The 219907-nt window shown below is 60.0% G+C and overlaps 10 protein-coding genes and 2 long non-coding RNA genes across 23 annotated transcripts in view; 5 read left to right on the top strand and 7 right to left on the bottom strand.

Moving 5' to 3' along the window:
* Positions 1-5003: 5003 nt before the first annotated feature.
* CALR3 (calreticulin 3) lies at positions 5004-20394 on the bottom strand. Its single transcript, XM_002722093.6, has 9 exons — positions 20221-20394; positions 20035-20136; positions 15913-16116; positions 12792-12886; positions 11806-11994; positions 9719-9826; positions 9172-9303; positions 7192-7284; positions 5004-5245 (listed from the first exon to the last, which is right to left on the bottom strand). The coding sequence occupies exons 1-9, from the start codon at positions 20309-20311 to the stop codon at positions 5099-5101; spliced, it is 1161 nt and encodes a 386-aa protein (XP_002722139.4). The 5' UTR covers positions 20312-20394; the 3' UTR covers positions 5004-5098.
* Positions 20395-20536: 142 nt separating this feature from the next.
* On the top strand, positions 20537-50099 carry C16H19orf44 (chromosome 16 C19orf44 homolog). Of its 4 annotated transcripts, none has more exons than XM_089316474.1 (9): positions 20537-20664; positions 36959-37670; positions 43234-43528; positions 45287-45357; positions 46021-46519; positions 47447-47554; positions 48312-48397; positions 49660-49769; positions 49859-50099. In XM_089316474.1, the coding sequence occupies exons 2-8, from the start codon at positions 36960-36962 to the stop codon at positions 49729-49731; spliced, it is 1842 nt and encodes a 613-aa protein (XP_089172600.1). In that variant the 5' UTR covers positions 20537-20664; position 36959; the 3' UTR covers positions 49732-49769; positions 49859-50099. The 4 variants fall into 4 exon arrangements, 3 of the variants coding, with proteins under 3 accessions (XP_089172600.1, XP_008247552.4, XP_089172601.1); XM_008249330.5 differs by having other exon boundaries at positions 48231-48397; XR_016223375.1 differs by lacking the exons at positions 43234-43528; positions 49859-50099 and having other exon boundaries at positions 49660-49709.
* On the bottom strand, positions 50041-60066 carry CHERP (calcium homeostasis endoplasmic reticulum protein). 5 transcript variants are annotated; one of them, XM_070058925.2, is made up of 18 exons: positions 59903-60066; positions 59409-59582; positions 57217-57362; positions 56410-56547; positions 56176-56327; positions 55007-55118; positions 54835-54924; positions 54274-54529; positions 53401-53576; positions 52558-52993; positions 52161-52399; positions 51894-52027; positions 51662-51748; positions 51428-51571; positions 51235-51351; positions 51004-51098; positions 50700-50885; positions 50041-50606 (listed from the first exon to the last, which is right to left on the bottom strand). In XM_070058925.2, the coding sequence occupies exons 1-18, from the start codon at positions 59925-59927 to the stop codon at positions 50554-50556; spliced, it is 2760 nt and encodes a 919-aa protein (XP_069915026.2). In that variant the 5' UTR covers positions 59928-60066; the 3' UTR covers positions 50041-50553. The 5 variants fall into 5 exon arrangements, with proteins under 5 accessions (XP_069915026.2, XP_069915023.2, XP_069915022.2 ...); XM_070058922.2 differs by having other exon boundaries at positions 51428-51559; positions 54205-54529; positions 55007-55151; positions 59903-60063; XM_070058921.2 differs by having other exon boundaries at positions 54205-54529; positions 55007-55151; positions 59903-60062.
* Positions 60067-63327: 3261 nt separating this feature from the next.
* On the bottom strand, positions 63328-72100 carry SLC35E1 (solute carrier family 35 member E1). Its single transcript, XM_051835721.3, has 6 exons — positions 71659-72100; positions 71458-71528; positions 69975-70112; positions 69226-69351; positions 65318-65563; positions 63328-65205 (listed from the first exon to the last, which is right to left on the bottom strand). Exons 1-6 carry the CDS (start codon positions 72068-72070, stop codon positions 65017-65019), a joined length of 1182 nt encoding a protein of 393 aa, XP_051691681.3. The 5' UTR covers positions 72071-72100; the 3' UTR covers positions 63328-65016.
* A 1545-nt stretch (positions 72101-73645) lies between these two features.
* Positions 73646-121049, bottom strand: MED26 (mediator complex subunit 26). 2 transcript variants are annotated; one of them, XM_002722094.6, is made up of 3 exons: positions 120674-121049; positions 76366-76440; positions 73646-76123 (listed from the first exon to the last, which is right to left on the bottom strand). In XM_002722094.6, exons 1-3 carry the CDS (start codon positions 120743-120745, stop codon positions 74477-74479), a joined length of 1794 nt encoding a protein of 597 aa, XP_002722140.2. In that variant the 5' UTR covers positions 120746-121049; the 3' UTR covers positions 73646-74476. The 2 variants fall into 2 exon arrangements, with proteins under 2 accessions (XP_002722140.2, XP_089172599.1); XM_089316473.1 differs by lacking the exon at positions 120674-121049 and adding an exon at positions 81565-81709.
* Positions 121050-138513: 17464 nt separating this feature from the next.
* Positions 138514-151461, bottom strand: SMIM7 (small integral membrane protein 7). The gene is made up of 5 exons (XM_008249332.5): positions 151414-151461; positions 151278-151319; positions 150812-150864; positions 144622-144712; positions 138514-139398 (listed from the first exon to the last, which is right to left on the bottom strand). Exons 1-5 carry the CDS (start codon positions 151437-151439, stop codon positions 139383-139385), a joined length of 228 nt encoding a protein of 75 aa, XP_008247554.1. The 5' UTR covers positions 151440-151461; the 3' UTR covers positions 138514-139382.
* Positions 151462-152486: 1025 nt separating this feature from the next.
* On the top strand, positions 152487-169616 carry TMEM38A (transmembrane protein 38A). 3 transcript variants are annotated; one of them, XM_051835688.3, is made up of 7 exons: positions 152487-152695; positions 160401-160557; positions 160760-160944; positions 163840-163927; positions 165688-165805; positions 168168-168386; positions 168875-169616. In XM_051835688.3, the coding sequence occupies exons 1-6, from the start codon at positions 152572-152574 to the stop codon at positions 168381-168383; spliced, it is 888 nt and encodes a 295-aa protein (XP_051691648.1). In that variant the 5' UTR covers positions 152487-152571; the 3' UTR covers positions 168384-168386; positions 168875-169616. The 3 variants fall into 3 exon arrangements, with proteins under 3 accessions (XP_051691648.1, XP_069914512.1, NP_001093439.1); XM_070058411.2 differs by having other exon boundaries at positions 168824-169616; NM_001099969.1 differs by lacking the exon at positions 168875-169616 and having other exon boundaries at positions 152572-152695; positions 168168-168383.
* A 698-nt stretch (positions 169617-170314) lies between these two features.
* LOC138845659 (uncharacterized) lies at positions 170315-171822 on the bottom strand. Its single transcript, XR_011382884.2, has 2 exons — positions 171457-171822; positions 170315-170794 (listed from the first exon to the last, which is right to left on the bottom strand). It is a non-coding gene; the product is annotated as an uncharacterized LOC138845659 (long non-coding RNA).
* Positions 171823-175323: 3501 nt separating this feature from the next.
* LOC138845660 (uncharacterized) lies at positions 175324-181671 on the bottom strand. 2 transcript variants are annotated; one of them, XR_011382885.2, is made up of 3 exons: positions 181527-181671; positions 180592-180871; positions 175324-177869 (listed from the first exon to the last, which is right to left on the bottom strand). It is a non-coding gene; the product is annotated as an uncharacterized LOC138845660 (long non-coding RNA). The 2 variants fall into 2 exon arrangements; XR_016223374.1 differs by having other exon boundaries at positions 181468-181538.
* Positions 181672-181723: 52 nt separating this feature from the next.
* On the top strand, positions 181724-189409 carry LOC103345367 (HAUS augmin-like complex subunit 8; the record flags this gene model as incomplete). The annotated part of the gene is made up of 10 exons (XM_070058930.2): positions 181724-181913; positions 182564-182619; positions 185342-185423; positions 185990-186082; positions 186580-186674; positions 187095-187160; positions 187244-187402; positions 188375-188516; positions 188663-188801; positions 189112-189409. Coding segments are annotated over 10 exons (1197 nt in total), but the record flags the coding sequence as incomplete, so codon positions are not given.
* A 3058-nt stretch (positions 189410-192467) lies between these two features.
* Positions 192468-201613, top strand: LOC149121575 (HAUS augmin-like complex subunit 8). The gene is made up of 3 exons (XM_089315595.1): positions 192468-192561; positions 200290-200434; positions 201322-201613. Exons 1-3 carry the CDS (start codon positions 192468-192470, stop codon positions 201494-201496), a joined length of 414 nt encoding a protein of 137 aa, XP_089171721.1. The 3' UTR covers positions 201497-201613.
* A 3214-nt stretch (positions 201614-204827) lies between these two features.
* Positions 204828-219907, top strand: part of NWD1 (NACHT and WD repeat domain containing 1) — a 33526-nt gene continuing 18446 nt past the window's right edge. Inside the window, exons 1-7 of the mRNA XM_070058933.2 lie at positions 204828-204919; positions 209974-210059; positions 210646-210762; positions 212638-212935; positions 215479-216763; positions 218181-218384; positions 218838-218997. Coding sequence (XP_069915034.2) covers positions 209976-210059; positions 210646-210762; positions 212638-212935; positions 215479-216763; positions 218181-218384; positions 218838-218997 — 2148 coding nt within the window. The 5' untranslated portion in view covers positions 204828-204919; positions 209974-209975. The remainder of the gene's footprint in view (positions 204920-209973; positions 210060-210645; positions 210763-212637; positions 212936-215478; positions 216764-218180; positions 218385-218837; positions 218998-219907) is intronic.

The following is a 219907-nucleotide window of genomic DNA, read 5'->3' as shown; positions in this document are numbered from 1 at the left end:
TTGTCGCCCACCCGGCGAAGGGACCCTCACCCCTTTGTGGAGTAGCAGTGGCTGTGTGTGCGCGCGCGGTCTCGGCCCGGTCCCTGAGCCAGCCTCCCTTCTCTGAGACCTCTCACTGCCCAGCCCTGGGCAGCAGGAAAGCCCCCACCACCCCAGGGCAACCTCTACAGGCAGGGTGGGGAGGGAAGCTAGGCCCTGGGCACTGGCCACAGTGGCCACAGTGGCCACAGAGGCGCGGGCTTCCTCCAGAAGCTGGGCCTCCTCTTCCCTTCCCAAGCCTCTGCGGGGAAAGCCAGAAAGCCTGCAGATGGAAGAGGTGCGGCCCCTGCTCCCATTAGCTTCTGCAACTCAGCCTGCCTGCCGCCCGGCCTTTGCACGGATGCTCCAGAGGTGGACCAGGGGCAGATAAGCTCCACCCCTACTGTAGAGCAGTGTCAGAGCCACCCACAGGGCTTGTCAAACACAGACTGGGGTTAAGATTTTTTTTATTTGGAAGTCAGAATTACAGAGTGGGGAGAGAGAGAGAGAGCGAGCCCACCCTCCATCTGCAGGGTCACATCCCCCAAATGGCCACACCAGCTGGGGCTGGGTCAGGCGGAAGCCAGGGGCCTGGAACTCCATCCGGGTCTCCCACACGTGTGGCAGGGGCCCAGGTACCTGGTCCATCATCTGCTGCCTCTCAGGAAGCTGGATTAGAGCATGGAGCAGCCAGGACTCAAACCAGATCCGATCCGATATGGGACAGGTACCCAAGCAGTGGTTCAATCTTGTGCCGTAAGGCCCACCCCCATTCTGGCTTTGCTTACAACCCCCCCCCCCATGCTGAAGCTGCTAGTGCTGTTTTGAAGAGCACTTGGCCTACAGGAGGGAAACAGACGTTCACCAAGCAGGATAGCCCCACGAGGAAACAGAGGTACAGTGATAGGTGCTACGGAGGAGACCTGCAAATACACGACACAAAATTTCAGTGTGTGTGCAGGGATGGTGGGGGGCAAGGGGGGCTCAGGAGCAGGGAGCTGGCAGAGGGGCTCAGGCTGGACCCCCCTGTGTGAGGAGCCATGGGAAGCTTCCAGAGACCTGGGAAGCATGGTCAGACGCTGGACATGGTGGGCCAAAAGGAGGGGGAACGGAAGTAAGTGGGGGACCCAGCCGCAAAGACGCAGAGGTGGGTCAGATAGGGATGATGGAGGCGTTCTTTTATTTAAATTTATTTATTATTTATTCAAAAGGTAGAGGCAGAGAGAGAGAGAGAGAGAGGTCTTCCATCCGCTGGTTCACTCCCCAAATGGCCACAAAAAGCTTGAGCTGGGCCAGTCCAAAACCAGGAACCAGGAGCTTCTTCCAGGTCTTCCACGTGGGTACAGGGGCCCAAGCACTTGGGCCATCTTCCACTGCTTGCCCAGGCCATAGCAGAGAGCTGGATCGGAAGTGGAGCTGCCAGGACTCGAACCGACGTCCATATGGGATGCTGGCACTGCGGGCGGCAGCTTTACTTGCTACGCCACAGCACCGGCCCCTGATGGAGGCTTTTAACCTCCTTGTGGCCTTTCTCAGTCTTCCATGAAGCAAGAGGAAGTCATTCCAGATTTTTTTTTTAAGATTATTTATTTGAAAGCAGAGTTACAGAGAGACAGAGGCAGATAAAGAAAGATCTTCCATCTGCTGGTTCACTCCCCAAATGCCCGCAACAGCCAGGGCTGGGCCAGGTTGAAGCCAGGTGCCTGGAGCTCCATCCGGGTCTCCCACGTGGGTGGCAGGGGCCCAAGCACTTAGTCCACCTTCCACTGCTTTTCCAGGCTCACCAGCGTGGAGCTGCGTTGGAGGTGAAGCCGCCAGGGCTTGAACCAGCACTCACGTGGGATGCTGGCACCACAGGCAGCGTTTAACCTGCTGCGCCACCTCGCTGGTCCCATTCTATGTATTTCAAACAGAGGAAACTGAATAGGGGGGATTATTAAGGCAGACAAACTGGACGAACAAATGGGGAAGGGAAGGTTACTTGAAGATTAGTGAGTATAGGAGGTGCTTAGCTCCTCTAAGGCTGAAAGATCAAAAGGACAAAAGGTGTCAGCCACCACCCACAGCCACTGGTGCAGTGAGGACGGGAACCGGACACCAAGTCAGCCACGCAGCTTCCACCACTGCCGCTGAACTCGCTGCCGCCGCCGTGGCTGCCACCTAAGGCAGAGGCCTGAGAAAAAGTCTCCTCCCCACCTCCAACTCCCTCTCACAGAGCATGGTAGGAAACCAGTGGGCAAGGGTGTCTGGAAGTGGAGTGTGCAGGCTTCCAGCGCCTGCAGCAGGAACTGAAAGAGGGGAGGCCAGAGCCGGCGCTGTGGCGGAGCGGGTAAAGCCACCGCCTGCAGTGCCGGCATCCCATAGGGGCACTGGTTCGAGTCCCGGCTGCTCCACTTCCGATCCCGCTCTCTGCTCATGCGCCTGGGAAAGCAGTGGAAGATGGCACAAGTGCTTGGGCCCCTGCACCCATGTGGGAGTCCTGGAAGAAGCTCCTGGCTCCTGGCTTTGGATTGGCACAGCTCTGGCTGTTGTGGCCATCTGGAGAGTGAACCAGCAGATGGATGACCTCTCTTTCTGTCTCTCTCTCTAACTCTGCCTTTTAAATAAATAAATAAATCTTAAAAAAAAAAAATACAGATTTCATTATGTAAAAAGAGAGAGAAAGGTGGCCATTGTCTGGACTGCAAATAGGCTCTGAGAAGTGTGTGAGTCCCACAGGGCCAGGGGCATGGTCCCAGTGGCCGAGGCTACCACCACACTGGCTAGGGACCCACTGTCCTGGGGCCTCTCCTGTGTGGCTCCAGAGCTGCTCTGCCCAACATGGTGGCTAGTCAGGACATGTGACCACTTTAATAAAGAAAATGTCCTACATTGTCGTGTAGCTGGTAAAGCTGTTGCCTATGACACCGGCATCCCACATGGGTACCGGATCCAGCCCCAGCTGCTCCACTTGATCCAGCTCTCTGCTGTGGCCTGGGAAGGCAGCAGAAGATGGCCCAAGTCCTTGGGCCCCTGCACCTGCGTGGGAGACCCAGATGGAGCTCCTGGCTCCTGGTTTCAGCCTGGCCCAGCCCTGGCCATTGCAGGCATTTGGGGAGTGAACCAGCAGATGGAAGATCTCTCTTTCTCTGTTTTTTCCTTATCTCTGTAACTCTGCCTTTCAAATAGATAAAATAAATCTGTTAAAAAAAAAAAAAGAGTCAGACCTCATCTGGGGCACAGCTGTCCGTGAGGATTTTCTGGGACAATGGAGGCTGTCCCATTCGCACTGACAAGCAAAGCAGCCACTTCCCGTGGGTGGTTACTGACTGCTTCCCTCGTGGCTTGTGGCCCTGCGCAATGAGTGACATAAAGAGACAGACAGAGTTTCGATCTGCTGGTTCACTCCCCGAACGCCTGCAACGGCCAGGACTGGGCCAGGCTGAAGCCGGGGGCCTGGAGCTCCATCCGGGTCTCCCACGTGGGCCATCCCCTGTTGTCTCCCGGGCGCATTAGCAGGGAAGCCGGGTTGGAGGTGGAGTAGCCGGGAGCTGGAGCAGAGGCGGAGCAGCCAGGTCTGAAACCAGCACTCCGACGCGGACGCTCGCCAGGTGTGCCAGCAGCAGTCTAAGCCGCTGTGCCGCGTGCCAGCCTCAGGGCCGTCTCCAGTTCTCACGGCAGTCAGGCCGTGACGAATGCTCGGCCAGCTTCCACCAACGCGAGGACAGAACTGGCTGGAACTTTACTTCCTGGGTGGCCACTTCGAGTCCCTCATCTCTCTTAGTCTGTAGTGTAATTTAGATAAATTATAAATTCTGATTTAAGGCCGGTGCCGCGGCTCACTAGGCTAATCCTCCGCCTAGCGGCGCTGGCACACCAGGTTCTAGTCCCGGTCGGGGCGCCGGATTCTGTCCCGGTTGCCCCTCTTCCAGGCCAGCTCTCTGCTGTGGCCCGGGAGTGCAGTGGAGGATGGCCCAGGTGCTTGGGCCCTGCACCCCATGGGAGACCAGGATAAGTACCTGGTTCCTCCTTTCAGATCAGCGTGTGCGCCGGCCGCAGTGCACCAGCCGTGGCGGCCATTGGAGGGTAAACCAACGGCAAAAGGAAGACCTTTCTCTCTGTCTCTCACTATGCACTCTGCCTGTCAAAAAAAAAAAAAAAAAATCTGATTTATTCATCTGACGTCTAAGAGCGCTGGACCCCAAATTTCTGTTGTTGTTAAATCTGATGGTTTTCAACACAGATTTGGATGTGAAAGTGGTTTCTTTAAAAAGACCAAGGAGGATGGCCGCCTAGTCCAGGGGTGTGGGACACCCACATCCCGCGTGGGGACGCCTGGGTTCGATCCAGCTCTGGCTCCTGGCTCCAGCTTCTTGCTAAGCTAGGCCCTGGGAGGCAGCGAGGGCGGCTCAGTAACTGGGCTCCTGTCGCCCACGTGGCAGACTCAGAATGAGCTCCGGGCTCCTGACTTCAGCCGGCTTGGTCCCAGGCGTCGGGTCATCACCAGGAGCAGGAGCAGGGAGCTGGGTCAGCTGGGACTCGGTCCAGCAAGGCTGCTGACAGTGTCACCTTGTCACACATCAGATGCCTGCGCACAGCCCTGCGTTCCCTGAGCAACCAACGCTCCGCTCAGGGCCCTGGAAATGGCGTGGCCCAGAGGCTTCACAGCTGGAAGAGTTTCCCTTCTGTTATTACTGGGTTACAACCCAAAGAAGTTAAGGAACAGTTTCCCATCTGAGTTACAACCCAGAGAAATTGTTTTTTGGGGTTTTTCTTGTTTTGCAAAATATGTTTGACCAGCCTTAATGTTATCAAAACGCTAGGGCAGCGCTGTGCTCACGGCCGGACCCCTGCTGGTCCCCCACTTCCGGCACTCAGATTCCTTGCTGGGAGCGTAGGGAGTGGGGAGTGGGTGGGGGTGGCCTGCAGAGCGGGTGTCACTGGGGAAAACCTGGCCAACCTCACCGAGAAGCAGGGGACGAATTTTTAAAGAAAATTAAGACAGATTACCATGCAGACATTTGAACCTTTAAATGTGTCCAAGCAGGAACAAGGGGTTTTTTGTTTACCAGGCACCTTTCCCTACGAGGCGGGCGACTGGTCAGAGCTCATTATGCTGCTGGTGGAATCGACTGAAGTGACTCTCCCGCCCTTGAAACCTTCCTGCCAGGAGTTCCTCCTCGTCTTCCTCCCGAGCCTTCTTCACTTCCTCCTTGGCCTGAATGGCATCCATCTCCCTCTCTGGTCCCTGGAGGAAAGGAAACAAAACACAAACAGGCAGCAGCAGCAGGGGATTCTGGGTACTGGAGGCTGAATGCTTGCCTTCTAGAAGCTTCTGCATCACCATGGGCAGGCCGCTGAGCCCCTGAGGCCTGGAACTTATAACCTGTTACTGCATACAGGGGCCTGCGCTGTGGCACAGCGGGTTAAAGCCCTGGTCTGAAGCACTGGCATCCCATATGGACATATCGAGTCCCAGCTGCTCCACTTCTGATCCAGCTCTCTGCTATGGCCTGGGAAAGCAGCAGAAGATGGCCGTGGTCCTTGGGCCCCTGCACCAAGTGGGAGATCAGAAGAAGCCCCTGGCTCCTGGCTTTGGCCTGGCCCAGCCCTGGCCATTACAGCCACAACAGCTTCCTACTAACGTGCACCCTGGGAGGCAGCAGGTGTTGGCTCACACGCTTGGTCCCTGCCACCCACGTGGGTGACCTGCAAGAATTCTAGGCTCCTGGCTTTGGACTGGCTCAGCCCTGGCTGTGTGTACATTTGGGGAGTAAACCGGTGGATAGAAGGTAGGGGATCTCTCTCTTTCTGCTTTTCAAATAAGATGAAAATAAATAAATAAAAGCATGTGGCACAAGGAAACTCTGGTTGGATGCAGAGGGGAACACAGAATAGGACAATCCCACTGAGAACTGTGTGTCTACATCAGATCCTGGGAAACCAGGATCTTCACTCCTGGGCTCGCCTTCCCTGAAAGACACAGAAGTCTTGCCCTTCCCACAGTTTTAGCTACCTTGGTCAACTAAAGAATTGTCAATGGAAAATCCAGAAATAAACAATTCTTCCTTTTAAAATGACCTTTACAACAGTATATAGTTTCCAATTGTTCTATTTTATCATTAGTTCTTGTTCCTCTCTTACTGTGCTTACTTTATAAATTAGACTTTCTCATGGGTATGTATGTCTAGGGAAAACCACCTGTTCGGATTTCCCAGTGTGTGTTTGTGGTTTCAGGCATCCTTGGGCCTTCTTGGGTAACAGGGGGACTACAGGACAACACTGCTCATTAGCAGCCATATTTGTAGGGTTCCACACTGGGAGCCCCCCAGAGAGAATGGACACACACATTCTGGAATGTTCTCGGAGTAAGAACAAACGTGGATGATTCTCACCGCTCCCGCTAAAACAGCAAATGTCAGCTGTTCTGTTCATGGGAGTTATCACAAGAGGTGATTTGAGGGTGGACTCAGCAGTTAGGATATCCGCACCCCACGCTGGTGTGCCTGCATGTGACGCCTGGTTCTGGAGCCTGCCCCCGGCTCCCTGCTGATGCAGACCCCGGGAGGCAGCAGGTGACGCAGGGAACTGGGGCCCTGCCTCCCACATGGGGGCCACACACTGAGCTCCTTCTCCCGGCTCTGGCCCTGGCCCTTCCCCAGCCACTGAGGGGATCTGCGAGGGACCAAGCGGAGAGGAGCTCTCTGCCTCGCGGACAAATGAAAACAGGTGAGACTGATCTGTAGGGTCGAACAGTGTTTGCTGTTGTGGCTGATCAGGGTGAATACTGACTTGGAGGGCTACAGGGGAGCTTCTAGGGTGCTGCTACGTGTGTGTATGTGTATGTGTGTATGCATGTGTACATATGTGTACATGTGTGTGCATGTATGTACGTGTGTTATATGTGTCATATGCCTGTGTATGCGTTGTGTGGGTGTGTGTGTTGTCTGTGTGTGTTGGGTGTGCATGTGTATGTATGTGTGTATGTTGTGTGTATGTGCATGTGTGTTGTGTGTATATGTATGTGTGTACGCAGGCATGTGTGTATGTGTTGCATGTATGTGTATGTGTGTGTGTGTATGTGTGTGAATGTGTGTGTGTGTGTGTGTGTGAAGCAGTTTGGATCAATGCACGAAGGACGAGATTCACAGGAGGTAAATGCGTAACAAGAAAAGTGACTCCTGGACGGCGTACCTTGGTTTCGCCCCAGGTGGCCTTGCCAAAATTCTCAGCGTACTCTTCATCATCTGTGATCAGGAAGTTGTCAAAGATGGTGCCGGACCTCACCTGCACGGGGAGAGGCCTGTGTTGTCGACGTGAGGTGTGTGACAGCGTTCCACTTCAGCCGTCTGTTTACTCAGCACTCTAACACGGACTGGCTCACAACAGCAGACAGTACTGACCCCATTTCTAGAATATTCTGGGACACCGACTGTCAAACGTGGCCACACACTTTGAGCACCAAGAGCATTTAAAAACTCCTGATGGGTAGGTATTGGGCCTCGTGGCTCACATACCTGTGTCCACCTGAGAGGGCCTGGGTGCAGAGTCCAGCTCCAGCTCCTGACTCCTGCTTCCTGCTACTGCACACCCTGGGAGGCGGCAGTCCTGGCTCAAGTGACTGGCTCCTGCCACTCATCAGTACTTGGAAGATCTCTGTCTCCCCCTCTCTCATCTGGACTCTGCCTTCAGATAAATCAATGAACCAATCTGTTTTAAAAAACAAACCGCGGTTCTACCTCCAGGGTTCAGGTAAGGGTACCTGGCACCCAGCAAGTGCTCAGGGAACAGCATTAATGTACAAGTTCAGGCTGAAGTTCAGAGTCTAGCAAAGTTATAGTCAACACTATGTTTTCAATGTGTTTTCTTCCCCCAAAGGTCTTGATCTTGGCACCTTGGTCCCCGTGGCAGTACTGCTGAAGTGGTGGGACCTTGAAGAGGTAGGGCCCAGTGGGAGGTGGTTACATCATGGGACTTGACTCTCAGGAGTGGATTAATGCTGTCTGGGACTCTACTCTCAGGAGTGGATTAATGCTGTCTGGAGGGAATGCATCAAGAATCCTGGAAATCAGTTTGTTACCCCAGGAACAGGTGGTTCTGAAAGAGAGGTCCCTGGTGTCTCGTCTCACCACGCGCCCTCCGCTCCTGGTCCCTTAGTCCTGTCTCTCTGCTCCTGGTCCCTTAGCCCCGTCTCACCACGCGCCCTCCACTCCCTGTCCCTTAGTCCCGTCTCACCACGCGCCCTCCGCTCCTGGTCCCTTAGTCCCATCTCACCACGCGCCCTCCACTCCTGGTCTCTTTAGTCCTGTCTCTCTGCTCCTGGTCCCTTAGTCCCGTCTCACCACGTGCTCTCTGCTCCTGGTACCTGGCTCTCCATCTCACCACGCGCTCTCTGCTCCCGGTCCCTTAGTCCCGTCTCACCACGCGCTCTCTGCTCCCGGTCCCTTAGTCCTGTCTCACCACGTGCCCTCCGCTCCTGGTCTCTTAGTCCTGTCCCTCTGCTCCCGGTCCCTTAGTCCTGTCTCACCACGTGCCCTCCGCTCCTGGTCTCTTAGTCCTGTCCCTCTGCTCCCGGTCCCTTAGTCCTGTCTCACCACGTGCCCTCCGCTCCTGGTCTCTTAGTCCTGTCCCTCTGCTCCTGGTCCCTTAGTCCCGTCTCACCACGCGCTCTCTGCTCCTGGTCCCTTAGTCCCGTCTCACCACGTGCCCTCCGCTCCTGGTCCCTGGCTCCCCGTCTCACCACACGCCCTCCGCTCCTGGTCCCTTATTCCCGTCTCACCACACGCCCTCCACTCCCGGTCCCTTAGTCTCGTCTCACCACGCGCTCTCTGCTCCTGGTCCCTGGCTCCCCGTCTCACCACGCGCCCTCCGCTCCTGGTCCCTTAGTCCTGTCTCACCACGCGCCCTCTGCTCCTGGTCCCTTAGCCCCGTCTCACCACGCGCCCTCTGCTCCTGGTCTCTTAGTCCCGTCTCACCATGCGCCCTCTGCTTGTGCTCTTGCTATGGGACGCCATTCACCAAGCTGTGATGCAGCCAGAAGGCTCTAACCAGGGACCACACCCGCGAGGCCAGCTGATCCCGGACTTCAGCGTCAACACACGTCTTTCCACCGCATAGCCTGCCGTGTGGGTGCACTGTCCTAGCCAGAGAAAGTGGACTGAGACACCGAGTGACCTGCCAGAGCTCCAGTCCGATGGCGCCGATGTTCTCAAACTCCGAGAGGTCGTACTCCATCAGGGAGCTGGTGCCCCTCATCTTCTGGTACAGCCAGACGTGCTTGTCGATGCCCTCTGGCTTCAGGCCGTCCTGCAACGACCATGACCATGACCATGACGCTGACGCTGCATGTGGTGGTCCCGGAAGGAGGGCCGGGGAGAGGGAGAGGACGGCCCAAGGTCATCCCAGGGCATCGTGGGAAGGACGACACGGCCCACGTGGGGGGGCGGCCCAAGATCATCCCAGGGCATCGTGGGAAGGATGACATGGCCCACGTGGGGGGGCGGCCCAAGGTCATCCCAGGGCATCATGGGAAGGATGGTGTAGCCCACCTTGGGGGGGCAGCCCAAGGTCACCCCAGGGCATCATGGGAAGGATGGTGCAGCCCACCTAGGGGGGCAGCCCAAGGTCACCCCAGGGCATCATGGGAAGGATGGTGCAGCCCACCTTGGGGGGGCAGCCCAAGGTCACCCCAGGGCATCATGGGAAGGAAGATGGGGCCCACCTGGTAGGGAGGCTTCTGGAGCATTGGCGCCTGCCAGTCCCCATCCAGCTCACTGTTCCAGTCGCTTGGTTCACTGGCGCCAGCGTCCAAAAAATGCTTCTCCCAGTCCTTCAAAGATGCGGAAAAGGCAAGACCAGTCAGGGTGCGGTGGGGGTGGTGGCACGGCCGGTCCCCGCGACTCCACTTCTAGTCCAGAGTCCTGCTAATGCTCCTGGGAAGGCAGTGGGTCAGATGGCTCATGCAAGTACCTGCGTACCCTGCCACCTATGTGGGAGACCTGGGGGGGCTCCTGCTGTTGTGGGCATTTAGTGAATGAACTAGCAGATAGAAGATCTCTCTATGCCTCATGCTCTGTCACTCAGCTTTTCAAATAAATAAATAAGTCTTTTTAAAAAGTCAGAGGTTCACATCTGAGACAGGAAATTCTCAGATGCTAACAGGCAGGGATGGGGGCCAGGCCAAAGCCAGGGGCAGAAGCCACATTTGGGTCTCCCACGTGGGTGCAGGGGCCCAAGCACTGGGGCCATCTTTTGCTGCTTTCCTAGGTGTATCAGCAGGGAGCTGGAGCAGAAGTGGAGCAGCCGGGACTCGAACCTGCACCCAAAAGGGATGCCGGCACTGCAGGCAGTGGCTTCACCAGCTATGCCACAGCCCAGGCCCCAGGGCCAAAAACACTTGAGGTTCCCAAACCCACCAAAGGGGGCAGGGCAGGCGTTTGGCCTAGTGGTTAAGATACCCACGGCCCGTATCGGCTTGAGTCCTGGGTCTGGCTTCCTGCCAAGGCAGACTCGGCAACGCAGCAGACGGCTCAGCTGTCTGGGTTCCTGCCGCCCCGTGCGAGACCCGGATTGCGTCTCAGCTCTTGGCTTCAGCCCTGGGCCCAGCCTCAGCCATTCTGGGCATCTGGGGAGTGAACTAAGGGACGGGAGCTCCCTCTCTCCCTCTAAAGTCCATCAGTCAATCTACCAAGGACTCGGGGCAGCAACGGATTGGCAGATTTTTCTCCCCGACCCTCTGTGTGGTGATTTCAGCATTTCCCCCAGTTCTGAGTGGAACAGCAGGATGAAAAGCCAGAGCGAATGGCTAAGCTGAAAATGCCAGGGCAGGGCTGGTGTTGTGGCGCAGTGGGTTAGGCTGCTGCCTGCAGCATCACCATCCATACCTGAGCTTTGCTTCCAAGCCAGCTCCCTGCCAATGCATGGGAAAGGCAGCGACAGCTTGGGCCCCTGCACCCATGTGGGAGACCTGGATGGAGCTCCTGGCTCCTGGCTTTGGGCCGGCCTGACTCCAGCCATTGTGGCCATTTGGGGAATGAACCACTGGACAGAAGATCTCTCTCTCTCTCTCTGTCTCTCTCTGTCTCTCTCTCTCTCTCTGTCACTCTGCCTTTCAAACAAACAAACCTTAAAAACTTTTTAGAAATAAAATGACAGAGCCAAAAGTACTGGCAGGAGGAGCGGCTATACACAGACTTCCACTCAGGTTACGGGAAGTCTGTCTTTAAGGTCACGGTCACACGGGAACTGTTCCAGAGAGAGAGGCTGGGCAATGACGAGACCTTCCAAGATTGATGTAGGGCCTGCTGGGTAGCTTCCACGACTGGATGCTTTTACACATACACACACGCACACACCACACACAACTGCACAACAGACCGCAGTGATCTGAATGTGGCCCCCTCGAAGCCCCCGCCTCGGTGTGACGGTGTGAGGTGAGGGAGCTGAGTATATCTGGGGGGGGGGGGGGATCGCGCCTTCACAGAAGGGACCCCAGAGAGCTCTCCTGGTCTCGGGGACAGCGAGGGGGCGGCCATCTGCAGCCCGGAGGAGGGCCCTCACCAGAACCCAGCCATGCTGGCCCCCCAACCTTGAACTTTAGGAAAGAAATTCCCCCAAGTGCTTCAGTCAGTGACACAGGGACGGCCTTGCTCAGGTCCATTTGTCTGGGAAGTCTGGGAAACACGCTCATCCAGGGCTAGCCGGTGCCCTGGGGTGGACCTCTGCTACGATATCGCCGGGTCACAGCTACGGGGCTCTTGTTCCCTTAACCTGAGCCACCGGCCAGGGCCGTCCAGGAAGATTCCGTACCTGGGCCTTTTCTTCTTTGACCTGACTCCAGTCTTCGGGCTCTGCCGAGGACTTCGCCATCTTCTTCAGTGACGTCAAATTCCAGTCGTACTCGATGCTTCCCGACTCAATTACTTGGCCGTCGATTTTCACTTCGTACGAGAGATCTGGTCTTAAAACCAGAGCGTAGAGGTGTGTGAAGCCGTCTACCTGCCCGGGGTTAGGGGAGGAAGAGGGCAGAACAATGATGTTTCAACACAGGGGGCCGGCGCTGTGGGGTAGCGGGTAAAACCGCCCCCTGCAGTGCCGGCATCCCACAGGGGCACCGGTTCGCGTCCCGGCTGCTCCTCTTCCCTCCATCTCCTTGCAGACGCCCCTGGAAAAGCAGCAGCAGATGGCCCAAGTGCCTGGGACCCTGCCACACAAGTGAGAGACCCGGATGGAGCTCCTGGCTTCCGGCTTCATCCTGACTCAGCCCTGGCTGTTGCAGCCATTTAGGAAATGAACCAATGGATAGAAGCTCTCTCTCTCTCTTTCTGTCTCTCCCTCTCTCTTTGTAACTCTGCCTTCCAAATAAATAATTACATCTTTTTTTTTTTTTTAAAAAGGAACTATTCCCATTCTAGAATGTTCTGATGTTTTAAGGATTATCTCATTTCTACAGAATGTTTTCCTCGTCCCAAAAATATTTCATTCTCTGCTGCCGATGGCTGTGGCTGAAATGCGACTATCCTACTGGAACTCTTTGGGGGCAGATTTTAGTAGGATGGCATAGCTCGCAGGAAAAAAAATGACTATGGCCTCCTTGCAGGATTTAAAACCTGGCAGGGTGGACAACTGTGGAATAGACCCGGGCAGTGGGACACAAGGAACAAGAGTTTTGTTTGCTAAGACCCAGCCTAGGCTCAGTTAAATATTTAGAGCTCAAAACGATTTTCTCTAAACTTAGTTACCAACAGGCAAGAGTTAACGCAATCCATTACTCACTGGAATCGGAGAACAGTTACCTTGCATCTGATTGATTTCTTGTTTGCGTGATACTGATTCTTGAAATATAAAATAACATGAACTTTCTTAATATCAAATCCACAAATATCGGGTCCTACAAAACAAATATGAGCTGCTCTCAATTTCTTTCCGTGATACGTCGCTGCAGAATGTCATCCCACACCCCCGCACGAACCTGTGTTTTCTACACAGGGATCTTTTAAAAAGTCTGTGGAAGGGTTGAGCCCGTCAGCCTGGCCGGTGAGATACTCGCATCCCACACTGGAGGGCCTGGGTTCCACACCCAGGTCTGCTCCTGGCTAACACAGACCTAGCAAGCAGGGGTGATGGCTCAAAGAGCTGGGCCCCTCCCACACACATGGGGGACCTGGATTGAGTTCCTGGCTCCTGGCTTTGGCCCTGGCCCAGCCCTAGATATTGTAGGCATTTGGGGAATGAATGAACTAGCACATGGTAGGGGGAAGAGACACCTGCCATTGGCCGATTCATTCCCCAAATGGGTTAAATGGCCCAGGCTGTGCCAGGCTGAAGCCAGGAGCCAGGAACTCCATCCAGGTCCGAGGCACATCAGCAGGAAACCAGTTTGGAAGCAGAACAGCCAGGACTCAAACCGGCATGCTGGTATGCGATGCCAGTGTATGTAGCAAGCGGAGATTTAACCTCCTGTGCCCACAACACCAGCCCTTGTCTGTTCTTAATAACCTCAAATGATAAGCTAAAGAGAAGCCATGTTCAGTACATACATTCTGATCAACCACACCATACAACGCTCTCAAAAGTCATTCTGTCTGACCCGGAACTTGGAATTCAATACATCTAGAGCAGGCTAACTTTTTTTTTTCTTTTTTCTTTTTGCAGGCTAACTTTTAAGTTGATCATTTTGTAAGGCCCACGAATGATGTTCTAAATATCCAAACAGCCATTGGCAGAGAAAAAGGTTCCCCACCCCTGGATTCTAGAGAGTTCCATTCAAATGATAAGGATGTTTAAAGTGGCACTTGCCAGGTGTCAAGTCTCAGTCACTCTGGAAACAGACAGTTCCAGGACACTCTGGGTCGGAGAAAAGACGTCAGGGCTCTGAGTGGGCCAGGCAAGGCTTCTAGGAGGCGTCTGGAACATTCACGAAGCCTCCTGAGAGTCTGGAACTGTCCCGCTTTAGCTGTTCTGACCTAACGTCTTAAGAATGTGCTAACGCATCCGGGTGTTTCTGCTGTGGACGATCTGCACTGCCCGTGGGGACTCTGTGGGGGCAAACCCATCACGATTTCTGGTTTCTCCAGAGTGAATGCTACATGAACTTGGAAATGGCCCTTTGTGGGACGGGCGAGGCTCCCCGGGTCTGTCTCCCAGCTGGGCTCTCCAAGAGCCTCTTTGCTTATCCAGTTCATTTTTTTTTTTTTTTTAAACCACAGCTAGGGCACACAAACTACTTGTATAAAAATGCTACTTTCTCAGGATTGAGACGGTCGATATATTTTTTCCCGCAAACATGGTCAGAATTTCCTGACATGCTTTGAATGTTTACTTCAGTGGAAGAACACACCCAGAAGTAACCAGAAAGTCATGGCATCCTCCTCTAGCAGTAACGACAAGATATTCATGCCTGTAACGGACTTCTGGAAGGAGAACCGGTGGACAGAGACGGGATCCGGGCTGACTCAACTTTGGGCTGGGGGTTTAATGTCTCTGAGCCTCAGCTTCCTTATTTACCAAATGGGGGTTGTGTTACCCACTTCCTGGGGTTTTAGGCACCACTTGAGACTACAAATGGAAGCCCCCCCCCCCTTAGCAGGGACCTCTAAAACTTATCTCTCCAGGTGAGCAGGTGAGGGCATTTAGGGCAGTTTTGGTTAAGTCACCACTTGGGTAAGTGACTTTGGTTAAGTCATCACCGCACCTTTGAGTGCCTGGTTCGAGTCCCAGGTACTCCACTGTTGATCCAGCTTCCTGCTAATGTGCACCTAGGAAGGCAACAACTGATGGCTCAAGTACTTGGGTCCCTGTCACTCACAAGGGAGACCTGCATTGGGTTCCAGGCTCCTGGTGTCAGGCTGGTCTAGCCCAGGCTTGCGCGGGCACTGGTGGAGGCAAAGAGCAGGTGGAAGACCTCTGTCTCCCCGCCACCCACGTGGGAGACCCAGATCAAGTCCCAGGCTCCTGGCTTCAGCCTGGCCCAGCCATGGCTGCTGCAGGCATTTGGGGAGTGAATCGGTGGTTGGGACATTGATCTCCGTCTTCCAAATACATATTTTTAAAAAGGCTGGTGCTGACATATCAGAGGGAATTGTTCTAACAGTGAGAGGGTCAGTTTGAGTAAAACAGCACTGACTCTGAGTTACAAACAGAAATAATACAGAAAATTTAATCTTCTTATTAAAAAGTATGTTGCTTTGCCTTTCAGATGACGCAGATAATATGCGATTTCTGTGGGTACTTTAAAAAGTTTATGGGAGGGGAATTAAAAGAATTTTATTTTGGTGCAGAACATTTTAGAAATTGATGCTTCCTGTAGTATACATTTCTAGGAACTTTCAGATCTTTCTTATGGTTTTAAGACTTTTTAAAAAATTATTTTGGGGACCGGCACTGTGGCACAGCAGGTAAAGCCACTGCCTACAGTGCTGGCATCCCATATGGGCACCGGTTCAAGTCCCGGCTGCTCCACTTCCGATCCAGTTCTCTGCTATGGCCTGAGAAAGCAGTAGAAGATGGCCCAAGTGCTTGGACCCCTGCACCCGCATGGGAGACCCGGAAGAAGCCACTGGCTCCTGGCTTCAGATCGGCGCAGCTCCAGCCATTGTGGCCATCTGGGGAGTGAACCAGCAAATGGAAGACCTCTGTCTCTCTCTCTCTCTCTCTCTCTCTCTCTGCCTCTCTTCTCTCTCTGTGTAACTCTGACTTTCAAACAAATAAATACATCTTTAAAAAAAAAAATGCACGAATTGATCCCAGTTCACAGGGGCATGCAAACATGGGTTGTGGGCCGACTTGGATGGAGCTCCAGGCTCCTGGCTTCAGCCCTGCCCAAGCCTGGCGACTGATGCCATGTGGGGACTGAGCCAGCAATGGAGGAGGGGTTTCCGGTCGCCAGGTAGGCGGCGCCACGCTCTCCGAACTCACCAAACATAATATAGTACTGGGACTTTCCGCTCAGGTTCTTCTGGTCCACGTCTGCTGGGAAGATCTTCACGTAGCCCCCACCGCAGTCCATCTTCTGCTCGTGTTTCACCGTGTACTGAATGACCAGGGTCCGCCCCTTGTTGCTGAAGGGCTTGAAGCGGGCCGAGATGGCGTAGTAGCGGCCATTCTGAGTGGTCTGCAGACCTTGCAACGGAAAGCACCCATGAGGGAGGAGGAAGGATGCTCTGGGCTCAGCCTCTTCCTCCCCTCGTCCTCCCCACCGCCCAGCATGCCATCCGCCCAACCGTGGGTGGTGCCGCGGCCACAGAGCCCACAACCGTGGCTTGCAGACACTGGAAGAGAACCTGCCCTCCGCGTGGACAGTGCTTCTCTTTCTGGTCACTACTTCCTGCACACCACAGCGTGACAACTACTTACACAGGATTTGCACGGGATGCTAAGTCGTCTAGAAATGGAGTATACAGGATGTGTGCAGGTTCTACACAAACACTATGCCTTTTTATATATATATATATAGGAGGGGATTTAAAAAAGGTTGTAGAAGGGGCCGGCGCCGCGGCTCACTAGGCTAATCCTCCGCCTAGCGGCGCCGGCACACCGGGTTCTAGTCCCGGTCGGGGCGCCGGATTCTGTCCCGGTTGCCCCTCTTCCAGGCCAGCCCTCTGCTGTGGCCAGGGAGTGCAGTGGAGGATGGCCCAGGTGCTTGGGCCCTGCACCCCATGGGAGACCAGGAAAAGCACCTGGATCCTGGCTCCTGCCATCGGATCAGCGCGGTGCGCCGGCCGCAGCGCGCCGGCCGCGGCGCGCCGGCCGCGGCGGCCATTGGAGGGTGAACCAACGGCAAAAGGAAGACCTTTCTCTCTGTCTCTCTCTCTCACTGTCCACTCTGCCTGTCAAAAAAAAAAAAAAAAAAAAAAAAAAAAAAAAAAAGGTTGTAGAAGCTGGAATTAAGTCTATTTTAGGGCAAAAAAAAAAAAAAAAAGACACTTGAAATCCATGCACATGATAGGTCTTCAAAAAGTTCATGGGAAGGGGCCAGAGTTGTGGTAAAGGTTAAACCATTGCCTGCCACACTGGCATACCATATGAGCGCAGATTCGAGTCCCAGCTGCTCCACTTCTGATCCAGCTCCCTGCTAATGCACCTGGGAGAGCAGCGGAAGAAAGCTCAGGTACTCAGATCCCTACCATCCACCTGAGAGACCTGGATGGAGGTCCACACTCCAGGCTCCCTGGCCACTATGGCCAATTGGGGAGTGAACCAGCAGATGGAAGACCTCTCTCTCTCTCTCTGTGCCTCTCCTTCTCTCTCTATAACTCTGAAGCCAAGATCTCCATCTGGGTCTCCCATGCGAGTACAGGGGCCCAAGCACATGGACCATCTTCTACTGCTTTCCCAGGCCACAGCAGAGAGTTGGACGGGAAGTGGAGCAGCCGGGACTCGAACCAGCACCCATATGGGATGCCGGCACTGCAGGCGGCAGCTTTCCCTGCTATGCCACAGTGCCGGCTCCATAAGCTTGTTTTAAATTTCACTTTTCCGTGAACTTTTTGAAGCACCCTCGTATAGGGGACTTGGGCTTGGAGATTTTGGTATGCCCAGGGGTTCCCAGAATCTACCGCTCCTAACAGGCTGACTGTTCCTGTCTCGATGTGGTGCCTACAACGTACTGACACAAGACACAACAGGCACGCCACAGCTGCCCGATTCCACGGGGTTCCTATTTCTTGTGTTTTTCTGTATTTAACAGACAAAAGCACTTCAACTCTAAATGGCAAAGACACAGTCTAAGGGGGTGGGAATACACAATTGAGCTGAACACAAACAACGGTACATTCTGTCTGGTTCCATCTCATACCAGAGGCACACAGGGGATGAGCACGTCACCAGCAGGGCACACACCCGCTGCATGGCACGGATGGCCAGCAGGCGTCCCCACGGGTGACCTCTGTATGGAGACACCGTCCTCTTGGGCACGCGATCCATCTCACACTGGAAGTCCCGTTCTTGGTTCCGATCCTTCCATTGGCGCTGGCCAATGTGAAGACACAGCCATCCTGGCCATCTCCCCCGCTCTGACATCATAAATGAACTTGGCATTGGCACCCAGTGTGTCTGAGGCTGAACTCACGGCTGGTCCCCCACTCTCACATCTTTTGCTCAGAGAATGTCAGTGCCCCTACCCTACCTTACCCCCACCTCCCAGTAACCCCTAAGGCCATCTGATTCTCTGCCTCTTTGCCTCTTCACCCTTCACCGCCACCCCTCTTCCGCAACCTCCCACCTCTTGTCTCTTCCTTCACCGCTTCCAACCTGTGGTCCCAGGACACAGGTGAAGGGGGTAGCAGCCCGTCTCCCCATTGCCCTGCCTGGGTCTGCTCACAGCAGACAATGTGCTGACAGGACGAGGGACAGGCAGATTCCCCGGATTCCGGGCTGGGAACCGGTGCGGACGTGTCAGAGGGGGTTGGGCGACACTCCAATGAACTCTATCAAACAACACATTTCCTGTGTCTCCTTTCTCTCATACAGCACTCGTGGGGGGAACATGGGTCTCAGGAAACAATGCACACACAGGCAGAGGCAGCAGGACCTTGTCAGGAGGTTAAGTGGCAGGCGGGAAAGCTGACTTTTATTATCGACTGTCCATTTATGGGGTACAGTGCAACACTCCGTCTCTGTACACAGAGCTCAGTGGGCAAATCAGGTTGACATCCCCAGCTCCTTCAACAGCAAAAAAATAATCGGGGGGGGGGGGTGAACCAAGTTTGAGTGTTTATAGAGCACAGTATGATAATTCTATTAAACGTATACACCATGTTTGTTTGTTTTTGACAGGCAGAGTGGACAGTGAGAGAGAAAGAGAGAAAGGTCTTCCTTTGCCGTTGGTTCACCCTCCAATGGCCACTGCGGCTGGCGCACCACGCTGATCCGAAGGCAGGAGCCAGGTGCTTCTCCTGGTCTCCCATGGGGTGCAGGGCCCAAGCACTTGGGCCATCCTCCACTGCACTCCCGGGCCACAGCAGAGAGCTGGCCTGGAAGAGGGGCAACCGGGACAGAATCCAGCGCCCCGACCAGGACTAGAACTTGGTGTGCTGGCGCCACAAGGTGGAGGATTAGCCTACTGAGCCGCGGCACCAGCCATGTATAGATCAAACCAGAATTATTAGTGTTTCTATCTCTTTGTGGTTACTTTAGGTTTGGCGTCTTTGAGAGCCTCCTTTTATTTACCCATAAACCTTGTAAGAGGCTACGGTGAAGTGTGGACCACCCCGCGGTGCGGTGGGGGCGCTAGAACCTTCCATCTTGGTGCTCCTTAGCCAACATGCACCTGCTGCCTCCTTCCCTCTCCAACCCTACATCCAAGGGCCCACAAACGTTTTCTCCAAGGCCAGAGAGCGAACATATCTGCGACCTCCTGGGCCATTCGGTTCCTGTCTCAACCTCGCCCGTATTTCGTCGACTTTTCCATCATTTTTATGGGTTATAAACCACCACCCACCTTTCCTCTTCTCCCCCGCCTATACCAAAATGTCCCAAACCATTCCCAGCTCGTTGGCTGTGCACCAAGACGACAGATCAGCCCCAAGAAGCCAGGGTGGAGGCCGGTCCTTGGGATCACGCGTGTCAGGAATGGGGCGGGGGTGGGCCAGCGGTGCAGAGACCCTGATGGGGGGATGGGCCCCCTCAAAACCCTACAAGAGAACAAGGCCGTGTGCTGCGCCTGGGTGCCCTGGTCCTTGGATGACCGGTTCCTTCACTGGGTCTCCTCGATGCCTCCAACTCAAAAACAAACTTATTGAGGGGCGGCGTGGGGTGGGCATGGGGTCTAGGCGGTTGGGACCCAACTCTGGACCCCACTTCCTGCTAATGCAGACCCGGAGATGACCCAAGCAGTTGGGTCCCTTGCCACCGCACCACCCCCGTGGGAAGACTTTTTATTATTATTTTTTAAGCTCCTGCTTTCGGACCGCAGCTACTTGCAACAGGCAGCACACGGTGCTGGCCTCCCCGAGCCAAAGCCCCCCGGATGTGACCCCCCCAACCTACCTGGACACCGTCGCTACGAGGTGGCCCCCCACTCCCTGACGCTACACTAACCTTTGTCTTTTTCTTTATGACCATAAAACTTCCCCGACGAGAGTCTAAAATGCCCAAATTGGGAATTATTGGTGGACTGCACCCATCGGTTGCGCCAGCGTTCTGCAGAGGGGAAACAACACGGGTTACAGCAGGAACTCGTTCATCCGGGTCCCGGGGAAGAGTGCGGGACCGTCGGCCCTTCACCTCCGTCTAGAAATTCCTCCTGGAAGTAGACGGTGGCCAGCGCCACCCGCAGCACGCAAATAGCCCAGAAGTGGACTCGAGCCCCGGCCATGGAAACGTGCGCGCCCACTCCCTGTAACCGCCCCCTCGCTCCCGGCGGTCTCTGCGGCTGGCCAGGCTAGGTTCCCGAAACTACAACTCCCGTCACAATTCGCGATTGTGACACCGAGGCCACCATTGGTCCCGGGCGCGCAAAGCACGCGGGGCCTGCCCGCAGAACTACTACTCCCATGATGCATCGCGATGGTCACCTGGAGCGTCATTGGTCAGCGGCGCGCGGCGTCCTTCGGGAAATGTAGTCCCTTCCACTCTGGCGCGGTTACCCGGGGCAACGGACCCTTGGGCCTCAGTCTGACCCGGGTGCTGCAGCCCCGGGGCCTCGGCGGATGGACAGCGAGGGAGGAGGTGAGCGGGAATGGTGGGGCGGCTGCAGGGCTGGCTCCCTAAGAGGGGCTGCGGGGGAATGCGGCGCCCCTCAGGGCTGGGCTGGTGTGGCGGCGCCTCACCTCAGGCTCCCGGTCAGGGGCTGGATGCGGTGCCGATGGCGCCAAGGCGGGAGAGACCGGCGTCTGTGGTTTACCAGGCTGGTGTCTGTTTTTTGGCAACTTTATGAGGGTGTGTTTTATCTGCCGGAGTGGTGCCCCCGTCCCCACACGCCAACTTTACAACTTTTTTTTTTTTTTTTTTTTTTTTATTCCTCCTGAAATCGCCTGCGGTCCCGGTGCGCCCCGGCCCCCGGCCCGCTTTCGGAATCTCTAGGTTCGTTATTTAGGCACATTTGTTATTCAGGGACATTTCTTACGAACGGAATCTGACGGTTACGGGGTAGGGGGCTTTGCGTCTGGCGCCTGCAGGTGCGTCAGGATTCTCCGTCTTTTTTTTTTTTTTTTTTTTTTTAATATTTATTCGTTTGAAAGGCAGAGTTATACAGAGAGAGGACTTCCATCCGCTGGTTCGCTCCCCAGATGGCCTCAATGGCCGGGCTGCAGCCAGGAGCCAGGAGCTTCCTCCGGGTCTCCCACGCAGGTGCAGGACTTGGGCCATGTTCCACTGCCTTCCCAGGCCGTAGCAGAGAGCTGGATCGGAAGTGGAGCATCCGGGTCTCAGGCCACAATGCCCACCCCCCGTTATGATTCTGAAAAAGTCTGCGGGCCATCAGTCCACCTGAAACCACCAACCAAGGATGGACACAGACGCACAGGTGTTGATGGACACCCACCAGCAGGTGGAAGCCGGCCCCGCCCCGGCGGGCGCGCAGCTCCCTCCCCCAGCTCCTGATTGGCTGAGAAAGCTGGGGGGCGGTGCTCGGTGGGGGAGGGAGGGGGAATGGGTGGGTGCGGCTGGGCGGATCTAGGATCAGGGGGAGGGGAGTTTCGCTGTGATGTCATCAGGGCACCAGCTCTGTGTACGGATTACAAAGTTTGTGAAAGTTACCGAAATAACAAGTGGGGCGGGGTTTGCAAGGCAAGCTCAGCGGCTGGTCCACTTCAGGTCTCGAACCCTCAATTCTACTTGCTGCTAAGGCTAAGTCTTTTCCGAAAATACACCATGGAGCGTAGTAGGCTTGCGCCAGCATGCCCTGTGGATGCTGGGTCGAGTCTCGGCTGCTCCGCTTCCCATCCAGCTCCCTGCTGATGCGCCTGGGAGAGCAGCTAAGGGATGGCCCAAGTCCTTGGGCTCCTGCCACTCATGTGGGAGACCCGGATGGAGCTCCTGGCCCAGCTCCGGCCGTTGCCAGAGCTGTTGTTTGGGGAGCGAACCAGCAGATGGAAAACTCTCTGTCACTCCCTCTCTGTAGCTCTGCCTCTCAAATAAATAAATCAAATCTTAAATTAAAAAAAAAAGAAGAAAGGAATATCCACCATGATCATTTCTCACAAATCCCTCCTCTTTTTCTTTATACTACTTGGTGTTATTTCCATTTTATACTCTGGGATTAACGTGGTCTAATAGTTCTTGACTTTTTTTTTTTTTTTTTTTAATAAATTGTGTCCATTTGCTACAGCATTGTGTGAGGGACTCCTCTGGGAGCTCTTGGGAGAGCCTCCGTGATGGGTGGAGGAGCCCTGGTATAGGACGCCGGGCTGCAAGGGGTCACCAGTTGGACCAGGCACAAGTCCCTGTGCAACCCAATGGCAGCCGGTCCCGGAGCTTTCGTCCCTCCCAAATACCCCGAGACGGCAGCCCGTGGTAGGCTTAAAGCTGAATCCTTGCCGTTCAACTCCCCAGAGACACTCGGGATCCAGGCACGGGCTGGGAGTACTCTCGTCGCCCCGCACAGCACAAAACCCTTTCCACCTGGGTCAGAGTCCCCTGCGAGAGGGAAGGGGACCACTCGTGCCCGTGGCCATCTGGCCCCACGTGTGTAACAGCTGCTTTTAGTAACAGCATGTATAGAAAATTGTACCCATTCAACCCAGGTGTTCAATCGCCTCGTGTCCCTGTCTGTATTTCTAGGGTTTGTCCTGATTCCGTAATTTTTACTTGTTTTGGATCCACTGTAGAGATCGTCTGGTTTTATAACGTCACTGGTGGAGACTGAGGATAACTGAAGGGCTCAGGGCAGGAAACCTGTTCATCTGGCCTTGAATAGATGATGAGGAGCACAAGTAGTCTGCTACTTATTTATTTACTTGAAAGGCAGAGTTCCAGTAAGAGAGAAAGACTCAGAGAGAGGTCTTCCATCTGCTGGTTCACTCCCCAGATGGCCACAGTGGCCAGGGTTGGGCCAGGCAGGAGCCAGGAGCTCCATCCGGGTCTCCCACACAGGTGCAGGGGCCCAAGCACTTGGGCCATCTTCTACTGCTTTCCCAGACCACAGCAGAGAGCTGGATTGGAAGTGGAGCAGCTGGGACTCGAACCAGCGCCCATATGGGATGCTGGCACTGCAGGCGGCGGCTTTACCTGCTACAGCGCAGCACCGGCCTGGCTTCTAGGATCTTCACAGGGGTCCCCACCGGAGTCGTCTCTCTCTCTGCCTCTCCAACTCTGCCTTTCAAATAAATAAATAAATCTTTAAAAAAAAAAAAAGATCCTGGAAGCAATGACAGTCCTTTTAAAGTTAGTCATAGTGGAGTGGCAGGCAGCTGGTGGAGCCCTCGCCGTCTCCGTCCTTCTCTGCAGTTCAGTTTTGGGTCCAGTGCACACTCGGGTGTAACGAGGCCACTCCTTTAATCAGTTCTCATGCAGTCGGCAGTCTTGGTGGCCAGGAGCACTTGGCGGGGACCCTCCCGGCGCCATTGGTTTTGTCTTCTTCCCAAGGTTTAACCAGCACCAGGTCACCGGCTTGGAAGTGATGAATTGCAAACAGAAAGTAAAGCAGAGGAATGGCTAGACTATGTTCTTAAAAAAAAATTAGTCTTTGGTCTGCACGGTGGGGAGCTCTGTGGCCCTGCCACAGAGGCAGGGGGTCCCCGTAACAGTTGCTAAAGGGTAGCCCCACTCACAGCCAGGCGCTTCGGGACCCCTATAGCACTGTGCATGCGAAAGGACTCCTTGGTCTCTGTTTTTTTTTTTTTTTTTGTCAGACTAAATGTAGATATAATTTGTTTTGTTTTTAGGTTTGATCATTTATTGTGGTTATGCAGGAAAAATATATATATATATATATATATATATATATATATATATATATATTGACAGCCAGAGTTAGACAGAGAGAGACAGAGAGAAAGGTCTTCCTTCCATTGGTTCACCCCCCAAATGGCCACTACAGCCGGTGCACCATGCTGATCCAAAGCCAGGAGCCAGGTGTTTCTCCTGGTCTCCCATGCGGGTGCAGGGCCCAAGCACTTGGGCCATCCTCCACTGCACTCCCGGGCCACAGCTGAGAGCTGCACTGGAAGAGGAGCAACCGGGACATAATCTGGCGCCCCAACCGGGACTAGAACCTGGGATGCCGGTGCTGCAGGCGGAGGATTAGCCTAGTGAGCTGTGGTGCTGGCCACAGGAAAATATTTTTAAAGATTTATTTATTTATTTGAAAGTCAGAGTTACAGACAGGCAGAGAGAGAGAGAGAGGTCTTCCACCTGCTGGTTCACTCCCCAGATGGCCTCAACGGCTGGAGCTGTGCCGATCTGAAGCCAGGAGCCAGGAGCTTCTTCCAGGTCTCCCACGTGGGTGCAGGGGCCCAAGTACTTGGGCCATCCTCCATTGCTTTCCTAGGCCACAGCAGAGAGCTGGATGGGAAGTGCAGCAGCCAGGACTCAAACCAGCACCCATATGGGATGCTGGCCCCAGTGTAATCTGTTTTAAGGTTATTTTGGTAACATTCCCAGCAGCGGCCACTGTAAGAGACGAAGGCTGTGCCCAGCCGAGAGATGCCTTATGATGACAAACAGTTTCATCTCCCTGCTTTGGGGGTTTCGGTGACGTCTACCTGGAGGCTTTGACATGGTCTCAACCCTGGGGGCCTCCCACGTAACTGTTTGTTTGATGACCTTTTAATTCATCTTTGACAGATTACATATCCCGTACATACCTGTCTGGTGAGCGTGTCCATTCCTGTGTAACCATGGCTTCTGGGTATAGTATCCCACACGGCCTGAGGACATCAATGGCACCTTCTAGGCAATATGGCCATCTTTTTATTTTATTTTAAAGATCTATTTATTTGGGGCCGGTGCTGTGGCACAACAGGTTAAAGCCCTGGCCTGAAGCGCCAGCATCCCATATGGGCGCCAGTTCGAGTCCCGGCTGCTCCACTTCTGATCCAACTCTCTGCTATGGCCTGGGAAAGCAGTAGAAAATAGCCCAAGTCCTTGGGCCCATGCACTCATGGCTCCTGGCTTCGGATTGGCTCAGCTCCAGCCATTGCGGCCAACTGGGGAGTGAACCAGCGGATGGAAGACTTCTGTCTCTACCTCTCTCTGTAACTCTCTTTAAATAAATAAAATAAATCTTTTTTTTTTTTTTTAATTATTTACTTGAGTTACAGAGAGGCAGAAGCTGAAAGACAGAGATCTGCCATCTGCTGGTTTACTCCCCACATAGCCACAACAGCTGGATCTGTGAAGCCAGGAGCCAGGAGCTTCTTCCAGGTCTCCCACGTGGCTGCAGAGGCCCAAGGGGGCCCAAGCACTTAGGCTGTCTTCTGCTGCTTACCCATTGGCAGGGAGCTGGATGGGAAGTGGAGCAGCCAGGACTCGAACCTGCGCCCACATGGGATGTCAGCACTGCAGGTGGCGGTTTTACCTGCTACGTCACAGCACCGGCCCCGTAATGTGGCCACCAATTCCCTCATCATTGGTTTGCTGATCATTCCCGTCTCCTTCCCATCAGGGAGTAGCCATTTTTCGTCATTGGTTTGGGTGGGCCCTGTTTTAAGCCGTCTCTCTTCTTTTTCTTCTTCTGTTGTTTGCCAGCCTGTTCACAGTAGCTTCAAGGGAGTTTCCATTGTGCTGAGCATCCGCCTGAGCCACAGCCACTCAGCAGGAAGCGCAAGGCTAAGACCTGTGTAATGAATTCTCCATGAGCCAGCCTTTTCCGTTACTGTTTGTAAGACCCCTTTCTGTCCAGATCTCTCTGCACCACACCACAAGCTTAGTTGGAGTCCATGCAGATGGCCCCCTCCTGGCCTCCAAGGAGTTTTAGCACCTGAGGGCACGCAGCTCCTAAGTGTGGGCAGGCCAGTGGTTGGCTAATCTGTCCCTTTCACACCCTGAGGGGCTATCACGTTCAATAACTGCATAGCCATTATGTGTTTTCTCTGTTAGTCGGGATGAACCATCCACAGCCTCATCCCCTCACGTAGGAGGGTCTCTCTCACGTCTGGTCAGACTTACGTCTGAACAGTCATGGATAGACAGGCACTGTTTGACCAGCTTCCTCCTTCCTTAAAAATTCAGCCAGGTGGGGCTGCTCCTGTAGCCTAGCGGGTGAAGCCGCCACCTGCAGCGCTGGTATCCTGCATGGATTCTGGTTCAAGTCCCAGTTGCTCCACTTCTGACCCAGCTCCCTGCTAATGCACCTTGGAAAGCATTGGAAGGTGGCCTGGTGCTTGGGCTCCTGCACACATATGGGAGACCCAGAAGAAGCTCCTGGTTCCTGGCTCCAGATTGGCCTGGCACCACGGTTCACTAGGCTAATCCTCTGCCTGCGGTGCGGGAACCCCAGGTTCTAGTCCCGGTTGGGGCACTGGATTCTGTCCCGGTTGCTCCTCTTCCAGTCCAGCTCTCTGCTGTGGCCCGGGAGTGCAGTGAAGGATGGCCCAAGTGCTTAGGCCCTGCACCCGCATGGGAGACCAGGAGGAAGCACCTGGCTCCTGGTTTCGGATCAGCACAGCTTGCCGGCTGTGGCGACCATTTGGAGGGTGAACCAACGGAAAAGGAAGGCCTTTCTCTCTGTCTCTCTCTCACTCACTGTCTAACTCTGCCTGTGGAAAAAAAAAAAAAAAAAAAAGAATTAAATCATCCTGGCCGGCACCGCAGCTCACTAGGTTAATCCTCCACCTGCGGCGCTGGCACTCTGGGTTCTAGTCCCGGTTGGGGCGCTCGTTCTGTTCTGGTTGCTCCTCTTCCAGTCCAGCTCTCTGCTGTGGCCCAGGAAGGCAGTGGAGGATGGCCCAGGTGCTTGGACCCTGCACCTGCATGGGAGACCAGGAGGAAGCACCTGGCTCCTGGCTTCGGATTGGCGCAGTGCTGGCTGTAGTGGCCATTTGGGGGATGAACCAACAGAAGGAAGACCTTTCTCTCTGTCTCTTTCTCTAACTCTGCCTGTCAAAAAAATAAATGAATAAATAAATAAAAGAATGAAATCATCCTTTTCCAAGAGAATGGCCTCATATTTTAGAATTCTAGAATCTGTCAACCATTTTTCAGCTTTTCAGTTTAAGAAATTTCTTTCTTTCTTTTTTTAAGATTTTGATTTTTTATTTAATTGAAAGGCAGAGTTACAGAGAGAGGAGAGAGAGAGGGAGAGAGAGAGAGAGAGAAGGGAGGGAGAGGGAGAGGGAGAGAGAGAGAGAGAGAGACAAAGAAAGAAAGAAAGAAAGAGAGAGGTTCCATCCGCTGGTTCACTCCCCAAATAGCCACAATGGCTAGAGCTGGGCCTGTCTGAAGCCAGGAGCCAGGATCTTCTTCCAAGTCTCCCATGTGGGTACAGGGGCCCAAGGACTTGGGCCATCTTCCACTGCTGTCCCAGGCACATTAACGGAGAGCTGGGTCAGAAGTGGAGCAGCCGGGACTCGAACTGGCACCACAGGCAGAGGTTTAACCTGCTGCGCCACAACCCCAGCCCCTAAGAGGTCTCTGACCTGATGTGGGGTGCTCCCTGTAAGTGTTTTCCCAAAAGTTAAGATACAAAGGCTCCCTGGTCCTAGTGGGCAGGCCCAGAAAGCTTGCCTTTTTTTTTTTTTTTTTTAAGTCCAGTCCATTAATCCATGGTCACGAGGAATAGTGCTGAGCTGGGTATGAAGATATGGCACCACAGGGTGGTGAGCCCGTACAATTTGATTGCTAGCTCTCAAGTCGCATACTAACCTGTGAGACCCGTTAGAACTCTTTGCTGGAAGAATTGGGGTGTTATATGGGGACATACGGGGTTCTGATAGTCTGTCTGTAATGTCCCAGGTTGTAATCACTTTCTCCCTCTGTTAGGAGTGGGGTACTGTATCTTACCAACTGCTTCCTCTGGCAGTTTACAGAGAGAGGGAGAGACAAAGAGAAAAATCTACAGACAGAGAGAGGGAGAGACAGAGAGAAAAGTCTTCCATCCGCTGATTCATTCCCCCAATGGATACAATGACTGGAGCTGAGCCGATCCAAAATCAGGAGGCAGGAGGTCCATCTGGGGTCTCCCAGGTGGGCGCAGGGGCCCAAGGACTTGGGCCATCTTCCACTGCTTTCCCAGGCCATAGCAGAGAGCTGGATCGGAAGTGGAGCAGCCGGGACTCAAACCGGCGCCCATATGGGATGCTGGCACTGCAGGCAGAGGCTTAGCCCACTATATCATAGCGCCAACCTGTAGGTTTAATTTTAGAGGGCTAATTTTTAGTCTTCCTCTCTTTCCTTCTTTTGCCCATAATGAGAGATCAATGTGTTTTTCTACTTTTTTTTTTTTTAAGTTTTTGTTTATTTGTTTGAGAGAGGGAGGGAGGGAGGGAGGGAGGGAGGGAGAGTTACAGAGAGGAGACAGACAGAAAGGTCTTCCATCCTCTGGTTCAATGGCCCGAGCTGAACTGATTTGAAGCCAGGAGCCAGAGGCTTCTTCCTCGTCTCCCACGTGGGTGCAAGGGGCCCAAGGACTTGGCCGTCTTCTGTTGCTTTCCCAGGCCACAGCAGGGAGCTGGATCAGAAGAGGAGCAGCTAGGATTTGAACCAGTGTCCATATTGGATGCCAGTACTGCAGACCAGGGCTTTCACCCACTGAGCCACAGTGCCGGTCCCTGTTTTACTTTTTTTAAGGAAATTCATTAGACTCCCAGTTGTCTATTATCTAGTCAGAGTCCCAGTCCTCCCTGACTTAATAATAATTAGTTCCCTGCCTAGGAAGTTGGTTCCTGCCTCTGGAACATACAGGAATGATCCTTCCTTTCTTTAAAGATTTTGTTTATTTGAAAGGCAGAGAGAGAGAGAGAGAGATTGATTTTCCATCCGCTGGTCCACTCCCCAAATGGCTGCAAATGGCAGGAAATGAGCCAATCCGAAGCCAGGAGCCTCGAGCTTCCTCCAGATCTCCCATGTAGGGACCCAAGCACTTGGGCCATCTCCCACTGCTTTCCCAGGTGCATTAGCAGGGAGCTGGATCGGAAGTGGAGCAGCCAGGGTTCAAGCCAGTGCCCACATGGGATGCCCGCGCCGCAGGCAGTGGCTGTACCCGCTATGCCCTTTGGAAACCTGTCCTCAGCTGAGGAGACTCCCAGCCGAGGGGCAGCTTCTCTCTCCCAAGGGGCCACGGCTGCCGTCCCAGTCATCTCCTCGTCTCCTGTGGCTAACACATTCATATGGCCACCATTTCTGCCCAGATACATAGCTGGGCCCCCATAGTTGGTCTAATTGATCAGCTGGGCCAAGTGGGTCTTCCAGAAATGGCCCCATCTTTTTTTTTTTTTTTTTTTTTTAGAAGTACTGGTAAGAGGGGCACTGGCTGAGCAGTTTCCTCCCTGCCTTCCTGGGACTTCCCCAGGTGGGTCCACGCTAGAAGTCCTCTGTTTAAACAGAAGAGGGGAGTTAGATCCTTGTCGCACTGTCATTTGCTGTGCTGTCTGGGACATGGGCCTGGAGGTGCCGTGGGTTCCGCCTGTCCCCGTTCTGCAGGCCCCAGCTCCCCCGGGCCCCACTTCCTCCATGTGTTGCTCGTCCTGGGCAAGGAGGCAGACACCATAAGGGGGTCCTAGGCCTTTCCCCCTCCTCTTTGAGAGGAGACGCAGCGAACAGGACAATCACTTTGCTCCTGGGAAGACAGGGCTCTGTCATATACAGACGGAACCAGGGCCTGAGGTAGCCAGTGCGCCTCTGAACCAGCACAGAGGCTCTGAGGTGAGACGCACGCTCCGCTCACAGACCCACACGGGCATGCGTGCAGCCCTGACCCAGGCACACCAACAGGTGCACATGGCGAGACCCAGCCCCAGGCCGTCCTCCCCACCCCCACCCAGGACCCCAACTTCAGTGAAAGGAAGCCGCAGTGTCTGTCTCTGGGTGTCCCAACGGCATCCCCAGTGGACTGTCCAGGGGAGGAACGTGGCAGCCGGCTCCCTGGGCAAACTCCCCACTAGGCCCAGAGCTTTAGTTTCCGGACCCTGCCCTGAGGGTGTCTGTGTGCAGGTCCCCATGGCCGACCTTGTCGCCAAGCCACATCTCAACCACACACCCCAAAAATGCTCACCCCCCAAGATAAGGCAGCACTTAGAAAGTCCAGTGTCTTCCGCCTTGGTCCCTACCTGTAGTACTTACAAAGTCCAGTGTTTGGTACCTTGGTCCCTACCTGGAGCACTTACAAAGACCAGTGTTAGCACCTTGGTCCCTACCTGGAGTACTTACAAAGCCCAGCGTTTGGTACCTAGTCCCTACCTGGAGTACTTACAAAGCCCAGTGTTTGGTACCTTGTCCCTACCTGGAGTACTTACAAAGTCCAGTGTTTCCTGCCTTGGTCCCTACCTGGAGTACTTACCAAGCCCAGCGTTTGGTACCTTGGTCCATACCTGGAGTACTTACCAAGCCCAGCGTTTGGTACCTTGGTCCCTACCTGGAGTACTTACAAAGCCCAGTGTTTCCCGTCTTGGTCCCTACCTGGAGTATTTACAAAGACCAGTATTTGGTACCTAGTCCTTACCTGTAGTACTAACAAAGCCCAGTGTTTCCCGTCTTGGTCCCTACCTGGAGTACTTACAAAGTCCAGTGTTAGCACCTTGGTCCCTACCTGGAGTACTTACCAAGCCCAATGTTTGGTACCTTGGTCCCTACCTGGAGTACTTACAAAGACCTCTGTCTTCCATCTTGGTCCCTACCTGGAGTACTTACAAAGTCCAGTGTTTCCCGCCTTGGTCCCTACCTGGAGTACTTACAGAGCCCGGTGTTTCCTGCCTTGGTCCCTACCCGGAGTACTTACCAAGCCCAGCGTTTGGTACCTTGGTCCATACCTGGAGTTCCCTGATGGCCACGTAGCACCTGTTTTCATTGTCCCTGGTGTCATTTTTCTCTGCCTCCAGTAGATGGTATGGGGCTTGTCTGGCTTCTGCAGGGACAGCAGAGAACCCGGGCAGAATGGACCGCCCCAAAACTGGGTGAGCTACATCTCCCCCTTCTCCAGAGCTCCCACGCTATGCGTGCACTGAGACCCCATACGAGCCCCCAAGCTGTGGGCAATAAGCTCACCTGAGACCACCCCGCAACCAAAGGATGTTCTCAGAAACATACAAGAAGCAGGAAGCAAGGCGTTTGGCACACCCAGCAGTGGAAGCTGGCAGCACCCTCAGGCCCTCAGCCCCTCTTATTCTTCCACGGGAGGTCCCTTCCCCCAGCTTCTGATGGGCTGAGAAACTGGGCAGGGAGGTACAATGGGAACCCCACACCACGGGGGAGGGTAACGGGGTGGCGTTGCTGGGCAGACCCAGGAACAGAGAGAAGGGAGTTAGGCTGTGGTGTCTCATCAGGGCTCCAGCTCTGTGCACAGATTACGAAGTTGCTGAAAGAGTTACCAAGATAACAAATGGGGGCTTTGGGGCTTCTGCCCTCTATCCTGTGCGCCCCAGAGGCCCAGGACCATGGCTGCACTAAAGCTAGGCTAAGTCTTTTCTGAAAATCCACCTCAGGTCTCACAAATCGCATGCCATGAAACTTTGTCTTATGCACAAAATCATCAAAAAATATTGTTTCTTCAGAGGCTGGCATTGTGGTGTAGTGGATGAAGGCGCTGCCTGCAATGCCGGCATCCCACCTGGGCGCCAGTTCATGTCCCCGCTGCTGCACTTCCGATCCAGCTCCCTGTTAATGCACCTGGGAAAAGCAGTAGAAGATAGCCCAAGTGTTTGGGCCCCTGCACCCACGTCAGAGACCCAGGAGAAGCTCCTGGCTCCTGGCTTCAGCCTGGCTCAGCCCCGGCTGTTGTGGCTGTCTGGAGAGTGAACTCTGTCTTGGAACTCTGACTTTCTAATAAAATTAAGAAATAAATCTTTAAACAATTACTTTCAGGCTATGTGTATAAGGTATATATAAAATGTAAATGAAGTTCATGTCTGCACTTGAGTCTTGGGTCCCATGACCAAGATACCTTATTATGCATATGCATAAATTAAAAAATCTGAAATTTGAAACACTTCTAGGCCCAAGCATTTCAGATGCAGGATATTCAACTTGTAATTTTGTGAGTACAGAATATCTGTTCACATTGTTTACCCCTTGATGTCATTCTTAAAAGATTTATTGAAGGGCTGGAACTGTGGCGTGGCGGGTAAAGCTCCGCCTGCAGTGTGGGCATCCTCATATGGGCACGGGTTTGAGTCTTGGCTGCTCCACTTCCAGTCCAGCTCTCTTCTATGGCCTGGGAAAGCAGTGGAGATGGCCCAAGTCCTTGGGCCCCTGTACCCGCGTGGGAGACCTAGAAGAAGCTCCTGGCTCCTGGCTTCGGATCAGTGCAGCTCCGGCCGTTGCAGCCAGTTGGGGAGTGAACCAGTGGATGGAAGACCTCTCCTCTCTCCTCGCCCCTCCCCTCCCCTCCCCTCCCCTCCCCTCTCCTCTCCTCTCCTCCCCCCTCCCCCTTCCCCCTTTCCCCCTACCCCCTCTCCTCTCCTTAGATGGCTGCTAATCAGAGAAGCTGAGACTTGAGCTAGGTACTTCAATGTGGGACATGAGTGTCCCACCCAGAGTCCCAGCTCCCGTGCCAAGTGCCCGCCCCCACCCTGAGGTGTTAGGAGGGTGAAGGTAAAATCTGGTTGTAGTGGTCGGAGGGTGGGGCTGGGGCAGGTGACTGGGGGTAGATGATAAATGACTGAATCCTGGTGGCTTAAAAAGGGTGAGGGAGGGAGAGGACACACACACACACACGCACGCCTGTACACACACGGACACACCCATGTGGTCCCTGTCCTTGCCATGTGATACCCTGTGCAGCTTTGGGACTCTGCAGCCAGAAGACCATCACCCTTTGCTGGCCCTTGACCGTCTAGAACTGTGCCTACATATGCCTCTTTGCCTTACAACAATATGCAGCCTCGGGTGTTTCATTACAGTAATTAAAAATGGATGTGGGCTGGCGCCGCGGCTCACTAGGCTAATCCTCCGGCACACCGGGTTTAGTACCGGTCGGGGCGCCAGATTATGTCCCGGTTGACCCTCTTCCAGTCCAGCTCTCTGCTGTGGCCCGGGAGTGCAGTGGAGGATGGCCCAAGTGCTTGGGCCCTGCACCCCATGGGAGACCAGGAGAAGCACCTGGCTCCTGCCATCGGATCAGCGCGGTGCGCTGGCCCATTGGAGGGTGAACCAACGGCAGAGGAAGACGTTTCTCTCTGTCTCTCTCTCTCACTGTCCACTCTGCCTGTCAAAAAAATTTTAAAAAAAATGGATGTGCACACACACACACACACATACATGCACGCATGCATGTGTGGTTTTGGTCATCTTCTGAAGCCATCACGAGATTTAAAAGCTTGGGAAGCCTTGCACTGGCTCCGCCGTCTCAGGGCACGTGGGAACTGCCTGAGATTATGATGCAAGCACTTGCCCCTCTCCCCAGAAAAGCATGCCCCAGCACACACACGGGACATGTGGCCAACATGTCAGCATGAGAGACGAAAGCCACGTCTGGCCATACGTCCTCCTTGTCCCTTCGCCAGTGGACCACACACCTTAAGTGAAGTAAGATTTTTCCGGGGAGCTCATCAAATATAGATTTTTTTTTAAATTGACACTGTGAGAGGCAATGACTTTTTATTTAAGATTTATTTATTTGAAAGTCAGAATTACACAGAGAGAGTAGGAGAGGCAGAGAGAGAGAGAGAGAGGTGTCTTCCATCCGCTGATTCACTTCCCAATTGGCCACAATGGCCGGAGCTGCGCTGATCTGAAGCCAGGAGCCAGGAGCTCCATCCGGGTCTCCCATGCGGGTGCAGGGGCCCAAGGACTTGGGCCATCCTCCACTGCTTTCCCAGGACATAGCAGAGTTTAATCAGAAGTGGAGCAGCTGGGACTCAAATCGGCACCCATATGGGATGCTAGTAGTGCAGACGGTGGCTTTACCCACTACACCAAGGCACCAGCCCCAAATATACAGATTTTTAAAATATTTATTTGGGGCCGGCACTGTGGCAAAGCAGGTTAAGTGCCAACATCCTGTATGGGCACCAGTTCAAGTCCTGATTGCTCCACTTCTGATCCAGCTCCCTGCTAACAGCCTGGGAAAGCAGTGGAAGATGGCCCAAATGCTTGGGCCCCTGCACTCACATGAGAGACCTGGAGGAAGCTCCTGGCTCCTGGCTTCAGGTCGGCGCAGCTCCAGCGGATGTGGCCATTTGGGGAGTGAACCAGCGTATGGAAGACCTCTCTCTGCGTCTGCCTTTCAAATAAATAGATAAATCTTTTTAAAAATTTTTCATTCAAAGGCAGAGTGACAGAGGAGAGAGGGAGAGAGGGAGAGGGAGAGAGAGAACGAGAATGAGAATGAGAAAGAATGAATCTTCCATCCGCTGGTTCTCTCCCCAAATGCCTGCAACTGCCAGGGCTGGCCAGGCTGAAGCCAGGAGCCAGAAGCTCCATCCGGGTCTCCCACGTGGGTGGCGGGGACCCAAGCGCTTGAGCATTACCTGCTGCCTTCGAGGCTCATCAGCAGGGAGCTGGATCGGCGGTAGAGCAGTGGAGATGCTGGTGTTACAGGTGGTGCCCGCCCCCAGGGCTCAGGGATCAAGGAGCACAGGCTTTGGAGTTTGACCCGCGCTTTGCGTCTGGCTCTGCTCCTCTCCAGCCACTGGTGGTGGCACCTCTGAGGGCTTTGCTCTCCTCTGAAAGGGCGTGGCAGTCCCCAGCCCAGCTCCCAGGGTGCTGAGAGGAGCTGCACGCAAAGCCAGGAGCTGGGAGCTCCGTCCAGGTCGCCCATGTGGCTGTGCAGGAACCTAACTACTCAAGCCATCGCCCCTGCCTGCCCCCCGAGTCTGCACTGGCGGGAAGCTGGAGGCAGGAGCCAGAGCTGGGGATGGAAGCCAGGTACCGTGATCCGGGACACGGGCGTCCTAACCACCGCAGCGGCTGGGCCATGCGCCCGCCGCTGGCTCCTGGCACTGACCGGGAGCCGAACAAGGGGTCCCAAGTGCCTCGCGCTTTCAGAGTCGTTAGCCGGGTTTGAACCGCGGCCAGACCGCAGAGGGCACTGTCCGGTCCGTCTCCCGTCACCAGAGCAGAGTATCTGAGATTAATCTCTCAAGGAACAAGTGTCTTCAGCTCCTGATTCTGCAGGTTGCAAATCTAAGGCTGGAGGCTGCATCCGTGCCAGAACGTGGCAGAGACGCGGTGGGCAAGCAGGTGCGCGTGGGGAAGGTGGAGTGCAAGGCCCGCGGCCACCCGCTCCTGCAGGACACGCTCACCCCTGTGAGAGACCCTGTCAGGTCCTCTGAGGGACCTCTGAGGATCACCTGTTTTTTTGGATTTTAAAGATGTGGGGCCGGCGCTGTGGTGTAGCGGGTAAAGCCGCCGCCTGCATTGCTGGCATCCCACATGGGCGCCAGTTCAAGTCCCGGCTGCTCCACTTCTGATCCAGCTCTCTGCTGTGGCCTGGGAAAGCAGTGGAAGATGGCCCAAGTGCCTGGGCCCCTGCACCTGCGTGGAAGACCTGGAGGAGGCTCCTGGCTCCTGGGTTCGGATCCGCGCAGCTCCGGCTGTTGAAGCCAATTGAGGAGTGAACCAGCAAATGGAAGACCTCTCTCTCTCTCTCTCTCTCTCTCTCTCTGCCTCTCCTTCTCTCTCTGTGTAACTCTTTCAAATAAATAAATAAATCTTTTTTTTTTATTTTTTTTTATTTTTTTATTTTTTTATTTTTTTTTTATTTTTTGATAGGCAGAGTGGACAGTGAGAGAGAGAGACAGGTCTTCCCTTGCCGTTGGTTCACCCTCCAATGGCCGCCGCTGCAGCCGGCGCACCGCGCTGATCCGATGGCAGGAGCCAGGATCCAGGTGCTTTTCCTGGTCTCCCATGGGGTGCAGCGCCCAAGCACCTGGGCCATCCTCCACTGCACCCCCTGGCCACAGCAGAGGGCTGGCCTGGAAGAGGGGCAACCGGGACAGAATCCGGTGCCCCTACCAGGACTAGAACCTGGTGTGCCGGCGCCGCTAGGCGGAGGATTAGCCTAGTGAGCCGCGGCGCCGGCCCAATAAATAAATCTTTTAAAAACAAGATTTATTGGCTGGCGCCGCGGCTCACTAGGCCAATCCTCCGCCTAGCGGCGCCGGCACACCGGGTTCTAGTCCCGGTCGGGGCGCCGGATTCTGTCCCGGTTGCCCCTCTTCCAGGTCAGCTCTCTGCTGTGGCCAGGGGGTGCAGTGGAGGATGGCCCAGGTGCTTGGGCCCTGCACCCCATGGGAGACCAGGAAAAGCACCTGGCTCCTGGCTCCTGCCATCGGATCAGCGCGGTGTGCCGGCCGCGGCGCGCCGGCCGCGGTGACCATTGGAGGGTGAACCAACGGCAAAGGAAGACCTTTCTCTCTGTTTCTCTCTCTCACTGTCCACTCTGCCTATCAAAAAAAAAAAAAAAAAAAAAAACCCAAGATTTATTTTATTCATTTGAAAGGCAAAGTGACAGAGAGAGGGAGAGAGAGAGAGATCTTCCATCCTCTGGTTCACTTCCAAAATGGCTGCAATGGGCATGGCCAGACCTGGCGGAAGCCAGGAGCCTGGAAACTCTCGCTGGGTCTCCCATGTGGATGGCGGGGGCCCAGGTACTTGGGTCATCCTCCACTGCCCTCCTGGGCACATTAGTAGGGAGCTCGGTGGCAGGTGGCACAGCCAGGACCCCAGTGGGCGCTCCTATGGGGATGCTAGGGCCATAGGCGGTGCTTGGTCGTCTGTGCCACAGAGCTGGCCCCACTTAATCACCTCCTACAGGTCTCGCCTCCCAGTCCTTGTACGATGGCAGCCACATTTCGCCTGGAGTTTTGTTGTGGACACATCACGTGCAGACTGTAGCGAGCCCTGTGATCCTTAGGCAGTGGGAGCGGCCCAATGCACCATGCAAACATCCGGGGTTCTGATTTTACAACGTGTTGTCTTTCCCCTCCAGAATGGCTTCCATCAGGAAAATCAGCCGTGCCACCCTCGGGAGCTTTGGGGACTTCAGTGATGGTTCCTTCGATGTCTCAAAGCTGGGAGAGATGGAAAACTTGAAAATGAGCAGAAGTCTCACCCAAGTAGCGCCCGGCCCCGGCCGATTTCTACAAAGAAACGCAACGGTGGGTGAGAGGCTCTTTCTCTCCAAGGAGGACGCCGACCCCGGGAGCAAGCCGCGGCTCTCCTCCCGCGTGCCGCCCCCCACCGCCTCGAGGCTCAGAGCCAACGCCGTGCTCATGAAGCTGGCCCAGATAGAAACCAAGATCAAAAGCCGGAAGGCGCCCGCCAGCCCGGCTGACACGGACTCCGACTCGAGGCCCACCCGGGACAGGCTCCCCAAGCCAGCAGAGCTTTCTCCGCAGGACACAGATAGAACCTTCCAGAAGCAAGGCCGCGAGAGTCCCGGCAGCGGGAGGAGCACGCAGGCTGGGAGCGGCAGTCGGTTTCTGAAGAAGAAGGGCCCACCTGTTGCAAACCCAGTCCCCGAAGCTTGTCCTGGGAGAGAGAGGAATGTCCAAGTGCCCCCGCCAAAAGAACCTGCTGGAAAGTTTGGTTCCCCTGACAGCGACCAAGAGGAGATGGAGGACCTGTCGGGGAGCCTGGCGGAATGTTCTAGAGAGGAAGCAGCCTACAAGGGCCAGGGTCTCACCGGCGGTAAAGTCAGGGTAAGACTCAGCCTTAGAGGGCCAGCGCCGTGGCACAGTGGGTTAAGCCACCAGCATCCCACACAGGCGCCGGTTCAAGTCCCGGCTGCTCCATTTCTGATCTGGCTCCCTGCTGAGTGCCTGGGAAAGCAGCAGAGGATGAGCCAAGTCCCTGGGCCCCTGCACCCACGTTCTGGCTCCTGGATTCGGCCTGGCCTGTCCCCGACTGCTGTGGCCATGTGGGGAGTGAACAGCAGATGGGAGACCTCTCTCTCTCTCTCTCTCTCTCTGTGTCTCTCTCTCTCTCTCTCTCTGTGTTTCTCCTTCTCTCTCTCCACAGGGACCCAAGCACTTGGTCCATCCTCCACTGCTTTCTTATGTACATTAGCAGGGAGCTGGACCAGAACTGAAGCAGCTGGGACTTGAACCGGCACTGATATGCGATGCTGGCATTGCAGGAGGTACAATGCCAGCCCCATTTCTTTTCTCTTCTTTCCTTCTCCTTCTTTTTTTTTTTTTCTTTAAAATTGATTTATTTGAAAGGCAGAGTTATTGAAAGACAGAGAGCAAAAAAGTTCTTCCATCCCCTGGTTCACTCCCCAAATGGCTGCAACAGCAGAGCTGGGCTGATCCGAAGCCAGGAGCCAGGAGCGTCTTCCAGGTCTCCCACGCGGGTGCAGGGGCCCAAGCACCTGGGCCATCTTCCACTGCTTTCCCAGGCCACAGCAGAGAGCTGGATGGGAAGTGGAGCAGCCAGGATTTGAACCGGCACTGATATGGGATGCCAGTTACCGGCTCTGCCACAGCGCGTGCCCCATATTTATTTTCTTGATATGTTTTTGTTTATTTCTTATTTTTAATTGACATGTTATAACTGTACACATTTAGACAGTACAGTGTGACATTTCAATCTGTGTATACAATTGGTCAGTCAGATCAGTGTCGTTGGCAAATGAAATGACTACAGAAAGTTCATGGAAGGGAACTAAATGGTAAGTCTAGGAGCGGGTGTTTGGCCCAGCAGTTACGACACTGGTGAAGATATCAGAGGGCCTGGGGTTGCGTCCAGCTCTGCTCCTGACTCCGGCTCCCTGCCACTAAGCACCCTGGGAGGCAGCAGGTGAAGGCGCCAGTGCTTGGGCCCCTGCCGCCCACGTGGGAGACGAGGATGGAGTTCCGAGCTCCTGGCTCTGGCCTGGCCCGGCCCTGGCTGTTGCGGGCTTTTGAGAAGTGGACTAGCAGGTCTATCTGTCTCTGTCTCTCTGCCTCTCAAATGAATAAATAATTTAAAAAAAAAAATACAGGTCTACTGTGGTGCAAAAATGTTTTGAAGTCCATGCATCCTATGTTGATAGCATGCGTTTCTCTCTGTAGGAATCATTCATGGGCCAGCACTATGGCATAGAAGGTTAAGCCTCCACCTGCAGTGCCAGCATCCCAATTGGGCACCAGTTCAGGTCCCAGCTGCTCCACTTCCCATCCAGCTCCCTGCTAATACACCTGGGAAAGCAGTAGAAGATGGCCCAAGTGCTTGGGCCCCTGCACCCATATGGAAGGCCAGGAAGAAGCTTGTGGCTCCTGGCTTCTGCCCGGCCTAGCCATTGTGACCATTTGGGTATGAACCAGTAGACAGAAGACCTCTCTCTCTCTCTCTGTAACTCTTTCACATAAATAAATAAATCTTTAAAAAAAAATACTTAAAGAGAGTGAGAGATCGAGGTCTTCCATCCACTGGTTCACTCCCCAAATGGCCACAGCAGCCAGGGCTGGACCAGGCCAAAGCCAGGAGCCCAGAACTCCATCCGGGTCTCCCAGGGTCTCCCATGTGGGCGGCAGGGACTCGGGCACTTGAGCCGTCATCTCGCCTCCAGGGTGCACGTGTGCAGGGAGCTGGCATTGGAAGCAGCACCAGCCCCAGAAGTAGATATGGATTTGGGGTGTCCAAACTGCCGTCCTAACCACCGTGCCAAACAGCTGCCCAGAACGCACGGCTGAGTGGGCGGCAACCATCTCTCCCTAGGAGAAGCCCCATCCCCCATCGCGCCCCCTCCCCCTCCCCCAGGCCCCAGTACACCTGCGGGCTTCCTGTTCTGGTCAGCGGGAGCCTGCCCGGAGCTTGTGCCCAAGGTTCGTCACCTCGCGGCAGGTGCTCGCGCCCTTCCTTTCCTGTTCCAGCCCTCTGTGGATGGACACGTGGGTGGCTCGTCCCTTCCGGCCGCTGTGGTCCTGGGCGTCCGGTCTCTGTGTCTCCATTCTCACTTCTCCCAGCTCGGCACCGAGGAGCCAGACTGCGCATCCCCTCTCCGAGGCACTGCCGGGTCGTGTCCCATAGTGGCTGCTCCGTGGGGCACCCCCTCCCCCACCCCTGGCAGCAGCAGTTGGGGGTTCCAGTCTCTGCACGTCCCCACCATAGCGAGGCGGAAGGCAGGCTGCATGTGGGGGGAAGAACCCACGTCTTTATGTTCCTGGGGCAGCAGGGCTTTAACGTAGGAAATGCATGGTTAGCAAGGTAACTTGAAACACTCCTGCATAAGTGGAGTTGGAAGTGTGAGGTTACGGGGGTACACACCGGGCCAGGTAGTAAAGATGCCGATTGGGACCCTTGTGTTCTACGTAAGAGTGCCTGGGCACGAGCCCTGGCTCCTGGCTCCAGCGTCCGGCCTGTGTGCACTCTGGGAGACAGGGGGTGACCGCTCGACTGCCTGGGCTCCCGCCACCCACCTGGGAGACCCGGACAGAGCGCCTGGCTGCTGGCTCCAGCCGGGCACATTCCCAGCCTGTTGTGGCCACCTGGGGAGTGACCCAGCGGAGGGACGCTCTCTCCCTCTTCCTCTCCCTCTTCCTCTCTCTTCGTTGCTTTGATATTCAAATAATTATTGCTTTTCAAGTAGGATTATTTTATTACAAAAACAATTTTGAAATTCATGCATAGAGTAAGAATTTTGCACCTATTATAAAAACAAGTTCTTGGGGGTGGGCACTGTGGTGCAGCGGATTAACACCCTGGCCTGAAGCGCCAGTATCCCACATGGGCGCCGGTTCGAGTCCTGGCTGCTCCTCTTCCAATCCAGCTCTCTGCTGTGGCCTGGGAAAGCAGTAGAAGATGGCCCAAGTGCTTGGGCCCCTGCACCCGCATGGGAGACCCGGATGGAGCTCCTGGCTCCTGGCTTCGGATCGGCGCAGCTCCGGCCATTGTGGCCAATTGGGAAGTGAATCAGCAGATGGAAGACCTCTCTCTCTCTCTCTCTCTCTCTCCCTGTAACTCTGACCTTCAAATAAATAAATAAATCTTTTTTAAAAAATTCGTTGCACCAAAATAAACTAATGCTTTAAATTCCTTTTCCTTTTTCCTTTTTTTTTTTTTTTTTTTCCAGTAGAGTTAGAGAGGAGAGGCAGAGAATGAAAGAGGTCTTCCATCTGCTGATCTGCTCCCCAAATGGTCAGCAGGTCCAGGGCTGGGCCAGGCCAAAGCCAGGAGCCAGGAGCTTCCTCCGGGTCTCCCACACGGGTGCAGGGACCAAGGACTCGGGCCATCCTCCACTGCCTTCCCGGGCCACAGCAGAGAGCTGGATAGAAGTGGAGCAGCTGGGAGTTGAACCATTATGCATAAGGGATGCTGGCATCCCAGGCCGTGACTTAACCCTCTGTGTCATACCACAGGCCCCTAAATTTCATTTTCCCATGAGCTTTTTTTTCCCCAAAGGTTTATTTATTTCTTGGAAAGGCAGAGTTAAAGAGAGAGACAGAGACAGAGACAAAGATCTTCCTTCCACTGGTCCACTCACAAAATGGCCACAGTTGCCAGAGCTGAGCTGGGCCAATCAGGAACCAGGGTCATCTTTCTAGGTCTCTCCATCTTCCACTGCTTTCCAGGCACTTTTTTTTTTTTTTTTTTTTTTACAGGCAGAGTGGATAGTGAGAGAGAGAGAGAGAGAGAGAGGAAGGTCCCCCTTCTGCCGTTGGTTCACCCTCCAATGGCCACCACAGCTGGCGTACTGCGGCCGGTGTACCACGCTGATCCGAAGGCAGGAGCCAGATGCATCTCCTGGTCTCCCATGGGGTGCAGGGCCCAAGCACCTGGGCCATCCTCCACTGCACTCCCGGGCCACAGCAGAGAGCTGGCCTGGAAGAGGGGCAACCGGGACAGAATCCGGCGCCCCGACCGGGACTAGAACCCGGTGTGCTGGCGCCGCAGGAGGAGGATTAGCCTACTGAGCCGCGGCACCGGCCTTCCCAGGCACTTTAGCAAGGAGCTGGGTGGGAAGTGGAGCAGCCGGGACTCAAACCAGCGCCCGTATGGGATGACGGCACTGCAGGCGGCGGCTTTACCCACTACACCACAGCACTGGCCTCTCCATGAGCTTCTTGAAGCACCCTTTTATGTGAAAGCAAGGTGGCATTTCTTTTTTTCCAAGATTTTATTTCTTATTTATTTGAGAGGTAGACTTATAGACAATGAGAGAGAGAGAGAGAGAGAGAGAGAGAGGGGTCTTCCATCTGCTGGTTCACTCCCCAGATGGCTGCAATAACCTGAGCTGCACTGATCTGAAGCCAGGAGCTCCATCCAGGTCTCCCACATGGGTGCAGGGCCCAAGGACTGGGGCCATCCTCCACTGCTTTCCCAGGCCACAGCAGAGAGCTGGATGGGAAGTGGAGCAGCCGGTACTCGAACCAGCACCCACATGGAATGCTGGTGCTGCAGGTGGAGGATTAACCTACAGTGCCAGCCCTAACGTGGCATTTCTGATTATTTGTGGAATATTCTCTCATCCCAACATCATTCTAGCTACACATTGTACCTTGACCTCTAGAAATGGGGGAAAAGGCAAAGAAAAGGGACTCAGGGGCCTGCGCGCTAGTGCAGTGGGCTAATCCTCCACCTGCCACGCTGGCATCCCACAGGGGTGCTGGTTCTAGTCCCGGCTGCTCCACTTCCCATCCAGCTCTTTGCTGTGGCCTGGGAAAGCAGTAGAGGATGACCCAAGTCCTTGGGCCCCCGCACCCACGTGGGAGACCTGGATGGAGCTCCTGGCTCCTGGCTTTGCATCAGCGCAGCTCCGGCTGTTGTGGCCAATCAGGGAGTGAACCAGCAGATGGAAGACCTCGCTTTCTGTCTCTTTCTCTCACTCTACCTCTCAAATAAATAAATCTTTTTTTTTTTTTTAAAGAAAAAGGGACACGAAGTTTTTCTTTGATTAATTAATTTATTTTCATGTTATTTAAAATACAGAGAAAGAGATATTTCATCTGCTGGTTCATTCCCCAAATGCCCACAACAGCCAGGTCTGGGCCAGGCCTAAGCCAGGAGCTCTGAACTCCACCTGGGTCTCCCGCGTGGGTGGCAGGGCGCCCAGCACCTGAGCTGTCACTGGTGCCTCTCGGGGTGCTCCGGAGCCGGCAGCTGGAGTCGGGAGCGGAGCTGGGACTTGAACCCTGGCGCTCCCATGGGAGATGTGGGATGTGGGTGCTCCAGGCCATATCTTGACCACTGTGCCTGACGCCAGCCCTGAGAAGTGGCACTGGGATGGGGGACCTGCTTAGCCCACATCTGCTAATTCTGTGTCTTTTATGTCTGCCGAAGTAGGGTCAGGCCCCGGCCCCGCCCAGTGCAGAAGTTCCCAGCTCGAAGCCCTCCAGGCCGTGGCGCCAGCGCACCTCGCAGCCAGCTCGGGGCAGCGGCGGCCGGTCCATGACCCCCTCCCCAGAGATGCCCACTGCGGCTGACACAGCCTCGCACACTTCATCCCCTTCCGCCCTGGGTGCCTTCGCCAAGTCCGTGCCTTCTGAGATGGGCCGCACCGAGCTCGCGTCCTCGGCCAGCAGTGAGGCCGGGCCTGGGTGGGAGTCGCCGTCGGAAGCCTCCGAGGACAGCCACAGTGGTAATCCCCCCACCCCGTCTCTGCACCCGCTCACGGCCCAAGCAGGGAACTTCGTGTCGGTTTCTGGAGGTCAGGGCACCACGTTTAGATAGGATGGCGTTGGGGTGAGAGGACGCACCCCGAATAATCAGAGATGCCGCCGGCTTTTACCATCGAACGGCGGCGCCTCAGAAGCCCGTGGACATGGATTTTAAGGCATGAGTTTATTTTGGTACAAAAAATCTTTGTTTTAAAGATTTATTATTTATTTGAAAGTCAGAGTTACACAGAGAGAGGAGAGGCAGAGAGAGAGAGAGAGAGGTCTTCCATCTGCTGGTTCACTCCCTAACTGACCGCAGTGGTCAGAGCTGGGCCAATTTGAAGCCAGGAGCCAGGAGATTCATCCGGGTCTCCTGTGTGGACACAGGAGCCCAAACACTTGTTTTTCTTCCACTGGTTTCCCAGGTGTGTTAGCAGAGAGCTGGATCAGAAGTGAAGCAGCCGGGACTTGAACCAGCGCCCATAGGGGATGCTGGCACTGCAGGTGGCGGCTTTACTGGCTACACCACAGCACTGGCCCCAATCTTACACTTAAAAAAATCTATATATTTGAAAGACAAAATTGAGTGAGGGAGAGAGATCTTTCATCCCTGGTTCACTCCGCTGCTACCTTGAGGGTCCCCAGTGTGGTGGTCACAGGGCAGTGAGTGTTGGAGGGGCCACGGCAGATCTTGGTTCTTTCTTTAAAATCCTCACGGGGCTGGTGCTGTGGCATAGCAGATAAAGCCACCACCTGCGGTGCCAGCATCCCACATGGGCGCCAGTTCGAGTCCCGGCTGCTCCACTTCCGGTCCAGCTCTCTGCTATGGCCTGGGAAAGCAGTGGAAGATGGCCCAAGTCCTGCACCTGCGCGGGAGACCTGGAAGAAGCTCCTGGCTCCTGGCTTCAGATCAATGCAGCTCAGGTCATTGTAGCCATTTGGGAAATGAACCAGCGGATAGAAGACCTCTCTCTCTCTGTCTCTGTCTATCTCTGTCTCTCTCTTCTCTCTGTGTAACTCTGCCTTTTGAATAAATAAATAAATCTTTGAAAAATAAATAAATAATCTAAGCCTCCATCTAGGACCTAGTTCAGACTAGGAGCCGAATGCGAGCCTGGTGGCTTACGCAGCACACGTGGCTTTCCTCTCGGTTCCAGAGGCTGGGAGTCCAGAATCCGGCTGCCCCCATGGTTGGGTTCATTTTTTCTTTTTCAGTTTTACTTAGTCATTTGAAAGGCAGAGTGACAGAGAAAGAGAGAGAGAAAAACAGAGGTCTTCCACCCACTTTCCAAATGGCCACAACCACCCGGGCTGGGCTGATCCAAGGCCAGCAGTCAGGAGCTCCATCCGGGTCTCCCACGTGGGTGGCAGGGGCCCCAGCATTTGAGCCCTCCCCTGCCACCTCCCGGGGTGCGCATCAGCGGGAAGCTGGATCAGAAGTGGAGGCGGGACTCCCCGGTGCTCTGATAAGGGGGTTGTGGGCATCCTTAGCAGCGGCCCTTCCCACCACACCACAACGCCCCGCCCAGACACGATTTCCCAGGTGTAGGACCCCCAGGTAGGGGAGGCCTGACTGTCACCACAGCCTGGTGCTCGACACAACCCCCAGTCCTTCCCACGTGGCCCTCAAAGAAAAGGGGTGCCTGCCCCTGGGCTGGCTCACTGGGGGCGGGTCCACACATCTCTCCGTCTCCCTGCACCTTTGCAGCATCAGCTGGGCTGACACTGTCTCCCTGCAGATTTCAGAATCAACGTCTTGTCCCTGGATGACTTGGACGGAGCCGTCAGTGAGACGTCCGCCGTGCAGGAGGTGAGTCGGGGCCTGTTCCCTGCAGGCGCTCCCGGGAATGGAAAGCCCTGCCCTGGGCCTGGGCCTCTCAGACCCGGGGTTCCCCGTTCTGACCCCCAGAGGGCACTGGCCATGCCTGGGCCGCTCTGGCTGTCACCGTTAGGGGGCAGTGGGTGCCAGAGGCATTTCTCGTGGACAGAGGCGGTGTGGCAGTGGCCTTACAGCGCCGAGCATCCCAGGCCCTGATGCCACCTGCCACGGCGGAGGGCGGGGAGCAGGAGGGGGCTCCGGCTGAGGCGGTAGCAGGGGGAAGCTGGCACAGTCGGCGGAAGGCAAAGGTGCGCCTCCCTCAGCCCCGGGGGGGGGGGGGGGGGAGTAGTTAGGGTCAGCAGCCGCACTCCGTCAGCCACGTGCGCTGCTGTGAGGTCCGCCCTGTTGCTAACACCTGCATCTTAAAAAAAAAAAAAAAAAAAGCTTATTTAAGGGAAGAGAGAGAGCGAGCGAGAGAGAGAGCGAGCATGCAGGGCAGAAGCGGTGCAGAAATCCTGCAGAGGGTGCAGCGGGCCCTCCTGCGCTCCGGGCGCCCGGCTCCTCCGCCTGCACGTCTGTAGTGCGCCCGCACGTCTGTAGTGCGTGGCTCTCTGGAGAACACCTCCCCCAGCCCCGTGCTCCCCTTGGTCTCAGGACGAAGGCGCTCAGAGGGAAAAGCCACCGGGCGACCACGCCCACGCCACGCCGCCTGCAGGGAAGCGGACAGGGTCACGGCCAAGGTCGTCCGCCCGCCACAGGGCCTCCGCCTCTCCCGGGAACGCCCCCTCCGCGGAGAGGGGCCGGGACGCGGCCTCCACCACCGACAGCGAGATCTCGGAGCACCTGGGCGCCCGCTCGGCCACCGCCAGCCCCGAGGACAGCGCGTCCTGCCCGCCCTCGTCTCTCGGAGAGGCTGCGGGGGGCTCGGCTTACTCCGAGGACTTCGAGAGCTCCCCGGGCCCGTCAGCCTCCCAGCCGACTGCCCCTTCCCCGCAGACTGCGGACAGAACCCTGGACAGTCTGTCCGAGCTCTCCTCCGGCCTGGGGACACCCCCGTCCAGGAGGAGGCGGGGCAGGCACGGGCCGAGGGCCATGGTCAAGGAAACAGCCGTGCAGACCCTGGATCCCGCGCTGGCCTGCCCGTGGGCGGCGGGTGAGTGTGGCCATCCCGCGCGGGGCAGGGCGGCCGGGAGAGCCGGGGCAGGCGCCGGCTGGGCGCGGGCTTCCTGGCCAGAGCCCGGGCTCCCGAGATCCGGGCCGATGTCCGTGGCCGGCTAACAGCACAGGTGATGGCAGCTGCCCGAGGGGTCCCCCAGCTCAGAACAGACAGAACCCCAGCCTAGGGCCACTCACTGCGGCCACCCGTGCAGGTGACCGTTCCCAGCATGCCCCGGGCGGTGGAGAGCCAACCCCCTTTGCTTTCATTTCTTCTTGTTTTCCTCTTTATGTGAAAAGTAGAGAGACAGAAACAACGGAGCTAGGAGAGAGAGCGGGGGTGGGGGTCTTGCATCTGCTGGCTCACTCCCCAAATACCCACAGTAATGGGCTGGGCCAGGCTGAAGCCAGGAGCCTGGAGCTCCATCCGGGTCTCCCACGGGGGTGGCGGGGGCCCGAGCGCTTGAGTCGTCACTGCTGCCTCCCAGGGCGCGCATGCGCAGGGAGCGGAGCTGGCACTTAGAGAGAGAGAGAGAGAGAGAGAGGTCTTCCATCTCCTGGTTCACTCCCCAAATGGCCACAATGGCTGGAGCCAGGAGCTCCATCCGGGTCTCCCGTGCAGGTGCAGGAACCCAGGCACCTGGCCCATCCTCCACTGCTTTCCTAGGCCATAGCAGAGAGCTGGATGGGAAGTGGAGCAGCTGGGACTCGAACTGGCCCCTCTATGGGATGCCGGCGCTGCAGGCAGCGGCTTTACCTGCTATGCCACAGCGCCGGCCCCTCTATTTCAAATAAGATGAAAATAAATAAGTAAACAAGCAAGCAAGCAAAAAGCAAGTAGGGCAGGAGGGGGAGGACAGGCCACGCGGCTCCCAGCGTCACGGCCTCGCCTTGCCGGTTCACCTTTCCCGTGTCCTTGGCACAGCGGCCGGCATGGCGACCGGCATGGCGACCGTCGGGCCTGCCCTGGGAGGCGCCTACGCGGACCCAGCACCCATCGCCAGCCACATCGTCAGCGCGGACGTGCTAGAAGGTACAGCCAGCTTGGTGGGGCCCTCCTGGGAGGTAGGCACAGAGTCACGCCTGTTCTCGCTTTAAAGCTGGGTTCAGCACATTGGTGGGGGCAAGGTTCCGGAACCTTCTGTCCTGTCCCTTGCCAAGGGGTTCTAACATCAAAGAGAAGAGAAAGGCTAAGAGGAGCGTGCTGAAAACTGTCCGCTTCCACGTCCCCCCATGTTGTGTGCATTCATTCTCAGCCTTGTCCCCTGAGGCCACTCGGCCCACATAGGTGGGCACCCACGGTGCCTTGGGGGCCGAGTCCGGGACTGGGTGTGGCACTGGGAGGGAGCCCCAGCAGCCACCTCGGAGAGTTCGGATTTGTTTTAAAAGGCTTATTTATTTATTTATTTATTTGAAGGGTGGAGTTAGAGAGAGAGAAAGAGAGAGAGGTCTTCCATCCGCTGGGTCACTCCCCAAATGGCCACAATGGTGAGGGCTGGGCCAGGCTGAAGCTGGGAGCCCGGGGGGCTTCTTCCAGGTCTCCCTGGGGGCCTGACCTTGGGAGCTGGGCGGGAAACAAAGCTGCTGGGGCCGGAGCCCCAAGGAACTGTGTTCAGGCGACTGACTGTGTCGCTGACGATGGATTGATTGTGGAATGGGGGTGGCCGTCCCTCGGGGCGTGGGGCCTGGCGCCTGACGGGAGTGGGCAGCCCTGACAGCGCAGCGCCCGGCCGCCCTGGCCCTGGACGAGCTGCTAAGGCAGCAGCTGAGCCTGACACGGAACTTCGTAGAGGCCAGTCGGCACCTGCATGCGACCCTCCTGCAGTCCCTGGACGGCCACTCCTTCCACTACCACACCCTGGAGGAAGTCAAAGAGGTGACCGCGGCCCCCGGGGCCCTGGGGAGGGAGCTGGCGTGAGCGGGTGGGGGGCCTGACCTTGGATCTGAGAGGTTCCACTCCCGGGGGCCACCCTGGGGCCTGCCATTGTCCTGCTGTCCTCCCCACCGAGATTTCCCTGTGGCCAGCTTACCAAAGGCAAGTGTTCACTTTGTAAAAGCCTCGTGACAGAGAAATGTGTCACTTCCAGTCCTCTGACTTGATCTAGATTCTTCTAGACTTTTCTAGTGCAAAGTCGGAACTATATTATATAAATATTTATTCATTTATAGAAATAGCATCTTATGGGGCCGGCACTATGGTGTACCAGGTAGAGCCACCGCCTATGGCACCAGCATCCCATATGGGCGCCAGTTCGAGTCCCGGCTGCTCTACTTCGACCCAGCTCCCTGCTAGTGCACCTGGGGAAGGGTGGAAGATGGCCCAGGTGCCTGGGCCCCTGCACCCACGTGGGAGACCCGGAGGAAGCTCCTGGCTTCAGCCTGGCCCAGCCCTGGCCTTTGTGGCCATTTAGGGAGTGAACCAGCGGATGGAAGACTGTCTCTCTCTCTGCCTCTCCTTCTGGGCTCTTTCAAGTAAATAAATGTTTGAAAACAAATAGCACCGTACTGCATGTACTGTGCTATATTTTTCTCATTTTATATACAATTACTTTTAAAGAAGTTTTCATTTTGATTTGAAAGGCAGAGATAAAGACAAACATAAAGAGCTCTTCCATCCCCCGGTTCCCTCCCTAAATGCCCACAGCAGCTGGGGCCGGGCCAGGCGGAAGCCAGGAGCCCACGCGCTTGGGCCACCATGGCTGCGGGCTGCCAGGGTGCGCGTGCGCAGGGAGCTGGGCTCGGGAGCAGAACTGGCACTGGGGCCCAGGCCCTCGGATAGGGATGCAGACCTTCCGAGGCGTGGCTTAACCGCCATGCCCAGCCCCCAGCCCTCGGGCCTTGCAGCTGCCAGGAGCTGGGCCCACGCGGGGCTGTCACCAGGCAGGCCTGGGAGTGGTGCCGCTGCTGGCTGGGGAGCCACTTGGAGAGCCGTTCCCGGGCAGTGTAGCTGCAGGCTGGTGGTCTGAGCTCCCCGCGTTCCAGAGTTCTCTGCTTGCACCCCTTCGGGTCCTTAACCTGCTCCTCGGTTGGACGTGCGTTCATGGGACGTCACCGCCCTGCCCCTGCCCGTGACAGGGTCCCCGTCTGTCCACCCCTCGCCTGCCCGTGACAGGGTCCCTGTCTGCCCTCCGCCCACAGTACATCAGGCGGCACCGGCCGGCCCGGCTGACCATGGAGGACGCCCTGCAGGAGGTGAGGGAGGAGCTGTGAGCCCGGAGCAGAGCCCGAGTGGACACGCCCACGCCCAGGTGACCTTCGGAGGGGGAGGGGCAGGCGGCACTGGGGGTCAGGGCCCGAGTCCGACCTCGACTCAATCCCGGCCCCGCGTCTTCGGCAGGCTGTGGCGAGCAGGCAGAGTCCCGGTGGAGCCCTCTCTGCCCTGAGCAGGCCCGGAGCCAGCCTGGAGGAGGCAGGCTGAAGGGCGGAGCCCCTGCCGCATGGCCCCACCTGCACCTGCACCCAGAACCCGCCGCCTCCTGACTGCAGCCGAGCCCACCTGGGATTCCCACACAGAGGAAAGGGCTTTAAAAAAAGTCTTTATTTGAAGGCAAAACAGTAAAATCCACAAGAAGTCGTGAACAGCACGTGTGCGCGTCCCCTGGTCGGACGCGTCGGAACGAGTCACAGCTACGGGACGTGGGGACAAACCAGAGGCCGGGCCCGCGCCCAGGGCCAGAGGGACACGGCATCTCCTTGAAGAGACTTGGCAGGAACGTGTCTGTGCCGTCGACGGCGCGGAACGCGTGGCCGCCCCCAGGGCCTCTCCGCTCCGTTCCGCTCCGGGAACAGGCGGCCACCCACACGGCAGGGAAAACACAAAGGACAAAGTATCCAACTAAAGGAAAACCAGGCCCGGGGCGCAGGCCCGGGGCCATCCGCCGGAGCTCGCTCTAACGCTAAAGCCACGGGAGCCACGGTGGAGACCCCGCAGGCTCAGCCCGGCCACCCCGCGCCGCCCGGGGCCTCCTGCAGGTGAGGATTCCCGCGTAGGGGTGGGGGTGGGGGTCCCACGCCCTCGGAGCGTGCTCCTGCCTAGGCGTGCGTCAGGTCCTCCTTCTCCTCCTTCCGGGCCCCGAACGTGGAGACTGCGGGGGAGGCGGGAGGTCACGGGGGCCTCGCGGCCCCGCCCCCGCCGGCCCCGCCCCTGCCCCCGCCGGCCCCGCCCCGCGCCCACTCACACTCGTCCCGGGCCTTCATGCGGGCGATGAAGGAGTAGCTCTTGTTGCGCCGGTAGTTCTCGTAGGGGTCGTCCAGCGCCACGCCCACGCCCTTGTACTGGTCCCACTTGTCGCGCACGTCGCCCCCTTTGATGGGGTCCTGGATGCCCTGCTCCTTCGCGCCCAGGCCGCCGGAGCCGCTCCAGCCTGGGGGGGGGGGGGCAGGCGCCGTCAGAGCCGGGGAGGGCTGGCAGGGCTGGCGGGGCGGGCCCCACCCCGGTGCCGCGCGTGGCCGTGGCGCGGGCGGCCTCTCCCCGGGCCTCACCCATCTTCACGAGCATCTGATGTCCCTTGTTCTCCTCCCCAAGCCTCGAGTCAGGGATGGAGGGCGCCGAGTTAGCGCCCAGGCCGGCCGAGGAGCTACAATGAAGACGGTTACTGTCAGGAGAGCGGAGGCGTTTATTGCGGACAGCGGGCGGGCGGGCGGCCGGCGCGGGGAGGGGCGCGGGCTCCGGCCCTCTTCCTCCGCCTGTCCCAGGGCCGGGCCGAGTCTTACGGTGGCGTGGGGCTCCGGGAGCGCGAGCGGCGCCTCCTTCCCGGGGAGTAGGACTTGGAGCGGGAGCGCGAGCGGGACCGGGAGCGGCTTCTGGACGAGCGGGACCGGCTCCGGCTCCTGCGGGCACAGCGGCGGTCAGGGGGCGGAGGGGGGCTGGGGCCGCCGCCCCGCCCCGCCCGGGCCGCCCGCTCACCTGGACCTGGAGCGCGAGTAGGAGCGGGAGCAGGAGCGCGAGCGCGAGCGGGAGTAGGAGCCCGACGACTTGGAGGAGCGCGAGCGGGAGCGGGAGGACGAGCGGCCCCGGCTCTTGGACCTGCTGCGGGACCTGGAGGGGCCGCTGCCCCGGGGGGAGGCTGTGAGTGCGTGCTCCGCCCCAGCCCCGCCCCCAGCACTAGCCCCGCCCCGCCCCGCCCGCCGCTGGCCTCACCTGTTCCTCTTCTCCTGGCCCTTCCGCCGCCGGGCCCGCATCTTGGCCCGGAAGAACTCGTACAGGCCGTTCTGCTCCCAGCCTTCGCTGCGACAGGGATGCACGGCGCGTGAGCTGCGGCCCTGCACTACAGCGAGCGCTCCCACGGCCTCCCCACACCGCCGCGTCGCCCTCGGGAGGGTCCTGGGGTCCCGCCGTGACGGGGGTGCAGGCGCACGGCCCCCAGCGGTACCTGTTCCTGGGCCTGTCGTGCGAGGGCGGGCTGTAGAAAGCCTCCACGGCCGCCAGCAGCCTCTCGCTGGGCGGCATGGGGGGCGGCAGGCGGATATCCTTGGGGTCCAGGGGCTTGTACTCGTGGTCCTCCAGCTGCGGGGGAGCACAGCCCTCGCTGGCGCCCAGACCCCTCCGCCCGGCCGCAGCCCCACCTCCCCGGCCCGGCCCCGGCCCCCTCCCCCTCCCGGCCCGGCCCCAGGGGCTCCCCGAGGCCCAGCGCCCTCACCTTCACGAGCGGCGCCATGAGGCCAGCGGGGAGGTCGAAGTAGGGCACGTTGGGGACCAGGCTGGGGTCGTCGTGGTTGATGTGCGGGGGGCCCTGCCGCCGCATGTGGGGGGGCTGCCCGTTGAAGCCATGGGGGGGCGGGCCGAAGTCGGGGTGCTGGGGCCCCGCCCAGGGCGGGTGCTCGTTGATGGCGGGGTGCGGCATGCGGTGGCCGGGGTGGTGGTGCGGGGGGCCCATGTCTGCAAGACCCAGACTCGTGTCAGGGCTGCGGGCCTGACCCCGCAGGGTGGGCCCAGGGGAGGCTGGGAGGGAAGCCGCTGCCCCGTGACCCACCCCGCGCTGTGGGGTGCTGCTCCCGGGGGGGGGGGGCATGGCCAGGGGGGGATGCAGCCCTCACCGGCGGGGAAGTCCCCCTGCGGGTAGTCGAAGCGGTGCGGGTAGGGCGGCCGCTCGAAGGGGTGGCGCGGCGGGAAGTCGTCCTGCATGAAGCGCGGCGGGAAGCGGTTGAAGTTGTGTGGGTGCGGCGGCTGGTTGAACTGCGGGTGCTGCTGGTGCGGCGGGAAGGGCCCGCGGAAGGGCGGCGGCCGCTGCACGCGGAAGGGCGGCTCGCGCTGCCCGCCGGCCCAGGGCGGCTGCTCGTGCTGGCTGTTCCAGGGGCCCTCGAACTGGCTGTTCCAGTTGGGGTCGGGCTGGTTGCTCCAGGGCGCGTCGCGCTGGCCGTTCCAGCCGGGGTCCCCGCGCTGCTCGCCCCACATGCCCTCGTGGCTGTTGCCCCAGGGTGGGCAGTGGGGCGGCCCGCCCTGGTGGTGCGGGTAGGGGGGCTGCTCCGGAGGCTGCAAGGCAAGGCGGCGCCGTGAGCGAGCTGGCTGCCGGGCCCTCCGTGCCCCCACGCGGGCCCCCTCATCGCCCTGGCAGAGGGCACAAGGGCAGGTGCGCCTGGACCCCGCACCCCTGTGCCCACGGCTGCGGAATGGCCAGCACACACCTGTCTCTACTGCTCGCAGTCGCACCCCGGGGGCCATGCCCAGTGCCAGTCTCTGACCGGACCCAGCGAGCCACACGGCCTGGCGCACTGTGCCGGGGTGGGGACCTCAGGACCCGGGACAGCGCCCTTGCTGGGGAAGCACAGCCCTCACCCAGGGGCTCAGGGGGAGCGCCGGGAACGGGCCGCGGCTCGGGTGGCTGCCAGCCCCGCAGGCCAAGGCTGTCCCCTGCCCCCAGCCCGAGTTCCAAGCAATACCTGCTGTTGGCCCCAGGGAGCGACAGGGTGGGGCTGGTCAAACCACGGCGGCTTGTTGGGTGGGATCTGGTCGTGGGGCCCAGGGCCCCGGGGGCCGGCGGCTGCAGGGTCCTGGACGCCGCCCGCGGAGTCGTAGTCTGAGGAGCCGGGCATCTGGATGGCCGGCTTGCTGTCGTCTGCATCCGGGCGAGAGGCAGTTAGAGCGCCGCCAGCAGGAGGCGCTGCAGGGCAGGGGGCCCTCAACGCCCACCCAGAGCCAGAGCCAACAGGGCCAGGGCCTCTGCTTCCGAGTGACTTCCAGGAAGGGGGAGAGCACGCGCGGCTCCTTGGAGCGGCTGCTATGGGCGCTGGTTAAATAAACACCTGGGCCTATCTGGCAGGGGGCCGTCTCCCTGTGGAATCTGTTCCCGGGCTTCCTGGCGGGGCACTGCCCTGGCGCTCCCGGGACGGCCGCGTATTACCCTGGGGCTGGGGTCCCGCGGATGCTGGGAGATTTTACTGGCCAAGCAGCCTTAACCCGAAATCCAACTCTTCTGAGGCTGCGTGATGCTCAGAGTTCCAGGTGTCGGGTTAGGGGCGTCCAGGCCGCACCCCCTGCCCCCCCGATTCTCCGGTTTCACTCGGTGTTAATCAGGACCGCGCCCCCCGCGCCACGCTCGCTCAGCACCAGCGCCGCGTCCTCGTCCCAGCCTCTCTTCTCCAGGACAGTGCACAAGGAAGGAGTTGCGGGCGTCCCCTGGCCCGGGACCACAGACCCTCCCAGGACAGCCCACCAAGGGAGCCGAGGGGGCGAGGGCCGCGCACCGGGCTGGGTGGCTGCTGGGGTGGCCGGGGCCCCAGGGCAGCCCGCCGAGGGGGCCGGGGGCCGCGCACCGGGCTGGGTGGTCGGCGGCAGGGCTGGAGCCGGGGCGGGGGCTGGAGGCGGAGCGGGCGGCGGCGGCGTGGCCTTCACGTCGGCCTCCATCTGCGGCATCTGAAGCTGCGGCTGCGGCTGCGGCGGCGGCTGCTGCTGCTGCTGGGCCAGGCTGTTGACGAACTCCTCGTGCTGCGTCTTCAGGGTCTGGATCTGCTGCTGGAAGGCCAGCTGCACCGGCTGCACCACCGCCGAGTACTCGGTGATGAGCGTGGCCTGCGAGAAGGGCGCCGCCGGTCAGGGACCGGGGCAGGCGGGCGGGGCTGCCGCTAGCTGGACACGCCCCCGGCCCTCCTCGACTCCCCACGTGGAGGACGGGGGTCAACGCGGAGAGCTCAGCCCCCAGCCCTCCAGGGAGGCACGGCCGTGGGCCCAGCTCCGAGTCCGTGAGCTGTCTCCACACGCCCAGCCTGGGACCACTGTGACCCCACTCCAGAAACCGAAACAAACACGCAACACCGCGTCTGAGCACCCCCAGGCCCGGGCAGCCACCACAGGCAGCCCCTCGGAGCTCGCCGCACCTGGTACTGGCCAAGCCCTAGCGCCGGGCTCTGCAGCTGCTGGATGATGGAGTCATCGAAGTAGCCGTTCTTCTCCCAGAGCTGCAGGAGCTGCGGGGCAGGAGGGGGAGGCGGTGAGGGGCTGGCGCGCCCTCCCCGGCCGGGCCCCGCCCCGCCCCCGGCGCCCACGGACCCGCGCGATCTTCTGTTGCTTGTCCTCCTCCACGGCCAGGAAGCTGGTGCAGTAGATGGGCACGACGACCTTCTGCAGGGCGGCCAGCAGCTCCCGGGCCTGCTTGCGCTGGCTGTGAGGGAGAGACCTTCCGCGCGTCAGGGCCCTGGGACGGGACCCGGCCACGCGCCCGTTACCATCGCGGCTCCGGCCACAGCACCCTCTGCCTTTTCCGGGAACGGCCCCCAACCCTGCGGGGCGACGGCTGTGCTCCCGAGGCCGCGAGGGGAGGAGGGAGAGGCTGCAGCCCGGGCCGGCCGGAGCCAGGCCTCTCCCCCAGCTCCCCGTCCCTCCCGGGGTGGCCGCGGGGCCTCGACACAGCCCCGAGTGTCCACCCAGGGTGCCCCGGGGCCGGAGGGGCAGGGCCACGTCCCTGTCACTTGCTGTGCACGAGGCAACACGCGGCCGAGCCTCTTGGAGGGAAGGCAGGGTAGCCACTGACCCTCAGGCCTCGAGGACCCTCTGGCCACGGGCCCAGTCCCGTGTCCTCAGGGCCACTGAGCAGCACTGGCCGGGGACGCGCTGTGCGCCGCAGTGCACGGGGGAGGGGGCAGCAGGGTGGTGGCTGAGCCAGGGAGGGACGCAGGGCAGGGGTGAGCGGCTCCACCCCCAGTGCCGAGCAAAGGGCCGGGGGCCGGGAAGGACGGGGAGGGGAAGCGGCCCTCGGCTTCCGACGAAGGGCGAGAGGCCTGGCCCGCAGAGGCGCCGGAGGGAGCTGGCGGTGGCTGCTCATTTCCCGCGGTGGAGCCAACACCGTGCTGCACAGCACGGGGGACCTGGGCTGGGACGCGTGGGTGACAGGCCCGGCCAGCTTCTGTCACACTCATGGGGGGCCCTGTGGCTAACTCGGCCCTCCCCGCCAGCCCAGCCACGCTCGGAAGCTCTCGCACGCATGCGTCTCTCACCAGCCGAGCCCTGCCCTGCCCAGGTGTCTGGTTACTCTCGTTAACCTTCGCCAGAGACACGCAAGTGGCCGGCAGCGCCGCGCAGGACGGCGGTCAGCCCAGGGGCCCCGAGGGGCGTGGCCGAGTAGCCAGGTGACTGAGTGGGCGTGGTCGGCCCAGGGGCCCGGCACTGAGGCTCCCCCCCCACCCCCGGGGCCAGCCGCGCCGGAGGGCGGCGGCGCTCACCAGTGGTGCAGCACGTCGTTGATGAGGTAGATGAGGTGCAGCCGCAGCTCGAAGTGCGCGCCCTCGGCCGTGATGCGGCTGCGCAGGTGGCCCGCCATCAGCTCGCAGTGCGGCGGCGACTTGGCGTTGCTGAACATCCAGTTCTTGCCGGCCTGCGACAGCCGGGCTGCGGTGAGCGGGGTGCGGCGGGCCCGGGGCTGCGCCCGCCAGCCCGCGCCCCGGCGCCGCCCTCACCGAGATGGCGTCCTTGGTGCACGTGTCGATGATGGGCTGCAGCAGGCTGTCGAACTCGTTCATGTCCAGCTGCGTCTCCTCCAGCAGCTTCTGCATCTGCTGCTCCACGGCGTGGGCCACGGCCGCCGTGACCTGCTCCTGCGGGGCGGGGCGGGCTGCGTGAGCGGCAGGGGGACCGCCCGCTGGGCCACCCAGAGGACGGACAGACAGCCAGGGGCCACCGTCACCCTCTGGGAGCAAGGCGCGGGCGGCAGTCCCAGCAAGGCCGGCAGACATCTGGGTCCTGACCTACAACCTCACTAGCGTTCGGGGGTCTTTGCCCTTCAAGGCAACGCCCTCTCATCTCAGGAGGACTTAAGAAAGTGGACGGGCCGGCTGTGGCTCCCGGGAGGGACAGGGCTGTGTGAGCAGGGCCCCCGGCCTGGCTCAGGACGGTAAAGCCGCCTGAAGCACCAGCATCCCATAGGGGCGCCAGTTCGAGTCCCAGCTGCTCCTCTTCCCATCCAGCTCTCTGCTGTGGCCTGGGGAAGCAGTGGAGGATGGCCCAAGTGCTTGGGCCCCTGCACCCACGTGGGTGACCCAGATGGAGCTCCTGGCTCCTGATCAGCCTGGCTCTGGCCGTTGCGGCCATTTGGGGAGTGACCCAGCGGATGGAAGACCTCTCTCCCGCTCTCGTTGTCTGTAACTCTAGTTCTCAAATAAAGTTGCTTTTGGGACAAAGGCATCCCGAGACCCAGCCAGCGTCTTTTCTGGTGGAAGACCCGTGTCCGGCTCCCGGGGGCCCCCCCAAGCAGGGCGAGGCCATACCTGTCTGAGCGCCAGCAGGTGCTGCTCCTGCTGCTGGAGGTTCCACTGGCTCTGCTGGATGAGCTCGTCCATGGACGGGGCGCCCTGGGCCGGCGGCGGCTGCGGCAGGGGCGGCTCCAGCTCCGGCGCCTGCTGCTTGCAGATGACTGGCGGGAGAGGGCGGGCCGCTGAGAGGCGCTCACAGGGCTCCGGGCAGGGCCACGCCGCGGCAGCCCTCCCCAGATGCTGCTCCCTCACCAGTGCCACCCTGTCCTGGCCCCCAGCCCCGGGGGCCGCCCTGCCTCGCCCTCTGCCACGTCCCCTTTCTCCCTGTCGCCTGCAGACGTCACACCGCCACGCCCTGACCCTGACCCGCAGCCCACCCTGTGTGGGGAAGGCGCTGGCCAGGCTTCACCCGCAGGAGCGCTGGACACAGCCTCGGCCCTGGCTCTGAGCCTTGTTGGGTCACAACATCTGAGCCACCCCAAGGCGACCTGGCCTTGGGGTGCGGGGGAGGAGGGGTGTCTCCCAGGGACATCCGCTCTAGAATGTTCTCTCCCTCGTTCACTGCCATCACCAAGACGCCCCAAGATCCCACGCTCCCCTCTCAGCAAACGTAGCTGTGAGCGCCCTTAGTCCCAGGCAGCCTAGCTTCGGCGTCCCCCGGGCCACGGGGGACGCCCTCACTGCCCCCCTGCACCCGTCTCGGGCCCTCCCTGCTCCCCCGCACCGTCTGGGGCCCCCACTGCCCCCGCCCCCTCCCCCATCACTCCTGGTGATGCCCCTCCCGTCTGACCCCTAACCTCTGGGAGCCCCGTCTGGGTTCGGAGCCCTGTCCCCTGTACCCCGCAACGCCAGGGGGATCCGACACAGCCCCATGGCTGCACGTGGGCGTGGGTACTGACAGAGCCCGTCCGCTGTGCCCCGTCCACGCAGCCTCTCCTGCGCACCCACTGAGCTATCAACAGCCCCGCACGCGGGTCCTAACTCTCTGCAGCAAAACAGGAGCTTGGGGGAGGCCTTGGCCTTGGTCTATTTCCTCTCAGCCCGGCCCGGGCACGCACTCCCAGACTCCGGATCGCACCCCGTCCCCCCCCCCCCCCATACCGGCGGCCCTGGGGCAGCTAGCATGACCCGACGGCTACAGAAGGGCGGGAGCACAGTGGCACTTCGTGGCTCACGCTCTTGCTGCACTCCGGGGCCAGCGCCGTGGTGTGGCAGGTCAAGCCACTGCCTGGGACACCAGCATGCCCTTAGGTGTTGGTTCGAGTCCCGGCTACGCCACGTCCGATCCAGCTCCCTGCTAACGCGCCTGGGGAAGCAGTGGAGGAGGGTCCGAGTGCTTGGGAGACCCAGAAGAAGCTCCTGGCTCTGGACTGGCCCAGCTCCAGCCGTGGTGGCCATTTAGGGAGTGAACCAGCAGATGGAAGACCTGTCTCCCCACGCTGTAACTCTGACTTTCAAATAACCAAATAAAAACAAACAAAAACCCCACAGGTCCAGACTAGGAATTTTATAGAACAAAAAACAAAACCCTGCCCTTACCCCAGCGTTTGCCAAGAGCAGCCCCGGGGCTCGGCCCAGGGGCCGGTGCACCTGCCACCCCCAGCTCCCAGGATGCATCCTGGCCCTCCCTACTTCTCCCCAACTCTGGCCACAACAGGACCCCTGCTCTGGGCGTCGGCCGCCCCCACCAATCCCAGCCAAGCGCCTCCCCTGTCTCCCACACCCTCTGCCCCGCTAACCCCGCCCACTCCAGCTCCCAGCACCTGAGGGCTCTCTGATCCCTGGGGTGGACACGGCCACAGCCACCTGGCCTCCAACTGCGTGGGTTCTGCCCGTGGATCGCAGCCGCCCCACGCCCACTCCCGCCCCCACAGGACCACGCCGGCCACACAGCCCCAGCCCGCCGGACCCCGCTCCCGGCCTCATCTCTCCGACCCAACGAGGGCCAAGACCCAGACGCCCCGGCCCAGCCCTGCGCCATCTGCCTCTCACTCAACACCTACCCCGCAGCCGCGACCCACACCAGGGCTGCCTGACGACACGCCCCTCCCCGCCGGCACCTGAGCCCCGCGACCCCGGCCTGCGACTCCGGGGGGGGGGGCGGGGGTGCATCAGACCTCGACCACCCGACGGCCCCCCCAGGGCGCCCCCCAGCGCGGAACAGCAACCTCGGGGAGCCCGAGCCCGGGGTCGCGGCGGACACTCACGCTGCTGCTGCTCCAGCGCCAGCTTGCACTTGTAGTAGCTGTAGAACTCGCCCCCGAACAGGAACGAGAACTTCGGGTTGTCTTTCTGCTTCTCCATCGTCATCTTCTCGAACTCGGGCCCGTTGCGGGCCACGAACTGGGCCAGCTTGTCGATGACATTCCGCAGCTCCTGGTCTGCGCGGAGGCCACGCGGGGCGTGAGCGAGGACCGACCCCTCCCCATGGCCCCGCGGGGGCCCCCACACCCCGTCCGCGGAGCCCCGGGCCGGGGGTCGCCCTGGAGGGGCGGGCCCCGGAGACACCGCCTTCGTACGGGTCCCGGCAGGGGCCGCACGCGCGCCGGGGATGCGGGGACCCACGGGAGGAGGCCTCAGGCGAAGCCGCGCGAGGCCGAGCCCCGCCCCCTCCCGGGCCCGGGGGCTCCCGGGGGGCGGCGCCGAGCGCCAGGGCGCGCCAGGGAGGGAGGAACGGCCTCCCCGCCGCGCAGGGCCTCACCGTCGGGCGGCAGAGGCATCTCCATGGCTCCTGCCGCGGGGAACGTCCTCCGGCGCCTTAACGATGGCCCACCAGCGCCGTCTGCGGAACCCGGCCGGAAGTGGCGCGCGGGAGCCGTTTACGGCGCGCCTCGCGGGCCGCTTCCGCCCGCCACTTACGGCCGTCGCCCGGAAACTCCGGAAGTGAGCCCCAGGAGGAGGGCGGGGCGAAGCCGCGCGAGACCCGGCGCGCGGGCGTGGTGAGCGAGGCGCACGCGCCAAGATAGTCGCGCGCATGCGCACTTCGCGGCCCTGGCGCGCGGCGCCGCGGGGCTGGCAGGGTCGTCGCGAGCGGCCGTTACCCGGCGCCAGGGCGTGCCCGCGGGCGAGAGGAGTCCGGGGCGCTGTCCCTCACATCCCCCCGGGCGGCCCGGAGCGCGCGGGAGCCCAAGACCCGGGGCGCCTGCCTGGACGGGGCGGTTGGTGGGTTTGTAGCAGGCGGGTAGACCGGCGCCTGCTGTAACTCGGGCCGGGACGCGCAGGGGCCGCCGACGGCCCACCCCCTCGAGGCTGATTGACAGCCGTCGCGGAGCACCCCACCGCCTTGGCGTGGGCTCGGGGTTCCGCAGAGCGAACCGAAACTCTGGATCGCATTTTCCGGGGACTGCTGTGAGGCTCCCTCGGGTTCTCGATGCACACGGATGCACGTGTATTCTAGATTGTTCTTTTTTTTCCCCCGTCTTCTGGTTCACTCCCCAGGTGGCTGCAACAGTGAGGGCTGGGCCGTGCTGAATCCGGGAGCCAGGAGCTCCATCGGGGTCTCCCACGTTGGGGGTGGGGACCCCCTAGGCACCTGACCCATCCTCTGCCGGCTTCCCAGGCGCACCGGCAGGGCGCTGGCTCGGAAGCGGAGCCGCCGGGACTCGAACCCGCGCCCCGGTATAGGCTGCCGGCAGCGCCACCCGCGGTGCCTTGCCCCACGGTGTCCCAAGCCCATGGAGCTGGCCTGTGGGAGGGCATCCCGTGGGGGGACGGGATGCGCTCTCACGGGCTCAGGCCCCTCTTCTGGCCACGCCAGGCCACTGCTGCCAGCCCAGGAGCCCCCGCCTGGGACCCCCGGAGCTGCACGCCACACCACATCCGGCGCTGAGCTGGGCGCCCCGGCGGCCCCACCCCGGGCTGTGTCCTGCTCGCTCGGCCGGCCGCAGCCTTGGAGTGCATCCCGGCAACAGCCGCCGCCCCTGACCACAGCGGCACAGGCCCTGCCTTGCTTCTATTTTTGGCCTTAGTTAAATGGCCTTTTGAACAATCCTACTAAAGTACTGAGGGTGGACGTGGCGAGCTCTCTAAGATTTATTTATTTGAAGGAGTTACACAGAGAAAGAGAGGGAGAGCGAGAGAGAGAGAGAGAGAGGTCTTCCATCCGCTGGTTCACTCCCCGATCGGCTGCAAAGGCCAAGGCTAAGCCAGGGGCCAGGAGCTCCATCCGGGTCTCCCTCGCAGGTGCAGGACTTGGGCCATCTTCCACTGCCTTCCCAGCACACAGCTGGATCGGAACTGGAGCAGCCAGGGCTCCAGCTGGCAACCACATGGGATGCTGGCGTTGTAGCTAAGACCCTTTAATGGTTGCCTAAAAATGGAGCCAACCCAAGCCACCCCATAGTCTCACCTCAATACGTTGTGGCAAACAGGACCCTAAGCTAGCTTAGAAATGGACACAGGGGGGCTAGTGTGGCGGCAGAGAGGTCCCAGCCGCGGCCGCACTGCCCACATCCCCTATCCGAGGGCGGTCGCAGCCCCCGGTTTCTGACCCAGCTCCCTGAAGGTAATGGCTCAAATACTTGGGGGCCCTGCACCCCACGTGGGAGACGGATGGCGCTCCCAGCCCTGGCTGTTGGGGCCATTTGACAGCGGATAACGATGGGTGGCTCAAGTGCTTGGACCCCTGCCACCCACATGGGAGACCCGGATGTGGGTCCAGGCTCCTGGCGTTGGCCTGGCCCAGCCCCGGCTGCTGGTATTTGGGGAGTGAACCAGCAGATGGAAGCTCTCTCTTTCAGTTAAATAAGTCTTTAAAAAAAAATAGAGTAAAATAAAGCGGGGCTGGAATCTCGTGTGACCAAGTTCAAGTCAGCGAGGCCACCCCCGGAGCCCCTGCACGCCGGCTCAGCCCCTCCCCTGCAGACACCGCACGCTCCCTGTTCACCCGGCCAGTGCGAGGGGAGGAGGCACAGCCACCAGTCGCTGTGGCCGGGCAGGTCACGTGCCCCGCCCATCACGGAGGAGGCCGTGGGCGTGGCTGTTGGCCCAAACTCCTAGGCGGTTTGAGCAGTGGGCGGGGACCCAGCTGTGGACAGCTGTCAACTAGGGTGAGTGAAGCGACACAAAGGGACCGGCGAGGTTGTGTGGGAACGGCCCAGTGCCACGCAGGGTGCACAGCAGGTGCCCGGGACAAGCCGTCACCACACAGCACGTGCAGCAGGTGCCCGGGACAAGCCGTCACCGCGCGGGGCATACAGCGGGTGCCCGGGACAAGCCGTCACCACACAGCACGTGCAGCAGGTGCCCGGGACAAGCCGTCACCACGCGGGGCATACAGCGGGTGCCCGGGACAAGCGTCACCACACAGTACATGTAGCAGGTGCCCGGGACAAGCTGTCACCACACTGCACATGCAGCAGGTGCCTGGGACAAGCTGTCCTCACAGTCCCCACCCCCCAGCTTTATTTTTCACAGGACTTTATTTGCAAGGCAGAGTGATGGGGCACGTTAGCAGGAAGCTGGATCGGAAGGGGAGCAGCCGGGCTGTGAACCTGTGCCCCCAGGGCAGCAGCTGGGCTCCCTGTGCACTGCCGAGCGGGGTTCTGTCCCGTGCAGTCCCGAGCCACAGGACCTCAACTTTGGTTCAGAAGAACAAAAATATTAGGTCGTAACACATCTGAACTGGAGCACCACGTCCATCCTGCTGCTTCTACCTCTTACTTTTTTTTTAAACAATTTATTTATTTGAAAGAATGACAGAGGCAGAGAGAGAGGTCTTCCATCCGCTGGTTCACTCCGTAGATGGCCACAACGGCCAGAGCTGCGCTGATCCGAAGCCAGGGGCCAGGAGCTCCATCCGGGTCTCCCATGCGGGTGCAGGGCCCAAGCACTTGGCCCATCCTCCACTGCTTTCCCAGGCCACAGCAGGGAGCTGGATGGGGAGAGGAGCAGCCGGGACTTGAACCGGCGCCCCTGTGGGATGCTGGCGTTGCTGGGCCTGCTGAAGATGGTCCCTGAGAAAGGGCCCTCACCGATGGGGCAGGGCCCGTGCCGGCCCCCAGAGACCATCACTGATTTTTGGTAAACGTGGATACACGGCGTTATTCCCACAGAGCAGCCGACAGCACTGAAGTCTCGGAAACAGGTGACAGTTAAAAAGACAAAACAAAAAACGAGAAAGAATCGTACCAAGTTCCAGGTCCTTTAATAATTTAATGTTCTCTGTGCTCACGGCTGTCAGCCCTGCAGTGTGCTGGCGGGGACGCGGGGCCGGCGGCAGGGTGGCAGCCAGCCAGGTCCCGCTCACCCGGCCACCCCCGGCCGGCCTGCTTGCCTGGGCTGGATTTTGCCCACACGACGAGTAAGACTTCAAATAAGGTGCTTAAAAATGCCAGGCCTCGCGACAGTGAGTGGCGGGCCTCAGTTTCCTCCGTCAAATGGAGGAGCTGCATCTGAGCGACCGCCCCGGGGGTGGGCAGACCCCCAGCACTGAGGAGGGCGCGCCCCGGGGGCCACCTCACGGACTCGGTCCCCTGTGGTGGCCACGCCCGCTCCCATGTGTGCACCTGCTGCGAATGTGTCACAGAGTCCAACAGCCCGAGCCTTCACCCAGAAACCAGTGCAACACCGGACACAGGGCGCCTCCTGCTTCGCCAAGGTCGGGAGCCTCACGAGCCTGAACAGGTGCGCGGCTCATCGTGGGGGTCGATGGCAAGTTCGGGGCTCGGCCGCCCCGCCACCGCCAGAGGACGAGCGAGCGTCTGGCCTCGGGCGCCGTGCGGGCTTCTCCAGCAGGGAGATCCGGCCGGGGCAGGCTCTCCCCGCCGACGCCACCCTTGACCATGGCTGCCTCCCGGCGCGGGCCCTGCCCGGGCACCCGCAGGAGAGCCCACGACGCCTCTTACAAAGTCCCAATGATCAAGAGGCCGCCGGCTACAAAATCAAAACCAGAACCCAGGGGTGAGGCAGACGATGACGTCACATCCTTTCTGAACCGGGGAGCACCCGTCCCAGGTGTCCAGCGAGAGGCGGGGACCCCACAGACAGGGTTCCCTGTGAGTGAGGGCACCGAACAGCTGGGGCTCCGCACGCCGGGGGTCCCACCAGGCGGCTTCAACAAGTTGGCGGAGAAATGGGATTTAAAAAAAGAGAGAATACGCATTTCCCGCCGACTTTTTGAAGCCCCCTCGCGTTGACGGTCCTGATGTGATTCTGCACCGGCCCAAGCTGCTTCTCGGTCCGAGGATCTGCGCCGAGCCAGCCCGGCTCGGCTCTTCCCCCGGCAGCAGAGCGGTCGGGGCCCTAGCGGGCTGCCTCGGCAGAGAGCACGGTCACCCAGAGACCGGCGTCTCCACACTCGCCCGCTTCTCTCCTCAAACCGCAGCGAACGCAGAACCATTTCTGAGCCATCATCCGGGCCTCGCGCGGCCCCAGGCAGGAACCGCAGGGCCACAGAACTGTCCCGGAAACGTGCAAGGCCAGCGTCCCCCGGCTCATCGCGGACGCGCCAGACACCCAGAGACGGCGAGGGGACGCGGACCACAGGCCGAGCGTGGAGGCTGCCGGGAGCCCGCTGCCCACCCCGGGGCGGTGGAAATGGGGCCAAGCCGCGCCGAGGGAGCAGATGAGGGTCCCTTCCCTCCGCACCTGCCACGCTGGCACGCACTGCGGGAGCTCAGGGTGGGCACCTGCCGCACCTCATGACGTCAGCGGCTCACCTGTGGCTCCGCCCCGCCCTGCCCCGCCAGCGCGCCTCCTGCCGGCGGCTCCGGGGCCTGCAGGCCGGGGCGCATCCGCAGCGCAGGACGGGAGAGGGCGGCGCCGCCTGGCGGTCAGTCCGGATCCGGGTCCCGGTGCGGCCAGGGCCGCCGCGCCCTACACGTCGTAGCGGTTCACGGCGTAGGCGCTGGCGTGGCCCTGGCGGCCGTACTGCAGGTGTTGCGGGAAGACCAGGCCGTTGTGCGGCTTCTCGGCCGGGCCGCGGTGCCGCTCCTTGCCGCCCAGGTCCGCTGCGCTGACCGGCAGCAGGTGCTTCCGGGCCTGCTGGTTCGCGTCGTACTTGGTCTGCGGGAGAAGAGCCCGGCTCAGGCCGCGGGGAGACGGGGCAGCCTGGCCGCCCTCCTGGAGGCGGCGTCCCGCCGTGGGGACCCCCCCCCTTGCCCCGGGTGGGCCTCACCTTGTTGTACAGGAAGACGCCCAGGATGGCCGTCATCATGCCCAGGACGTTGGTGCTGGTGACCGGGTTGCGCAGCATGAGCAGGGACACGCTGATGACCATGATCCTCTTGGTGGCGTTGGCCACCGAGTAGCTGAGGGGGCTGACCAGGTTGAGGATGCTGAAGGCGATCACGTTCTGGGCGAAGTTGCAGAAGCCGCTCACGGCCAGCAGCAGCAGCGTCCAGGGCCACTGCGACACGGAGGCCTGCGGGGCGGGGCCGGGCGCGGTCAGCTGAGCGCCAGCCAGGCCCAGGGGGCCACGCGCCCGCCTCCTGGGGTGCATGTGCGCAGGCAGCGGGGGTCTGTCCCCGGCTAGACCCCCCAGGCCAGGAGGTCACGGTGAAGGCGGCTCCGGCTCTGGCTGCGCCAAGAACCCGGGCCTCAGTTCCGGTGGGTAGGGGACGGGAAGGGCCGATCCCCGCGCCCCTGGGGCTCCAGCGGGAGCCCGGCTTTGCAAGTGCTGTCCAGGGGCTGGGCTGGGCTGGGCGCAGCCAGTTCGGGCCCCGGCGGCTCCACGTCCAGTCCGGCTCCCTGCTAATGCGCCTGGGAACGCAGCAGGGCTCAGTCCCAGGGCCACACGTGGCAGGAGCCGCCACGGGGAGACGCCTGAGCTCTGGACCCCGCCCCAGGCTGTGTGGGACTGTCCTGGGAGGGCTGGGACAGCCCGGGGCCCCAAGGCCCAGGTGTGCGGGGAGGGCTGCTCTCTGGGGGCCACGCCCCAGGCCACGCCCACCTTGGGCAAGGGGACTGAACCTAGGACCATGGGAGTGAGTGGCCTAGGGGCCTAGGGAACGAGGGCCGGCAGGGAAGGGGTGAGCCAAGACCTGAACCCCCAAACCCGAGCCAGGCGCCCTGCAGCCTGCATCTGCCTTCGGGCTGGGGGGGGGTGGTCCCTCCCTGAGTCGACCAACCAGGACCCCTCAGCCCTGTGCCCGGTGGAGACAGGCAGCCCATCCGGGCTTTTTCTTTTAAATGTTTTTTCCTCCCCAAGATTAATTTATTTGAAAGGCACTGTTAGAGAGACACACGCACGCGCGTGCGTGCACACACACACACACACAGGTCTTTCATTTGCTGGTTCACTCCCCAAATGGCCAAAATAGCCAGGGCTGGGCCAGGCCAAAGCCAGGAGCCTGGAGCTCCATCCGGGTCTCCCCTGTGGGTGCAGGGGCCCAAGCACCGGGGCCCTCACTGCGGCCTCCCAGGGTGCGCATGTGCAGGGAGCCGGATCGGAAGCAGAGGAGCGGGGACTTGAACCGGGGACCCTGATGCGGGAGCCAGGGCCCTGTGTGCATCTCCATGGCTGCGCCCGATGCCAGCCACCCACCGCTGGAATTTGTTGAGGTTTACTTTAAGTAGTAGAATATGGGCTGTCTCCGTGAACGTTCCAAGTGTACTTAAAAAAAAAAAAAAAGGGGGGGCCACTGCCCATGGCGCCGGCACCTCCAATCCCGCTCCCGCTCCCTGCCAGCGCGCCTGGGCCCAAGTCCCTGGGCAAATGGAAGATCTCTCTCTCTCGTTTCTCCTTCTCTCTAACTTTTTCAAATAAACAAACAGATCCTCATTAAAACCACACAAGAAGCGCAGGGCTGCAGAGCCGCCGCGTCTGGGTGTCCCGGAGACGCCAGGGAGGCCCGGCCGGCTGCGGCTGCCCACGCCTTTGTCCGGCCGGCGTTCCACGCCGTCTGCTTCTGGGGCATGTGCCCGTGTTCGTGCCGGCTCCTGGCGTGGCGGTCTGGTTTCAGGGCTCTGACAATGTAGCTGGGCTCCCCTCTGACGAACGCACTGGTGTTCTGGAACGTTCCTGTGCCGCTGCCCGCGAAGCATCTGCGCGTGGACATCTTTGGTTTTTCCTTGCATGGGGCCCGCCCGGCCTCTCGACCCTGCGGGGAGCGTCCTCTGGCAGACAGGGCGGTCCTCGGGGGAGCCCCCGGGCCCCACATCCTCCTCTCATCACCCCAGGTGCCGTCCCAGGGCTCGGCTCGCTGTCCTGGGATTGGTCTGTGGTGCGGGCTGCGTCGTTTCTCTGCATCTGTTTTCAAAGGTCTCACTCTGGGCTCTGCTCCCGGCTCCGGCTCCGGCTCCGGCGGTCGGGTGCCTGCGCCCGCGTGGGAAACCTCGGGGGAGCTCCTGGCTTCGGCTCTGCCCATGGCTGTTGCTGGTGAATGGGAGCTCTCTCACCCTAACAGCTAACTGTCTAAAAACTCCCAGCTGGTTCTTTGACCTATGTCTTCTTATTCATTTCAAGAGTGTTTGCCTTTACTTTTTTTTTTTTTTTTTTTTTTTTTTGACAGGCAGAGTGGACAGTGAGAGAGAGAGACAGAGAGAAAGGTCTTCCTTTGCCGTTGGTTCACCCTCCAATGGCCGCCGCGGCCGGCGCGCTGCGGCCGGCGCACCGCGCTGATCCGATGGCAGGAGCCAGGAGCCAGGTGCTTTTCCTGGTCTCCCATGGGGTGCAGGGCCCAAGCACCTGGGCCATCCTCCACTGCACTCCCTGGCCACAGCAGAGAGCTGGCCTGGAAGAGGGGCAACCGGGACAGAATCCGGCGCCCCGACCGGGACTAGAACCCGGTGTGCCGGCGCCGCTAGGCGGAGGATTAGCCTAGTGAGCCGCGGCGCCGGCCTGCCTTTACTTCTTGAAACACGGTTGCAGTTACTGCTCCAAGTCTCTGTCTCCTGATTCCAGGGCTGGCAGCTGCTGTTCCTCCGCGACGTGGGATTTTCCTGCTGCCTCACGTGCCGGGTCATTCCAGACCACGTCCTGGGCACAGCATATCCTGATGTGCCGGGCCCCACTAATCCTAGGAAGAATGCTGGCATTCCCAGGCGCAGCCGACGAGCCTGCCCGGCCTGGTTCTGCGCGTTGTGGTTGCAAAGCAAGCACCGTCTTCAAAGCTGCAACACGGGCATCTTACATAGGCACAAGTTCAAGTCCCGGCTGCTCCACTTCCGATCCAGCTCTCTGCTGCAGCCTGGGAAAGCAGCAGAAGATGGCCCAAGTACCTGGGCCCCTGTACCCACGTGGGAGACCTGGAGGGAGCTCCTGGCTCCTGGCTTTGGTCTGACCCAGCCCTGGCTGTTGAGGCTATTTGGAGAGTGAACCAGCAAATAAAATCCCTCTTCCTCCCTCTCTATAACTCTGCCTTTCAAATAAATAAAAAAAAAAAAAAGGTTTTCTCACCGTTGGCTGCTACCAGTTTTCATTTCTGCAGTAGCTGTCCCAGGTGCTCTCTCCACCCCTGAAAACCCGGTCACTTGTCCAGCCTGGCCCTCCCCGCCTGGCTTGGCCGGGGTCGCTGGCATGTACCTGCTCTGGCCTCTGCCTCACAGGCCAGAGGTGAGCAGGGGACACCGGGTGACCTTCTCCTAACTGGACCCCCTCCCGTTACTCAGCCCAGCATGGGGCCAGCTGACGACCCTGGGGTCTGCGTGCATCCATGTGGGAGACACAGGACGAGAGGCCCAGGTGCGAGGGTAGCTCAGGAGGGAGGGCCGTGGAAAGAGGGAGACCCTCCTCCTTCCCGTGGGGGGGGGCCTTCCCAGCCTGTGTGCCAGAGCCAACCGCCCTGTCCCATGCTCCCCGGCGTGGACGGGGACGTTGTCAGGACACGAGCGGCGCAGGGCCAGCAGGATCTCAAGAGGTCGGGGTGAGGGCTGACGAGGACCACTGGGGCAGCGGGAGCCCCCACTGCCACCCCGCCGAGCGCCGCTCTCTCTCCCTGGAGCCCTGGCACACGCGTGAGGCTGCTATCAGGAAGTGCACGCGTCCCGCTTCCTCCACCGCAGGTGGCAGCGAGGACAGAGGACCTCCGGGCCAGGCACAGCCCCTCCCCTTCAGGGCCCCTCCCCGGCGCGCCGGCCACTCACCAGGTCGCTGCTGACCAGGAAAGCAGAGAGGTCCACCAGGACCCAGGTGGGGATCATGAAGAAGACCGCGTGGCAGCCCAGGATGTTCAACAGGCGCAGGTGGTGGATCCGCGAATCCCTCAGCACCTGGGGAGGGACAAGGCCGCCTAGAGCCACAGCCACGGCCACGGCCACGGCCCCCCGACACCCTTGCGTGAGCGGCGAGCCCAAGCCCGTGTGCGAAGGCGGGACCGGGAAGAGGAGGCAGCAGTGGGTGGTGCTAAGTGGCTGGGGCTCCACCTCCTCCCCACAGGAGACCCAAACTGAGCTCCAGGCTCCTGGCTCCAGCCTGGCCAGGGCCTGGAGCTCCATCCGGGTCTCCCGGGTGGGTGCAGGGACCCAAGCACTCGGGCCTTTGCTGCTGCCTCCCAGGGTGCGTGAGAGCAGGGGGCGGGAGCCGGTGCTCTGACATGGGACACCAGGGTCCCAGCCGTGCGTGGCTCCACCCGCTGTGCCGCGACGCCCAGCCCTGCACCGGGTCTCCCGGGTGGGCACTGCCGGGGCAGCCGCAGGTCAGAGCCCGACACCAAGCGGTGCTCGACACAGCGTCTGAGTCCGCGTGGAGACTCCCCTGCTTCCCACGTCGAGCCTATGCTCGCTTCGGGACGGGAGGACACGGCACTCAAGAGCAGACAGACAGGACGCCATCTCTACTTGCCCGGGTCTCCGGCACCCCCTCCGCCGGGCAGCCCCCCGGGAATCCCGGATACCTTTTTGGAGAAGATGTTCTGAAGCGAGAAGCAGAGCGTGGCGGCGAGGGCGCTGACGAGCCCCCACACGTCAAAGGACAGCTCGGTGACGGTGGCCAGCAGGACGCCACTGATGATAGGGATGAGTGACAAGTACACCTGCAGGGGGCGGGTGGGCGCTGCTGAGCCCGGAGGACACGGCTGGGCAGGAGCTGTTGGCTCTCAGGGGAACCTGGGGAGCGGGCTTGTGTCCCAGGGCGCAGCCCCACCCCCATCGAGAGCCTCTGCCTCCTGCTGGGCCCTAACCTAACAGATGTCTCTGTCTGGGGCGTTTGGGGCTCTCCCAACGTATAGCTACCCCTGGCGGGGCACCTCAGCCGCTCAGCATTCATAGGCACCTCCTGGGACCCAGCACCCCCACCCTGCTCGGCCCAGGCGTCCCCCCAGAGCGCCGCCCACCCACCCACCCACTGTTCACTGCCTGCTAGGTCACTCCACGCCCGTGACCCCACGCACGACTTTAGGCTACACAGCAGGCACTCAATAGCTGTTGGCAGGGTATACAGTAGGTGTTCAACAGTGCTGGCTGGATGACTGACAGGGGGCCTTGCAGAAAGCGTGGGGCACTTGCAGGATGCACAGGGACCTCTGCCTCTGTCCCGGGGCCCACCTCGGGGTGGGGGGCACCCACCAAGGCCAGGGACTGGGACACCAAACGCCAGCTCAGGACGGAGGCCACACCCCCGTCTACCTCACAGGTGAGTTATGACAACATGATCAGTAGCTGCCCGGCTCCGTGTGAGGTTCCCGGCTCTGTGCCCAAGCTGGGGTACGGTGCCCCACGCAGCGGGAAACCCGATAAATGTGACGCGGTGTTGGGTGATGCCGCCGCGGCACACTGCCCCCCCCCCCCCCAGTCACACCTGGTGTCACCCTGGAGCCCAGCGGGAGCACACGCAGCTCTTGCTGGGATGATTTTGCGAAAGAGGCACAGGGCCAGGGACCCCACGTGCACTTGAGGACGGCGGGCAGCGGGTGGGCAGGGCTGGCGCCGGCGGCAGCCACGGCCACAGACTCAGGGGCTGTGCCAGAAGCCACTTGCTCAGGTGCACCTCGGCTCCTTGGCCCGACCCCGGCCACCCACGGGGCCCGAAGACCCTGCAGGCATCAAACGCGGCCAGCCTGGCAGCTCGCTGACCACCCCGCCGTGCCTCGGGTCCCACCGGGGATGGGGGGGCACCTGCTTGGGGCGTCCCATCAGGAGGGGACCAGGCCGCCAGCTACGTTGGCAGCGAATCAGAACAGCAAGACACTGCCCGGCTGCAGAGGGACCACCCAGGGCCACACGCCCCTCCCCACGCCCCCCTGCCGCCAGCAGAAGCCATAAGAGGGCCGCGGGAGGCCCCGGCGCACCGACTTCCTTGTTTGACAGGAAGCCGGCGTGGCCCCGACCACGTCACCATCTGGGTCCCTCCCGGGCGGCCCCCACCTGCCCGCCCCTCACCTTGGTGCTCTGCTTCTCCTTCATGATGACCCGCGACAGCAGGACCACCCAGATGGGCATGGTGGCCTTGACTGCGGAGACAGAGCGGAGGGGCCCTCAGCCCGAGCCCCCAGCGCCCACCCAGCCGGGGGCAGGTGGGGGCGGCTCCCTGCACGCCCCGACCGCGGTGGTCGCCCCCGCCCCGCCCCCTGCCCCGGTCACCTGTGTGCGCGTAGGACACGGGCACCTTCCAGATGCTGACGTGCGCCGACACCGACGCGAAGTACTTGCCGAAGGCCAGCGGCAGCACGTAGCGCGGGTAGAATCGCGGCGGCAGCTGCGGCCCGGGCCCGGGGCCCGAGACGGGCGGCGCGGGAGGCACGCGCCAGGCGCGCAGCAGCGGCGGCAGCCCCGCGCACAGCGCCAGGATGTGGCACAGCGACACGGTCACCGGGAACGGGAAAGCGCTCAGGATCACCTTGTTGACCACGTTGCCGCCCGCGCTCAGCGCGTACCACAGCAAGCACAGCGCCGCCACGCGCGCGCCCTCGCGCGCCCCGCCGCCGCCGCCGCCGCCCGCCGCGCCCGGGCCCCCCGAGCCCGCGCCGGGGCCCGCGCCCGACGCCGCCGCCATCCTGCCCGAGCGGCCGCCCCTTCCCGCCCGTCCGACGGCCCGACGCCGGGCGGAGGCGGGGCCGAGCGCGCCGGCCAGCGCCGCTCCCATTGGCCGCCGCCTCTCTGCGTCACTGGGACGCGCCGACGGACGCGCCAGCCACCACGTCTCGGGTGCAGGCCCCGCCTTGCTATTGGGATGCGCTACCGGAAGGGGGGGGCGAGTCCCGGAAGCGGAAGGAAGTGGGGGTGCCGGCCTGCTTAGGAGTTGGACCTTCGCTGGCCTGGGTTTGCTTGCGGGGCGCGGGGGCTGGAGCCCGAGCGAGGTGGTCGAGCGGGAACGCGAGGACCCAGCCGCGTCGCCGTCACCTGTGAGTGAGGATGATGGAGCTCGCCGGCCGCCACTCGGCGGGTCATGGTTGTCCCCAGCCCGGTTCCTGATGGGCTGGCCGCGGCGGACCCCGGGGGCAAAGGGAAAAGATCTTTCGAGGAAAACAAGCTGGATTATGGAGAAAGACCTTTGAGCTAGATTATCGCCCCGCAGCGCGTCCCGCCGAATGCCAGGAGCGCTGTGCGGTAGGTGCCGGCGTCCCTATGTATTCGGACAGGCGGCAGTGCAGACCGGGAAGCGACCTGGCCCCGGGGGTTCCAGCGCTGTGCGAGAGGGGGTGGTGCCAGCGTTTCTTCCAAAAATCACGCGCTTCTCACTTGCGTGCCCTTACTGGGCACGCTCGTAGGACAGGGTCTTGTCTTACCCTGTGCTTGCATTTCAAAGGCAGGCGTCCTGCGGCTTCCTGGGTCCTCGGAGCCGAGCCGGGGGTGGTGGTCCCGGCAGGTGTGTCGGGGGCGGGGTGGGGGAGAAGGGAAAGCAGCGGCCTGTCCCAGAGCCCTGGTCTGCGGGAAGGAGACGGACCCTGCGCTCCGACCTGTGTCGCAGGTAGCACCTGCCGGCCACCGGAGCTGGCCAGGGTGAGCCCACTGTGCACGGAGTGAGAGCAGTGACCCTACTCCGCAGCGCGGCCGGGAGTCGCAGCCCACCCACCAACGGGCTTGCTGGTTTTTGAGAGGACTTGGATCATTTGGTTCTGGCACCTCCAGGGACAGGCGCCAGGGAGTGAGCCAGAGCGAGCCCACGGCTGGCAGGTGCAGGGCTCAGCCTCACCCTGCCCTCAAAGCCACTCGACCCCACTGCACCCTTGGACAGGGCAGTGTGTGTCCAAGTCCCTGCTGGCTCTGGGCGGCTGCGGGACGTGGGGGAGACAGGGACAGGATGGCCCATCGGGGTGGTCTTATTACCCCTTTATAATGGAAGCAGGACAGCTGTTTCAGTGATCAGGGTACTAAGGCCAAAGGGCTGGGCCTCTTAGAACAACAAATATTTGGTGGTGGTGGTGCGGGTGGGGGGCGGGGGGGAGCGAGGCCACTGGAACCCGGAGCTGCAGACGTGGCGCCTGTGGGGTCTCTCCAGAGCTGGCAGGTGGCCGCAGCCCAGCCTGCCGTCGGGCTGTGGGGCCCGGGCCCTCCCGGCTCGTCCAGAATCCAGGCAGGCGCTGTGTGGCTGTCCGAAGGCCCAAGTAGGAAACGATTCTCAGACGAGTTTGTGCAAATGGGTTTTTTATTTCCACATTTATATCACAAGGTGTCCACTTACTGGACCAAATAGCAAAGTTGCTCCCTTCTGCGTGAGGACGCAGAAGTCTGGGTTCTGTACATTCACTAAGGCTCCTTGTTTTTGCAAATCGCGTTTATGACGAGTAACCATAAGGCAAACGAATCTAAAGGAATGGTTATGAGTGTCAGCGCAGACGGCTCCTCGCCCGGCGGCACGGCGCGCACCCCAGTAGCACCCGCGGCGACATCTGTGTTGTTCTGGGGGGGACTCTAGGAAGGTGAACTCCCCAGGCGTGTGGGGGAGGGGCAGGGACGGGGAGGGCGGGTTTTGGCTGGTGGTCACATGGAAAATAAACGCGAGAGAACTGAAATTTTTTGCAGCATTTCTTTGAAAAACTGGGGATTTTGAACCGAAACCAGATCGAAATGGGTGGATGCTCGTGGAGTGTGGGCTAGACTGGTCGTCCACGTGGCCCGCCCGCGGCCCCCCGGCTCCCAGACCCCAGAAGAGCGAGTGCGGGGCCGAGACGCGTGCTCCTGCTGCTCCCCCCAGCGCGGAGCCCTGCGCCCGCCCGCCTGCCTGCCTGCCTGCCTGGGTGCCCGGGTGGGGACTGACGCGTTCGCTCAAGTTCCGAACTCGCTTTGCCGTCCGTGCGCGCCGCCCTCCCTTCGCAATTTTGTTAGTAAACTGGTAGCAGCATTTCACAAAAGGAGGAGTCCGGGGAGGGGGGAAGGGGCGGAAGCCCGCGTGGCTCCTGCCCCCCACCCCCGCTCCCGCCCGCCGCGAGGTGGGAGTGCGCCCGGCGGCCGCGGGCGCTCAGTCCAGGCAGACGTAAGGCAGAACGTTCAAGCGCCCGTCGTCGCCGTGCGGGTCGAGCGATATGCACTGCGTCCAGTCATACCAGTTACCCTGTGTGTCCCGACACCCGTTCACCCCCGGCCACTGGCCGGCCTGGATTCTGTCGAGATCGTCCTGCGTGAGCTCCCGGCTCAGCCCCGGCAGCTCGGCGGGCGGGCTGTGCGGCAGCAGCACGTGCGGCCGCCGGGCCCCGAGCCGGCTCTGCTCCTGCTTCAGGTACTTGGACATGAAGTGGTGGGCGCCCGGCGTCTGCGTGCCGGAGGACAGCAGCAGGCTGCTCTGCCGGCTCAGGTACGACTGGATGATCTCGTTGCCCGACAGCTCCTTCCAGTTCGTCTGCTCAAAGGGGCTCTGGAGGCTGGCCTTGGCCTCGGGCGCGTCCGGCTCTGTCCTGGGCGGTTGCTCCGTGCGCGCAGGGCTGTCCGCCCGCACTGGCTCTTTCTGGGTCAGAGGTTTGATCTGTCTCGTCATGGGGTCAAAGGTGAGCTTCCGCTCTTTTAACCGCACGGGCCTCACGCCCGCCTCGGCCACCTGCCCGTCCAAGTTCACCGTGTAGTCGCGTGGCCGGTACCTCTTCTTCTTTTTGCTGTCCGAGCCCCCGGCGGCGGCAGCGTCGCTGTCCACCCTGGAGGAGTCTGGGGAGAAGCCGGCCGGGGGCAGCCCTGCCTTGCAGCCTGGCGCCGCCAGTCGATGGCGGCCCTCGGGCTGCTCCAGCCAGCGCACCGGGCTCTCGGCACTGGGCAGCAGCTCCAGCCGCCGCACGGGGGGCGTGGACGGCTGGGCCAGCGGGAGAGGTGAGGGCACCTGGGTGGCGTCGAGCGGCTGGAGCCGCGGCGAGGGGCTGGACACGGAGCCCTTGGGTGCATACGGGCTCCGCTGCCGGGCAAAGGAGCCCTCGTGCCGTGAGTTCCGGGGGCTGAAGGAGCAGCGCGCGGGCCCCCTGGGGTGGGGGGGCCCGGGGGTCTCGTCCACCCTGTCCAGCTGCTGCAGCACCGCTGCCTTAGTCTGCAGGCAGGGCCCGGGGGGCTGGCCCAGGCCCGGGGAGCTGGTGTGCGGCCGCACCGCGTGGACAGGGATCTTGCCGCTGTGCGTGTCATTCTCGGTGGGCTCCACACGGCCGCTCTCGGGGCCGTGCCCCCCGCCGCCGCCACCGCCGCCACCGTCGGGGGGCCCAGGGAAGCTCTCTGGGCTCCCGCTGATCCCGTTGGTGGGGAGGGGGGACGAATTGGGGAGCAGGGGCTCGTGGCTGGCTTTGGAGACCTTGGCGGGCGGCCCGGGGTGGCCGAGGTCGCGCTGGTCCCCCCGGCGCTTCTGGCCGCCCAGTCTGTCCGGCCGCTGCCCGGGCAGCCGCTGGATGTCGTTGCGGCTCTTCAGCTCCTGGATGCTCTTGGGCGTGCCGGGCGGCCCCGCCTCCGGCCGGCAGTGGTGCGCGCCCCCGTTGGCCGAGCCCGCGGCCCCCGCCAGCCCGCGCAGCGCCGCCTCATTCTGGTGCGCGGGCTCGATGAGCTTCTGCCAGCTCCGCAGCAGCTTCTTGGCGCGCTTGGCGAGCTCCTCGTTGGTGGTCTTCTTGCGCACGTCGTTGATGAGCTTCCCGAGCCGCGTTTCCTGCAGAGACAGCGGCCACAGTGATGGGGACGGGGACGGGACGCGCCTGGGGGCCAGGACCCGCCCCTCCCCCACTGGCCCAGTCTGCCAGCTCTGCAGACGAAAACCCACGGGAATTCCCGGTGCTCTGGGACAGGAGAGCTCCCTGGCGACTGTCGGAGGCGCTGACCAGCAGGCTGGGGGCTGTGGGTGGCGCACACCCCAGGGGCCCTCCCGCCCGCGTTCCTGCAGGGCCCACTCACCTCCAGTGCCTCTTTGGTAATGGGGTATTTCTCCAGGCTGGAGATGACTTCCAACACCGCCACCATGTTCCGGATCTGTGGGACAAGAACCAGCGCTCAGGCCCTGCCCTTGTCCCCTTGTCTGCGGCAGCCCTCGCCCCTGCCGCCCCTCCCCAGACATGCCCAGCTCCTGTCCTGGAGGTGAGCTCTGTGTTCTGTCACGCAATGGGGGCAGGGGCGAAGGACTTGCACAATAAAATGCACAAAGCTTCACACTGCCTGACCAGAACGCACCGGGCAACTTGACTTACTTAAGGCCCCAGACACCAGAGCGTGCGCGTGCAGAACGCCACCACGTGGAGGGTGACGCCTGTCTGGGACAGTGAACACCTGGGCAGCAGTGAGGCCAACAAGGAGCCTGGGCGACAGGCAGGCAGCGCCCCTGGCAGCTCTGGAAGCCAACCGGGAGGGTGACCCGCAGCCCAGCTGGCAGAAATGCTATCTGCGGGTACCAGGAGGCTCCGGGGCACGCGGCTGCGGCACCGTAGGGCTTTATCTGGCAGGTGCAGTGCCCCTCCATGACCTTGCCGTGGCCACGCCCGGTCCCCAGCACTCTCCGGGCATCACCGATGGTGACAGGCAGCCAGCGGCCGCGACCACACAGTGCAGGTGCCGCACACAGGCCATCTGGCACACAGTGCCCGCCCCAGGCAGAGAGGGTCGGGGGTTAGTGCAACAGCACTCGCGTCCGCCAAAGGTGGGCGGGACACACAGGTCAGCTCTCAAACAGCAGGCGCCAAATCCCACCCCAGCCGCGTGGACCCAGGCCTGAATGGGCAAGCTCGCGCCGCTTCTCGGGGGACAGAGGCTGTGTCTCGGCAGTCAGGACACACAGGCGCCTCTGGGAGCCCCCGTGGCAGTGGGCGTGGGAAGAACCCGGATCACGTGGGCGCCGGCTGGAAGCAGAACTTGGGCTTCTTAGAAGACACCGTGTAAGGCACAATTGCCGGGTCTGCACCAGAACACATCGAGCACTCCTACAGGGGGCGCCGTGTAGCCCATGTGAGTGCTGGTTCGCGTCCCGGCTGCTCCACTTCTGATCCAGCTCCCTGCTATGGCCTGGGAAAGCAGAGGAGGACGGCCCTAGTGCTGGGGCCCTGCAGCCACTTGGGGAGTGAACTCGTGGGTGGCTGTGTGTGTCTGCCTTTCAAATAAATTAACTTTAAAAAAATAAAACAAAATGCCACCAAAGCACCTTGGCTCTGCGCCCTGCTTTCTCGCTTGACTCCACAAGTTCAGGTCAAGCAGCCCTGGCTGGGCTCAGTGGCACCCCCCAGCGGCAGGGATGCTACTTCATGTCGGGAGACACAGCGCGTCCCCACTTGCCACCACAAACAAGGCTTCGATGGATGCCTGTGTGAGGCACGACTTTGGGCCACTGGGAATCGTGGGGTGGTCTAGGCCCCGTGCACTGCCCAAGGGCAAGAGCGGGACAGGCAGGACTGTGGCACTGCTTTCCTGCTGCTCACCAATTAGAGCCTTAACCGGCGCACACCCGCACCGCGCGACCGGGCTCCGCAGCGTGCGGCCTCACTGGGCGCGGATCAGGGCGCCTGCCGGCAGGGGGTTCTCAGGACCCTCTTCCTGCTCCAAGTGCTGGCAGGCTCTGGGGTCCCCCACTTCCTGCTAGCTATCACCAGGTGTCACCCTCCTGAAGCCAGCGCGGGCCGCCACGTGCCCAGGACGAGGGACTGGGGTGGACTTCCCTGGCGGCTCGCGCATCCTGGCTCCTCTCACCTGCAGGCCCATCGACAGCCATTGCCTTCCTCCCCCAGCTTAAAGTTCCAGAGTGACCACAGAACAGTGACTACGGCCCCCACACCCCGAACTCTGCTGCCCGCCTGCCAATGGGCCAACCTCGCAGTGCATGGTTCACGGCCAGAGCCCAGCCCGAGGGGAGAGTGGGTAGGAAACAGCCCACCCTGTGCTTACCTGCAGGGGGCGGGGGCGGGGGTGGGGGTGGCTGGTCCCTGCAGGGCTCCTGGGCTTGCCACATGGCCTCGTCTCCACCCCACTGACCTCAGCCTGGTATATTTAGCGCCATGGGCCCCTACGTCCTCCTGAACCAGCAGTCCCCGGAGAGTGGGACGCTGCCCAGGCCCAGCGAGCCCAGCGGCACAGAGTGTCCTTGTCCTCGGGCAGACGCCGTCCTGCTGCCAGATGGGAGGGAGGAGGTGGAACACCTGGGCCACCCCCGGCTCTGGCACGAGCGGCCCCTTGGAGCTCACCGCCGAGCCAGCAGCCGGCCTAAGAGCCTCCTGCAGCTGCGTGGGCAGCAGGGACGAGGGGTGAAGGTCTGGGGCCTCGGGCCATGTCCTCCGTGTCCCTCTGCAGATCTCTCTACCCGCTGGGGAGGAGGCCAGGCTCCTGGGGTTCCACCTACAAAGCCAGGTCAGGTAGAGAGGGGTGCGTGCCCCTGAACACCAGCGGAACATTCCAGAGCAGTCAGGCCCCCACCCCCAGCAATGCAGTGCCGGCCCCCCACGAAGGCGGGCAGGACATGGAAGGTTCCTGACCCAACAGCCCTGCAGAGCCCAACACAGCCACTCTGTCCCAGGGGACACCGAGCACCCAGCCGTGCGGGACCCCAAGGAGCAAGAGGCGAGCTGGCCATGGGAAACCTGCCTCGCCTACCACACCATACCCCTCCGGTGGCCTCCCACCGTCAGTGAAGGGAGCCTGTGGCTGACAGGGGCTCTGGCGGCCAGGACGGACCACCAGGGCAAGGCCGAGAGGGGACAGACGCGGGGGGCGCGGGCTGGCTCCCACACACTCTGTCTCCCACCAGCCTTCGCTGCTGCCGAGCCCCAGGTCTCGGTCGCTCCCGGGGCCCGTGGAGAAATGTGCCTGATCCGAATGCCAGCACAGGCGCTGCCCCCGAGGCGGCCTAAGGCGGCTCTGCCGACACCGCCCACGGCACACAGGGCGCTGGGGGCCCGCAGCTTCTTCCTGGGGATTCATTCCCAGGCCAAACACCTCCCCACCCTCTGCCAAGTGGCTTTCGGAGAAGGGAGGAGTTGGCAGGGACTGCGGCCTCTTAGGTTTGTCAGGGCTCCCTGAGCGGATGCACATCACTGCTTTCCTCGAAGCAGAGAAGCCGGTGCCGGCCCAGTTCCACCAAGGGGCTGCCCTGATCACCACCACCACCACCACCATGTTGGCCTGGAGTGGGAGGGGGCCCTGAGGTGCCCACCCCGAGGGCTCTCGGGCAGCAGTCCCAGGGGTGCTGTGGACTGCCACACGGGATCCTGGCCTGGAGAGCACTCGGGGCCGACAGGAAAGGACACACCGGCCAGCCCGTGTCTCTGGGGTCTCACAGACACGAGTGGGGACGCCTGGTCTCGGGCTGGTGGGTCAAGGCGGGCGGAACTAGCAAGGAGAGGTGACCTGCTATCTAGGCTGAGGGGGCCAGCCGGACGTGCGGCATGCATGCCGGGCGCTCGAGGCTCTCCCGTGCCCGCGCCACCGAGACCCAAGTGCAGGCGCGGACGCCCCAGGAGACCTGCGGCTTCCTGCACAGGTGTGGCCAGCACGTCTCACAGCCGACACGCGAAGGAAGCGGGGCCGGACCCACACAGGGGAGCGCCCGTGGGGAGCACGGGGCCCAGGAGCGCTGCCCCTCTCCCGGGGATGGGACGGCAGCAGAGCGGACTGGCTCCACGTGCTGTCCACCCAACAGGACGCGGAGCAGACTCCTCTCTGCTTTGATGTCTGAAATTTGCCGAAGATAACAAATGTATATACACGACAAATCACACCTGATCTGTTAACACCGGACGGAAGGTCTCGGCTCCAGACGACTGGCAGGCACTCAGGTGAGGGAGCACAGACCCGATGGCAGCCCCTCCGCGGCGTGTGGCTCCACCATCTGCCACCAGTGCGGGGAGGGGGCCGTGCTGGCCTAACCTCTGCTCCAAAGAACACGGCCCCTCCATCTGCTGAGCCCCCCGGAGCTCCTCGCCGGGCCTCCCGCAGGCTGCGGGTCTGCCGCCCGCCAGTCCCAGCACAGAAATGGCCTGCATGCCTGAGCCAGAAGGCAGGGCTGAGCGCTCGGCCCGCGGCCTGACTCAAGCTTCTCCCTTAGCGGGAGCCCAGGATGGCTACGGCCACAGAGAGGGCAGGTGCACGGGCAGCCGAGACCAGCCAGCAGGCAGGAGGGGTGTTCCAGGTCTGTCACACGAGGGTGAGGACACGGGCAAAAGCCCTTGCCGTCTCCATAGGTGGAGAGGACACCGCCACACCCGTGCGGGAGCAGCCGGGAGCCAGGCACATGGTGCAGAGTCCACAGCTGGGTCACAGGCTGTGGCCGCTCTGCCTTGTGGCCACCCTCACGCCCCCAGGAGCCCAGACCGCCGTCCGAGTCACACTGCCGCGGGGCTGTGAGGGCACCTGCAGCCCAGGCGGCCTCGGCAAAGCCGCACCTGGGGAAGCGGGGCTGCGCCTGCAGCGCCCGAGCAACGCTGCCCGCGGGGGATTTCCAGCCCTGAGCAGAAACGAGGAACTGAGACACGCGGCCGTGCAGTCGGAGAGGCCCCTCCGCTCCCAGCCCCGTCTCCACCTCGGGGAGGGCCCTCTCCGGCCTGCAGCTGGCGGTGTGCCACGCTCCCTCAGGCCTGAGCCCTGAGCCTGCCCCGGCCCGGCGGGCTGCACGGGAGCCCACGTCTCTCAGTGCTCACCCCCACGCCCCCATTTCCAGGTAAAGAAACAGATGGCCCAAGGAGAAAGACCACCCAGCTAGAAGGCTGCACAGGCCCCGCCCGCCAGCCTGAAGGGACAGTGGCATGACTCTGACCCTCCCCAGCAGGAAATGCAGAGTTTCCAGAACGTTCCTCGAAACCACAGGGCCACCTCCAGATGGCCCTGGTGCTGCTTCTGTGCTCTCCCCAGGCTGCACGGGGTCTCCAGCCCACACTCAACGCTGAGCCAAGGGCCCATCCACAGCCCTGGAGCCTGCTCCGCGCCGTGCTGGCCCGATGACTCCCCGTCTGGCCACCCTTCCGACGCCCCAGGCAGTGGGCAGTACCCCCCCTCCCGGGGCTGCGGCCCCAAAGCACCTGCGCAAACGGGTTCCCCCGAATCTAACAGTGTGGACACTGCTGCTGGTTTATTATTAGTTTTAAAGGCAGAACTGGTCTAGACAGAATTTACAAAACCACTTACTCGCAAAGCTCTGGAAGTGCTCATCAGGGAGCAAACCGTCGCTCCCATTCCACGCCCAAGCACAGCCTGCGTGGTGCCGGGCAGGAGGCCGCCTGCACAGGGCTGGGCATGCGCCGGTGTACGCGGACACGGGAAGGAAGCGGGCCCCGCTGGTGCACGCGTGTGTGCTCTGGTCCAGCCGTGCTCTTCAGCCCAAGTCTTCCTGCTTCTGACAAACCCCACGAGTCCCCAGGCAGCTCCCTCTGCTGCAAGTCACTGCAAGGAGGGGCGGCCCCTGCGGCCCCCGCCTCCTCCACAGCCTCCCCCCCCCCCCCCGCCCCGGGAGCCTCAAACCCACAGGGGCAGAGTCCCTCATTACGGCTTCCCAGAGGAAGAACAGCCCGGCTTGGAGGGGGGAGGAGGGTATCCCAGTCACAGCCACCAAGTGACCACCTGCAAAAGCACTTCCTCATGGCGGGCCGGCCTGCTGCCCCCGGAGTATCAGCCCTCTGGGCGGCCTGTCGGCGTCCCTGGGTGACGACCCTGTGCACTGAGCTCCTGCCACGGGCAGCAACGGGCCGAGCACAAAATCGCACTTGGAACCTTGGTCGGGGACAGAAGCACCAGCCTGGGTGCGGGCAGCGGGCGGAGGCCTGGCTGCTCCCCACGAGTCGCCCAGAAATGGGAAGCTGCTGCGGCAGCGGTGGGGGTTCCCAGGCGTGCAAACGCACGGTGGCCCTGGGAGGAGAGCTACGGCAGGCCTCAGGTGGGAGCTCCGCTCAGCAGAGGGCGGCGGCTCTGCGCTCCGCAGCCACCGCCCGCCCCGACCCTCCTCGCTTCCCGCCCACTTCACGTCTGCACAGCTCCTCCCGGCCCAAGGCCCACTGGCTCACACAGCCCCTGGACTCAGAATCCTGACCTCGGCCCTCTGGGGGCAGAGCAGGTCTCAGAATGTCACCTGCAAGCTGCTTCCTTTCCGACGTGGACACAACTGGAGCGCGAGCAAGCGAGCCAGCCAGCCACACCAAGGCCTTCACCTCTGCCCTCTGTGAGGACACTGGGCCGGCGGCAACTCCCCCTCTCCCAGAAACCGCTAATAAGAATGCCAGCTACAGGAGGAGACTGCACGGGACCTGGGGCCCGCGAGAGGGGACCCGCACACAGCGCTGAGCCGGCTCTACCGCGGAAGACTTGTACTGAGCGAGAACAGGGACCAACCTCTGGGAGACACCAGGCACAACTGCTGAGGCTCGCCACGGCACCCTGGGCTGCCCCTTGAGAGAACGCACATGAGGACCACACAGTGCAGCCCTGCAAAGCTGCAGCACAGCACGGGGCCCCCACCCCGCCCCGGCCCCCAGCCCAGGCACAGGGAAACCATGACGGCATGCGGACATCGGGAACGGAGCTGACCGTCAGGTGCAGGAGGGCCTCCGCCCCAGCCGCCATACGGCTGTGGGGCACTCCCCTGACGCCAGGCCCCCTGTGAGGGCTGGGGTGCCGTGGCTGGTCCTGAGGCTGGGTCAAGGGCGGAAGCCACGGGTGGGCACCGCCGCCGCTGCAGCCCCTTCACAAGGACAGCTCGAGCAGGCAAGTCAGAATGACACGGCAAGAGGGCACGCCGCATGGGCTGGCTGGGGAGCCAGGCCGGAAGTCCAGGCCGGAAGTCCCTGTGTTCACGTCACAGATGGGACTCTGAGCCCTGGTGAGGCTGGCACTCTCTCCGGCAGGCTGTGCGACCGTGCTCCAGCCCACAAGGTGCCGCGAGGATGCCGGCAGCTCCGACCCTGACGAGCCACATCAGGGCGCCACCACCGGGGGACACAGGGCAGACATGCCCAGCAATGCTACTCTGGGGCAGAACCAGCAGAAACGTGAGCACGCATGCACGGGGAAGGGTGAGCGCAGCCGCATTCCAAAGGCCCCAACTGAGAGCCACCTGCACGGACAAGGCCGCTCCGTCCACCCCACGTAGCACCCAGCTCATGATACGCAGCATCACTCACAGAGCTCGTGGCCGGCTGGCGCTGCGGCAGCTCCGTGTTGGGCTAAAGCTCAAGAGCAGGCAAGACTCGATGGCGGCGACCAGAGGGGACAAGAGTGGCTCTCGGGGACACGCGCTTCCCTGCCGTGGACGAGGGCGTCACTCAGGCGCATTGCTTCACAAACACTCAGTCCACAGGAAAAGTTCTGCCTGCAGGGGCCGGCGCTGTGGCGCAGTGGTTACGCTGCTGCCTGTGGTGCCGGCACCCGTATCAGCGTGCTCGATTGAGTGCTGGTTGTTCTGGTTTTGTTCCATTTTATTTTTTTTAATTCTTTTTTTATTTGACAGGTAGAGTTAGACAGTGAGAGTCAGAGAGAAAGGTCTTCCTTCCGCTGGTTCACTCCCCAGATGGCCGCAACAGCCAGAGTTGCACCAATCCAAAGCCAGGAGCCAGGAGCGTCCTCCTTCGCGGGTGCAGGGCCCAAGCACTTGGGCCATCCTCCACTGCCTTCCCGGGCCACAGCAGAGAGCTGGACTGGAAGAGGGGCAACCGGGACTAGAATTGGCGCCCATATGGGATGCTGGTGCCATAGGCAGAGGATTAACCTAGTGTGCCATGGCACCACCGCCCCCTCCCTTTAAAAGATTTTATTTATTTGAGAGGCAGTTACAGACAATGAGAGGGAGAGACAGAGAGAAAGGTCTTCCGTCCACTGGTTCACTCCCTAAATGGCTTCAATGGCTGGAGCTGAGCGAGGCTGAAGCCAGCAGCCAGGAGCTCCATCCAGGTCTCCCACACAGGTGCAGGGGCCCAAGCACTGGAGCCATCTTCCACTGCTTTCCTAGGCCACAGCAGAGAGCTGGATTGGAAGAGGAGCAGCTGGGACTCGAACCAGCGCCCATATGGGATGCCGGTGCCGCAGGTGGAGGATTAACCCACTGCGCCACAGCACCGGCCCCCCTTGTTCCACTTTCAATACAGCTCCCACTAATGCGCCTGGGAAGCCCTTGCCACACACACAGGAGACCCAGATGGAGTTCCAGGCTCCAGACTCTCGGCTCCGGCCTGGTCCAGCCTTGGCTGTGGTGACCATTTCGGGAAGATTCATCTCTCTCTTCTTTCTTTCAAATACATAAATAAACTTCAAAAACAAAACCTACACCTTGTGTGCTTTCTGAATGGATACGGCGTTTGGCTGTTATTGGAGAGGGGAAAGCAGCTGTGTGCCAGCACCCTGGTCCCTCCTGAGCCCACAGCGCCCACAGCGCCCACAGCGCCGGGAGGAAGCAGGGCCCTGGCTGGCTGCACGGGCTCCTCACTAAGCTCGCCTATGCCGTGCAGTCAGCGCACACCTGCCGCATGCAGCAAGCAGCACTGGGGACGGCCGGACACGGCAGTCCCGGGGAGGGGAACTGCCTGTCTGCACAGGGAGAGGGGACAGCCCAGACAGGGAGCCAGGGCAGGCAGGATTGGAAAACCCTCGGAGCTGGCACCCCGACAGATGCAGGAGAACGCGCTGACAGAACTGGATCTACTCCTGCCTGCGATGCCAGCTTTCCTGACCAAAGCATGGCTTTGAGCCCCGGCTGCCCCACTTCCAATCCCGCTCTCTGCTCACGCAGCTGGGAAGGCAGAGGAAGATGGCTCAAGTGCTTGGGCCCCTGACCCCCACGGGGGAGACGTGGATGGAGCTCCTGGCTCCTGGCTTCACCCTGGCCCAGACCTGGCTGTGGCAGCCATTTAGGGAGTGAACCTGTGGATGAAGATTTCTCACTCTGTCACTCCACCTCAAATAAACACCTTAAAAAAAAAAAAAAAGACCCGTGGGTCTATTGCTGATAAAAACTCAAGGCAGGCCAGGAATGCTGTCTGATTCAGAATCCCCATGGAATACCACCACTGACAGAGCCTTGCCGCAGGATGGCGCCGCATGCATCTCCCCCTAACGGCAGGCGTGCGGGCAAAGACGTCCACACTCACCATTCTGACTCAGCTTCCTACAGGAGGTTCTGGCCACTGCAATGAGGCAAGGAACAGACAGGCCAGGCATCCAGGTTGGGAAGGAGGAAGTAAACCCGCCTTTATTCCCAGGTGACATGACAGTCACTGGAGAGCACACACAGAACAAAGGAGCTGGACACAAGCACCGTGAGTAAGATGCCCCTTATTCCCTACGTAGACAAACATTCAGAAGCAGCCGGAATTCCAATTCCACTTCCAACAGCAACTTCACAATGCTCAGGACTCAGGGTAACTCTCACAGACAGGCACGACCTCAACCCCGAAACGTCAAAGCGTGGCCGAGAGGTCACGGCACTCATCTCCACGGAGACGCGCCCCAGCCCAAGGAAGACTCCAGACCATCCAGATGCCAGTTCTCCCCCAAACGCACGGAGTCAGGGCCGGCCCACGCAACACTGCGGCCCGACCTTCTGGAGAAGCTCAGGCAGAAGCGAAGAGTTTTTGTGGCAACGCAAAGACCCCGGAACAGCCAGAGAACTCTGTACGGAAGGAAGCGAGACTCACGTGCCTGACTCCAGAGGGGTCACCCCGACAACGTGGCGCTGGAGCGAAGACGAACACAGCAGCGGGACAGAAAGGCCAGTCTGTTCACAGACGCACACACAGGCTCGGCGCTGCCCAACAAGGGCAACTCCACAGGTAGGCTACGTCGGCTGGCAGGCCACGTGCACAAAACCCACCTGCCAAAGAGAAAGCCCACTCCTCGCCCCACAACATTAACCCATGCAAAGTCTAGGAGAAAAATCTTAGTGACCTTGGGCTTGGCAAACACTTAAAACATGACACAAACACCATAAACTACAGAGAATAAAGCGGACTTCAGAAAACTGAAAATCTTACTCTTCAGAAGATGACACTGTTTCATAAAATGAGAAGACACCGGCATCCCACACGGGCGCCAGTTCTAGTCCCGGCCGCTCCACTTCCGATTCAGGTCCCTGCTGATGCACCTGGGAAAGCAGCGGAGGAGGGCCCCTGCCTCCACATGGGAGGCCCTGATGGAGTTTCTGGCTCCTGGCTTTGGCCTGGCCCAGCTCTAGCCATTGGGGAGTGAACCAGCAGATGGAGAATCTCTCTCTCTTCCTCCCTCCAACTGCCTTTCAAATAAATAAAAAAAGTTTTCAAATGAGAAGGCAAGATAGACTGGAAAAAAATATATGCAATCCATATATCCAAGACAGGGCTTATATAGGTTATCTAAAGAAACTTCCAACTCAATCATCCCATCAAGAAACCAAGGCGGGGGGATGTACAATTGATTTGAAAATTCACTCAGATCTTTCATCAGAGAGACACGGGTGGCTAACACTTGAAGAGAGCAGGAATCATGACTCGTTAGGGAAATACAGACTGAAACCACCGCGAGCACCGCTGCCTATCTACCGCATCAGCCACAGTTAAAAAGACGACCAGATCAAGTCCTGTCAGGGATGTGGAGTGGCTGGAACCTTCAAACACTTCTGGGGGCCCGGCGCTGGGCGTGGTGGGCGAAGCCTCGGCCTGAGGCGCCAGCATCCCATACAGGTGCCACTTTGAGTCCCGGCTGCTCCACTTCCTATCCAGCTCCTGCTAATGCGGAAAACGGCCTAAGTGCTTGGGCCCCTGCACCCATGTGGGAGACCAGGAAAAGGCTCCCGGTTCCTGGCTTCGGCTTGGCCCAGCCCTGACCACTGTGGCCATTTAGAGAGTGAACCATTGGATGGAAGACCTCTCTCTCTCTCTCCATATATCTGCCTCTCAAATGAATACACCTTTAAAAACAAAACACTGCTGGTGGGAATACAAAATGGTATAATCACCTTGGTTGATGTTCTGGCAAATTTTTTTTTAAAGATTTATTTATTTTACTTAAAAGACAGAAGCAGAGGCAGAGCGAGAGCAAGCGAGAGAGAGAGAGAGAGAGATCTTCCATCCGCTGGTTCACTTCCCACAAGGCCACGACAGCTAGAGCTGGGTCAGTCTGAAGCCAGGAGCCAAGAGCTTCTTCTGGGTCTCCCACGTGGGTGGTGCAGGGGCCCAAGCATTTGAACCATCTTCCACTGCTTTCCCAGGTGCATCAGCAGGGAGCTGGATCCAAGTGGAGGCACTGGGACTCGAATCAGTGCCCATCTGGGATGTCGGCGCTGCAGTTCCCGTTATGCAACATTGCCGGCCTTTGGCAGACTCCTACAACACAACACCCAGCAGCGTGTCATCACACCAGAGCACACCCACGAAGTGGAGCGTGGAGGGTCTTCGGAAAGCTCATGCAGAATGCATGTTATGAAAACACTATGCATGGGCTGGTGTTTTTTGTGTGTGTGTGCCAAAATAAACTTATCCTTAAGTTCCATTTTTGCAGGAACCTTGTTTTGTACCCGCGTGCTCCTCGGCTGTGGCACCGTGCCCCGATGCCACCACAACACGCATGAATCTGCAGTCAGTGTTGACTGACAGGAGCATGCTCCCCCGTCCACAAAATTCTAAATGAGGCAAGAGAACTGACAGCCACAGAGTGGAGCGGTGGCTGCCTGCGGGCGGGAGCCAGGCAGAGGGAGCCTCTGTAAACGACGAATAAGTTTGTCATCTGCACTGCGGGGAGGTGTCACAGGTGCACCTGCACGTCAACAGGCACCAGATGGGTCCATCTCAGACGTGCCTGCTTTACTGTATGTCAACCGTACCTCAATACAACTGTGAACAGAACCTCTGGGGGCAGTGCCGGGCAAGGCGGGGGCGGGGAGGCCACCAGCAGGCTTCTTTGTTAGAAGGCATCAGAGCCCACTGGGCTCGGCAGGAAGAGCCCCTGGGGAAGTCCTCAGTGGTAGGAGGATGCCTGTCGTGTAGGGTCCCCAGGGTGTCATGGAGACGGAACAGTAATGCCAGGATGCACACGACGCGCTCCCCCTCACATCTGCCTCCAGCCTTTCCTCCCAGGACACTCTGTGTCGGGCCTCGCACGCTCAGAGCCAGGCCCCAGCCCTCAGGAGATGGGCTGTGGTTGCAAAATAAGACCCTCGGCAGCCAGTGAGGGCTGACCTCACAGGCACGCGCCCTCCTCAGGCCACCTGGGGGTTTCCTCGGGCCTCACCTGGAGTCCCAACATCCTAAGCACACAGAACAGGCCGGGGGCCACCAACCGCTGCAAAAAACCTGAAGTCAAGCCTCCTCTCCTCCGAACCCACAGAGCACGCGGTCACCGGGAACCTCCCGCTGCTGCTCCAGCAGCCCTGGTGCGGCTGACAGATCCCCCGCGTCCGCCTGGCTTTCTCCTGTGACGATGGAGCTTCCGGGCCTGCCCCTGCTGCAATCCTGACTCCCCTGAGAATGCTAATCTGCACCCTGACTGCTCTCCCAGTGCGGCTCAGGCTCAGCAGCGGCAGCAGGGAGCTGCTTGGACACGCACAACTCCACTCCACCCAGGACTGCGTGAGAACACGCCCGCCAGCGGACGCACAGACCTCCAGAAAGCTCATGGAAATACGCATTATTTAAAAAGTGCTCAGAGTAAGACTAAATATTTTTGGCACCAAGATAAACTCATCCTTTAATTCTACTTCCCATGAACTTTCTGATACCTCTGCCAGGATGCCGCGCTGGTCTACAGTGGACCGTGTTGACGACGACGGCCCAGTGACGTCACCGCCATCTTAGCTCGCACAAGCACAGTCTGCGATGCTTGCGCAAGAGTGAAATGGCCGAGTGACGCGTTTCTTAGGCCACATCCCTGTGCTTCAGCAGTGCATGGCTGCACAGAGATGGCACACGGACGGGGCTCTGCACAGCACCACAGGCCACCTGGTAGCCCCGACACCTCCTCTGGCCAGCCAATGTGGGGGCTTTGCAGCCGTCACGCTGCCTGCACAGCCTGTAGCCTGCTTTCCGGAGCCCCCTTAGGTGTGGCCTCATCCAATCCTCCCGCTGACCTGAGCTGCAAGGGAGGAGTGTGTGTGTGTGTGTGTGCGTGTGTGTGCGTGTGTGCGTGTGATCTGCTCTGTGAGCCCACAGAATGGTAGTTTTGGGATCCACATGGAAGGAAGGCCTACACTTCCAGAATGGAGAGTCCCTACCTGTACTTGCGGGGAAGAAAAGTCTTTGTCAAGGTCCCTGCGGGTGCCTAAAGGTCAACCAGTGAGGATCAGACCCGCCCCAACCTTTAACCCCCATGCCCTGAATCTATAAAAGGAGCTCTCCCAATCTCTGACGTGCGACTTCCCCGGCCCCGCTCTGTTGCTCTGTTGGGGCCGTGGAACCTCATCCAGGAGTGGAACCCCAATAAAAGCCTGTGAATTAATTGATTCGTCTGCCTGGGAAGATTTGTTACACACCGGACACCTTGCACAGAGCTCGAGGCCAGCTGGGGGCTCTATCCATCCCACGCCAGTCTCAGAGAACGCCCTTCCCAGAGGGGTGTGACAGGGTCCAGACAAGGCACTCCCGGTGGGAGGACAGGGAACGGCCGTGCTGGTGGGGGGCAGGCCACCACAACCAGTGGCGACCACTGCAGGGGACAACGGCACCGGCAAGCATGGGCTGGGGGCTCTCAGTCCTGTCCACTGGGCAGCCCCTCCCAGCAGACGTCGGCACACGTCACGCGTATCCCTCACAAACAGGAGCCCGACGCAGTAAGCCGGGTCCCCAGCAGGACACAGGGAGCCATCACCCCATGCTCCCAGCTCCACAGCCAGCAGCAACTGCACCCCCCATCTCAGCTCCCAGAGCTCCGGCGGAACAGGTGGCTCCTTCTTTAGACCCCAGAGCCAGTGTTCCAAAGATTGCTCTGCTACAGCCCCAGCAAGGACTCGAGTGGCTTCTGGGGGCTGCACGGATGACACCGCCGGGGACATGGTCGGGGCGGGGCAAAATGCTGTCTCAGTTCTAATCAGCTGCCTTGGAATACAGCTGTGCAAAAGGTGGCAGCAAAAAAATTTTTTTTTATTTCTATTTTTCAAAAAAGATTTATTTTTATTTTTTTCATCTGAAAGAGCTACAAAGAGGGGCGATGGGGAGATCTTCCCTCTGCTGGTTTCCTTCCCAGGTGGCCACAACGGACAGGGCTCAGCCAGGCCAGAGCCAGGAGCCTTTTCCCAGTCTCCCACACCGGTGCAGGGCCCAAGCACTCATCTGCTGTTTGTCCCAGACCATCAGCAGGGAGCCGAGCTGGAGGTGGAGCAGCCGAGACAAGAACTGACGCCCATATGGGATGCCAGCGTCCCAAGCAGCGGCATTACCCACAACACAATCCTGGTCCCATTGTGTTTTTTTTTTGTATTTTTTTGTTTTTTGTTTTGTTTTTGACAGGCAGAGTGGACAGTGAGGGAGAGAGACAGAGAAAGGTCTTCCTTTTTCCGTTGGTTCACCCTCCAGTGGCTGCTGCAGCAGGTGCGCTGCAGCCGGCGCACTGCGCTGATCCGAAGCCAGGAGCCAGGTGCTTCTCCTGGTCTCCCATGGGGTGCAGGGCCCAAGGACTTGGGCCATCCTCCACTGCACTCCCAGGCCACAGCACAGAGCTGGACAGGAAGAGGAGCAACCAGGACAGAATCCGGCGCCCCAACCGGCACTAGAACCTGGTGTGCCGGCGCCAGGAGGATTAGCCAATTGAGCTAATCCTTGAGTTTTTTTTTTTTTTTAAGAGTATTTTATTTATTTGAAATGCAGAGTTAGAGAGAGGGAAAGAGGAAGAGAGAGAGAGAGGGAGGGAGGGAGAGAGGGAGAGAGAGATTCTTGAGTATCTTCCATACACTGGTTTACTCCCCCAAATGGCCACAGCAGCTGGGGCTGGGCCAGGCAGAAGCCAGGAGCCAGGCCTTTTATCTGCATCTCCCACGTGGATGCAGGGCCCCAGGCACTTGGGCCATCCTCCACTGCTTTCCCAGGCACATTAGCAGGGAGCTGGATTCCAAGTGGAGCACTGCTCACATGGGATGCAGGCACTGCAGGCGGTGGCTTAACCGGCTTGGCCACAAACCAAGCCCTTAAGTCCTGGGTTTTAAAAACACAAGTCAAGCCTTTACCCCACCCCCAAGGCCAAACTCGCACAAGACCTGGCTGTCAGGTGCTGACTGTGCAGAGCCTACCTATGCACACATGGGTAGACACTGGCTCCAAGGCCCTCCAAGTCTTCCAGGCGTCCTCACTGACCCTCACGGATCCAACAGCCAACGGTAAGGAACCCACCAGAAGTCACTGTACATTTCACTCGCACCCTCTCCCCTGGGCTGTGCAGAAAACACGGGCGAGTCCCCAGCAGCTCTGGAGTGTGAGACAAGGGAGCTCACTGTGGGTGCTGGCTCAGAGCCCCCGCCTGCTCACACACCACAGCCGCTCACTGGTGCTCATCAGCTCGGATGCTTGGCACCATGTTCACCCCGCTGCTGACACACATTACAGGGTTCTTCCTCTGTGTCCAGTGGGGGGATCTGCAGACACAAGGTAGGGTCTAGAGAGAAAACTGCTTTGGGATCGGCACTGCAGCACAGTGGGTAAAGCCGCTGCCTGCAATGCCAACATCCCACGTGGGCACTAGTTCGAGTCCTAGCTGCTCCACTTCTGATCCAGTTCCCTGCTACTCTGCCTGGGAAAGCAGCAAATGATGGCCCAAGTGCTTGGGCCCTGCACCCACGTGGGAGACCAGGATAGAGCTCCTGGCTTCGGAGCGGCCCAGACCTGGCTGTTGAAGTCATTTGGGGAGTGAACCAGCAGATGTAAGATCTCTGTCTCTCCCTCTTTCTCTCTGTAAACTCTGCTGTTCAAATAAATAAGTAAATCTTTTGAAAAAATAAATAAATAAAAATAAAAACTGCTCCGTGCCATGTCCAGCTGTTACCTGCTCTGCCCACCATGGAGGGTCATGGGAACACAGAGCAATTCTCAGTGGACCCCACACCTGTGAAGGCCAAGGCAAAGGGTGCATCTCAGCCAGGCACAGGGATGCTGGACCCAGCAGGTGGCAGCGCCTTGCCTGTCCTACTGACCTACTGAGGCTGTGGTTGTGGGGGCACAGGCCCGTCAGGCAAACATGCTTGCTCAGCAGGGCCTGCGGGCTTGTGGGAGAGTCTCCCTCCACCATGCAGTGGCCTTGGGAGCTACCAGGACCACATTTTCTCCAACTCACCTTCCTGGCGACCACTGGGCTACATGAGGAGAGAGGAGGAGCCACGTGAGATTTCCACAAAGCTAGACTCAAAGCCACAAGGAAACCATGCATCACTATCCCCGGCAGCCGTCGCAGGATGGCAGCACCGCCTGGCGAGGCAGCAGCAAGGGTGCGGGCAAGGTCAAGGGCCTCCTTGACCACAAGGGCACTTGCTACCAAGAGCCAAAGCAACTGCTTCCTCCTCATCTTCCCTACTGGGGACCGAGCGGCCTCAGGTGCTGCCGGGGAAAACCGCTCCACACCCTGGTCAGCACGCACCTGCATGCCCCAGGTAGAGAGGCGACAGCAAAACCGAACCAAGAGGCCAGAAGCACCCCCCAACCTCCCAGCTAAATGTCAAAAGATGGAGGCCTGCAGACAGATGCATGCCCCGTCACCACAAGTCCAAGGCAGAGCGGGGCCCTGCTGGGTGCCCGAGCCCGTGTGGGCCAGGAGAGGGGTCCGCTTTCCAGTGATCTGAAGCACACGTGGGTGGAGAGCACGGAGGGGCACTGGGGGCTTCACTACGCTGCCTCCACACACCACTGGCTAACAGCACTCCCTCAGTACCTAATTCCTCATTTTTTTTTCCTAAGTTTTTTTTTTTTTTTTTTTTTTTTTTTAATTTGAAAGGCAGAGAGAGAGAGAGAGAGAGGGGTCTTCCATCCTCTAGTTCACTCCCCAAATGGCCACAATGGACGGAATTGAGCCAGTTCAAAGCCAGGAGCCAGGAGCTTCTTCCGGGTACAGAGGCCCAAGGACTTGGGCCATCTTCCACTGCTTTCCCAGGACATAGCAGGGAGCTGGATCGGAAGAGCAGCAGCTGGGACTAGAACCAGTGCTCATATGGGATGCTGGCATTGCACGCTGCGGCTTTATCCGCTACACCACAGCACTGGCCCCAACCCCTTGTTTTTAGAAAAAGAAAAAAATTTTTTTAAGATTTCTTTATTTGAAAGTCGAAGGTACAGAGAGAGACAGAGAGATCTTCCACCCACTGGTTCACTCCCCAAGTGGCTGCAACAGCCACGGAGAAGACAGGCTGAGGCCAGGAGCCAGGAGCTTCTTCCAGGTCTCCCACGGGGGTAGCGGGGTCCAAGCACTTCGGCTATCTCCTGCACTTTCCCAGGCCCATTAGCAGGGAGCTGCATTAGAAATGGAGCAGCCAGGCCACCAGCTGGTTCCCCTACGGGTGGGATGCCAGCGTCACAGGCGGCAGCTTTGCCTGCTTCACCACAGCGCCAGCCCTGAACACGTAGTTCTTGAAGTCTGTGCTTTCCACCTTGTCGTACAGCAGGTGCCAAACCCAACTGATCCCCACAACAGAAAATGCCAACAGCATGGCTCTGGGAAAGACCCAGACACAGGCTTCCACGCGCCTGTTGCGGCCCGAAACAGCTCTACCTAGGCTACCCCACCACAGCCAGGGGCCCTTCAGCCCTTGCTCAGCCTCTCTCTCGGAGCGGGTCCTCTGACCTCACCCTGGAGCCCCAGCTCAAGCCCCAGCGAGTGCCTGTGCTGCCGGCTCCCAGGTCTCGCTCCTGCAGGACTCAGCTCTGGGAGCAGCAGGTGTGCCTTGGGCAGGCCAGCCCTGCAGCCTGGCCACCACAAACCCAACCAGTGATGAGCACCTGCCTGCCTGCATCGGGGCTCCCCTACCTGCTAACCATCTGACCGTCCACGCTCCTTACCCCAGGATCTGGAGTCGCACCCCCCCCCCGCCCCCCAGAACATCTGCAGAGCCCCTGCTGCTGTGAGGTGGGTACTCCCTTGAGCCTCAACAGCCCCAGGAGTGGTATGAGCAGCACTGCGTGACAGAAGGGACACAGGCTACAGTGGCTTTGGGGCCAGTGTCGGCCAGAACCGCTCCTCCTGCGCTCATCAGTGAACTGAGGAAGCAAGCTGGGAACCAGGCAACGCCGCGCAGCCTGCACCGTGGTTCGAGGTGACTCTCCTGTCCTCATCCAGAGCCAGCACGTCTCACAGCTGTGGCTGCAGAGCGCGCGTTCCCCGAACACTTCTTCCCGCTGTGACGTAATCTGCCCGAGCTCATGTCCAACAGCCAGCTCTCCACGAATGCATCATGACTTCCCTCGCCCCTCCAAGTGCGGGGTAGTCCATCTCCTTCAGGCTCTCCCACTGCAGCCAGCGTGGGCACCAGCATCTCCAAGCACTTCTTCTTTCCTTTCTTCCTTAGGAATTCATTCCCATGGGTTCAACTTTGCCCCAGGAGTCCAAACACTTTTACTACAATGGATGCTGTTTCGGCCCTTCTAAGTCTCAGCTTCTACCGTGCAACGCGCCCACGTTAAAGGGAAGGAGAAAGCAGAGCTGTTCTGTGGAGGGGCCCTTCCCGCCTGCAGTCCTGTGTGTGTTGTGTTGTGTCTCCTGGGGCTCTGCACAGGTGTGGCAGTGGGAACTCTTGCAGGGGAGGGAAAGGACCCAGTGCAGACACTGGTCAAGGGTCCCCAGGACTGGCACTGAGGCCACTGCACCCACAATCGCTGCCAGGAGCCTCTGCTGTCAAGAGCCAGTGCTGGCTGCCTCTCTGCAGAGACACAGAAAAAAACAGGCTGCCCCACTCCGACTCAGCTGCAGCTGGGAGACCAGCACGTGCCAGGGCCACCGTCACAGTAACTGGGGAGAGGACGTCCCCATGCCTGGGGCAGGGACAGATCATGCTCCTCTCCAGTGCTCCTTGTCCCCTCCTGAGAGGGAAAGTGAGGCCCCAGATGAGAGGAAGGGCACACCGTCCCTTCTGTCTGCCTGGCCTCCCAGCCTGCGGCCCTTGTGTGCTCAACCAGCCGAGGGACGGGCGAACCGGAGGCACCGCAGATTCAGACCTCAGAAGAGCATGGCGACCCTGCCACCCAGACCCAGATCTCGGAGCCCAAGCCCAAGGCCAGGCTAACAGGCACCTCCCAGGCCCACGAGAACAGCAAGGCTGAGCCTGGGTCCTCCTCCAGCAGCTCTGGGTGCTTTTAGGACGCTCACACTGTACGGAAGCCCCAGTGGCTGCTCTCGTGTCCCTGCACCCAGCGCTGCTGGCTGGCGACCACAATCTCCATTCTGAACAGCCCTGACGGCAAACGTGACCTCACTTCACAGGTGAGGAGTGAAGCTCACAGGACGAGAAGGACTCGCCTGCCACCACACCCAGGCGCGCAGGGCCTGAATCCACGTCCGGAGCAGCCCAGCAGGACAAAGTCACCAGTACGCGGCATGGCCCCGCTCAGCCGCCCTCCGTGCAGAGCGCCCCACCACAGCCTTTCGAAGGCCCACTCTCCCGGTGCCTTCTGGAGACAAGAACTTGCCTCACTACGGCCATCTCACCTTGTCCCTCCTGAACAGGTAACACTGTTACTGAACACCAACACTGAGCCGGCCGACCAAGGCAGTCCAGTGCCCACCACCTCCTCCACGGCAGCTTTCCCACCACACCCTTGGTGCATCCGGAGTGCAAGGGCGTTGCAGCCCAGGGCAGGTCCAAACACAAACCACACCCTCGGTTCAAGTCCCACGTGGGTCTGGACACACGAGGGCTACAGCCTGGCCTGCCCCCCAAATGCACTCCGCTGTCCTCCCTAACCAGCAGTACTTGCTGGGGGCACATCACGCCCAGCTCTGTCCCAGGTTCAGAGTCTGCTCCTCTCTCCCACGGCATTTGCCACCAGCATGGCATTAGTCACCATCTGCCCGGGTTCCCTCCACCGCTGCCGCCGCACCGCACCCCCAGCAGCCGCCGTCTCCGACAGCCCTCTGTCTTCCCGCCCCACCATCCTGCCACCCCGCAGGGACCCCGGACTTCATGTCCAACCCTGAGCCACACGCACTGTCTATAAGAAGCGCCAGGGTGGGCTGCTAAGGAGAGAATGTGCAGACGATAAACAAAGCCAATACAAAGAGCCCACCAGTGGCTAAGAATGGGGACAACGTTGATGGATATGCTTAATGACTACAACACACACGGAACTCGTAGTAAACACAGAACATCTGCCGGGAAACAGCTGAGATCAAATCTCTGCCCAAGCTAGGCTTCTCCGGCTGCCCCCTGGGGGACACACATCGCAGACAGTCCCTGGAAGTGCTGGGGAGACCCACTGCTGTCCAACCTCGACCAGTGTGGCACCGGACCATTTTTTTGGGCTTTTAGATGTTTTTCCCACTTAACTGTCATTCTAAGCAACAGTTTCTGGGCTTGGAGCGATACTGCTGGCTTCCATTTTTCCCAGGACCCCATTAAACAAGCACATGGCTATCAAAGTTTACGCACCTTCAAACCCATCAAGCCCTCTTCCACGGCAGGATTCACTGATCCCCCAACCCACAGCAGCGCTGGATTTACTGGCAGTCCCTCTTCAAACCACAGCCGAACTTGAGACTTTGCTCCCCTCAACAAACTCCAGGCCTTTCATGAAAAAGCAAACAGGACTTGCAGCGGAGGTGTCTGGGGACCTGCAGAACGCGGACCGCACGTCCCGGCAGCGGCAGCCACGAGGGCGACAGGGCCATCCTTCCCTCACACTGGCCGCCCTCACCCTGCTCTCAGGAGAGGGGTGAGGGGACCCAAGAACCCCAGAAGCACTGCCACCTCCCGCCCTTCTGCCAGTCCTGACCCGTGCACCCCCGCACTCCCCCGGGACCTTCTCCGGGCCTCCTCTGGAGTGACAGGTGTTCTTTCAATTTCCATCTGACGCCTGCCTGTGCCTGACCCTGCACGGGACACTCAGAAGAGGAAGCAGGGGGTGGCATCAGGCAGAATGTTTCAGGGGGTCAGAACTGCAGGGGCGTGGGCACGGGGTTGGGGGGAGGGGTAAGAGGTGGGGGTGATGGGGCCGAGCTGGGCTGCAGTTCCCACCACCCCTGAGCAGTATCCCAAGCTCTCCAGCAACCCCGTTCCCTCCATCCCTGCTGCCCCCCATTGCCCAATCAAAGCCACAGCACCCATGTTGCTAGAGCACGGGCTCCCCCAGGGGGGCTGGACAAGCCACCTCCTTTCCTGTTGCCCTGGGCCTCATCAGTAGAGCGAGCAGTGCGTGGAGGCCACAGGTGCTCTAAGGACTGCAGAGAGCCGGCAGGTGCCAAGGTGCGCCCTGGGGCTCCACAAAGCAGCAGCTCGGGGAAGTGAGACCCACGCGGGTGTGAATTCAAACCCTGACCTCCACTGCCTGACACGGGAGGAAGGACGCCCGGCTGTGAGACGGGGAGCCGGGAGGGGGTGCCCAGCAACTGCAGGAGGGGAGCACTGAGCAGGAGCCCCTTTGCTGTCGTGTGCCCTCCCCGGGTGTCACACGGCGCCCTGTTGCCACGTGCCCAGCAGCGGCCCCCTCCCGCCTCCAGCCACACAGCCTTGGACTGGCTCCTCCTCTGCCCCACCTCCACGATGGCACAGATGGACTCCCACCAGGTTGAGTTAAGGGACAGCAAACACCACCTCTCCTCCTCTCTTGCCGGCATCGAACCATGTCACCTGGATCTGGCCTTGGAAACTGCTTCAACTCAGAACTTCAAGGAGCTCCTCTTCCCAGTTATGCCCAGCAATCCCCTAGGGTCCCTCCAACAACGTGCAACGGACACCTCTCGGCCGAGTGTCTGACAGAGAACCTGACCTCCGCCCACCCCAGCGGCCCCTGGGAGCCCTGAGTCTCAGCCGCACTGGCTAAGTCCCCAAAGCACGGGGTCATCAGGTCTCTGGGGTCTTCCTTCCCATGACCTGCGAGGATAAGCCCCCAAGAAGGAGGCTGCTCGGGCACTGTTTTACCCGTGAAGGAATTCCTACACGGAGCCCTGCAGACGAACACCCCTTTTTCCAAGTAGCAAGGCTGAGGTCATCCGCTGGGTCTGGGGCCCGGGCGGCCTGGCTCCCAAGCACTGGCTCTTTAGCCATGCTAGGCTGCCTCTCAGGGCCGTGCAGATAAAACCCAATCACAGCCTGGAAGGCACTCCTGGCCTCACTGGACAGGCAGAGGCGTGATCAGAGCACATCAAACAGAGTGGGTGGGAGGGGCCGTGACCCTGGCCATTCCCAGTAGGGAGACAGAGGGAGCCCTCAGGGAGGCTTCTGTGGAATCTGCGGGCCAGACCTGGGAGGTGAGGACACAGCGGGGGGTGGGGGTGGGGGCTGCACATGCAAAGGGCCGGGGCATGGGACAGCAGTGTGGCCAGAGGGCAGAGGAGGGCCTCACAGCAGGCCTCGTGATGGATCCCAGGCCATGCTCAGCACCAGGAGTGACACGGTCAGATTGCAGTTTTAAATAGCTCACCCGGGCTGCCTGGTGGAGAGCTCGGCAGAGGCAAGGCATCAGCCAGCGGCGCAGCGAGGTGTGGGCACGAGGAGGGGTGCTGGGACAGCAGGGCTCAGGACTCTCGGCGGCAGGCCCGTGAGGAAGGGGTTGTGTGTGTGCACGGGGGGGACGAAGGCCATCAGTGGGAACAGAGGGAGGGTGGGTGACGCTGGGCATGGACTTCCCGCGGGTCACCACTTTCCACTCTTACAGACACCTGCACATCACTGACTGAAAGGAGAACATGGTGCCGCCCGGAACGCAGGAACGCACAGTCCACCCTCAGCCACAGAACTGTGGCTAGAACCGGCACTGCCCCTCCTCAGTCACCGCGTGCACTCACAGGATGGTCGTCCTCACACCCAGCAGACCCCCCAGAGCCAGCCTCTCCTCCCGCCAATTCTTCACGGGACCTGAGGCTGGCATCCTGCTCCTGCCCCCACCACCCCCAGCCCCCAGCAAGCTCTCCAATCGCAACCAACAGCAGCAGCTACAGGCAACCCCACTTCTAGATACAGCCAAAAGAACTAAAAGCAGGGAATATCAAACAGATATATCTACATATAGATATATCAGATATATAGATAAGTATAGATACAGATCTATAAAATCTTTTTTTTTAACCTGAAAGGCAGAGACAGAGAGGCCTGCTTTGCTGGGTCACACCTACTTACACCTGTTGTCCAGTGTAATTTTTCTTTTCTTTTTAAAGATTTATTTGAAAGGCAGAGTGAGAGACAGAGACAGACAGACAGACAGAGAGGTCTTCCATCTGCTGGGTCACTCCCCAGATGGCCACAATGGTTGGAGATGATCCAGGAGGAAGCCAGGAGCCAGGAGCTCCATCCAGGTCTCCCATGTGTGAGCAGGGGCCCAAGCACTTGGGACATCTTCCACTCCTTTCCCAGGTACAGTACCTGGAAGCTGGATCAGAGGTAGAACAGCCCATAAGGATGCCACTACCGTAGGCAGCAGCTTAACCTGCTGTGCTACAATGCTGGCCCCATCTTTTCTTCTTCTTTACATTTATTTGAAAGGGGGGGGGGCGGGAGAGAGGGAGAGGGAGAGGGAGAGGGAGAGGGAGAGGGAGAGGGAGAGGGGGAGGGGGAGGGGGAGGGGGAGGGGGAGGGAGAGGGAGAGAGTCTTCCATCTGTTGGTTCACTTCTTAAATGACTGCAGCATCTGGGTCTCCCACGTGGGTGGCAGGGCCCCAGCACTCGGGCCATCATCGGCTGCCTCCCAGACCCATTAGTAGGAAGCCGGATCAGAAGTGGAGCAGCTAGGGCTTAACCCAGACGCTTAGCCCTTTGTGCCACACCAGCTCCTGCTAGCATCTCCTTCATCTAAAAGTGTCCTGGTCTGGATGATAACAGCCACCCTGGCCACAGAGAGCAGGGAAGGACCCACAACTACCACCCAGCTCACCTAGCCCCAGGAGCCACGTGCTGTGCCAACGTCCCACAGAACCCTACAGTCACACTGGGAAGTGCTGTGCATTTTACAGAGCGTGGGGACTCTCCAGGCTAGGGATGATGGACACGTGTCCACCCAGAGCCTCTGAGCCGGGCCTTCTCATCTGCGGGTAGGGTCACAGAACTGCCCTCTCACTGCAGGGGGAGATCCCACACCAGGGTGCACTGCTGGGTGGGGGGCAGCTGTGGCAGTGGCCCTGAGTAAGAGAGGGGGCTTTCTATATTTTTTTTAAGATTTTATTTGACGGGCTAGTGCTGTGGCGCAGTTGGTTGGTGCCCTGGCCTGAAGCGACGGCATCCATGTGGGTGTGGTTCTAGTCCTGGCTGCTCCTCTTCCGATCCGGCTCTCTGCTATGGCCTGGGAAGGCAGTAGAAGATGGCCCAAGTGCTTGGCCCCTGCGGCCAATTGGGGAGTGAACCAGTGGATGGAAGACCTCTCTTTCTCTGTCTCTACCTCTCTCTGTGGCTCTTTCAAATCAATAAAAATAAAATATTTTTAAACAAAAGATTTTATTTGAGAGGTACAGTTACAGACAGTGAGAAGGAGAGACAGAGAGAGGTCTTCCTTCCACTGGTTCACTCCCCAAATGGCCGCAACGGCCGAAGCTGCACTGATCCAAAGCCAGAAGCTTCTTCCAGGTCTCCCACACAGGTGCAGTGGCCCAAATACTTGGGCCATCTTCCAATGACTTCACAGGCCATAGCAGAGAGCTAGATTGGAAGTGGAGCAGCCGGGACTCAAACCTGCGCCCATATCGAATGCTAGCACTGCAGGTGGAGGATTAACCACTGTGCCACAGCGGCGGCCCCATGAGAGCCTTGTTAATGATGAAATGCTCTATCCCCCGGCTATGGTACACGGGTTAAGGACTGTGGAACGTGTGTGAGTCTCACCTGGAGTTTAAGCACTTTGCTACCTAAGGCACAAGATTCCCACTGAGAAATGTACACCTGAAATCCGTACATTTGCATTCGACTGTGTGGGGGGTGGGCAGAATCAGGAAAACATCAGAGAGGGGCAGGACACGAACAAGGCCACAAGTCCTTGGTCTAAGATGATGCCCGCCCTTGCGTGAGGGTGTGTGACAGACAGGATGTCCGCGCTGGCCACAGCCTGAACTTCCGTGGGTCAGGTGGTGTGAGCTGGGCTCCCCACCCCTACCCCAGCCACACAGAAGAGAAGGGCACAACAGGCAGCGGGGAGGAGAGGAGGGGTGGGGGTGGAAGGTGGGAGGGGCTGAGGGGCTGGGAGGAAGGGGCTAAACAGAAGCCGCTGGCTGCCCAGTGCCTTGCAGGTAACAAAGCGCTTCTCCTCCTCCGCTTCTCCTCCCGGGTCTTCCCCCCAATGCCCCATTACAGGGGCCGCAGCTCTGCCTGCGTCCTGTGTGCAGATTGCAGGAATAACCCATCACTCCCTTCCCTCTGGAGGAGGCCAGCTTCCCTCCTCCCTCTCCACTCAGTCCTGCCGAGGGGCCTAGCACGGCAGGCAACCAGAAAGAGCCAGCCTGCAGCTCCCCATGTCTCGGGGAGCCACCCAGCTCCCCACAGAAGGGGCATCAGCAGACCGACAGGAGGGGCGGGGCCACGACTTGTGCCCTCAGGAGTAGATGAGCCGCCTGAAGGTGCACTGGCCGTGGGGCTCCTTTTGGGGACCCACAGACATCAGCCACGCTGAACCCTACACCGATCCTCTCTGGCCAATGGCGACGCTAGCTACCACAGGGAAACGGAGCTGCTCAAGTTTCCCGGGGAGGGCGTGCAGGAGGTTCGCTGGCCTCCAGCATCGGGAAGACCTTCGGAGATGGGAGCCAGACCCACCCAGCTGCACGTGGGATCCGCTCCAGCCAGGACGCACAGACCCCACAGGTCACTGCCATCAGGAACAGAAAAGCACGCTGCACGCGCTCCGCAGGACATCCTGGGGCAGAGGGAGCCCTGCCCTCGTGGGGCTTGCATTCACACGGAGAGGGGGGCAACGGACACGCAAACGAGGTTCTACACTGTACTCGATGCTACGGCAAAAATGACCAGTGTCACAGGTGACAGGAGGGCTTCCTCTGTGACCACGAGGCCAGGAAAGGTGGGCACCTCAGCAACGAAGTTCCTGCTGCAGTAGGCAGGCATACAGGTTAAAATTGATCAGATTCGTGAACTGGAAGACCACACCCCCATGTGACCTCATGCTCCTACCTGATGCCTTTGCCACGCCCCTGTGTGGTCTCATTCCCCTACCTGGCCACACCGGGGTGCCCACCAGCCAATCAGGTTAATTAACCACTCCCCTTTGGAGTGGGCTAAAAGCCTAGGGCACAGTGTGCCCGGGGCCCGCCTGCTCTTCTTCCCTGGCCTCTTGCCAGGACAGGGCTTGCTGTAGCCCTGCACCTGCAGGACACACGGCCTTCGGGCCATGTGCTCTAGGCTTCCTGGCCTAGATGCTCATCCACGTGGCTGCTTCCTGGTGCTCGGTATGAACCCCTATTCACCTCTCTCCCCTAAATAAAGCTCTCACTCTCTTATGCACCTTTCTTACTAAATAACAGCTTAAAACCTAACATGCTGCCTTGTTTATCTGTGTCGGTATTTAGAATTCTTCTCTAATACTAGGCAAGAACCCTCTCGGGCTTATTACTATTGGGGATTTGGTAATAAGCCTGTGGTGAAATCGTAAGGCACCCCAAATTCCAGTAGCCATGTGGCACCCCGGATAGCATTTCTAGGGAACTTTAAGGGGCCACATTTCAGGGTAAATTTTAGGGGGTCTTTTCCGATTTCACTACAGCGATCACAGCACAGCCTCCTGTCCCACCTCAGGGGTGGCCGGCTCACCCTGACCCAACAGGCGGGGCCCTGAGCATGGCCGACGGAAGCTACAACCAACAGAACTCCCGCAGCACCTGCAAAGGCAGGGCTGCCGTACTGGACCATGGGCCTGCGCCTGCGCCCAAGCAAGCTGGGCTCCAGGCCTGCACACAGCCATGTACTTCTGCCCTTGGCAGCTCACTGGGTCCTTGGGCACTTGGTCCAGTGATGGGACAGGGGCCCACCCACAAGTCTTTGAGAATATCCATGGAATTCCAGGAATCCTGGGTGCCAGTATTAAAACACAAACACAGTGAGTTACCATGATAAAGAAGGCGGGCATGACCTCAAGAGACACAGAGAGAGGAGAGGCAGAGAAGAGAGAGAGAGGTGTCTTCCATCCAATGGTTCACTCCCGAAATGGCCACAACGGCTAGAGCTGCGCCGATCCAAGCCAGGGGCCAGGAGCTTCCTCTGGGTCTTTCAAGTGGGTGCAGGGGCCTAAGGACTTGGGCCATGTTCTACTGCTTTCCCAGGCCACAGCAGAGAGCTGGACAGGAAGTTGAACAGCCGGGTCTCGAACCGGCACCCATATGGGATGCTGGCGCTTCAGGCCAGACTGTTAACCCACTGTGCCACAGCACCGGCCCCAAAGCCAAGAATACTTACTATATGGCTCTTTACAGAAAAAGTGGCAACTCCTGGTGCCTAATGTCATTCAATTAAAAAAAAAAAAATTATTTTTTTGAAAGTCAGAGTAACAGAGAGAGAGAGGGAGAGCCAGAGAGAGATCTTCCATCCACTGCTTCACTCCTCAGATGGCCATAACAGCCGGGGCTGGGCCAGGCTGAAGTTGGGAGCCAGGAGCTTCTTCCAGGTCTCCCACATGGGTGGCAGCGGCCCAAGTACTCAGGCCATCTTCTGCTGCCCCTCCCCCTAGGAGCATTCGCAGGGAGGTGGTTCGGAAGTGGAGCAGCCAGGACTGGAACTGACGCCCACGTGGATGCTGGCCGGCGCTGCAGGCAGCATTGACCCGCTCCACCACAGCGCTGGCGCCCAGTGCCATTCTGTTTAGAGAGTCTGTCATCCCTGACGCTGCTGCCTTGGGGACCGCGCGAGCAAGCGAGGAAATATCCTCTCAGCGTTTGAAAACCACCCTCCAGTTCAGCACAGACACCACTTGACTCACTACGATAAACAGATGTATCAACGGCTGGTGCCCTCAGAACCACACTCCCAAGTGGCTGCAAGAGCGCTCCCGGAGGCTCAACGGAAGCCGCTGGGGAGAGCACCGTGCGGGTGTTACCTGCCGGGATTTATCAGAAGTTACACACCTCTGTGTGTGCACTGACTTGCACGCTTTCTTTCCCCCTTCCCTCGCAGAGCCGGTAGTTGAATATTTAGCAATGCACTGTTGCTGTACCAAGCAGGAGCATTATGTAAATTAAAGCCTCGTTATTCTGAAGTGCTTGAAATAAAGTTTGAATGAAACTAAAATCAATTTGCATTACCATATTTCAACATTATATATACATGAAAGGAGGGAAGAATTAAGATTCTTTGGATATGCCAACTTACACATTTTTGAGTGTTTAAAAAAAAAAGGGCTTGTAGGTATTATCGTTGCCTCTTGCAAACAAATTCTTCCACAGTGATTATCCAAGTCAAGCAAAACAGAAACAACACAAATCAAGCTACCTCGCAGGCAGGCAAACACGCAAGAGGAATGTTCACGGGCAAGTGCTCTGCTTTCTTTTCTTTTCTAAGATTTATTTTTATTTGAAAGTCAGAGTTAGAGAGAGAAGGAGGAGAGTCAGAGAGAGAAGTCTTTCATCCGCTGGTTCACTCCCCAAGTGGCCACAAGGGCCGGAGCTGCACCAATCCAAAGCCAGGAACCAGGAGCTTTCTCTGGGTCTCCCATGTGGTTGCAGGGGCCCAAGGACTTGGGCCATCTTCTACTGCTTTCCCAGGCCACAGCAGAGAGCTGGATAGGAAGTGGAGCAGCTGGGACTCAAACCAGCGCCCATATGGAATTCCAGCACTGCAGGCAGCGGCTTTAACCTCTATGCCTCAGCGCCGGCCCCAGGTGCTCTGTTTTCTAAAAGTTATTTCAGGGGCCCGCACTGTGGCGCAGTGGGTTAAAGTCCTGGCCTGAAGCGCTGGCTTCCCATACGGGCGCCGGTTCAAGTCCTGGCTGCTCCTCTTCCGATCCAGTTCTCGGCTATGGCCTGGGAACGTTTGGGCCCCTGCACTCACATGGGAGACCCGGAGGAAGCCCCTGGCTTCTGGCTTCGGATTGGTGCAGCTCCAGCTGTTGTGGCTAATTTAGGAGTGAACCAGCGGATAGAAGACCTCTCTCTGTCTCTACCTCTCTCTGTAACTGTGCCTTTCAAATAAATAATATAAATCTTTTTTTAAAAGTTATTTCAGTAACTTTAATGCCAGTTCACTATTTTAAGATTTTCTTATTTATTTGAAAGGCACAGTTACAGAGAGGCAGAGAGAGAGAGAGAGGTCTTCCATCCGCTGGTTCACTCTTCAAACAGCTGCAAGGGCTGGAGCTGGGTCAATCTGATGCCAGGAGCTTCTTCTAGGTCTCCATTATGGGTGCAGAGGCCCAAGCTCTTGGGCCATTCTTCACTGCTTTCCTTGCAATAGCTGAGAGCTGGATGGGAAGTGGAGCAGCCAGGGCTCAAACCAGCACCCATATGGGATGCCGGCACTGCAGGTGGCAGCTTTACCCACTACACTGCAGCGCGGGCACCCTGCCAGCTCAGTATTGAACATATTCTCTGGTGCCTTGCAATCTACTTTTCTTGGCATTCATATTGAAGGAACATAACATGTACGTGTCCCTCCCAGCCCCACTTCCAGCCGACCCAGTGGGTTGCGACACCAGCGAGGGGCCAGGGAGGCCTGTAAGAGTGCAACCACCATCAGACAGGGAGAGGAGCCCACGCTGAGGGGACAGGAAAGAGCAAGTGCTGTGGCATCTGCTGATGGTGGCGTGCATTCTAAGGGAGCTGGAAACCACGGAAGGATGTGAAGGGACAGAGTGCGGGCATCTGGCTATCAGGTGGCGAGGGCAGGCGGGAGACGGAAGAGAGAGGGGGATGGAGACCTGCGCCAGGGCGGCACAGCTGCTGGGGCTCGCGGGTGGGCAGGGCGACTGAGGCAGGCAGCAGGGGCAATGCCCGAGGCTGGCTCTGCAGACTGCAACAGGGAGAGCCCAGGAGTCCATGGCCGTCCTCCCCAGGCCTCTAAGGACAGGGACACACCTGGCTGGCCGACCTAAGTGCCACCCGCCCCTGCTCTGAGCCTCCGGACACGTAGGCGGGGAGCACTTACCCTCCCCAACAGCCGCGGACCGGAGGCTGGGAGCCACTTCACAGCCGACCGCTTGCCGTGGTTCGAGTGCTCTTCAGGCTAAAGCAGTCTACTACTACTTTTACTTTAATGATTTAATTGAAAAGATAATGGCATGTAGGGGAAAATAAACCAAAATCAAACGTTTCCACTGCCCCAACCAACACAAGCCCTCCCCGTTTTACTCCAAGTTCAAGTTCCTGTGGCCATCCCCATGTCCTTCCCACTGCCACCCCTCCCCCACGCAGGGCACCTGCCTTGGGACACGCCAATTCCTGGAGCTTCTCTCATGCCACCTAATTAATACGGTGAACAGTGATTATTGCACCAATCCACCCATTAACATTTTTACTGAAAATCGTCATGCATCTGTAAATCAATTTCCAGGAGTGAAATTACTGGGTCAAAGGATGAAAACATGCCCATGCTCTTGCTACATAAATAGTTTCCAAAGGGTGACAGGAGTGCGGGAGCTCACGGCTGCGGCCAGCAGGGCGACCTGGGGTGAGGGGTGGAGCGGGACTTGGGCCGGGAGACATAAAATAGCAACTGGCCGGCCGGGTGGCCAGGCTTCATGACCTGCCACCGCCACTCTTCCCACTCTTCCCACACGTCTGAGCACAGCCGTCTCCTGCGCGGCCTTAGTTACATCGGCATTTCTCTGCACAGCGAGGTCTGAAGTCATGGAGATCTCCGCAAATGCAGAGAGCGTTCCCCAGGCGGGAAGGACCCGGCTCCAGGAGCAGTCTTCACACACGCTCTGTGTTCATCACCCCAGCTGCAGCTGCAGCACACAGGGGTCTGGAAGAGCCCAGGCCGGGTTTAAACCTGGCTGCGACTCCAACCTCAGAACCTCCTCCGGAGCCCGCCTTCCTTCCTCGAGTCTGGGATTCTGTTCTACAATCAATTTCTTCCTGTTTTCCCTCGAGGGAACGTTTAGCAATGTGTAAAATTATGCAATGTTGTTCTGTAACTGCTCATTGCTGACACTAAAGGAAAGACTATATTTGAGAAAGAATAGCATCTGTGAAAACCCAAGCTAAATATCCACAAACTCAGGCAAGGGAGTAGCGTCCCTGGCCCTGAGAAGTGGGGAGGGGGCTCCGAGGACGCCAGCAGCTTCCCCCGGGCGCCGCTCACCTGCAGGGAGCCACAGGCTGTGCTCGCTGCCCACGCGTGAGCAAGCGCACGCCAGTGCTAAGTGACACGCCTGTCCAACACTCAGAGCGGCAGAGATGTGAACCCAGGCCCGTCTTGAACACTCTCACATGTTCAGTACTTCTCTTTCTTTGTTCTCCACAAGAAAGACCTCATGGGCTGGAGCCGGCGTAGCTCCGGGGCTCCAGAGACCCTGGGTAAACCACATCTGGCTGGGGAGGGCACAGGAGACCCCCTGCATCCCCATGCCAGCCCAGACACACCTCCTCCCCTAGTTCCCAGGTACAACAAGACAGCGGAGTCCACAGCTCAACACAAAACACAGGTGGCCCCAGCCCTGGATGGCCACTGTCCCGTTCAGGTGGCACCCCCTCCTCTACAGTAGCCAGACGCGTTACTCCCAACAAAAGAAAGGATCTTAGGTAGACAGAGTTAGGCTTATAGCCCACAGCTGCCAGCGGCCAGCTACTGAACCTCGCTAGGCCTCAGTCTCCTCATCTGTGAAATGGGATAATTCTTCAGACAGAGCAAGCAAACAGTAAGGATAAAGGTGGTTGTCTGCATGTTTCTGTATGGCCAAAGATGCAGTCCCCACAAAAAAATAGCCCTAATAAAGATACACTGGGGGCCGGCGCTGTGGCGCAGTGGATTAAAGCCCTGGCCTGAAGTGCCAGCATCCCATATGGGTGCCGGTTTGAGTCCCAGCTGCACTACTTCCAACCCAGCTCTCTGCTATGGCCAGGGAAAGCAGTGGAGGATGGCCCAAGTACTTGGGCCCCTGCACTCGCGTGGGAGACTGAGAGGAAGCTCGTGGCTCCTGGCTTCCGATTGGCTCAGCTCCAGCTGTTGCAGCCATCTGGGGAGTGAACCAGCAGGTGGAAGACCTCTCTGTCTCTACCTCTCTCTGTAACTCTTTCAAATAAATAAAATAAGTCTTAAAACACACACACAAACACACACACACAAAACTCACACTGCAGGATGCTCAGCACTTGGTCTGTTCCGTAGGTTGCTGCCTAGAATTCCAAACACCCAGGCCTCTGGCCTTGGCCACACAGCTCCATCCTGCCCTGGTGCGCTGAGCCTGGGTGAGGACAGCCCCCCAGAGCCTCCCTCACATGCTGCCACGGCAACGGGACCAGGATGACTACAGGGAGGCTAGTACTCTGCCGGGCACCCAACATGCCTCAGGCGCCATAGGACACCACCAGGTGCGGTACCTCCAGGCCCATGTCACAGAGGGGACGGAGGCTCGGATGACATGATTCTCTTCAGGGTCACCCAGGCAGAAACAACAGAATCGGACCCGACGCCTCGGAGCTGCCCCGAGGGCTTCCCCACAACACCAGAGGGGAGCGGATGCCACCCCCAGGAGATCCCAGGCAGCACCCGAGGTCCCAGAGGGCTGAAGTCTGCGAGGGCCAAGCAGCCAGCTCCCCCAGCCCCTGCCCGGGGCCACGCTCCACTCAGTCCTCCCAGGTTAGCCACTGCTGTTGGCCGTAGTTTGCATCCATTATCGATCGCTTCCGGGCCCGACAGAACGAATGGGCTCTCGCCACACCAGCAAGGGAAGAACCAGGTGACTCCTGCCTTCCAGGGGCTGGGGCGGGCAACGACAGGCATGGCAGATGGGGTAATGGGGGTGCCCCACGAGACAGGACCGGAGCCCAGGGACAGTCTCCCAAGGCACGGGGCACTGGCAGTACTGGGGGAGGAGCCCAGACAGGCAGGTGGGAAGGCGCTGGTTGCAGGGGAGCTGACTGATGAGCAGGAAGGGAGTCACAGCCCGGGGCACGAGGTGTGTGGACGATCCTGCTCAGACTCTTGGTTACAAGCAGCAGCAGAGCCAGCTCAGATGCGCTTAGCTGCAGAGGACGTCGCAGGCTCACCGAGCTCAAAGTTCAGGGCAGGGCTCCCTTGGACCGCAGGGCTGGGGACCTGGAGGCTGGCCGTCTCCGGGCAGCAGACCCCAGCAGCCGCTGGCTCAGGTCTCCCTCACCTACCCCAGCGCAGCTCTGGTACCCTGAGGATGCAGGCAGCTCCATGATTGGCCGGTCCTGAGTTACTCCCCATCCAACGGCAAAGACCGGAGGGAGGGAGGCAGGGAGGGAGGGAGGGAGGGAGGGAGAGACAGCACTCAGGAAACCAGGATGGCTGCCCTCCACCAACCTTATGCATCAGTAGTGCCACTCCCGCCAGCCCCCAGGCGCCTGCAGGCACAGGGCCACGTCCCACTCAGCAGCCTCCCCCCGGCAGCGCTCTCCCGTCCTCCTGAGAAAACGGGCTGCAGACCAACCCTTGCCAAGGCTGCAGGACGCCCGGCGGAGCAAGGCTCCACTGGGCTCTGCCCGAGCCTGCCACCTGGGGAGCCGCTACCTTCTCCAGCAGGGGAAGTGAAACAGCCCCCTCTGGGCTTTGGGGCGCGCACGGAGGCCGACACGGAGAAGGCAGAGCCAGGGAAGAGCTGCACCAGCCCCCCCTCCCCCCCGCCGAGATCTGGCTTGCAGAAAGGGACCTGAGCTGCTCAAAGGTGACCCACAGGGCAGAGGCCCTTGGCACCACACCCAGCGTGCCGCGGCAGGAGTGAGGCGGCGTGCGGACTCCGAAGCGGGAGGCCTCGAGAGCCAGGTGTGAGTGGCAGGCAAGGTGGCACAGATGCCAGACAGGAACTCCAAGCAATGCTGGGCGAGGCTGAGCCGCTCGGGGGAGCAGGCACCACTGAAAGGGTGTGTGGTGTGGACAGAACGGAAGGCCAACACAGCGGGGTACAGGAGGGCCACGCGGCGGCCACCGCTCCACAAGAGACTGAGCGTGCACGTGGCACCGGCCTGGGAGCCAGGAAGACAACCTGCAGCCACACACAGGCATCCATGTGCCCAGGGATGGCTCATGCTACAAGCCAGATGATGCCACTGCCTAGTCCCCAATTAGGGGGACAGTCTGCTGCCTGAGCAGACGGAAAACCACACCTACCAGCTCTCAGCACCACTCTCAGGGCTGGGCGTGCCCACCGCCAGGACACGCCCCCAACCCCTCCCAGGCTGGCGGTGTGTTCAGAGAGGACGCTCAAGTTCTGTGCCACGCCAAAAACAAACGGCCCACGGAGCACTGCCTGCCCACCACTGCTTCCCCTCCGCCCCCGCAAGGGGCCAAGCAAAGCGGCCATGCGCCCCCAGGGCACCCACTGTTTCTGCTTCTGGAAACTTCTCCAGTTCCTGCGGGCACTGCCCCTTCCTACAGGCTCCCCCGCCTCCCGTCACACCGAGCCAAGGGGCTGCTCCAGGAGTTTCTGTCAACCCAGCCTGGCCTTCCGCGGCAGAAGTGGGGGGCTGGCCTCGCCGTCACACACACGCTGCCAAGGACAGAAAGCACAGCAGCTTCCCTCCAACTCCGATCCCACACACCACGCTGCGCTCAGCGATCAGAGGGAAACAGGCATACACACACACACACACACACACACGCACACGCACGGAGGTGAGGCTCCCGCCCCCCGCAGCGCTCCAGCGTCGATGCCTGAGAAGCTCCCACAGCCCACAGGACGCTGAGCGGCAGGCCCGTCCACGGACCTCCTGAGACGAGCCTCGCTGCTAACACGTGGCCCGCGGCTGTCACTGTCACGCCGCCAGCCAAAGGGGGAGCAGACGTCACTTTCAGGTGTGCAAGGAGGGGAAAATGGAGACACAGAAAGAAAGAGCATCTGACCTCACCCCTCAGTTACCCTAAGAGGAAGAAACCAGGCCCGGAAGTGCAGGTACCTGCTTCCGGTTCCCCATGTTAGTGAGGGGGCGGGGCTGACAGAGGAAATGGGCGGGACAATCAGAGCCTTCCAGGCGCTCTCAGCCCAGAGAGGCTGTGGCTCCTGCCTGGGTCACCCCTCTGGCTTTGGGCTACCTGGATGGGCGGGTGCGACCCTCTCCTCAGCCCAGGACGAGTGGAGCTGCAAGCCCGCCAGCAGCTGCTCTGAGACAGCGTGACAGGCAGGGAGGCACCCAAGGGTGACTACAGGCAAATCCGGAGTCTGCAGCTCAGCCCCAGGAGGAACCCCAACGCCACGCTGTGACCTCACACCCCCAAAGTACCCGCCGTCTGCTCTGGACCGGCCACTTCCGGGACTCCCATTTTGCCTTCTGGATGCAGCTCCCGGGCCCAGCGCGAGCGCCCACTTCCCCCCAGCCTGGGACTGAGCAGGCACCCCCAGGGCTCCTTCTCCCAGGAGCGGGACTGTGCTGTCCCCCGGGGCAGCCCCTTCTATTCTGGGCCTGCTTGTATAGAACTCAGACCTTGCCCACACGTGGGGTGAACCATGCAACCCAGACTGCTAACCCAGGGGAAGTCCAGAGACGGCACCAGGAGACACTCGCCTCTGGAAGGAGTCAGGACGACAGGCGACGAGCGCCACACCAGCGCCCACAGTGTGCGCAACACAACCAACGGCAGAGCCGAGAGAGAACACAGGGCTGACGGCAGCCACGCGTCAGGCTGCTCGGTGGCAAGCAGCCCCTCTACACGCACGCTCCCACCCCAGCACGGCACTGGACAGGTCAGGAGCAGGGAGAGGAAGTGAAGCCAGGTGCTGTTGCAGCCGGCTGCAGGAAGGCCGTGAACCCAATAGCTCTCATCCGAAACAGCCACACGCGGGCCCCGGCGACATGCAGGGAGGGGGTGAATTAAGCTGGACAAGTGTCTACCACACCAGCTTCCAGGAGGGCTGCTGGCTACCATGGTGACGGCCAGGTCACCTTGGGGAAAGAGGATGTGGCCACCCCAACCTTAGCTGGGCCAGGGACCTGCTGATGGGTGGGGAGGAGCCAAAACAAGCCAGAGAGAGGGGCGAGAAGAACCCAGCCGCCACTGTGTGCAAAGGCTGCTCAGAGAGCCTCGCGTGGTCAGAGGTGTGGGAAGGCGATGGAGAAGAGTGCGCATGCGCTGCCCACGCCCAGGACACTCACAGGGCAGTGGGGCCGCCAGGGCTGGGAGGAGAGCCGCAGCACTGCCCACTGGGCTCTCGGCATGGCTCAACCTGCCCAGAAACCTGGCGACACGGAGCCCTCACCAGAGTCAGGACCAGTCACAGACAGCCCCCGGGAACAAAACTTCCCGGGCACACAGCTGAGTGACCAGGGCCCCCACAGCAGCCATGAGGCTGACCCACCACGGGGGTGCCCTGAAGACAACAGCACTCCATTTTGTTGGCCACAGCAAATGGAAGTTCAAGAAATGTCTTATTTTTGTCACTTGACCAAGGGCTGAAGGATCTGGCGTTTGAGTATTGTCCCCAGGTACCTGGGTCAGGCGGGGGTCTAAGATCAAGCACCGCCTTTGTCACGGTACAAAACAGCAGCTCAGAGCCGCCATTGTGCTGCAGCGGGTCAGCCATCGTCTGGGCACCAGCATCCCATGTGGGCGCCGGTTTGAGTCCTGGCTGTTCCACTTCCGATCCAGCTCCCTGCTCATGGCCTGGGAAAGCAGTGGAAGATGGCTCAAGTGTTCAGGCCCCTGCACCCACAGGGGAATCTCAGATGAAGCTCCTGGCTCCAGGCTTCGGCCTGGCTCAGCCCTGGCCGTTGCGGCCATCTGGAGAGTGAACCAGCAAATGGAAGACCTCTCTGTCTCTCCCTCCCTCTGTCTGTAACTCTTTCAAATAAATAAATAAATCTTTAAAAAACTTGCCAGCTAAGGAACAAACACCTCCTCCTCAGCCACTTCTAGAGAAAGTGCAGAGACTTCCAAGTTTCCCTAACACAAAAACCTGAAATCCAAACCTTTCCAAGTGTCCCCTCTGTGCTCAAAAAGTTTTGGATTGCAGATTTTGGGGTTAGGGATGCTCAACTGGTAAAATCTATGCAAACATTCTAAAATAAAAAAAAAAAAAATACCCTCTGAAACCTGAACTACTCCTGGCCTGGCCCCAAGCACTTGCTGTCCCCAAGAAGCAGGTGGGTGTGGGATCCGGACCCAGGCCTGCACCCTCCAGCAGGTGGGCGAGTTCCAGTCTCAGCCCGTTCCCTTGCAGCCTCCGGCCGAGTGGCTGCCAAGCCTCAGTTTCCTCACTAGGACCTGCCTCCCCGGCGGGCTGTCCAGGAGAGGCGTGTTTTGGATACACAGGAAGTGCTAGACACTGCCAGTGCCTCGGTGAGGGCTGACAGCCAGTTCCGCCCCAGCCCTCTCGCAGCAAGATCACCTCGCACTGGGGCACCCACAGGCTGTGGCGTTCCAGATACCCAGGGAGCAACTAGCCAGGAGCCTCAGTCTCGTGGAAAATGCCACAGGAATAAAGGCCTTGAAAGTCAAACAGGGGAGCCAGTGCTGGGGTGTAGCATGTTAAGCCTCCACCTGCGGCACCAGCATCCCATATGGGCGCCAGTTCGAATCCTGGCTGCTCCACTTCCAATCCAGCTCCCTGCTCATGGCCTTGGAAAGCAGTGGAGGATGGCCCAAGTCCTGGGGTCCCTGCACCCACGTGGGAGACCCGGAGGAAGCTCCTGACTCCTGGCTTCAGATTGGCCCAGCTCTGGCTGTTGTGGCCATTTGGAGAGTGAACCAGCAGGTGGAAGACCTCTCTGTCTCTCCTGTAACTGCCTCTCAAACAAATAAATACATCTTTTAAGAAAGAAAGAAGGGGGGGGGGCAAAGAAAGAAGCAAGGAAAGAAATGCTCAACAGTTTCTGAGGGACACCACCTGGGATGATGGGGGTGCCCAACCAGAGGCCAAACGCCAACTCCTCGGTGTCACACGCACGCACTGACGAGAAACTCAAACTTCATTCTGAAGAATGACTGCATCAGGAGCAGCCTGTCTCCTTGAGTTTTCTCAACAGCTCCTCAGCACACCTGTGGGCACGTGCAGGTCCCTGAGAGCTCCCATAAGAAACGGGCTTCCCAGTCAGAAACACCGGGGGCTGTGAGGCCGGAGAGCCGCGAAGGGGAAAGGCTGCAGGGACCAGGCAGGACACAGCAACGCAAACCCTAGCATTCAAAACCACCTCGTGTTCCCAAGGCTCGACTTCAGGACGCAGTGTGACTTTGCTTTCAAGCAGGGCACTGCCTCTGCGGGAAGAGGGAGTCGGTGGTCATCAGGCCCACCCACAGGCTTCAGGGCCGCCCAGCATGGGACTCGGGCTCGCCCACCGACCTCTGGGAGCAGTCCAAACACGTTAGCGGTGTCCTCACCCGGGCCACAGAGCAGGTGTTCCTGAGGAGGCCGCTGCTCACCCCGCAGCCTCGGCTGCCCCACGCAGAGACCCGAGGGCACACAGGACACCACGCCCAGTCCAGAAGGCAGGGACAGCTGAATGATGTGCTCCCTGGGGTTTCAAGACTCCCGTTCCTCCAATGGGTGAGTTCAGGAACGCAGTCAGAGGCTGTTAGTCCCGCCCACCTGGCAGTCCTGGGGGGTGTCCCCGGAGCGAGTGCAGACCTCCCAAACAGAATCTCACCAAGCGGGGCCTGTTCCTGGGCCACCAGCCCTGCCCCAGGGGCCCTGGGCTGTCCTGCGCCTCACAGGTATCCAGAGCTCCCCCCCAGGAACTCCACCTTCCTCCCGAGGCTGGCCCTTGAAAGCCACACACATCCTCCCTAACCGAGAGGCCGCGACGGCGCCTCCCGTGCCACCACCCCGGGACCCCGCACAGAGCCCGGCATCTGCACACGGTGTCCCATGGCCGAGAGGGTGAACTGCTCAGTGATCTGCCACTGCTCCCTCCAGCTCGCTGTCCTCTTGCAGGGACACGCCAAGGACTGCCCACCCCTGACTGCAAAACCTCATTCTGCACATGCAGACCACGGAGCCGCGCTCTTGTAAGCATCCTGAACTGTCTTTAGAGAGACACGGGGACAGCCGGCCCACTGGGACCTGGGAGCTGCAGCCTGTCAGCTCACCCTGACCGCAGATCCGGCAGGCCATCCACCCCACCCCAGCCTACCCCCGCCCAGCCAGGCGGTCTAGGGCACACGAGGCGTCTGCCCCTCCCTACAAGGGGCCCAGGGCTGGGCATCTTCAGTCTGCACCCTCCACATCCAGCATCACAGGCGCTCACCCGTGCCTCTCAGCATTGCCCTCTGCCTACGAGCAGCTGGTGATGGAGACGCACCTCCCCTGGCCCCACCCACTCTGCGGGCACGCGTGAACACAGCGCACACACCCCGGGAGGTCGTCTGTGCTGGGGACCTGTGCCCCGATGCCCTGAGAGCAGGGCGCCCCAGGCATGGCGCTGGCAAGGCCACACTGAACACACACCACCTCCACCGCCACGTGCGGAACCTCAGACTGTCCCCCACTCGGACGGCTGGCTCCTGGGCCCCCAAGAGCCGGGCAGCCTCAGGACAGCCCGGCCCCAGGAATAAAATGCACAAGCTCCCCCGACAGACACAGCACCCAGCTTCCCGAAGGACATGGGGAGTGGGCGGGAGATCTGGCCACGGGGGCTGCAGTCACCTGGAGGCCGGCTGCGGCCACCCTGCAGCTCCTGCGGTCGCTCGCGCCACACTCAGAATGGAGGCACAGGCAAGCGCAGCCACCTGTCCCCCTAACCCTGAGCCTGGCATGGTGAGAGGCCTGTCCTACCCCATGCGGCTGTGTCGCGAGCTCAGGAATGGAGGCGACCACGGCGCCACCCCACCTGCACCCAGCACAGCAGACCCCGGGAGGAGGGGGCAGGGTGACGAACAAGGACTGCCGCGGCCTCCCTCCCTGACTCCCGCAGCCATCAATGCCACAGCACAGACAGCAAAGGGAGCACGGTCTGTGGACCCGGGCCGCTGGCGGGGGCAGGCAGTGCCACAGCTTAGCTATCCTGTCCTCCACCACACTGGCGACAGGGTCAAACCTTCCATCTCCCAATTTACACGACTCCTCTCGGCGAGAGCAGTGCTTTAAGTTAATAACCAAAGTGCTGGCATCTTGAAGCAAAAAAAAAAAAAAAAAGAGAGAGAGAGAGAGAAAACAAAGACACAGAAAGTTCCCTATGGGCTGGCAGCTGCCACCCTGTGGCCCAGTCGAAGACTCTGCCCACGACAGAGCTCCTGAGATGTTGACAGGGCACGCCATCTCACCTCGTCACCTGTTAGATCCAGTACTGGGGACTCTGCCTGGACAAGAGGCTCCCCAAGTCTTTTCTTACCAGCTTAAATCACTGCCCCTCGTGCCCCTGCTGAAGCTGTCTTTCAGGAGCACGTGGCTGTGTTGAGAGCCAGGGGCACGGTCCCGCAGGACCTCTGAGTAACCCTCTCGTCCTCTCCAGGAGCGCCTACCACTGCCTCGCCGGCGGCTTCTGCACCTGCAGAGCGGGGCTGGCTTCACCCCCACCTCCCACCACAGGGTTGCTGGGTAAAAGCAGAATGGTGTTAGGGCAGCACACAAACGAAGCTTCCAAATTAGAATTTAGAATTCGGCTACTTGAGAAACTTCAGGCGATGGGATTGCACGGATGTTCGGCTTCCTGCCACAATCCACGATAGCCTCTGTAAGTCCCTTCCAGAACCCGGAGCGGATCTAGAAGGCGCGTGGGGTCATGCACACCAGCTCCCGATCCCGCCGAGGAACCCGCAGGTCAGGGAAGAAATGCAGTAGCACAGCCTTCGCGTTCCCAGGTGGGAAAACGAGACTTCCCGGGTTCTCTGCACAGCCCCCTGCTCATCTCCGCGGGGACCCCGAAGTCTGTGAATTGGGGGGAAGACGGAGCTCCGGAGGCGGTCTCCTTCTCCAGAGCCTGACCGCTGGGAGGCATCGACATGGATGTCCACAGCCAGCTCTCACCTCCCTTCTCCCCAGGGCCTCCTGCGTCCACTCCCCCCTGACCTGCACATAACCAGCCCCGCGTGGGCCAGTGCTGTGGCACAACAGCTGGCGGTACTGCTTACGAGGCTGGCACCCCGCATCAGAGTGCTGGTTCGAGGCCAGCTGCTCCCCTTCTGATCAGCTCTCTGCTAGTGCACTTGGGAGGCAGCAGAAGATGGCCCAAGTGCTTGAGCTTGACACCCACGGGGGAGACCCGGATGCAGCTCCGGGCTCCTGGCTTTGGCATGGCCCAGCCCCGGCTGCTGCGGGCATTTGGGGAGTGATCCGGTGGATGAAGATCTCTCTCTTGCTCTCTCTCTGTCTCTCCTTCTCTCTTCCTGTCATTTTCCCTTTCAAACAAAAATTTATTAAAAACAAAAAACAAGCCCTGCTCTGTCGTGTGATTTTGATTTTCATCGAGATATTATCTGCCCTCCAGCGTCCCTGTCAGACTGTTTCTCTAAAAGCCAAGTTTGATAACCATAATTTTAAAAATTATTTAATATTAAAATTTTAATATTGATTTTACTTGAAAGAGTTACAGAAAGAGATAGACAGACCTTCCCTCTGCTGGGTCACTCCCCAGATGGCCACAAAGGCCAGGGCTGGGCCAGACCAAAGCCAGGAGCTCCATCCCAGCCTCCCATGCGGACGGTAGGAGCCTGGACACTTGGGCCAGCTTCGGCTGCTCTCCCAGGCCATTGGCAGGGAGCCGGATCGGAAGTGGAGCAGCGGAGACAGGAATCGGCGCCCACCAGGAGTGCTGGCACCCAGAGTCCTCACACTTCCACAGAGCATGTTCTCAGCTACCCACAAGCCCCTCAGGACACGAAGGTCGGCCTCAGGGTACCCCACTACCCAACTTCGGGGCGTGCAGAGACCACAGGGTGCTTTGTGAGAGAAGGAGGCTCCGATACGGCCCCCAGACCACAGGTCTGACGGGGTCCTAGGGCTTGGTCAGCAGCCCCGGCACCTAGGAAGTACGCTCTGAGAGGGGGTGACAAGAATCGGAACAGCCCCAGGGAGGCGAGGCCACGCTGTCTCGGCGCCGACCCACAGCCAGTTGCCTGCTGAGGAGCGCACATGGGCCGGCCCAAGTCCTTGGGGAGCAGCGACAGGGCCTGCGTCTCCGGGAGATGGCACTCAGCGCTACGTGGCCGCGTCCCCAGCTCTCCAGGTACTCGTGGCTAGCGGGGCAGCTGTCTGCTCACCAGTCGCGTGCCCACAAAGGTAGGCATTCCAGGACACAACTCTCTGTCGCTTCTCTCAGAAGAGGTTTAATTTTAGTCTTGGCTCTCCAACACTGTCCCCGTTTTTTTTTTTTTTCCCATGAGCACCTTAAATATATGTGTCAACCAACGATCCAGTAGTGGAGTTCACGACGGGGCAGGCAGAGGATAGGGTGTGTGTGTGTGTGTGTGTGCGCGCGCGCGTGTGCAGGGGGCAGCAGCGCCTGAGCCGGAGCTGCCCTCTTCTTACCTGGGCCCACGCCCAGCCCTCGGCGAGGCACTGCGCTCACTGGCGGCCACCCCGGCGAGGTGTGATCCGCGGCGCTCGCCATCACAGACCACCTCCCAGCTGCATCCCAGGCCCTTGGCGTGTTAGGAGGGCTCCACCCGCCACGCACCTGTCACGGGAATCCCTCCAGGTCGGCACGCACACCTCCCTGCCCTCCTCCTGCCCCAGTCCTCCCAGGGGAGCCCCAGGTCACAGCCCCAGCGAGCCAACAGCGCACGCCCTGAGCCCACAGCACTGGCGCGAGCATCGCAGCGCCCTCGCGGGCGCATGGCACTCCCACGGAGTGGAATACACTCCAACGCCAGCGCAGACGCCCACATCCCTGGCTTTACCCTCTTGTGCCGGGTCCTGGAGCTGCGCCGGCCAGTCCCCGCAGAGAGGACGTTCTAGAAGGTTTTCCACAGCGTGTGCCTGCTCCACCCCCGAAGGCATGGCACAACGGTATGCGACATTTGTGACAATCGCCATCGAGTCCACCTCAAGCCCAGGGACAAGAGAAGTACTTATGACAGGGCAACCCCGGCCCTGTCGAGATCAGCACCGCTCCGTCCCTACCGAAACCACACGCGTCGCTGGGATTACTCCCCAGACCCCACAGCGGCGCGCCCTGCTAAGGACGGACTCGGCAGCGCTCGGTAACGGGGAAGCCAGCGCTCCCACGCCGGCCGGAGCCACCAGGACGACTTTTCCTCTAGCCCCAGCCCGTTCCAAAGTGCTCTCCACGGCCACTTCCTGGTCCCACTGCGCACCTGGACGCCGCCGCATCTTCCTCCGGCCCCGCTCCTGTCACGGGGGAGAAGGGAGCCCTAGGCTGCCAGCGCACCCTGCACACCAGACACACAGGTCGGCGGCGAGCCCTGCCCTGCACGCCAGACACACACAGGCCGCAGAGAGCAGCCGCGGCCCTGGCCACAAACCACCAAGGCTGAGACCCCCAGGAAAGGGTGGGCGGAGGCAGAGGACGGCCCGGCCCACCGCCAGAAAGAGCCCGGCTCCGGCTCCATCGGGGGTCGCCACGGACACGGGGCCCAGACAGGATCCCGCCGCCGCGACCCCGAGCGGGGCTCGGCCCAAGGCAGGGTCCGGTCCCAGGCGCCGCGAGCAGCCAGCGAGGGGGCACAGCGGGCCGGGGCTCCCCTCGCAAGCCAGGGAGGCGCTTCCAGCCGGGAGGGGACAGGAGGCCGACCTCCCCGATCACCCAGGACGCACGGCTCCCCGGAGTCAGACCCGGGACACCAGTTGCTCCACGGCTTGCCCCGCTCCCCTCCCCCCCTGCCGGGAGGGCTTCCCGAGGGTCTCGGTCCCGGGGGCAGGGCGAAGCAGGTGAGCTCCGTCCACGGCCGAGAGGGTCGCAGGGCTGCAGCCCGCAGGGAGGAGAGGCTCCGGCCACAGCCTCCGCCTGCTCCTCCGCCCAGGCCGCACGGAAGCCTCGGCCTCACGTACCGAACGCCGCCCGGCTGCCCGACCTGCCCCCGGCCCGGGCCCGGGGGGCGAGAGGCCGGGATGGCAGCGGCCCTCGGGAGGAGGTGGGCGCCAGGAGGGTCCCCCGGAGCCCCGGCAGCCAGGGGTACCGGGGAGGGGGAGGGTCCCGGGCCCACGCGGCCTCCGTCCCGGCTCGCGCGGCGGCTACTTACGTTGCTCTGGGGGTCGATGGCCTGCAGCAGCCGGTCCCTGATCTGCTGCGGAGACGCCGGAGCCGCTGTCATTGCCTGGGCGAGGCGGGGGGGGAGCGGCCGGGCCAGCGGGCGGGCGGGCTGAGGCGGGGGACGGGGGTCACTCACTCGCCGGCCTCCGGGAGCGGAGCCGCATGTTCCCCGCGGCGCCGGGGGGAGGAGGGGCGCGCGGGGCGGCGGTGAGGGGAGCCGGAGCCGGGGCTCGGGCCCGGGCCGCCGCCGCCACCGAAGGAGGAGGAGGAGCCGACGGAGCCGCCGCCGCCGCCGCCGCCGCCGCCGCTGCCGCCGCCGCCTCGAGAACCAAACTCCAGTGAGCTGCCCCCGCGCGGAGCACTCTGGGTAACCCGCGCCGCACGCAGCGTCGGCGCCACGCTGAGGAGGTTGGGAGATGGGGGCGGGCGGAGACGAGGGGGCCTGGGCGGGGCCGAGGGCGCACCACGCCCCGTCCGTCCGCGCAGGCGCGCGCAGGCGCACCTGCCCCCCCGGCTGGGCAGTCCGGCCAAAGGAGCCGTTGGGAGGCAGTTGGGCGGGGCAACGGCCACCTCCTAGTGGGCGGGGCCGGGGCGGGGCCTCCCTGCGGAAACGCCAGCCCGCGGCGCCGGGTCCGTGCACCCCTGGGCTCTTCAGCGGCGGTCTCCTGGCTGTGGAGGCGGCAAGGCCGGCGGACTCCCCCGCCCAGCCCGGTCCTCGGGGAGCAGTGACCGAGGGGGCCAGGGCCGCGGGCGACAGGAGCTGCCAGGTCTCCGAGTCCGCGCCGGCCGTTCCACTAGGGCTTCTCCGGGGGCGAGGGGACCAGGGGGTCCATGCTGCTCATGGGTGGGCGGTGGGTGGGGGGCTGGGACGGGGGTCGGGGGCTCTGTCACGGCTCCGGACGGCGAAAGCGGGGCCGATGCCCCGGCTGGACTGAGCCAGAGGCCCCCGGGGGTCGCGCACCTGCTGGTGCGCCGCGGGCAGCATCTCCAGGTGGCAGGCGCGGGGCCGCGCGTCCCCTTGCCTGGAGGTCAGCCCCGGAGCCGCGGGGGTCAGGCCTCGGGCTCCCCTCCCCCCGCGGCCCGGGAGCTCTGCCGGGGACGCCGGGCGGAGCGAGGCGAGCTGAGCGGCTTATCAGCCCTGGCCTCCGGAGAAACCACTTTTTTTTGGGGGGGGGGGTCGTTGTTACCGGAAGATCCCCCAGATCTAAAACAGGAGGGAGGCGGCTGATGCGAACCACATGTGCGACCTCTGCCCGACACCTGCTAAGTCTTGCATTTGTCATGCTTCTGGGAAGCACTTTTATTTGCAAAAAAAAAAAAAAAAAAAAAAAAAACCGGCTGTTGCTGCACGTGGCTGTGGCTGCTCGCGTCTCCACAAGTGAAAAGTTCTAGGTCGTGCTTGGAGAAGACACACGGCCGATACTGGCCATGTAGCTCACTGCACCTCCGCAATAGGGGGTGCTTCGTGTACACCGTCCAAGCTGGGACCTGGCCTGTCTGGATATACTCTTTATCTCAGAAAGCTAAATATGTTTAAAAAAATTAAAATCCTTCCCCAGGCATATTCCCATCTTGCTCCCTCTTAATTGCTAACTCAAATGTCCATTTTTTTTTTTTTTTGGAAAAAAATATCAAGGATTACATAGAAATAAGTGATTGGTTTTTGCATGGGTCTCGTTATTTTAAGAAAGATCTGGGGGGGTTGGCGCTGTGACTGAGCAGCTAAAGCCACCGCCTGCAGCGCCGGCATCGAATGTGTTTGAGTCCCGGCTGCTCCACCTTTGATCCAGCTCCCTGCTGATGCGCCTGGGAAAGCATCAGGGGATGGGCCAAGTGCTTGGGCCCCTGCACCCACCTGGGGGACCCCGAGGAAGCTCCTGCTTTCAGATCGGCTTAGCTCCAGCCTTTGCAGCCATTTGGGGAGTGACCCAGCAGATGGAAGATGTCTCTGTCTCTCTCTTTGCCTTTCAAATAAATCCTAAATAATCAAAAAAAAAAAAAAAATTCTGGAGACTACTCAACTTACCTGCTTTAAAAAAAAAAAAACTAAGGAAAAATGTAGATGACTGATGACCACAAAGGTAGTGGTTCAAGCTATCTCCAGTGGCCACAGGAGTACTTATCGAATGCATGGCCCTGCATGCCCGCACCCAGGCACGTCAATGCATAAAACAGTTCCATAGGTACAGTGTGGCATACCATGGGTGTTCACAGTTCTGGAGTGTGTGCAATCATTGATATGAAAGTGCTGTAAATAAATGCGGGTACACGTAAACACAGACCTACAGAGTTTTATTCCACACGTGACAGAAAAGGGTGCCCACAGTGACATCGGCCAGGCAGTTCACCTGGCGTCCTGGCAAACGCCAGCAGCTTCTCCCCCTGTCCAGGGTAGATTCCGGGGTCCACCTGGCTCCTGTCAGTCATGCAAGGTGCCCCACCCCCGAAGATAAATCCTCCTGCAGTGATGGTCAGAGAGATCCCTTTCACCTCCTGGGGAAGTGCCCCCCCAAAAGAGGAGGGGGGAGACAGGATGTGGCTCTGAGCCCAGGAGAGCATCCTCGGCCGTGCCTGCCAATGAGGGGAGGGGGTCTTGTTCCCTGAACCACCTGCCACATCCGCTGGGGACCAATCAGGAACCTGGCCGCGGCTCCCCAGCTGCACAGGACTGGCCTTCGACAGCGACACCATGTGGTGGCAGGGAGCAACGGCAGGAAGGCACTGGCAGAAGGTGCTGGCTGCTTGGCTTGGCTTCGACCGCCCTTCCTAAGGGAGGCGAGGGCTCCAGCGAGGGATGGGAAAAACAAACGGCATGCAATCAACCACCCTGCTTTGACCCACACTTTTTTTTTTTTTTTTTGCTCTGTATTTAAGTCCACTGGGAATTAAAGAAAAAATCCTCTCTCACGTTTGAACTCATTCAACCGGATCTGTGATCTCAGCAGCAGCCAGAGATGGGTTTCAGGGTTCTGTTTGGCTTTGCGTAAAGTCCTGTTTACTTTGAAAGTGGAGCCACTTTTAATTGGCTTGGCGCGGCCCAGAAACGGCTGTGGCTTCTGGGGAGGGCTTCGCAGACAGGCAGGAGAAATCCAACGTCACCACGCGCGAAGCCTGCTGTCCAGAGCACGAGGTTTGAGGCCATACACTGGGACTGGGATGGGCCCCCCGTTAGCCCAGGGGTCTTCCAACAGCTCGTGGAGAAATGCAATGGGAAGGGAAGCTTGCGCTGGTACAGAAAGCCTCGGAAATCCACGCCGTGTGTTTTTCCGCGCGCTGTTTGAAGATTCCCCTCGTCCGTTGCAATGGTGGGTCTGCCATCCCCGCTGGTCTCCTCCCTAGAGGGCCGCCAACACGGCCACAGCCGGGCCAGCCAAGAGCCAGGAGTTCCCATCCGGGTCTCCCACGTGGGTGCCAGGGGCCTGCTGCTCAGCAGGTGCACCGGCAGGGTCTCGGATCACTGCTCCAGTTCGGAACGCTGTGCCACGATGCCAGCCAGGGCGGAGACGATGGCGAGGTCGCGCGCGGCCCATGCGGTCGGAGCCCTGGACCCAGTGTTCCCCCAGCTTCTAGAAATCCACCTCTAGGAAGCCATCGGGGGCGGCGCTGTTTGTAGGAGCAGAAGACTGGAAGCAACCTAAGTGCCCAGCAACAGCGGAGGGGCGGGGGAGAAGGGGGCGGGGCGAGCTGCTCTAACAGGAAGGTTCTGGACGCAGAGGGGCTGCAGAGGGCCTTGTGGGTGCCACGGTCTCCCAGACCTTGACCTGGGTGCTGGGAGGAAGTCACCGAGGTGTCCACCACTGCGAATGAACTTCAGAAGTCCATCAATAAGGGTGAAGGGACAGAAGCTGTGCCTGTGTCCACGGCTTATAAAGACTTAAGGGAACGTGGGGAGACACTCCCAAGTGAACAGTCAGTGATAAAATCGGGCACACAGACCATACATGCATTAATTTTAGTTTGATTAAAATATACATGTATTTATGCATACAGGAAATAGAAAAAAATTAGGAAGAAACCAAAATATTGACAGTAGCTCGCTCGCGCGCGCGCACAAGCAGACTGACAGGCGCTATTCACGCTTCTTCCCGGAGTTCCTCTTCTGGACTCATCCAGGGCCCTCACCAGGCGACCCGGTTATCCCCAGGGAGAGCCTGATCTCCCAAGGCCCAATCCCAAAGCGGCTGGGAGCCGCTCTCCCAGCTTCAGTCTCATGGCAGGGGAGCCTTAGGGAGCACTGACTTCTACCTAGCCGGCTCCCCGGGGGCTGCTGGGCGGGGTGGTGCAGTGGGTCAAGCCGCTGGCTTGCGATGTTGGCGACACACGTGGGCGCTGGTTCGCGTCCCCGGGCTGCTTCACTTCCCACCCAGCTCCCTGCCAATGTGCCTGGGAAGGCAGCAGAGGAACATGGCCCAAGTGTTTGGGCCCCTGCCACCCACGGGGGAGACCAGGACAGAGTTCCTGGCTCCTGGCTTCAGCCTGGCCCAGACCTGGCTGTTGTGGTCATCTGCAGGGGAGTAAACCAGAAGGAAGACCTTTCTCTCTCTCTCTCCCTCTCCCTCTTTCAAATAAGTGAATCTTAAAAAAAGAAAGAAAACGGAAAGCAAACAGCAGCACTGTTCAGAATAGCCTCACAGTGCCAACAGCTCAAACGCCCACCAGCACTCGCACTGATCAACACCGGTCCGTATGGCGGAATATTACTAGGCCGTCAAGAGGCACCAAGCCCCAACACCTGCGCCAGCCGGGGAGACCCTCAAAAACGTGACGCTGAAGAAGAGAAGCCACGCAGGAAAGGCCACAGGGTGCCAGAACAGGCAAAATCCACAGCCAGGAGGAAGATGTGGCTGCCGGGGGCTGGGGGGGGGGGGTGTCATAAAAGATTCTGGAATTATCCTGGTGGTGGTCGCCCAACTCTGTACACACACCAAGAACAACTGAGTTGTACCCTTTAGAAATAGGTAAATTGTGTCTGAGTTATCTCTCAATAGGGAGTAGGGAGAGAGAGAGAGAGAGGAGAGAAGGCCCCCAGGGTTCCGGGCCCAGTGGGACTCCGTGCTGTCCGTGTCAGCGCCGTGCCCTGTCCGATCTGCCTGTCCACAGAGCTGGGGTTTGAATCCTGCCTCCTCGTTCAGAAAACTCAGCGTCTCCCACCTCATCTTGCCCCAGCCCCGTGCAACACGCACTGAAAGGTGCCATCCTCACACACCATCCTCCACCCCCCACCCCGCCTGGAGTTCCCGTTCTGCTTTCTTTCCCACCATCCCTGGGTGTGTCCTCGCTGCACCTGTCACCCTGGGCACCCAAGCAGGTGACTTGGTCCTCAGGCCTCAGAGGCCGGCCATCCACGGCAGGCACAACGCACCCGACACCAGCTGGTCGATACAGAGCAGGAATTGTTCACTCAGCTCACGGCTCCGGAGGCTCACGAGGGCCGAGACCGAGCTGCTGGCGTCGGCTGTGTCGTATGTAAGGCGGTGGAGGGGTGCAGGGAGAGCCGGAGCGCGCGTGCCATCATGGAGTTCCCAGCACCAAGGACCTCACCTCATGCTAATTACTTTCAGAGGCCCCGCCTCCAAGTCCCAGTAACGTAAATAATTCGGAGATTAAAATTCCGTCAGGGACAGGCCCTTGTTGCAGCCGTCTGGGGCACCCATGTCCCATTCGGGAGTTAGGGAATCCAGGCTCTCTGATTCTGGCTTCCTGGGAGGTAGCAGTGATGGCTGGGTCCCTGCCGTCCACGTGGCCAAGCTGAACCGAGCTCCTGGCTCCTGGGCATTTAGCGAGTGACCCAGCGAACGGGTGATCTCTCCGTGTCTGCCTCTCTAAGAAACTTCCCGGGGACACCGTCAAGCCACTGCCCTGGCCTAAAAGTTCGTTTTCCAGATTCTGGATCCCATCAGGGACAAGCCCAGGAGAGAGAGAGGCCAAGGAGCTGACGTCAAAAACCCAAGGGGGCTGGCGCCGCGGCTCACTAGGCTAATCCTCCGCCTAGCGGCGCTGGCACACCAGGTTCTAGTCCCGGTCGGGGCTCCGGATTCTGTCCCGGTTGCCCCTCTTCCAGGCCAGCTCTCTGCTGTGGCCAGGGAGTGCAGTGGAGGATGGCCCAAGTGCTTGGGCCCTGCACCCCATGGGAGACCAGGAAAAGCACCTGGCTCCTGGCTCCTGCCATCGGATCAGCACGGTGCGCCGGCCGCAGTGCGCCGACCGCGGCGGGCATTGGAGGATTAACCAACCCAACGGCAACGGAAGACCTTTCTCTCTATCTCTCTCTCTCACTGTCCACTCTGCCTGTCAAAAAAAAACACACACACACACACACACACACACACACACACACACCAAGGGGAGGGGGGATGGCGCTGTGGCATGGTTAAAGCTGTGGCTGGTTAAAGCTCTGGCCTGCAGCGCCGGCAAACCATATGGGTGCAGGTTTGAGTCCCGGCTGCTCTTCTTCCAATCCAGCTCCCTACTAACGTGCCTGGAAAAGCAGCAGGGAATGGCCTGAGTCCTTGGGCCCCTACACCCTCGTACGAGACCTGAAGGAAGTTCCTGGTTCCTGGCTTCTGATCAGCCCAGCTTCAGCCATTGCAACTATTTGGGAAGTTAAACAGCAGATGGGAGAGAGCAGATTTCTCTCTCTCTCTCTCTCTCTCTCTCTCTCTCTCTCTCTCATGCTGTCTGTAACTTATAACTATGCTTCTCAAAGAAATAAAGAATTCTATACAAAAAAAAAAAAAAAACCCTATGACAGAGTACCTGTCCCATCCCAGCTCCACGGGTGATGGAAATTAAGTGTCCCTTAGCCTAAATATCTGGGACCAAAAGCATTTCTAGATTTCAGATCTTTCTGGATTAAGGAACACGAAGATGTCCTGGGGACAAGCACAAATCCAGTTATGTCCCATCTGTACCTCTGACACAGAGCCTAGAGGGTGAATTTCATGCAGTGATTTTACTAAGCTTTATGTATTTATTTATTTAGCAGAAAGCAGTGTGACGGAGAGAGGGAGACAGAGAGACAGAGATCTTCCATCTGCTGGTGCGCTCCGCAGATGCCCAGGGCAGCCACGGCCGGGCCAGGATGAAGCAGGAATGAAGGGAATTCCATCCAGGCAGGAAGCTGCACGGGAAGCAGAGGCGGGACTCGAACCCGGGCACTCCGATACGGAACGCAGACATCCTACACAGCGCCTTAACTCACTGCACCACGATGTCCGTCCCAGACACAGTGATTCTGGGCGAGAGCCAAAGCTCCGTGCTGTGGGACTGACGGCACCAGTCCTGGACGCAGGGCGTTTCGGATCCTGGGTCCCACCTCCCTCCACCAGAAAATCAGGAGAGTTCTGCGTTTGGAAACAGTCCCCGGGTGTCCCCAGCTTCGGGAGCGGCTGCGCCAGAGACCACCATCCCCTGAGGCCCTACTGTGTGCTGGACCTGTGTGCACGCATGCGCAGAGACACACACACACACACACACACACACACACACACACCCCTGCAGCAGCTGGCAGGAGCAGGCTCCGCCCACGACTCCATGTGACCCTGCACAAGTCACCTCTCTGCACCTGGCCTCCACTTTCTCCCACCGCAGAGGGGGCCGACGCCAGCACTCTCTGCTGCCCCACATGTGCCCAGAGGCCTGGCCCCATGGCAGCAACTTCTGCTCGCAGCCTAATGACCAGGATCCCCCGCCCCGGGCAGCCTTTCCCAAGCCCACTGCCTGCCCAGGCCATGCACCTGACCTCAAATCAAGAGTTCCACTTTGATGCAAAGTACTAAAGCCAGGCAGCCACCTGCGTCCCCGGTGCCCCTCAGGACACCGGACAGGTGACTAACTACACGGCACCATTCCTTCCAGCAGATCCCGGAACTGGAGACCGGCGCCAACCAAGGCCAGGTGGCTTGGCCACAGTTCCCCCGTCTCGGCCACAGTTCACAAGCAGCAGGCGGGAACGCGCAAGCGAGCACAGGTGTACAGAAGACAAATGTTCCCCCAGCTCCCAGCTCAGCTGCTGTCGTTTCCCTGGTTTTTTTTTTGTTGTTGTTGTTGTTTTTTGTTTTGTTTGTTTGTTTTTTTAAGATTTATTTATTTGTAAGTCAGAGCTACAAGGGTGGGGGAGGGGAGACGGTTCCATCTTCTGGTTCACTCCCTTAAATGGCTGGGCCAGCCAGGAACCTGGAACTCCATCCGGGTCTCCCACGCAGGTGCAGGGGCCCAGGGATCTGGGCCGTCTTCCACTGCTTTCCCAGGCCACAGCAGGTAGCTGGATGGGAAGTGGAGCGGCAGGGACTCGAACCAGCACCCATATGAGATGCTGGCACTGCAGGCAATAGCTTTCCCCGCTACGCCACAGCACCGGCCCCAATAAATAAAAAAAAAAAAAAAAAAAAGCCATCACACAGCTGGGCCCCTTTGTATACGCACTGTCTACAGCTGTTTTCAAACTACAAGGGCAGAGTTGGGAAGGTGGATTAAGATGGAACTACAGGCCACGTGGCCTGTATTAAGCAAAGCACGGGTCCCTCAGCACCGTCCACCCCCTGGAAGCTGCAAATGTGCCATGGTACTGGGCAGGGAGAGCCCGGGCTGCTCCCCGGCTGACCGCGAGACGGGGCGGGCCACTGGCCTGCATCATCCCGGGGCCCCGAGCAGTCCCAAGAGCCCTTTCATGGGTGAGAGAGGCGGGAGGGCAGGTTTAGGGAGAGGGCGCCATGTGGAGGGCTCCAAAGGCCGCTGCTGGCTCAGAGGACAAAGGAAGGAGGCAGTGACCCAAGGAGGCAGACGGAGGGGGGAGGCCAGGACCCTAGGATGTAGACAGGAGGAAGAGGCCGTGACCCAAGGAAGCAGATGGAGGTAGGAGGCTGTGACCCAAGGACACAGACAGAGGGAGGAGGCTGTGACCCAAAGACGCAGAAGGAGGGGGGAGGCCAGGACCCTAGGAAGTAGACGGGAGGAGGAGTCCGTGACCCAAGGAGGCAGACGAAGGGAGCAGGCTGTGACCCAAGGAGGCAGATGGAGGGAGGAGGCTGTGACCCAAGGAGGCAGATGGAGGTAGGAGGCTGTGACCCAAGGACGCAGACGGAGGGAGGAGGCCATGATTCAAGGACGCAGTGAGGGGGAAGGCCAGGACCCTAGGATGTAGACAGGAGGAGGAGGCCTGAACCCAAGGACACAGACTGAAGGAGGAGGTCGTGACCCAAAGACGTAGAGAGAGGGGAGAGGCCAGGACTCAAGGACACAGAAGGAGGGAGAAGGCCATGACCCAAGGACACAGATGGAGTTAGGAGGCCGTGACCCAAGGAGGCAGACTGAAGGAGGAGGCCATGACCCAAGGACACAGACGGAGGGAGGAGGCCAGGAATGAAGGACACAGATGGAAGGAGGCCATGACCCAAGAGGCAGACAGGAGAAGGCCATGAAGCAAGGACACAGACGGAGGGAGGAGGCTATGACCCAAGGACACAGAGTGAAGAAGGAGGCTGTGACCCAAGGAGGCAGACAGGGGGAGGAGGCCGTGACCCAAGGACACAGATGGAGGGGGGAGGCCATGACAGCCGCAGCACAGGCTAAGTAAGGACATGGGTTCTCCCCAGGGCCTCCAGGAGGCATGAGCCCTGCCAACACTCTGCAGCCGCCGGGGAGGCCCGCCCTGACCTCCTGGCCTCCAGTGAGAGAAGTCAGGGTATGCTGTGAGGCTCGCCGCCCATGGCCGTTTGTGACACAGCAAGAACGAACGTGACCGGGTCCTTCACCAAACCACGTAACCGAGCTGCCCTGGGACACGTGCAGCGCAGACAGAACCCTCAGCAGCGAAACGCAGCTTCTGGGGCCGAGGCACTGGGCTTCTCCTTCCCGTGCATTCAGCTCACGGCTAGCGGCTGTCATCCTGGCCAGCACAGGCCCAGGCTCCTCACAGTGAGGACAGCACATGGGCGGACTCCGTAGCCGTGCAGGGGTCTCCACCTGACCCCAGGGGACGCATGGGGACGTAAAAGTCTGGGATACTGCATCCACTCACACACGAGTAGAGTCGTTCTCTGCGTGCACGGGTGCCGCAACCATGGTGTCCACCGACCATGACGTGGGGCCAGTGTCCTGGCACAGTGCGGTTAAGCCGCTGCTGGCAACACGGGCATCCCAGCTGCTCTGCTTCTGATCCAGCTCCCTGGGAAGGCACTGGATGATGGTCCGAGTACTTGGGCTCACATGGGAGACCCAGGTGGAGCTCCTGGCTCCTGGCTTCCGTCCAGCCCAGTCCCAGCTATTGAGGCCATCTGGGGAGTGAACTGCTGGATGCAAGATCTCTCTCTGCCTTTCAAATAAATGAAAGAAATCTTTAAAAAAAAAATTGAGTAAGCAGAGACCTTTTCTTATCAGGATTCCATACCAGGTGTCGTGTTAGGTGTCAGACACCATCAACACAGTGTAGTCTCCAAGAGGATGTGCGTGGGTCCTCCCGACAGAAGGGACGCTGGGTGTCCGGGGACTTTGGTATCTGAGGTGGATCCAACACCTGGATGCTGAGGGCCAAGTGCGGTTTATCCTGGAATGTCAGGAGCCAAGTCCCTTCACAGAACTCCTCAGGGGTGTTTGTAGGAGTGCCTCAAGGCCCACTGCCAGCCAAGGGGCTGAGCAACGGGCTGCTGAATACTTGGAACGGGCCAGACCCTTGGCCGTCTGTTAGGGGTGGGACTGTGTCGTGTGCCCCTCTCCTACAATGTGTGTGTGCTGAAGCCCTAACCTCCTGGACTGGGACACGGCGCATTTCAGGAGTTAAGTAAGGCTAAATCAGTTTGTAAAGGTGGGTGGTGTCCTTATAAGGAGAGGGAGGGGATCCAGAGAGCTGTAAGCATGGAGAAAAAGGCCAGGTGAGGAGGAGGCAGGAAGGCAGCCGACATCTTAAGTGTTAAAGTGATCATATTAAGTGTTAAAGTGAACCTATGGATAGGGTTAAGTGTTAAAGGGATCATATAAATAGGATCAAGTGTCTGGTAATAATAATAATAGATGGAATTAAAAAGGAGAGAATGTTGCAGCATGGGAAGCAGGCCACACAGCAGACTCATAGAATGATAATCACTTTAAGTAACACTCTGACCTCAGAATCAGCCCTTGAGGCTTCCTGGTCTGGCTGAAAAGCCCAAGAAAACATTTCAGGCACGGAAAGCCAAGACACAGTGGTGCCGGCACCGCGGCTCAATAGGCTAATCCTCCACCTGTGGCACTGGCACACCGGGTTCTAGTCCCAGTCGGGGCGCCAGATTCTGTCCGAGTTGCCCCTCTTCCAGTCCAGCTCTCTGCTGTGGCCCGGGAGTGCAGTGGAGGATGGCCCAAGTGCTTGGGCCCTGCACCCCGTGGGAGACCAGGAGAAGCACCAGCTCCTGGCTTCGGATCAGCGCAGTGTGCCAGCCGCAGCACGCCGGCCACAGCAGCCATTGGAGGGTGAACCAACAGCAAAGGAAGACCTTTCTCTCTGTCTCTCTCTCACTGTCCACTCTGCCTGTCAAAAAAAAAAAAAAAAAAGACACTGTAGCCAAAATGTTCCACATGAAGGATCTCTGTGAGTGAGATCCCAGTGGAAAGAAGTGGCCATCAAAGAAGGAGGTACTTCTCTCTAAATGGAGGAGAGAACTTCTATTTTGTTTATGGCCTTGTCTAAATACTGACAGAGTTTGTGGACTCAAAAGGCTTCCATGGCCTAGGCAGCTCATATCAAGAGCCTCGGTGATCACTGACATCATACATAAGAGCGCTAATTGTTAAATCAACAACAGGAGTCACTGTGCACATACTCCCCGTGCAGGACCTCTGTCCTCAATGAGTTGTATTATCAGAGTTAACTGTAAAACTTCTTCTCAAACAGTCTGTGAGTGTTTGTGTGTGTGTACAAACTGTTGAAATCTTTACTTAGTACAGAGTTGGTCTTCTGCGTACAAAGGTAACTGAAAATGAATCTCAATGGAGAACGGGACTGGGAAGGGCAGAGGGAGGAGGAGGAGTAGAGGGCAGGTACGGTGGGAAGAATTACTATATTCCTGAAGCGGTACTTATGAAACGTGTACCCTTAAAAACATTAATTAATTAAAAAGAAGGCAGCTGACTGAAAGGCAGCAGGAGAGTCCTCACAGAAACACCAACTCTGCCAGCACCTTGGCTTTGGCCTTCAGCTTCCTTAACAGCGAGAAAATAAGCTCTCTTGTTTAAGCCACCTGTCCCCTGTATCTAGTCAAGGGAGCCCAAGCTGACTGACACAACCCCTCACCTAGGCCTCACGGAACCCTGCAGAGACCTCGGCCAACACAAACCACAATCGACCCTGACACAGCGTCCCCGCATGGCGGCTCCCTCACTCCCCGTCCCCACATCACACTGGAGGACGTGCAGGTGCACGGAGACCACAGCGCCGCCCCAAGTCATCCCCTCTAATTGACGGAGCCCTGGTGTCCGCTGCGGCCACCTTGCCCTGTGTCTTCCGCATGCACACCGAGGCTTCAGTCCCCTGCAGAGAACCTTCTACGGCTCCACACTCCCGTGCTCACTCAGACCACGCACTGCTGCGACAGGAATGTGAACTGGACCCGACGACCCAGACCCACCTGGGGGAGGTCTTCTCTCTTTCTGGTTTAGCCTGGCCCGAGGGGTTAGGGTTTGAACAAACAGGGTTCGCCTGCCCGAACTCCTGCAGGCGTCTAAATCCCCAAGACTGAGGTTAGCAGCGAAGGGCTGACCCGCTGATGGGTTATGGTGCAGGCCTGATCCAATGGTGCTGTAGGAAGATGGGGGTCTTTGGGCAGTGGCTGGACTGCAGTAGAGCCCCAGGGTCGCACCCTGGTGGCCTTGTAGAGAGACACAGGAACACGGAGGAAGACCACACCCCCCACCCCACCCCTACTCCAATCCGCCATCAGACACCAGGCTGATGGGGCTTCCCCACCGTGGGCTCAGGAGGGAAACAAACCCTCTTCCTTCTTAGGTATTTCAGTTAGAGTCAAGAGCAGCTCACGGACCAGGGGTCGTCCAAATGTGCCGTAGAAGGCCAGACGAGGAGTGGGGGCAGCTCTGTGGGCTGGCTGGTCTCTCGGGGGCAAGGACTCAACCCAAAGGGCCGGTGTGTAGCACCAGCATCCCATACCCACGGCACGGGCTTGAGTCCTGGCTGCTCCACATCCGATCCAGCTCTGTGCTAATCCACATGGGAAAGCAGAAGATGGCCCAAGTGCCTGGGCCCCTGCCAGCCACGTGGGAGACCCGGAAGAATCTCTCTCCCTCTCTGTAACTCCTTTCAAATAAATACATTGATTAAAAAAAAAAAAAAAAAAAAAAAAAAAGACTCGATCCAAATGAACGGGCAGGCCAGCATCCCAATAAAACTTCTGTGTGGATCAAATTGACATTTCCTACAAGGGCTTTGTTTCAAGAGGTTCTGTGGGTGCCTGAAGCTCCAGACAGCACCAAGCCCCACACACACTACGCTTCTGCCTACATACACACATCTGTGGCCAAGGTCTGATTTCTAAATTAGGCACAATAAGAGATTAATAACTAATAAGAAAACAGGACAGCCCTAACAATATCCTGTAATAATGGGAGTTATCTAAAAACCCATGGACTGTTTCTGGAATTTTCCACCTAAGATCTTGGACCCTGGGCAATGACAAGTGGGGAAAGTGAAACCCACAGAGGAGGTGAACCTTCTAACTGCTTTAAAGACATGAAACCTAGGGCAGGCGCTTCGGAGGGCCCGGGTTTCAGTCCTGGCTCCTCCCCCTCTGACTCCGGCTCCCCGCTCAGGCTCGGCCTGGGAGGCAGCAGGTGGTGTCGTGAGTTCTCGGGTCCCTGCCACCCACGGGGGGGGGGGGGGGGGCGCTGCCGTGAGTTCTCAGCTCCCAGCTTCATTCTGGCCCCAGCCCTCACTGCTGCAGGTACCTGGGGAGTGAAATCAGAAGACGGGAGATGTGTGTGTGTATGTGTGTGCGCATGCGTGTGTGTCCTTCTCACTCTTTCAAATACAGATAATTCAGACTTTAAAACTTACAAGTTGTGCATTTCTGGAACTTTCCAGGTAGCATTTCAGACTGTGGGCCAACAAAGCCACAGAAAGGGACCCACAGATGAGGGGCACCTGTAACTCTTTTTGTGTATACCTGTTTTTTTAATTACTTGAAAGGCAGAGCTACAGAAGAGAGAGAGAGGGAGGGAGGGAGGGAGAGACAGAGAGATCTTCCAGGAGCTTCGTCTGGGTGTCCCACGCGGGTGGCAGGGGCCCAGGCGCTGGGACCGTCCTCTGCTGCCTTCCCGGGTGCATCAGTATAGAACTGGATGGGAAGTGGAGCAGCTGCGACTGGAACCGGCGCCCACGTGGGATGCCGGTGTCGCAGGCTCGTGGCGGTGTAACCCACTGCGCCTCCGCGCCGGCCCGGGAAGGAGGAGCCCTCCTAGGGTGAGGGCTACAGTAGTCGGCCGCCCCTGGGCAGATGAGAAACAACCTGGCAGACAGAAGGAAAAAGCCAGCAGGCCACGCGTGGGCTTCGTACTTGGGGAGCGCTGACTCCGTGTTCCCGTTTGCCCCGATCCTTCCGCCTGGCTGCTCGCGTGGGAATGTGTGCCACCAAGCTCTCCAGGAACTCAGGAGCCAGAGCCAGGCTCCGGGCTGACCCAGCGCGCCTCGCGGCATCAGAACGCCATGGACCCCTCTCTCTCCCTCTCTCTTTCCCTCTCTCTGTCCCTCTCTCTCTCTCTCCCTTTGAATGGCCTGCCTTTTGCTCTGTCTGCAAATTGCATGGTCTCTCATCCACACAGGAAAACATCAAGGGGTTTTTTTTGTCCACACACTCAGATCTGGCTGAGGAAGAGACAATGAAACAGAGAAATGGCCTGGCTCGGGCCACCCACACTGGCTCCTCAAAAGCAACCACGGCAGAGCAGAGCCAATCTTGTCAAAGCCCCCCTCCCGCCCCCCCGCCCCCCCTCCACACACCAGCGAGAGGAATAAAACGGGGCTTTGGTCTGTTAACCACATCCCTTGGAAATGGCCAGCTAGACCATCAGCTCACTTTTTAAAAACAGGTTTGCAGATGCTGGCGTTACGATTTAGACTGTGAGGAGCAAATGATGCTGATCCACACGGGGCAGTCCGGCAGCGAAGCGCACACCTGAGCCCACCAGCCCCAGCCCCGGGGTAACAGGGGCGAACCTGCCCGGCAAACGCAGGGTGGCCGGCTCTTGTCGGTCTCTGTCGCAAGCACCCAACTCTGCAGGGAGACCGCTCAGACGGACATACAGGGGCGTGGCTGGGTACTAGTAAAACTTTACTGACAAACCCAGGCAGTGGGCCAGACTTGGCCGACTTCTGCTGCGGCGTAACCAGAACTAAAATGCAAGGAGAAACCCACACAAGGGAAAGATGCGTTCCACGTGTTGACACGGCAAGGGCGCAGGCTAAGGGAACGCCAAGGCCAAGGATGGCGGCTCACTTCCACGGAAACTCCGAGCGACACACTCCAGGGTAGGGTAGGCGGCGACACGCCTGCTAACATGCCTGGGGAAGCAGGGGAAGACGGCCCGAGTGCCTGGGCCTCTGCACCCACAGAAGAGACCAGGAAGAAGCTCCTGGCTTTGCCTCAGATCAGTTGCAGCCGTTGTGGCCGTGAACCAGTGGATGGAAGACTTCTCTCTCTGTCTCTCCCTCTCTCTCTAACTCTATGTCTCAAATAAATAAATAAAATATTAAAAAAAAAAAACAATGATATTGCGGGGCGGGGAGCCTTATTTGCTTATATGGGAACAGGATCTTATCATCAGGTGAGAAATGCAGGCTGGGAGACACGAAGCTAACTTTTTATAACTTTTTATAAGTAAAACATAGGCACCACACCCAAACAGCTTCGCACGGAGAAAGGGCAGAAGAACCTGTACCCAGAAAGACGTCTTTGGGAGAACCTGATTATGGGTGATTTTTTTCTTTTTCTTCTAGCAATTCTGCATTTTTCTAACCTTTCTGCAATGAATCTGCACTGGCAGCAAGAAACCGTCACTCATAAAACAAACCAAAGCCACTGAAAGCCACTATGAGGTGGGGCCCCTCCTGGGCCTCTGCCCCAGGGCAACGCCTGGAGGACCAAGCACAAAGTCAAGTCCAGCGAGAGCTGAGGGCGCCCCTCCGCCCCGTTCCTGACACCAAGAACCCCGAAGTCTCTCTGGCAGCGCAGACGGAGGGAGGGAAGGAGCAGCAGAACCCGCGTGGCCTGACCCCCAGGCACGCTGGCCCCCTCCCCGGCCGCGGAATCTCTCCCATTTTCCAAATGTCCCGCTCGCTCTTTTAACAGCGCGCGTGCAACCTGCAGAGACGGCAGTGGGCGAGGAAAGACACACACGCAGATCCCGGTGGGCACGTGGCTAAGCCCCTGTGACTGCCCTGTGGCCAACGTGACTCGTGGGCCGAGTTTCTGAGAGGTGCAAACTGAGACCGGGGCGAGGGAACCTGTCACCCAGGGTCCCACCAGGAAGCGGCAGAGAGCGGATCTGAACCCGCGTCTGGCTGACCCACAACGCGAGCACAGGGCGCCCAGTGTTCCAACTTCCGTGGCCTCTGATGCCAAGGCTGAGTCTCGCAGGGCTCCCAGGAGACGCACCCGGGACTTGCATTTTTGCAAGTGTACACCAGGGGCATTTCGCCTGGCGGTGAACACGACGCTCTCGACCTACGCCGGCAGACCTGGGTTTCGGCACCCAGCTCCGGCTCCTGACCGCAGCTTCCTGCCCATGCAGACCCTGGGAGGCAGCGACGCACGGCTCAAGTTAACTGGGTTCCTTGTCACCCACGGCTCCCAGCTTCAGCCCTGCCTGGCCTGTTGCAGGCATCTGGGGACGGAATACTCTCTCTCTCTTTCAAATAAATGACAAAAAAATTTTTTTCCCTAAACGTACAGCAGCCTCCAGCAGGCATCTGAAAAGCCCCGGCAGCTGATAAAGACCTTGACAATGGGATGACAGTTCTCTGGAGAAAAATACGACTATTCCAAACAAACTCCGGCATAGGATTCGTGGAGCACAAACCTCGCCTACGAACAAAGCCTCGCCTGGCAGAGACCTCAGCCCCTGTCGGAATGAGGCAGCCAAGGTCTCCTCTCCCCATTCACACGGCCCGCCGAGGGCCGGCCGTGACCTTGGCTCAGTTCCTCCTCCTCCCCGGCCTGTGCGGGGCTCCATTCAGAGGCCCCTGACCACCCACCACCACCACCACCCCCACTACTCACAGAGCCCTGGGCACTGGGGGACACCCAACCCGGCTCTGAGTGGTGGAACACAAGGCAGAAGTACAAAGTGAGGCACAAGGCAACTTGACCTTGGTTGGCCGAGCCCCCATTGGGACCACAGGCTCCGTCAGCTTATGGGTGCAGCCCAGCTCGGGAGCTCTGTTCTCGCCACAGGTTTACAGAGCAAGAGCCAAGGGGGGGGGGGGGGGGACCTATCGCTGACTGCCGTTTGAACTTCTGACACTCTCTGCCACGAATCCTGCGAGGCGCCCACCGCAGATTCTGAAACACCAAGCTGCGAGGTGAACATCGTGGTGGGGACAAAAAACAACTTAGCAACCACAGGTCCTTGGGAGGAATGAGGTTTATTTTCAGTGCTACTGAAGCCCTGCAGGCCTGTGTGTTTACCTACAAAGTCCAGGGCTCCAGCAACCACCACGGACGCATCACCCCAGCCCTGGGCTCCAGGCGCTCATCGCCTCACCGCCAGGCCTTTTGCTTCGGCCACCAAACCAGGGCAGCCTGTCTCAAAGAAGCTTCTAGACCAAAAAAAAATAATAATAATAACCCGCTGTGGTGTTTCTTTGGTTGAGATTTATTGAATTTCCACCTTGAAATCCATCGCCTGCTGGCCAAATACACTGAAGAAACCCAAGCCTTCAGAACAGGGTCCCAATTACCATCAAGTAATTAAACCCCCACCCTCTGGTTTTTTTGGCAGCTGTGCTGGGAAAGGCCCCCGGGCTACTTCACTTAACAGGAAGCTTCAAGGCGAAGGGAAATGCCTCCTGGCATTCCCCACCCCCACACCCCAGCCACCTCTTCTGCACCCCTCAGCCGCGGCCATCAACCTGACCTGGCTCTCTCGCTACGTGGTGACCCTGTCATGGGCCACCCACCCCCGAATGACCTCAGCTGCACCAGGACGCAGGGCTCCTGGCTGACCCCATAAACCCATGTCGGACCCGCTCAGACCCTGCTGGCCTGAACTCGCTTGCTATTTTACAAACACTGCCCACAGGAGACGCTTTGTCCAACAGTAGTTAACCCTTCTGCTTGGACCCCAGGATTAAAAAAAAAAAGAAAGAAAAAGAAAAAAACATCCTTGTGATTCTAACCCACGGGATCAGGAAGCAGGCGTCCTGGGCCAGCCTGGGAGAGGAGGGAGCCGGCACAATGGCGTTCTCTCATCTCCAGGGGAAGGCAATTTTAGCACAGTCCCACACCGCAGCCCCCTGGGAGCCCGCAGGGCACGGGGGTCCTGCGTCAGAGACCACCTGTGGGGTGGGGGCTGGGGACCCGCGTGCAGCTTGGCCAATGTTTTTCCACCCACCACGAGCTCGGGTCGACAGGGCAGATCGCTGGCTTTCTCGCAGGCATCAGGAGCGGAGGAACAGAGACTCGGAGGCCGGGAGGGCGGGCTCCTGGGTCCGGGGCCGGGGCTCAGGAGCCGAACAGCCTGGGGAAAATCAAAGGAGAGAAAAGAGAGCAGTGAGGATCGGGAAGTTACTGCTCTAAATGTAACCGGTAGGGCCAGCTTTCCACGGACAATTCCAGGTTACTGACCGCTACTTCCAGGGTAAGCTTAACACCAAGCCGCAGACGGTCACAAACACACAAAAGCCTCCACACACCTGCCTGTCCACAGCCAAAGATCCAACCAACCGTGCACGGAAATTGTTTTGGGGAAAAAAATACTGCACTTGCACTGGATGTATACTCTTTGTTTTCCGCTTGTCATCAGCCCCTAAACATTACGTGACACTACTCGCACCGTGTCAGTCATCGAGAGGTGGCAACCTTGCTCACGGGTCACACACAAAACCACCACCTCAAAAAGCAGCCGGCTTGGGGCCGGTGCCATGGCATAGCAGGTAAAGCCGCCACCTGCAGTGCCGGCATCCCATATGGGCGCTGGTTCAAGTCCTGGCTGCTCCACTTCTGATCCAGCTCTCTGCTGTGGCCTGAAGAAGCAGTGGAGGATGGCCCCAGTGCTTGGGCACCTGCACCCACATGGGAGATCCGATGGAGCTCCTGGCTCCTGGCTTCAGATCAGTGCAGCTCCAGCCGTTGCAGCCAATTGGGGAGTGAACCAGAAGATGGAAGACCTCTCTTTCTTTTTTTTTTTTTTTCTCTCTCTCTCTTTAACTCTTTCAAATAAATAAATAAATCCTAGAAAAAAAAAACAAAATCAGCCAGCTGTAGATGGGTGGAATTTCAAGTCCTGCGGCTGCGGTGGGCAGGGCCAGACCCCATAATTTCGTGGGCCTCATGCGGCTGGCGTTCCCCACCCCTGTGCTATGCAATCACACGCCATCCTGTGGAAGGCACTTGGGCATCCGTGCATTCTGGCGTCCAAGCTAGGCCTTGGAACCGAATCCCGAGGGACGAGAAGGGACGGCTGCGCTTCCCGGGACCCTGCGACACAGCGGTCCACTTTCTGTTACTGCAAGCTAGCGGGGACTTTCAAAAGGACCTCTGAATAAACAAAGAAAACAAAACAAAACAAAATTATAGGCAACTCGTTGAAACAAATGTTGGAACGGCAAAGACCTGGAGTCAAGAGTTTGTAAGCTACGGACGCGGCCCTACAGGGGAAAACCAGAGATCTGCTAGAATGATATGAATGGGAACCGCCCATGTCACCTTTCTTTTTAATATACAGTTTATCTGAAAGGCAGAGGCAGAGAGAGCGAGAAAGAGGTCTTCCATCTGTTGGTTCATTCCCCAAATGGCCACAACAGCCACAGCTGGGCCAGCCCAAAGCCAGGAGCCAGGAGCTTCTCCTGGGTCTCGCACATGGGTGCAGGGGCCCAAGCACTTGGACCATCTTCCACTGCTTTCCCAGGCCATAGCAGAGAGCTGGATCAGAAGTGGAGCAGCCAGGACTCGAACCACAACCCACATGGGATGCCGGCACTGCAGGCAATAGCTTAACCCGCTAGGCCACAGCGCCGGCTCCTAGACTATAAGCTCTGACAAGTCAGTTACAATTAACATGTGAGCAAAGGATCTATGCAGACACACGTCCAGAGCAGATGTACAAACGGCAGACGAGCACATTACAAGAGCTCAAGGGGCAGGCACCGTGGGTTAAGCCGCTGCCTGTGACGTCAGCATCCCACAGTTCAAGTTCTGGCTGCCGCACTTCTGATCCAGCTCCCAGCTAATGTGCTGGGAAAGGCTGTGGAGAAAAACCCAAGTGCTTGGGCTCCTGGCACCCGCGTGGGAGAACTTGATGGAACTCCTGGCTGCTGACTTTGGCCTGGCCCAGCCCAGCAGTTGTGGCCATTTGGGGAGTGAACCAGCAGATGGAAGATCTCGCTCTCCCTGTCTCTCCCTCTCTCTCTGTGCCTCTCCCTTTCAAATAAATATTTTTTAGAAAAATGTATCTATTTATTTGAAATTCAGAGTTACACAGAGAGAGGAGAGGCAGAGAGAGGGAGAGAGGGGAGGGAGAGAGGGAGAGAGAGGTCTTCCATCTGCTGGTTTACTCCCCAGATGGCCGCAACAGCTGGAGGTGGGCCAATCTGAAATCAGGAACCAGGAGCTTCCTCTGGGTCTCCCACGCGGGTTCAGGGGCCCAAGTATTTGGGCCATCTTCCACTGCTTTCCCAGGCCACAGCGGAGAGCTGGATCAGAAGAGGAGCAGCCGGGACTCGAACCGCCGCCCATATGGGATGCCGGCACTGCAGGTGGAGGCTCTACCTGCTATGCCACAGCGCTGGCCCCTCAAATAAATATTTTAAAAGAAAAGAACTTACTAGAGAATAAAAAAAAAAAGATGTCCTCCTGATTAAGCATCGGGGAAATGAAAATCAAAACCTTCACAGCCACCAGAATGACTATAATCAAAACTCTACCGTTAGGAAAGTGCCAGCGAGCACAGGGAGGCATCCCAACCCTCCTACACGGCTGGTGCGGATTCAAATCCCGCAGCTGCTTTGGGAGACAGCCTGGGGGCTCCTCAGAAGGATAAACAGTTACCAGATGACCCAGCAAACTCCTCCTGGGTGTCCACACCTAACCCTAGGTCCACGCAGGCACTCGCACGTGAAACATTGCCTCAGCGCTCCTTCTGACAGCCCAAAACTGGAACCTCCACATTGCCCCCTCGGGGTGCCATCTGCAGAGTGCGACTCAGCCCCGGGCTCAAACCCCGACGGCCTCAGGCCGACACCAAAAGGCCACACAGGCCAAGACTCTGTGGCTGGGAAATGCCGGGGGCAGGCAGAGCCAGACAGGAAGCAGATCCGTGGATGCCAGGGTCTGGGGTAGAGGAGTGGGGGCGGGGGGCCTGACTGCTCATGGGGACGGGCTCTCCTTTTGGGGAATGATGGGAATGTTCTGAATGAGGCTGCACAACACCATGGACGACAACGAAACGCTGAATTGTGAGCGCACACTCCCCCTGTACTCGGAAGGCCCTCTCCGTGCCCTGACATCTTCATTTTCTTCCTGGCTTCTCCTCTCAATATTTTATGATGAAAAATTACAACACACCGAAGAGCTAGAGGAACGGTTTCACGCACACCGGCAGGTACTTGCACTACCCACATTCTGCAATGAACTCTCTGCTGTACTGCGTCATCTATCAAATTATACATCCAACACACTTTTGATATGTTTCGAAAATAAGTTACGTGTAATACCACTGTTGCTCCCTAAACACTCAGGGACGTTTCTCCCTGTATTTCTCAAATTTTCTACAACTTCTTAAAATTTGCAAAGCAGCCTGCCTGAACCCTGTGGGGGCAGGTGCAGGCAGCACTGAATCACGGCCCAGACGCTGCCAGCTTGCTCAGCCCCTGTGCACGATCACCACCGTGGACCTTCCGGAGCAGACCCTTCCAATGCCCTCACTGAACAGTGCTTCCATCCCACGCTCACCCAGCAGTTACCCCCAGCTGGGGTCAGACCGTGCCTAAAGCGCACCTGGCCTTCTTCCCTTTACAAACGTTTCCCCGTGAGGACGAGAATTCTCCAGCACACTGGTGGCGACGTGACAGCTGGTCACACAGGCGTCCTTCAAGCTACCTGACCCTTCCCTGCTCTTGGGATATTTAGGTGATTTCCAGTTTCCTAACACCCTGGAAAAGCCAGACGCTAAGAGGATTTTCCTTCACCCATCACCCCCCGCTGCAGAAGGCGGCCCAGCCGCGGGTGGGCAAGGGTCACAGAGAAACAGGCAGTGCAGGCCAGGCAGCTGCCGTCACAATGGCAGCTTTGCTCCAGCATGGCCACGGCACACAAGCAGCCAACAAGGGCGTGGCTCCATGGCGATAAAACTTCCTGCACAAAACACAGGCAACGCGAGCAGGTCTGCCCCCCAGGGGCTGTGGTTTGCTGACCCCTAAGCTAAATGGTTGCACTGGAATCAAACACTCCCAGCCACACCTGACCCGGGTGACACCAGCGTAGGCCAATCAGACTCTGCTCCCAGGAGATGCAGTCAGGACCCTGAGCTACTGGGGAGACTGGCCTGGGAGAACCAAGCTGGGAAGTCATCCAGCCTCGGGCTGCCGCCCTGGTCACAGCCAACAGAAGAGGATTGGATGAGGAGGGCAAAGAGGAGGCACAGAAAACAGAACAAGGAAATAACACCCAGTGCTCCCGGCCCCAGGGCCTTTGCACCTGCTACGTCTGCGCTGCCGCACTTTCCTCCAGCTCTGCAGGCAGCACCTCCTCCGAGAAGTCTCTCTCTGACCAACCTGGGAACCAGGAGCTCCCCTCCCACTGTCGTCTCACACCAACTGCTCCCTATCTGCGCTGGGTTTTTGTCCATGTCCCAGCTGTTAACACAGTGCCCTGCCCGGGGTGAGGAACCACGCCGTGTTCTCGGCCTCAGCCGTAATCCAAGCGCACTGCCCAGGATGGACAACTGGGAATGAGCGGAGACCCAGAGACAAAAGGCTGGCGCAGTCCCGCGACACAAGTCTGCTCTGGGTGAGCCCCAGTCTCACTTCCTACAGCGTCGGCCAATTCCCCGACCCCTTCCGGAGCTCGGTCGCGGGGCTGGCTGCCCTCGTGGGCGCTCCCAGAGGCTCCCGGGCCACCAGCACACCTTGAAAAGGTGCTCCAGGAACACAGCCCAGCCCTCAGTCCGCCTCTGGGCCACTCAGTGAAACGCCCCCTGTCCAGCCTCCAGGGGCTGGCACTAGGACTGCCCGGTAACCCGTCTCAGTCGCTCAGGACGGCTGACTCTCCCTCCTCCTCCTTCCTGGGGGAAGCCCTTGGTCCCTTCTAGCATTTTCCCCGAGGTCCTTTTGCTTCTGGGCACAGGCACAGAAGCAGAGATACAGCCCGAGGACACTTCTGGGGGCTTCCAGCGAGGGCGGGGCAGGGTCCCGCAGCATACCCGACACTCTAGATAAATACTCTCCGCTTTGACAGATGCCAAGCGTGCGTGCGTGCAGCCCGGCACAGCCGGCCGGGGGTGCCGGGCCCATGGGCTCTGGGCGGCTGCCAGGTGCAGCTGGGACTCGGAGAACAACGCGTCCCAGGGGAGGCTGCAGCCTGGCCCCCGGGGGAGCCCCAGTCATGCGGTCCACGCCCCGGGGCCCCCAGATGCCTCTCGCGCGTGCAGAGTTCCCGTTTGGCAAGCGCACGGTACAGACTGAAGCAGCAGGCCCACCAGGCGGGCGGTCGCCCTGGGCAACAGCCCTGAGGCGGGGACACTCACAGGATCATGCAGAACATCATGAAGATATTCCACAGCGCGATGAAGATGCGGAAGTAGCGCAGGCTCAGCAGGAACTCCCGGATGTTGTCACCTGGAAAATCAGAACGCAGGCTTGCGCCACGGCTGCGGGGCTCTCGGTGGCTTTGCCCGCCGGCGACGACGGCTGCGGCCTCCCCTCTGGGCCCTACCCTCGGCACGCGGGCTGCGCTAGCCACTGGCCAGTGCTGTGAGAGCACCAAGCCCCATGGCCACCTCTGATTGGCTCAGGGAGGGGTGTGTGACCCACGTCTGTCCAATAGCAGCCTGCCCTGGGACTTCTGCTCTACCTACTGGGAAGCTCAGTGCTCTAGGGCAGGGAATCAGCAAATTACAGACCTGTGTGGCCCGTCCGCCAGGAATGGCTGACTGACAGACAGAGATAGATAGATAGGTAGGTAGGTAATTTTAACATTTATAGATAGACAGATAGGTAGGTAATTTTAACATTTATTTATATGGCTGGCACTGTGGCATAGTAGGTTAAGACTTCGCCTGTGGTGCCTGCATCCCATACAGGTCCTGGCCCAAGTCCCAGCTGCTCCAATTCCAATCCAGCTCCCTGCTAATGGCCTGGGAAAGCAGTGGAAGCTGTCTGTAACTCTGCTTCTCAAGTAAATAAATGAAACTCATTAAAAAAAAAAAAAGATTTATTTATTTGGAAGATAGAGTTAGTGGGAGAGGAAGAGACAGAGGGAGAAAAATCTTCCATCCACTGGGTCACTCCCCAAATGGCTGCAATGGCTGGGACTGGGTCAGGATAAAGCCAGGAGCCAGGAGCTTCTTCCAGGTCTCCCACATTGGGTGCAGTGGCCCAAGCACTTGGGCCATCTTCCGTTGTTCTCCCACGCTCATTAGCAGGACTCCCACTGGTGTACTGATAACAGATGCTGGCTTCATAGGCGGCAGCTTAACCTGCTGTGCCACATCACTGCCTCAAACTTTTAGACTTTTTAGGGGGGAAAATCAAAAGAATATTTCACCAGACACAAAATTCAATTTTCAGGGTCTGGGAGCCAACGTTGTGCCCAGATAAAGCCACCACCTGCAATGCCAGCATCCCATACGGGCACCAGCTTGTGTCCCTGCTGCTCCACTTCTGATCCACTTCCTTGCTAATGGCCTAGGAAAAGCAGCAGAAGATGGCCCGAGACTTTGGGCCCCTGCACCCACATGGGAGACCCCGAAGAAGCTCCTGGCTCCTGGTTTCAGCCTGGCCCAGCCCTGGCCGTTGTGGCCATCTGGGGAGTGAAACTCATCTCTCTCCCTCTGCAACTCTTTCAAAATAAATAAATCTTACAAAGATGAAAAAACTTCAACGTCTCTGAATAAAGTTTTATTGGCACACAGCCATGCCCACTCATCTACATACCATCTCAGGTTACTTTTGCAGGACAAAGGCAGGGTTAGGTTGCTGAGCCAGGCACTCAGAGCCTCAAATGCTTACCACGAGGTCCACATCCACCCATGCCCTGGGGTCGCCTCAGCTAAACAGAGTCACCCCCGACAGCTGAGAGTCAGCCGCTACAGGGCTGGTTTGAGACTCTCTGGGCCTCTGGAGTGGAAAGAAGACCAGGTGGAGAGGAGGTGATGGACAAGGGTGCGACCCAAAACGCTGCCTGCTGAGTGTGGAGCTCAGACACAGAAGCCGGGGAGGCTCACCACCCTCGGAGGACACAGCTTCCGCGGGTCTGGGGTCGCCGCGTTCAGCACAGCCCATGCCTGGCACAGACCCAACACAGGCTGGAAACAGTAAGAGACGAGGCTAAGGGCTGGCATTGTGGTGCCGAGGGTTAAGCCACCGCCCGCGATGCTGGCATCCCACATGGGTGCCACTTCCCATGCAGCTCCCTGCTACTGCGCCTGGGAAAGCAGCAGAGGATGGCCCAAGTGCTTGGGCCCCTGCACCCATGTGGGAGACCTGGAGGAAGCTCCTGGCTCCTGGCTTTGGCCTGGCTCTGCCCTGCTGCAGCCACTGGGGGAGTGGAGATCTCCCTCTCTGTCTCTCTTTCTTCTTTCTGTAACGGTCTTTCAAATAAATAAACCCGAAAACAAAACTAAGTGGGTTAAAAGTGGCTGAAACAACAAGTGCATTCTTAAAAACTAAAAACATAAGGCCAGCGCCGCGGCTCACTAGGCTAATCCTCCGCCTTGCGGCGCCGGCACACCGGGTTCTAGTCCCGGTCGGGGACCCGGATTCTGTCCCGGTTGCCCCTCTTCCAGGCCAGCTCTCTGCTGTGGCCCGGGAGTGCAGTGGAGGATGGCCCAAGTGCTTGGGCCCTGCACCCACATGGGAGACCAGGAGAAGCACCTGGCTCCTGCCATCAGATCAGCACGGTGCGCTGGCCGTGACGGCCACTGGAGGGTGAACCAACGGCAAAGGAAGATCTTTCTCTCTGTCTCTCTCTCTCACTGTCCACTCTGCCTGTCAAAAAAAAAAATAAATAAATAAAAACATAAACACAAGAGAGACAAGTCTGCACCAGGAGTTTGAGGGGTAGTGCTCAGCTGAGACCCCTTCCCAAATGTCAGGATCATGGGCACAAATGGCCTCTCCCACCATCAACAGATGCCAACTGGAAGTTCCTGGCTTCAGGCAGTAGCTCAGGGGTCCAAGGAGGTCCTAGCCAGGTGTCCCTGCCCCAAGGAGCTCCATAGGGGGACAAACACTAAATGCAGAACCACACACGTGGCTACTGTGATGGCCGCTACAGTGGGCGGGTCCAGGTGTTCTGGGAACATGTGCTGGGAAGACCTGGCCTAGTGTGGGCCTGGGTCGAGAACGGGGATCAGGGGCTTCCGTGAGGAAGCCCGCGAGCTCTGGCCTCAAATGCAGGCAGGAGCTCACGGTGGCCCCAGTCTGGCTGTGCCCCTGCGGGCAGGTGCCTAGGGCCAGTCCCTGGTCAGCCAGGCAGAGGGCAGAGGACAGGGAACAGCAATGCGTGCAAGCAGCAGGCACAGGGCCCTGGCTGGCGGGAGCATGCAGGGAGAGCAAATCGCACTGGAAAGCAGCAGACGCCAGAGTGCACAATCAGAGCTCCTGATTGGAGGGCACAGCTGCCTTTCCCGGCGCTCCCGCCCCTTCTGAGCCCTTGTGCCCAATCGCCCACCTGAGGGGGCAGAACCCAGGGGCTGGTGTACTGCCTTCCACAGAGAGGCCCAGCAGTGTGTGTGGCTGCTGAATGGGACGCACGGACGCGTGGCGGGACGGTGACTAAGAGTCTCTGGGGTAAAGCCCAGGGGACGTGGCAGGGTTCAGCACGGTGGGACACTTGCACCCCACCCTGGAGTGCCTGCTTCCGGCCCCAGCCCTCCCACTTCTGAGCCAGCTCCCTGCTAATGCACACCCTCGACGCAGCAGTGACGGCTCAGGCCCTTGGGCCCCTTGCCACATGTGCAGGAGACCCAGGCTGGCCAAGCTCTGGCTGATGCAGGCATTTGAGGAGCGAACAAGCAGAGGGAAGACCTCTCTCCCTCTCCCTCTCTCAATTAAAGTGAAAAAAATGAATAGGTTACAGGACTTTGGCACAGTGGGTAAAGCCACCACCTGCGGCACCAGCATCCCAGCTCCACTTCCGAGCCAGCTCTCTGCTGTGGCCTGGGAAAGCAGCAAAGGATGGCCCAAGTCCTTGGGCCCCTGCACCCGCGTGGCAGACCCAGATGGAGCTCCTGGCTCCTGGTTTCAGACTGGCCCAGCTCCGGCCATTGTGGCTAATTGGGGAGTGAACCAGCAGACAGAAGACCTCTCTCCTGGCTTGAGCCTGGCCCAGCCCTGGCCGTTGCAGCCATTTGGGGGAATGAACCAGCAGAGGGAGATCCCTCTTCCTGTTGCTCTGCCTTTCAAATAAATCTTTTTTTTTTTTTAAGATGTATGCATTTATTTGAAAGGCAGAGTTACAGAGAAGCAGAGGCAGAGAGAGAGAGAGAGGTCTTCCATCTGCTGGTGCACTCCCTGAACGGTTGCAACAGCCAGAGCTGGGCTGATCTGAAACCAGGAGCCAGAAGCCTGCTCCCAGTCTCCCATGTGAGTGCAGGGACCCAAGCGCTTAGGCCATCTCCCACTGCCTTCCCAGGCCACAGCAGAGAGCTGGATAGAAGTAGAACAGCCGGGACTCAAACCAACACCCACATGGGATGCTGGCACTGTAGGCGGCGGCTCTACCTGCTACACCACAACATCAGTCCCTCAAATAAACCTTTGGGGGAAAAAAAAACACACCTGCTTCTCAGGGTTCCAAGTGTCTCCGTGCGATGCTCTATCATGCCCCTGCTCCCAGGGTCTTCCCTGCACACAGCCCAGCTCAAGCACAAACCCCACCGCCACCACAGACACCCCGTCGGTGCCAGCAGCACCCACGCCACCTCCCTCACCGTCTGTCCCTTGTTCCAGAACTGTCCGTCTCACTCTCCCCACGGTGAGCCCCACAAGGCAGGCACTGCCGTCTGTCTTGTTCCCTGCTGAGTCCTGGCAGCCCACACAGTGGCCAGTGTGCAGCAGGCGCTCAGTAAATACGCACTGGATGGATACAACAGCCACACACAGGCTTCCCCGGATCCTACAAAGTGTCACGCCAGTCAACTCAGCAGGAAGCGTCAACTCACCAGCATCCTCGGTCAGACGACCAGTCAGGGTCCCGGCTGCTCCACTTGCGACTCAGCTCACTGCTAACGCACCTGGCAAGGCGGCGGCAGCAGCAGCAGATGATGGCCCAAGTCCTCGGGTCCTTGCACCCGTGTCGGAGACCCGGATGGAGCTCCTGGCTCCCGGCTTCAGCCTGGCCCAGCCCTGACCATTATAGGCATTTGGGGAGAAGACCAGTGGATGGATGCTTTCTGTCTGTCTGTCTCTCTCTCTGTCTCTCCCTACCTCTCTGTCATTCTGCCTTTCAAACAAATAAGTAAAAAAATTTTTAATAATATTTTTTTTTGACAGGCAGAGTAGATAGTGAGAGAGAGAGAGAGAGAGAGAAAGGTCTTCCTTTTGCCATTGGTTTGCCCTCCAATGGCCGCTGCGGCCAGCATGCTGCAGCCAGCGCACCACGCTGATCCGATGGCAGGAGCCAGGTACTCATCCTGGTCTCCAATGGGGTGCAGGGCCCAAGCACTTGGGCCATCCTCCACTGCACTCCTGGGCCACAGCAGAGAGCTGGCCTGGAAGAGGGGCAACGGGGACAGAATCCGGCGCCCCGACCGGGACTAGAACCCGGTGTGCCGGCGCCGCAAGGCGGAGGATTAGCCTAGTGAGCCGCGGTGCCGGCCTTAAAATTTTTTAATAATATTAAGGATTTGAGGCTGGGACAAGGCTTCTCAGCTCCCTCAATTGGCACCAATCGCCCTCTTCAAATTTTTTAAAAATACTTACTTATTTAAAAGGCAGAGTTACAGAGAGAGAGAGAGAGAGAGAGAGATCCTCAATCTGCTGGTTCATTCCCCAAATGGCCACAACAAAGCTGGGCCAGGATGAAGCCAGGAGCCAGGAGCCCCATCCGGGTCTCCCACGCAGGGGCAGGGGCTCATGGACTTGGGCCATCTTCCACTGCTTTCCCAGGCACATTAGCAGGGAGCTGGATCGGAAGTGGAGCAGCCGGGACTCGAACAGGCGGACTCGAACAGGCGCACATATCAGATGCCGGCGCTGCAGGCCAGGGCTTTAACCTGCTGCACCTCTCGAATTCTGAGTCGCAGAATGTTCCAAGTTTTCCAAGAAAAACCAGGTCTCGTGAGTTTTTTAGACAAAAATCCCCTTACTAAAAAGCTAGCACAGGCATCTGACTCAAAGGCAAAACCAAACTGAAGCCAGCTCCGCAGCATCCCGAGAGCAAGCGGCGACCTGCGCGGCGCGGCTCACGGGTTCACTCCATCCCACACGAACCCGCACGGTCCCCGGGAGGCCTCTCCTCCTTCCCCGGGGCTCCCCGGCAAGGGCAAGGGCCGGCCATTGCGGGAAGAGACCATGGCACCCACAAAAAAACCTGCAAGCTTGGGGGTGCTGACTCAGCGCGGAGGTCCAGCGGGAGGAGAGGGGCGAGCTCACCTATCAAGGCCCACCACCCACCGCTCACCCTCGCTTCGTGGTCACGCCCACTGAGCGGCACCCAGCGCCCAAGCAACCCCTCCCCCTCCCCAGCCCAGGGCCCGGGAGAGGCGGCCGCACCTGTGCTGGGGTCCCTCGACTCCTCCGCGAAGCCCTGCGTGTCCCTCTTCTTCCTACAGACGGGAGCAGACAGCAGCCGCTGGGGACGGGACACCCGTGCCCTCACCTCGTCGCGGGCCCAGGCCGGGCGACCCCGGGCGGTCCAACGCCCCCCCGACTCCCGGCTCACGCCCCCTGCCCTGCCCTGTCCGTCACAGCCCGGTCTGCAGCCCTTGACACGGTGGACAAGGGCGGCTCCAGGGCTCCGGGCGCGGCCCTGAGGCTTTAAACAGTCCTGGAGTGTCGCAGAGGATGGCACAGGGGACAAACCCGAATGCAGGCGCGGCGGGAGGGCGGCGGGAGGGCATGTCGGGGCGGGGCCACGCCTGCGGGGGCGGGGCCACGCCTATGGGGGCGGGGTTACGCCTGCGGGGGCGGGGCCGCGAGGTCCCCGGGTGTCAGCCGCAGTCCGGCGCGGCCTACTCACAGTTTAAAGTTGAGCACCGCTCCGGCGTTCATCAGCAGCGTCCTGCAGAGCGACAGTTAAGGTTACCAAGGCTGCCCCAGCCCCGTCTGGCTCTCTCTCTCCCTCAGTCCCTGGTTCCCCCCCGACCCCCAATTACCCGAACAGCAGGATGTCTCCGATCATCGTTACGGCCAACGCGTCTGTCAGGACCGGAAGCGGAAGCTCCCGAGAGCGCGTGTGTGCGGGGCGGGGGCGGGGGAGGGAAAGAAGGCCAAGTCGGCCAATCCAGAAGCGACGCTGATGAGGGCTAGACCAATTGAAGGCTATGATGGGCAGAGTCCCGCCCCCTCAGGGGAGGAGCGCGTCCCTCTTCTCTGGAGAGGCCCGGAGAGTCAAGGAGGGGAAAGGTGGAGCCAGCGTGTGACGTCACCTGAGGGGCGGAGCAATCTATGTGGCCTGATCGCGCGTGTTGCGCATGCGTGAGGTGCCCTTTGCTGGAGGATTAACGGGGCTACAGTTCTTTCTCGCCTGCTGGGGTCCCCCGATTTGATTTCTGGAGAGGAGACCCCCGACCGCTCAATTGTCCAGCAGGCGGTGTCCTGGCGCACTAGGCTCCCTCGACACGGGTTCCCGACTGACAGGACTCCAGATGGGGGTCCTCCTGGGCCCCACGGAAGTTGGGGACCCCCTGAGGAGAGGTCACCTTAGGGGACAAGGGTCCCCCCACTGGGCGGTCCTCACGAGGGGCGGGGGTCGTGACGGATGTGGTCCCGCAGGAAGCAGGGGCCCCCAAGGGGGATAAGACCCTCGCTGATGCGGCCCTCCAGGGCGTTCGTCCCTCCTGGTAGGCTCACTGGGGTCTGAGCCGCCCACATGCACAGCCCAGTGGTCGGACTCGGCCCCCGGCTCCGCGCGCACCCCGCCTCGCTGGGCTGGATGGGGTCGTGAGGCCCAAGGGACCCGGGCCGGGACACCCGGCCGTCCGGCTCAGAAGCTCGGGGCGACAGCGCTTGCGAAGCCTCAGCCGCGGGGCCGGGAAGGGGGTGGGACCTGGAGGGAGGGGCGGGGCCGGGCAGGGGGTGGGGCTGGAGGGAGGGGCGTGGCCGGGCAGGGGTGGGGCTGGAGGGAGGGGCGTGGCCGGGCAGGGGGAGGGGCGGGCCCAGAGGGGGGCTGGGCGGAGCCTGGCGGGGGCGGGGCTGGGAGGGCCCAGAGGCGGGAGCGGGGCGGGCCCGGGGCGGGGACTGGCGGGCGGGGGCGGGGCCGCAGTCTCCAGGCCGCGGGCGGCGGGACGCACCGGGTCGGGGGCCCGGGGGCCATGGAGCTGCTGTCGGCGCTGAGCCTGGGGGAGCTTGCGCTCAGTTTCTCGCGGGTGCCCCTGTTCCCCGTCTTCGACCTCAGCTACTTCATCGTCTCCATCCTCTACCTCAAGTATGAGCCCGGTGAGTTGGGGCCGGGGGCTGGCGAGGGGGCAAGGGGCGGGGAGGGGGAGAACCCTGGACGGGGAAGGAGGGGAGTAGGCGGTGGGGGGGGCGGGGGAGACAGACCCAGGGACTGGATCAGGAGAGTAGGAGGCAGGCCCTGGGGTCGTGCTGTTCGCCAAGGGGAGAGGCGCACCGGGCTGTGGGCTGGCATCTTGGGGCTGGGGGCGCCGACGGGGAAGCCCTAGAAGATGGAGGCGGGGGTGGTGGCGGGAAAGACCCAAAGATTGGATAAGGGGGAGCAGGAGGCAGGTGCTGGGGTCGTGGGTTCTCCCAGGAAGCCCCCAGGACGGTGGGGGTGGGGTGGGGAAGCCGCGGTGTTTGGAGGAGGGGGAACAGGTGTGGGGGGAGCGTGGTCTTTAGAGCAGGGGGTCTGCCCCCTTGAGGGCAGGCAGGTGCGTGGACTTGGGCAAGGGGCCAGAGACGGATTGTAGCGTGGGTGCTGCATGTCCCGGGTCAGCGCCGCTGGCCTGGGCCAGAGGCCCTGGTCGCCTGCAGCCTTGACCTCCCTGCGTGCCCTTGGCTGGCCCGGTGTCTATATAAGGGCCGGCGGTGCTGGGGGACCCGCGATCAGGTTCAGCGAAAATGACACCCGTGTCCCCTCCCCTGCTGCAGCCTCCTCCTGTCGCCTCTGCTAGGGCCACGCTGGGTCTCTGAGCCCGGGGTGGGGATTCTTCCAGCCTTGGCTTCAGCTGCTTTCCACTTATGGAGCAGAACCGCCCCGCCCCCCCGTGGGTGATTTGAGGTCAGCCTCCTCCCTCGGCTCCAGACCCTTCTGGGGGGAGTAGAAGGATGGTAGCGGCCACTTCTAGATTAAAAGAGAGAATTTTTACAAAATGAGAATGAATGGCCTCCTCCGAGTGTGTTCTATTTTTATGCAAGCTTCCCCATGAGCTAATGTTTCTTGTTCACCTTCCTAGTATTTTAATTATTTTAGTGCACAGCAAGAAACTTAGCTTTAGGAGAAAAAAATGTGTGTGTGTGTATATATATATATATATATATATATATATATATATATATATATATCACTCACCCCAAGCTCTGTGACTGTGACTCCCTGGGCAGGTGACAATCGCCCCGTCTCTCTCAGGATAGAAATGCCTTTATTCCCTTTTCGATTGATAAAAAATAGGTGCAGGTGTTTAGTAAAGCTGACAAGAGCAAAGGAGAAAGAATTACAGTTCACGTGGTGGTGGCCTCCCTTCCAGGTCTCTCTTCTACCCTCGTAGTTACAGATCTTCTGTAGTGCACAACCTTATGCAAACAGGATTAACCCTCCTTGTCAGGCGTCTGTTCTATTTTTTGCCCAACTACATGGCAGATCCTGTTTCTTTAAAAGCTATTCTGGAGCCCAGTTACTTTGCAAAGCAAAATAACCTGCTTTAAAAAAAAAAAAACTATTTTTGGCTTCTGCAATTCTTTTAATTAAAGAATGTATTTGACTTATTTGAAAGAGTTACAGAGAGAGAGAGACAGAAAGACAGATGGGTCGTCCATCCGCTGGTTCACTCCCCAGATGGCCACAATGGCCAGAGCTGCGCCGATCCAAAGCCAGGAGCTTCCTCTGGGTCTCCCATGTGGGTGCAGGGGCCCAAGGACTTGGGCCATCTTCTGCTGCTTTTCCCAGGTGCACTAGCAGTAAGCTGAATTGGAAGTGGAGCAGCCCAGACTCGAACCGGCGCCCATATGCGATGCCAGCGCTGTGGCCTGGGGCTTTAACCCACTGTGCCACAGCACTGGCCCCCAAAATAAGCTTTTGTGCTGTTTTCCCCTCTGGGGAGAATTCCTGGTGATTCAGGCCAATGACTGAAGGCAGAATCCAGCACAGCCTGGAAAAATCTACAACCTGGGAGGCTGGGACCCCTCCTGGGGAACGGGGGTGGGAGGGGAGAGAGGGGTGGTCTCTGTGGGCTGAGTAAGGGGCCTACAGAAAGGGTTGAGCTCAGAACAGGAAGTGACAGAGCCGGAAGTGGCTCTCGACGCTGGCTGCACCTTAGAGCCCCCTTCCACCCCCAGAGCCAGAGCCAGTGAATCCGTGTCTGGAGGCACAGTTGCCACACTCCCCTCCCCCAGGGACTGCCTTTAGAACCTGCCCAGGGCCACCTGCTGCTTTCCTGACCTGAGTAAATAAGGAACACCGTGGGGAAGCGTGGGGAAGCTCGGTGAGGTGGCCTGTGGGCCTCTGGTCCCTTGCCTGGGAGGCAGCTGGCTTGAGGACTCAAACCCAGGTCTGATTGATTCCGAAAAAAACAGATTTCCCCAAGAGGGACTTGCTTCTCCTAGAACGAGGAGGTACCAGGTTGAGCTGCCTGTTTGGTGTGCAGGCTAAGCATCAGTACGTAATAATTTTGTTTTTTTTTCCAGAACCTGTATGGTAGATCAGCTGTCGAATTGGCACAGCCCCATACAGAAAGTCAGTTTGAGGCTCCTTGTTCAAAAAATTGCAGCCGCTATAGCAGAACAAGAACATGGAACTAAGTGTGGGGCCCTTCTGGGCTCTGGCCCCTGTAGAAAGTCGGAGCTGGCTCCGAGGTTAGCTGCCAAGTCTGATTTGGGAATCGGCTGTTTTTAAGATTTATTTATTTGAAAGGCAGCGTGATAGACATCTTCCATCCTCTGGTTCACCCACCCCCCCACCCCCCTGCCGCCGCCACCGCCATGGCTGGGCCAGCCCAGGCCAAAACCAGAAGCCTGGGGCTCCATCCGGGTCTCCCATGTGGGTGGCAGGAACCCAAGTATTGGAGATGTCATCCACTGCCTTCCCAGGTGAATTAGTGGAGAACTGGATCAGAAGCAGAGGGGCCGGCGCTGGGGCGTAGCAGGTAAAGCTGCCGCCTGCAGTGCGGGCATCCCATATGGCTGCTCCACTTCCCATCCAGCTCTCTGCTGTGATCTGGGAACGCAGTAGAAGCTGGCCCACATGCTGGGGGCCCCTGCATCTGCGTGGGAGCCCCGGATGGAGCTCCTGGCTCTGGATCAGCCCAGCTCTGGCCATTGCGGCCACTTGGGAAGTGACCCAGCGGATGGAAGACCTCTCTCTCTCTCTCTCTCTCTCTCTCTCTCTCTCTCTCTCTGTAGCTCTGCCCTTCAAATAGATAAATAAATCTTTTAAAAAAAAAAAAAAAAGTAGAAGAGGAAACAGAGTAGCCTGGTACTCTGATATGGGATGAAAAATCCACAGGTTTTACCCGCTGCGCCACAGTGCCTGCCACTGGGAGTCAGTTCTTCCTGCAGTAGCAAGCTGGCCACTTCACTTCCTTGAACCTCAGTTTGCTCAGCTATGAAATGGGATCATTGTTTAGAATAAAAACAAAACCCTGGGTTATTGCGGAGATCTGTGGAGCACATTGTCATGGTAGGATGTGAGATGTGAGAGAGGCATGGAGGTCGGAGGTCGCTGGGATTGTCTGGAGCCAGGCTCCCTCCAGGGCAGAGCTCGGCGTGTGGTCCTCAGGGGAGCAGCCTCTCTGTTACCCTGGGCCCTGATTGGAAATGCAGACTCCCAGGCCGCACCCAGGCATGCCGAGTCAGGTGTGTGGACAAGATGCCCAGGTGTTCCCCAGGCGGGCTGGCGTCCTGGAATGATGAGCGAGAAGGGGCGGGGCTGCTTCGAGAAGACCTGGAGCTCCTTAAGTGCAGGGAGGCAGGCCGGCGCCGCGGCTCACTAGGCTAATCCTCCGCCTTGCGGCGCCGGCACACCGGGTTCTAGTCCCGGTCGGGGCGCCGGATTCTGTCCCCGTTGCCCCTCTTCCAGGCCAGCTCTCTGCTGTGGCCCGGGAGTGCAGTGGAGGATGGCCCAAGTCCTTGGGCCCTGCACCCCATAGGAGACCAGGAGAAGCACCTGGCTCCTGCCTTCGGATTAGTGCGGTGCGGCGGCCATTGGAGGGTGAACCAACGGCAAAGGAAGACCTTTCTCTCTGTCTCTCTCTCTCTCACTGTCCACTCTGCCTGTCAAAAAAAAAAAAAAAAAAGTGCAGGGAGGCAGGAGCCTGGCTTAGCGCTGGACCCCTTGCTCCATGCATGGACAGAGAGGAGGCGGCAGGCTTGGCGGCACAGCAGGTAGAGCCTCGGCCTGTGAGGCCCGCTCTCAGATTGGAGCACTGGTTGGAGTTCTGGCTATGCGCCTCCCATCCAGCTTCCTCCTTATGTGCCTAGGAAAGCAGTGGACGACGCTTCAAGTCCTCGTGCCCCTGCCACCCGTGCAGGAGACGCAGGTGGAATTCCTGGCTCCTGGCCCTGGCTGTTGGGGCCATTTGGGGAGTGAACCAGCAGATGGCAACTCTCCCTCTTTCTGTCACTCTGCCTTTCAAATAAATGTTTGTTTGTTTTTTTTAAAGAAAGAAGTCTGTACATATTATGTATAACACATTTTTTCCAATGTGTTTGATCCACAGTTGGTTGAATCTACAGGTGTAGAACCCGAGGATGCAGGTTTTTTTTTTTTTTTTTGGAAAGTTCTATGTCTAAAAAAAATTTTTATGTTTATTTGTGTATTTGAAAGTCAGAGTTATAGAAAGTAGAAAAGAGAGAGAGAGGAATCTTCCATCTGCTGGTTCTCTTCCCAAATGGCCACAATTACCAGGACTGGGCCAGGCCAAAGTCAGCTTCATCTGGGTCTCCCACGAGGGTGCAGGGACCCAAGCTCTTGGGCCATCTTCTACTGCTTTCCCAGGTGCATCAGCAGGGAGCTGGATCAGAAGTGGCGTGGCCAGGACGTACAGTGGAGCCCATATGGGATAGGGATGCCAGTGTCGTTCTGGTTTTTCGTTCCATTTTATTTTTTTTTATTTTTTATTTATTTGACAGGTAGAGTTACAGACAGTGAGAGAGAGAGAGAGAGAGAGAGAGAGAGAAAGGTCTTGCTTCTGTTGGTTCACTCCCCAAATGGCTGCAACAGCCGGAGCTGTGCCGATCCAAAGCCAGGAGACAGGAATTTCTTCCCCATCTCCCATGGGGTGCAGAGACCCAAGCAGTTGGGCCATCTTCCACTGCTTTCCCAGGCCACAGCAGAGAGCTGGATCGGAAGTGGAGCAGCCGGGACAAAGAACTGATGCCCATGGGATGCCAGCACTGCAGGTGGAGGCTTAGCCTACTACGCCCCAGTGCAGGCCCCCATCCTGGACTTTGGACTGCATGGGAAACTGAGGCTGGGGCAAGGTTGGCAGTCATTTGTCCGAAGGCACACGTAAGGAAGCAGCAGAGCTGGAACATGGGTGTGCGACTTTCCTACCAGGGCACACCCATGCCGCAGACATGGGCGCCTGCCTATCAGGGCTCAGCTCCCACCTGCTGCAGTCCTTCCCCCCTGCCCCCTCCCCATCCCACCCCACTGCCACTCTGGGGCCCTGGAACGATCCCAGAGGACATGGAGCAAAACCCTGGAAAGAATTCGGCCCCTGGGAGTTATTTTTAGAGGCAGAGGGATCCATTTCTGCAAGACGTGAGCGCCTGGCCCCCTGCAGGACCCGCCAGCTGCTCCACGGACTCACTCCCAGCTGAAGGTAGCAGCGTTTGAAATCAGACACCCAGTGCTGGAGACCAGAATGGTGGTGCTTCCTGCGGGAGGACCTGGGTTCCCTGGGTTCCCATGGAGACTTGGACAACATTGGAAGGAGAGACAAAGGCGCAGGGTGGGGGTGGGGGTGGTAGCTGCAGGGAGAGACTGGAGCTGGGGGCTTTCATTGTAGCTCCAAGAGGGATTAGGATCCCCTGCATGGCAGAAAGAGGCAGAGAGGCGTGGTTAGCTAATGGAGTGGTGAGCAAAGAGGAGCTTGGTGGGGCTGGCGCTGTGGCATTGTGGGTAAAGCCACTGCCTGCAGAGTCACCATCCATCCCCACATGGGTGCTGGTTCGAGTCCCAGCTGCTCCACTTCCGATCCAACGCCCTGCTGGACAAGAGCAGATGGCCCAAGTGCTTGGGCCCCTGCCACCCACATGAAGGGGTTGTGGAGGAGCTGGGACTTGAACACCCACCCCAGTGCAAAAAAAAAAAAAAAAATTTTGTGCATAGTTTGTTCATGCTATATGTTTTCCGTGAAGTTTTTGAAGACCCCTTGTCTAACAAAGGCCCCTTGATTTGGGGCTCAGAGACAACAGATCTGGGTGCCAGCATGGTCGGTTCCAGTGGGGGCCTTCCTCTGACTTCTCATGACCCCTAATGTTGGGAGGAAATGGGGTGCGGGCAAGTGAGCCCCACGGGGGTCCCTTCTATAAGGGTCTTAATCCCACTCATAACCTCATCTAATCCGAGGCCCCTGCCGGAAGCCCCGGAGTGTGCGTGGGGGGGAGTGCAGTTTCCGTATTTATGTCTTGGGTGGACACAGACATTCAGTCCATAGCAATAGCAATAGGCAGCTGTGCAAGTGGCTTCACACACGGTACGTGGCCCGGGGGATGCCAGCCACGCAGGTTTGACTGTGGACTCTCATCTCTGGAAAGAAAGTGACCCCCCCACCTCTCCCTCCACCAGAAGAAAAAAAACAACAAACAAATGAACAGATTCTCATCCCTCCTCTTCCTTCTTTCTCTTCTCATGCCTCCCTCCTTCTTTCCTTTTTTTTTTTTTTTAATTTACTTATTTATTTGATTATTTGAAAGGCAGAGTTACAGAGAGGCAGTGGAGAGACAAAGAGAAAGAGAGAGTGAGGTCGTCCATCCGCTGGTTCACTCCCCAGCTGGCCACAATGGCCAGAGCTGCACTGATCCAAAGCCAGGAGCCAGGAGCTTCTTCCTGGTCTCCCATGGGGGTGCAGGGGCCCAAGGACTTGGGCCATCTTCTGCTGCTTTCCCAGGGGCATTAGCAGGGAGCTGGATTGGAAGTGGAGCAGCCAGGGCTCGAACCAGCAGCCTTATGAGATGCCAGTGCTAACCTTCTACACCAGAGTGCCAGCCCCAGGATAGCCCATCTTTTCTCTTTCCTTTCCTTCCTCCTTCCCACCCCCTTCTGTCTGTCGGTCTGTCTCTCTAATTTGAGAGGCAGACAAAGAGAGCTCCAATCTTCTGGTTTACTCCCTAAATGTCCACAATAGCTCGGGCCAGGCTGGGTCAAAGCCTGGAGCCTGGACCTCCCACATCCGGGTCTCCCACACCAATGGCAGGGATCTAGCTACCTGAGGATTTGGGGAGTGAACCAGTGGATGCAAAACCTCTCTGTGTGTGTTTCTCACTCTCTCTGGTGCTCTGCCTTTCAAATAAATAAATAAATAAATAAATATTAAATAAAAGTACTGGGTACCAACTTCCTGCAGCCCCGCTGTGCCCTCCCAGTCTCTGTCAAACTTTCTGAGTGGCACTGAGCTGAGGCGACACTGAATCCATTTGCAGCTGCTACAGTGTAAAATGCAAAAGTTCCCGGATGCTGTCAGTGCGTCAGAACCCTGCTGAGACCACTGCCTCCTTCCATGAGGGGAGGAAAGGCTGGGTTTCAGAAAGAGCCCAGGCTCAGTCCCAGGTTTGCCCTGTGCCACCGCAGCCGCGGACACAGCTTCTGCGCTTCTCGGCTCTCCCGTCTGAAATCTGCAAACCGTACAGCGTGGGGCAGGAGTTTGGATGGGGCACCTGGATGAGGAAGGACACTGCCACCCCAAGGCTTGGAGGAGGCACGGGGCAAGGTGTGCCCTTGGCACCCTGGTGACAGTGGCCGCCGCTCCCTTTCCCCACCCAGGAGCGGTTGAGCTGTCGCGGCGCCACCCGGTGGCCTCCTGGCTGTGCGCCATGCTGCACTGTTTCGGGAGCTACATCCTGGCGGACCTGCTCCTCGGCGAGCCCCTCATCGACTACTTTAGCAACAACTCCAGCATCCTGCTGGCCTCTGCTGTCTGGTGAGCTAAGCCCAGAGCGGGGCAAAAGCTGGTGGGGGGGACCCTGGGCACCAGGGAGGCGGGAGGCAGGAGGGACACACCGCCCTCCATGCCCAGCTCGATCCTGAGGCTGGTGCACACCAGAGGGGGTTCTGGACACAACTTCACCCTCCCCCCGTGGTCAGCCCTGGCCCTCGCACCTCAGAGAGCTCCCTGCCCTCAGGTACTTGATTTTCTTCTGCCCCCTGGACCTCTTCTACAAGTGCGTCTGCTTCCTGCCGGTGAAGCTCATCTTCGTGGCCATGAAGGAGGTGGTGAGAGTGCGCAAGATTGCCGTGGGCATCCACCACGCCCACCACCACTACCACCACGGGTGGTTCATCATGATCGCCACCGGCTGGGTCAAAGGTAACGAGGGGGTGACGCCGACAGAGAAGAGCCACCTTGCTGAGCACTTCCTCTGCCAGGGCTCAGCCACAGCCGTGGTTCGGGGCTCAAGGGTGTGAACACTGGAGTGTGTCCCAGGCTCTCCATGAAGGGGGCCACTAGTGCCCACTGTGGCACAGCAGGTGAAGCCACCTCCCCTCCGTGTCACCAGCATCCCACGAGGGTGCGGGTTCAAGTTCCTGCTGCACTGCTCCTCTTCCTCCCCCCTTCCCCCTCGTCCTCCTCTCCTCCCCCCCCCCCCTTTTTATTTATTCACTTGAAAGGCAGATACAGAGAGAGAGAAAGAGAGTCACAGAGCAAGAATGTTCCATCCGCTGGTTCACTCCCAAAATGGCTGCAACCACCAGGGCTGGGCTGGGCCAAAGCCAAGAGCCAGGAGCTTCTTTCTGGCCTCCCATGGGCATTGCAGGGGCCCAAGGACTTGGGCCATCTTCTGCTGCTTTCCCAGGTGCATTAGCAGGGAGCTGGATGGGAAGCTGAGAAGCTGGGACTCGAACCGATGCTCCTATGGGATGCTGGTGTTGTAGGCATCGGTTTCACCCGCTGTACCACAGTGCCAGCCCTCAGGGCAGGTTTGAGTTGAGGCCTTTATGTGTTGTCTTGCATGTGACTGCTAGGACTCCCCTTTAGCACAGAGCAGCGTCTCCTTGCTGGCCAGGGAAATGAAGCGACCTGCCCACGGTCATGCTAGGCGCGCACGGTCATGCTAGCCACGCTTGTATCAGCTCCAGGTTCTCTGCACCCAGCACCAGGTTCTTAACCATTTTGAAATCTTCCATTTTTCCTCCTCTGTCTGTGCTAAGAAGCAGACAAAGACTGACTTGAAAACAGAAAACTGGGGCCAGTGTTGTGGTGCAGTTTCTGATCTTGGCATCCTATAATGGGACACCGGTTCGAGTCCCAGCTGCTCCACTTCCCATCCAGCTCCCTGCTAACACACCTGGGAAAGCAGCAGAAGATGGCCTAAATGCTTGAGGCTCCTGCCAACCACGTTACAACCATTTGGAGAGTTAATTAGTTAATTATTTTTTCCTAAAAAGTAAAAAAGACGTGTTTATTTGAGTTACGGAGTGAAAAAGAGAATCATGGAGTGGGAGAGATCTCCCATCTAATGGTTCACTCACCAAATGGCAGCAAGAGCCAGGGCTAGGCCAGCCCAAAGCCAGGGGCTGAGAACTGCATCTAGGTCTCCCATGTGCACAGCAGGGACCCAGGCACTCAGGCCAGCCTCTGCTGCTTTCCCAGATGCATTAGCAGGGAGCTGGATCAGAAGTGGAGCCGCCAGGACTCAAACCAGCACACACAGGGGCTACCAGTGCTGCAGGCGGCAGCTTAACCTGCAACTCCAGCCCCCAGATAAACAGATCTTTGAAAACAAAACAGAAAACTGTTACTCAAAATAGAGAGGGATGTTTTATAATAATAAGAGTGTCGCTGTAGCAGACATCAACCATTATAAACATATACGGACCCAAAAATAGAGCACCGAAATACATACCGCGAAAGCAGGTGGAAGTTTAGTGAGAAAGAGCTGATTCGGCACTGCCAGTCAGCAAAGCGGGCGGAGGAAGAGGGGGAAGGCCCAGGCAGGGGCTGAAGTCCCCTGTGCCCTCCCCACTGCTTCCTGCCCAACGATAGCATCAGGGCTAGAGTGATCCTCCGCTGAGCCGTGTTTTCACTTGGGGCTGGACCGTTCTCTGCATGGGAGCTGTCGTGTGTCGTAAGCCACTCCCCAGGGTGGGCCTGAACCCACTCCCATGCTGACAAACGCGTCTCTGGACGTGGCCCCAGATGAGAAGCCCCGGTCCGCTGGCCCGTGCCAGGTACCCCCGGTTGGCACCATGGTTTCTGGAGTGGGTATCTGAGCCTCTGAAGCCAGTCGGCGTGGATAGGGAGATTGTTCCATGTGACGGTCCTTGTCCTCTTGGTACAGAGGGAATTCCCCAGGGGTGGGTGGGCACAACACGTCAGGGGGCCGGCACTGTGGCATAGAGGGTAAAGCCCCCACCTGCAGTGCCAGCATCCCATATGGGCGCCGGTTCAAGTCCCGGCTGCTCCACTTCCCACCCAGCTCCCTGCTGTGGCCTGGGAAAGCAGTGGAAGATGGCCCAAGTGCTTGGGTCCCCTGCACCCGTGTGGGAGACCCAGAGGAAGCTCCTGGCTCCAGGCTTCGGATTGGCTCAGCTCCAGCTGTGGTGGCCAATTGAGGAGTGAACCAGCGGATGGAAGACCTCTCTCTCCCTCTCTCTGCCTTTCCTTCTCTCTGTGTGTAACTCTGACTTTCAAATAAATAAATAAATCTTAAAAAAAAATTTAAAAAAAAGACACATCAGGGTCCTAGATTAGGGGCATCAGGGCAGATGGCCCCAGGTTTAAAATTTACTATCTTCCTTCCTCCCTTCTAGTTTATTTATTTGAAAGGGAGAGAGAGAGAGAGATCCTCCATCCACGGGTTCACTCCCCAAATGCCCACAACGGCAGGGGCTGGACCAACTTGAAGCCAGGAGCCAGGAGCTCCATCCGGGTCTCCCACATGGGTGGCAGGGGCCCAAGCACTGGGGCCATCTTTGGCTGCTTTCCCAGGGGCATTAGCAGGGAGCTGGGTTGGAAGTGGAGCAGCTGGGACTTGAACCGGTGCCCATACGGGATGCCACCGTCCCAGGCGGCAGCTTTACCCGCTGAGCTACAACGCCAGCCTCAAGTCTCACCTCCAGGCTCTGCCCTCCCCAAGCCTCCAGTGCAGTCACCCACCCCCAGGCTCAGTGTCACACTAGAGAGGACGCAAGCTGCTGCCTTGGGGGTCCAGAGGGGGCCATGGTGGGTGGCAGGCTCCCTCAGAAGTGCCCTGTCCCCCAGGCTCTGGCGTCGCCCTCCTGTCCAACGTTGAGCAGCTGCTCCGAGGCGTCTGGAAGCCGGAGACCAACGAGATCCTGCACATGTCCTTGTGAGTATCACACCCAGCCACCACTGGGTACAGGCGGCTGCCCCAGGGTTGGGTAACGCCGATAACTTGGAGATGCGTTAGCCCCTAGCTGGACCTTCCGGAGGCTACAGCTGGGGAAGCCCAGAGCAGGAGCCACAGCTCTTGCCTAGGGGACGAGCAGGGGGAGAGAGAGCCGTGAGGAGGAAGTAGCATCTGATTTGGGTTTTGAAGAGTGAGTAGGAGTTTTCCAGCTAAAGAAAGCACTTCCAGACAGAGGCTCCTGTGCCAGCTATCAAGGTGGGAGAGGGCAGTGACACTGGCAGGTGCACAGGGTCAGGATAGAGCGCCTTGGTGGGGTGTCAGGCGTGAGCTGGGGAACGTGGGTGGGGAGTCATGGGCAGGGCCAGATGTCAGCAGCCAGGATCTGACACAGGACCCAATGGCTTCATTAAGCCTAAACAATTTGTAAAAGACTTCACAGGTTTGAGCTAGTTAAACGTTCTTCCCATCTCCAGTAAGTAAAGCCACAGCTGTGGGAATGTAACAGAATTATACCCCAACGCCAGTGAAAATCACCCCCCGCTCCACACTTTGGAAAACACGATGCTACGTCATTTATTTTATCCCACAGAACACCTCTTCCCACCCTCATTTCAGCAGTGAGGACGTGGGGGCCCAGAGCCGTTATGTAGCTTGCTACACAGAGGGCACAGACTTCCTCTCTCTGACTTTTTTTTTTTTTTAAGATTTATTTTTACTTATTTGGCAGAGTTACAGAAGGAGGTAGACAGAGAGAGAGAGAGAAAGAGAGAGAGAGAGAGAGAGAGAGAGGTGTTCCATGAGTTGAGCCGATCTGAAGCCAGGAGCCAGGAGCTTCCTCCGGGTCTCCCACTTGGGTGCAGGGGCCCAAGCACTTGGGCCATCTTCCTCTGCTTTCCCAGGCGCATTAGCGGGGAGCTGGATCGGAAGTGGAGCAGCCGGGACTTGAATGGGCGCCCATATGGGATGCCTGTGCTGCAGGCTGGGGCTTTAACCTGCTGCACCACAGTGCTGGCCCCTCTACACACACACAGAGCAAGAAAGAGATTTTCCAGCCACTGGTTCACTCCGCAAATGGCCACAATGGCCAGGGCTGGGCCAGACTGAGGCCTGGAGCTCCATCCCCATGTCCCATGTGGTGGCCAGGGCGCAAGCACTTGAGCCATCTCCCCTTGGTTTCCCAGGGGCCTTGGCAGGGAGCTGGATCCGAAGCAGAGCAGCCCAGACTCAAACCAGCATTCACGGGGGATGCCATTGACGCGGGTGGCAGCTTAAGCCGCTGCGCCAGGGCGCCGGCCCTCCGTGTTAGGGTTTGGGGCTGCAAACGGACGCAGGTGAAAATCAGAGTCCAGGAGAGCGTGCAGCTGGAGTCGCATGGACGGAGCCTAGTTCTCCCAGCAGGCCTCTGTGACCGCACACAGGGCGTCCTGCCACCAGCGGAAGCTCCTACGGGCACCTAACTGCCTCTGTGTACCTGGCCTGGGCCCCTTCCCCCAGAGGTCCAACGGAAGCTGCCGGGCCCCGACCGTAGGTGACACAAATCACCCCAGACGGGCAAGGGCACCGTGAGCAGGGCAGCTTCCAGGACTGGGGCCTAGGCTAGACCTCTCTTTGGGCCAGGTTAACCCCTCGCCGCACAGGGAGACCTCACCCCACCCACTCTTCATGTGCGGGAGAAGCCGGGGTGGGAGCCGGGGTCTGGGTGGGAGCTGTAAAGGCCTTCTGGTACCCTCTCTCGGCAGCCCCACCAAGGCCAGCCTGTACGGGGCCATCCTCTTCACCCTCCAGCAGACGCGCTGGCTGCCCGTGTCCAAGGCCAGCCTCATCTTCATCTTCACCATGTTCATGGTTTCCTGCAAGGTGAGCCTCTCCCTGTCTTCCCCAGGGGCCGCCCCGCACCTCCGAGGCTGGGAGCCCGCAACCTGGATGCTCTCAGTTTATGGGGGGAGCTTGCCTGGAGGTTCCTTGGAAGACAGTCTTTATTTTATTAAGATTTTTTTTTATTGTATATATTTGAAAACAGAGTTGCAGAGAGAGGTAGAAAGAGACAGAGAGAGAGAGATCTTCCATCTGCTGGTTCTTTCTCTAAATGGCTGGGCCAAGTCAAAGCCAGGAGCCTGCAGCTCCATCCGGGTCTCCCACGCGGGTGCAGGGGCCCAAGCACTTGGACCATCACTGCTGCTTTCCATGGCGCATTAGCAGGGAGCTGGATCAGAAATGTAGCAGCCAGGACTCGAACAAGCGCTAGTCTGGGGTGCTGGTGTAGCAAGCGCTGGCTTAACTTGCTACACCACAACACGGGGTCCGTTAAAGAGTGATGTTCTCCAGGGCTTTTGAGCAAAGACCAGCGCAGTCCTGGTGCCCGGGGCACGGAGGCCTGAGGGACCGGAAGCCAGGAACTCATCCCCGGGGAGCAAGCGGCTGAGCAGGACGAGGGGTGGCGCTGGTCTGGCCTTGAGTCAGGGTCACCCCACCTCCCCTTCTTGGAAGACCCAAGCCCATGCACTTTCCTTGGGAGGGGATTATAGGGCCAGCAACAGAGAATGAGCCGGAGCCTGCCTGTGTCGTGATGGAGGGGGAGCTGACCGCCGTTTGAGTTACTTTCAAAGAACGCCCACGGGCCACACGGCTTAGCAACAAGAGAAGCTGGAGGCTGGAGGGCGGAGATCCGGGTCCCAGCGCGGAGGGATTCTGCCGAGGGCCTCTCTCTGGTTGCAGATGGCTAACTTCTCTCTGCACCCTCACACGGTGGGTGGGAAGGACTGGCTAGCTCTCCAGGGCTGCTTTTATTTTTTATTTATTTTGCTTTAAACATTTTATTTTGTATCGGGGCCAGCACAGTGGCCTAGTGGGTACAGCCCCACTTACAATGCCGGCATTCCATGCGGGCGCCAGTTCGAGTCCCAGCTGCTCCACTTCTGATCCGGCTCCCTGCTATGGCCTGGGAAAGCAACGGAAGATGGCCCAAGTGCTTGGGCCCCTGCCACCTATGTAGGAGACCCGGATGGAGCTCCTGGCTTTGGCCTGGCCCAGCCCTGGCTGTTGCAGCCATTTGGGGAATGAACCAGCAGATGGAAAAATCTCTCTCTGTCACTCTGCCTTTTAAATAAATGAACAAATGAATAAATAAATCTTGAGAGAGAGAGATCTCAAAAAATATTTGTTTCAAGGGCAGAGGGACAGAGAGTTTTGGAGAGAGAGAGAGAATCTATCCACTGGTGCATTTTCCCAATGCCTGCAACAGCCAGAGCTGGGCCAGGCCAAAGCCAGGAGCCCCACCTAGGTCTCCCGGGTGGGTGGCAGGGACCCAAGCACTTGGGCCATCAGCTGCTGCCTCCCAGGAAGCCGGATCAGAAGTGGAGCAGCCGGGACTCGAACCTGTGGGGAGCAACCCGGACTAGACTAAGTTACTGGAATTAAGACTTATTCTATGCATCTGCTCTCCCACAATATGGCGCTGAGAAGGGAGAAGCAGCTTCTACACAGCTGCCTCCAGTTCAACCAATAAACTGTAGGACCTGCTCCTGATTGGAGGAGAGCAGCGTACTTGGCGTGTGGGTAGCAGAGTTGGGATTGCGGAAGAGGACTATAAAGGAGGAGAGAGACAACATGCACCAGGAACATCTATCTGAAGGAACACCTGTGCAGCCCCCGAGAGAGCCGGCCGGCGGTGTGCCGCTCCCCCGCGGAAGTGGGGAAAAGTGGCAGGGGGAACCGCCCTTCCACGGAGGTGGAAGGGACAGTAGCCAACCCGGGAAGAACCAGCAGCAAACCCGGGAAGGGCCGAGCAGACAAAAGAACAGCGCAGGGTCCTGTGTCGTTCCTCCGCGAAGAGGGGGAGTGACACGAACCAGCTCTCCGATACGGGAGGCGGGCGTCCTTCAGCTGTGGCTTAACCCACGATGACTCGGTGCCCAGCCCCAGCCCCGCCTCCTTATCTGAATTTCGGGCGGTGGGACACAGACATGCAGACCCTAGCAGCCAGCACAGTGAGCTCCTTTGAGCCCGGGTGTTGGGAAGCTCCTGCGAGGTGGGCGGCCAGCTGTTCCAGCGACGCTGGGGCACCAGGTTCCCGGTCTCTAGACAACCAGGACTGTGGCTCCTGCTCCCGGAGGCACCTGTGGGCAGAGTGTGGGCCTGGGCCACCTCCCGCCATGACCTCACCCTTGGTTCTTCTTTCCTCCCTGCCCCTCCCCCTCGGGCTCCTGCTGTTTCCCTACAGGTGTTCCTGACAGCCACGCACTCCCACAGCTCCCCGTTTGACGTCCTGGAGGCCTACGTGTGCCCTGTGCTGTTCGGGACGGGCTCCGGGGGCGACCACCCCCAGGACAACCACGGCGCCTGGCCCGGCGGGCCCCCCTCTGGGGCCCTGGCCACCAAGTCCAAGGAGGAGCTGAGCGAGGGCTCCAGGAAGAAGAAGACCAAGAAGGCGGATTAGAGGGTGGGTGTGGGGGGCCACGGAGGAGAGGACCCGACCCCAGGGACCCTCGGGCTCAGACCCTCCCATCTGCCCACCGGGGCCATCATCCCACCCTCCAGGGATGGCGGGGAGGAGCCATGAGACCCGGGGCTGGAGGATTTTGTTAGGGTAGGAGGGCCGCACCCCCCCAGGTCCTCTTCCTCCTTTTCGGCTTTTGGGAGGGGCACACAGACCCCCCAGGAGCCGCCCCTGCCCGAAACCCTAACTGTTCCTCCCTCCTCGCCCCTTTGCCTCCAACAAAAGGAATGAGGCTTGTTCCTTTCATGGGTGTTTCCTGTGCACCTGCAGCCGGCCAGGTGCTGTGGTTTCCAAATCGCTCCTTAGCCAGGCCGCTCTGTGGTTAGACCTCCCCCTCCCCTCCCCGACCCACTGATGCCCAGGCTGTGCTGTCTCCCTAGGCCAGCTGCCAGCCTTCCCTGAGCCTCAGCCCCGTGTGTCCCCATCTGCAGAACGGAGACCCCCCGGCCCCTCGTCTCTTTGAGGCTGGACTTGGAAAAAGCCCGCTGAGCTCAGGAACAGCCCTGCAGGCAAGACCGGGAGAGATCCCGGTTGACAACGGCTCTGCATACTTTTAGATCATCTGTGTTTGTGGGTCACAGGCACTTCCCACGGGACGTGGCACGAGGAAGGCCTCCACCACGCTTGCCTGGGGCGGGGGGGCTGAGAACTGAGAGGGTGCGCAATTCTGCTCCTTGGCTTCAGGTCACCCCTGAACCAAACAAATACAACCGGCTGGCGTGGGGTGGGGGTGGGGTGAGGGTCCCAGATCCAGCTGAACGCTCACGGTTAGGCCCTGGAAGTGTCAGGCCTCCCTTGCGCCAGAGTCTTGCTCATTCAGTCATTCAACAAACACACAGATGCCTATGCTGTGTTCAGCCTTGTGCTGCCGCTGGGCCGGGCTGGGGGCGGGGGTGGGGTGGGGGAGCAATAGCTTCAGGGTCCTTCTCGGCCTCCCCAAAACTCATCCCAGGTCATGATGTGGGCGTGGCCAGCCTCTCAAGGGAGACACCGCACCCACACCAGGTGGGGGAGGGGGAGCCCCAGGTGTTGCCTGGCTATTGGAAAGTGCCTTTTTGGGGTAACGCCTGGAAGTTGGGTGGGCCCCAAGACTGTGAGTCCCCCAGTGTCAGCCCCTGCACGTCCACTGGAGCTCGGGTAGAGGGCTCAGCCAATAAAACCGTTACGAATGAACCCTCGTGGCTCGTCCCATTCATCTGTAGGTTTGTTTTTTTTTTAAGATTTATTTATTTAGGCCGGCACCGCAGCTCAATAGGCTAATCCACCTGCTGCGGCTCACTAGGCTAATCCTCCACCTGCTGCGCCGGCACACCGGGTTCTAGTCCCGGTCAGGGCGCTGGATTCTGTCCTGGTTGCCCCTCTTCCAGGCCAGCTCTCTGCTGTGGCCTGGGAGTGCAGTGGAGGATGGCCTGAGTGCTTGGGTCCTGCACCCCATGGGAGACCAGGAGGAAGCACTTGGCTCCTGGCTTCAGATCAAGCACGAGGCGGCCATTGGAGGGTGAACCAATGGCAAAGGAAGACCTTTCTGTCTCTCACTGTCCACTCTGCCTGTCAAAAAAAATTTTTTAAAAGATTTATTTATTTATGTCGGAGGCAGAGTTACAGACAGGCAGAGAGAGGTCTTCCATCCCCTGGTTTACTCCCCAGATGGCCGCAGCTACATCGATGAAGCCAGGAGCTCCATCCAGGTCTCCCACGCAGGTGCAGGGGCCCAAGCACTTGGGCCATCTTCCACCGCTTTCCCAGGCCACAGCAGAGAGCTGGATTGGAAGTGGAGCAGCCAGGACTTAAACCAGCGTCCATATGGGATGCCGGCGCTTCAAGCGGCAGCTTTACCCGCTACGCCACAGCGCCGGCCCCCATTTGTACACTTTTATTCTGTTAAGATTTTACTTATTTAAAAGAGCATCAGAGAGAGAGACATAAACAGAGTTCTTCCATATGCTGGTTCACCCCCCACCACCACCAGACACCTGCAGCAGCCATGAAGCCAGGAGCCCAGAACGCCATCCGGGTTGCCCACGTGGGCGGCAGGGACCCAAGTCCTTGAGCGGCCGCCTGGGGTGTGCATTAGCGGGAAGCTGGGATTGTTAGACACACAGCCAGAACTTGAACCCAGGCACTCAGATGTGGGACGCGGGGGACCCCGGCGGCGTCCTACCCACTGTCCCACATGCTCTCCCTATGCATTTAATGTAAGGGATGGAAACCAAGTGAACGGCTGCAAGAGGTTGGGGTGGTTCAGACGTTTTTCTACCAAGCGGTCACAGGTGCTGGGGGAGGCGGGGTGGACTGCGATGGCGGCGGATCCTCAGAACCTGCGGGACTGGACGCCGAAGTCCTGCCTGGATCTATAAAGAAACAAGGAAACCAGAGACAGGGCTCTGGGACTTCCCAGCTGTGCAGGGAACACCAGTTCCCCCAGGACAGCTCACGGGAGGGGTCTGCAGGGGCCGGGACCACAGCCAGCCGCGCCCCTGCGCAGAGACACTCAGCCGGGCTGGGGGAGATCAGTCCGCCCCCCAGCCCAACCTTCTGGGCTCTGATTTCCTGAGGGGGTGGGGGGAGAGACGGTGCTCAGGCAGCCGCCCAGGCTATTCTGGGAATGATTGACAGGGCAAGCTGGCCCTGGGGGCCGCTCTCAAGCCCGGGCTAAAATTAGCCGAAGTCCCCGCTCAGAGACCTTGGTCTTGCATTAACAGAAAGGTCGTTTTTTCCCCTCCATTTGTAAACAATGTTGCTACAATACAAAATACAGAATTTACTTTTTAAAAAAGGATTTATTCTATTTGAAAGGCAGAGTTAGGGGGTGGGGGAGACAGAGAGATTCCATCTGCTGGGTCATTCCCCAGATGGCCACAACAGCCAGGGCCGGGCCAGGCTGAAGCCAGCAGCAGCTCCACCATGTAGGGAAGGAGGGAGGGAGGAACCCAGGTACGGGGCCCTCAGCCACTGCCTCCCAGGGCGCGCACTTGCAGGAAGCTGGGGTTGGGGACGGAGCTAGGGCTGGCACCTCCACACCCTGATGGGGGGTACGGGTGTCCCCGCAGCGACAGAGAGAGAGAGAATCTTCAGCCACGGGTTCATGACCCAAATGGCCACAACAGCGGCCAGGGCTGGGTCACGGCGAAGCCAGGAGCCCAGAACTCCATGAAGGTCGCCCATGTGGAAGGCAGGCACCCCGGCACTTGGGCTGTCACCTGCCACCTCCCACTTTGGCATTAACAGGAGCGGCTGCGACTCCCACGGGCACTGCACTCTGGGAAGCTGCCAGTCCCATCCCAGCTCATCCCTGTGCAACCCCTACCCTTGAGTGTGGAGACCCGGCACCTGCTCCCAGGCACATAACACGGAAACAAGGAGAGGCAGCGTCCTGGATGCCGGGTCTAGCTCCGCTTGCTGTGACAGCTCAAGGACCTGGGTCCCCCCACACACACACAGGGGAGACTCGCGTGGGGTTCCTGGCTCCCGTCTGTGGCCTGGCGTTTGGAGAACGAGGCAGCGGATGGAGGACACAGGGAGGGTGTGTCTCCGCCTCTCAAATAATAATCATAAAATAGTAGCAAGCAGAGTTCAATTCTAAGAAGCGCGTGGTCCCTGGCACAGAGCAGGCTTTAGGTAAATTAAGTTCCCGGGCCCCCAGCCAGCAGCCACCTGGGACGTGGGCGGAGAGAACCCGGCTTCCTGGGACCTGCCTGGAGGTCTCTGGGAAGAGGCCCGGCTCAGCCAGTGCAGGGACCCCCAGGGGCCGGTGAGGGCGACCACAGGTGCTGGTGAGACCTGGCCTGGCCACTCACTGGCCCCGTGACCTGGGGCAGACAGACCACTCCCCAAGGGAAGAAAGGAGGAGGAGGAGGAGGTCAAGGGCAGGTCGGCTGTGGCCCCCGAGCTGTGTTTGTAAATAAAGGTTTATTGGCACACAGCCACACGCCATTTGTTCCCGTAATTGTCTGTAATTGTCCTGGTGCTACATCCGGGAGCTGAGTCATTGCAACAGATCTGCCCAGGGCTGGAAACAGACTTGCACGACCTCTGGGCTGGGTGACTCTCTCTTTATCATTATTATTATTTTTAATTTGAAAGGCAGAGAGGGACAGATTGGGAGAAGGCTCCCATGACTAGTTCAGTCCTCAAATGTTAACGGTCAGGGCTGGGCCGGGCCAAAGCTCGGAGTCAGGAGCTCCATCCAGCTCTCCCTCCTAACCTACATCTGGCCCGTTGGTTCTCTTAGGAGGTGCAAACCACAAACATTCGCGTCTCACAGTTCTCTCTGGGGGCTGGAAGGCCAGGATCAGGTGTGGGCAGACCCCGCTGCGTGGCAGAGGGCAGAGGCGCCAGGTCTCCTCCTCTTTTTAGAAGACGTTAGCCCTTCTCCCTGGGGGATCTTCTCCCATCATGACCTCATGGCACCCAAACGCCCCGCCTCCGATACCATCATATTAGGGGTTAGGATTCCAACACGGATTTTAAAATTTATTTTATTTATTTGCATTTTACTAGAGATTTTTCCCCCCATCTGTTGGTTCACTCTCCCCAAAAGTCCACAATGGCTGCAGCTGCGTCAGGCCAAAGCCAGGAGCCAAGATCTCCAACTGGGCCTCGCACCTGGGTGGCAGGGCCTCCCCACTTCACCCCCACCAAGGTGTTCGTTAGCAGGAAGCTGGCTGAGCCGCGGCTTGAGCCTGAGCTGTCTCACAGGGGATGTGGGCACCCCAAGCAGTGGCTGGACCAAATGCCCAACCCAAGTCCCAGTTTTTATAACCTAATCTCTCACTTTTTAAGATTTCATTTTTTCATTTATTTATTTGAGAGGTAGAGTTACAGACAGTGAGAGGGAGAGACAGACAGAAAGGTCTGCCACCCGCTGGTTCACCCCCCAAATGGCTACAATGGCCAGAGCTGTGTCGATCTGAAGCCAGGAGCCAGGAGCTCCATCCAGATCTCCCACGCAGGTGCAGGGGCCCAAGCACTTGGGCCATCTTCTACTGCTTTCCCAGGCCATAGCAGAGAGCTGGATCAGAATTGGAGCAACCAGGTCTCGAACTGGTACCCATATGGTATGCCGGCACTGCAGGCAGTGGCTTTACCTGCTATGCCACAGCGCCAGCACCTATTTTGTTTCTTATAAAGCCACCACCTGTGATGCCAGCATCTCATACAAGTGCTGGTTCAAGTCCTGGCTGCTCCACTTCCGATCCAGCTCCCTGCTAACAGCCTGGGTAAAGCAGTGGGACACGGCCCAAGTACTTGGGACCCTGTCACCCACATGGGGGACCCTGATGAAGCTCCTGGCTTTGGCCTGGCCCAGTGCTGGCCATTGTGGCCATCTGGGGAGTGTACTGGCAGATGGAAGGTGTCTCTCTTTCTTCTGTAACTCTGACTTTCAAATAAACAAATCTTTAAAAAAAAAGGGGGGGGGGCAAGGAAATAGGGGGTACTCAAATCCCAGCCCCTAACCCCACCCTTTTGGAATGTTCAATTAACCTTGCTCCAGACGTCACACCCTGGGCGTCCGGATCTCAGGAAGATGGCCCAGCACCCCCCAGAGAGTGCAGCTTGAGTGGGCCCACACCGCTCTAACAGACAGACCTCCACCCCTGCTGGAATCCCCCCCCCCCACCGTGAACCAGCGGGTGGGAAGTCTGTGCCCCTCCAAACACAACAAAAGCCACCCAAGCTGCAGTCAGTCACATCCACCAAGACGGCCACGGGCTCCCCAGGTTAAGGACACGGCATCTATTCCCGGGAGGCCGCCGCTCCGCCCAGCGCAGTGGGCCGCGTGGCACCACCTGCTGCCGTCCCAGGCACATCAGCAGGGAGGTGGGAGGTGCTGCTGCGACTGGAACTGGCGCTCCGACGGGCTGCGGGCGCTGCAGCCGGAACCTGCCGGCCCCTCACTGAGCTTTGAAAAGGATTTGCACGGGATGGGTGGGCTTGGGGCACACATTCAGATGGCTCCCGCCACATGCACACCCCAAATCACGTTGCCTGGATTCCAGTGCTGGCTCAGCTCCCGATTCCAGCCCCCTGGGAGGCAGCAGGTGATGCTCAGGTCCTTGGGCCCTTGCCACCCGCGTGGGAGACCCGGATGGAGTTCCAGTTTCCCAGGCGTTTGATGCAGCTGCCTCTCAAAAAGAGGAGGACTGAACTGCAATCTTATTTATACTTTGGCCAAAATTAAAAATTAAAAAAAGGTACTGCTTATCTTTCTCGCTGGCTTTTTAGGGGCCGGGGGCGTCCCCCCCCCAACGACGCAATTGACCCCTCAAGCTGCCTCTGCCCACTCGCGCGGCAGTTCCAGGGTCGGCCTCCAGAGGGCGCGGCATCACCACTTCTGGGGGGCCGAGCGCCGTCACTCCAAGGTGGGCCGCATCTCGAAGTCGGGGATGATGGTGTCAGCCTCGCAGGGAGAGGGAATGAGGTGGAGAAATCCCATCTAGGGCTCAGCGCCTACTTAACACCTGCGCACAGTTCCTCGGAACGCAGAAGCCAAAGACAAGTTCAGTTCGGGGCAGAACTGAAATACGTGCACCTGGAGGGTCTTCCAAAAGCAGGTGGGTGGGGTGCGGCGATGATCTCACGGCCTGGGCCCCTGCAACCACGTGGGAGACCGGGACGGACAGCCCTGGCCATTGCGGCCATTGCTGAGATGCATTTAAGAGTCAGAGTTACAGAGAGATCTTCCATGTACGGGTCCACTCCCCAAACAGCCGCCACAGGGTGCAGGGACCCAGCCCCAGGCTTCGACGTCAGGAAGGGGAAAGGGGGGGGCACCCGACTCTCCAGGGCTGCACCCAGCATCAGCCCGGGGTGACCGCGCAGCCCACATCCTCCCTGTTGTGTCCTGAATCCCAAATAACACACGAACGGCAGTCACAGATACAAAAAACAGAGGGTTTATTCCAGCCGGCCGGGCCTTCGCCCCCACGCACAGCGGCGCTAGGACAGGGCCTGTCTCTTCCCACCTGACGTGAAGCCGGCATCGGCTCTCTCTCCGGGTGCTTCCTATCTAGCTATTAAACACGCTACGGAGTACAGAAGCGAAAGGCAGTCAGTCCCTACTCTCTCTCTCTCTGCATCCCCCCTTTTTCTTTCTAACGGGAGGAATCCTGCTCGCGTGAGATGCGTGTAGTTCTGTCACAAGACCCCAAGGTGGACCACGTGGACCCTGTCTCTAGCAGATGCCGTTTCCTGGCTAAGGACGCACTGCCTGACAGCCAGCAGCAGGAGCAGGATAAGCAGAAGCCCAAAGAAGGAGCACACCGCGGCGGCGAGCCAAGGGGAGAGACTGAACCAGGACGCAAACCAGCCCTGCTGCTCTAATTCTCTTTCTCGTTTGTCTAGACGCTCCCGCAGTTTCTTCATCGAGTCCCGCACCACCCCCGTATGGTCGGCGTAAACGCAACACTCCTCCCCCAGTGCGGCACAGAGGGCCCCCTGCCCGGGAAACGGGGGAGCCGATCCCTGTCTCTTTCGCGACGCTACCTCTGCGAGGGAGGAGAGAGACCTTTCTAGGCGGGAGACAGCGGTGTCTAATCTCTCTCTCTCTCCGTCTGTGGCCCATCTTAGATTGGAAAACGGATGGCTTTGTTGGGCAAGAGAGGCGATTCCTGTGCCCGACCCTGCCAGCCGTGGGCCCAAGAGAGAGGCTACTGTGGTGGCTGTCCTGGGCTCCCTCTTGCGCCTGAGCTGGTGGTCACTTTCTATGTCATTTAAGAGTTGATCCCCTGGGTGATAGAGGATCCTAGGGAGCACCTGGACCATTATACAATATTCCCTGGCCTGGCTGGCCAGCTGGCCACTGAAACAGGGCATGAGTCCCGACTCTGAGCATGCCCACCAGCTGTTGTTGGGAGGTAGATAATACCCCTCTCGGATAGGCTCAGACCGGCTACAGAGGGGGTTCGAGTCGTTTACCTGACCAATGCACAACCCCTTCCCAGTGACTGACGGCACAGTTAGTCCTGCCGGTGCCTTTTGCTCCCGTTGGCACCCTTGGGAGTTCGGAGAGACGCTATAGTTTCCCGTGATCCCCACAGCCTCATAGAAAGGCAGCCGCGTCTCGTAACAGAGCCAGCAGGACCGCGTTTCGTTAGGATTGGTCACGTTGAGGACCTGGTACATTGCGGAGAGCAGTGTCCATAAAGGGTGGCTGTCAGGACCTACATCAGGGACCCCCGCAGGTGGCAAGGAATCCGAGGCGTTAGTTGGGAAAACAGGCGAGGAGTAGCTTAGGGGCGGACCATAGCTTAGAGCCGAAGGGCCCGACACAAGCGGCCTCTCGGTCGTCCAAGAAACCAGCTTATGGTTTTTATTCCTTTTTGGGGGGGCCAGGACTTTATTGGGGCCTGCTGCGCTCAGGGCCTCCACTGGAAATCTCTGGATGGAAAATATCCCTCCCAGATCGGTCCCGTCTTGGTAGTACCTTAATCCCCAGCTCTTCCCGTAGTTCCAGTTAGTGTTGTTAGGAGTGGTGACATTAATTTGGACTTGCTTGCACAGTTTGCTGGGTTCCACCCTGTAGTTTGAGAGCCGCCCGGAGCCCACAGCCCTCCATGTTCCATAGGGGCGTGGAGGGACACAGCCTGGCGGGTAGTATTCCATTTTAATGTCTGGATCTTTCCCTGCCCCGTCTATCCACAGGGGCGCTATCGTTTCGCAACCCCAGTAGGGACAATAGTACTGAGCCGAGTTGTTGCAATAGGACGGTCCCTCGTCTGGGCACACGTAGAACGGGACACTGTCAGCCCCCGCAGAGGTCAGGTCGCACACGGGGACCAGGTCACAGAGGGTCGTCGTAAAGGAGGAAGCCGCTGGATCCCCAAGTGCTCCTGTTTGTGCCTTAACCACCTCGCCCGGCCTGCTCAGCACCCACCTGTAGTCGCCCTGGCTTGTGGTCACGGGCACTCCCGAGAGCCATATAACCGTGCTGACGGCGAGCAGGTTCATTCTGACTGTTATTTTTCTAACAGTTTTCTCTACTCTAACTGCTGGATCTGAATGTATAGTCTACTGTAACTACTGATCCACTTACTTACCTAATCTTCTAGCTTCACAACAAAGTTAAAGTAATCACAAGTAGCAAATAAGCAACCATTCATGAAGGCTTAGCGTTCGATACGAGGCCCGACCGTGCGTCCGGCAAGCTGCCCGGTGTCGTCACTTCCAGGTGGCAGGTGGCAGGTCCCGGGTTTTCAGAAGGCTGGGTGGGAGGCCGGCTTACGGCGGGGCGCCGGCGTGTGGGTTGCGGTGCGTGGCCGGCTGTGGCTCAGGGAAACGCTCTGCTCCGTGGCTCCTGACCAGCCGCAACTTCACGGGGTTGACGGGGTCTCGGCCAACTGTCCACTCGCGATTGGTCGTTGCAGACTCGGGTCCTGATGCCTCCCTCACGCGGGCATGATGCGGCCGAGGCGCTCTTCCGTCCACCTAAACAGCCGCAGGGGTGACAACACGACATCGTCAGGCCCTTTCTACCTTGGCGCTAACGTCTTGGCGTTAGGCCTTGTTACCCAAACCCAGTCTCTGGGTTCCAACTGGTGCCGGGGGCCAGACCTTCTTGGTCAGAGCAGCGAGTACCGGCCACAGCTCCTCGTGAACATTTACGAGGGCCTTCAGCCCTCCCAGCAGTTCCAGACGGCCGAGCTCGCACCCCCGCCTCAGGTGGGCTGCGAATACTGGGGCAGGGGCCTTGCACGTAATTTCAAAGAAAGTCAGACTGAGCTTACAGGGGGTGTTCCGAACTCGGAACACGGCGTCCGGAAGAAGCGTCACCCAATTCTCGCCAGTCTCTATCGCCGATTTAGTTAGTGTCTCCTTCCGCGTCCGGTTCATACGTTCCACCTGACCGGAACCTTGGGGACTACACTCACAACGTAGCTTCCAGTGCGTCCCCAGAACCTGAGCTAGCTGCGGAATTAGCTTACTGACAAGCGCCGGTCCATTATCAGAGCCGATTATTTTGGGAGTCCCATACCTGGGAATTGTTTGTTCTAACCTAGTCTTAGGCACCGTCTCCGCTGTCTCTTTGTGGGGAAGGTCTCCACCCAGCCAGGGGAGGCGTCTACAAATACCAATGAGTATCTGTACCCGGTACTTGCCTGGTCTCACCTCAGTCAAGACCACCTCCCAGAACCGCCCCAGTCTCTCTTACTGGGACGCATTCCTGACGGCTAGCCTCCATCCCCTGACCTGCTCAGCCATCTCCCACAATCCCTCGGGGTGCACAATCTGGGTGGTGGAACTTCAGCCGGGCCACACTGAGTTGTTTCCATTTATTTTCCCCCAAGTGGGTGGTTCAGGGAAGGCTATGGCCCAGAGGCTCAGGTGGGGTGATGTGGGGGAGGCTGAATCCGGAGAGGCCTAGAGGAACTTCCTGAGCCTGCCGTGAATTTGAAAGCCTGTCTTTTGGCCGGCGCCGTGGCTCACTAGGCTAATCCTCCGCCTAGCGGCGCCGGCACACCGGGTTCTAGTCCCGGTTGGGGCGCCGGATTCTGTCCCGGTTGCCCCTCTTCCAGGCCAGCCCTCTGCTGTGGCCCGGGAGTGCAGTGGAGGATGGCCCAAGTGCTTGGGCCCTGCACCCCATGGGAGACCAGGAAAAGCACCTGGCTCCTGGCTCCTGCCATCGGATCAGCGCGGTGCGCCGGCCGCAGCGCGCCGGCCGCGGCGGCCATTGGAGGTGAACCAACGGCAAAGGAAGACCTTTCTCTCTGTCTCTCTCTCTCACTATCCACTCTGCCTGTCAAAAAAAAAAAAAAAAAAAAAGCCTGTCTTTTTCAAATCCCTGGTGGCAAACACCCCAGCCCCAGGGCGCTTTTGCCTAAGGATCATTAAGGTGGTATAACAGGAGTGGCATCACATCACCCGCCCCTTGCCCACATCCGCTCATCCACTCTGTACCTCAGCTATATATACACCTCCCTTCTACAATAAAGTGAGAACCTGCTTCCACTGGGCTCCCCACCGCTCCTGATTGTCCCCGGGGTTTGGGGAAGGCTGAGTGGCGGGTGGCGCACTTCCCCTCCTCGGTCAAGGCAAGCTGCGGGCAGCCTTGACAGAACCGGCGCCCCAACCAGGACTAGAACCCAGCTCCGGCACCACATATTAAAAGGAAGTTAAATGGGGCCGGCGCCATGGCTCACCTGGTTAATCTTCCATCTGCGGCACCGGCATCCCATGTGGGCACCAGGTTCTAGTCCCAGTTCCTCCTCTTCCAGTCCAGCTCTCTGCTGTGGCCCAGGAGGGCAGTGGAGGATGGCCCAAGTGCTTGGGCTCTGCACCCACATGGGAGACCAGGAGGAAGCACCTGGCTTCTGGCTTTGGATCAGCACAGCACTGGCTGTAGCGGCCACTTGGGGGGGTGAACCAACGGAAGGGAGACCTTTCTCTCTGTCTTTCTCTGATTAACTCCACCTGTCAAATAAATAAATTTAAAAAAAAAATTTCGGCCGGCGCCGTGGCTCAATAGGCTAATCCTCCACCTTGCGGCGCCGGCACACCGGGTTCTAGTCCCGGTCGGGGCGCCGGATTCTGTCCCGGTTGCCCCTCTTCCAGGCCAGCTCTCTGCTGTGGCCAGGGAGTGCAGTGGAGGATGGCCCAGGTGCTTGGGCCCTGCACCCCATGGGAGACCAGGAGAAGCACCTGGCTCCTGGCTCCTGCCATCGGATCAGCGCGGTGCGCCGGCTGCAGCGGCGGCCATTGGAGGGTGAACCAACGGCAAGGGAAGACCTTTCTCTCTCTGTCTCTCTCTCTCACTGTCCACTCTGCCTGTCAAAAAAAAAAAAAAAAATTCATGCCCCCCCCAGGGGGGGATGAAAGTTTTGGTGGCACAGGAAGGGGTAAAACCCCCCCACCTTATGCCCCTCCTCCACAAGTGGCCCAAGTCTCGGGAGGACCGGGAGTGTCACCCCAGGAGGGGCCCAGTCTTCAGTACCAGGTCTCAGCAAGGGCACGCTCAGCGGCCGGAGAGCCCCTCCTGGACGGTCCAGGCTTTTCCGCTGAGGGCCACAGGGCCGGCGGGGCAACAGCACTGGCAGTCCTGGCCCTTCTCCATAGTGATCTTTATAACTGGACCGAGGGCCGTCTCCCTGTCGATCGGGATGGGCTTTCCGGCACGTCTGCCTGCTGCCTCAACCCCGCTTCCAAGACTCACCTGCTGGTGTGGACCCAGGCGGTTCCAGGCTACCCTGCAGACGGAGCTCCTCAAGTCCTGGCTGCTTCACGGAGACCGATCCAGGACGAGCCCCCAGACGCTGTGTCCTGAGTCCCAAATAACACACGAACAGCAGTCACAGATGCAAAACACAGAGGGTTTATTCCAGCCGGCTGGGCCTTCGCCCCCACGGACAGCGGCCCTAGGACGGGGCCTATCTCTTCCCACCTGACATGAAGCCGGCATCGGCTCTCTCTCCGGGTGCTGTGGATCAAGCACGCTAAGGAGTACAGAAGCGAAAGGCACTCAATCCCTACTCTCTCTCTCTGCATCCCCACACCCCCCCGGGCCGCCCCCGGTTCCCGCCGGGTCTCCCACCCCCGTTCCTCCCATCCAGCCCCCGCCGCGCCCCTTCCCCATAGCCGGCTGCCCCATCAGTGGGCTCGGCACCGCACACACCGACTGAGCGCCCACTGGGTGCCAGGCGCCGCCATCGCGGGGGCGGACGCCCCCAGGCCGGCCGCCGGGGCGCCCCCTACCCCCCGCCGCACCCCAGCAGTCCCCCCTCCCCCGGCCGGGGCCTCGCGAACCCCGCCCCCTGCCTTCCCTCCCTCCCACCCCGTTTCCTGCGACCCCCCAACTACCACCGAAGCCACGTCCTCTTCGGAGAAGTTGCTCCAAGCCACAAGACCAAAGCTCCCCCCGCCCCACAACGGTCGCGCACTCAGCCCCCCTCAAGCACCAGCCCCTTTCTCCTTCTTCCCGTCGCTTCCACCCCGTCTCCTGCAACCTTTCCACGGCCCCCAGCCCCGTTTCCACCCCCTCGACCCCTGCCGGCGCGGCCCCCACGACCCCCTCAACTCCGGCCCTCCTCACGCCTGCCCCCAGCGCCCGCTTCGAGCCGGAGCATCCAACCCGCGGCCGCCCGGACTCACCTGGGCCTCGGCCGCAGCTCCCTGCCCGCACTCCCGCTGCCCCTCGGGCAGCTCCGCCCCGCGCGCCCCGACCCTGCACCTGCGAGCAAGCACGCGGGTCCGAAGCAGGTACTAGCAGCCTTGTGGGCGGGAAAGCAGAAGCCCCGCCCCTTATTTCGCTCTGGCCCCTTGCCGCGGGCGGGCCAGACCAAGTGTAAGGGGAGGAGGGGGAGGTGCGCGCGCAGGAAGAGCCCACCTCGCCCTCAGCCGGCGCTCGCGCCCTGCGGACACCCCTCTCGGGCTTCTCGACATGGCCCGACCCGCGGCGAGGGGCCGGGCGGGGCCGGGAGGAGCCGGCCTTTGAGTGGAAGGCGGGAAAATGGATTCCTCAGGACGCGGCGGCGCTGGGTGAGTGGCGACGACGCGGGCCTGGATTCCTGGAAGCCCGAGGGGGCGGCCGTGGCCGAGGGTGGCTGAATTGGAGGGCGGAGACCCTTGGGGCTGGGCCACAGCCGATTCCCCCGGGGCCGCGGCGGAGGCTTCTGCGCATGCTCGGGGGCGGACTCCTGCCGGGGTTGCGAGTTCGAAACCCGCGGCGTCCTGAGGGACGCGGGGTGCCCCGGGGCGCGTGGGTCAGCCTCGGAGCGGGGCTGGCGCCGTGGGGAGCAAGAGCAGACGGGGCCCTATCCTGGAACCTCAGGGCTGCAGCGTCGTCTCCCGCTCAGACCCGGCCCGGGCCAGGGGCCCACGCGGGGCTCGGCCGTCCGCGCGTGGAGGAAGGCGGCACGGAGCCTCTGACGTCTGGGGGCTCCGTCTGAGAGCCAGCACTGGGTGCACAGCTCCTGGCCCGCGTCGGCTCCGCCCCGTGGCGCTGTCCCTGCCCCTGCCCCTGCCCCTGCACCTTACCGGGCAGGCTGGGAGAGGAGCGGGGCAGCTCCGTGCTCGGGGCGGAGCGGGAAGGCCCGCTGCACTTGCTCAGGGGCGGGGGTCTGGGCACAGTGGGGTCCCCGTGGGCAGTGTCGCCGCCCTGTTGTGAACCCGCCGTGTGGCCCGCCCAGGGGGAAGAGTGGTGGAGTCCCGGTACTTGCAGTATGAGAAGAAGGCGGCCAAGAAGGTTACGACCTCCTGTTCCCCGTGAACCGGCTCGGGGCGACCCCGGGGTCTCTGCCCAGCGCCCAGCGCGTCAGCCCCTCCCGTGTGGGACGGGACGTTCTTTGGCTTCCGACCCAGCGCCCACCTGCTGGATGCCCAGGGTCCGCCGTGCCCAGCGGAGTCTTGATGCACAGCTGGCATTAAAAAAAAAGAAAAAGGCTTCGGTTCCCCCACCCCCGGGGAAGACCCGTGTGGAATTCCAGACTCGGCTTCGTCCAGCCCTGGCCACTGTGGCCATCTGGGGAGTGAGCCCGAGGGTGGGAGACCCCTCTCTCTCTCTCTTTCTATCTCTCTCCCTCTGCCTCTCTCTCTCCCTCTGCCTCCCTGTAACTCTGCCTTTCTAACAGGTAAATAAATCTTTAAGCCCTGTGGGTATTGGAGACAGCCTACAGGAGCTCGGGCCTGGGCCCCAGTGCAGGGGCAGAGTTCCGCCCCGGGAGGCAGGAGAGAGTGCGCGGTGAGAACGCGCCTTGTCCGAGGCCTGGTGGGAACAGTGCACGACCCAGCGCCGTGCTGTGTTGGTTTTAGTTTTATTTATTCGTTTATTTACCTGAGCGACACAGGGGCAGAGCAGAGAGCTCCCGAGCCTCTGGGGAACCCCCAGACACCCGCGGTGCCCGGAGCTCACGCAGGTCTCCCCCAGGGAGCAGGAACCCGGTTATGGGGGCCGTCACCGCGGACTCCCGGGGGCTGCTGGGGCAGCAGGTGTTGTCAGGAGCTGTGCCGGGTGCAGAGGCCGGGCTCTCTGACGGGAGACGCGGGCGTTGGGACCCCCGGGCTCCACACGGCGCCCCCACTGCCTGCTCTGTCCCGGGAAGGAGCTGCTGGAAACAGATGCCGTGACGCTGGGGTCACTCGGCCGTCCCAGTCGTGCGTGGTGCCCGCACGGAGCTAGACGCTCGTCTCTGCCTCTCTGACGTATTTTTAAGATGCACTTACTGACTAGGGGGAGAGAGAGAGAGAGAGAGAGAGATCTTCCATCCACTGCTGGGCTCCCCAAATGCCTGCGCCAGGCTGAAGCCAGGAGCCCGGAGCTCCATCCGGGTCTCCCACAGGGTGCAGGGGCCCGAGACGTGGCCTTCCTCTGCTGCCTTCCCAGGCGCCTCGCAGGGAGCTGGCTCGGGAGCCCGGAGGAGCCAGGGTTCGAGCTGTGGGCTGGGCGCCAGGTCAGAAGCTCAGCTTGACCCGCTGTGCCCGGTGTCCGCCCTGACGGACTCCTGGGAGTGCGCTGTGAGGTCGGCCTGAGGGAGGGGCCTCGCACCACTGTCTCCTCCCACGAACGACTGTGGGGGAGGTCACAGCCCAGACAGGACGGCCTCAGAGGGGCCTGGGACGCTTGGCTACGGCGCCCCCATGTGTCTCGCATGGGGCACAGTGAGATCTTTGAAGGCCGTGTTTTCATTTTAAAATAATTTCTCCTGAGCTTATTTTTAATAATTTCTTTAATTTTTTATTATTTATTGGAAGGCAGAGAGACAGACACAGAGGGCTCCATCCACTGGTTCACTTCCCAAATGCCCTCCGTGGCCAGGACTGGACCAGGCCGGAGCCAGGAGCCAGGAGCCCAGTGTGGGTGCAGGAGCCCTCCTAGGGTCTGCATTAGGAGGAAGGCAGGGCCGGGGCCCGGGATGGGGACTCGAACCCGGGGAGCGGGATGTGGGACGTGGATGCCTTCACGTGGGGCCGCGCGCCCGCCCATGTTTGAAGCCGCGGTGTAGTTTACATGGCTCGGGTCCCTGCAGCCGTGTGGGGACCGGGGTGGCGCTCCTGGCTCCCGGCTTCAGCCTGGCCCAGCCCCAGCGTGGCCGCCATGTGGGGGGTGAACCCGCGGATGGAAGGTTCTCTCTCGCTCACTCGCTCGCTCGCTCTGTGTCTCTCCTGTCAGAGAGGCGGGGAGATAAATCATAGAGATAAATAAGGAAAGCCTGAATCTTAACAACAACAGAGAAGAGTGCCCTGGGCACCCTGTGGCCTCGGGTGGACAGAGCGGACGCCGCGCCCGCTGCCCGTCTAGGAGACGTCCTAGGGTTTCCTGCGCGACGGTCGCGTCTGCACAACGCAGGGCTCTGGTGTTCCCTTCCGGCCTCTGTGCCTTTTCTGGCTTATTCTAGAACGTCCCCTGGGAGGGGAGGGAGGTGTGGGCGGGGCCTTGTTCTGGCTCCTTCCAGGGTTCTTGTTGCTGTTAGTTATGGTCATTGTGGGCCGGGTCTCCTGCTTGGCTCGCTTGCTTCTCTGTAAGTCTCGCAGATGAATTCCCGTATGACCTGGCTGCTCCGGCACGCGCGTGACAGCCAGGGCTGGGCCAGGCCGACGCCAGGAGCCGCAACTCCATCCGGGTCTCCCACAGGGCGGCCGGGCCCCTGCTGCACCTCCCGAGGTGCCCATCGGCGGGAAGCTGGAGTGGAGAGCCGGGTGGGACGTGAGCCCAGGCTCCCCGCCAGGGGCGTAGGCGGCCCCAGTGACCCCGACCCGCTCTGCCGAGCGCCCGCCGTAGGCAAGCCGTCCCTATGAGGTGACCCGAAATCAGCCCCTTGGGATGGACACCCGCAGGCACCTGGTGACTTCTGTCCTGTGCGCACGAGATCAAGTCTCAGAGCTCTGACTCTCCCTGCCCCGCGCCGACCCCAGCAGGGCCCCCAGGGAGTAGGCCGCGTCATCCCCTGACGACCCGTGTCCCCTCCCAGCCTCCTGCAGCTGACACAGCAAAGACCAGCGGGAAGGCACCCGAGGGCGGGAGGAAAGCCAGCCAGCCCCAGAGGAGCCGAGGTGCTGGGTTGGGGCTCCCTCCTCCTTCCTGGGAGGGGTCAGGAGGCTCAGCGGGGGCGGGCGGGGGGAGGGGTCACTTTGTTCCTGCGTGGCCGTGGAGGAGAGCCGGCTGCCACTGTGCGCCTCGTTGGCCTCTGGCCGATGGCCTGCAGTGGGAGAGCGTGAGATATGTCAGTGACACGGGAAGCCAGGGATCAGGGCCGGCCCGTGCCTTCCCGTGACCCCCTGTGGCGGGAGTTCACGTCCAAGTCCAGCGGTCATCCCTCCTGAGGGCGGCGCCCCCGTGATCCTCACCCTCCCCGGCCCTTCCCCTCGGCGCTGCCTTGCTGGGCCCCCACGCCTGAGCCCCCACCCACAGCCGTAGCTGGCGCACATGGTGCTCACTGCGCGTCCACGTGCTCCCTAGGGAAGTGCAGGCAGCGCCTCCCGCACAGCCCTGCCCTGCCCCCCAGCCCTCACTGCCCCCTCCCCACTGGGACTCAGGAGAAGCTGAGTGTAGGAGGGAGGGGCGCCCGCGGGGGCACCCACCTCACCCAGGGCTCCCTGGCGTCCTCGATGGCCGGCAGATGGCAGCGGCTTCGGGAAGGGGGACCTGCAGTCGACCATGCTGGAAGGCCACGGCGCGGCCCCGCCCGACCTCGACCTCTCCGCCATCAACGGTGAGAGCCCAGCTCAGAGTTCAGCCCGCTCCCCTCGCCGCCAGGGCCACGGACCACGGGGCTTCCCGCACAGCCGCTCCCCAGCCGGCCCCGGCGGCCGCGGTTCAGTTGACGAAGCTCGGAACTGGCCGAGCGTCCAGCAGAAGCCGGCCTTGGAGACGTGGGCTTGGATTTTGTTTTCCTGTTAGACGTGTTATTTAGTTGAAAGGTAGAGTGAGGAGGTGGGGGGTAGCTGGACATCTTCCATCGCTGGTTCACTCCCAGAACGGCCGCAGCAGCTGGGACTGGGCCAGGCTGAAGCCAGGACTCAGGAGTCCGCCGGGGTCTCCCACGTGGATAGCAGGTGCCCGCCCCTGTGGCTCTGTGGGCCCCTAGCAGGGAGCCGGAGTGGAAGCAGAGGCGCCAGGACTTGAACAGGCTCCCACGGGAGGGGTGTGGCCCGCGGTGCCCGGGGCCCCCCCGCGGATCTGTGCCTCTTCTGTGCCCCTCTCTCTCAGACCGCAGCGCACTCAGGAAGACCCCCCAGCTGGACAGGTCGCTGTCCAAGAGGGCGGAGTCGGCCTCCTTCTCGGCCCCGCGGAGGAAGGGCCCGGTGAGTGAGCGAGAGGCCGCCACCCGCGCTCCACGCGTCTGCTTGGCTCCTGCCTGGGGCCCGGGCACCCTGGGGCCTGGGGCGCCCAGAGCCCAGACAGCCGTGCCGTGAGCACAGCCGTGGGGACCTCAGCTGTTCTAGATCGTTCCGAGGTGAAGTTCCCCAAGTGCACGTACGGTAGGGGGCCAACCTGGGGTCTCAGGTCCATTTCGTGCCGGCGCTGTGCCGGGCAAGGGGTCAGACAGGCGCCTGTCCTGGGTGGGGCTGGGCCCAGGGGACGCAGGACGCTGTCCTGGCACCAAGGTGGCAGCGGGGTGGGCCGGGGCCCCTCTGAACCTTGATTGACAGCTGCTGCTCTGTCCCTCTGGAGGGGAGGGGCAGGCCCGCGGCATGGGCCACTGAGGGGCCTCCTCCCCCCAGGACCTCTGTGAGGAGATGGAGCTGATGGAGTCGCAGACGCTGCTGCTGACCCTGCTGGCCGTCAAGGTGACCGCGGCCTGGCCCGGGAGTGGCGCGGGGTGGGGGGGCGGCCCCCGCTGACCCGGGCCGCGCCTCTGCACCCCTCTCAGATGGAGAACGGGCTGGCCCGCTTTGAGGAGCAGGCAGAGCAGGATTTGCTGCGCCTGGGCCAGGAGCGGGAGCGGCTGCGGGAGACGGCCCACGCGCTGCGGCGCAGGCTCCTGGTCTCGCAGAGGAAGAGGGAGCTGGCGGGAGCCCTCACCGCCCAGGTCAGCCGCGGGCGCGGGCGGGAGGGGCTATGCTGGGCTCTGCGGCCCCACGGGGTCTGGGCCGCGAGTGGGTGCGCCCCAGTGGAGCACAGGGCGCTGAGGGCCAGGGCAGGCCTGCCCTCCGGTCCCTGCAGACACGAGCGGCCCCTCCCCTCCCCTCCACGGAGTCCCGGGGACAGGACTGGACAGAGGTCTGGGGAGCCAGCCGCGGAGAAGGCCAGGAGGGCCCGGGGCCCCGCCCCTGACCCCGGCTTCCTGCTCGGCCTGGATCCTTGGGCAGCAGGCCGGCTCCAGCACTGGGTCCCTGCCGCCCACCTGGGAGTCACCTCGAGCCGCGTGGGCATCTGGGAGGGACAGTGAGGGGAGGTTCTCTCTCCCGCTAGCTCTCAAAAATACAGATCAAACCCACTGGTTTTGCAGAACTTTGTAATCCATGTATCCTTTGGTTGTAACATGCATTTCCCACACACTGTTTTAATGATGTATTTAGTAACTTGAGAGGCGGAGTTACAGACAGAGAGGGAAGGACAGAGGGGTCCCCATCCACTGGGTCACTCCCCAAATGGCCGCAGTGGCCGGAGCCGGGCCGGAGCCCTCCCCGCGGAGCCTGCGTTAGCCCAGGTCCGTGCCCCGCCCCCAGCGCTGGGCAGGAAAGGGGGGTTCAGCGTCTGCGTGAGTTCTGGGGGACTCAGGGCTCGGAACAGGTCCCTGTCGCTCCCCCACGCGGCCATGAGGGCCCAGACCGCCCGGGCGGGCAGGGCAGGGCGGAGGTGGCCCCGTGAGCGCGGGCGGCGGAGGCACACGCGTATTTGCAAGGCGCAGCCTGGACCGTGCCCGGGAGCGGGAGGTCGGGGGCGCCCAGCGCAGCCTCAGAGGCCCCCGGGGGCCTGCCGCGTCCGCCTTGGGGAGCCCAGGGGTGCTGGGGGCGCGGACGGTGACGTCCTGTCTCACGGCCCCTCCCTCCCGCCACAGACGGAGCTGCTGCGGCCCTTCGAGGCAGCGGCCGGCCGCTTCAGGGAAGGGTACACGGCGCTCGCCACGGCCCTGGACGGCACCCGGCACGAGCTGCCCGTGCGCTCCGTCTACCTGGAGGGGGGCGGCCGGCGCCTGCTCGGTAGGAGCGATGTCGCGGCCGCGCGGGGCGGCCTTGGGGGGGGGGGGGCGGCGGCGTGGGGGTCCGGGTGCTGCACTGCAGAGGGCGCTGCGGGCAGCCTGGGCCCCTTTCCTCCGGCGCTGACGGCCCCCTCCCCTCCCCTCCAGATGCCCTGCAGCCTGAGCTGAACACCGCCCACCGCCTCCTGGGAGAGCTGGGGGTCGGCAGCGCAGAGCCCACGCAGGCGCTGGCCTTGCTCAGCGAGCTCCGGGGCCTGGCCGTGGAGAAGGACCTGGAGCTCCGAAGGTATCCTGGGGGACCCTTCCCGCCCACGGGGTGCAGGGGGGCAGCTGCGGCGTCTTTGGGGCCCCTGGGCCCTTCCCACTGCAGTTCCCACCCAGGCTGGCTGCGGGCTCCCAGAGGGTGCCCGCCCCGCCCCCACGTCCAGCTCCCTGCTGGGCCCCCTGGGGAGCAGCTGCAAGGACTCAAGTGCTCAGGTCCTGCCTGGATGCCCAGCGCTCTGGGCCGCCCGCGGTGGGGGTCTCCGCCCACAATGAGGGTCTGCCCGCGGTGGGGGTCTCCGCCCCGCTGAGGGTCTGCGCCCATTCTCTCCCAGGAGCTTCGCCCAGGTGCTGGAACTGTCGGCCGAGGCGAGCAAAGAGGCCGCCCTGCTGAACCAGCGCGCCTGGGAGGAAGCGCAGGGCCCGGCGGCCCCCAGCCGCTGGTACTTCCGCGAGGACGGCGCCCGCGGGGAGCGGCCCCTCTCCCAGGACGAGCCGGGGCCCCCGTGAGCCCGGCCGCCCCTGCCCGGAGCCCTGGCCTCGCCTGGGGTGCCCTGGACAGTTGAGCACTTTATCGGCTGCCGTTGGACCGTGTTGTTTGCCGCGTTGAAATAAAACTGTTCTGCACTGGAAGCGCGCGTTTTGTGGGTGAGCCCGGCTGGGCGGGGCGCGCTGTGTCCGGGTCCCCTGAGCTCCCGACCCCCGGTCATCACGGGGCGGTGCCTGCAGCTGAAGACTTTGTGCGATTAAAAAAGTTAGATAGATAGATAGATAGATAGATAGATAGATAGATAGATAGAGGTAGAGTCGCAGAGAGGGAGACTGAGCGAGATCCGTCCCTGGGTCGCTCCCCAGACGAGCATCATGGCCTGGGCGGGGCCACACAGAAGCGGGAGGCAGAGACGCCACCCAGGTCCCCACGCACGCGGGTGACGGGCACAGTGTTTGGGCCACCTGTGCCAGGCTCCTCAGGGTCCCTGCACCGCTGGGCTGGGACCAGCCTTACCAAACGCTGCTGTCACCTGGGGGGGGGGGGCTCTGCTGGTCACAGGCACTGGGCCCCGGAAGGGAGGGTCAGGCTGTCCCCGGGCCACGCCTAGACACCTCACAAGTGCTCACGGGGTGCGACAGCCCCGCTCAGAGAGGCTCACACACTGCCCCAGGTCACCCAGCAGCATAGCAGGGGGCCCAGGCCTTGAACTTGCAGCCGCGTGAGCCTGGGCTTGCCGGGGGGTGAGCAACGAGAAGCCAGATGGATCTTTGACACAATGAGCTGGAATTTCCAGCTCAGAGCAGGGGAGAGAAAACAGCCACAGCGAGGGAGGAAGGGTGCTGGGCCGGACGCGTCGCCCTGGGAACACCCTCCACCCCGCCCCTGCTCACCTCGGCTCCACGCTCCTCTGTCCGTGAACGTGGCTGCTCTGGGGGCCACGCAAGTGCCGTGTCCGTCCTTCTCCGTCTCCCTCACTCACATTCGCTCCCGGACGGCCCTGCCTCTGTGCACAGGACGTCAGATGAACCCCAGCGGTGCCGGCCCCCACCCCGCTGGACACAGACATCCATGGCCACCAGCCCGGGTTCCCCTCCCTTGTCCTGGCCGTGGCCTGTGTCCCTGGCTCACATCCAAGCCCTCCGGAGTCTGGCTCTGAGCTTGAACTTCATACTTCGTTTCAAGTCTGTCTCCACACAGTCGCGTGCTGAGGCCCCCGGGGGTGACACCAGCCGCTCCTGAATTTTGTGGGGACACAGCTCAGCCCAGGATACCCCCGCCCCACCCCGCACATGCTTGTTAACAAAGGAAACTAGAGGTTCGGGAAGGCGACTCACCTGCTCACAGCAAGGAGACACAGATGTTAAACCCTGTCCAGTGCTCACGTGTCTTTAAAACGTATCTGGGGCTGGCGCTGTGGCGTAGCGGGGAAAGCCGCTGCCTGCAGCATACGGGCGCCGGTTCGAGGCCTGGCTGCTCCACTTCCCATCCAGGTCTCTGCTGTGGCCCGGGAAGGTGGTGGAGGATGGCCCAAGTCCTTGGGCCCCTGCACCCGAGTGGGAGACCTGGAAGAAGCTCCTGGCTCCTGGCTTTGGACCAGCTCAGCCTGAGGCCATTTGGGGAGTGAACCAGCAAATAGAAGACCTCTCTCTCTGCCTCTCTAATAGGTAAAGAAATCTTTTTTTTTTTTTTTTTTTAATCTATCAGAAGCAGAGAGAGCTGCCACCCACTGGCTCACTCTCCAGATGTTCACAGCAGCCAGGGCTGGGCCAGGGCTGAAGCTGGGAGCCAAGCACGAAATCCGGGTCTCCCGTCTCCCCCGTAGGGGCCAGGAACTCCACTGTCTGAACTCACTTCACCTGCTGCCTCGCAGGCTGCACGTTTGCGGGAGCGCTGGAGGCAAGAGTGGGGCCCGGGCTTGAACCCGGGCACCTTGATAGAGGATGCAGGTGTTTAACTGCTAAGTCACGAGTTCACTTTGTACAGGAAAGCCAAAAAGACTTCTTAAGAGGGCTGCCTTCTTCTTGCCACACACCACAGTTCTTCTTCTTCTTTTTTTTTTTTTTTTAAGATTTATTTATTTATTTGAAAGGCAGAGTTACACAGAGAGAGAGAGAGAGAGAGAGAGGTCTCCATCCGCTGGTTCACTCCCCAGATGGCTGCAACAGCCAGGGCTGGGCCAGGCTGAAGCCAGCAGCCAGGAGCTCCATCCGGGTCTCCCACGTGGGTGCAGGAGCCCGAGGACTTTGGGCCATCTTCCACTGCTTTCCCAGGCGCATGAGCAGGGAGCTGGACCAGAAGTGGAGCAGCCGGGACTTGAACTGGCGCCCATATCGGATGCGAGTATCGCGGCCAGATGCTTAACCTGCCACGCCACAGCGCCGGCCCCTGCAGCATTTCACAGAAGGGGCTCGAGCAGCCGTGGATTCTGGTATCCATGGGGAGGGAGGGTCCAGAAACCAATCCCCTCCTCCGGGGGGTGGATGTGGAGGGGGAGGAGGCCACCGCCCGGCACCTGGCTGCGTCTGGGAGCTGCGTGACCCAGCAGGTGCTGTAGGGAAAGGCCTTGTTGGTACAAGGGGGTGAGGGGGCCCTGCTTCCTGTGGGGGTGCCATCTGCTTGTTAGAATAACTCCTCAGGTGGTAGGGAAGGTGCTGGCTGTGGACCGGGTTGAGTGGGGGGTGTGGGTGGTCTGGGTGACAGGGGCAGGGGCTGGGGGGAGGGCGTCCCAGTGGGAGAGGGGCAAGAACAGGGGGACTGGCAGGTAGTTCTTAGGGGTCCCACGGGGCTCATCCACACAGCTCTCAGACAAGGATGGCCGAGCTATCCCTGAGAACGGGGGCAGACGGCACCGGGGGGGCATCTGAGCCAGAGCATGGACACCCAAGGTTGAGTCCTGGCTCCGACCCAAGTTCGAGTCCTGGCTCCGGCTCCTGACTCCAGCTTCTGCTAATGCACCCTCTGCTGATGGCTCAGGGACCCACATCAGGGACCCGGATGGAGCTCCTGGCTCCTGGCTTCGGCCTGGCCCAGCCCAGACCTGGCTGTTGCGGCCATTTGGGAGCTGAGCCAACAGGTGGAAGATCTCTCTCCGTCTGTGTGTAGCTCTACCTTTCGATTCAATGAAATAAATCTAAGGAAAGGAACTGGGGGGGGGGCACCTGCTCAGAGCACTCCCCCTGCGGGTACACGGCTGCCACCATGTCCTCTGTCCCCTCCCAGCCGCAGCAAATCCTGCCTCTTCTGGGGGCCCTGGACGTGGCCAGAAGGCACTCAGAGGACTTGCCTGTGCCTGGTGGGGGTGGGGATGAGAGTGGTTGGGGAGGGGGGGGAGAGCAGGCTTAGGCCTGGGACCGGAGGGAGGACCAGGAGGGAGGCGACTGGGTCCAGGGAGGGGTCTGGGGGAGGACCCACGGAGGGTTGGACCCTGGCTGGGGACCAGGCGGGTCCTGGGGGGCTGCCCAGCTCAGCCGGGTGGCGGCAGCTCAGACCCAGGCCCTGATGCCAGCCTTGGGCCCGCCCGCCCTGGCCCCCCTCCCCGGGCACCGCGCCCCTGCGGAACCGAAAACTGCGGGTCGCTGCTGCTTCCTCGTGGGACACACAACCGCAGGCCCCATGGGTTGCCCCGGGCGGTGGGGGGTATAGCCTGGGTGTCCTCTGGGGTAGGGGTGTCGGGGGAGGGGGCTGGTCCAGAGAGCTTGCCGCAACTTGTCTAAGGCCGCACAGCCTCTGCCAATGGTGGGGGACCTGGGGTCCTGTCCCCAGGACAGAACAGGAGAGGGGGCGCCCTCCACCCCACAGCGCCTCCTCTTGGCATGAGCCCGGCTGTGGTCTTGGGTGGTGGTCTCCGGCTGGGCCTGGGTTGGGAAATGTCTTGCCTATACGCATGTTGCCGCCCCACGTTTCTGGCCAGGTGGAGTGAATGAAGCCGCCGGGAGGAGAATTTCCCGCCAGCTACTTCGTAGGGGGAGATTCGCAGGGCGGCCCGGGTGGGCTTCACCACCTGTTAGCTTCTTCAGGTAGCTCTTGTGGCCGAGATGACAGCAAACAGGTAACCCGCGCGGACTAGGTGGCGTCCTCGCTTCTAGTGGGGTCAAAGGTGGGAAGGAAAGATGGCAGACAGTGCTGATTTTTTCCCCTCCTGGACGTTGAAACCCTGCAAACTTGTGCACTCGTTTCCGGACTGGTACCTGGGCTCCTGCACCTGCAGCGCGTCTCTCTTTAATCCAGCAATGTCCAGGGCGCAGTGCTGATGGAGGCCACCAGGTGGCGCTCTGCCCTTACAAACCGTGACCTTGTCCTGTGGAGGCACAAGTTCGTAGTCTCTGACTTTACAATGAGTGAAATGCAACCCACTGGTGTGTCCCAGGACGGAAGCCCGATGTGGGCAGCGGGGTGAAGACTCTAACCCCGATCTGAGTTAGGGCTGGAAGAGGCAGTCCCCGCTCAGCCTGGGCTACGTACGTGTGAGCCCTGGGAGTCGGCCGGGGGCCAGGCACTAAGACCGTCGTCCCCTAACGAAGGCCACGTGTGTGACCCGAGGGCCCTGAATGGTGGCCGTTGCTCCAGCTGGACAGAGCTGAGCGTGGTCCTGGGGCCAGGGCCTTCTGCGGCCAGCGCTGTGGTGAGGCAGCGGCACCCTGACCCCACCAAGCCTGCTCCCGCAAGCGTTTCAATTGAAGTCCCGTTTAATGGTTTTGTTTATGCTTTTTTAAAATAAGATGTATTTATTTATTTGCAAGTCAGAGTTACACAGAGAGAGGAGAGGCAGAGAGAGAGAGAGAGAGAGACAGAGGTCTTCCATCCGCTGGTTCACTCCCCAATTGGCCTCAATGGCTGGAGCCAATCTGAAGCCAGGAGCTCCATCTGGTCTCCCATGCAGGTGCAGGGGCCCAAGGACTTGGGCCATCCTCCACTGCTTTCCCAGGCCGTAGCAGGGAGCTGGATCAGAAGAGGAGCAGCCAGGACTCGAACCGGTGCCCATACGGGATGCCGGCACTGCAGGCCAGGGCTTTAACCCGCTATGCCACAGCACCGCCCCGGTAAATTGTTTTTGGAAATGTTTAAGGAGATAGAAATGCGAATACATAGCTTTGATCCTCACACACGTAGCCCTGTATCAAATGATCGCTCTGGCGCCGGCGCCGCGGTGCAGCCGGTTAAGCCACCCCCTGCGATGCGTATACACTGATGCCCACATGTACACGCATGCGTGGACGCACACACACACGCATGTGCCCATATGCATGCATGTACCATGCAGTGTGTGCACACAATGCGTGCATGGGCACACATGTAAGTGCCTATGAGGAGGCGGGTTCTCTCCGCCCCCTGCTGTGAGCACCCTTGGGTGGGAGGCTGCAGAGGGTTCTCTCTCTGCAGGGTCGTGTGTACACACAGCTCTGTGCCTTTGCAACATCAGAACCGATAAAAGGCCCCGCAAGCCCGAGCAGAACAAGCCCTTCTCGGCCAGGCCACGGTTCTGCTGGTGTCTGGGGCCCAGTCTGGGCACTGTGGGGGCTGGGCCGCAGCCGAGACCGTCCCTTGGTGGGCGCTGCAGAGACGTCACCCGGCATCCTGGCCTGGACCAGGGGAACCCCTCCTCCCACAGCCCCGGCCCCCACCTGCAGGTCCCCACAGGCCTCGGGGGCCAGGGACCCTGGGCAGACGAGGGCAGCCGCGGACAGCCGGGCATCTCTGTGTTCATCCGGACAGATAAGCCGGTGTATGAGCCCCCAGCACTGGGGTGGGCGGCCGGCGCGGGCCAGCGGTGGGAGGGGGTAGAGCGAGGGCCGGCCATAGCCTGGGGTTGCCGCTCCCCCCTCCTCCTGTCTCCCTGCCTTCATAGTGTCTTTTTTTTTTTTTTTTTTTTTTTGGACAAGCAGAGTGGACAGTGAGAGAGAGAGACAGAGAGAAAGGTCTTCCTTTTTGCCGTTGGTTCACCCTCCAATGGCCGCCATGGTCGGTGCGCTGCGGCCGGCGCACCGCGCTGATCCGATGGCAGGAGCCAGGTGCTTCTCCTGGTCTCCCATGGGGTGCAGGGCCCAAGCACTTGGGCCATCCTCCACTGCACTCCTGGGCCACAGCAGAGAGCTGGCCTGGAAGGGGGGCAACCGGGACAGAATCCGGCGCCCCAACCGGGACTAGAACCCGGTGTGCCGGCACCGCAAGGCGGAGGATTAGCCTAGTGAGCCGCAGCGTCGGCCTTTTTTTTTTTTTTTTTTTTTTTTTTTTGCTTCATAGTGTCTTCACTGTCTCCCCACACCTGAGGCCTGGGACCCCCTCCCTCTTTTCGTGGTTCCTTCCTGGGGGATCTTAGCCCTGGGGGAAGCCCGGGGTGGGGGTCTTTTGCCGCAGAGGGTTGGTGGTGGGCGCTCCTGGCTGGCTGCTCCCACGCAAACAGGCCTCGGCAGCTTTGCTGAGCTCTGGGGGACCCACCTTTGAGGTCCTAATAGCCATTTATTCATATGAGAGAGAGGACTACCCACTTGTTCACTCTCCAGACGCGCACAGGAGCTGGAACCAAAGCAAGGCGCCCGGAAGTCGATCCTGCTCCCGTCCCTAGATGGCAGGAACCCAGTGCCTTGAGTGGTCACCTCTGTTCCCCGGGTCAGCCTCAGCAGGGAGCTGGGGTTAGGAGCCAGAGCTGGGCGGAGGGGATGACGGGTGAATGGATGGACAGGCAGGGTCTCTCATGCCGAGACCAGTGGGGCGGGGACGAGGCTCAAAAAACGTCTCCAGGCCTTGCCACGTGCCCCGGGGGACAGGACGCTGTGGAGGAGGACTTTGGAGCCAGTGCCCCAGCTGTGCCCGTGTGCAGGGCCAGCATTGGCTGGGGAGGAAGGCGGGGGGGGGGGGGAGGGCATTGCTGAGACAGGAGACACTGAGAATTCTCCCCTGCCCTCCCCGCCCCTCCCCGCCCCCTCCCCTGCCCTCCCCGCCCCCTCCCCGCCCCTCCCCGCCTTGGCCCCTCTCAGAGCCCCTCCTGCTGCAGCTGCCCCGTGACCAAGACCTCCGACATGGTCCCCTCGGCCGCCTGCTGTCTTCCACGTCGGGGAGAACGGAGAAGGGGTGGCCGACCACCTCCAGTGGGCGGTGGACACGTAGTGTGAAAACCAGGGAGGGCACTGAGCATTGAACCGGGGACGCAGGCAGGCACCCCTCTGGCCAGGGCGGGCTGCGCTCTGCTGGGGCTGGAGCAGAGGTGCTAAGGGCTGCTCCGCCCAGAGCGGGGTGAGGATGCTCCGCCCAGCGGTAGACCAGATGGACACATGACGGCGGGCCCGTGAGACTGCAGGGGAGTGGAAACCCTGCTCTTGCCTGGTGACGTCATAGCAGCAAACGTCACGGCAGAGCAGCCTCCTCGTGTGTTAGCGGCAAACACAGCACTGCACTGCCCGTCCGGTTGTATTAAAAAAAAACAACACAAGAACACAGCCAGTTACGTACCGGATGTATGAGGGTACTTGAAGTTCAAGGAGAAATGGAATTCAAAGATAAGTTTATTTTGGTGCAAAAAAAAAAAAAAAAAACCACAAAATTGTAATTTGAGCTGGCGCTGTGGGCTAAGCCTCTGCCTGCAGCTCCCCACAGGGACGCCGGTTCAAGTCCCGGCTGCTCCATTTCTAATCCAGCTCCCTGCTAATGTGCCTGGGAAAGCAGTAGAGGATGGCCCAAGTCCTTAGGCCCCTGCACCCGTGTGGGAGACCCGGATGGAGCTCCTGGCTGCTGGCTTCGGATGGACCCTGATCCTATCGTGTGGCCATTTGGGGAGTGAACCAGCCGATGGAAGACCTTTCTCTCTGTCTCTCCCTCTCTCTCTGTAACTCTAACTTTCAAATACAGAAGTATTTCACAGGAGCCACACACTATTTTTTGAAACTCATGCATACTTTTTTGCGGTTTGTGGGTTTCAGATTCTTTGCGCCAAAACCAGCATCTCCTAATTCTTTTTTTCATGACACATTTGGAGGAACTCTTGTAATACTTGATAATGACAATAAGCTACTAGACTGTTGGTTTACATGTTAACTAGGCTTTTGGTCATTTAAAAAAAAAAGATTTATTTATTTGCAAGTTAGAGTTACAGACATGGGTGTGTGTGTGTGTGTGTGTGTGAGAGAGAGAGAGAGAGAGAGAGAGGTCTTCCACCCGCTGGTTCACTCCCTAGATGACTGCAACAGGTGGAGCTTAGTCAATCCGAAGCCAGGAGCTTCTTCCAGGTCTCCCATGTGGGTGCAGGGGCCCAAGCACTTGGGCCATCTTCCACTGCTTTCCCAGGCCACAGCAGAGAGCTGGATGGGTAGTGGAGCAGCCGGGATTCGAACCAGCACCCGTGTGAGATGCCAGCGACACAGATGGAGACTTAGCCTAGTACATCATAGTCTCCAGCAAAGCCATGTACCCTCCTCTGGCCTCACTGTCCCGACTGTAGAATGGGCACAGACCCCAGGATGTCAGCTGTGGGGGCTGGTGTGGGCTGGGGGCTGTGAATTCCATCTCAAAGTCCCCTCTGCCTCCCCCTCTGTGAGAAGGTGGCTGCACGCAGCGACCTCCAACATGGCTGTTCTCAGGATGCCCCAGCTGTCCAGCTTCCGGGCAGACCTCCAGAGCCTGGAGCAGGGCAGGCAGGTGCCGCCGGTGTTGGCCAGGGGCCTGCAGGCCCAAGCGGGGATCTCGGAGTGGCAGGCAGGGCTCAGGCACCTGGGCTCCAGCCTTTTGTGAAATGTTGTCACCGTTTATTATTAGTGTTGTTATGAGAAAAAGAGAGGTCTTCATCTCCTGGCTCACTCCCCCAAATGAATCGGGCGGCCAGGGCTGGGCCAGGCCAAGCCAGGAGCTCCATCCGGGTCTCCCATGCAGGTGGCAGGGGCTCCAGCACTGGCGCCACCCCCTGCTGCCTCCCGGGGTGACCCCGGGCGGGGTGCAGCATCCTGATTGCTGTGCTGTGTGGGGGACACCTGTCGCAGTTGTCGGGTTTTTGCTGGTTTTGCCTTTCTGAGCAAAGACGGACTGCCTGCCTGCAGAGGGGGCAGGGTAGGGGGTGTGAGGCTGGGGGTGACCAGCTTTGCTCTTCGTCAATGAGGCCGGTGTGAGGGCGCCCTGGGGTTCTCATGCCTGCTCTGTGGTGGGTGGGGGTACAGAGGAGGTAGCCCTGTCGCCCCCTGGGGTGGGGATGGGCAGGGGATGCCCAGCTTTGAGCGCCCTCTCCTGGTAGGACCCAGGAGGTGCGCACCCTTAACCCATCCGCCCCACTCAGACCCTAGACCCCAGGAACTGCCCCCAGGACCCTTGTATCTCAGCTCTGCCACCCCCCGGGAGGCCAGGCCTGCCTGAGCAGAGGGCAGAGGGGCCGGGCTGACCCTGATTTGGGCTTCCTCCCCCAGCGGCTCCTTGGCAGGGGTACGAGGTGGCCGAACACTGGGTCACTCTTCTACTTTGACGGGGTACTGCTGGCCCCAGGGCGGCCGCGTGGCTGAGAACAGAGCACTCCCCGTACCGGAGGTCCCCAGAGCGCTCAGATCCACAGGGCGGGCGAGAGGGCTGATGGCGTGCGGGGGGGTCTCCTTTCCCGGTGGGAGAACGTTCCGGAGGCGACAGCGGCTGCACGGTTTTAGGAATGGCCTCTGTGCCGCGCACACGCAGGCACAAATCCGAGCAGGTGTGGCCCCTTTTCCCCAGCCGGGAGCCCCGGAATTGAACATGGGATGAGATCTCTGCCGGGCACCCCGAAATCAGCCAGTTCTGGGCTCCCGTCTTGGGGGCACCACAGAGCACTGGAGACTAGCTCAGCACCCCCGGGAGCCTGGTGCCGCCCACTGTCCCCGCAGATCCCCAGCACGTGCCTCTCGGGACCCAGGAGGGGCGGGCAGGGGTGCGGGGGCGTGGCTGTGGGGTGGCTTTGGTGGGCACGCCTGAGCGGTGTGGTTGGGGAGTGAACGTGACAGGGGCGTGGCCACGGAGGGGGCGTGGCTGAGAGTGCTGAGCAGGGATGGGATGGGGCTGAGTTGGGGGTGCAGAGAGGGCAGGGGGCGGGGCTATTAATGCAGGAGGCTTGTCTTGGGAAATGCGCTGGGGTGAACTGCAGGGGGCGTGGCTGGGGAGGTCGTGGGGAGTTGGGGTGGGGGTGCAGAGTGAGTAGGTTGGGGGTGGAAGGGAAAGAGGGCAGAGTGAGTCTTCAGGGTGGGGTGTGAGTGCCGAGGGGGTGGGGTTTGCAGGGGGAGGAGTGAATGAGAAGGGGGCGGAGCTCGGGGTGGGGCTAAGAGGGCGGAGCGGACTTTCTCCTCCACATCCTAGAGGGTCCTGGCCGAGACCCACGGAGGCCAAGGGCGGCGCAGTGCTGCGGGGGGTGGGGGGTTCCTTTTAAATTTTTTAAAAAGATTACTTATTTGAAAGGCAGAGTTACAGAGAAGTAGAGAGCGACAGAGGTCTTCCATCCTCTGGTTCACTCCCCAAATGGTCATGATCGCTGGAGCTGAGCTGATCCGAAGCCAGGAGCCTCCTCCAGGTCTCCCACATGGGTGCAGGGGCCAGCCCGCCCGTGGGCGTGGCGCCCCCCTGTCCACCGCCCCCTCCCCTCCTCCCCTCTCCACTCCCAGCTCCTGAAGGTCCCTCCCCGAGGTCCCCCTCGCTTCCAGAGCAGCCGCCCCCAGCCTCGGGTCCTACACCTACGACGATCACCTGGGCCCCTTGGATTGGGGCGCCCGCAGAGGGGCGTGAACCTAGTGTGAGCCAGCCGGGAAGCCCTGGACTCAGACCTGGAGCCCAACGGAGAGACAGAGGACAGATGAGCGCCGAGGCGCCGCCCACGGCCTCCCCCACCTGCCCAGCCAGGCGACGCCTCCAATGAGGCATCCTCTTCCAGTATTTGCAGGTGGGGTGCAGGGCGAGGCTGAGCCCTCCCAGGACTGGACTCCAGGACCCCAAAGGCCTGCAACAGCTGGGCAGGGTCGGGCACAGAGCTCCATCTGTGCCTCCCACGGGGGTGCCAGGGACCCAGGTACTCATGGCTGCTGCCTTCCAGGGTCTGGATTGGAAACAGAGGAGCTGGGACTCCCAGGCCGCCTCCTGGGAGAGCTGGGGGTCTGCAGCGCAGAGCCCACGCAGGCGCTGGCCTTGCTCAGCGAGCTCCAGGGCTTGGCCGTGGAGAAGGACGTGGAGCTCCGAAGGTATCCCGGGGGACCCTTCCCGCCCACGGGGTGCGCTGGGGCGGGCGGGGCCCTGCAGGGAGGCTGCCCGGGCATTTGCAGGGGCGCAGGCCGGCTGCAGGTAAGGGAGTGGCCAGCAGGTGTCGCCGTCGTCCGGGCCCAGACAACACTCAGTCTGTCCACCTGCGGCTCTGGGGTCGGCTCATTCCCGTCTCCGGCCCGCCCTGGCGTGGGTTCTGAGGTTGTGGGGGCGTGGGGTGCCGCGGGGATCAGAGCCAGACCCTGGGTTCCCAGAGCGTGGGGGCTGAGGGGGTTGGGCAGAGCACTACCCGCGCCGCTGAGGGGCATGCAGGCCGGGAGAGGAGGGCGGCAGCCCTGGCCCGTCCTCTGCGGGTCGCCGTCCTGTCCCGATCTGCTCATGCAGTTATCCGAGCCCGAGAGCTCCTGCCTGCCGGGCCAGCCCCAAATGCCCGCAGCACCAGGACTGGGCGGGACAGCAAAGAGCCCCATGGGAACCGCATCCGGCCCCCACCCCCTGAGCCCTCACTGCCGCCCCCCGGCGGCCCATGGTCTGAGAGTCCGCTTGTTTCTGGAAGGTTCCCGCGCGGTAAAGTGCAGGTGGCCTCCGTGTCCATGGGCTCTGCCACAGCAGCTTCAACCGGATCCGATCGCCAGTGTCCGCGAGGGGCTGGGCTTGGGTGCCCGCCCCCACATCAGTGCCCGCCCCGCCCCCACGTCCAGCTCCCTGCTTGGCCCCCTGGGGAGCAGCTGCGAGGACTCAAGTGCTCAGGTCCTGCCTGGATGCCCAGCGCTCTGGGCCACCCGCGGTGGGGGTCTCCGCCCCGCTGAGGGTCTGCCCGTGGTGGGGGTCTCCGCCCCGCTGAGGGTCTGCGCCCGTTCTCTCCCAGGAGCTTCGCCCAGGTGCTGGAACTGTCGGCCGAGGCGAGCAAAGAGGCCGCCCTGCTGAACCAGCGCGCCTGGGAGGAAGCGCAGGGCCCGGCGGCCCCCAGCCGCTGGTACTTCCGCAAGGACGGCGCCCGCGGGGAGCGGCCCCTCTCCCAGGACCAGCCAGGGCCCCCGTGAGCCCGGCCGCCCCCGCCCGGAGCCCTGGCCTCGCCTGGGGTGCCCTGGACAGTTGAGCACTTTATCGGCTGCCGTTGGACCGTGTTGTTTGCCGCGTTGAAATAAAACTGTTCTGCACTGGAAGCGCGCGTTTTGTGGGTGAGCCCGGCTGGGCGGGGCGCGCTGTGTCCGGGTCCCCTGAGCTCCCGACCCCCGGTCATCACGGGCGGTGCCGCGTACCCGGAGTGCTGGAGACCGGGGCGCCCCAGATTTTAGACTTCCTCAGATTTCCCGAATGTTGGGTTACGGCAGGAGACAGCTGGGGATGGAGCGAGTGTAACCGTGCAGTTCCCTTGTTCAGTGTGCACCCAACAGCCTGCAGGCCGGCTTATTGCTGGTTCATTCCCCAAAGGGCTGCAGCGGCCAGGCCTAACCCAGGAGCCAGGAGCTCCACCTGGGTCTACCCTGAGAGTACCGGGGCCCAGGCATCTGGCCCATCCTCCACTGCTCTCCCAGGCCATAGAGGGAGCTGGACCGGAAGTGGAGCGGTTTGGTCGTGGACCGGCACTGTGACACTGATGCCAGCATCCCAGGTGGTGCCATGTGTCAGCTTCCTTCGTGCCATTCTGTACGATTTTGGCGTCACTGTGTGTGTGATCTCGGGGACACACCCCATTTATTTAATGTAGGTGGGCAGTAAGCGAGTCCCACGTGCGGCTTCTTTCTCCAGCCTCTGGGCTGGGGCGGGGGAGCAGGACGGCAGGCAGCACACAGAGGCTAAGACACCCACACCCACAGCCGAGCATGTCGGGACTTGGGGTGGCCTGCTGGTGGGGGGCTGTGTGAGAAGGGGTCAGACAGGCCCCTGGGAGCACTGGGCACTGGGTCTCATCCAGCCCTGTGCTCGGTGACTGCATGTGGCAGAGGGTCTGTGTCCGTGACCCCCATGCTGGGGTGTGGAGCGACTCGGACCCAGGTCAGGGCGAGGACAGCGTCTGGGGTCCCCCAGCTGGTGTGCCTGGGACTCGGCCTGCTCCCTAGTTGTGGATGGGGGGGTTACAGACAATGCACCAGCTGCAGCGGCTCCTCCCTGCTCCTTCCCCTGGGGGCATCCAGATCCCAACTCTGCCCCCAGACCCCAGAGTGGACATCCCAAGGCTGCTGCTCCCTAAGGGCAGGGGCTGGCCCGCTCCCCCCCCCCAGCAGGTGCCAACCTCAGCCAGCCGCTCTGCTACCTCTGAGGATGCCAGCCCCCCCCCCCCCCCGTGGGAGCCCACAGACTCCAGATGCTCCCGGGGTCTTGGCTGGCCTTGACCGTGGCCGTGGGACCAGACAGGCCCCATGTCCAGGCTGCAGGAGGGGGCTCAGGGAGGGAGCACCAGGGTCCGAGAGCCCCACGCCCCATCCTGCCTGTCAGGAACCCTGGGGAGGACCCTGCTCTGGGAGTGGCCACGGTGGGCAAGACCTCTTCCTGAGTGCCGGAGCACTCAGTTATCTTCCCCGCTGGGGCTGAGTAGAAGGGGAACGGGCCCGGGCCTGGGCCCGGGCCCACCCCCACCCCCACCCCCACCCCGCTGCTGCCCTCCACTCTGCATCCTCCTCCCGCATAGGAAACCCGAACTAGGAGCAGTGTTCGTAAGATCCTTGGAAAATGCACCCGAATTTATCACCCGAGAGGCAGAGAACACTGGCGCCTGTCCCCTGGGTCGCTCCCCAAAGGCCCACGATGGCTGACTGGGCCCGGATGTTGAAACCGAGAGTGCGTTCCAGGTCTCCCACGTGGGTGTCGGGGACCCAGCTACCTGAGACATCACCGCTGCCGCCCGTGGTCTCCGTGAGCAGAAGGCCCGAGTCGGGAGCCAGAGCCGGGAACGGAACCCGGCGCTCCTCGGTCGGCGTCTGAACCGTGCCGTGTGCCCGCTGCCACGCCCTGTGTTGACTCCAGGAGCCCCGCATCCGGCGTGGCGTGGGGGCGGCTTGCATCTGAGCTCGTCTCCCGTGGAAGTGCCTTCCAAGGCAGCGGTTTCACTCGTGTTTTCCTGTTCTTCCCTCTGCTTCTAAAAAAAAAAAGAATTATTTTATTTATTTGAAAGAGTTACAGGGTCTGGCGGGTTAACGCCCTGGCCTGCAGTGCTGGCATCCCATATGGGCGCCAGTTCTAGTCCTGGCTGCTCCACTTCTGAGCCAGCTCTCTGCTGTGGCCTGGGAAAGCAGTAGAAGATGGCCCAAGTGCTTGGGCCCCTTCCCCCATGTGAGAGACCCGGATGGAGCTCCTGGCTCCTGGCTTTGGATCAGCCCAGCTCCGGCCATCGCGGCCATTTGGGGAGTGAAACAGTGGATGGAAGACCTACCTATCTCTCTCTCTCTCTTCTCGCTCTCTCCTCTCTGAACTGCCTCTCAAAGAAATCTTCAAAAGAAAAATAAGAATTGACAGCGGACAGAGTGGCAAAAACCAGGTTTATTTGTAGCAGTTCTTAGTGTGCCAGCAGAGTTCTGTGTCGGCCTGGGAAATCCAGCGTGTGAGCTCCCCCTGCCCCTCCCGGCGTCTCAGCCCCAGGCGAGCGCTGCTGTCTGTGGACTTGGAGCTGCCCTGCAACTCCGCTTCAGTTCTCCGTGTGCTCGGTGACTGCATGCGGCAGAGGGTCTGTGTCCGTGACCCCCACGCTGGAGCAGCGCCCTGACAGCTGAGGGGGCTCCTCCCCTGCTGCAGGCGGCGGTACCCGGGGTCCCCGTGCCTGCCCGCCCTCTGGGGCTGTGTCCCCGGGGTGCCGGCCTGCCCCCATCCCTTCTCTGGGCTCGCCCCGCGCTCCCAGCCCTCTGTGTCTTTGTACCTGCTGGGCCCTCTCCCAGGCAGCCCCTCTCTGGCTTCGCTGCCTGGCAAACCCCAACAACCGGCTCCTGTCCCCCTCAGGCAGCCCCGCCTGCGCCCCAGCTCCGTGCAGGGCTGGGCTGGGGTCTTTCGCATCAGCGCGGGGAGTCTGCAGGAGCCCAGACTTTGGAGTCAGGCAGTCGGGGGTTCTAACCTGTGCTGCTCCCACTCGCGCTGTGGGACCCGGGCGTGCAGCCCCGCCGCTCGGAGTTGGGGCTCGCGACGCCTACGCCGGATTCTGAGCGTTACAAAGTGCAACGAGAGAGGGAAGAGCCTAGAGCCTCCCTCCTCGGTACAACAGGTGAGGGTCAGAGGCGGTGCTTTCAAGTTCAGAGCAAGAAATTCCTAAGCGCAAATCACGGCAGAACGCCCCGCCCCTAGTAGCCCCGCCCCCGGGCAGGCCCCGCCCCCGGCCACCGCAGCCACGCCCATCCATGCACTGTTGATTGGCTGCCAGGTGGGCAGGGCCCGCGGGCCGCCCTGCGTCCATGGCAACCGGAACGCCGGCGCGCCGAGGCGCAGGGGAGCAGACCCGGGGTCGGAGCCCCGCGGCCCTCGAGCGCCGCCCCTCGCAGGTACCCCACGCGCGCGGGGACGGGGACCTGACCTGGGATGGGGGCGAGGGGATGGAGTGAGCTCGGAGCCGGCCTCCATGGTGGGCCTTCCCCCCCCGACCCCGTGAGCTGGAGGTGAGGGGACCTTATCTCTGGCAGGCGATTGGGCGGAAATCCAGCGCCCTCTGCAGAAGTGGGGGGCACTCCGAGCCTTCCCAGCAGCCCTGCCCCACGCCCCCAAATGGGGTGTTCCACACCAGCCAGGAGCCGAAGGCAGAAAAGGAACAGCGGTTTGGCAGGGTGCACCTGTGTGGTTAGCGGTTCGGCCGAGTTCTTCGGCTACGTTGCCGGCTCCTGTCTAGGTCTGCTCCGTGCTCCATCTTGGCGGTGACCTCCGCTCTCCGTTTGGGCGCTGCGGATTATCTTGGGCCTCCTGATGGAAAAAGACGCCCGGCCAATGCCGACCCAAGGGGCGGGGCTGCTCCCTTGGTCTTGAACCCTGTGGGTGCTTAGCTCATGGGGGTGCTTCCTCCAGAGGTGCTTGCCAACAAGATCTCTGAGTGACCGCACTCCCGGAGACCTTACAGGGACATCCCTTAGGCTGGCTATAAAATTGGAGGTTCGTGGGCGCCGGTTCGAGTCCCGGCTGCTCCACTTCTGACCCAGCTCTCAGCTAACGCGCCTGGGAAAGCAGAAGATGGACCATTGTTTAGGCCCCTGTGCCCACGTGGGAGACCCAGAAGAAGCTCCTGGCTTCTGCTGGAAGTATTTAGTAATTAAAAACTACTTGTGCTCAGATCACCTGGTAATTAAAACATCACAAAAAACCGCCTCTCAAATAATAACCATAAAATAGTAGCAAGCAGAGTTCAATCCTAAGAAGCGCGTGGTCCCTGGCACAGAGCAGGCTTTAGGTAAATTAAGTTCCCGGGCCCCCAGCCAGCAGCCACCTGGGACGTGGGCGGAGAGAACCCGGCTTCCTGGGACCTGCCTGGAGGTCTCTGGGAAGAGGCCCGGCTCAGCCAGTGCAGGGACCCCCAGGGGCCGGTGAGGGCGACCACAGGTGCTGGTGAGACCTGGCCTGGCCACTCACTGGCCCCGAGACCGGGGCAGACAGACCACTCCCCAAGGGAAGAAAGGAGGAGGAGGAGGAGGTCAAGGGCAGGTCGGCTGTGGCCCCTGAGCTGTGTTTGTAAATAAAGGTTTATTGGCACACAGCCACACGCCATTTGTTCCCGTAATTGTCTGTAATTGTCCTGGTGCTACATCCGGGAGCTGAGTCATTGCAACAGACCTGCCCAGGGCTGGAAACAGACTTGCACGACCTCCGGGCTGGGTGACTCTCTCTTTATCATTATTATTATTTTTAATTTGAAAGGCAGAGAGGGACAGATTGGGAGAAGGCTCCCATGACTAGTTCAGTCCTCAAATGTAATGATCAGGGCTGGGCCGGGCCAAAGCTAGGAGCCAGGAGCTCCATCCAGGTCTCCCGCATCGGGGGTGGTGGGGGCAGGAGCCGGATTACTGGAGCTGTCACCTGCTGCCTCCCGGCGTCTCCCCTGGCAGGAAGCTGGAGTCGGGAGCAGAGGCCTGGCTGCTCCACTTCCGGTCCAGCTCCCTGCACTCACGTGGGAGACCCGGATGGAGCTCCTGGCTTCAGCCTGAATCAGCAATGGCCGTTGCAACCATCAGGGGAGTGAACCAGCAGATGGACGATCTCTCTCTGCTTTTCAAAAATATTTTTTATAAAAAGATTTATTTATGTATTTGAAAATCAGAGTTAGAAAGAGAGAGATTTTTCTAGCACTAGCCCATTCCCAAGATGTTAGCAGTGAAATCGGAGAGGACCCCCTAAAATTTACCCTGAAATGTGGCCCCTTAAAGTTCCCTAGAAATGCTATCCGGGGTGCCACGTGTGCTACCGGAATTTGGGGTGCCTTACGATTTCACCACAGGCTTATTACCAAATCCCCAATAGTAATAAGCCCGAGAGGGTTCCTGCCTAGTATTAGAGAAGAATTCTAAATACCGGCACAGATAAACGAGGCAGCATGTTATGTTTTAAGCTTTTATTTAGTGAGAAAGATGCATAGGAGAGTGAGAGCTTTGTTTAAGAGAGAGAGAGGTAAATAGGGGTTCATACCGAGCACCAGGAACCAGCCACATGGATGAGCATCTAGAAGGCCATGCACCCTGGAGGTGCAGGGCTACAGCAAGCCCCTTCCTAGCAAGAGGCCAGGGAAGAAGAGCAGGCCAGGCACACTGTGCCCTAGGCTTTTAACCCACTTCCCCAGGGGAGTGGTTAATTAACTTGATTGGCTGGTGGGCACCCAGGTGTGGCCAGGTAGGGGAATCAGGCCACGCAGGGGCGTGGCAAAGGCATCAGGTAGGGGCATGAGGTCACACAGGGGCGTGGTGAAGGCGTGGTCTTCCAGTTCACGAATCTGATCAATTTTAACCTATATGCCTGCCTACTGCAGCAGGAGCCCAGGCTTGGGCCAGGCTGAATCCAGAGGCCTGGAACTTAACCCGTGTCTCCCACGTGGGCGGCCGGACCCAGTCCTTGGCCACCACTGCTGCCTCCCAGGGTCTGCGTTAGCAGGGAGCTGGAACGGAGCGGAAGAACCACAACCCAAACCCAGACAGTCCAGCCTGGGGTGCAGACATCCCAGGCGGTGGCTTACCGCTGCACCACGGCGCTGGCCTGGAAGTAGTATTTTTAAAGATCAAAATGAATACAGACAAAATCCAGGATGCAAAAAATTCACAATTTTGGGGCCAGCACTGTGGCACCGCAGGTTAAACAGCTGCCTGCAGTACCAGCATCCCATAGGGGCACTGGTTCGAATCCCAGCACTCCACTTCTGATCCAGCTCCCTGCTGTGGCCTGGGAAAGCAGTAGAAGATGGCCCAAGTCCTTGGGCCCCTGCACCCGTGTAGGAGACCCAAAGAAAGTGCCTGGTTCCTGGCTTTGGATCTGCGCAGCTCCGGCCATTGTGGCCATCTGGGGAGTGAACCAGCGGATGGAAGACTTTCTCTCTCTCTCTCTCTCTGCCTCTCCTCTCTGTGTAACTCTGACTTTCAAATAAATAAATAAATCTTTTTTAAAAAAGCACACAAAATTGTAGCTTATATGTATATGACTTTAAAAAAAATGTTCCCTGGGAGGATGGAGTTGGGGGGCAGGATGGCTTTGGGGCTGAGAGCCCCAGGTTTGAATAGAACACATGGTACCTGGCCCCTGGAGGACTGGCCTCCCTATATGGGGCGGGGTTTGGCCCCTCTGTGTGCCCCTGGCCTGCCCTGCTGGGGCTGCGCATGGCTCCCAGCCCCTCCCCCCCCCGGCCTCCCCGTGCACACCTGGGCCCCGGGCTCAGCTTACACGGAGGCCCCAGGGTACCCAGATGCTGGAGATGCCGACTGGTCCCTGGGCGTCAGGGCCCAGGGAAACCACGGTCGCTATGGCGACCACGGAGCTACCAGGGCATGGCGCTGGGGAGAAAGTTCCCCAGTGCGTGCGCCCGGGGCATCGGCTGGGAAGCCACTGTCCCACACCTGTCCCCCTCCTCTCCGGCTGTTCAATTAAAGCCAGCGGCAGGGAGCAGCGGGCGTGTGACAAGGGTGCTCCACTGGCACATGGCCCCGCCCCGCTGGTCACCCAGCGCAGCCGCCTGAGATCCGTCCGCCCCAGGCCCTGGCGGGCTGGCAGCGTGAGCGCCGGCATGCTGAGTCCCGGCACCCGCCGACGGCTCCTCCAGGGCCGGCCGGGTCCCCTGCCAGCGCCTCCGCCCAGCGGCGTGGCCATCTTCATCAGCTCCGTGCTGTCAGGTAAGGGGCAGGGCAGGGCTGGGGGCTCAGCACCCCCCACAGTGCGCATGGTGCCCAGGGACCCCAGGAGTCCCGGATGCGAGTGCAGGCCAGCTGGTGACCCATGAGGGCACCGGGGACAGGGAGCCACTCTGAACTTGCGTCTCTTCTTCCCCCACCCGAACTCCCTGGCTGTTGCAGCCAATGGGGGAGCGAACCAGTGGATGGAAGCACGCGCGCTCTCTCTCTCTCTCTGCCTCTCAAGAAATACAACCCTAAAGCAACTAAAAATCAAAAGAATGGGGCTAGCATTGTGCCCCAGCTGTTTAATCTGCAGCGTGCCACACCAGCATCCCGTATCAGAGCGCCGGTTCGAGTCCCGGCTCCTCCACTTCCGATCCAGCTCCCGGCTAATGGGCCTGGCAAAGCAGCAGGTGACAACCCAAGTCCTTGGGCCCCTGCCACCCAGACCCAGATGGAGCTCCTGGCTTCGGCCTGGCCCAGCGCTGCCTGTTGTAGCCATTTTGGGAAATGAACCAGCAGTTGGAAGATTCTCTTTCTCTCCCTCTCCCTCTGCCTTTCAAATAAATACATCTGAAAAAATTCAAAAAAGGTGTTAATATTTGTAAACAGCCTCAAGAACACAGTTAACGATCACATGTTGTAAAATAATTTGGAAGCTCTGTTTTTGGTGTCCTCTGTTCCAATGTAAATTCAATTTTACTTTTAATTAAACATTTAAAATTATTTTTATTTATTCAAAAGGCAAAGAAAGGGGAGGCAGAGAAAGAGAGCTTGCCCACATACTGGCTCTCTCCCTAAATGACTACAACTGCTGGGGCTGGACCAGGGCCAAGCCAGGAGCCTGGAGCTCCATCCGGGTCTCCCACATGGGTGCAGGAGCCCAAGCATGTAGGCCATCTTCCACTGCTTTCCCAGGCCACAGCAGAGAGCTGGATTGGAAGTGGAGCAGCCGGGACTCGAACCGGCGCCCATATGGGCTGCCAGCACTGCAGGCAGCGGCTTTACCCACCAAGCCCCAGCACCGGGGACTCAGGCATCTTCCCCACCTGCCCAGGACGTGGGATTTTTCTATTAGGGTTAACACCAGGCGACCCTGCACGGGCGGGCTGTCTGGGTTTTGTTGCGTAAGAATTTCTCCTTCAGCGTGGGTATGTGCCGCATAGCTCAGGAAGTGGGGTGCAGGGCGCCTCTGGCTGAGCCGGCGCGCGCTGGGTTCTCCGCTAACCGCGCGCCCTCACCTGCAGACATGGAGGCCGAGAGGGAGTTCCTGCAGCGCAGCGCCTACCCCGAGCTGCGGATCTTCTGTCAGAAACATGGCCTGGTGTTTGAGGTAAGCGTCAGCGCTGCCCGCCGCCGGGGGTCTGCGGGGCACCTGGGCCAAGAGGGGCGCCAGGCTCGGTTCTGTGATTCCTCGTCGAGGCTTGAAATTCATGCCGGGCTTTGGAGTGTTAGCTTGAGACGTACACACAGAGCCAGGAGCCGGAAGCTCCAGCCGGGTCTCCCGCGCAGGTGCAGGGGCCCAAGGACTCGGGCCACCTTCTACTGCTTTCCCAGGCCACAGCAGAGAGCTGGATGGGACATGGAGCAGCCTTGGGGGCCAAGCCTAAGCTAGGGGATGGGTGGTCCCGATCCAGATCCCTCCCCCCACCGCCGTGGGTGGCAGAGCCTCAGGTCCTGCAGCCATGACGCCGCCTGCCGGGGTCCACAGGAGCCGGGGCTCAAACCCAGACCCCCCTGATGTGGGACGAGGACGTCCCCGCCCACGGAGGCACCTGCCCGGCCCTGGGTTCGAGGCTGCACGATGTGTGGAGATGCCACACTGGAGCAACAAAACAAAGCTATGCTGTGTGGGTGGGAACAGAGGGACACTGGCCTGTCATGTGGTCCCCTGACCAGACCCTGCCTGTCGCCTCCAGGCCGTTGATCTGCGGTGGGGCATCCGCGAACCAGAGGCCACGGCCCTCCTGACCCCCGACCTATGCTTGGAGGAGCTTGGCAGATGCCAGCAAACATCCACAGGCCCAGCGTTTGTGGTGAGCCTCTTGGGAGGGTTGGGTCAGCTCTTACGCCTCCTCCCAGCACCCGGATGTGGGCCCTGCCCTGTCCCCACCCCCACCGGCCCACAGCCACATGGATCAGCAGAGAGAACTGGGTGGTATTTCTGCTAACAGACCCATGCCTGCGGCCTGCCCGTGGCAGACATTGCTAATTGATCACACCACGCCTTTCCCAAAGAGCTAGCAGGGATCTAGACATGAGTAGTCAAACAGGAGATGAGCAGGGCCTCGATCCAGGAAGGCAAAGGGTGGAAAAGCAACAGCTTTGCCCACGGGGCTCCGAGCAGCTCACTCTGTGGAGGACTCCCCTGCACCCTCTCCAGGAGTGGAGCTGGATGTAGGGGAGGGTGCTCTCCTTTTGGGGGATACTTCAAAAAATTTGTAGGACATTTAAATTTGACGGTGGGCGTTGTGGCACAACGGGTTAAGCCGCCACTTCTGGTGCTGGCATCTTGTATGTGAGCAGCAGGTTCAAGTCCTGGTGGCTCCACTTGCGATCCAGCTCCCTGCTAATGCACCTGGGAAAGCAGTGGAGGATGGCCCGAGGACTGGGGTCCCTGCACCCACAGGGGAGACCTGGAGGGAGCTCCTGGCTTCGTCCTGAGCCCAGACCTGGCTGCTGTGACCCTCTGAGGAGTGAGCCAGCAGGTGCACGAGGCTCCCTTTTCTCTCTCTTTCACTCTGAGGTTCGTGAGCCTCTGCACCCCCGCTCCTAAGCCTCCATCATGATTTCCGGTCTTCTCAGCTTCATTTTCCCAAGAAACCTGGTGATCACTTCATTGAGTTTCCAAGAAAGGGAAATTGAAAAAAGAACCGGAAGTGAAAGAGAAAGAAGCAAGGAGCCAGGGCAGAGGAAGAACTCCGGGAGGAATTTCGGTTTTGCAGCCCGAGTGGCAGGGCAGCGAAAAGCGCAACCAGGCTTCCATAAGGCACCGGGCAGGGAGAGGATCCCACAGCCTCCCCCAGCCCCCAGCCCTGGGGAACCTTCCAGAAGGGCCCCGAGAATGGCTGACCCCCACTTCCTGTTTCCCTCTTAAGCCACGCATCACCCCTCTAGGCCAAGCAGCCACCGCCTTGCTGTCCTCCGTGGCTCTGAGGCAGGGGAGTGACCGTGAAAATCGAGATGCACTGGGGGCAGGGGGTGTCCATGGAGGCCCCCCCTGTGGTACATAAGTCCCACTCCATGGTAAATAAGTCCCTCCCTGTGGTAAATAAGTCCCCGTCTGCGGAAAATAAGTCATTAGGCAGCTCGGGGGCTGGGGACGGCGCCCCAGGGGCTGCCTCTTCTAGACTCCAGTCCCTTGGGCCACCAGCAATTCTGGCATACGCAGGGCTGCACCTGCTGGGAACTGCTTCAGTTTCTCCATTCTGCAAACCAGGGCATCAGGGGGAAAATATTTATTTCAAAGTCAGAGCAACAGGAGGAGGGGGTTAGAGAGGAGGGAGAGAGAGAGAAAAAAAGAGGGGTCTTCCATCTGCTGGTTCACTCCCCGAATGCCTGCCTGCAACAGCCAAGGCTGGGCCAAGCTGAAGCCAGGAGCCAGGAGCTCCGTCCGGGTCTGGGTGCAGGGGCCCCAGCACTCGGGCCCTCTCCCTCTGCTTTCCCAGGTGCACCGGCAGGGAGCGGGATCAGACAGGCACACAGGGCCTGACAGCTTTGCCGGCTGTTAATCAGCGGCCGCTGGGGGTCGTAGGCTGTCTGGGGCGTGATGGCCGTCCGACGCCCTGTGCTCTCCGTGGCCATGGTCACGTGCAGGTCCAGGTCTCACTGCCACCGTCCCTGGCCACTGCCACCTCCCGCGCGGTCACAGAGCTGAGTCCAGACTTGACGCTGTGCTCCGGCTGTGCCAGGCCCTCCTAGGCAACCAGTACGGCCCCCGTCCCGTCCCCCGGTGCATGGAGGAGGAGGAGTGGGAAGCCCTGCGGTCCCAGCTGGCCCCCAGGCCGCGGGAGCTGGAGCTGCTAGCTCGCCACTTCCGAAAGGACGAGAACGCGGTCCCCGCCTCCTACGTCCTGCAGGTGCCCGGCGCCGAGGAGACCCGGGGGCCGGAGGAAGCCACCTTGGCGTCTGTCCTGTACGCGGGAGCCCAGGAGGCCTGGAGGCGGGGCCGCATCAGTGAGGAGCAGTGGCACCGCTACCACTGGTCAGGTGAGGCTGTGGGGACTCCTGGGAGGGGGGAGGTGCACATGAACTTGACCTTGATTGCAGAAATGTGGCCAAAGAACCCTGCCATAGCCTGCGTTTCAGTACATAGCCCAACCTGGCTGTGCTGGTGGAACCAATGTGGTGCTTAGGAACGGGTGTTCTGTGTGTGTGTGTGTGTTTTAATTGATTTATTTATTTGAGAGGCAGAGAGAGAGAGAGAGAGAGAGAGAGAGAGAGAGAGGTCTTCCATCCGTTGGTTCACTCCCCAGTTGGCTGCAATGGCCGGAGCGGCGCCAATCTGAAGCCAGGAGCCTGAAGCCTCCTCTGGGTCTCCCACTGGGTGCAGGGGCCCAAGGACTTGGGCCATCCTCCACTGCTTTCCCAGGGTGCATCAGCAGGGGGCTGGGACTGGAACCCCGCCCCCACTGTGGGACGTGGGCATCGTGGCCCCCAGGCTGAGCAGGCAGGAGTCTGACGCCTGTCTGTGACTCAGCTCAGGCCCCGTCTCCGAGGACCCAGCTCGCTCAGCCGCAGTGAGCCAGAGCAGGTGCAGAAAATAACTCCTGCAAGCTGAGGTTTCCAACCGGCGGCCTCCAAGGAGAGGTCGGCGTGGGCCTGCTGCTCTGGGAAGTGTGCTGGGGGCGGGGCTTGGCAGTCTCATCCAGCAGCCGGTTTCGGCCCACGGCCGTGCCAACCCCATTCTCAGAAGCACCTGAGTTCGGGGCCAGCGTCCTGGTGGGGGTTAAGCCATTGCCTGTGACACCAGCATCGCAAACAGGCCCTGATTCGAGCCCTGGCTGCTCCACTTCCCTTCCAGCTCCCTGCTAAGGCACCTGGGAAGGCAGCGGAAGGTGGCCCAAGTGCTGGGGCCCCCGCACCCACGTGGGAGACCCGGATGGAGCTCCTGGCTTCAGCCTCATCCAGCCCCAGCCATTGTGGCCATCTGGGGAGTAAACTAGTGGATGGAAGACCTCTCTCTCTCTCTCTCTCTCTCTCTCTCTAATTCCACTTTTCAAATAAATAAATGGAGAGAGAGAGAGAGAGAGAGAGAGAGAGAGAGAGAGAGAGGCAGGCATTGGTCTCCATCTCCCTGGGTTCTGGGCCTCCAAGTTCATTCTCGGCTCTTTCCTGCCTCCATGTCCAAGCAAAGGTTTCTCTGCGGCCGGCAATGCCCACCCACCCCGTGTGCCCGGGACAGCTCTGCTTGTCCTTCCATTATCCAGCTGGACAGGACTCCCCCTCCACCAGGCAGCGGACATTTCTGTGCTGTGCTCACTGCAGGATCTGCACTGCGGGAGACAGGGGCCAGCCCCCTGGGGGCTCTAAATGCTGAATAGGGGTGATGCCATGGCCAGGGACACTGACCGTCCCATGCTGGGGCACCAGTTCAAGTCCCGGCTGCTCCACTTCCCATCCAGCTCCCTGCTGATGCACCTGGGAAGCAGCAGATGGAGGCTCAGACTCAGGTCCCTGCAGCCATGTGAAAAGCCTGGACGGAGCTCCTGGCTCCTGGCTTTTGGCCTGACTCAGCCCGGGCCACTGTGGCCTTTTGGGGAATGAACCAGTGGAAGATCCCTCTCTCTCTCTCTCTCTCTCTCTCTCACTGTATCTTTCAAGTAAATAAATCTTCTTTTAAAATACTGAATGAGGGGGCAGCGCTGTGGCGTAGCAGGTAAAGCCGCCGCCTGCAGTGCCAGCATCCCACATGGGCACCGGTTCGAGTCCCAGCTGCTCCACTTCTATCCAGCTCTCTGCTGTGGCCTGGGAAAGCAGCGGAGGATGGCCCAAGTCCTTGGGCCCCTGCACCCGGTGGGAGACCCAGAGGAGGCTCCAGGCTCCTGGCTTCAGATCAGTGCAGCTCCGGCCATTGCGGCCAAGTGGGAATGAACCAGCAGATGGAAGACACCTCTCTCTCTCTCTCTCTCTCTCTCTCTCTCTCTCTGACTCTACCTCTCAAGTAAATAATCTCAAAAGCAATAGCGAATATGTGAGGGAAGCATTCCTAATTGAGAGCACTGTCTTTACTTTAAAACATTATTTATTTATTGGAAAGAGAGAGGAAGAGAGAGGTCTTCCATGTGCTGGTTCACTCCCCAAATGCCTGCAACAGCCAGGGTTGGAGAAGACTGAAGCCAGGAGCCAGGGGCTCCATCTGGGTCTCCCACACGGGTGCAGGGGCCCAAGGACCTGGGCCATCTTCCACTGCTTTCCCAGGCCACAGCAGGGAGCTGGGTCGGAAGTGGAGCAGCCAGGACTCGAACCGGCGTCCCTGCGGGATGCTGGTATCCTACGTGGAGGTTTAGGCTCAGCCACAGCGCTGCCCCTCCCCAACCCAGGATTCTCTGGGACTGGTCCCCTCCGCAGTCCCTGGAGTCCGGTAGAATGCAGATTCCAGGCTCCCGCCCCCGCTCTGTCCAGGCGACCTCTGGGAAGCGGTGTGAGCTGAGCGGAATCAAGCCACCCCCCACAAGGTGGCCTGGGGGTGCCCAGAAAGCTGAGGACCCAAGCCCCCCCCCCTCGCGTCTCCCCCCCCCCCCCCCCCGCAGTCACTGCGTGGGAGCTGGAGCTGGGGCTTCTGCGCTCGGCGGCGGGAGCCCAGGGAGCCACCGTGTTCGTGCGAGAGATCGCGGACCTGCACCGGCACCTGCTGGAAGACTGCGCCGTGCCGACGGCGGACCGGCTCCCCGACGGCTGCCCGGACCTCGGCGCCCAAGCCCTTCTCAGCAGCCTCAAGGGTCGCGTCGCCGAGGCGCACCCCGACGCGCTCAGATCCCACCGCCTGCCCTGGAGCCGGGACCTGGGCACGCGCAAGAGCCGAGCCCACGCCCTCTACCTGCAGCAGCTGAGCGAGCAGTTCGTGGCCAGGGCCACCCACCAGGTGCTCCGGCACCTCCGCGAGCTGGAGGCGCCCGCCCCGCTCGGCTCGGCCTGGCTCTACCGGGAGATTTGCCACCACCTGCGGCAGAGCGCCGAGCTCACCCGCACCTTCCGCGGGCGCCGGGAGCTCCTGGCGCAGCTCGGGCGGCGGCTCAGCGACGACGACGGCCGCCCGCACCCGCCGCTGGTGCTCTGGGGGCCCCCGGGCGTGGGCAGCAGCGCCCTGATGTGCCGGCTGGCCGAGCGGATCTCGTCCGCGCCGGGGCTGCTGCCCTCCAGGACGGTGACCGTGCTGAGACTGCTAGGGACGTCTCCGCTGAGCCGGGACACCCGCGGCCTCCTCCCGAGCCTGTGTTTCCAGGTGTGCCTGGCCTACGGGCTGCCGCCGCCCCCGGCCCAGGTCCTGGCCGCCCACTGCAGGGTGGTCCAGTTTTTCCACGCCCTGCTCCACACCGTGTCCTGCAGAAACTTCGAGTCGCTGGTGCTCCTGCTGGATTCTGTGGATGACCTTGACCCTGGCCGCTGGCCACAGAGAATGCCCTGGCTGCCGGCCCGGTGCCCACCGAGGGTGCATCTCGTCCTCTCGGCCTGTTCAGGGCCAGGGGGCCGTTTGGAGAGCCTGAGGGAGACCCTCGGTGACCCAGACTCCTACTGGGAGGTGCAGCCCCTCTCTGGGAACCAGGGGCGGGAGATGATGGAGCTCCTGCTGACCACTGCGAACAGGACGCTGAGCCGGCCGCAGAGGGACCTGCTCTGGGCCAGCCTCCCCGAGTGCGGGCACCCGGGGCGCCTGAGGCTGGCCTTCGAGGAGGCCCGCCAGTGGGCGTCTTTCACCACGCCGGCCCCTCTGGCCGCCACGCCCGAGGAAGCCACGCACCAGCTCTGTGCCCGGCTGGAGCAGACGCATGGGCGGCTGCTAGTGGCCCATGTGCTGGGCTACATCATGTGCTCACGGTCAGTCTCTGACTTTTATGTTTATTATGATGTATTTGTTTTATCTGCAAGTCAGGATTACAGAGAGAGACAGACAGAGAGAGGTTTTCCATCTGCTGGTTCACTCCCCAGCTGGCTGCAATGGCCGGAGCTAGGCCAGGCTGAAGCCGGGAGCCAGGAGCTTCCTCCGAGTCTCCCATGCAGGTGCAGGGGCAAAAAGCACTTGGGCCGTCTTCCACTGCTTTCCCAGGCCATAGCAGAGAAAGCTGGATCGGAAGTGGAGCAGCTGGGACTTGAACCGGTGCCCATGTGGGATGCCTTCATTGCTGGTGGTGGCTCCACCCACTATGCCACAGGGCCGGCCCCCCAGCCCTTGATTTTTTTTTTTTTTTTGACAGGCAGAGTGGACAGTGAGAGAGAGAGACAGAGAGAAAGGTCTTCCTTTTCCATTGATTCACCCCCCAATGGCCGCTGCGGCCGGCGCACCGCGCTGATACGAAGGCAGGAGCCAGGTGCTTCTCCTGGTCTCCCATGGGGTGCAGGACCCAAGCACTTGGGCCATCCTCCACTGCCTTCCCTGGCCACAGCAGAGAGCTGGACTGGAAGAGGAGCAACCGGGACAGAATCCGGCACCCCAACCGGGACTAGAACCCGGGGTTCGGCGCCGCAGGTGGAGGATTAGTCTAGTGAGCCACAGTGCCGGCCAATTTTTTTTTTAATTATTAATTTGAGAGAGGGAGAGAGAAAGAGATCTTTCATCTGCTTGTTCCCGCGCCCCACCCCCCAATACACAATAGCTGGGACTGGGTTGAGCCAAGGCTAGAAGCTGGGGTCTCCCACGTGGGTGCAGAGACCCAAGGACTTGAGCTGGCACCTGCAGCCTGCCGGGGTGTGCGTGAGCAGGAAGCTGGAGCCAGGACCCAGAGCCGGAACGCAAACACAGACGTGCAGCTGTGGGCATGGACGGAGGTGCCCTGCCGACCCTGCTGCCGCTCAGCCGTGCAGAGCCTGGGGCAGAACGTGGGGCGGGGGCTGTGCTGAGTTTTTCCCCTTTCATCACCCCCTCCCCCAGGCCCGCCCTGGCACTTCACTCTCCCTGCCATGTGGGTGCCGTCCGCCCCCAGGGCATCACGGGCTGGCGGCTCGGTGGTCCTCCGTGCAGTGGGGAAGACGTTGAGAGCTCACAGGACTCCCCCCACCCCGGGTCTGAGCTCAGCAAACCTGGGCTCCCCTGAGCTGGGGAGGTGGGTGGTTCACGGCTCTGTGGGGGCGGGGGACCCTGAGCAGGTGTGGGCACTGGCCGGGCGCTGTCCAAGTGCTGACGTTCGGGCAGGACACTGCGGGTGGCTGCGTGTCTCTCTCTCTCTCTCTCTCTCAAATGCACAAGACCACAAGACCCAGACGTGGTCCCAAGTGCTCCCTGCCCCTCCCCCCCCAGGCACGGTCTCTCAGAGGCGGAGCTCAAGGACATCCTGTCCCTGGACGATGAAGTGCTGCAGGCCGTGTACCAGGAGTGGACCCCGCCCAGCAAGGAGCTGCTGCGTTTCCCGCCTCTGCTGTGGGTGCGGCTGCGGCGGGATCTGGGTCACTGCTTGGCCCGACGGCCGGGGGAAGGCTGCACGCTCCTGGCCATCGCCCACAGGTAAGCCCCTGTCTCAGCGTCTGGCTGGGACTCGGCACGTGCCTGCAACAGCCGGGGCTGAGCCAGGCTGGAGACAGGAGTCGGCAGCTCCTTCCAAGTCTCCCACATGGCTGCAGGGGCCCCAGCACTCGGGCCATCCTCTGCGGCTTTCCCAGGTGCATTAACCAGGAGCTGGATCAGAAGAGGAGCAGCCGGGACTCGAACCAGTGTCTGTATAGGATGCTGGCGCTGCAGGTGGAGGCTTAGCCTACTGAGCCACAGTGCTGGTCCTGTTTTTAACTTCTTGAATAGATGAATGTGTTTTCATGTGTTGAGTAAGTTAAGGAACAGATGAGCTAACTGAGAGATGAAACAGTGCCGAGATCCTGCAAGGCATCCCGTGGGCTCCATCCGAGCTCCCGGGAGCCCCAGGGCGGGGCAGGGGGAGGCATCGGCCACTCTCCTTCTCTGCAGACAACTAGCCCAGGTGATCCGCCAGCGCTACCTGTCGGGGCCAGAGGGAGCCAGGCGGCACAGCGTCCTAGCCGACTTCTTCTCGGGCGCCTGGAGCCAGGGCACCAAGAAACTCATCACCCTGCCGCTCGTGGGGAGGCCCCTGAACTTGGACCGCCAGGTGAGGAAGCTCAGGGCCTCCACGCCTGTGCACCTGCCGCCCCTGCCCACACCGTCCTGCACCGCGCGGGGCTGTCTTCTCCACGCTCGCTTCTCAGCCCCTGGGTGTAACTGGGGGTCGGGGTGGCAGGTGAGGCGAGTGCGACCCCCTCCCCCCGGCACCTGCGCACACAGCATCTGCAAGGGTATCAGACCCGCCTCCCACCCCGGGGTGAGATCCTGAACCCATGCAGCCGCAGTGGGCGCTCCCGCCCTGAGGCCACGAGTGAGGACGCTGGGCGGTGAGGACGCTGCGCCCGGGCTGGACACAGGCAGGCTTTTCATCATCAGGGCTCGCGGTGCGTCCGCAGGGTGACCGGTCCCCCACAGACACCGAGGAACTAAGCTATCTATCAATCCTCTATGTGTCAGTCATCTATGTATCTATCGACATTTCATCTATCAATCATCTGTCCATGCATCTATCATCTGTCACCTAGCTACACAGCTATCCATCTATTGATCATGTATCATCTCTGTATCCATCTGTCATCTGTCAATCATCTATCTGTGTACTTATCATCTGTCTATCATCCATCTCATCTATCATCCATCATCTCTATCTGTATATCATTATGTGTCGTCTCCCTATCAATAACCTGTCATCTGTCTGTGTATAATCATCTATCCATCCATCCATCCATCAGCTATGCACCTGTCACCTATCCATCTCATCTATCAATGTGTCTATCATCTACCCACCTGTTATCTAGTTATCCAGCATCTACCTCTGTCCATCATCTCACCTGTCATCTCTGTATCTTCCCATCCATCATCTGTCAATAATCTACCTACCTGTGTATAACCTCTACCTACCCACCTATCATCTGTCAGTAATCTACCTACCTGTGTATAACCTCTACCTACCCATC

This window comes from Oryctolagus cuniculus, chromosome 16, assembly GCF_051225735.1.
Source record: "Oryctolagus cuniculus isolate XC-2025 breed Fujian yellow rabbit chromosome 16, ASM5122573v1, whole genome shotgun sequence".
Classification (NCBI taxonomy): Eukaryota; Metazoa; Chordata; class Mammalia; order Lagomorpha; family Leporidae; genus Oryctolagus; species Oryctolagus cuniculus.
This window is presented reverse-complemented; position numbering and strand designations above follow the sequence as displayed.

What these genes read in the sequence shown, in the direction of transcription:
- CALR3 (XM_002722093.6), bottom strand. Translation starts at nt 20,311, where the DNA reads ATGGCCGGGGCTCGAGTCCACTTCTGGGCTATTTGCGTGCTGCGGGTG. An exon ending in CCAGTACTATATTATGTTTG is followed by an intron (nt 12,887 to 15,912) that starts GTGAGTTCGGAG and finishes TTTGTTTTGTAG; the next exon opens with GACCCGATATTTGTGGATTT. An exon ending in AGAAATCAATCAGATGCAAG is followed by an intron (nt 11,995 to 12,791) that starts GTAACTGTTCTC and finishes AACCCCGGGCAG; the next exon opens with GTAGACGGCTTCACACACCT.
- C16H19orf44 (XM_008249330.5), top strand. Translation starts at nt 36,960, where the DNA reads ATGGCTTCCATCAGGAAAATCAGCCGTGCCACCCTCGGGAGCTTTGGG. An exon ending in CTCCGAGGACAGCCACAGTG is followed by an intron (nt 43,529 to 45,286) that starts GTAATCCCCCCA and finishes GTCTCCCTGCAG; the next exon opens with ATTTCAGAATCAACGTCTTG. An exon ending in CAGCGCGGACGTGCTAGAAG is followed by an intron (nt 47,555 to 48,230) that starts GTACAGCCAGCT and finishes GGGAGTGGGCAG; the next exon opens with CCCTGACAGCGCAGCGCCCG.
- CHERP (XM_070058921.2), bottom strand. Translation starts at nt 59,927, where the DNA reads ATGGAGATGCCTCTGCCGCCCGACG. An exon ending in TAGGGCTTGGCCAGTACCAG is followed by an intron (nt 54,530 to 54,834) that starts GTGCGGCGAGCT and finishes CCCTTCTCGCAG; the next exon opens with GCCACGCTCATCACCGAGTA. An exon ending in CCCAGCAGCCACCCAGCCCG is followed by an intron (nt 53,577 to 54,204) that starts GTGCGCGGCCCT and finishes GCCCGGATGCAG; the next exon opens with ACGACAGCAAGCCGGCCATC.
- SLC35E1 (XM_051835721.3), bottom strand. Translation starts at nt 72,070, where the DNA reads ATGGCGGCGGCGTCGGGCGCGGGCCCCGGCGCGGGCTCGGGGGGCCCG. An exon ending in AGGAGAAGCAGAGCACCAAG is followed by an intron (nt 70,113 to 71,457) that starts GTGAGGGGCGGG and finishes CGCCCCCTGCAG; the next exon opens with GTGTACTTGTCACTCATCCC. An exon ending in GCGTCTTCCTGTACAACAAG is followed by an intron (nt 65,206 to 65,317) that starts GTGAGGCCCACC and finishes CTTCTCCCGCAG; the next exon opens with ACCAAGTACGACGCGAACCA.
- MED26 (XM_002722094.6), bottom strand. Translation starts at nt 120,745, where the DNA reads ATGACAGCGGCTCCGGCGTCTCCGCAGCAGATCAGGGACCGGCTGCTG. An exon ending in CCATCGACCCCCAGAGCAAC is followed by an intron (nt 76,441 to 120,673) that starts GTAAGTAGCCGC and finishes CTTGTCCCACAG; the next exon opens with ATCCGGAACATGGTGGCGGT. An exon ending in TTACCAAAGAGGCACTGGAG is followed by an intron (nt 76,124 to 76,365) that starts GTGAGTGGGCCC and finishes CTGTCTCTGCAG; the next exon opens with GAAACGCGGCTCGGGAAGCT.
- SMIM7 (XM_008249332.5), bottom strand. Translation starts at nt 151,439, where the DNA reads ATGATCGGAGACATCCTGCTGTTCGG. An exon ending in GGAGACATCCTGCTGTTCGG is followed by an intron (nt 151,320 to 151,413) that starts GTAATTGGGGGT and finishes GTCGCTCTGCAG; the next exon opens with GACGCTGCTGATGAACGCCG. An exon ending in GTCGAGGGACCCCAGCACAG is followed by an intron (nt 144,713 to 150,811) that starts GTGCGGCCGCCT and finishes CTGATTTTCCAG; the next exon opens with GTGACAACATCCGGGAGTTC.
- TMEM38A (XM_051835688.3), top strand. Translation starts at nt 152,572, where the DNA reads ATGGAGCTGCTGTCGGCGCTGAGCCTGGGGGAGCTTGCGCTCAGTTTC. An exon ending in GAGATCCTGCACATGTCCTT is followed by an intron (nt 163,928 to 165,687) that starts GTGAGTATCACA and finishes CTCTCTCGGCAG; the next exon opens with CCCCACCAAGGCCAGCCTGT. An exon ending in TGTTCATGGTTTCCTGCAAG is followed by an intron (nt 165,806 to 168,167) that starts GTGAGCCTCTCC and finishes GTTTCCCTACAG; the next exon opens with GTGTTCCTGACAGCCACGCA.
- LOC149121575 (XM_089315595.1), top strand. Translation starts at nt 192,468, where the DNA reads ATGTCCTCTGTCCCCTCCCAGCCGCAGCAAATCCTGCCTCTTCTGGGG. An exon ending in AGAGGACTTGCCTGTGCCTG is followed by an intron (nt 192,562 to 200,289) that starts GTGGGGGTGGGG and finishes GCTGCCTTCCAG; the next exon opens with GGTCTGGATTGGAAACAGAG. An exon ending in AAGGACGTGGAGCTCCGAAG is followed by an intron (nt 200,435 to 201,321) that starts GTATCCCGGGGG and finishes GTTCTCTCCCAG; the next exon opens with GAGCTTCGCCCAGGTGCTGG.